General features: G+C 36.6%; 1 protein-coding gene and 1 pseudogene across 1 annotated transcript; both read left to right on the top strand.

Annotated features, from left to right (window-relative positions):
* Positions 1–16,697: 16,697 nt before the first annotated feature.
* LOC148084492 (uncharacterized) lies at positions 16,698–46,533 on the top strand (annotated as a pseudogene).
* A 24,864-nt stretch (positions 46,534–71,397) lies between these two features.
* On the top strand, positions 71,398–266,234 carry adgrb2 (adhesion G protein-coupled receptor B2). The gene is made up of 35 exons (XM_087787570.1): positions 71,398–72,238; positions 129,856–130,759; positions 161,695–161,775; positions 164,409–164,597; positions 173,429–173,590; positions 180,154–180,318; positions 181,883–182,047; positions 185,460–185,561; positions 187,960–188,066; positions 189,083–189,277; positions 191,865–191,933; positions 192,177–192,285; positions 192,379–192,525; positions 196,524–196,611; positions 197,430–197,532; positions 206,101–206,144; positions 220,223–220,349; positions 226,725–226,828; positions 227,876–227,978; positions 228,386–228,536; positions 231,303–231,372; positions 232,303–232,369; positions 236,023–236,108; positions 237,411–237,509; positions 238,567–238,666; positions 241,415–241,486; positions 246,723–246,815; positions 247,495–247,743; positions 249,018–249,057; positions 250,469–250,483; positions 250,964–251,130; positions 251,797–252,495; positions 254,227–254,262; positions 257,083–257,196; positions 265,938–266,234. The coding sequence occupies exons 2-35, from the start codon at positions 129,871–129,873 to the stop codon at positions 266,112–266,114; spliced, it is 5,184 nt and encodes a 1,727-aa protein (XP_087643696.1). The 5' UTR covers positions 71,398–72,238; positions 129,856–129,870; the 3' UTR covers positions 266,115–266,234.
* The last annotated feature ends 22,124 nt before the right edge of the window (positions 266,235–288,358 follow it).

Below are 288,358 nucleotides of genomic sequence, written 5' to 3'. Positions count from 1 at the left end.
TGTTCCCATCAATTCCATTCAGAAGCTCAGGCATCAGTCCATAAGGCCTCTGTTCTGAGAGCAGAGATGGATGATGATGGATTGACCAGCATCAGTTATTCAACATGAAGGTCTCCATGGTAGTCAATGCTTAAGAGATTGACTGACATCCTTGTTTGTCTCAAGGGTGTTCAAGAGCTGTCAGGGTTGACATTTGCATCAATATATGTTGAGCAGCATCAAGGAGGCCCTTTTCACCTGTCATCAAATGTTTTTTCACAAGACCAAATTGCAAATACTTGTGACCACATGAAGGAAACCAGACATAGATAGTCAATGATGACAACATGGACTCATTATATGTTGTTCTTTGACATGTGTGTACTCGTTGTTCTTTGACATGTGTGTACTCTATCATTGGTCGGGAGAAGGTTCATGAAGCAGTGGGTTTTTTTCAAATCTTAGATTTAAAAGTATCTTAAGTTTCAATAAAATATCCGTTTACAGCAATTCATTTTAGAGCCGAGAGGCTCTAGAAGGTTCAACAGTGCATCCAAGTAATCCAGCCACCAAAGATGGCATGAATTAATTTTGGTGGTCCAGGTGAGTCCTTCCTCTTAATCAACAGCCACGGACCGCCCTGCTCAGCAGCCATAAAAATGAGGCTGACTGTGCTTGTAGGTTTGGTGGCTATGATTACAGGTAGAAGCAAAGATTGTGGCCCATTTATGAAAAAATAGCTGCCCAATGCCTTGTGTTACAGGCTTTCTTTACCCATAGTCTACCAAACAAATGCCTGCCATCAGGATGACGAGAGGTGGGACATTTTTAACAGTTGTCTGACAGCTTCCCAGTTTTAGTGCAAGACACTTCAAAGCCTGCTTTTTGTACCAATGTACTGGCGTTGGATAAGGCTTTTGTCGCAGCACACTAGCTTTACCGGACCACTGGGCTAGGTTGTCAGGAGAAGGCAGTGATGGTCGCCTCTTTTTTTGTTTGTTTTTCTATTCCTTCCCTTCCCTTGCTTTGTCTGTACCACAGCTTCTGTGCACCTTCCTGCCCCCTCTTACCGACATATCACCAGGACCGCCAGCTTACATCTCTGTGCTGGGGTCGCCCTGATCCAGACTGGAGTACTGTCCCCAAGACCAGTCCTGTACTCCTTCACCCGGCTGAGGATGTCTCTGAGTGACTGAGTGCTGCCTGCGCCTGCTGAGTCCACTTCTTCGTGGTGGCAAGGACACTTGGATCACTTGAATCCAGCAGCATTATCTCCAGTCTGACTTTGGCACACTCATACTTTTTTAAAAGACTGTAGATGAGGAGATCTGGCACTCCTTTGCTGTAGAGCCCGATGCTGCCGAGGCACCAGCGAATGCCAAACCACATCCATTTGGAAACTGCTTCATGTAACTTCATCTGCCCATCACTAATGTTTAGAGCAAACTATGAGACAGGCTCAGTTCGAAAGGTAATACCACTCTCACCTAAGAACCGTATACTGTTGATGAAGTCTGGTCTTGAAAGAATGCCAACATGATTTGCACTCTAGAAAGATGTGAAATGTATTCACATTTGAAAAAGCCACTTCAATTCAATTGGGGAAAATATAAAGTTGAACATTGTGTGTTTGATATCAGAGAATAAATGTTTTTGTCTTCCATTCCAATTAGTAAACTAGTGCAATTGGTTTTACGGATTTTTCCTCAACATAAATAATTGTTTGTACTGCCAAATTTCAAAACCAGTTCAATAAATTGCATAGGTGAATATAGCATGACATGGCAACCTTTGAAAGACACACTTATGGAAAACGAGTGCAGAAGAACCAAAAAAAAATTGACCCAAAAAGCAAACACAATTGCCCCTATTTACATTAGAAAATGTGCTTCAGCCCCGCCCACTGAAAACACTTGGTTATTATAGAGATTCAATTGTGTTTACCATAACACCGCCCACTCTGCTGTGAATGGGCAAACATCATGGTTTTATAACTTCGCCTCATCAATTACACAAATCTGCACCTCCATGGGACTCGTTGTACAAACAAGGCAAGGAGTGATTACAGCTGGTTGAAGGAGGATAAGAGAATTACTTCAATTCAAACATGTGAATAAGTCTGAAGAGTTAGGTTTTCACATTAGTGGCCCTTTAAATACATTATTGTGTTCATTATATTCAAATCCACCATGAAGGTTCATGATGAAAAATGAAGATAATACAATTCAGATATGATGCCAGCTACGGTAAGTCAGGAGTAATTAAATTAAATTAATCATAAGTAATTGATTAAAACTGCAGTTTTATGACCATAGTTAATCAACAATATAATATACAAACTGTTCCTGACATGTTGGTAAGATTTTAATCAGTGGTTAAATTGGACTGAGGTGCTTCAGGGTTCAGCCACAACACAGACCTGATCGTTTGTATCCATATATGCTTGTGGTTGAAATGAGAGAGCGGGGGTTGAGATACAGCTGTGCTGGACTAGCTGTCTGATATCTCTGGCAGCTATCATTGGTCCATAATCTTTAAAACACTGAAAGTTGCCTTATACAGTAGTTTAATGACAGCAGTTCAATCGAGGCTGGACTTACATATTGCTATGAAAGTCTGGTAAAAACCTAAAAATGTCAACAAATAAACCCTTTTCAGTCATGTATTCTGATGAAGCTTCATGAAGCGGTGTCTTCTTTTTTTGAGCACAGTAGGTGGCGCCCTCAGTTTAAAGAGAGTGATGTTTCAAATAAATAGCGAGTCAAAGCAATAGAATATAGCACAAATAGTGACATGTATTGAAAACTAAAAATCTAAAAAATCTAAAAATAAGGACACTTCTTGATGAAGCTTCAGGCATGGGTAATTAAATATTTATCTTGAAGTTTGATTGTGTATTTGTGTGGTATCACTAGTGAAAAGATAGAATAGGTGGATTCTCAAATGTGGTCTGTGAGATGGTCACCATAAAATCAAATATTGTCTGCTGTTACTACCTTGCATCCTGTGGATCTTCCGTATGATTTATTATTACTCTTTTTTTTCATAAACTCTTTTCACTTATGTATTAAACATTGCATATTATGTTTTTTTTTCATGGTATTGCAATGTAATATAAATGATGCAAGACTTTTTTTTTCTTTTTCACACAAAAATAACACATTAGCATTTATATATATATATATATATATATATATATATATATATATATATTTTCCCCGGCTCCATAAGCCCAATCCATCCTACATAATAAATCCCAACTGGTGAGACCACAACACCAGTGAGAAAATAAATCTTTAGCCTGTTACCCTTTGTGTTAAGTCATAAAAAAAACGGCTGGTAATCATTTAATATTTGGACACATCTGCCAGCCACAGATGTTAATAAAAAACAATTGGGTTATCTAAAGCTCTGCAACTGAATATTGGCACAGCGTTGCACATAAATTAAAAAGGTGTAAAGCAGTGCTGAGAAGAATTGGTTTGTTTTGTTGCAGGTGCCAGGTGGGCCGGTTAATTCTTCTCTACTCTCATTAGACTGAGTCATTTCATTTTTGAAGATACAGTTTATGACAAAATAAAAGTTTAGAATGCATGAAACAAGGACATAAATGGGGCCACATTTGTTTTTCTTTCTAAGACTATCAAGGTGACAATGTCCAATATTGACATGTTGGCTAACTTAAATGTAGTTAATATATTTTACTGCCACATTATTTTGAATTGATTCATGAAAAAAATGTTTTCATTAATTACTCTATTTACAATATACTACATATTGGTAGGTTATGCTTTCAACAATAAGTCCAAATCTTACTCTTTTTAAAAAAAAATCCTTGCTGGGGGAAAAAAGTTTTAAATGACACTTTAGTGAATTCAAGGGGTTCCACACACACAAAAATCATTGATGGATAATATAGCACATTTGAAATAGCAGATTTTGTGTGACATTGTACTTCTTTTTACTTTCTTTGTGTTGCTCTGTCTTTAAGAAGGTTGTAAACAAACCATTTCTATTCTATTCAATGTCTTTGTATAAACTATAATCATATGCAAATTTAGATTTTCTTTTTCCTTATGGTTGTTGTGAACAAGGTAAGAAAAAAGTCTGATGAGGGAAGATTGTCACATTATCATGGATATATGAACAAAAAATAATGTTGTAGTGTTGTCTTTATTCTGTACGGCTGATTTTTAAGGCTGTTTGAAAAAATGGAATTTAAAAGCACTTCATATTTCTGTCAGACAAATTGTACTTTAAGATAGTTGTGCTGGGAACGTCGTACGGGAGGACGGGATCATTACACCCCATCATGGTAAAGTACAGCTTGACTAACTCCACTTAGACTAACAGCGGTGATGACAAATGGATGCTGGGAAACTCTTGATGAATGCAGTTCCATCGCTACAGACTGGCAGTCGAGCTGGATAAGGATTGGAGAGACTAGAAAAAAAAAGAAAAATCATTTAAATGAATAGAATTAAATGTAACCATCATCTTTTACTTCTAACATAGTTTATGGTTCTGTTTCTGTGTCCTGTGTCTCCCACTCCTACCACAAACTGTGTTGTCTTGCTACAAAGTAAACACAAGATTAGTACAGGGTTCATCAAATTCCAAGAACGTGTGATATAAGTTTGAAAGTCGAAAACAAATGTGAAAAATTTGAGTAGAAGTTTGAATCAGGTAAAACTCGGTCAAGAAATATACTTATATTCCTCTTATATTGCACTTATTAAATTGTTTAACCTAATGAGATTAATAGTGGTCATCTTCCGTAAGCATGATATGTTACAACAACATTTTTATATTGAATTTAAAGAGCATAGAATTTAAAACTCTACAATTAAAAAATATATATATATTTAGAACATTTGATTCAATTATTCAAATGTTCAATGTCAAGTTGGGTTTTAAATGTGCCAATTTCCCCACTTGAACTGGACAGCTTGTTTCTCAGGGTCTTTACTGCGATTCAGTCATCGAACACACTTTCTCTCTCTTTTCTTACTTCCTTTATAGTGTTTCAAAAGGTCCGGCGAAAACCTTTTAACACACAGATACAATTGCTTTAAATTTAATTTAAAAATATGCCTCATGCACAATCACATAGAATTACATAAGTGTGAATAAACAAACTTTTGAAGTAAAGTTAACAATTTAACACATTTAACTACACGCAATTTGAATGCTTCATCATTCAAATTAACAAACAAAACTTCACACATTTTCAATCTTTAACACAAAATGGCAACTACAACATAAGCAAAATCCCATCCTCACTCTCGAAATCATGCAAGACGCTCACCGGCTGCTTCTGTGAACAAGCCTTATTTGCACTTAGTAAGTGAGCTAGTAAGTAAGTAATTTATATTTGTAGAGCGATTTTCCAGACCAGGCTCACAAAGCACTTAAACAATCAAAACAAAACCCAATAAAATATATGCTGAAAGGTCAAAATAACACCGAGACAAACACAGGAGTCTCAGAAAGTCAAGGATAAGCCTGCACAAATAAAAGTGTCTTAAGTTCTTTCTTGAAGGAGTCAGCAGAACCATCAAACACAGAGAGAGAGGACTTAGTGGTTCTGGATCTTCTGTCATTGCCATTTCTCAGTGATTTTGCAATGGTTTGCTCGTACTGCTGCTGCCACTGCTGCTCTGCACTGAATCTGACTGTGTGACTCCCAGACCAGGATTACCAGATCACCCTCAGCTGCTGGACTCAGCTCTATGCAGTCAGGCTGGAAGGGTTGTGGCCCACAGTTCAACTCAACATTTAATATAGAAATGTAATTCAATTGTACTTCAAAATCTTTAAAATGTTAAAACCAACCATTCAATCTTCTGGCACTTCCATTCATAGGCATGGTTACATCACCTAATAGTAAATCTAACCCAAAAACTGGTTCAGTAACAAATAGGTGATGCAAAGATACTACATCGATATTTTTTATCTATCCATCGATTTATACATAAAGAAACGAACGTGGATGCGAAAAGCAGAGCAGAAAGATAAAAATAAACATTTAATTATTAATTTATGTTTTACATCGTATTTATTGTACACAATAAAAGGTGCTTATTTTGATTTAAAAAAGGTTAAATGTTCTCCAAATTATCATTATCTTACCCTTCAAGTTGCTTGTTTCAGTCACTTCAGTTTACTCAAAAGAAAAAAACACTGATTCCATGTGAAAAGGAGATACATTTATATTATCTTTTATTTTTTTAGTTTGTACCTGATGTTGGTCCATGAAAGAAGAGTCCACATTAAACCGATCCAGGGTCCAAAAGTGTAAGGGAGCCCTTGGTAGTTAAATAAGTAATAAATAAAATATAAATATTAAATGTAAATTAATCAAAAGCGTATTTGGTTTGTTCTGAAATGAATATTTATGCTTATTAATAGATTAGTTCTACTGTCCACTGCGAAACACAGCAATACAAATCAGCTGTTGCGTTTAATCCCGGATTGTCAACCTGTACACAGAATTTTTCACAAACCCTCAGATAGTCTGTCAGCACAAATGCATCTTCTCTAGACGTTTTGGTGAGATGAATGTTTGACCGAAACCAGCCATTATCAATGCTTGTTAAGCCGATTTATAAAGAGTCACATTCTTGGTTCAGAGGAAGGTCATCTTCAGAGGCTGTCAATAGTGGGCGTTCAGCAATCACGGTGGAGAAAGAAGGAAATCAGGAAACACTGAAGAAAAGCAATTTTAATCAATTGCTTCTGCAAAATCACATATTTCTTAAATCACGACCACAGTAGAAACAAAAGTGGAAACATGGCTGAAAATGATGTGCTTGATGCACTTGATCATCAACTACTAATATTCATTGATAAACCACTACGTGCTTGGATAAAATACACTCACTTCTACATCATTGGGTGTATTTATTGGACCCCCTAGTAGTGATGGTCTGATGAAGCTTCATGAAACAGTGTCATGTTGTTAAAAGGCCAGTAGGTGGCGCAATCAGTTTAAAAATGATGTAATGTTTCATTAGAACAGTTGCTCAACATAAAGGAAAATAGTGCCATCTAAACAGTGCTTCATGAAGCTTCATCAGACCATCTCTATTAACAATTTTTCATTTTTACATATAATATGTTTATATATATATTTTTTTTTATTGCATTAAATAATAATTGTAATAATAATTTAGAGATTTTAACCGAGGCCCCCCATCCTGAATTATAAAAGAAAAAAATGCTTCATAAAGTTTCATCATCCCTTCATTATTTAACCGTCCATGAGTGAATAATTATTCATATACTTCTAAGTATTTGAGTTATAGAGGTGTTATGTTTTTAAAAAAACAACCAAATTATAACATTTGCAAGCTCAGGGCTCCCACTGATTCAGTGTCATAGTAAAGTACATTTTGGATGCACTCATCCTTTATTTTTTGTGCCAGTCTTGTTATTTAGTGTTTTAATCATCCCTTCTCTGATATACCCTAAAGGTTGGTGAATGAAAATGATGCCTTTAAGAAGCTGGTGCAAAACCTTTAGGGGACTCCTGCTCAAGCTGACTATATTTTTTGGCCTTTTAAACGCTTTCAGCTCCAGGAATCTTATAATACAAACTATCTATCTAATACACACTATTACTGATGGTCCTCTAAAGCTTCATGAAGCAGGGTCATTATTTTCAGAGTCCACTAGATGGCGGTTTCTACACTATTTTCCTTTGTTTTGAACAACTTTCTGATTAAACATCAGTGCTGTGTCTCAAATCGCATACTTCTTAGTATACTAGAAGTTAGTATGCATCAGTTTAGTGTATGTACTAACTAGTACGCAAATTCTCCACAGATAGTATGTCTGAAATCAAACACTGCTGCTACACACTAACCGGAGATCACATGACAGCTTCTTCTTCTACTTCTATTTAATGATGTTTCAACCAGCTGTTTGAACGCTATCGCCGATACCTGCTGGCAGCACGTATTGCAACTTTGATATTACAAGATAACAAGATATTTAAGCTGGTATCAGCAGCGAAGACATGTTTAACCTCCTACTGCTGCGGAAAATGCACCTGTAAGTATATGAATATATATGCATTTATATATGACGTAACTTCCGTTTAAAACGTCACTAAGATGGCGGCTGTTTAGTGTGTTTAGTGTCCATCGAACCATGCTCAGTTTTGTGGGCGTGTTAGTACGCCACTTTAGTGTGCATGGCGCACTAAATTTCGCATACTAAGAATTGAGATGCACTAAAAATACTAACTTTTAGTACGCTAGTATGCGATTTGAGACACAGCACATGTCATTTTTATCTAATGATGCCACCTACTGACCTCTAAACAACATGACACTTTTTTGTGAATCTTCATGAAACAATATCTTTAATTCTTCACTAAATGTCAATCAATCTATTTGAACAATTTTTTTTGGTTAAAAAAGTTTTTTGGTTAACAAATGAATCCGCTTGTGATGTCTGGTTAAAATTAATCTCACTCTGCATGTTAAAAGCAGTTTGGTGTTGTTGGTTGAGGAGTTACATTTTCACTTGTTGAACCCTCTATCTCTGAATCTAAACTGCATATATTTAATATCATGACATCTCATGAATTTAGTTTTTAACTATTTGTCGCACCTCTACACAGCACAAGTGTTAGTACTATTATTGTTGAATTGTAATTCTGAAATTGCACTGTGAATTGGGTGCCTTGTCATTGAATGTATGTAATTGCCTTTGCAGATGTCTCAACCATCCCCTGGAATTTACAGGTCCTCTGGGACACATTCATTATGCACACGCACTTTGCAAGTGTTGATAGAGGCTCATCGGCACAGGTGCTATTTCTCGACTGAGAAATTTCCTTCAAAAGGGAGACTTTTCTTTCTCTGCCCTTTTCCTGTTTCATCTGGTTCATCTGTTTTAAATGTCAGGGAAATGTACGTTTTTTTTCTATAGCATGTCATTAAGAAGCACTTTGGACAATCATATCTAAAAGTGGTGCTATTTGAATGATGTACTTGCTTTGTTGAAATGTCACTTAAAAGTGGTATAAAGTTAATCACCTATTCCTCTATATATAAGTATATTTAAGATTATATATTTATATATAATTACGTTCATATCAATGTTCTTTGTTATGTTAACAATACGCTAACTTGAATATGTTAATTATTGCCAATTATCCATCTAGATTACGCAGTTATTCTACCTAATGAATGCTTATAAAAAAAATCATAGGATATAGGCTCATGATACACAAAAATAACATCATATGTCAACAGTTGAGTGCTGGAGAGAAGGATGAAGGCTCTTATGCAGGGCATCCGGAGTAACCCCTGACATTCTCTGCATGACCCTATGGCAGCTCAGAAAAGTAACCGCAACATCAGGCTCCTCTCCATGCACCGCAAAAACGAAACGCGTTAGATCTATGCAACAGATCTCCCCTTTATGCTTAACATGCACTTTTTACTTTTTCTTGGGAATTTTTGGAAGACTTATTTATGTCTTTTTTATATGTTTCATATGATTTTATTGTATTTATATATCTATTTGTTTGTTTTTACATGTATTCATTTGATTACATTTTTTTAGGATGTGTAACAACATCTGTCACATCCCTGCACTTTAACTGTCCTATCAACTCTCTAACCAAAATAAAATTATACAATTTTAATTCAAGTACTAACAGAAGATGAATAAATATCATTTAAAAATAAAAATAATGTTTAAAACTCCAATGCTAACGAAAAAAAAAATGGTCTATACCTGGGGGGATATTTATGTTAATAACTAGTGATGGTCTGATGAAGCTTCATGAAGAAGTGTCATTATTTTCATTTTGTTTTGAACAATTGTACTAATGAAACATGACATCATTTTTAAACTAATGACACCACCTACTGACCTCTAGACCACATGACACTGTTTCATGAAGCTTTATCTTCATCATCATGGATTTCATCACTACAAATAACTCAATACTATTAACTGCTCTTACTTTTGTAATCCATCAAATACTGACATGTTTCCTATCAGATCAGAGAGACCAGAGATTACAGCCAGCTGTAATCACAGCCCACTTTGTTTATACAACGAGTCCAGGAAGGACTTTGATGTTTGACCAATCACAACAGAGTGAGCGTGGTTGTGCTAAACAATATTTAATCTCCAGAAAAACAAAGTGATTTCAGATGGTGGGGCTTAAGCACATTTGTAAATGTAAATATTTAAATGAAAAGAGAGTTTTGTACAAACAGACAAATACTGATAATACAATAAAGGTCCATGATCTATTTAAGACACACTTAAATGAACACATCAGTTGCTCTATAACAACCTGAGGGCTACATTTGTATTTATCTTGTCAAAACAAAATTTTCATTTATTCATTCATTCATGGATGCTGGACTATCTTCTTCAAATGACACACAATCTGGTTTGTGGAATAAAATTACGGTTCACGGTGGCGACTAAATGATCTCAAAATCAAAGGCAAACAATTACATACGGTTGAGTGACTATTTTTGGTTTTCTCATGAAGATGTGCAAGGCTAGACACAACGCCTCCACTCATTTGAATCAATCGCAGGTGACCTTATGCTGCTCCTCTAGAGTGAGCAAAGCCCTGATTAGAAGTGTCTGCGCTTGAAAAGCTACAACGTTTGCTCTTCTGCATCCCACACATTCTAATCAGATGAAATTACACAAATGCACTCCTCCCGACTGGTTCGCTTTTTTTCATCCGAGCCTCTCCAATCAATTTGACACTACCTCCGCTTCTTGTTTGCTGTCAATATTTTACATTAATCTGTTTCTGTTGCTTTTGTGATGCGAATAGGCAAACAGAACAGTATGTGCCGCGTCAATACGTGGAAATAAGCATTTTCAAATTTGCAATTTACCAGGACCAGAGATCCAGACCGCCAAGGACAAATATAATTAGCCCGGCCAATTCCCTGAAACAATGGAAAAATGCTTTCTGATCAATGCATTATTTAACTGAGACATTTCTACATTTGGTTATGAAGATTCATGAAACAGTATCTGTTCAGCTGAATCTCAGAATGTGGCAAAGAACCACACTTCCCAGAGTGCACCAGCAGCAGCAAACCAGCTGCCTCAGTCATTGGCACTAACATGGAGCACCTGTGAACTTTGAAGTCATGGAGGTTCTCAGTCAGTCAGAGAGAGAAGACGCTCCAAGTTCACAATGGGTTCAGTCCAAAGACGCCAATGGTTGGTGAAATGCTCCTGAGATGCTCCTGAGATGTCAAATTTATGTTTTACTGAGGTAAATATTAGTTAAGGAACACACTGCAGCATTTACTATATTAATTTTTTTGATTAATGGATTTTGCTAAAATAGCATTTCATTTGAGTTTGGAAAATTAAAGGTAAAAGATTAAAAAGAGTAGTACAAAATTAAATAGCAGAGCTTTACGAAAAAGGTTTTGGAAAATTCATGAAATAAGATTTAGTGCTTGTTAATTCATTTAAAATATTTGATTAAGATGTTTAAATGAATTCAAAATGTTTGAATGTTTATCTGTCTTTAAAGGTTTACAACCTAATTACTGAGAAGCAGAAAGAAAAATAAAAGTGATTGAGTGGAACATTTGAGTTCTCCTTGTGTCCTTTGGAACCTGAGCAAGAGGTGGACTTGACAGTTTCCTTGTTTTCACGGTCAACGAGATTGCACTCCCTGCTCTATAATATATTTGTATATTATACACATTCACCTAAAAATACAAATATTTGGAGCACAACATGTATTTTCTCACTGCTTAAAGCCTACTGTCTATACCGGAAACGCTCGCAATATTTACCTAGAGTACTTCCTGTCTGTGTAGCATGTTTTAGGATGACATTTGTTATCAGGCGGTGGTAGTGCATTTTACAAACTTGGGGTGCGGGTGTCTGGTCGGGCAGCTTTTGCGCGGTCCTAGCCGGTTTGAAGACCAGCGCGGGCCGGAGTTGACAAGTGTTCTTTACAGATGTTTAAATTAATAACACACAGACCAGGGTCACAAAACGCTTAACAACATTTGAATACAACATCGCTTACATCGTACTGCGATCAAGCTATACATCGTTCAGCTTTCGCGATTCATGCACTTATGAGCCGCACTTTATTGTCATCGCTTAACTTCATGGTAAATTTCCCAAAAGTCATTTAAAATTAGGAAATAAACTTCTGGCTTTCAAATTAAGTGCAGCGCGACAGATCCGCCTTCCTTGTAATCCTTCTTTATCAGGGTCAAACTCTGTACTGATTAAAATGCACATTTGTATTCATTGCTTGTAGTTTATTATTTTATTCATCAAAAAGTTTACAACAAGTTTTAAATAGTCAGACAGTTAATATGTTTTAGATTAATTCAATGGCAAATTTAAGATTGTGATAAATCAATACTTTCAATGGGTAACAATCATGGACTGACATTGATCTCTTCTTGAAGGTGTGTACTATCCCACAAAAATATATATATATATTGTAGATAGGATGTTTATAATTAATTGTAAAAGATGACTGGTTTATGATATGAATCGATAAATAAGCCAATTTAATATTGAATGGATGCGATTTTAAGTGAGTTATTTTGGACAAAGATGAAGACGAAGACAACTGAGCTTCAGTCCCTACGCTAAAATCAACTAACATTTTTGTCTATAACTCTAAAAAGGAACAGATTGTGCTGAAACTAATCCCAACCTGTTGTCGACATGAGCGGGTATAACTATCACTTTTAAAGGATTTGTAAAATGTTTATCCATACAACGCACCATGGACAAAAAAAGCTCTGCAAGTTTTAAACAATGCGGTACGCATTAATTTAACCATCTGTTAAGAACAATAATTTGTTGTGATAAATTTTGACTACAAGACTTGTTTTTATTGTCATGTATTTTTGCTATTAATCATGATCATGTTAATGCTACTAATGATCACATTATAGAAAAGTTTGAATTCATAATAAAAAAAAAAGAAAAAATCCTGCGAATGATGAAAAAAAAAAAAAAGAGATGTGCTGATAAATAAATACTTGAGATGAAATGTCCTTTCATTCCTCTGTGGGAAAGAATAAAAAGGCACTAGTCAGATTGATGTAAGGGCAGAGGAAAATGATAGTCTTGCCTGGAAGAAGATTGTCCGGGGTCCTCCTATCAAGTCTTAAAATCATATAAACATGATGCCCATGAGAGCTGAAGGACAGCAAGGCTGCCACAACAAGTCAAAGGGGAAAGGGAAAAAAAAAGAGGCAGTTTCATAATCTGGCAGAGGAAATGAAACACAAGTAACATCAAAAAAACGTTTTCAAAAGTCAAGAGAGAAAAGAAAAAGACATAATGCACTCGCGACTAATGTCACATCAATATTTCTGATGTAAGAAAATGCCTGTGGGTTTGCATGTTGGTTTAAAAGTCGTTTGACCGAGCCATTACACAGTGGCGTTGTAAGCTTTTATCTCCCAGCAACACCGTCTGCTGGAAACATGCTGAAGATTCTGTGATAAAAAAGGCTACACATAGAACCTTTTATTATTCCTGGTTCTTACCATCACACATACATCGGTCTGTCATGTGATTTATCATCATTTCAAATTTGCCCTTCATATGTTTCTAGCAAGAGCAAATAGAAGACACGCTGAACAGGATCCTTTTAAAATAACTAAGTTAGCGAGCGTCAGTTTTAATTCAATATGCATACATGGTTGTTGTACAATTCAGATAAATAAAAAATATAAACATTTGTCTTACGTGCATGTTTTCGTTCCAAGTAATTTGACTTATGGTCTGGAAAAGCGCTATATAAATAAAAAGTACTACTTACTTATAGTTAAGAGTGTAAAGACCAAGACAGAGCGAGTTAAGACTAAGACTTTTTTAGATTGAGTGCAAGGACGATGAAAATGAATATAAATACAAAAAAACATATAGCGTATTGATAGCCCGTGTTATTTTTAGTTATCGTCCAGTTTTGTGTTTTAACGATTTACGTTGAAGAAAGAAAACGTTTTTTCTGTTGTTAAATTGTTAGTTTTCAGTGATTATTTAATTTTTCTATAGGTTTTTAATTCTATAGATTTTTAACCTATTGGATTCCTCAGTCACTTTTATGCTATTGAATGCAAGAGGGAAATATTAATAAATACTAAAATATAAGGAGCGTAAAAGAAGATTAATGACATGACCAAAACAAAGACTAAGATACTACTACCCATTTATACTAAATGATTACAAATTATTTGGCCATTATATTTAGGCACACCATGGAAACTATGTGTGAATAATGTGTACCTCTTAGATATATCAAGATTCGGTTGAATTGCCCTAAAAGTTCAGGTGACCTACTTAGGATATTTTCCGAACCGACCACCCTGGCTCTTGGCGTTATTTGGAGACGCATTGGCTCTCCTCCAAGTCCGTGGTTGACCTCCTTGAATGGTCTTTTATGGAAATGCAGGCCAGTTGCAAACTTTTAAAAAAAAAAACTGTGATCTTTCCTTAACCCAGATTCCATTCCGTACTGAAGCTTGAATCAAGATTTAATAATATCCTACTGACAGGTCCGCGTATACGACCTCTCATCATTTCTTTCGATTTTGGACGTGGATCAAGTATGGTGGTCGGAGACCACTGGAGTGAACAAGCCACATTATTTGCAGTAGATGATTATGCACATTTCACCTAACCTCACTGAAAAAAAGTCTCACCTCCATGACTGTGAAGGAAGAATTGGCTTATTGACAAAGAAAACTACATCTGAAAAAGAAGTTTGAAAATTATGGATTTTGACCTTTTGATAGTATGTAAGATTGAGTCATTATGTCTCAAAATGTATAAACATATTTTGGGATGGTTCACTTCTGGATTATTTGTTGGGTTATTTTGCATTTCAGATAATTAACTGAATAATAAACAGTGTCGCGGTGAAGTAAATTATCACCGGCCATCCTTTTCATAAGCACTTGCAAGTGATTGTGTTCGGGTCTCTCTAGTATGTCTGTGCTCAGTCAGCGAGTGACAGGAAGGCAGCCCCATCTAAAACATCCAAAGATCTCAGGCTGGTGTGTCTGATGCTTCAGTGATCCAGGGCGGAATTTTTTTTTCTTCACCCCTGAAAAGACAGTAAAAAAAAAAAATGTTTGTCAGGTCCACCTGGATGATATGATCAGTTTGCTGGACTTAACAGATCATGTTTTATACAAAGAAATATACATCATTAAATCCTGTAATTTGACTAAACTGGGAAACTGTTTGGAGCATCCTTGGTCACACCTTTGTCTGTACGGTCATCAAGATTACTTTCCTGAATTGAGGTTAAAAAAGGCCGAAAGCAGTGATTTCTGGTCTCTCATCAATATATATATGAGGAGAATAGAAGATCACGCTGTCTTTGCAATTCCCTCGTCTGATTGCACTAGAGTGGAAATGGTTGACTATAGTTAGAAACGGCTTCCAGCAAGGCCCTGGGCCACCATTAGAGCTGGAAGGAAAGTATCTCCAAATGAGAAGACCTGGAATAGCATCTGTTTTAGGAAGCGACTATAACAAACAACCTCTGACTGTCTGACGTCTCAAAATAATAATAATCAGAAAGTGTCATTCACAGTGTTGTGAACACAACAGGTATGTTGTGAAATTACAGAAAAAAATAATGAAATTCTATCAAAATGTGTTTAATAAAATATATAGTTTTTAATTATCAAATAAAATAATATACAGTACATCAAAATAAAGCGGCATATAATTAATTAATTGATCAAATAAAATAAAGTTCATTAAATGAATTTGCTTGATATTCATGATTCGGAGACCAGTCGGGTCGAAAGTGTTCTTGAATTGGGATGTTCTGGTCTGTATCAAGCTTGCTCTCCTGCCTTTCCCAAAGCTTTGAATATTTCTTTTTTTTAACTACCTTTGACCTGGAACTTGTTATAATCGCTGCATTTTATTTATTTATTTTTTTTTAATATTTTAACATGTTTACTCCGGGCACTCCGGTTTCCTCCCACAGTCCAAAAACATACAGAGGTCTATTAGAGCGTGTGTGAATGGTTGTCTGTCTTTGTGTGCCCTGCGACAAACTGGTGTCCTGTCCAGGGTGTCCCCTGCCTCTCGCCCTATGATACTGGGATAGGCTCCAGTCTCCCTGCGACCCTCAACCCGGGATAAAGCAGTAGACGATGAATGAATTGTTCTTAAATGTTACATGTTACAGAAGGGTATCCTTGCATTTTTTAATAAAAATGTTAAGTTTAAACATTTTTTTAATCCTTTTGGTATTGAATACTATGTTGAGTATCGAATATATATTTTAGAGTCATGATAACCATTATATACAGTATAGCGAACAGTAGTGATGTGCTGATGAAACTTCATGAAGTGGTGTCATGTTGTTTAGAGGTCAGTAGCTTAAAAAATGATGTGATGTTTCATAAGAACAGTTGTTCAAAACAAAGGAAAATATCAGGCAAAATCATCGGATAATATTCATACAGTAGCTTATAAACATTACAATTTTTTTTTTTTCTAATTGTGTGACAGAGAATGTTCAGAGAAAAACTGGCTGAGAAATAGAAAAGATCCAGATATTGCAAAATAAGCATATGAATGATTGAAACAGTACCATGCTACAATCATTTGTTAGTAGAAGTTGCAGAGGGCTTTATTTGTTTTCAGTCAGATAAACCAAACAGACATGCCATGTAAGCAGATCACTTGTCCCCATGAGGCTCCTCAAGTACGACTCTACGTGAGCCAATCCTGAGAGCAAAGACAATCTTGTTCTCGGCAGAGTAAGCCTCAGGTACGGCAGAGGGGACGGGGCAGGGATGAAGAGGAAGAGTCAGCGCGAGGAGCACCGAGCTATTTTGGAGCTGGATGACAAACGAAGGCGGTGCCACTGTATGAAATGTCACTGCAGAGGAAAAGAAATGAGACCAGAAGGAAAAAAAAACAAGAGACGATTGATTTGAGATTGAAGGTCTCATAACGAAACCAGAAGAGAATCTGGGGGCTCAGATAGGTGAAGATATTCTGTTGAGAGAATGCCAAACAAATTCAAGATATAGCTTTGAGATTGTCCCTCCTCCACAAGCCAGCAATGCGTTTGTCTGAACCAATTATAAGTGCGCTTAGTGTTCTTTACAAAGTCGACAATCTCAAACATTTTAATTTAAGTGGTGGAATGTAGTGATGGGCTGATGAAGCTTCATGAAGCAGTGTCATGTTTTTCAGAAGTCAGTAGGTGGCGCCATCAGTTAAAAAATGATGTGATTTTTCATTAAAACAGTCGTTCGAAACAAAGGAAAATTGTGGAGAGACCGCCAGTAAAATGTTCAATGGAAATACGTTAAAATTGCAATGTGCTATACAACTGTATAATGTTTGTGTTAATATAATTATATATCATTTTGTTAATTCCACTTTGCTTTTATGTTCTTTCCTTTCTTACCTCTTTTGTCCCTTTTTAATATTACATTCTTTTAATGTTCTTTTTCCACAGTGCTGTCTGGTCTTTTTGGTCTTTGACTGTAATTTTTTCCAATGTTTGACCTTCATTTACTACTTTGATTTAACAAATTGATTTATTTTTTTTCATCTTTTGACTGGCCCTGATTTTGCTACTGGTTTCCATCTGTTTCTGACATAACTTGTTCTGTATAGTCAATAATTGTACATTGAAAAACATCTTGACAAATACGTAATTGTATATTCATCCCTTCAAGGTGAGTTAGTATTAAAATCAGTCAGACACATGTTAACTAAACACTCAAATTATTGTAATTATGTCTCCCACACACCCTTCTCGTGCCCATCATTTCTTTTCTTTTTTTTTTTGTCGCTCCTTTCTTGAAATCCTCAGGGGTTTCACTGACAGCAGTGCTATGATAGAGGAGGGCCTGGTGGAGCAGAGAGGGAAATGATCTGCTAATAGTACACTCTTTCCCATAGGACACCTGCTTACACAGCGCAGTCCTGCTGCTCACTCAGTCGGAGTGTGTGTGAGTGTGTGTGAAAAGGATAGAGCTCTCCCATGCGTCAATTCTCTTAATCGCTCACCCTCCTGGTTACAAAAAACAACATGAAAATACATATATTTTTCAATTTAATTGAGAACAAATATTGATCGATACATTGAATTAATACATTTGAACATCAAAAGAACTAGTTAAACCTTACCCAAGATCTATCTTTTTTTATTTTCTCTTTTCTACATCAACAGCACCGCATGCTCGCCATAATCTGAATAAACCAATTTCTCGTACATATTCCCATTAACTCCCATAGCAACAACCCATGCATTCGTTCTTGCACATCCATCACCTGTCTACATATGCATAATGTGGAGGAATTTAATATGTATCATATATCAAATCACAACGATCGTGTGGACGCCCAAGAGATTATCTAATATTTATCCATACCATCATGAAATTCAATCTGAGTGTACAAATGTACATATTAATGGAATGATAGCTCTGATCTGATTGCTTTTGGAACCTGAAGAAAAAAATAAAATTGGATTTAACTGCACAACTGAGGCAAGCCTCTTAGTACATAGATGTATAGTATGAAATACACAAATCTGTGTTTGATGATCTCCTGGTTACCAAATGAAAGAGGTAAGGTGATATGTATTTGAACCCAGAACACATTACTGTGTCATTTGGAGACAGAAACTCAATTATACAAAAACAAGTGTACTGTTTCCTGGGTAAAAACTGCAGTACTTTCCTGTAAAAGTAATTTTGTTTTCTCAATTTACCTGCTCTTAACTGGCAAACGATTGGTTGAGATGCTGCATCAGGGGAAGCGACACTAAATACCAACAGTTTGTTTTCAGATAATAGAGAAAAAAGCAGCTTCAAAATAACTAATTATAAAGAACTGTGTCTGTAAAAGTATTTAATAATTAATTTAAAAGTTTCTCAATCTACTGGTGTCTTTATCTTAATCTTATATCCAACAGTCAATGATCTTGGTCTTGCAATGATCTCCAAAGTGAATTGCAGAGCTATTCAACAAACATTTCCTGAGGGTCCGATTTTTGGAAGGATATTTAGCTTACGGGCTGTTTAATTCATTTACCAATATTTGCTGTTGAATTTCTGAAAAAAGATTTAAGAGCCACTAATGTGAAAGTCTTCCTCTAAAAGATGCAGTAAGTCCCTCATCCTGAAGATGTTTTGAAGTAAATACATTATACAGTTCTCCCTCGTCTGAAATCTTGGAAAACGAGAGGTTATGAGAGCAGACTCCATTATGACGTATTATTGGTCTTGATTCCTTTGTTTATACAATGACTCACTTGAAGGTGGAGACTTCCGGGATTGATGATGGATGGTGAAGAACCTTGATGACATTGTCCTTTTAAATAAACAGAAATGATTTGATGCTTGACCAATCACAGCAGAGTTGGCGTGATTATAACGAGATTTAATCACCAGAAAAATTAAGTTTTCAGTGGGCAGGGCTTAATAACATTTTATAGTGTAAATATTTCAATTAAAAAAATAAGTTTTGTACAAACAGTGCCGAATTCTTGAATGTGGCCCGTCAGCCTTAAGAAGAATATCTCTGCTCTTTTCTTGTTCTCTGGTTTTCTCTGTCCGGTTTTGGGCATAAATACCAGTCATTGTCATAAAGCATAATTGAATGTGACTAGTTTCAAGCACCATTATTTCTCAATTAAGTCAAACAGTTAGATCAGGTCAACAGCAGGCGGCAGTAGAGTTTCAGAATTCCTTAAATAAACTGTAAGAATTGAAAAAGAATTTGAAAGATCTTGCAGGTAGTGATGGTCTGATGAAGCTTCATGAAGCAGTGTCATGTTGTTTAGACATCATAAGCTGGCACCATTAGTTAAAAAAAATATGTAATGTTTCATAAGAAAGGTGCAAAACAACTGATAATAGAACAGAGACCGCCATCTAGTGGACTCTATAAATAATGACACTGCTTCATGAAGCTTCATCAGACCATCAATACTCGCAGGTCATCTTCAACAGCATGCACATTCACGCACATTCACGCACATTCATTCATTCATTCAACAGACAAATATAAATCTTAATAATTATCTGAAAAACTACAAAAAATAGTAATGCATTTATTTTTTTATCCATCCCAATATCATCAGTTTCAAGGTTAATTTGACTAGCTACCATAAAACCTGAGAAAAATAGAAAAGAAAAATATACGGTGACTGAAAATCCTTATAGTCAAGATTATAAAAAACACTCCACAGTATCAGGTATTTTTTATTTTATGAGACTTAATACTTGTGATTTGTACCTTACACTCATGCTAGTCTGACTTGGAGGTCCAAGCCAAGAGAAAGTACCTCTATAATCCATTTTTGGTGTCAAGACAATGTCAGCACTTTTGTTTTATAGCCAAAAGTTTATCCACTGCGGCAAGTTTTGTTTTTATTTTGTTTTTTGTTTTTTCTAAAAATCTGACGAAAGAAGCCAATAGACACTTTTGTAGCCAACATACCCTTTTGGCTGTTATGGTTAATTACAAATAAATATAACTCATACAACAAGTCTTTCTTACCTCTATCAAAGCCAGCTCACCATATATTAATAGACTCACAGAAAAGCCAGAAGAGGAACACAGCACGTCTTTGTGCCTCAACATGCTAATGAGGGAAACGGTTCCAACACATTTTCTAATAATGAGTTCAACTTTTTGAGGAAGAAAAGTGATACCTCTAAATCAGAAAGCACATTCATCAGACAGGAAAGCGAAGAAAGATCGTCACAAATTAAGATGGATGGTCTGAGAAGGTGACAGTAGATTAGACTAAGCGTATCATTTGGGATGTTTGGATTAATAATGGAGCTAGATAGGCATTCATTTAAAGGGATGTTATTTTTCTCCTTCATTTAAGCATCCTGCTTCCAAGAGGCGGTTTAGTAGACGTATAAATGGGAAGAAACCATTCCTCTGCTTAAAACTATTCAGCAAAAGATTCTATGCGAGAGAATAGGATTCATAATATAAGAGCTTCTTAATAATAAAAAAAACAATATGAATTAAAAATAAATGTTCTACTAGATAGTGATTTGTATTATAGAGTAACTTGAATGTCCTACATTAAGCGTTATTTAATATGTATTCGTTGTTCTGTATTATGAGTTGAATTGATTGAGGTTGGACTAAGTATGACATCACAGATGGCCTTGTGCTGAAGTGTATGAAAGTATTTATATCAGGATTTGGTGGTGTTCGGGGGCAGAGATGAGTAACCGTGAAATTAGATACCTTAAGCACATGTGCTGGGATTGTGAAACAGAAACGGAAACATAAGCTGATTAAAAGCAACATTAACTTTTAAATGCACCAAAAAATAAATTTAGTTTGAACAATAGTGGCTCATTTTTTGCATATACTTCCTGGTAAGTCATCATGCTAATATAGAAAATTTGCCCTCATGACTCATTAGAACTAGGGTTTTATGATGTAATCCATTCCAATTTCCAACATTTAATTCATATTTTTAAGACACTCTCAAGTGAAGCATAAAACATGGTATTAGGGCATTATTCATGAAGAAATGAAAAACTGCAACCAAAGATCATGCTGGGAGATTTCTTACGGCATCCATGGTTCCAAAAATGAAAAAAGTACAGAAGCCGCTGTGGAGGGTTTTCAAGCTGGATCATAAAAGGAATGGGCTTTTTTAAAAAAAAAAGAAATTATTCTTAACTTTTCATGTTTTTAGACGAGTCCACTGCCTGCAGTACGATCACCTCAGTCAGACATTCATTACCACATCAAGGGATCAAGTGGGATCAAATGAATTGAGGAACTTATCCAAGTTTGTAAAGCCTGTTTTACTGTACACTTAAGCATATAAATGGAACCAAAAAACGATCAATAACTTGTGTTTTGTCATATTGTCTTTCGAGGCCTATTCGTCAAATAACAACCTGAGCTGAATTTAATTCATTAGCCAGTTAAAGAGAGCAGGACAAATATTGTTTTCTTGCCACGATCAACAAAGGGTGAAAAGAAAACTCCATATTTTCTGCTAAATTCTTCATCCATTTTCTTCATCCATTTTCTGTCTTGATATTTTGGCTGTAATTAATTGAGATTGTTCTCCCTGCTTCTTTTAACACAACGTCATTGATTCATGTTTACACCTGAGCTGCTCAATTAACAGATCAATAGACAGTGGATGAAAAGAGCTCTTCAGTCTCGCCGACACAAAGTATGTGGAGAGAGTAGGAGATACATCTTTGAGAGATGTTAAAGTACGCAAGTGTTAAAAATGACTTGTAAACAAATATTTATAATGGCATTGTGTATTTGCTTTAATAAAACACACAAGACCAAGACCTGCCTTTCTGGCTTAACTTGGATTGCCAAGTTACGCAAATGCGTGAAGAAATGATTGAAGAACAGCTGTTCTGCACTCATTTTCAAGCGAATGTTCCAAACGATATACTGCTCAAAAACCACTCAACCCGACAAGATTCCACTGAGGGGTGTAGCCACTGTTCCAACTTATCCGCACCTGCAACATCGTTCTCGAAGTTTCCTGAAGACCAATAATTTAGAGAAGGGACAAGGCAAGTTTAGAGGACTCCAACTGAAAGCAGACAAGGTGGTCGTTGTTGTGTAATTTTTGGAATTCTTCTGCTTCATGGAGGCGCTGATTGAAGTGAGCTACGCTGCATGACTTTCATGATATTGGATTTTCAGAGACAAAAGTCCTTCATTACCTTCTGAACTGTATGTCAAATGTTCATATCAGCTAGTATCTTGTTTTTGTCCGTGTTGGAGCTCAGTTATAATCTCCGCTTTAATTAATCTGTCCTTTTATTATTTAATTACGTGGTTGTTTTAATGGAGAATATGTTTATTTTTCTATTCCGTATTTGCTCACTTAAATCGGATGAGACAAATAAATAACCCTTGGTTATTTTTATTTATCTTTGTTATCAGCATACCTTTTATCAGTGTTAGGTTATAGTTTTCTACATATCAATGGAGTTAATAGTGTTGGCCAGACCAAATTAAAATCTTTCGCATCACAAAACAACACTGAACCTACTCTGTTGTATTACAACAAATCTTAATCGGTGGTCATCTCATGAGGGTGTGTTAAGTATTCCATAACAGTAATTTATGATGATTAAAAACCTTGTTTTGAATCATACATTTCTTCAAAGTTGATCAAAGTATCATCACAATTCTCATATATCGGATTTATTTCAGTTAAGCTGTAAACCTCCATTCATCATCACGTTTTGTTCATTATCTTCAACACATACAAAGCGGCAAATCACTCAGATTATATCTTATTTATCTGTGTATTCGTTGATTTTTACTTTAACCTGGAAGCTCAAGTAGCCAATGGAATCAGAATACAAATCTTTTATTGCCAATGTTGTAAACGTAACGTGTTGTGTTGGCCTTACAGAATGAACCAATGATGTAATATGAATAAAATAAAATGCAAAACATTGAAGTAAAAAATAGGATGTATTACCATAATATTACATATAAATAAATATATCATAATTATTCAAAACAAAATAAAATTAAATACAGTACATTTAATTGAAAGTATTCATGATCCAGACAGCAGGCGGGTAGAAAGCTGTTGTTGATTGGAGTCCAGCTGGGTCTGGGATTTAGCTCTAAAGGTTGACACCGAAGGGGAGAACAAAAACGAGAAAGAACACATTTATTAAATACAAAAACAAAGCACACAGTATTTAGCAGACACATTATAAAAACATACTTATAAAAGGGAATTCACCATCATTGAGAAAACAAAATCAAATATTCTTCCAGTGTTCCCCTATGAGAAATTGACATTTAGTTAAAATATTTTCTTTTGAGTGAGTAAGGGTGCGGAAATCTTCATTTTTATGCATATAATATGTGAGAAAATGATTGATGAAAACCAGAGTAAATGCATAGGCATTAAAAATTCAGATTTACTAAACTTGTTATTCAACACTGTGTTTTATTGATTGTGTTGACAAACCAGTCAATTTCAGCCTGGCCTCAGACAAACTTTGAAAATCAGGGAACAGACTCTCATGCAGTCATATTCTGCATCCTCCTTTGTAATTGCATGTGTTCTATCACCATCAGTGCTGGTCAAGTATGATGGATGTGAGATAAGCAGGGGGCTGATTGCTGTGGTGTCCCCAACCCCAAGGGATGGATGAGGTTGAAGGCCTCGGCTCCCTGATCACCAGGTGGTAGATGGCTATGGGATGATTGAGGTTTAATGACTAGACATAAAGGTCACGGTGTGCAAGGCTGCACACGTGCACTTACCAACAACTCGCAAAGCTTTTGGCTATGGAACAAAAGATGGAAGTTCCCGAAACTACCAGCAAAAATAAGTCAAATAATAACTAAAAACGCACCTGCAACGGAGGCTTCGGCTGAACATGTATTTTGGAAGTATTCCACAACAAAGTACAGCCGGCATCTGCAGCTGTGCAGAATGTCCACCTGCCATCCAAGAGTAGGATTCCAGGGGATTAAAAATCTGTGAAGGTGAGAAACTTAAACACTCTTCTGAAGACTAAAAAGAGAAAGTAGAAAGAAAACCAGGAAAGCAATTAAGGAATTCTGTCCTCTTAAACTCTTCAGTGTCCTATCTTGTCCGTGCACCTTCATTTCTATTAATTAAATGTCAGATCAGCCGGCTTACTTTTACATCTAAGACCTTTTTTTTTTCTTAATATGCAAAGTACAGAGAGAACAGAGTGACAACAGGTACTTACATCGTGAAAGAAGAGTAGAAACAACATGAAATAGTTCAGAGAAAGTATGATTCACCACTTACTTGACAATGAAATGTCCTTTTGGATAAAAGAAAGTTCATTTTTTGGCTTTTTTTTGGCAATCTATGAATTGTTTTTGTCTTACTAAAGATCAACTCAAGGTCACAGTAAAACGAGAGACATTTATTTGTGTTGATAAAGGTGAAGAATGACTTTGATTTGTTTTTCATTATTTCCTTTTTTTTATCAAAACATAGTCGTTGAATGTTTTCGTGTCATGATGGTCTCTGTTTTAATCTCAAATAAATACTTTTCTTCAAACTAAATAAAGCAGCCACTAAGAAAAAACACGGCCTTGTGTGTGGCTTGGGTTTGGAAGCAGGCTTTTTTTGATGAAGAAAACAGAAGTTTATTTAATCTCAAGTAAGTAAACAGTGACACAAATCTGTGTCCTACTTATATCAATAGCCTTCAGTGGGTCATTTTGAAAATTACTAACAGACAAACATAAAAAATAAGACACGTGTGTCAGTTTCGTTTTCATGATAAATGAACAATAAATAATGTTCAGAATCACATACATACATTTACAAAAAGAACGTGTAGGGAGAGAATATAATTTGCTCAAAGGAAATCTGGTGTCAATTGTCACCAGCATAACAATCTGACACCACAGACTGGAACAAGGACTCCTTTGTAGCCGGCAGCTGGGGACGATTGCTGTAGTGATGTCTTGCTGTAGCTTCATAAGACAATGTATGGTTTTGTTAAGATCAGTAGGTGGCGCCCACAGATTAAAAATGATGCAAAGATTGAAAAGAGAAACTGTTCAAAAAAATATTATATTATAACAGATCACATTATCTATTAAGCTCTGAAAATAAGAGCTCATGAAGCTTCATGAAGTAAATCTTGTTTTTTAATGGCAGGGCTTTTTTATTAAGCTAATCAAATAAAACATGATGAATACCAAAATGTGCAATGAAATGTTGTGGGTGTTTAAAATTGAACACTTGATCACTTTAAACCAGGGGTCTCCAAACCGGTCCCCAAAGGGCCGGGGTGGTGCAGGTTTTCATTTCAAATGATCAAGCATGTACAGCTTAACCAATGAGGTTCAAGCTTAAACAGGCAACACCATATTCATACATATTTAGACACCGCATCGACTGCTGCCGCCCACTAGAGCGGTGTGTATACAGGGCGGCCATCTTGGTACAGTGCCACTCGCTCCTACAGTGCATTACGTCTATAGAGGAAAGATATCAATTGTCAAGCTTTTTAAGCAATATAACATAATGTTTAAAAATGAAATATTCTATTGAAAAAATGTGGGATAAAAATGATGATTAGGATCACTGCAATGTAATAAGAAGTTCAGTGTACAAATGACAGTAAATTGTTGATACTACCTCAGTAATAGATTTTAAATAAAACCCTCTTAGAAATTAAATTACTTTGACCGAAGTTACTTCTGATGCAACTGGACTTGGGACAATACATTTACAAAAACAATTTATTACAAAAGAGCTAAACATTAATACTATGTTATCCCTCAATTACATTTAACCTGCATCTTCTGAAAGTTGCTCGTCTGCTGACAAAATTAGTAGTAAAACCAGCATTTTTTAAAATATCCAAGCACCCTGTATCATTGCTACATGTATGACGATTTGAACAGACCAAACTGTTTGAAAAACGGTCCAGAATTCAGCGGAAAATTGTATTTTAAGATTGAGAAGTAGCTCTTTCCCCAAAAGTAGATGAGCCCCTCATGCTGGCATGGAATACGATTTAATCGTGTCCTTTACGTATGTGGCCTGATCCCTCGGTAGTCGGGTTGTCAAGAACCAGAGGATTGAAAGGGATGTGGGCAGTTATGGCCGGTGGGCATTCGACATGTGGTGTCGTGCAAGAGAATTTTGACAGGCTGAGGATCAGACGAGCAGCTGTATTCTAGATGAGCCACAGCGTCTGATGGCGCAAGATGGCAGACTTGCCAAAAGGGAATTGCAGAAGTCTAGATGCATGATGACAAGAGCCTGGGTCAAAACTTCCTTCTGGGTTTAAATTGGACAACATGCACATGATTGAAGAAGCACTTTAACCTTGTACTGCATCTCATTTCAGTTATGAATTTAAACATGTGGCTATTCTCGCTCTTTATTTTTATTCTAATGTGAAGACACTTGTTAATGTTGTGAAAAAGGAATAAAATCAAATAAAAAAGAACCTGCACGTATCCCCTTTATTGTAACAATTATTGAAACAGTGTGTAGGGAAATAAGTGTTCTTCTTCCATGAATTACGTTGTTCATATTTTTTTCTTGCATCAGGGGACTGGCCTAGCTTGTTTACAGCCAACATGCCGACCTACAAATCACTTTGTTTTTTTATTCAAGACCTCACAGCCTGTTCTGATTAATGCATGTGCTCCAAAAGTGAACTGTTGTATACATTTAAAAGATCACAAGTTTATTGTTTTTTATTCAGCTCAGAAATCTCAGACATTTGAATGTGATGACATGTATTTGACTCCTGTATTATTTAAGATTCCAATGATTATTCCATAATGTATCTTACCTTCTGCAATCGGAATTGTATGAATTATTTGCATGGCTCTGTCCAGCTTGTAACTCAGTGACAAGCAACCAATAACCCAGCCTACTCCCTTGGAGAGTGAATAGTAACATCATATTTTAAATGTATGACACGATAAGGAATGCAGAGACGCAGCTTTATGACCTCTTAGCCTGTATGCCTCTCTACAGCCCCATGTATTAATCCCCTGGGTAGGGGACACACTCTTCAGTGTCCATGGAAAACCCAGATTGAAAACCAAAAGGTGGAAAGCTAGTACCTCCTCGGAGGCTTAACCAGCATGACAAATTGGCTACGCCAAACCCTATCCCAAGGTGCAGCAGTGCAAGAGCCAGAGGGGACATCAAAAAACGGAAAGAAGTGAGGCACCCAGGCCAGAAGGACCTCTTTGTTGGTAAACAAATGGGCCACCTTAAATCTGTTTAACAAAAATTTAGAGTCCGACTCCAGCATCACAGACCGGTACCTGGGCCCTTGTATGGGTGCTGAAGAGGCAAGAGATGAGCATCATAACACAAAAAAACAATAGAGCTGGGACATAGGGTGGCCTGGCATAATACCAACTCTGCACGTTAGGCAACCGAGTCTTCATAAGGTTCAAAGCAGCCGCGGCTTGGGCCCCCGTGTCTGGATCCTGCTGTGCTAGGTATGTGCCCTCTGGCCTGGCTATTTCAACCCTACCCCCCCCCCCTCTCCCCTCTATATATCTTCACCCATCACCGGAGTCTGTATACCTGTGTATTGTATACATTTGTCCCAAACTCACACCTTTTTATTTCTCTCCCGGAGCCCCAGGGATCCACCTGCAGAGCTGCTGTTGATCCAGGGATCCACCTCCAGAGCTGCTGCTGATCCAGGATCTTCACCACGTCATCAGATCCCGAGTTCTCTCCAGCACCCCCATGGACTCTCCTACACTCTCCTCTTTTCTCTCACTATATCCTCCCTCACTCCTCTCCTTATCCATCTGTCTACCCCCCCATCCTTCCTGCCAGCCGGTCAAAGCGGCAGGCCGTCAACAATGAGTCTGGTTCCGCTCGAGGTTTCTGCCTTCTAAAAGGAAGGAAGTTTTCCTCGCCATTGCTCACTGTCCAGCTCACTGTACAGTGTTTTGTTTCTTGCTCTTTGTTGAATTGCTGGGATCTATTTTTCCTTAATCAACTGTAGTCTTATTTCAACTGTATAGTGTCTTGAGATAACTTTGTTATGATAAGACACTTTAAATAAAATTGAATTGAAAATGAATAGAACCCAAAGCATCACCCATGTTTAATGATCCACCCAATTTGTACTTGAGAGCACAGCAAGCAATGAACCCTTAAGTGACCAGTGAAAACATTTTAACTAATTTTTAGCCTGAGGATGGGTGTACTGTAGTACTGTGAATCTGTAGGCCCAGAGAATTTGTGAGCGCTGACCATAGTACTGAAATACAGCAAGTCAGAGATGATATTGGAAGTTGAACCAAAACTATAGATGACACCAGTTGCACTGACACCTAAACAACTGGCTAAGATAGCGCAATCTAGAATTTGATGGCGCTAAGCAACTGTCCTCTCAGTCGAACGCTGGCATTGTGCGTAGCCAACTATGAAACTAGCAATTCTCGGCCAAATACTCTATATTTGCTCTCACCGTCACACTTCCCATGGCTTAAATTTGCACACAACTGCCACACACCAGCTGCTCAACCACTGCACTTAGGGCACATTGTATGCATCGGTTGTAATAGCGATAGGCCCCTTAAAAAAGGTGCCTCATTAGCCAAGGCAGACCCATCAAAAGCCTTAATCATTTCTGGTCTCCGGTCAAGTTTTCATAAATTATAAGGTTGTGGCAAATATTGTAATTTTTTTCAGCAGGTGAGTCATTAACATGCTTGTTTCAGTTTATGGTTTTCAGCCTTGATGACTTATTTTCAGTTTAATAATTATTTTGATACTTCCCTTATTACAATAATTATTCTATAAATGATTTTTTTAACACAGTTGTTTTTATATTTTAGCTCACACAAAAGAAAAAAAAAATTTGAATTGATCTCGATCAACATTATTTTCATCCCATCTAAAAGCGTCCGTTCTAATGAGTTTTTATCCACCAATAACTGCTGCATGACTCAGTAGCTCCAATGTTTTTTCGCTGTCTACAATTAATTACGTACTTCCTCCCTCATTCCCTCTCAAGCAACACATTTCTAATTAACTTCAAAGAAATATCAAGGTCTAAAATAGGAAGCAATGCAGGATCCGATTTAACTGCCCTGTTTTTATTAGTGAATCAGTCCAACAGTAACAATGGAATTAGATATTGAATCATAATCAGGGTACCTCTGTAAACAGCGACTGAAATACTTTTATTGAACATGTTTTCTATAAAGAAATATGGCTGGTTCTTCCCTATGTGATTAGTTACTTCCATACTTTAAATTACTCGTAGGTAATTAAATATGTGCATATATTTACTTCCTATAGCCTGTAAAATATATTTCTCCACATTAGGACCTGAGAGAAAACCTGTAAAGATCATCATGTGAGTCCCATGGTATCTCTCTGTCAAAATCATTTTACCCTCGTGGGCCATCGTTAGCCCTCTAACGGACTGTCGGCACTCTGACGCAATGGAGACCTGCCAACGGACAGCCTCGTTATCCGCTGACTAACTGTTTAGTCATCCGTCAACTGGATAAGTACAGGAGAGCACTGGTAATATTACACTGTAATAAAAAGATCCACTCCCTTGAACATATTTTAAATAACTATAAACATATTCCACATAGTTTAATACATTATATATCATGATATATTTTTGGTGCATGATAGTGATCCACATTCTATTCTCCTGTTAAATTCATTCTTTACTTGGCAAGAAAATGATGTACAACGTGAAAATAATAAACACAAAGTTGATTGATCAGAGAATGTTAGGTGAGTTGATCAAGCTTCATAAAGCAGTTTATTTATTTTCAGAGCACACAAGATTAAACTTTACATTCTTTTGAATCTGACAGGTGCCAACTCTTATCTCTTAAAAACAGGACGCAGCTTCATAAAGCCCCCAGTGGGCCAGAGGAAGGAATAAGGGATATAAAATAAATAAATGAATGTTTTATTCAACCTTCCTTAATCATATTCCTAGGCTATCAAGATTAGAAAATCGGGATCCTTTTTTAATCATTTTTCTATTTTATCTTGTTAAAAACTTCCAAGATGCTCAGTACTTTAATAATTATAGAAATGAATGCAAACACCATCTCCTCGCCACTGCCAGGAAAGGAGTTGCCTAGTGAAGGGCATACCATATTTTCCGCACTATTAGGCGCACCGGATTATAAGGCGCACCTTCAATGAATGGCCTATTTTAGAACTGTTTTCATAAATAGGACGCACCGGATTATAAGTCGCATAGAATAAAAGATACGAGCACGAACGTTTGACTGGGGTTGCGTTATGCATCCACTAGATAAGGCTGTGTTTAAAGGAATGTCAAAAAAACAGTCAGATAAAGTCAAACTTTATTAAGCATTCTGACTGTTCATGAACATCATGATGTCCAAATGATGTTTAAAAGGCTTCAATCAGCAGCGCGTGAGACTGGTGTTGTGAGTAGACAAATGTTGAGTGCGCAACAGAGAAGTTGAGCGCATGTATGACAGCTGGAGCGTGCGTGTATGACATGTTTGAACGCACGTGTATGACTGGTTGAGTGCGCAGCTGAGTGATTTTACCCCAAAAAAATAGATGTTTTGAGTGTACAACAACCAAGACACACTCGCTCATAACGGTGGCAGTACTCTTACTCCATAGACGTCCGCCATGATGTAACGTGCGTCTTTAATCCCACCCCGTGATGACGCAAAGACGTAATTCCTCCCACAGCGTGTCAGCTCAGTTGGCGCAGATTAATGAAAGTGTTTGTAAACAAGTCACCCTCCAAGTAATGTTCATATATAAGGCGCTCTGGATTACACGGCGCACTGTTGTTTTTTGAGAAATTTAAAGGCATTTAAGTGCGCCTTATAGTGCGGAAAATACGGTAGTTGAAATAATAGCTAGAGAGACTTGATTATTTTAACACAAAAATTCTAAATAATAATACTTATGTCAACGGAATGCTTGGTTAACGTGTTGATCATGTGTGTTTAAACACTTGGCTAATAAATCATTTAACTTTCATCTTTCATTTCATCAGTATTGGACAACAGTAAACATAAATGCACATGTTCTAAAGTTCTATAAATTGGACTTCACAACCATTATTGTCTTCAGTTCAAACACAGCACAATGAGCAATCCAGCTCATTATGATTCATCTATTCTCTTCAAGTGAACTGAGAGTTATTGCAGAGGAAATTATAAACAACACTTCTCTCCGCGACACATCTGTTGGGCTGGTGCATGATTGCTTCGTGAGCACGCTTTAATTGGCAATTAGAGGAGAATCCGGACAGCAAAAACAATATGTATATATGTTTGTTGTTTCTGGCTGCCCTTTATATTTTAAATACATTCCAGTCAACTTGATATCAGTGCTAATCTTGGCTTCATTAGCCCATCACTAATATTTAGCTTGGACATGCTTCGATGAAATGGTCCCTGGGAAAACAGACGTGTTGGCTTTAGAAAAGTAAAATGAAAAACGATAGATCAAATGAGATTGTTCCTGGGAGGAAAACAATTTTGGCAATGTAGCATAAAATTCAAACCTTGAGTACTGCAAGTCATTTTTATAAGGATAAAAGAGTTGTGCTGATGAAGTGTGTTTGAATGGAATTGTACTGAGTGAAAGCCATGTGCCTGTGGCATACAGAATTAGGCAGGCGATTATTCAGGACTGTCAAACAATTCTCTTCTATTTCAGTCCGAGACTGATAAAATTAAAGGTTTGCAGCATTCACTGTCAGTTTAATGGGCTTACCAATTGGACTATGATAACCAGTCAATCAGACTGAATGTTCTGGGACATAATGAAAACAACACACGATTTTGCACTAAATTGGAACTCAATCTGCTCCACTTCCTCTAACTCTAGGTTAAGAACTCAAAAGTGCTGAGTAAACATGTCTGAAACGGTTGAAACAAACACAAATTAATGCTTTGAGGTGCGGGCGAAGCCTTGCAGATCAAATGAGAATAAATGTATATTTTCCCTATTAAAACTTGTTGACACCGAATAATGTGGGTGTCAAAAAGTTCCAACTTTATCTTGTAGGGCCAATTTTGTGACACCATTTCTTGAAAAAGTCATGAAGGGGATATTTTTTTTTTCAGGACATTGTCATCATGTAAGAAACAAATGAAACATATTTTTTCACTGTGAACAAGGTGTTATTTTACAGCAGATTAATTAACACCTAACAAATGTGATGTACTGTGTAATGCCCGCATAGGTGTTTTGTAAAAAATAAAATCATAATTTAATATAATGTTGGTTTTTGTGTATTTGCTTGTTTTCCTTATGTCTAAATTAGACATTTTTTAATTGTATTGAAAGATTTATTCTATTTTACAGTAGTATACAATTATACAAATTCCCTTTTTATTGTTTGGCACTGTGATACATGGGTCATTTATATCTTAAATTAATAATAACTTAAGGACATTAATAATCTAAAAAAAACAACATTAAAATATTACCATTGACCAAAAAAAGAAGTAATGTTGGTAGAAAAATAACAAAAGCAAACCATACATTTCAAGAAGTCATGATTAAAATGGAGCCATGAATTATTATTATTTTAAAATTGACAATGTTTGCTCTTTCTAATAACATCCCTTCTCATACTGTATGTCAGGCAGAAAACAATCTCGGAATCTGAGGTAAGTACCAAGTTATTACCGTCAATGTAAGAATCATAATGAGTTATTCAGTTTTAGCCAAGAATGATCATTTGAGTGTATTTCTAGTGTAAGTAATAAGATAAGATAAATTAAGTAACATTGACAACAGCAAAGACAGTTAAATCAAGATTACAACAACAATTAAATATAACATTTTAATGAACAAGAATAGCCTAAAAACAGTGCAGAAAAAACTCTCCTTCTTTCTTTTATCAGTAGAACGGTTTGTAATTCTTTAAATAGATAAATAGGATTTATAATGGGTGCTTTCAGTAGGCTCAGTAAAATCCCTTCTTCAGTAACACCTTGCAATTACTTTTTTATTTTACCTTTTTCTGAATATTTACTGACTTTATATCTACCTTCAGGTTCTAAAGAGACAATTTTTCATCTCTCAAGGTGTGACATCAGCGATGCATTATACAATCAAGAAATGATTGGCGGTACATTTCAAAGGCTCCAGTATCAAAAAAAAGAAAAGAAAAGTAAGCTCCTGCTCGTGTGAAACTTCATTGTCAATTCAAACATTTAGTGCCATCCTCCTTCCACCCGAACACTGTTCCGGTGATGACATATGTTCTAATCATTAGCTCATGTCGCATCTGATCTCCAACCAACATCAAAAGTCGCACATGGAGAAAGAGGAATTCCCATAAGAGATGGAGCAAAAAGGAGGGAACCCGGCTTCCTCGACTGATAGGGAAGGGAGACGGTAAGTGTCCATTGTGTGTCAAGTCATTTAATTCTCTGCCACCGATATTTAGAACTGATGAAGCTTCAGGAAGACATGCCCCATTTTTAAAGCCTAATTGATTGCATGATGTGAGGTTTCATTTTATTATTCATAATTGTAGGATGATGAAAACCCCATTAACCCATCACTTGTGTTAGGCGAACGGTTAGGACAACTTGGTACATTTCGTTTTGTCATGCTTATATAAGGGACTTTAAAATAATTCAAGTTTAGCCCCAAGTTAATCTACTGATAGTTTACATCAGTTTTAGAGGTTCAGCAGTTTTTACAATATGACTTTTCAATCACTGATGTGTGGTGGGGATGATGGTGTGAGTGACTGGTGATTACTAGTAGTGACGAAGTTATGTGAAACAGTGTCCTACTTTTTAGAGCTCTGTATTTGGCCACAAGTTTGAAAATGATATGAGGTTATGGTTTCTTGTTTAAAGCAGTTGTTATAGTTCAGAGAGTGCCATCTAGTGGGTTCTGAAATAAAGAAACTGCTTCATTACTTATAGTTATCGGTAACACAAGTGTTGGATCTTGGGTTAACTATTTTAGGCAGTGATTCATTTGTAAGTTTCATGATATAGTGGCATATTTTTTAGAGGTCAGTAGGTGGTGCCTGAAACTAGTGACGGTCTGATGAAGCTTTATAAAGCAGTGTCATGTTGTATAGAGTTCAGTAGGTGGCGCCATCAGTTTAAAAATGATGTGATGTTTTATCAGAACAGTTTTTCCAACCTAAGGAAAATAGTGCAGAGACTGCCATCTAGTGGACTCTGAAAATAATGACACTGCTTCATGAAGCTTCATCAGACCATCAGTAGTTGAAACTTGAGTGACTGAAGCAGTCGCTCCAAATTCAGTAGTGCCAAAAACTGTATATAAAATGATAAATTTCATATTTTTGGAGCTGAGAGAAAAGATGATTAACATTATTTCCTAATTTGTTTATGTAAGAAAAACTCGAAGTCCCAGCTTGACATAAATAATATGAACCCAATGGAATGCACTATGAGACAAAAAAGTATGGGTTACCAGTGAATTGATGAAGATGATTTTATAAAACTATTCAACGTATTTTTAGACAGGAATGAAAAAGGTTAAAATCCACTGCATAAAAAGTGAACAGGGTTACACAAATACCAGTGAACTGTGTTATGTTCAGCCTTCACCTTCACTGTTGTCTACTCTAGCAGTAACTGTCTGCTCTCCATTCACCTTTTCCCCTCTTATAAGGTTCAAGTAATAAGTCACAATGCTGGTTACATTTATTCTGAAAGCCCCATAGCCTTTATACAGCCTTTTTCAGACACAAAATCACAAATTGCGAGAATGCCTTTACTTATCTACTCTTCTCCTTGTATGATGGTAGATTACCTTCAGTGAAAATCTTTCTCACACAATTGCGTACAATAACTTAACTAAATAATCACCTAGATCAGGATCTTGACCCAGGTGTCATCGACATGTCATAGCTGAACCAGTGGCTTGTTGATCTCTGTTCCCTTAAAAACAGAAGACCAAATTATATTGACACAGTGATGATAAGCTAAACAAAATCCTCAAAAGATGTGACACTCGTGAGAAAAAGATGTTTCATGCATTTCCTTCTTTTATTTAAATGGAGCTTATCTATAGCATTAACTTTGTCTTCTGTTTGTTGTGACAGACGGTTATTGTTTAGAAAGTTTAGGGGAATGTAATTGGCAGCTTGTCATGCTGTCTGTTGCACTCTTGGAAATGTGCCTTTTTTAAATTTGCTATAGCAATAGAATAAGAATCTGCTACTAAGTAACACAAATCAAACAAAACAGCTCTTCTGGCAAACATGTAATTCTCACGAAAAGTTCTTAGGATTTGAAGATGTGCACTATAAACATCTATATAATTCCAAATATGATATCGTCTCTCCCAATTCATTACTAGCGCAGACCTTTATGTGCAAATCTGCTCAGATTGTCTCACTCATGAATGAGACCCAAAGTATTTTGAGGTAGATTGGGCAAATATCTTTGGAAGATTGTTACCAAGAATGAAAGCAAGACACATGTGGCTTCTTGTCACAGTTTACCATTTTTTAGCCCATCCAGATTTAACAGGGTTTTCGGTTTGGCCACCTCCTAAACTCATCTCTGCTTTCTGCAGATTATCTGGTACTCTTTTCTACTTTGAACTGACAAAAACCGTTTGCAGCCAAATGTAAAGTAGCTGAATTCATCTGAGGCCTGCTTGACTTTAAATTGTATTTTTTCAAATGTATTTATTGGACTGAATATATGCATATTAAAACATACACATTGTTTGTTGTATTCTTGGTAAGTCAGGCTCTACTTTTTAAGGTTTAAAACGGTCTAAAACATTAGGTTTATTCTGTTTAAAAGTATGTGGAATAACACCATCTTCACTTGAGTGAGATATAGCAAGTCTCAAAAGAAAAAAAAATAGGGGTATTGTTGTTATCCCTGTAAGCTTACTGGCACTAAATTCATATCAGCTGACATAAAAAGACAAACCAGTGTTCATTGCCTTCGGAAATTAGGAAACTATGAAACTATGAAACATAATTTGTAGCTAATAGGTAATTGTTGAATGTATCTACAGACAAAGCTACACCCCACACTCAAAAGACACATGTTTTTATGTCAGCAAAGCTACACCACAGAAGTGGTACTGGCCTGATAAAATGACTGGGTTGGCTTGGCTGGTGCAACCACAGAAGTGTTACTTCAGGCATCTATTATTTAAAACATAATTATGCGGCAAGCCTCTTTCTTGGCCAGTCAATCAGAACCCAGCTTTTCATTAAGCTTCTGTCGTCGTATTCTGCTAGAGGCATGACCCTTCAACTGAAAAACACATTTACCAGTAACCAGATTCCCATATCCACATGTACACACAACACTACCTGCCAATACATCATTTAAAATACAAGAGGAATCTTGAAGGAGACGACAGCCCGAGTACTTCTCCCTACTCTCATTCGCTTTCTCTTTTTATCAAATACACGCTCAGTGTGACTCAGTGTGACTCAGTGTCAAAAGAGTCCTGCTGTGTTACATCAGAGTAAAATCTGACAAGAGTAAAGGGAAAGAAAAGATTGTAAGCACAGAGGGCATTTTGCAGGTATAAAGAGAGGACAAAGGGGAGTGGGGTGAAATCAAGGCTGAGTGCAAACACTACAAATTAGAAAAAAAACAAAAACACCTTTGATCTACTGTAAGACACTCTTTGAGGTATTATTGCATTTCTCTCAACTGTACCAGCATCTTGTGTTAGTTTATCTTTCGATTTGTCAATAGATTTTATGAAGCAGTGTCCCATTTAAGAGCACAGCATTTGGTGCCCCAAGTTAAAAATTTTGTTTCAATAGAAAATATGTTTGCCATAGAGAGTGCCACCTAGTGGCCTCTGAAAGTAAAGTTCTGTGAAGCTTTATCCAGCCATATCTAGTCCAAGAAATAATTGTTTAAGGTTTGTCTTTGATCCAATAGTGGGTTGACAGAATTTCAAGAAAGTAAGCAAGTAATAGTTATTTTTAAAGTGCCTTTCTAGACCTGGGTCACAAAATGCTTGAACAATCAAAAGCAATACACAGTTGAAAATACATACCAATTAAAAAATACAAAACTGCAGGCGAGACAGCTTCTTCTGGTTTAAACACGAAAGTATACTTTAACAATAGTCTAAACAAGAAGACACAAACGCATGGATTATAATATCGTGTTGTGAAATAATTTTCCAAAGTTTGGAGATTTTTCTCAGTTGAAGGAAACAGTTTTTAGTCAGTTTTCTGCAGAGTTGAACTAGAGACATGTCTTTGTCAAATACAACACCCAGGTTTCTCAGGCTCAGTTTGACAGACTTGCCTAAGTCCCCCAAGTACTGACTCAACCCTGGAACCTCATTATCAGGTGCAATAACCAGAGTTTCAATTTTATCCACATTTAGCTGCAACCATTACAACTCCACACCAGGGGGCTTTGCTCACCCCAAATTAAAAGACACAGAAACCTTTTTTATTAAACCTTAAAGCCCTATTTCCTTTGAACTGGTTCTGCCAGGTCCATACCTCAGTCGCCCGTTTCATAACATATGTTCTGGTTCCAAGTTGTGCGATTCGGACTCAGTTTTAAAACCTTCTTGAGTTAAGAAATCTACTGCAATTGTCGTTTTTCCCCTTTTTAGATTCTACACTAGTTTTTGAAGAATCTAGTGAGTCCGTAATTTCCGAGGATCTGTTCTCTGTGTTTATGTATTATTTTAAGTGAAATGTTTCTCATTTTAATTCAATGATGGACTTTAGTCGCATGCAAAATCCAGAAAAGGACATTAAATTTAATATAAAGACTTTTTTTTAGACCTGTCAGGGAAATGTGACTTAAAATGAAGTATAAATAGAACATTTATTATTTTTTAACATGACTTATTTACTTGCTTATATTTTACTTTTTGCAGTGTGCTTGTTGTTTCAACTAACTCTCATTCTTATGTACATTTATGCCCAAAGCTCATTTGAGAGCAGGAATGAATACATTCACAGGACGGAGGACAGCACTCGAAGAGAGGCATGTCTAGTTGATGCTCCAAGATACTTGGAAATTGGAAATAGTTGTGTGCAATACTTTAGGTTAAATCTAATATTGTCCTTTAACCCCTTAACGCCTAGTGTCGAATTCGCGACATACCGCTTCCATTAAGCATGCGCCAGAGATCGTGCGCGAGTTTCCCTAATGTTGGTTCATGCCTCTTCGATAGGAACATAGGAACGTTTTGCAATCACTAGTTTCTCATAGGACCAATAACATTTGAAACCACGTCCGGTTTACGATCGTGTTTTCTTCCCTGTGTTGCGCAACCCATTCAAAGCTGGAAGCGCGAAAGGATCGTCTTGTTTGAGGTAAGGTACCGTAAAAAAAAAAATACACGTCTGCTTATTGTTTGTCTGTGGAACTAGGAAAAGTAAAATAAAGTAGTTTTGAACATAATTTTTGAAGATATTTCAAGTTTTCGGTTTGTAGCGAATTCGCGACATTCGTCCATATGGGCTAAATTAATCAGTATGGCCAGATGCGCAATGGCGCAGTACACAATAATATATTCAGATGGATTTTAGCCGTCACACGCTTTCTATAGCAAAAACAATTCTTGTAACAATCTGTAATCATGTAGCATGTTTTATGAATTACATTTTTGACGTTTATTTTTCCTCAGGAATGTTTTATGGTAAGCAAACTCCTGTAGAAACCAGAGTTCCACCAGCTGAGAGTGAGGACATCTGTCTCAGTGAGAGTGGAGAAGTTGATGAGGAATACACACCTGAACAAGGTGGTGAAAATAGCAGTAATAATGCTATAATATTGTATTGTACAGACTTTCAGCTTTTGTTTTGTAAGCCACATATTTGAGGACGTCACTTTGAGAGCAGGTTGTGTAAAGTTCTAACCTTCCTAACCTAACCTAAATAGAATAGTCTGCACTTTTCAATGGTGTTTTTTTTTTAAACACCAGGTGACAGCAGTGAGGAAAGCTTCACGGCTGAAGAGGATGATGAGCTTCCTAGTGTAGCTACTCCTGAACAAAAAGACAGAGTAGAGTGGGAAGAAATAAAACATTACATCCGTTTCAATGACAACATGGCACCAAACAATGACAGACTTTTCAAAATAAGGCCACTCATTGATGCATTTCTTCCCAAATTTCAGGCTCTTCTACAAGAGCAAATGCTCTGTGTTGACGAGCAAATGGTTCCTTTCAAAGGAAAATCAAGTTTAAAACAATATGTCCCCAAGAAGCCACATAAATGAGGATATAAAATATTTGTGCTTTGTGACAAAAAAGGGCTGGTGCATTCCTTTGATGTCTTTGAAAGGAAAACTGACCCTGTGTTCAAGTGTTCTTAGTGCAATGTTCACTTGTGCCTGACCAAAAATAATAATTGCTTCAGGGAGTTTCATGAGTAAGGCACCCCACAATTGAAACAGTTCAGTTATCGTTGTTATAGTAGTTGTTGTTATAGTATTAGTTGTTGTTGTTGTTGTTGAATATTCAGGTACTGCATATCATGGTGTTAGCTTTTACTCAGTGCACCTGCACACCTAGGGATTCCTCGCACCACTGTGGGACCAGAAACGACCAGCTTATTAGTGACACGTCTGCAGCACGTCAGGTGACGCTTCTGAGGAAGACTTGAGTCACTTTTTTTTCTGTTGTTGTTTTCTTACCACTGTAATGTATATGTTTGCATTAAAAAATAAAATTTCATGCTTAAGATGGGAAATGTGTTTTAATATTTTTTGGTCCTCTAATGCCTGTTGTCGCTAATTTGCGACATACCCAATTTTACAATAATTTTATGTTCTAGAGTAAAAATGTTTATCTTCACTTAATTTAGTCTCTGCTTGAAAGCAAAAACACACATTTTTTTTTTTTTTGAACAATTGCAAATAAATTCAGGCGTCAAGGGGTTAAATCCGTTTTATTACATGCATAAGGTTAATCTGTATCTTACACTATAAGTTGCATTCATGTTAAACCGATAGTTCACCAAAATTCAAAGTCCACTCATTTTCTACTCACTCTCACTTCGAGTAAGGGTTGGGATTATTTTCAGAGTAATCTGTTTTAGGCGAAAAAGTAAGTGCATTTAAATGTAGTGACTGGAGCTCAGTTTTTTTTCTAACTAAAATAAAAATGATAATACCTCCATGCTGCTCACCTGTAATGCCCATGTTTGCTATAAAAGAGAGAGAATAAGAATTCCAACACTTAGTTGTCATAAGGGTGTGAGTATAAATGAGTTAAATTTTATTTTTGGCTGAACAAACCCTTTATTTTTGTATACACCATTCACATATAGAACTTTCAAATGTAATCAAACAATAACCACAAACAGTACTTAAACACACAGAAAGGATACTGGTTGCCTGAAGCTGGAACCCCTAACACAAGCCCTGTTAAACAAACATATTGTGCTGCATTCGGTGTCTCAAACTTACCTTGCTGTAGAACTACAACCACACAATCTCTGAATTAAATAGCTGTGTATCCAACACTCCTACTCCTGTCAGAACAAACTTCTAAATGGCCCGTTGTTACTGTTTTTTAAGCCCATTTGTTGTTTTACGGGCGCAGTAAGGCTCTGTTTGTCAGCTGAATCAAATGCAATATTTTTAATTGAAGAAGGAATACCATAATGGGGTACCGACAAGTGGAAACCAACAAGTTTATTTTGGAGTTGTGGTTATTTCAAGGAAACTCATTAAAACTACACCATTACGTATCTGTTTACCTGCCTGGAAATGTTAAGCCTTTCTTCACCAATATGCCTTGTTACTAAATGTGTCCAAGTGAACACTTGAGATCTCTATAAAAATACATTTAAAGGATTTAAAGAAAAGTACCCAATTGCTAACAGAAACGGAGAAATAATGATGTTGACTCAAGTCTTTTCCTTGTGTTCAATGTCTCTTCTAGAGCCTTGCGAGAGTTTTGCCTTTGTAAAAGTGTCATTTCTACATTGGGTGGTGCATAATAAGCAGAGTGACAAGGGCCTGTGAGATATCTGTAGGCTGTCAGAAAATGTTTGAATAATATTGCCTAATTGGTGCCCTATATGTTTTTGAGCCAACAATAGTAAAGCAATGTTTTAGTTATTCGAAGCATTGTTGGGCATCTGAGAGTCTCTTTGTTCCAAATGGTCCATTAAGGGCCATTGAGTTGATTTTTTTTTTTTCTAGGTGAAAGCTGACTTAGGATATGTGGCTAAAATGTATATTGCATATTGAAGGGTAAATTGTGTACTTATAATACAATACATAATATTTACACAAGTCATGTTTATTAAGCCACAGTAAATGTGGCTTCATCAGGTTATTTCAACAAAAAAAGCCTCCTGATTTTTTTTTCACTGTCCATTGAGTGCTATACTGTGTTAGTTAATGTTTTACTTGTTATTTGGTGATTGTGTATTATCATTTATTTCAGTTAAGTGGTGTTGGGTCTTGAGTCCTATACCTAGTGGTCTGCTGGATAAGACTTTTGAAAAAGTGTACTACTGGTTAAGAGTTCAGTAGTTTGTAGGGTAGAATAGCTGTTTAAATCAATAGGTAAAGCACAACCTTTTATGAAGCTCAATCAACTATTAACAATCAATACAGGATCCATATACTGTATTGATTGTTAATAGTTGATTGACTGACTCCTTCAAGAAACATATTAAGACATTTTTTTTTGTTCAGGCTTTTCCTTGATTTTCTGGAACTCCTGTGTTGTTCTCAGTTTTATCTTGACCTTTAAAGTATATATTTTGGTGAGTATTGTTTTTATTGTTTAAGCGGTTTGTGACCCTGGTTTGGAAAAGTGCTATATAATAATATATTAATTAATATATTAATTATCTAACTGCACCTTCTTGTTATTTTTGTAAATATGATTAAAAGTGTATATAATATAGTACAGATTTATTTTCTATTCTATTTAGATTTTTTCTTTTCTTTTTAATATTTTATTTCTGCTACAGACATGTAACTCTGAAAAGGAATGGATGACTCTGAAAAAAATAACATCCATTAGTCGAAACATGATGGTGAGTTTAAATTTTGGACGAACCATCACTTCAAGTGTTGTAACCTCTGACTTATTGTTTTGTAGCTGCAGCACTCGTACATTAGTGTAATCCGATTTTAAATGCCATTTTGATCCCAATATGCACAGAACACTCCCGCTCCGCAACTTTCCCAAAATAAATTTCTAAAATTATGTCGAAAAGATTATAAAGAACAGGTTTGTTTGCTTATCCTTTACAGAAGTAATCTTCTATTGACGCAATGATTTGTTGGAAACTTTAATAAAGTCAGTTTATTGAATGCTAAGAACCAGATTAGCTTCTTAAACCTTTTCAGGATATTTTTGGATTTCCAGATTAAAACTTTATTCTGCATTCTGAGTCACTGATGTAAAATCATTATTTAATTATCAAACACATTTCTTTTTTCCTCTCAGTTCTTTGATTCTCGTGAATATTTGTCAAAATAAGGATTAATAAAACTAACAGGAAATTATTCATTTTTATTATAAGAGGCTTTAAAGTATAATTATCAGCCAAACAGTAATGAGTTTCTCTCAAAATAAATCATGATCTACTTTTGAAGCATTATTTTAGAATCTTCTTGTGATCTAGCTATCAACACATTTTAATATGTTACTACATAGTACAGCAGCTTTTTGAAATCAAAAGCAATTCATTAATCCTCTGAATATTAATTATCCTTTTTTTAATAAATTAATTTTATTCCACGTAATTTCTTGTTGGATTTGTGGGGGCAGGGGATGAACTTTTCTTAATTACATATATTCTTTTAATTTCTTACTCATTATATCTTATGTTCATCTGTAGATTAGAGCCTTCCAGAGAGAAAGATGCATCAGGCTCTATCTATAGGGTGGATGAGATCCACTCAGAGTTTTTCAAGGCCTCGGGTGTTCCGGGGCATCCTTGGCTGATGCGTCTCTACAACAGAGCTTGGGCATTGGGGGCAGTACTTTAATTTTAGCACACTAGGCTAGTGGTCCCCTATTTTTGAAAGGGAGTGCTCCAATTAAAGGGCAATCACACTTCTCCTTCTCTATGGCAAGTTCCATGCAGGGGTCCTGGAAAGAAGGGTCAACAAAATAATCAAACCTCGGCTTAAGAAAGAGCAATGTGGTTTTCACCCTCATCATGGATTGTGGATCAGCTCTATTCCCTGGGCAGAATCCTTGACAGTGATTTGGAGTTTACCTTACTTGTCTCTGTGTGTTTAATGGATTTGGAGAAAGCATTAAATTGTTTCCCTTAGAGTCATAAGCCACACTAATAGATATTTTATTTCTTTTTTCTGTTGTATTGATTATTACATCCTAAGTTACATTTCCCACTGACTCATGGCATGTTGACATGGTTCTGTCAAGTTTACACAAAAAAAAATTATATATAACCTAGGTAGATTTTTCTTTTTCCAATTAGACACAGCATGTTAATGCTAAACCTAGTTGAAATAAGTAAAACTCAGACTCTCAAGTTGGACCATGCCAGCCCAATGCTCCCTAGGATTGTTCATGCATTTAACATTGTTTTGTTTTTTTGTCATAATATTAACCTCTATTTCTTTTTTATTTCATAATGACCCCCTGCTCTAGATAACCTAAACCACAGGAAGCAGCCAATCATGGACAAGCCAGGGCCACTCGCAGGACATTTGCGGCCCATGAGATTTTTTTCTGTTGTCCTTGTGGAGTCCCTTACTCCACTGACATTCATTTTCTACAGAGTTGTCCTTCATATTTTACATTTTATTGAATAGTTAGGATAGGACAAAAGTATAAAAAACACTTACACAATTTCAAAAAGGGCATAAAGTAAAGGTTAAACAACACAAACATCACAACACATAAAGCAACAAAATGTAGATCCATTATGGACCAAAGTCCCCAAGGCTTGGGTCCCAGTCGGTTTGCCCTGTACTCTGATTTTTTAAGGATTTTTATGAATCTGTCAGGACAGATGCTGGTCCAATATGAGCCTTGAGTTTTTTCCTGGTCAGATACAATGAGAGGTTAGATGGAAATATACTGTCTTTCAACTACCATTGGGATTTTCTACAGAGCTTTCCTAGCATACGACACAGTGATGCAATGTGTTGGAATGCTACAAAGGAACACCAACATCCAGGAAATATCCCCCCATCCCAAAGGCTCCTTTCACTACAACTCAAATTTAACCCAGTTGAGAACTACCACCGATGTGTGTGCTCAAGAACTTAAATAAGTAACACCTCTCACCTTTTAAAGCTGCAAGTCCAGCCTTCAAGTAAATAAGTTGCCTTCACGGGTTTAGAGGATAAAAGAAAAACATTAACATGTAGATGTAAGGTGAATGTGTCAGTCCCGTTGGGTTTTACACAGCATTGATTTTAACTGGCGAAAAGGGAGAAGTCTTGTTAAGTGAGCTTATGAGGCATTAAAAATAAAAAAAACAAACAAACAACAACATGGGATAGACTGCATTTCCATTTGACAAAGATTGTAGTTACTGTTTTTAAAAAATAACAGGTAACACTTTAAAATAACCTTCTATAATTACTAGTTATTTAATGGTTAGTAAACTGTTCATTGTTGACAAACAAATAAAACATTTTTAAGGGGCAAAAATGTGTTGATTTAAGTGTCTCTTAAATAGATGTTTGACAGCTATTCTACTCATCAGTATGTGCCTGTTTGTACAAAACTCTTTTAATTTAAATGTTTTTAAATAGAAAATGTGCTTAAGCCCTGCCCACTGAAAACTCTTTGTATTACTTTGTTTTAATCGTGTAACCACACCCACTATGCTGTGATCGGTCAATGATCAAGGTTTGTCATGCATCGTCATTAATCCCGGAAGTCTCAACCTCTTGGACTTGTTATATAAAGAAAGAAGCATGGCTTTCTGCCAGAAGAGTGAAGACCATTATTGCATCATGATGGGCTTCACTCTCCTAAACAGTTTTTCGCTGCAATTTCAGACGGGGGAGAAATTTATAAAGTAATAACTTCAAAACATCTTCATGACGAGTGACTTACTGCATTTCGGAGAGGAAACATTTGAAACATGTCAGTGACTCAGGAGAGTTGGGTTTTCATAACTTACTGCGACCACAATCTCAGTGCCAGATTGCAGGTGCCCTCTTCAAGTCCTTGTGCAGCTCATCACTTGGGCAAGAATGAGCTTTAAGCCTGTCAAATCCAGGTCCGTAGTCCTAAGGAAAGGAAAAGTGGCTGACCAGTTCCGCTTTATGCTGGGAGACACCAGGTTTCCAACAGTTTCAGAGAAGCCAGTGAAAAGCCTAGGCAAGCTCTTCACCGACTGCAACCTCTATACATGGCTCTCTGCAATGGACAAGTCAGGATTTCCTGGCAGATTTAAGGCCTGGATTTACCAGTTTAGCATCCTCTGGCCTTTGTTTATCTATGAGGTCCCACTTACCAACATGGAGAGCTTTGAGCGGAAGATCAGTCGATTTCTGCGGAGGTGGCTGGGCCTGCCACGGAGTCTCAGTAGCATGCTTTTTTGGCCATTGCACCAAGCTACAGCTCCTTTACAGCAGTCTGACAGAGGAGTTCAAGGTCACCCGAGCCAGAAAAGTCCTGCTCTACCGAGATTTGGCTGATACCATGGGCATGTCCAAACAGGGGGTGTGGACGAAGTAGGAGCATACAGCTGGCCAGGGAAGATCAGCTAGGCAGAACTCTGGAAGGCGGAGCCACACCATTTCGAGTTCTTGGTTCAGTCGGTGTATGATGTCCTCCCTAGCCCTGTTCACCTGGAGCTTTTGAAATCACCTGCTTGCCAAATCTGCCAAGAAAGAGGATCATTGGAGACTATCCTCAGTTGCTGCTTAAAGGCCTTGGAAGATGAATGTTATCGTTTGTGCCATGAACAGGTCCTGAACGCAGTAGCCGACACCATCTGCACTGGCATTAATATTAGCAAGCAACATCACCCAGCCAAGTCTACAATTGCCATTGTCCGAGCAGGCGAGAGGCCGCAGAAAGACCCAGGGGGGCCTTCTCGTGACAACAAGAGACTGGCACATCCTTAGGCCTATTGCACAAAAGTAGGATTGACACATCCAGGATGAGTAAGTAAGCTGGGTTCGATGAATCCAAAACAAGAGTGTCCAGGCTTCCTTACAAAGCAGGATGAGCAGACCTCTTCTTCAAGTAGACCCGGCGATCGATCACATATTCCCTGATTCACTAGGGCAACGAGGGCAAACAGGCATCCTTTTAGAAGCCTATGAATAACTCAAAGAATAAAAAAAATAATCAGGAAACATTTCTTAGTGTTATTCTGAGTCAAACCATGTTTATATTTGGCTCATGCTTCTAAACACACTTTAAAGCTATATGAAAAAAAATGCATTTTTGTTTCATTTCTCGATGCGTGGGGTCCTGGTTCAAATCCCAGAGGGGACATGAAATCCTACTTTCTGAAACAGGATCATAGATTAGTTGAGCCAGGATAACCAAGATAGCTCGACTTATTACTTTATACTACTTTTGTGCAATAGGCCTCTAGTTGACCTAGGAAGACAATTGAGATTCCCTGACACTATCGCAATTACATCGCTCCGACCGGACAAAGTCTTGATGTCCGAGGCAAGCAAGCAAGTGCTGTTAATTGAACTAACTGTCCCCTGGGAAGATCGGATGGAGGAAGCACGTTAAAGGAAGAGGGCCAAGTTTGCTGAACTGGTGGCTGAGCATCAAAAGAACGGATGGAAAACTCGCTGTGAGCCTATTGAAGGGGGCTGAGAAAAGGGTTCAATTATCACAGCACTCTGGTAATAATGAATATTTTACCATAAAATTGAAAAATGAACCTCGAATAATGGAGCACCACCCTTGCGAGTATTTAGAAAAACATCCCAATAATATACAGTATATGAAATAATAACTAATACATTAGACATTGTTAAGTAATTTACTATTGGCTTGTTCATAATATATTACTAAGTTATACATTTCACTTTATAGCAACTTTAAAGTTGGCTTTGTATAAGACACAGTATAAAACCTTAAACTGTTATTTAACAATTAATACATCACTAAATGAACTACCAGTTTATTAATGCTCTGTTAACCATGTAAAATGTACTGTAAATAATTGACAAACGTTTAAATATATTACAAGTCATTATTTACAGTTTAATAATGACCTATTTACGAGTTATAACAGACATACTGTACATTATAGTCTAAAGTGTAACCAAATAACGCTGCTCACAATTACACCTCTCCTGCTGAGCCAGGGAAAGCACTCAAACACTGTTTCTACTCCACAAAATCTCTCGCTAATTAACAAGTGTGGGTGTCTAACGGACACCCACCTACACCATCACTCCTGCCTCTCCGAAGTAGAATCCATTTAAATAATGTACTGGAAATGCATGGTATTTTTTTTTAGCTGTAAATTCAGAGGCAAGTCAACATTCAGTTACGCTCAGTCAACACAGAGAAATGGCAATACATCCCTTTATTGGAATAAATGACGAACGCGTTGATATCATTTTACTAACAGCCAACAGAGATTATTTGACTGAATGTTTTCCAATATGACACTTATCTTCTTTATATAAAGCAATATTCTTTTTCTGGAAAAATGTTATTCTTGATTCTACCTGTCTTGGTCCTCTCTTGGTCTTGGTAATATTCTTCATTCCCTGATCAATATTTATTCTGAATTAAATTCTCACATGTATTCTCAGTGTTAAGTCCTGGACTCTCTAGTGACATAATAATGTGTGAAAATTATGTCTATCTCAACCGGTCTTCGAAGCCAATTAATTATGCAGTTGGGAAATAAATATCTCCAAATCTCTAAGCAAATATTATTTTTTTAACCATGCAGTGTTTGCTAATTAAGTAAGCACCATCTGTTGCTTATTCATTTTGAAAAGCTTGATTCCTTATCAGGTTCGCTAGGGGCATACGTAGGGGACTTGGGATGGCGGACATCCTGGACCTGTCGCCAGCCTGTCTCAAGAAGCAGACAGACAAACAACTCACGTGTGAATTAAAAGCCACTCACAAACACACTCCGCCAGCGTTTCCCAACCTTTTTAGTACTTCGGACCGGTTTAATGTCAGGATTATATTCCTGGACCGACGTTTGGATAGAAAAAAGTAAAAATACATTAACATGACCTGCAAGTAAAAAGTATTGAACGCATCAACATTTTTCTCACTAAATATATAATTAAAAGGTGCTACAGAAATATTTACCAGATGTCAGTAACAACCCATGTTACCCATTAAAGCAAAGGAATTAATTTTAAAAAATAGCCCAAGTTTTGTGTGATAATCTGAAATTGTCCAGGGAAAAAGTGAGACAAAAGAGTTGCTAAAAGGCAAGGAAAGCCAAGAAACAAGCTTAAATGTATTAACAATTACAAAGCAAACCTTCCATTTATCAGTGCAAATGAATATCAGCTGATTTAGTCCCAATTGAGGGCCTATAAAAGGTGTCTCAATACAAAGGTCTTACGCAAGAAGGATCTCATGACGGTGAAAACCAAAGAGCTCTCGCATATTCACAACTTTATTGTTGCAAAACATAATGACAGTATTGCTTATAGAAGGATATCAAAACTTCTTAGTGTTCCAGTGAGCACTGTTGGGGCGATTATCAAGTGGAAACAAGATCCGGTCACAGCAAACCTTCCACGACCTGGAGCTCCTCGGAAAATCATGAAAAGTATCGTCTGAAGAGTTGTCCAGGAGCGAAGGGTCACTTGTCGGTAGCTCCAGAAAAACCTGGAATTAGCAGGTACAATTTTTTCAAGAAAAAGAATAAGCAATGCACTTAACTACCAAGGCCTCTATTCATGCTCACCACGCAAGACGGCATTGCACAAGAAAGGCATGATTGAGCGTGTTTAACTTTTGCAAAAGAGCATTTACTTGGAGACTATAGTCTTGTCAGATGAGACAAAAATTGAACTCTGTGGATGCCATAATATTTCCGATGTGGAGGCGGGAACATCATGGTGTGGGGCTGTTTTTCAGCAAATGGCACTGGAAAAATGTAATAGAAGAAAGAATGAATGGAGAAATGTATCAAGACATTCTTGACAAATTCTCCTGCAATCCATGAGGATGTAAAATATATAGAGAATGGACCTTTCAACAGGATAATAATGATGCTAAACACAAAGCAAAGAACACTCAATTGGTTCCAGAGAAAGCGAATAAAGCTCTGAGAATGAGCAAGCCAGTCTGGAACAAAGTATTCAATATAGCGTGTTCAATACTTTTTCCCTGGGTCATTTCAGATTATTACATGAAACTTAATTAATGTTCATTTTAATGATTTATTTAAATGGGTGGATTGAATGTGTTGTTACCGACATCTGGTGAAAATGTCATGTCTCTAGCACTTTTAAAAATATATTTAGTGAGAAAAATGGTGACGCTTTCAATACTTATTAAGGCACTGTATTTGACTGAATGCTGACGATGATGTTCTGTATGTATGTGTCTCTTTGCTTTTAGATACTTTGTTCCAATGTGTGAGTTTGTGATCTATCATTATTTATATGGAATGAAGACTAAACAGGTGGAGTTTTACTAAGAGTCACATGCTCTTGTTGTTGTTGATGCTGATGTTAGATAACATTTTTTCTTTTTTCTTTTCAAACTGAAACAGCTTCCGTGCAGTAATAATTAATAGAGCCTATTATTATTATAATTATAATTATTATTTTATTTCTTCCTTTGCAGCCCGGTAAAAAATGGCACCACAGTGGTCACCGCCATACGCTCATTCCAATTTCATTGAATACTTTATCCGTTCCCAGTGAGGAATAACTGTTTTGCTTCATGCTCACACATGGTATATGATGTTTCGCAACACCCTGCTATTTGTTCTCCTGGGGTAATAAAAACAATACATGGTTTCCAGCCAGGGCCTGTAATGAAATACCTTTCGCCGATCAGTAACAGTTTCATCTGATACAACAGTGTTCTATTAAAAGCCTGAATGGAATCTGAATCCCCAATCTTCAGTCGGCTCAGCTTTCGTCACGCAAGCATGAATGATGAACCACACATCGCTAGTCTAGCATCAGAGTGTAAGGCGCTCCAAACCGCATCATTCCACACATTGCTCTAACATGGGACTTGTCAAAACATGCATCTGCTTGGCAGGGAAGAGGATGTGGATGTCCTCCTTGTTATCGTGCGGCTCACCTTGAGTGACATGCGGTATTAAACGTGTCAACATTGGGTGACACAACTGTGATAGGGAGCTCAGGAAAGTCACCCTCATTAAATATCAATCTCAGTGGCTTGTTGCCCTTGGCGACACCAGTGCCATGACTTATTGAACAATAAAAATCTGTGTTCTGGGATGGAAATAGCCATATTTGTATCCCACCAGATCCTCATCTTAATATGTTAGCCTCATGTTGGATGTCACTATTGTATGTCTAGCGAATGCCTGTGCCTGTGCCTGTTCCAAAGTCTTTAGCTGATTAGAAAGAGCTCATGTGTCGTTCACTGCTACTCATCTGTTAAGTATTATAGGATTAAAATATCTATGTAATAATAGCGCATGGAGCTGAATGGGATTTGTGATCTTAATCTCTTAAAACACTGCGGGATGTGCGCCACCAATTCATTTCAAAGAAGTCTTACTAAAACTAAATAGATAAATAAAATGGGCTCATCATCCCATTGTACTGTTTGTCTAGACTTGATCGATGACTAAGTGTTGGGAAGTTAAAGAAAATGCTTCAATTTGATGTGATTATACTCAGTTTTCAGATGCAGGTGGTCAATCGTTGCTGCCGATGACGTACTCCCCACTCTCTGTTTGTTTTCCCATTTATTTTCTAACAGATTGTCCGTTAATACTGGTTTGACTGTAGTTTGAGTACATTGTGCCATTTTCTCAGCCATTCAAACACTTCAAACAAACCATCATCTTGCACTGGACAATTTCAGTTTCCTTGGAGCCAATCAAATAGAACTTATATTAGATATTTAGAATTCCAAGAGCCAGTAAGGCATCCAGCATTGTTGTACCCTGTATTTAATGTATAAACTGTGAAATAACGAAGCATGAAAAACAATGTTATCACAGTAGAAGCAAGAAACACTGAGCTAGTAATCCAACCACTATGTCCGCTAACATATTGTAGGATTTGTAATACATTCATTGGTTAATTCCTTGTTAAAATAACTATTTGGTCAACTCCATCAAGAATGATTTCCTTTCCTTACATACCTGTAACTTCTTTAAGAGGCTCCTTCTCCTCCAAACGTTACCTGTATTAATGACCCCTGTTTAAACTAGTTATCGGTATGAAAGACACCTGTTCACAAACTCAAACACTCACACCCTTAGCCTTGGCCAAGACAAAAGAGCTGTCAAAGGACACCAGAAAAAAGGTTGTAGACTATGGAAGTGTCTCAACGCCATTAGAATATTGAATGGTTGTATTAAATATTTCAAATATTGAAAGTGAATTTGTTATATTTTAATTTCAATTATTCAATTTTGTCTTATTCTCTCTGATTTATTGGTTTATTTTATTATTTTAGTTAGTTTTACCTCCCTCCTTTTCAGTTGTGTTTGGAGATTTAACATCAAAAAAGTGTGGAAAATCTCAATAAAAAGGAATAATAATAAAAAGTCATAGCCTTTTAAATTTAAAATTTAAAAATTCAAAGCCTTTTAAATTCAATAGTAAAAAAAATTGTAGCCTTTTAAATTCAATATAAAAGTATTCAAAGCCCTTCAAATTCAGCATAGCAGTCCCACCAGACAAAACCAGACAAGTACCGAGTTACTTGATCTCACTTGCATGCATAAACCATCAGGTGACGACATCGAAGCACTGCCAGGACAGTTTAGATATTTTTATGACATGAAAACATCAACTGAGACTGTATTAACGGTCGTTATTTTAAAATATTTTTGGACACGGATCTGACTGTTGTAAAGGAGTTCAGATGAGCTCCAGTTTAAATGTTTATATTTTACATGCGGGCATTAACACATACTTTATTAACAGCGACGATCAGAGGCTTATTTGAAACATCTTTAGAGGAAGCTTAACAAAAATAAAACCGCAAATCAACTTCAAACCTGTCGGGAGGTTGACATGTTTTTTTAATCTTTAATGCTTGATACCTATGGATGTGCACGCTCTCATAGTACATAATTCCTTTTTTATATATTGAATTTAAAAGGCTTCACTTTTTTTTTATATTGAATTTAAAAGACTTCACTTTTTTAATATTGAATTTAAAAGGCTACGAATTGAAAAATATTGAATAATTGAAATTAAAATATAACATATTCAACCTTTCAATATTTGAAATATTAAATTAAACCATTAAATATTTTGATGGCAATGATATACTCCCATAGTTGACCTGCACCAGACTGGGAAGACTGAATATGAAATAGGAAGCAGCTTGGTGTGAAGAAATCAACTGTGGGAGCAATTATTAGAAAATGGAATACGTACAAGACCACTCCACGGGGGGTCAAAATGATCACAAGAACATCAGTACCAGGCTACGCCACCAGGGACGGAAATCCTGTAGTGCCAGATGTCCAGGAAGTTTACAAGAAAGCATTTGGATTATCCAGAAGAGGATTGGGGGAATGTCATATGGTCTTATGAAACAAAAATCGAACCAAGAAAAGAACCATGTCCTGGGTCTTTCCGCATGACAATGATCCCAAACACACCACACAAGAAACAAAGGAGAGGCTTTATAAGACTCATTTCAAGATCATGGATTGGCCTAGCCAGTCTCCAGATCTCAACCCTATAGATAGGAGGAATGGGTCAAAATATCAAGAACACTGTGTAAAAACCTCTTGAAGACTAACAGAAACTTAACCTCTGCTATTTCCACAAAAAGTATATAACAGTAAGTTTTGAGATGAACTAGTATTTGTTTCCCACTATAATCTGCAAATACATTTGTTAAAACATTTTGTCTCTGTTTGAGGTTTACCTTTGATAAAAAAAATGATGGACAAAAGTGTTAGAGTAGGGTAGAAAGAACCCTGATGTTAAATCTCTTCTCAGCAGATTAGTCTCACAGACAAAAATGGCTGGAGGTGCGATAATTATAATCAGATTAGAAACTGAAATGACCGGCAGGCTTTTGAATGCAGTGTTAGTGATAAGTTGCAGGCCACTGGGCTGGGCACCATTGTGACTTAAGTGATGCTGCACTGATCACTTGATAAGACAGTGCACAGTTGGACTTTTAATAATTAGGGCAATTTCAATGAGAGCGCTTTACTTTTGCCTTTAATCAGTGGAACTTCCTGAGGCCTTTGGGAAAGCTTTATATATAAGTTTCAGACTTTATGGACATTTTTGCTGACCAACGGCACTATGCTATCAGTGGTCGTTGGCCTTGCTTAGGACGGAACATGTTTCTATTGTTTTAGTGGAACCTACTACATACAGTTCACAAAGACTATTACAAACTGCACGTCATATTTGTATTCATACGATCCATCCATTTATCTATCAAACCTTAAATGTCCAGTTTCTTTCAGGATCAACTTTAAAATTCTGGTTCTTACTTTCAGAGCTATTCATGGTCAGGCTCCTCCTTACATCACTGATCTGATCCAGCCTTACACCCCAGCTCGGGCTCTGAGGTCTGTGGTCCAAAATCTACTTATGGTTCCACGCACACGGCTCAGGACCAGAGGAGAGAAATCTTTTCAGGCTGTTGCTCCTAAGCTTTGGAACGATCTTCCTCTCTCTTTGCGCTTGATGGAGTCTACTGACTCCTTTAAGAAACATCTTAAGACGTTTCTATTTGTTCAGGCTTTTCCTTGAATTTCTCGAACTCTTGTGTTGTTCTCAGTATTATCTTGATCTTTAAAGTACTTTTTTGAGTATTGTTTTGATTGTTTAAGCGCTTTGTGACCCTGGTCTCGAAAAGCGCTATATAAATAAATATTACTTACTTACTTACTTACTTACTTACATGTGCATGATATCATATATACCATTCATCTTATTAGCATTTCTGAGGTAATAATAACTTTATGCAGCTCCTTATACTGTAAGCACCACTTATGACGAAGCTGATGCAAACGTTCACACCTCTGAGGTTGTAGACAGTCGTGTTAAACAGTGGGGTCCAACTGAGGTGTAGCTGTAGAACATAAGATCTAATTGGCAGTGATGGGCTGATGAAGCTTCATGAAACAGTATCTTATTTTTTATAGCTTAGGAGGTTGCTTGCCTCGATTAATAATTAAAATCTAAAGTTTTTCTGAAGTCTAAAGACTACAGGCACATTAAAATCGCCTAGTCTGTTTGAGAAGCACACGAAAAAAAACGTTATTAAACATACAATTGCTAGGTGTTAAACATCCCCTGATACCTTCACAGCTGTGAGAATCTACTTAAAGTATTTGGGAAAATATGCATGGGTGATACTGTGGTTTTGCTCAGTATCCAGTACCACACATCATCAGTTATGTACCTGAGGGTCTAAAGGTATTTTATCCTTTTATCATGAATACACCTTCACCCGCGGCTGGTCCACCACAGGCTGTGCAGTCTAGTTTGCCCTGCTTGCTTCATTTGCCGCCCTTGTAGCCTCTTTACTCCTCAGCCACAGCAAATGACTACCTGATCTTGGTGCTGTAGCCTCTAGCTGTTTGGCGATTTTTCTTGTAGGCTGAGAGTGTCTTCAAGAGATAGGGAGGAAATGGTAAACATAAGAAAAGCCATGGCTATCTTTGGTAAACTTTAGTGGGCCTCTTTTAAAACGAAGAAGAGTAAGGTAAGGAAACGCAACAGCATTCATTCTTTTAATTCTTGGCGCATCAGAATAACAAAAAATTATATTAGGCAATAACTGAATATAATAATACCCGGGCACAAACTCGATGTGGTGTATCCAGTCCGGTGCAGTGAGGAATGTGCAACTAAGAAAGTAGGGTTAAATGATCACAGAACGACTAACTCTCTCCTGATTATGAATATTACATAGTGAAATTAAAGACTATCTACCAAATAATGAAGTACCACCTTTGATTCTTAGTCCAAAGGAAACTATTACATTTGTGTGGTTAATAATTAATTAATTGGCTTTATAAATTAACTCTAAAACACCAGTTTTGAATCGATCTCATTAACTGAAGTCATTACTTGTTTGTTGTGATTAAATCTTCTTTTCTCGGTACAGAGGCTCTTAAATCCGTAATATTGCCAATGAAACTGGCATAATTTTAATACGATTGATTGAAAGAAATAAAGTTGTGTAATGAAATTAAATGCTGATTACTTTTTTTTAATATCATAGCATGGAAGACATTTACCGAGAGAGAAGTAACTGACTTTAAGGCTTTAATAAGTGTCAACTTTGGGAAAGCCTGACTACCTTTTTAAGCAGAAATATCTAATAGTGGAAAGGGGAAAGAGTTAAGAGGGATTTGTGTTATGCAGACCTTTTAAAGCCATACCATCATGCTCCTGGATTGGTGGATGACCTCTCATTCCTCAGCCTCAATTGGCTATAGATTGATATGATATCAAGCGTTAAATGTTATGAAAACACCAGATTAAAACGCAGGTTTAAACAGTATATAGATATCAAAACACTTTTATCTTTGGATTGTGATACCTAAAAACATATTATTGAACAAACTATTGACAACAACTATTAACACTGGTATTGTTTTCCATGCCATGTGTTAAAATGTTGCCGAACTTTGGAACCAGGAAGTTGGTGGGAGTCTGCAAAATTCTGCAAAATTCAACATGAAGGAATTCCTTTCATGTACATCAGAAAAATAGAACAACCTGCTCAACACCTCCATTTAAGGATATTCTTTTGAGGACAGCAATGTAAGGGTGTAGGTTAAAGAGGAAGGGTGGTTTGAAAGAGGAGTAAAACAAGCCATTCTCACCCAGATCCTTTCTAGGTGCTAATGATCCTCCAGATTTAAATCACCCTGATGGGATTGTACAACCCACACATTGATCCCTACTCCTTCCAATTGTCCCCCGCCCCCCAGTTGCCTCGCTTTGAAACCTTCCTGAATGACCTGAATGAATGAGAACCTACACAGATAATTTAGCAACTGGGTGTATTTGTCTTGGAAAAGATTGGCCTTGCAACCTTCCTGGAGGTGTTTTGGATTTGCTTTGGTAGCTCATTAAGGCTTGGCGGGATCTTCTTCATACCAGAGATGTAAGTTGGTTAGAGATGCCAGAACATCGGATGGATTTAAAACTCAACATGTTGGACTCCATATGTAGTTAAGCCAATTAACTATTATAATCTGCTGCCCCCATCTTTTGTCGATGTCTGTCACGCAATTGTTCAGACTTCATTGATTCGGACCTAATTTGTCCATAGATCAATGCAAATTTATTAGCACCGCAGAGACCTCAAGCAATGAAGCTCAGCCTCTTAGGTAGTTGTTGGTTTGGAGGCCTTCATCATCCAACCCTGTAAAGACCAAAACAAATCTCATACGAGTAGTAGTAAAAATGAAAACAAAGACACATTCATGGTTTGCCAAAAAATCAGGGCGATGTAGCAAGTCAATGGCGAGGGAACAACACAGCAAGGTTATTTATTAGTGTTCACATCCTGTCAGTGTGATGAAACAGTTGGGTTCTCATCTAATGTCTAGTGTTTGCATGCAGCAGGCGTCCTTTTGACTAACTACCAAGCAGTGGCGTTGGCGGCACAGCATGTTATATTAGAGCGATTTGGAGAGACTGCTGGAGTCCGCTACCCCTTTGCCAACAGTGCAAAATAGATTTTTCGGTTGCCCAGGTGATCACCACACAGCTGTGATTAATTGCACTTTGTTAATAACCAATTCCTCAAACAACAAGTGCAGCCCGCGCATCTGTTTGTATAAACAGATACGTGCACACATGCAAGCCTCGAGCACAATTCCCTCAGGAGTCGAACAATTACATTTTTTTTAATCCATGTTGTCCTCATTCTTCATTGTCACCAGTACTAGTATTTGTCCAGTGATGTATGAGATGAACCTAATACTGTTCTCAGCAATTTTCTGATTACTCACAATTATTCATTGTTACTCACAGTAATAAAAGGGTAATGGGGCCTCATAAATCTAATCACAAGCACTCCCATTCACTCCAGTGAGGTGATTGAGATAAGCGAAATTGGCTGGATAGAGAGTCAACGTCAAAGTCAAGAGGATGACCCTAGTTGTAAATTTAGATCTGTTTAATTGTAACAGATTTAAGATAATCAATATCAAGAAGAATGGCTACACACATCCTCTCATAAATATAAAGTTAGCTGGACAAAGGTACGCAATATTTTAAACAAAAGGGCCACATTTAATGAAGTGAATTGGAGTGGTGGAGTTATCTCGTACCAAAATACAAAATAAAGCAGCTTTTTCTTTAACCCTTTTGTAATCTTAGCGTCAAGGTGACCCGAAAGCCCGTAAACAAATCTGTTTGTGCGATCCCTTTTTTGAGCCTCTTGGTCAAGGTGAACGACCTCCCTGTTTTCCAGAAATACATATGCAGTGACGGAGGTCATTCACCTTGACCCAGGGGAATCTTTGTATTTAATTTAAAATATATTTAGTAAATTCTCTGGTTGAATTATACATTTAGGAGATGGTGGACCACATATAATCTGCCCAGGTGGCCTGAGTGGCCCCCAAATGCTCAAAAATAAACTTTAACCTTGATGTGTAAATGCTTACTTTAAAACTATTGATAAAGAGATCACTCAGTTTCTCTTTTTGGAATCAGCTATATTTAGGGAATTCTTCTTTGTTGAGACCAATTTACGGTTAAATAAATACAAATTAATGTCCTTTCATTTTTTGTTTAGTTGTGAAATTTAATCAAAAAGACAATAAATTACATTAAATTTCCACCCATTTGGCCTGAATCCTCCAAAACAAAAGTGTGTATAAGGTATCCATTGTGTTGCTTCATGGTCAAGGTCAATACATGAATATGCAGTGGCAGAAATCCAATAAAATTCAAATTTAATTATGAGCCTCTGATAATGATTTCATTTCCGATTGAGTTCCACACTATATGTTCTTGAAAAGCATATATGAATGAGAATATTGATCAAGCTCCTGAGATGACGGATGTCCTATGGGTGCTGATGAGGACGGCACCTGTGAGATCACAATTTGGGAACCCGCGGCTCATCCGCATCATCATGTCGACCTTGTTAAACCTGACTTACACTTTTCATTATTTTATCGGATTAAATATCCTGATCACATAATCCAATCGGCGTCTCATCCTCCTCCACCACGAATGGAACACACTGACTCATGTAGCTCTCAGCAACAGTTTGGCAGTTTGACCATGACGTTACTTTGGTCAGCCGTCAAGGGCAGCTTGTTGATATTCCACTCATCTCCTCCCTTCCTCCATCACTTCCTCCATCTGCATCCTGCCTCCCAACCAGAGTGCTGGTAAAGCAGTCAGCCTTTAACATACATAGGTATGTCCTCAATTACTATGTGAATGGAATACAAATAAACGTCTTCAAATATAAAAACGTTTTTTTCCTTATAAACAGTATTTAGTGTTTAGAAGGAATGGTGTCTAGGTACTGAAAAATCAAATAAAGATAATAGTTTTTGTTGACTTTAGGCAAAAAAAAAGTCAAAACAAAGAAGAAAGAAAAGTAATTTGTTTCCGCAGTAGATTTTGTGCGACAGACAAGAGCACTTGATTCCCGCCCTGTGTGCGAATAAAAAGAGGTGAACACGAGCACATCAAACCCTCTTTAGCCTTGAAAGTGTAGCTGTATTCACATCAGGTTTTGAGAAATGTTGTAGGGTGGAAATGATGAATGGTCAAAGAAGTTCCTCAGTAAATATTTTGTATCCCTGGTTTAACATGACAAATGGCTAGAAATAGCAGAAGGTGGTCCAATAACGGTAGGAAATGTGTTGATTATTGCTCGAGGTGTACCAATAATTCAGCATTGAATTAAACATTCAAGCTGCAAAGCACAAGTTGAATTAGTACAATTATGTATTCATTTAATTTGCACCACACAAAAAAAAGAAAAAAAGCTCTGTGGAAAGTGAAAGGTTATTTTGTAAACAAATATTGTTGGTTTAAAAAAAAAAAAAGAAATATAACAATTAGATTGGAGCCTCTTCTTCTATAACATTTAATTATTTCGCTGGATATTTTCTCACAAGAAGTACCAGTAAATAATGAAAAATGATAAATCAGCCTTGATCAATGGGTTTTCAAAATGCTTTCCAATCACTGATAGGTTATATAAAACTCACAGGTCACTAGTAAAGAAGTAGAAAACACATTTCCACATTCATTGACATGGTAAAAAGAACAACCACATAAACCTTGTTCTTTATTTGAACTATATGTCACAGACTTAAAGAGGGTTAAAGCACCGGTTGTTTATATGCTTCATTGTGTCCACTTGGGTGCAGCCTTTGCATTGAGAATGAGGTGACCTTGTTTATGAATAGGTCTGCAGATATACAGAGGACTTCATTCTTATCTTGACACACAAGGACCGTCTCACTCTGGTTACAAAGCACTTGATTCGTCTGAGGTGATGGACACGCGTCCCAGTGACAAAGTGAGGAGACGAATGACCGGCTGTCGTTTATTTATTGATATCATTTGATCATATGAGGCAGCTGTCCTGAATTCTTCCCTCTCACATTTTAAATAAATATTGTGTAACAGCCCGTAGCTTCCTATGAATGATTGGATTTTAACTTTGATGTATGCTCTGTTCTTTCAAGAACATAGATGCAAGAATATAGATATTACATTTTCACAGCAAAAGGAGATAGAAACATGAATATAAAAGCTATGCACAGGCTATGAGCAACATGGTTATGAAAATGAAAAAGCTATACAGACTATACATATGTTGCTACAGGTTATGCAGTGCAAGTAAAAATAAACAGCATTAGAACTATAATTATTGTATTGTACACTTGTCAATATAGTATCCACAGTAGTGGGGTTGAGGTCACTGGGATATTTTATATAAAGTAATATAAATAATGAGGACAGGTGGTTGTAAATAATTATTGTTGTGTGAATAATGATACTGTCAGTCATTTGTTTGTTTTTTGTCCATTGTGTTTCAGTTATGAGAGTCATTATGAGTGTGTGTTCAGTCCATGAGTTTTAATGTGATTTGGGTGCCAGGAGACAGAGTTTAGGAATGTGACAGCTGTTGGGGAGAAGCTGTTCCGGTACATGGTGGTCTTAGTCCTCCCAGAGGGGCAGGAGGGTGAAGAGTCTGTGTGCTGGGTGACTGGGGTCTTTGATGAATTTCTATGCCCTTTTCGGACCTTGCTTCCTGTAGATGTCCATTACGGCAGGACGTGGTGCTCTTGTCGAGACGCCAGGCGGCTATGACCACCCTCTGCAATGCCTTCTGGTCCAAGACAGAGCAGGTCCTGTACCAGCTAGACTGTAATGCAGTTGGTCCTCAGGAAGAAGACGCTAGAGTTGCAGGTCGACCAGGTTAAATCCTCGAAGATGTGGACTCCCAGTATTCCTTCTGAAGTCCACGATGAGCTGCTTGGTCTTCTCAATGTGGAGTAGCAGGTTGTTACTCAGCCAGACGATCCGCCTCCTCCCTGTAGGCGGCCTCATCGTTGTCTTTTGTGTTGTTGTCACCATTGACTGGTCATAGGTGCGGAGGGAGGAGAGGAAGTGACTCACACAGGCTTGTGGTACACCGTTGTTCATTGTGATGGGAGATGAGCAGTGGTTATCAAACCGAACATATTTGGACTGGCTGATCAGAGAGTCCAGTAACCTGTTGCACACAAGGGAACTGATGCCTAGGTCTGTGAGTTGTGACGGAATGACTGTGTTGAATGCTGAACTGAATGTTTTTGTTGTGTGAGAGGACAGAGTGCCATGCTATGGAGACTGCATTAAAATACAAATAACATAAATTATATAATTATACTCATGACAGTAAATACATTCAACACTGTCAGTCAGCATTGCAATTCACTGACTTTTTAGTGGGTAAAAAAAAATTACTTTTCAAAAAATATTTTGGAAAACCTTTGCCATATTTCGTTCCTTAAGTATTATTTTTAAAATAACTAATTTGGCACTGGTAAAGGTTAGAACCTGTATGAAACAGATTTGTAAGGTTTTATAAGCAAAACTTTACCAAAACTAATTAGTTTGCACTGTGTATTGATCACATTAAAAGTGATTGATTGATATATTGATATCTATTGATATTTGTTCCAAAACCATTCATACTTGTGCAGTTTTTAAAAACCTGTCTGTATAAAATGCTTTTTAGATTTTTATGTTGATCTACCCATCAGAGGGAATATCCAACGATAAAGTTGTTTCAATGATGTGATTTTAAAACCTTTAACCCAGCAGTATTTATGAACAGGACAGCCGGTTTGGATCAAAAGATATTATTAAATTTCAATATAACACATTGAACAGCCTGATGCTTGCAAACCCCTTCACCTTCACCTCAAATGGAGAGCTTACTTAACCCTACAGCAGTGGTATTCTCCTAGGTTCCCATGTTAAGGTTCTGTTTGTGGACTCTTGACATGTCTAATAAGATCATAGACCATCTTATAAAAAAAAAAAAAACTTTGCTTTTTGCAGCATTCCAGATGAGAAAATGCCAACTGGTGGTTTGTGGTATACTTGAGCCATTTGTGAATCTATCCCCAGAGGCACAAGGTCAATGACTAATGCCTTATTTACAAAATATATATATATAAGAGGATGATTGTAATGAAAGGTCTAGTACGCATCAAAGCCTTATTTGATAAGTGGCTGTTTGGATCAGTCATATCTGCCTCAAATGCTCGTATCATCTCGCTTCATTTACCTGTGCCCCGGGTAAAACGCACGTTTATGTTTTGTGCCTGTTTTCCCGTTAACACATACGTGAACATCGGTGACATAAAATCCATCAATATCATGTGAAATGGCTACATGCATACAAACTGGTGTCTCACACATGCAGACGTTGCACCTGCTTTTTGTCGCCCCATTAAACCGGTTCAGCCATTGAATATTAAGAGGCAGTGGAGTGTCTTTTATTCCAGCAGTCAATCATGCATTACCTCCATACTTTATCCATATGAGATGCTGCAATGCTAATCCAAAGGCAGTCAGGTGGAAACATTTGGAACATCCCTCATATGTAATGTAACACATCCGGAGGGGAACACCGTAGCACTGAGGTGAACATAAAGCAGGTTCACTTCCAGCTTGGAGTTTGTATATTCTCCAGGTTTGCTCCAGGCACTCCAAATTGATCCCAGAGTCAAAAACATGAAGATTGTGTACACTAAATGGTCGGTGTGAATGTTTATGAAGACTGCCTTGTGACAGACTGATGACCTGTTCAGTACTAGACTAAGAAAGCGTGAAACATATACTGCATACTACATATAGTAGTAGTATAGTAGTCGTTTTTATACTACATATTTTGTGTATATGAGTTTTACTACATATCATCTTTGCATATCATTTACATCATTATAAATAAAAAATACAATATTAAAAACTTTTTTTCTATATTTAAAATGTTTAAAAAATGTTCCTCTCCAAGATGCAGTAAGTCCCTCATCATGATGATGTTTTTTGAAGTTATTACTTTATAAAGTTCTCAAATTCTGATATCTTGGTGAAGGAGCGGTTATAAGAGCAGAGTCCATTATGACGTAATAATGGCTTCCCTCCTCCTCCAGTGAGCTGTAACCACTACCCGCTTTGTTTGCAAAATGAGTCCTTTCGGGATTGATAATGCGAGGTGACAAACTTTAATGTTTGACCAATCAAAAACAAGATTTATTCTCCAAAAGAAGGCAATGTTTTCGGTGGGCGGGGCTTAAGCACATTTTCTAATGTATATTTTTCAATGAAAAGAGAGTTTTGTACAAAGAGACACATACTGATGAGTACAATAGAGTCCAAGATCTTTTTAAGAAAGACTTAAATCAACAATCAGTTGCCCTTTAATGAAGCTTTAGAGGGAGAGGTTTAATTTAGTATTGATGTTACTACACAAATTATGACATTGTTAGGAGTAACAAGAACAAAGTTCTGATATAAATCCAACAAGGAAATCAACATCAGATCCACACCACCCTCCAATGTAGTCTAAATATAACTCAAACCTATGTTATTGTTTACTAATTTGCCTTCAACCTGTGACGTTTTCTTTCTTCTAAATCTTTCATGACCTATGGTGAGTATTGATGCCACTTAAAGTACTTTATATGTTTTCCCAGATTCAGCAGGGAACCACTACAATTCTTTTACACACGGCTATTAAAAGATACGGTTTATAATTGATGAAATTGCTTTAGGATGCCTCGAATGTCTGTCATTTACACAGCATGGGGTTTTACATGTACTGGATACAACAAGTGACTGTATTCATTAAGACAGCAGTTAAGACAGGTATTTTTCAGTCAATATGTTGCAGAAATCATAAAAATAGACTAAAAGGTACGTCCAGTGAGGAATTATTGATAACATCTTTGATGCGTCTCTTCCAAAACAGATTTAGAACAAAAGATTTTAGCCTTGGCCTCTTAGTACTCAAAGTGCTTATTGGAGCATACTGTCAATGGCCTGGCCGAGCACTCAACAATATCCTCGGCACAAACCCATTTAGTTAAGAGCCCATTGAACATGTCCTCAGGCAAAGCAGTCAAGCAGCATGGTAGGCAAGTGGCAAACAGACAGCTGCATGTTTATCAAAAATCACACTGAAAGATACAGTACGTCTAATGGTTGCAGTTCAAGCATTGATTACCTTCTAAATACAGAGCAAACATAATTTATATCTATATTTTAAAGGGCAACTGACGTCAAATACCAACTCTCCTGACTCACTCACATGTCGAAGTCTTCCTCTCCAAGATGCAGTAAGTCTTTCATCATGACAGTGTGTTGAAGTTATTACTTTATAAAGTTCTCCCCCGTCCGAAATCTCAAAGATCAAGAGGTTATGAGAGCGGAGTCCATTAAGACATAATAATATTCCTTACTCCTCCTCATGAGAGCTGTAATCACGCTCCGCTTTGTTTATACAACGAGTCCCTTGGAGATGGAGACTTCCGAGATTGATGACGGACCTTTATGCTTGAACAATCACAGCAGAGTGGGTGTGGTTATGGCATAAGGCAGGCCTTAAACACATTTTTTAAATGTAAATATTTCAATTAAAAGAGTTTTGTACAAACTGAAACATCCTGATAAGTACAATAGAGGTCCAAGAAAAAATTAAGAAAATGTACATATTAGTTGATAATAACCCTTTATTTCCCAGGCACACACAAAAATTACACAAACACATTATCCCACGTAACAACATACCTGCTAAGTAAGTCTGTGTCCAATGATGCAAATCACTGATGCTATTACCTTCTATTGACAATCCAAATCTGAACCTAACCTGTCCTTGAACACCAGGTGCACCTAAGCACCACCTGCTGAGCTTCACCGTAGTTTAAATGAACCCTCGCATCATTTTAAAACCGCGGGAATCTCTCAATGAGCTCTTCAACGTATCACTGCCTGACCTTATGATTGCTTTGCATTGTTCTGGTGATTGAGTGGTTGCCCAGTGACTGAAAGGTTACAAGTCCAATCTGAGCTTCATTGCCAATAATTCAGCAGACTTGTGAAAGCTGTGAGTAAATAGCTGACTTACTGTAAGGTTTTTAATTGTGTAGATTTTTAGATTTTTTTCTGATTGGCTAATGATGCTTCATGAGGAATGTCCTATTGCTTGGAGCTGTAGGTGGATCCCTCGGTTTAGAAACCAGTGTAAAGTTTCAAGTGAATAGATATTTAAAGCAATACATTTTAAAGCAGAGTGTTATCTATTTGGGTACGAATAAATGTGGAAACTTTTTGCCTAATCAATTCATTACCGATAATTATCAATTGACCCTTTCTTTTATATTCTTAAGGTTGATTAAAGGATGTGAGAGACACCTTCCTATTATGTAAAATGGTTTCCGTATGCAATTATTACAAGCCCTTTTTTTTATTTTATTCACTTTTTTTTCTCAATTCCTCTCTGCTTACCATGTATCTCGGTCTCATCTTAATGCCCTTCCGATATTGTCAAAATGATGGAAATTGCAGCAATTTGTCAGTGAGCTAGGTGCTCTAACAGTGATGGGTGTTTTCTTCTGGCAAGGAATTGCTAACTCATCTAGTAAAGGGCAAGATCAACCGTCATCACTACTGTCAAAACAGGTTTTATTCATTGCCTCATTCTCTACAACCTCTGGTGTTGAGTTGAAACACAACTTCATATTGTAAGTTAAATAAATGACACTTTTGGATCATCTCTTGCAGCAAATCGTTTTAACATTGCTTTAAAACACAATTACTTTAATGGGCAGATAATACCAACAAGTAGACATTATAAATATGCAGGTATTTTTTTTCCTGATTTTTTTATTTTTTTATTTCAAATACTAATTACGATTATATTTTATTTTCTCTGAGACGAATGGACAAAAAAATGAAATTGTTCCTTCCTTCACACACATGTGTACAATGTCATACTTATATATAGAATGACAATACAATGACCTAATATTGGTTTTAGGCTGGTGAAGCGTCATGAATCGGTCTCTTGTTCTTTTAAAGAACATAGGTGGTGCCCTATGTTGAGAAAATCAACAAGAATAGCATTTTTTTAAGCAACATATAAAGCAGAGACCACAATTTGATGGGCTCTGAAAATATAAAAAAATACTGCCCTATCAAGATTCATCAGCCCTTCCCTACTAATAACTAATAATGTCTGATCAAGCTACATTAAGCAGTGTCATTATTTTAAGAGCCCACTAGATGGCGGTCTCTGCATTATTTTCCTTTGTTTTGAACAAGTGCTCCAATGAGTAGTGATGGTCTGACGGAGCTTCATGAAGCAGTGTCATGTTGTTAAGAGGTCAGTAGGTGGTGCCATCAGTTTATAAAAGATGTTTTATTATAAAAAACGTTAAAAACAAAAGGAAAATAGTAAAGAGACGCCATCTAGTGGGCTCTTAAAATAATCACAAAGCTTCATCAGACCATCACGACCAATGAGACCTCATATAATTTTTAAACTGATGGGGCCAACTACTGACCTCTGAACAACATGACCATATTTCTTCAAGCTTCAGCCCATCACAAATAAAAATCTACCACTAATTTTATGATTTAGTTTCCTTGAGTTTTGAAACAGTCTCAGTAAAATCCACAATGAATATTATTGTTTTCATCTCTTTGAAATTCCTTCATTTAATTATGCAAATCAACACATATTATACACATGTAAAACTAAGAAGGTAAATGAATCCCAACTTAGGCAAAGTAAACAAAAAACCTTGATTTACAGAGAACAAAATACTAAAGATGGACTGATGGAGCTTCATGAAACATCCTATTTTTATAGAGCTCAGAAGCAGATGCCCTCAGTTTAAAACACTTAAATAAATAACAATACTGCTTCATATAGCTTCATCAGCCCATCACTATTAAAAACCTTTTTATAAAATGTGTGGTCTAATGGATTCCTAAATTATTTATGTTATACTGTATACAATGGATGAAGTTGTTGAAAACATTACCTTAACATGACGAACGAACATGTATTCTAAAGAATGGATAATTGAAAATTAAACTATTTTGTTTACCATCTCTTTTCCATCTTAATGTGGATATGCGTCTTCTGATTGTATACGGTAGATAACTGAGATACTAAACACATCTCTTGAAAAAATATTAGAGCCAAAGATAAACCTGGGCTCACAGTTTTATGTACATCTAGCAAATTGAAATTAAGCAGGAAGGAGTTGAAAAATCTCAACACTCATAAGGTAACTCACCTAGGAGTCGTTCCTAAAATATATTAAGTTTTCATTAGTTTCCCGCTGCAAACCAAGTCCTCATACTTGGATGTGCTGATCGTAATCCCTGCGGTGTTGGACTGAGGTTATTTTTGTAATTTTTTTGTAATTCAAATTAAGAGTTTATAGATATAATAGATGATTAAGGTACATTGAGCCTTAGAGAATGAAAGTACTATAATAATCACACTCATAATTCCTACCAAGTCAATATACATTTGGTTTTGACAGCAATTTATACTGCTAAATGATTTTGGCCCCTTGTGTGATTTGGTTTGACACCACTGCTTCAAGATGAACCTTTATCATTATTGTAGTTTTTCCTGCAGTAAGGAAAGGGTTGATTATTTTACATGCATCAGCAGGATGGAGGAATGGAATGGAGGGAGTAGGAGGATAGATAACAGAGCTGGACACCAGGGACGCTAGATAGATAAGGATGAGAAAGGAGTCCGGCGAGAAGTTGTGTGATTGACAGAAATGACCTATGATATGTAGGTGGACTGTTGAAGACCCATAGCTGACCTGTGATCCATCCTTGTCAGCAAAAGAACTGAGAGTTTAGCCTCATTGTGTTGAAACAAGTCTACAATAAACATAAAACAAAAACCTTCTGATCACATAAGAAAATCTACTTGCATGGGAAGGAAAAGGCCAGTAAACTAAAGGATGGAGAGAGGAGGTGGCAGTTGGCGAGGAAGAAAAGAATGGATGGTGAAGCCTGAAGGGAGTTTTGTACCCAGAAGCACTATCATAATTGTCACATTTGATCAGGGAGGAACTGTGGTTAACTTCATGGCCCATTGCTTTTTTGCCATGCTCCTCATCCTACTGAGGATTTAGCACGCTGGGTTTTGGACACACACAAACACACCCAAATTTATGTTGACACTGTTAAATATTTATTTATTAACTCCAAGGCAATGCTAAATGGTACAGCTTAGTGATGCTGAAAGGATCTCATGGAAGAAGGGGGGTCTAGAAAACAACTGTGATGCATGTGACATTTAGAAGATTAAAAAAGTTAAATGAAGGAGTAACATGTTATTATGCACTAACTGTTACACTAGAAATTAATAGGGCATATTTTTTAATCTTACAATACTGTGTTGTAATAAGGGGTAAATATACTGTATTTTTAAATTACTTTTCAAAGAACAAATAAATAAAACAAATAGGTTTAAATAATGTTGGGTTCAAAAGTTTGTTTTAAGTGTATCTGATAATTTCTTCCACTATAGAAGGGGTTCACAACTTTGTCCAAAAGGGACACATGATTGAAGAATGGGGAAAAAAATGAGGTTTGACATCAATACAAAATCAAGAACTTCTTAACGAACGGACAGAAAATTATTTTTCAGTATTTTAAAATTTTAATCAATACTTCTGGTTTGAATGATACAGTTTAATACAGACCTGAGCAAAGTGTGGTTCAGGGGCAATATGGGACCACATATTGACTCTAGCTAGCATTATGTTTTTCACTTTGGGATTTTTATTGTATTAATTAAAAAATATGACATTCTTAGATTCTCTGTTTAGGACTGTATTTTAAGTTTTGTTTGGTTAATGGGTTTTTAGATAATTTATTGGCATATTTAGACTAATTTCCTATTGACTTTTTTTATTTCTGTAGTTTTTGGTTTGACGGCCCACAGTCACACTATCTAATGTGGCCCCTAAAGAAATGTAATTGCCCCCCCTGGTTGTATAGGAGACTGTGGGTTACAATCTGCTAAAGTGCCATAAATGGCTTCATATATTAAATAATGTATTTATTTTTTTTGCTAAATAGCTAAAATACCATGACCAGCAGTCAGAGATCAAAGGCGTCAAGCTAACAATGATTTCAACCAGGACACCTTAACAACACCAACCATCACTTCCTTATCACATGTTTTCCTTATTTGTACCCATTCATCCATTAAAGTTTTGCCAACAAACATATGTCGACCACACAATGCAAACAAGATGCGATGTATATGGGAATAGTTAGGACACTACAGATACTTCGTATATAGATTTTTCTTCAGCCGAAACTGAGCCTCTGGCAACGGCAGATGTCTGCTAATCGGGTCAAAGGACCCTCCTGACTAGTGCTGATGTGTACATGCATGGTACATGCAATATGCAGTTGCATGAACAACACAATGTATGACCCAGCTGTCTTGTGAAGCATGGACACCAGAAGTTGGGGTCAGCCATGGAAGTGCTCCCGCTGAGTTCTGCAGATCCTGTTTCTTGATGACTTTAAAACATCTCTGGTTAGTGCTTATGCCTCAAGAGAGTTGCAGGTTTGTTTCCAGCTGATGTTGATGCTAAAAGTGTCCTTCCTGTTTGTATGTTTTCCCCCTGCTTGCATGGGTTCACCCCGAGAACTCTAGTTTCCTCCTACAGGCTGAACATTGCGTTATTGTGTGTGATTGGTCTCTTTGTGCCCTTCAATAGGATGGCGACCTTTCCAGGGTGTCCCGCACATTTTGTCCTAAGCAGCTTGGATAGGGTCCAGCCACCCCTGACCCCAATAAAGGTATTACCAGTAAAAAAGAAAGTAGGAATCTTTTTTAGTTTGAATTTGCTGAAAAGTAGTTGCAGATTGTTAAGATGGACATCACAGTTTAAATATTAGGTAGACCCCTAACATCATACAGAAATAACTTTTATACCTTGTTTTATTTTGAGTAAAAACAAAACAAGATTACAAGCATCATAAAATATCCTGTTTATTTTTCTCAGAATTAATTAAATAGTAAACTCAGAATTTATATAAAGCTAACTAATGAAAGGACAAATGATGGTGCTGTTGGGGCTCTTTTAAAATCCAGCTACTGCTTCTCACAGAAGCATTACAGCAAAAACTGACTGAGAATACGAATAAAAGGGATTTTCACTTCCTTTCTAGTTGGTGTGTAATAGCCACGCACTGACGCACTATAATCTGTCATAAACCACCGCCATGATAGCCGCTATTTTCCTGCTATCATCCGACACTCTATTCAATGAGTTCAGCAAGAAGCAATTTTTAAATCTCTGTCATGAAGTCCATTTTTTCTGAACAGATATGGACTTCATTTTCGCTTTGATTCCTGTCGTCTGAGCATTAGTAGCAAATGTGGTCAGGTCTCCCAAATCATTCATCAAACGGAAAGTATAACAGTATATTTTCTCCATATAATATTTCTTGTGGGCCTTGGAACTTGTTATGCAAGGTACACACTTTAAAAAGCGTTTTACTTTCATGTATGGTTAATATCTGCAGTGGTCCCCAACTACGATGAATGCATCTTACTAATGCTGGTTAATGATAACATATCTGAAGGTTTGTATAGGAAGCACTACCTCCTTCTACTGGACGATAAAAAATGACTACTATGTAGGCAATTTTGTTTGTCTTATTACTTTAATTAAAAATAATGTATTTATATTCTGCTGCCTATTCCGTTATGGGTGAGAAATTCCCCAAGTTCTCAATCAACCTCTGTATGTTTTTGGACTGTGGGAGGTAAACTAGGAGGCCTGGAGGAAACCCACGCAACGGAGAACATACAAACTCCACAAAGCAAGATTGCAAAATAAACTATAAACTATTTATCAAAAATAAACAAACTCAATTAGCCTGTAACATACTGTATTACCGGTGACCTTTCTTTGACCAATTGGCTTATGTTTTTTTAACAGATTTTTACATTGAAAAACGTGTTTTCATTTTCTGAAAACTGCACAGTACATTGATGTATACATATTATTTAAAAAAAAAATGTAATGAAGAAATGTGTACTGTGTGTAATATTAACCCAATGTGTATAATTATAAGAAAAGTCAAAAGGAAAATGGAGGTATCTGTTATAAAACTGTTGTTTCCATCTTATGCTGACACATTTTGATTTCTCTCGTATTTTTATAAAATATTAATACATATAATTCATTGTAATCTCTTATAGATGAGAAGAAAAAAACAGAGAGGGGGGGTGCGTATTTCACTCATTTGAAATACTACGCATGCTTGACGTCAGCAAGTCCGGTTTGCCAAAAAGGGAAAAGTGTGCGAGGAGGGGGCGGCGTGTGTGAACGCGCCTGGCGGATTCTCGTTGGAGGACGGCGAGCGCGCGCATCTCCGTGCCCGGCTTGTGAGCGACTGCGGGGTAAAGCCAGATGCCCGCCTGTGAGCCTCTGCCTGTGGATACCGACTGAATGTCGAAACAACAGAGATCAACAATAACAAACCCGAGCCTCGTTTAGGAGCAAGTGACGGAAAATATATAAAGAAAAAAACGGATTAAGATATATAGACGTGTGTTTTTTTTTTCTTCCCACCTTTATCTCCGGCTGCGAATGAAGAGCATCTCTGGACTTGGAGTATAACGGACATCAGTAGATCAGAGCACTCTTCTCTTGGATATACTGCTCTACTCCTAATGCGCAAAAACCAAGGATAACATATGATAAGGATTAATCTTTGAAGAGAACCTCTGGACGAAAACCTCTTTTTATCCGTTTCCATCGTCCCTACCAAACGTGGTCAATGGCTACTTTTGTACATTCAGGCTCGCAGCGATCAACCACGACTTAATTTTATTTTTGCGCCCCGTTTTTTTTATTTTTTTTTGTGGTGTTTTCATTATTTTTTTTATTTTTTTTGGACCCAAAAGGAAAGTGTGCTTCGCAGGCGCATGCAGAGATACAGCCTCGGCGATCAGTGGCGTGAAGAGATTGTGAATAGTAGCGAGGATGAATGAATGAGAGTCTGCCTCGCATCTCAGACGTGCCATGGATGGGAAACTTAATTTGTATCCTGGGAAAAGAGCTGGGGATCGTCGCCGTGTCAAATAACCACTGCTGACAGCGATCAGGTGAGTGAACGATCCCCATCAAAACTATCGATCAGATCGCAATGCGATCCGTTACATTTTTGAGCTCAATTCAACCTTATTATTATTGGGGTAGTATCTCCCCAAAACCGTTTGAAATGTGCTCTTACATTTGGGTTGTGTTACCACTCGGGTTGGAGCACATGCCCTCGCAACTTTGCGCAGTGTGCTGAAGACCCACACACGCGCACAGGAGCTGTCCTATCACCAGCAGCGCTCGTATGGATGGAACATCATCTCACTCGTGCCATTCCCAGCACTTTTGGCTTCGAGGACAAAACCAGCAGAGGTTCCATTAAGTTTGAACACGGGCTTCTGCGCCTGGCATTCCACCATGCAACAGAACGCCCATTGAAAACTACTTGCGCTCCCGCCGAGCTCCAATCCCTCTCCATCCTATCTGCCGCAGTGCCGCCTCTTAAACTCCCCTCTACTTCACCATCTACACCGTAAGCAGATTTTTTTTTGGGGGGGGATACTCGGGGAGCTTGACTTGGAAGCAGGCAGGTGTCTCTTGTGAGGCTGAAGCTGAGCGACAACTGGGACCCGACAACAGGGGAGTGTGAACGAGCCTCCCAGCATCCACTCTCGTCTTTGGTCTCCCCTTCACATTCCATCTGTTGAGCTCACAGGAGATGCGTTTCCTCCAAAATGAACAATACCCAATCGTTGATACCACAGACACATTCACATCACTACAATCGAGGTATCCAGGGATTGAAAAGAGGTATCAAATATCTATATGCTATTGCCAAGTGTGATCAAAGTGAAGAAGGTTCACTTCTGCCTTCATGTATTATTTATCAGACAATTAGAGCCCAAATGTATTGTTTTAAATGACCATTGAAGACAGTGATGCTGAAACAATGACCAACGTAGCATGAACTCGTGTATAACAGCGAAAAACAGATTCTTAAAGGAGTACTGGGTAGTTTTGGGTACCTTTATATTTTTGTACTAAAATAACTTGTGATGACACATCAACTTAAAACTAGTTAAATGTCTCATATACCTTGACTTGGGGTGTTTTGTGTGATTTTTATTTTCACTGAAAAAGTTCTTGGGGATGGTGTGAACATGCTACATACCGCGCTGGTTATGGTGTGTGTGTGTGGGGGGGGGGGGGGGGGGGGCTTATTTACAAAGCCGTCATAACGCTTATAATATTTCATTATCCACAATCTGATTCATTACCTCATCGATATCCATCCTTCATTTAGCCGATGAAAATCTGCAAACAGGAAATTCGTCCAACTGCTGCAAATCGGGACATGGCAACTTTTGCAACATTTAGCAAGTGCTCATGGGAAATGTGGTCTAACGTTGGGCTAAACACTACCACTTTAGTCCACTGGCGTCGCTCCACTAAAAATTAAATAGAGATGCTTTAACAACATATGCTATTTTGTATATTATTATTATTAGTATAATAAGTACTGTTATGTATTGTTGATAAAATATTTGTTGAGCTTGCTATGAAAGCATCCAGGGAAGGCAGACAAACACCAAGCAGCTCCTTTCCACTTATAATATGATTTTCACACAATGTATGTTTAAAGTGCATTCTCGATCGGCAATTCTAGTCACAAACAAGCAGTATTCAAGTTAAAAATATATTATAAACATGAACATTCGAAAGTTGTTTTAATAACTTGAATGCTGTTCTTTATTATTATTATGTTTGTCTGTGTTTTGAAGAACGCAAAGTACAAACTTTATCTTATTAAAATAAACCCTTGTTCAATTCATGGATCCATATGGTAATCTGGAGAAAAACATGTAAAAAATAAGTCAGATGTTGGTGAATTGAAACTGAAAACTATTGGAGGTTGTCTTTTGCTGGGATATTTTCATACTTCCTAAATGATTAATTATACATGAGTCGTTCTCTTTGGTATTGTTGTTGACTTGTTTTTTCTGCACTCATGCAGACATGTCGTGGTAAATGACTTGTTTGTATACATGGTTGGAAGGGAAAACCACATGAACACATTTCAAACTCGATAATTGTCCTCTGAAAGGCAGGTAAAGCATTTTTTTTCCCCCTAAGATTCAGGGTGTTACTATGGCCAGAAATAGTAATTATAGCTTAAATGCATTAGCAAACAATTGCTGAACATAGCCGAAAAATATAATACCTCAACCATGGCTGTGTAATGAATAACATATCGTGTGATTCCCATGGCTGCTGTTGGAACTAATGGATCTACCCGGACCACTTCCCCTTTTAGCAAAGATGTGCAACCCAGGGATGATGGCATGGTTGTATGTTCAGAGTGGGATCTTATTAACCCTTCGTTCTGGAGGACAAATGGTGGTATGGGACATTGGTTCAAAGAGGCAATAACACACTTTGGTTGAATCCCCAGCCTTCAATACACCATGAAGCATCCTTCTGCCTAGCCTCTGTCCCCTTTAGACCGCTTGAGTGACCTTTACTAAAATAAAACACATTAAAGATGGATTCACTCATGCTTATTAAAGTTTGGTAAATAGTCCCTCTGGTATGATGGTTGCAATATTCCATGTAAAAGATCCTATTTTAAGCAATGGAATTATAAAATATTACTGTACTTGTTGCACTCGGTTGGTTTAGTCTTGGATTTGACTTGACAAGGTTCTATATTTAGACACTCATGTGCTTGGCAGATGAGGGATATGATTCAAAGTGTAATATTGGCCATCCCAGAAATGGGATTTGTCCCCAGTAGTGCTTTTGAAAGTCAGCTGTGGCTTTCGGCTGCCCCAGATTCAGCACCTTGGACAGCGACAGAGTCAAAATTACATTCAAAGAAATCAACTAGGGACTTTTTTCTTCTCCATTTAATGTATATGGTTTACTCTGGATCATGCAGCTTCCTCAATAACTTATGTCCCAGTATGTACTTCTGTAATTTTCCAATTCTCATTTTGATTTTCGATTTTTGATTACACTAATCCAAAGCATTTTGTGGACAAAACAGCATCAAATGTCTCATGAAAAAGAAGGCGATAGTTTCATTCTTATCTCACAATGGATTCATTATACTATCTTTTTTCGTTCCTCATAAGGCATAAAGAAACTAGATTTAACTTATTTGTGTTGTTCACACAAATTGTTTTGTCATGACCCTCTGAAATGTATCCTGAAATGTATCTTATTTTATGGTTTTATATTTTTTTGGTCAAATGGGAATTTTCATCAATACATTGTGTTTTTTTTATTTGATTAACCTGCCCATTTCATAACGATCATTTAAAAGTTTTTAATTAAATTGAATTGTTTGGTTAACTAATAGTCTATACGGGATTGGGGGCCACACAAAATTTGCCCAAGGGCCTTCATTTTCTTAATGTCATTATGATTCTTTGACTAAAGTGCATATCTTGTAAGAGTTATATTATGATTCCCCATGAATAGTGCTTTTAGTAATGGCTCGATACCTAATTCTTGACAATAATTTTAACGGATCCATCTCCATTTATTTGTCAAAAGAATAAAAAATGGGAGTGAGATTGATGTAATAAATATCCTTCAACTTAAAGGTTGAATTCTGCAGCTGACGTGAAATTAGTTGAAAAAGAAGATTGATTTTAGTTGCCATCCTACAGTTAGTGTCATTTGTCGCTGGAGCATATCAAGGATGTAAAATAGGATTGACTAAAGAGATGGCTTGCAAATGCAATGTGCCATCATTGAACGATTACCTGAGCATCTGCTGGAAACGCAACACAAATGACAGTGTGACACGTTCCGGTGGAAGATGTATGAAAGGAAACCAGCTCTGTGGCAGTTTGTAAGGCCTGTGAATGTGATACTAATAACATTCTCAATATCTGCCCACATGTCGTTCCATAATGGGAGAAATGGTGTAACTAACCCGACCATCACATTACAACACACACACCCACCGTTCCCAACGACTGCCTCTTTTCTATTTCATGTCAGTCATCAACTGAAGCAACTCTGGCAGGGAAATGTGACAAATCATACACAATAGCAATAGGAGAATATAGTAAGATGGGATGGCGGCAAATCAAATTGCGATACGTGTAGACTATCCAGATGTTTTGGAAAACAGACCTGATGTTTGCTAGGTCTTATGGAATGCCAAAAAGCTAAATATGACCTATTTAAACAGGAGCTAGTATGAATGAACATTTACATCTACAAATACATATTTATTAATATCAAATTTTATTTAATGGACAATCGAGTTTGTGTGCTGTTATACCAGCTTGATTTGTTATGTTGTAACGTTATATATTCTTATATAATCTTTATTTTAGGAATTCATTATGAATTATTTGTCCAAAAAAAGAATAAAGCTGAATTGCAAAGGTTTAGTCAGGCATCAGTCATGTGTGCTATTTTAAAAAATGGAGAAGGATTTGGAGCTTAAAACATTTCGCCGCACTCTTTGATTTAAATTAGATTAATCCTTCATTCAATATTTTATGGATTTTTGTGTGGTTACACTTAAATTATGGCCTATTTTTGTCAAATTCTAAGATGTTGTTGTTTTTTTTACATTTTTTGGTCCATTTTTACAATACAATCAAATATATCTACATTTTAACATTTGATTTTATATATTTATTCCTTAACCACCTGATATTGAACAAAGAGCCTCTTTTCTAGCAGGTCACATCATGTTAAATGGATGGAAATGGCCAACATGTCGCACGATACAAACCCCTGCACGACAACTACACAATCATCATCATACATAGAACCAGCGTTGACCCATCGCGGGTCCACTTTGGTTCACATTGCTCGAATTACATTTCACCTTTTGGATGTCTTTAAACTTCTAATCTAATTGGATGGATTATGAAGCTGAGTGAGATCATGATGAAGTTCAACTGCATCAACTCAGAGACCATTGTTCCTATTAATAAAATGTTCCGGTCCTGGTTTCATCTGGTTAGAGCTAGACATATTTTTTAGTAGTTTAAACATGTTGTGAGGTTTGAGGATAAAAGCAATGGATTACAAGCAGAGGGCTCTGAAATAAGGATACTGTTTCATGATGCTTCACTAGCACATCACTAGGTATATGGCCCACAAGGAAGAATGTCTGTAGCATGCCCACTAACATGACCTTTATTGTAGTGATGGTCTGATGAATCTTCATGAAGCAGTGTCAGGATGTTTAGAGGTCAGTTCAAAACAAATGAAAATAGTGCAGAGACCATCATCTAGTGGGCTCTGAAAATAATGACACTGCTTCATGAAGCTTCATCAGACCATCACTAATCTATTGCATCAGAGTGCCTGAAGCAACAAGAAAGACCTGCCCCTTCCTTGACCTTTTTTTTTTTTTTTTACACCTAAGTCTTATAAATAGTGCTGCAAACATGTTCCCTTGCTCTAGAAAAGAGGGCACACAATGTTCCCCATCGTCAAAGGACAACCCCCTTAGTTTACAAAACGTTGAAATTAATTTGCAAGAAACCATTGTGGCTATGAGCTTTGACAAAAGAGGTAATTAATGGCTTAAATGGCAGAGATAATCCGCATCTCTGATTACAGCGTTATTGATCCTACATGAGATAAGCGACTGCCACAGACGCACAGAGGAGGAATCACGACTATTGCGTCTCACTCCAGTTTTCCTCTTTTTTCCAGTTGTGCACCCTGTGGCTGACAGAGCCAACACACTTTCAGCTTTTATTTGATGTCCTTTGATGATGATGTTTACCTCTTGAGAGCAGTCGTATTGTTCTTCGGTTTCTGATATTTTATGTTGCTCTACATGAGGGTCTTTTCTTTCAATTTTCATAAACATTACAGGGTAAGCGATTCTCTTTTGAGTCTGTTATCGTGTGTTACAGAAATCACTCTCTTAACGCACATACACTTCAGTAAGATAAGCTACATTTTATCTCAGAAGTGTGGTGGATGGGTCGATTAGAATTTAGTGCTGCACAGCACCTCACAGCAAGAATGTCCAGAGTTTAAATCCTGCTCGAAGCACGTCACCCCAGACTAGAACCAAAATTCAATGGTTGACGAAACCTGCGCAACGTGCCTCAGATTGTGATGACTCATAACTCAAAATTGTGTCTGTTCTTTGTTTGGTAATTTATTATGTTCATTAAAAGGGCAACTAATGTGAAAACCCACCGCTCCAGACTTACTCAGGTTAAAATGTTGAAGTCTTCATCTCCAAGATGCAGCAAGTCCCTCATCATGACAATGTTTTGAAGTTATTACTTTATAAAGTTCTCCCCCGTCTGAAATCTCTGCAAACGAGAGGTTAAGAGAGCAGATACCATTATGATGGAATAATGTCTCCTCCTCCAGCCAGCTGTAACCACGCCTGCTTTGTTTATACAACAAGTCTCTTGAAGGTGGAGACCTCCTGGATTGATAACGCTGCGTGATAAACCTCGATGGTTGACAGCCATGTTCGAGTAGCCTTGGTGAAGATGCTTAAGTGAATTTTCCAAGTAAATAGCTTTATTAAAAGAGAAACTCAAATCAACACATTAGTTGCCCTTTAAACATATTTACAACTCTGGTGTATTGGTATGAAAGAATGACCTATGCAGATGTTAAATTGCTATGAGTTAAAATGAATTTAACATCTGCAAACAGTGTTTTATTTTGAAAATTAGCTGAACATTCACACATAAGTTTTCTACTCGATGATATGCCTGAAATTTCCAATCGACATCAGAGTACCCGGCTTTTTGTTTTAGTTGTCTTATGGATTTACTTTAGGCCTGTTCTGGCAATAACGACAAGCAAACAACACCATCGCTTTTGTTCATTTGTTTAATCTCATATTGCAAAAATAAAATAAAATAATCATATTATGTTATTAAATTATATTTTGAAGCCTTATATAAAACAAACATTTGCTGTGAAGTACGTTCTTTGTAAACTTGGGACATATTGACATTAAATTCTAACACACCATATGACTCACGTGACTCAGATGCCAAAGAATATTGGTACTATCTAGGGCAGAATATCATGCTGTGACAGCCATCAAAACCTATTATGGTTCCTCAAAGATGAGGACGCTTTGTGTTTGCAGGGCAACAAGTGGAAAGCTGTGCTCTACTGAAGCAGATGGAGGGAGCCTGGACTCCTTTGTGGTGGAATCTAATATGATCTGATGTGTGCATGTGTGTGTGTTCAGGGTTTAATTCAATATCATGTGCATCAATGTGCTTTTAGTCAGAAAAAGAACAACTTACTGGAAGAAAGTCCCGATTTAATATCCTCTTAATTAGTGAGCTATACTTTTGAATATATATTTGATATATTTCAGAAGTATTTTAAAATGTTAAATCATTATTATCTTATTTCAAAAATCTTTGCTGGCTGACCAGCAACAGCAAAATAAATAAATATAGAGACATGTTGAAGTCTCAAGATCAAGAATATTTTTAAAGGGACCAAGAAAAAAATACTGCTGTCACTTAAGGTCTGGAGGCTGTTGATCTGTATAAACTATGCAAAAAGTGTTCAGCTTGCCAGTTCGAATAAAGTTTAAGTCAGAAAAAAAAAGAAATCCGCCAGGCATTTAGGGTAACATGATGTGATTTTATGTGCTGCCAGTTTTCATGTTTCATTACTTCTGTATGGGTCTGTGACAAATGTTGCAAAACGTGTGAATGCAGCATGTGTGATTATACATGCCTCAGCTGGAGAGAGTGTTCACACGTGTGTGTGAGTGTTTACTTGTGTGTGCTGTGCGGAACGTCCCAGGGTCCACTGACTTGTCAAACTTTCAGCTTATTTGCAGGAATCAGATTGGACAGGTGGAATTACAGCCTCGCAGCATTCTGAAGAGCATCCAAATGTGACAGGTGTTTACAGTTGAATTGGACTCAGTTACCATGGAGACGATTACATGAAGTTCAATGAACCAAACTATCATTATTTCTCTGCATGTTAAATGTGCAGCGATTAATGGAGATTTATAGCGTCCTGTATATAGAAACGATTTAAAACATGGATGGTAACATTCATCAAAAATTGTATTTGCCCTTCACCTAAAAGCACGTCAGCGTTGAGACAAACAAATTTGAGGTCATCATTCTGTTCTAAAATTAAATGCAGAAAAAGGTTCACTGAGACTTTCACCCTGAGCCTAAGAAGAATGGAGCGAAAAGACGGTTCATAAAGTGCCGATAGCCCAAACAAAGTTTTGACACAGTGATCTGATCACATGCGACATGCACACAAAAACGTCATACATATATATTTGATCTGACAAACATGTTTGACTGTTGCACATACAAACCGTCTGTTCGGTCTATATGATACATAATTATTTATTACGTCAACCAAAAATAAATAAAAGACAAGAAAACACAAAAACATTGGGCAACATGGTAAAAAATAGTCATGGAAAAAGAACATTTATTAAATCAAATCAAATTAAAGGCTATTTAAAAACAGGACACAGAATTCAAACCCATCAATTGTTACTTATATTATATGAAAAAGCTCCACGAAATAATATTTTTGTTTTGGGGTGATGCCGCTTCATAAAACAATATCATGTTTTTTAGAGGTATAGGTGGCGCCATCAGTTTAAATTAGAACATTTCTTTAAAAAAGAAGAAAATAGCGCAGAGACCGCCATCTAGTGGTATGCCACTGCTTCATGAAGCTTCATCAGACCGTCAGTGTTTTGGAGTACCCAGAGTGTAACAGGCAAAGCATGGTGAGATGTATGCAAATCCATGTCATGAAGTTTTACTGAGCTGAGCACCTGATAATTATAGTCAATATGAAAGTTTGAATATGGATGAAATCGTCCGTTCCAATTGTCGTCAAGCAATGGGGGTTGAGGGGCGTGCTGGCAGGAGGGCTGGCGTGACATCCTCTTATATATTTATGCTCTGTATGACATCTAAATGTTCATGGTGGAAAAAAAGGTAATTCTTAACAGCAAGACACGTACTATCCTTAATAAGGCTATATTTCACGTTTCCATTTTATTCAAAGATAAAAGAGGTAGTTTTAGCTTCTGCTTAATGAACATCTTTGAACATGTATTAAATGTAGGATTTAAAAATGTTGAAGTCTTCCTCTCCAAAGTAAATCCCTCATCATGATGATGCTTCAAAGTTATTACTTCATAAAGTTCTTCTCCATCTGAAATCTCAGCGAAAAAGAGGTTTTGGGAGCGAAGTAATAATGGTTTTGACTTCTCCTCCAGCCAGCTGTAATCACGCTCCGCTTTGTTTAAACAACAAGTCCCTTAGAGGTGGAGACTTCTTAGATCGATTGCGTGCAGAGACAAACCATGATGCTTGACCAATCACAGCCAGTGTGGTTATGGTAAACAACATTTAATCTCGAGTAAAACAAAGTGTTTTCAGTGAGCAGGGCTTAAGCACTTTCTCTAATGTAAATATTTAAATGAAGAGAGTTGTATACAAACAGACAGATACTGATGAGTACAATAGAGGTCAAAGGTCTATTTAAGACACACTTAAATCAACATTATTTGTTGTTCTTTAATGATGTCTTTTTGACACACCCATTGCGTTTTGAAGCATAAATGCACAGAAACACATCAACCAAAAGGGAAAGTTTTCAAAGTGGTCACATATGGAAAAAACAAAAAAAACCACTATCCAAAACAAGCCCTGCAGCTTAAAAATGAGTAAGTGAGGTTAATAATGTGACTCAGACCTTCATGGAGTCTCAGAGAAAAATAAAGGTCTTTCAGAGCCGGCTTTGGTCCCTTCACAGACGCGTTATGTAATTTACTGTCTCCCCACTAAACATTGCGGCTAGAGGCTGTGTCATCATGTGGCCCTCCTGCTAGCTGTGCAGCATTTCGACAGGTAGATGAAATGTGAATGTTGCAGGGGCCAGAAATGTAATTAAACCTGGAGTGAGAGGCCATCGGACACCTATGAATTGTGGATACGCATATTACACTGGAGTGTGTTCCTCATCAATAAGCTTTAGTATTTGGGGTTGACGTAGGGTTTAAATCAGGGATGCAAGAGCCAGCCAATGCAAACGGTCTGTTGTTTAAAATTGAAATCTACGTTGACACATAAAATATACACAACAAAGGTGTTGTTTTCACTGTGTGAAACTGTGACTGTGTTGATCTTGTGCCATGTTAAAAAAGTTGTGTATAGTAAAACCTCATTGAAACCATCCATTTTATTCATCTTTAATGTATATATTTAAGCATTTAAAGAAGTTGCTCTTTATTTAAGATTTCATTGATTCCTCTCACGAGTGACAAACTCTGGGCATGACAAGTGAGTATTTTTCTCACCCAAGGTTGTGCGATACAACTCAAATGACCAAATCGAATAATAGAGTTAAATAAACAACCTTGACTACAACAAGGTCTGTGATAAATCTTTTATTTGAAGTGATATCATCTTCAGACTCTCCTCTCCTTCTATCTGGTGGCCTCTGCGTCCTTCATCTATATTTTCCTTCCTTCTCATGAAAACACACACGTCTGTATCGCGACATTAAACGGAAACAAGGACAAGTGTTACCGAGTGTTTAGGACAAAGAGGACAAGATGATCATGGAGATGTTTTATCATCCCCGGGTTTAATGAAAAGCTCCTGCATAAATCCTGCCCTGATTTTAGTTCAAATTATATTTATTTGGAAAATTTTAAATGAAAGAACACACAAGGTCCAGTACAAACAATGCAATTAATAATATAAAAATTAATAAAATCATCATCATCAGAATAACCTGATTATTAGTTAGGAGTAATCTGGCTCTTAAGTGGGAATTTAACCAAATAAGGGACACTAATATAACTAGGCTTTTTTTTTGTTGGCATTTATTACGTATGTGTGTAAAATTTAATTTGATTCATATGGAACGAGTATTATTAAACAGGTCTTAAACCACATATGCATATGTATTTTTGGAAGACAGAGGCTTTTTATCTTGACCCAGAGACAGATAAAACCAACACTGTTTCCGTGCCATCGGGTCACCTTGACCCTGAGATAATGCAAGAGTAATGCTAAGACAATATAATTCAATATTTTAGGTATGAGCTTTTTGTTAATTCTGACTTCCAAAATGTAAAATTTTGAAAAAAAAAGGTTAGTATCATTAGGAAAGCTAAACAAATGAAACTGAAAAAATAGGTTTCGTTATGTAATAATGATTTCAATCATTTTAAACACATTTATTATTATTAAATTACATGATTTGGCTCTCAAAATATGCATAGAAAATGAATAGCCCACGTTGAACAGAGTATTTATATTGATTAAATTCAGGAAGTTAGAAGTGTCAAAAAAAGCTCAGTTAACCAGGCTGGTCTGACTTGACCAGGCAGTTGGCGGGTCCGGAGAAACAATATGAGAATCAAACGATTAAAAATATATTTGGCAGACTCACAGATAAGTGAATAACTTATAATATTATATGGATTCCAATAATATTTTACTTGCCTTATATATTTTGCGAGGGAGTTTTGTTAAGTGAAGTACTTTTTCAAACCGAAATTTACAAAATTCTTCATGAATCGTCATCAGTATTGTTTTAAACTGTTGATGTAGCCAATGCAGTTGAACGGGGAAAACAGCTGTGCGACCGCTTTTCAGTTTGCGCGAATAAACATGACATTATTTTTCCAGACTGACCTTAAATAGAATATACCATGATTAAAAAATAAGTGGATGCTAAAGAGATCTCACCATTATGCTGGAGTGGAATATCGTCTTAGAGTTTTTATTTTTTACTCCATTGCCAAAAGTTTACTTTTATGTAAACTTGACTGAAACAAGCCTTTAAAAGTCTCCAGAGTCACACACTAATGTTCCTCCTCCTGTATTGAGAGGCGAGAGTTGAGGTGTCTTGGGAAGCTTCTCGACGCCTCGCTGGTGATGTGTTCTGTGTTGCCCCCGCAACCCATTACCAGATAAGCGGAAGAAGACAAAGATAATGCAAGATGAGAATCACATGTTTTGAATAATTCAAAAACATTTCAGCGATGAATTGTTAAATTTGTATGAAGATAAATTTAGAGCAAAGTAATCTCGAACGTCCTGAGCACGTTCTTCTGCTCAGGCCTGTGTTGTGTGTTTCAGAAGACTTGCAACTCACAGATATTAAAATCAACCCTTAATACCTTGTGGCTCACTGTACATGCTCCAGTGAAGAGGGAAATCCCTGGTGATGCTTTGATGGGTTTTTATTGCTTCCGGCCTGACGGTGTTTAATTCTGCGAGCAGCGTCTGTATCATAGCAGCCCAATCTCCTAGCTCAACACTGTCAGCACCTTTTCTGCAGGACCCAATTTAGCTGGTGATCCTAAATCTACTGAATTTGAGACCCAGGAGATCCAGAACACTCCACTTCCCCGGACATTTAAGGAAAGGGAAACGATACCCAATGAAATTAGCTTCTGTCAATCTCTGACGGTCATCGGAGGAGGAGGCAAGTGGGCATTTTTTAATAGAGGTGCATATGTTCGTATCCTTCAAAAGTAGCGCTGAGCCCACTTTCATGTCGCTGTGGTAAAACATCAAAGTTTCCTGTTGAAATGCCTGGCGATGTAAACGTCCCGCTTGACTCTGATGCTGTCAACTAAACGCTGCTTTGTTCTGCTTGTGATGTTGAGTTGAACAATATTAATTATAAAGAGAGCTTTTTTTGGTTTATTTGGAAACTTGATTGTCTTTTTTTGCTCTTTCCTTTTATAATTAGAGAGAATAAAATTAGTTTTTCAACAATGGATGTCTTCCAGAGTCTGTCTCTCTAAAAATACTCTTTTCTTTTACACAATTTTGAAATCCCTTCGATTTGTATATACAAAATGTAATAATTAATTAAAGTTTGAAACCTGCAATTTATCAACCTGATTCAACATGTTTGTACCTTTTTATATTGAATGCAGCTGCATGGTTAATCTGTGCAAATGCAAAAAGATGAATAACCTTATGTAAAGCATGATGGATATGTAAGATTAAGTATTTTTTTATTTAATAATAAACCCCCCACCTCTGTTATTTGCATGATTGAAAATTGATATTCACGTGGTAATGTAATTTATAGCCGGATGGCTGCACACAATTATTACATATATCACAGCAGTCTTAGATAATAATCTTTCTGTGGCCATTGATTTCATATTTTCATTTTTAAGGACAGGAAAGATCATCACATCAAATGTTATGATTTATAAATCTTTAATTGTATAGTTGGAGCAGATGTCTTACATATACATATGTATATATATAAATACAATTTGGATCAAAGAGGTGCATAAAAGATTCCCTCAAGGGTCTCGATGGGAATATATGGCCAGTTGGTCTGCGAGTCCAATAGATCAAGTACCGTCAACGTATGTGTGTGAATAATAGGATACTATTTTAAAGTACTGTCAAATGATCAAATATAAAATGTCACCCCAATTTGTTTTCTGGTTCGGGTCCCGAACTGACCGAGCAGGGACTCCCTGGTACTCTTTACACTCAATATATAGCTCCAGTTCTCCCTTAAGGCAAGGTTAAATGGCTGTAAATACCTATTGAGCGGAGGAAAGTGTAGGTCTGAACACATGAAATACGACACAAGTGCTTTATTTTCTGTGTGTTAAATGCGTGTCAGTCCATGTGCTTGCATGGTTGATTGTCGGTCTATATATTAACATCTAAATAAGGCATGTTGAAAATCTTAGGTATGCTGTGTTACCTTCATCATGGCTATGTGTGTGTTCTGTGGTAATAGTTGTGTAGTCAGTGAACACCTTCCAAAGTGTGAGCCTCTGTCAGAGCTGGACAGCAGAAGGTGACAGCAGGAATACGAGGCTACAGACATTATTAACCCCTCACTGGTTTGAGGAGAACAGGCAATTACAACCAGTCATATGGCTGTCACGTTGCCAGAGGGAGATGGCTTCAACACACACACACGGAGTAACATATTTTTGACTTTAAGGATGATTCTAAGTGACTCATATTTTTCTGGACGGTTGCCTTTTTCATAATTAATTCTATTAAATTATGTCAGATGAGTGAATGGTTCTATTCTTATTGAAAATTCAAAGCAAACGTGTTTATTGCTGGAGTGTACTTAAGATGGGGAAACATAGATTCAGTTTACCCAAGCAGGGTTGGGCAAGTTGTAAAGTGATTCTTTACTGTAATGCAGTAATGCAGGGCATTAAAAACAAATGCTTATATTGTACTCGGTACAGTTGTCAGTAGTTCAAGTTACAATTGATTTGGAATAAAGTTGTTTTCTTTAAACACGTTTTCTTTATTTCAAACAAAGAAGTGACTCCTGCCAAAATGTGGATCAAAAAAACCTTTCCATGACATTTTCTTTTCTTAGATAACACTCTTTCTTTGTATTTTATTAAACAATTATATCTCTGTAGTTAACATGGAGTCATGTGAATAAATACAGTTACATGTGTGGAAAAAGGATGGTGCTGTATTCGTTATTTGTTAATCATTCATTTTGAAACATAATGTTTTTAGTTCTCTGTCAATACAAAGCAAACATGTTTTCCATTTTGTTACGTTGTTTTCCCTAGTCGTTTCTCTCATATAAGATGGAGGAAAGGATACAGATATTTCTATCTTTACAATATCAGTGTTTAAATTGTATCATGAGCCATTAATGCAGGTATTATTTCTATTAGTCTTAAGAATACGACAGTCATTATGGGACAATACCTCTTGCAGGATTCAATTCTCCAAATAAAGTGGTGTCTTATCTTAATAGGATTCAATTAAAGCAACAGAAGAAAAAACATTGTCATAATCCAACGTGTAATAACTTACATTTTAGATACATTCATGTTATAATCTATCTAAGAACTTAAAGTATAAACAAGTACTGTTTAAAGTTACTTTCTCAACACTGCTCCCAGGTTTACACTGAAACAAAGTTTCCTATAGACTAAGTCTCACTCTGCTCACTTTGAACTGATATTCTATTAAAACCTTATAAAGTTTTCACACTAGAGGTACCATCTCGACTCGAGAGGCTTTACTGTCATTGTACACCATTTAAAAATAAGGCAATTTTGTTAAGACTTCCATTAAAACATTTCCCAAAACACAACGTAAAGGGAGTCGTATTAAGTGTCAAGCAGAGTATTGAGTGACATTCTTAATTAAAGTGGCAGTCATTGTAGAAAAGTGGCAAAGTACATCAAATGGGGAAAGTTTGATTGTCAGTGAGGGAAGTGTTTGGGATGATGAGGTGAATTAGCTACACGAACACTGGGGAAGTGTCTGCTTCTTGAGGAAGAAGAGCCCTGTTTTCAGAGAGGAATGCGCTGAGTCTTCCTGCACTTCTATAATCCGCGATAACCTCCTTAGTCTTTCTGGTTCTTAGAACAAGGGTATTGCTGGAACACCACTATTCCAGATGCTGGACCTCTTCTCTGCAGAGGGTTACTTGCAGTGGGATTGTTATTGTCTATCATGAGGGTCACCGAAGGGGTGTCGTTGGCAAACTTCACAGTCATGTGCATGGAGTGGATGGTATAACAGTCATGAGATGTGTCAGTTTTAAGGATCAGTGTGAAGATGTTGAGCTTCCCAATCCACATGGGCATAGGTACAGAAGTGAAGACAGTCCCACCTTGTCGAGCTTGAGGTCAAATGAAGTCCATTCTTCCACAGGTGTGAGCTTTGGGTACCATATCATTAGGTGGAATGGTCCTACCTCAACGGAACATCTGGCTGTTCAGACCAGCCTTCAAAGCACTTCATTATGACCAAGGTCAGAGCGATGGCGTGGTATTCATTGATGCATGGCTGATTTTTTTTGGCACAGGCACAATGGTGGATGACTTGAGGCCGACAGGAACCTTAGAGAGCTGCAGCGTTGTCGAGGAAAACCACTAATGGTTGTTCAGCGCAGATCCAGTTCACAACATGACACTTTATCTGGACTTGCAGCCTTGTTGAGGTTGGTCATCCTGACGGATTAATTTACTTGTGTTTGCTACTAGAATATAATGGCATGGCCCTGACGCCACTTCCCACAAGTTATGTAGGTTGTTGCTGTGAAAGTGCTTACATTTATATATCGATACTTTACCATCTGAAAGCCCTTTTTTTAGGGCTTCCAGACCGAGCTCTAAGCAAGTTTTCCTCCTGATCTGAAGGCAGTATCTGAGCACCTACTGAGCCCTAAAAATTAAAACACTCCTTCATGAAGTTTCAGTCATCGCTAGGGAGAGGTTTTCCATCCACATGGAGTGGTTCATCACAGTTCTACCAAAGAGCGGCACTTCAACTAAAGTGTAAACAAATACAGCTATAGCAGCTACACAACCTCTTTTATATGTACGTATTTTTTCTTTGCAACTCTAGTTCTGTTATCTGCACTATATCTTACCAAGTCAATAAAACGGTTGCCTTTCCAAAGTATATTTTGGATCCAAGCCTCTTGTCTCTGTAGTGGTATTAGTAGGCAATATGTCCACCAGGTTCGTCTTGTCAGTGTGAGATGGATAGATCAGCACGGAGCAAGAGATCAACATGAGGTCGGACTGCACTAAAGTCTTTATTTCATTCTTCTTTGTCTCATTATGTGTCCGATAACAGAGCAGATTGAGGTCTCTGGCAATATCCTCACACAATTAGGAGTGTGTCAGATTTTTATATTCTCCCCAGATTCCCTGATTCCTCACAAGCACTTTCTTTTTAATCTGTTATCTTTCTTCCCCCCGCTGCAATCGGAGCTGAGGTGTGCAGATTTGCATCTTTCCTCAGTTCCGAGTTCTTTGTTCTGTGCTTATTTTGCCTTTTCTCTATTCCTTCTGATGCTATAATATCCTTCCTTCCATCAATGAGAGTCCTTTAATAAAATCACATAATGCAAGAGCGGGTATTTCATCCAGAGGTGGTCAATCTGCCACATCTCCTCTCAGAGTTTTCTCATACAAATCTGCAGGTGCACAGTTGGCGTCCTGCTTGTTTAGGGGAGATTGAATGCCACGTTTCATGATTTCTTTGGGACCCGTCACAGTGCATGACAAGCTCCCACAGTTTGAAGATGTGTTCAAGTGCACTTTTGTTCTTTATTCAGCAGAGTTTCAGAACGCGTGCCTTTGTGCTCATATTTTATTTACTCATCCTTGTCTTTCTTCCATAAACAAACATTTTTATGAGACATTACCAGTCGTGGTGGGTTGGCGAAGCTTCATGAAGCAGTATTAGTATTTTCAAAGGCTACTGTGTCACTTCCTGCTCTATTGCTGTGAACATTTTTTTAAAATCTATATGACACTAAGGGCACCTCCCAGCGATTTCTAAAAAACAAGACACTGCTTCATAAAGCTTCATCAGACCATCTCTACCTACAGGATGTGTTGACTTGAGAGAGGGAGTCACAACACAACAAGGTTGAAGTAAGTGATGTTCTGATGAAGCTTCATGAAGCAATATGATTATTTTCAGTGTCCACTAGATGGCAGTCTGTGAACTACCTTTTTAAACAAGTCTCCTAATGAAACATCACATCATTTTTAAACTGATGGCGCCACCAACTAACCTCTGAACAACATGACACTGCTTCATGAAGCTTCCTCAGTCAATCACTAGTTAAAGTTAATGATGTATTACACCAACACAAAATATATGCCAAAAAAAGGGAAAAAGATATCACCAGGCCAGGATGAAAAAAACACACAAACCGAAAAAGACATCTGAGACAGACAAAACAAAATCTACAATCATCACTAAATTCGAAAAGAGGAAATAGTATACAAAATATGAAAGTAAAATGACAAATCTGTCGATATGTAGAATAACAACGGAGGATGAACTGAAAGAAACTGGAGTGTTGATTGTAGATGATTGCCAACAGCTTCCAGCCAGGTGTTACATAAACAAGCAGGGATGAAGGGGTTTGAAGGAAGTGACAAAAGTAAATAAAAAACAGTAAATGGAAATATAGAACGGTAAATGGAAAATATAAGAAATGTCTATTTTTAATGTTTAACTCCACATTTAACTGTGGTCGTACAAATAAGCAATAAGTAGTGATTGGTTAATGAAGCTTCATGAAACAGTGTAATGTTGTTTAGAGGTCAGGAGGTGGCGCCAAAAGTATAAAAAAAAATTATACTAGAAAAGAATGAATGAGCTTCATAGGACCATTTGTGATTATAAACCAACACAATCACTGCACAAACTAATAATATTAATAACTTATAATTTCATATTCTAAAAGTGCTCAGGAAAGCCAATAGCTACATTAAAAGGCAAAAGGAAAAATAATACGCATTTTTTGTTGTGAAAATTAACAATGTTTTCAGCAAGGCCAATTATTTCTTGTCAATAATGCCCCGTAAACATATAACCGGCAGGAGGTTTAACAAACTAATAATAGTGTATCATTGCCAACAGCATGACGGTAATGACAATCATAATAATTGCTGTAACAAGGGGTGAAAAAAAACCTTAAACAAATATGCATTTAGCTTTTGAATTCATTAGAAGCTGGTTTAAACTGCATGTTTCATTAATTGCTAGCTCAGTCGAATGAATTGCACAATTTTCGTCTAATTTAACCTTTAATAATTTAGCTTTGGGCTCCCTAACATAAGCTCCAGGATTAAGGAGCAGAACTTCCAAAACAAGATCTTGGCTTTTTTTTCTTACTTTATTTAGTTAAATCATTTTTAAATCAACATGTTAGTCACAGTATTCACCCAATTTTCCAAACTTATTAACATTTCCAGGGCTCCTTATGCTTAAAGGCAGGCCATGAACTTGAATTTCTCAAGAAAATAATCACATAAAAAAATAAAAAGATCAGTTTGTATCTCAGTGATATTGACCTTTTTTGACATTGCAGCAGCTGCTCCAGTAATTAAGCAGATAAACCTTTAGACCATGATGTGTGTTTGAACACTCACAATGATAAATGCAAGCATATTGGTGGAACATTATAACAAGAATGGTTTACATTGATTTTATACACTTTCCCCTCTTTATGATCAGAACGATTTGTAAAAAAAATTAAAATTGTACAATACAATGTTGCTGGATTAATCACAATCTAATGCTAACTTCAAATTGAAGATTTTTAGGAATTTCTTTGAAATTTCCGCACAAAAAGAAAGAAAATGTATGCTCTAATATCTCACAAAAAGGTATTTTTAGTTGGCTTGTGTCTATTCCTAAATTGCCATGCCAAGATGAGCACCAGTTATGTTCAATTTCTTTCTCAAAATCGATTCTTTTGAGGAGTACATGGGCATTTCAAAGGCAAACAACATCTGTCTATCAATGCACCGTAGCTCTAGTGTGTCCCCCGTGTCTATGATTTTCACAATAGAAAACATTATTTTGAAGTATAGTTATTAATAGGTTTGTTCAGTAAAGCTCCTGGAAAACAGGAAATATAAATAAATAAAGGTTCAAACTTGCACCTTCAGCCATACTCTTGTCTGATGAAAATTCCATCCAACACCTTGCGCTCTGAAATGGGATATCATTTAACTAATTTGTAGCCTTTATTCACATGAACAGACGGGTGTTCTGTTTCCCAGTTCATAATAAATCACATGTGTCAGTTATACTTACCATCAAAATTGCCATGATGGATCCTATTTTTCTGTTGTCATTGTCCAGATTGTAATGCCTTGCTTGCCCGCGTTCCAATACTCCCTGGTAATGGGCCCACGGAGAATAAAACAACATTTTATTGAAGACTGTGTTTGAGTGACATCTGTCTTGTTTTCTTTAAAGAATAAATAAAGAAATGTAAAAATGGCATTTACAACAAGACACTTTATTCTCTTAGAACTTTATTTTCAGGCTTTCTGCGTTTTAAAATGTCAGTTTGCAAGACCATGAAATAAGTGTTTCCATGTGAGAGAGCATTCTTGAGTAGAGAATATTGTGAAGCAACATCATAAAACCTTTAAATTGCAAAGTGTTTGCCTAAACCATGGAAAACTGCCGACGAGTGATGAAGCTTCATGAAGCTTCATGAACACACCAGGTTCTATTTTCAACAGGTATTCGATTGAAACCTCACATTATCTTTAAACTGAGGGCGCCGCCTACTGACATGACAGTTTTATGAAGCTTTATCAAGATTAAAGACTTGAATAAAAGTGTTTTTCCTATTTTGTTGATTCATACAAAATAGCTCTGAACATGTTTTGAAAAAAATGCACATTGTCTGAGTTGAATTCTGGCAGTATAACTTTAGGGCAACGTTTATGTTTTAATTGTAACAGACTTTTTTTTTTATTTTTGTACATCATTGTATTAATTGCAACATCCCTCAGTCGGTCCTTGTGGTATAATTTAGGGACTGAACAGTAAATAAATTGATAGATTAAGGCAACGAAATCTGCGTCTCAACGTCGTAACCAAGTATCAGAACCCATTCCTAATAACCCACGATGGATGTTTTAGTCACTGAACTGAAGACATAAATATATACATAGCTTTGCCTAAAGTGTTCCGCCATCTGTAACACTTACATTGTTTAATCCTTAACTAATTCAAACACTGTCACCGAGGCGTGAGCCGCATGGCTGCATTGCTATGGCATGCTCGCATGAATGTATTATGCGTTGGAATATGTTTGTGCTGGAAACACAGCCATGTGGAACTGAATTGTTTGCTAATGAGGCAACTTCAGGCTTTGTAGTTCCTTGTGTTTACATTTAAATATTTGACATAGTAAACATGGATAAATGCTGTCATTTGTATGCTCTTATGTTCTCAAACAACATGTGATACGATGATCATGAGGTTGAATATGATTGAAAAAATCATAATAATATGCAATGTGCGTATTAAACGTATGCTGTCTTTTTTTTGGAATTTATTTGATTTTTATTTAAATAAACTAAAAAGATGTGGGTGAATGACAACCTGCACACATTTATCACATTTTATTTCTTCACACAAACTGTAAATATGAATACACTTAAATATATATATTTAATTTCGAATTTAAGTCACTTTGTGTATATTATCTCTGTCAGTAACAACCTTAGTGATCAAGTGAGTGTGACATGTCATGCAAATGATTGTATTTTGGACAAAACAATTTACCACGGACTAGTACACAAACATTGAAATGAGGCACTCGAATAATACATTGCTTTTTGACCTGGGTAATACTGTAATGTTAATATACTGTTGCCAATATGATACTTTATAACAGTACCGATCTCTAAAAACACATATGTATAGATTTATCGGATAGATAGATATATACCTTATTGATCTGAGGCAAAGAAATTCATCAGTTTTCAATCTAAAATGGGACTCTTTTTGTTTTTCTAATATATCTTTTTCAGAGAGGTATTACTATCGTATTTGGTTACAAGGAACTAAAAAACAGGGTATAAACGAGAATATTGGATTCCCCCTCTCCTTAGATTAATCACCAATGACTTAATTTCAATAGTTTTATTCCTTTTTGATGTCATTTATATGAAAGTCTTGATTAAAATAGAGCCTGGAATTCAAGCGAGGACACGTGCAGCAGTCGCAGTACTGAAATAAAAGAGGCAATAATGAGAATGAGAAGAAACTGCCAGTCGAGTGTGGGAAGAATTCATCTGATGACGCTGCCTTGAGAGAGGAAAAAAAATAGATGTAACCTCTACAACAGGCTTATAATCCGCTCCTCAATCCACCCCTGCCTCCCTCATTGTGTCTCATCACTGCACTTTTCTCTTGAAAATGCTCATTCGTTTCCACACAGAACACAAATACTAAATGAAAAATGGAGCAATGAAGCAATTGCAAATCTAAAATATGTATAAAAAAATACAATTTAATGCTGTTCTCTTCAATCTTTAACAGCTTTTCTCAGGATTAAATCAATAAACTGATGACAATTATTTTCCTGAGCAGCAATAACAAACTATAATAAATCGTTTGAGAAGTAAAATTAAGCCAGGAGTTTTCTTTATCCAATTCACAGTCACAAATGGGTCAAACCATATTCATTAAAATGACCTTCATCATGTACACTTGCATGTATACCTGCCTGTTTTTACACACTTTTGGTCGTTATTACCAGACTCAGCAGTTTATAATGTTATTCTTTTTTTTTTTTTTTGCAATCATTCATTTAATTAAATCTTAAATTGTTCATGCCATGCAACGGAAATGAGAAGATTATCCTGAAGAGTAGGATTTCTGCCCAGTTTTAACACAATACAGGAGCTAATTTAATTCTCACTATACAAACTTGTATCCTGGTCGACCTTGAAGGTTATCTTGTTTATAAATATAAAAGATTGGAAGACAAAACCAGAACCCTCTTGCATGGATCAGCAGAGGAGATAGAAATCATCTGTTTTTTTAAAGACATTAAACAGACAATTTAATAAACCACAGCAGAGGTACTTAATAGTTGGCATGTTGGCCACATTAAGTCCTTACAGACTCCATTTTGCCAACAAATGTCACAGAAATTACAGAAGTCTAACTAGTATTTGTCCAAGTATATCCTCTGCCACTGCAGAAAATGGCCAGAATGAACTAACTTAAAAAATAGCAGTGGGATGTTTTCTAAAATGAAAAGAAGTAGGCACATAAATTAATGGAATACAAAATATGCATTTGCCGAAAAGGCAGACGGAAGAGCTCGAGTGTTTGTTTCGTAAGTGAACGTGGGTTCAAAGAGCTGTGGAGACACTTTCAAACAAAACATTACAACTTTGATGCACTTAATCTTTTCGGCTCGGATACATTTAGAATTGTTTTATTATTATGATGTGCAGTACTCTGCCTCCAGGGCTTTATTACACTGTAGCTCTCTTTATCGAGTGATAATTGAGTAGCCATGTGTTACGGGAAGATAAATCTCACCATTGTAATTGTCACTCTTGTTTTCAGTTACCTGCAAAATGTAATTTGTTTCATGAAGTACTGAAATATTGGGCCTGAAACGACGCTTATTTTTGTACTGTGTGAGAAAACGTGTGAGGGACTGAGGATAGTCTTACTGCAACAAAAAACAAGCCACAGCAGGACTTCATTCAACGCAACCGCATTTTCTGTCAGAGCAAAGACAACAATTTATATTTACACAACTTATGTTGGTTCGACTTATACTTCAGAGCAATTTATGGTCTGGAAAATACGTATTATCACAATTGTTGCATACAAATGAAACCTTAAATGAGAAAATGTTTAATGACATATTATTATTATGTGTTAAAAAATGTCAATTTTGGTATTTAGGTATGAAAGGAAGGAGCTTTGTCCCATGTTTATCCCAATTTTGCTACCAGTTTTTTCCTTTTTTTTTGGTGGCTATTGTTCTCTAGACCGATCTTATTCATGGTATTAGTCTTTTATTGGTCTCATATTGGTCATGGGCTTTCTCCGTTGCAACCAGTAACAGGATGTAATGGTGATTTCAACCAGATGATTTTTCTGCTACTTTATATTATTAACATGGCATTTTTGATGAATAACATTGCCGTAACAATGATATCATGATAAGATAAGAAACAACGTAAATACTGGTCTTGTGTAGATAACTATAATTCACTTAACAATGCTGAATTGAGGATACACTCTAGACTACATTTTTCAATTTAATTAAAACATGAATAACGTGCATAAAGCATAAAGCACGTCACATCGTATCAGCTTTCAATAAGCTTTGAAAATTAATATCACATTCATCATATGCCATGTTGGAAAAGTAAATGTCATTTTTTAATTGATAAATAAGAACTACATTTCCTGACTGCAGCCTGATTGAAAATGATAATAGTATGCGATAAGATCAAAAGTGCAATCAATCAATAAATGATATTTACTTCAGAGGGGAATACTGTTTCAAGCATCCTGTTATAGAAATGTATCTTCCGCATATCAAAATAGGAAAATAAATCATCTCTAAATTCTATGATTTTCTATGACATGTGAAACGTTTAGCATGGCATTCAGCCCTGTGTGGTAACTAATCACTAGAGTATGCGATCAAGGAACTTTCAACCAGCGTCAGTCGATTTCAATTACCAGCTTGTCATGACTGAATACACAGCAAATGTGAAAAGAATGACTGTGTTTGATTAGCTTCTGACATGTGTACCAACCGCACACATGTCTGTGGAGTTCCCCTCCTGGTGGAGGGTCCACGTCGCTTGAGGGTGAACACGTCTCCGGAGTGTTGAGCCAGTGGTCCCACTGAAGGCCTGGTTTTATGTCCTCTAAGCATCTCACAAAGATCTCTCCATTCTTGACTATGTTGGAAATTAATTGACCATATCACGTTAATCCTCTTTACCTGAGCATCTTTAGCTCTGCCAGTTCTAACGCTGCATCTCATCTTTGTTCTCAACCCAACTTGACCCAAAATGACTGGTTCAGAACAGAAGAAGTCATCTGATGAATTCAAAGAACAAATGAAGCCTGGGTTTGATTTGTTATCTGACATCATTAGAGGCTCAGATTATGCAGCATAACTTTGCAATTCAATTCAGCCAATTTACTGTAATTCTGCAGAAGCAAAGCTGACACATCGCCAACTAATGTATATCAAATGTGGTTTGAATGTGTGATCAATATGCACATATTCACCAGATCCGGGTGAATGATACGGGAGCGTCTTTTTTTTTATTGCATAATATAGGAGGTTTAGGACTTATAAAATAAGTTACTGTATGATGATTTTTGATTCTTCATCTGAGCCTGAATGTAAAAAGAAAAAAACACACAAAAAAACACAACTTTAGATTTAAACGTAGCTGGATATCTGAATTAAACTACATTTTGATATTACTACAGTCTGGATTAAAACAAAATTAGCTAAGATCATCTATATGTTAATCAAAAGATCCTTAGATCACTATCTATTATTTCCAAACAGAAATGAATCAAACCATTTACGCAATGCGTTACATTTATTACATTGTGACATCCATCACTCATCCATCAACCCAGAGAGAGATCAGGAATCTTCACTTCGGTGTTCCACTATCTAGGCATACGTGTGAAGAAATGGTGAATTCTTTGTCAGGCGAGCAGTAGACCATGAGTGCGGACACGCTTTGATGATGACCTATAGCAACTCGGCCGTTTTAATACAGTATGAAGTGGCTCTTTATGCTCCTCAAACCACTACTGCCCTAATTCCATCATCCCTGCTTTGTTATTCCTGCAGAGGGATGCCATTACATAAAACCCAAGTTCCCTCACTCGATGTTTTAAAAGCCTTTATGTTGTGATCATGCTGTGAGCAGTGGGTGGAAAAGAATGCACAGAGCGCTTGACTGTGCCACTGACTATTTCTGTGTTGTTTTTTTCCCCACTGGAACCAATGTCAAGATGCAAAGATCAGACACTAAATTGATGTATATACTTTGTTGGGGAAAGTAGAATTCAGCGTTTTCTCTTCAGGTTTTTTATTTTTTAGATTCCTTCTTTGATTCAAAAGTGTACCAATATGGCATTAAAATGAGGGTGAAAACCATGTTTTATTACAAATAAATGATCAATATTACAACTATCCTTTCGCTCTGCATATCATTTATAATTTTCTGCCGCTTTCTCCTTATGGAGGCAAATATTTATCACCAATCTAATGCAGAAATGTTTTTAAGCATCCCAATTTATAGAGCTTTTAGTCAGTGCAGGTCAGCTGCTTATGTATATGGTTCAGAGCATTATCCTGCCTTTCTGTCAGGGTTATGTTTTGATTATGCATAAATACAATTTTCACTTTTCTCATGAGAGACATCTGCCCACACAATCACATCACATCATAGAACATGTATATTTAAAGGGTACATGCAAATACAGAGAAAAAAAATTAAATAAACTAATAAGAAATTCGTGAACGGAATTGTGTTGGTGAAACATCTTTAATCACTTTTGTTGTTTTTATTGCCCGCTAGATATATACGTATTTAAACTGAGGGCGCCACCTACTGACCTTTAAGTAATAAGAAACTGCTTAATTAACCTTTATCACCCATCACTTTGCAAGGGTCTTCCACAAATGAATTAAACATTCCAAAATGAATGTAACAGAAGAAAAATATATCAGGGTTTCCAGTAACATTATAAAGCCTTTGCAGCAAATACTGTACCCAAAGTAAGCCAATGATCATACCGGGGTGTAAAAGCAGGAAATGGATCCAATCATTTTTGTTGTAGACACAATCAGCAACAATTTATAATCAGAGTTGCCAAATTATTTGTTTATACTGAACTCTTGTTTTGAGGTTTCTTTGTTTTTTTTCCAAATAATAATCCCCTGAATCGTTACGCAAGCCAAAAATGTGTTAGAATATTCATTATTTAGTTTTTAGGTAATTTTTTTGTTCACTATTCATCGGTGAAAAGTGACTTCTTCATAAATGTGAGACTGCCTGTACAAACCCTCATTTTGACTAAGAGATTCTTTTTTTAGAGTCTGCCTTTTTTTTGCAGGCAGAATTGTATGTCTAAAAATGTCGCGACCAGGGCTAAAACAAGATCGCCTCTTGTAATAAAGCTCTGACATGAGAAATATCTATATTTTAAGCTTATTTGTAGCAGAAGTTTAAGTCTCTTACAAAAAGCCCTATCATTATTTATGTCAAAATAATGATAGGGCTTCCTTTCGCACCGATGCTGATCTTGATTGGAGAGGATAATGATGCGACTATGATTTGGAGGCCTGTCCAGGGTGAAGATGGGCTCATGTTTCAGATGTCGAGCTTAGAAGATAGTGAGAGACGGATTGAGTCTTAATCCAACAGTTAAAAAGAACATTATCGTTAGTCATAAAGACTCTGTATCCCTCTGTCATGTAGGTAGAACTGATCGAAAAAGCAAAGTTATCTACCAGTTAATAATAGTCCTCCTCTGTCTCCCCTTTGCTCAGAGCCTAGCTTAGTGACAGACAGAACAAGATGGCGGAGACGAACGGCTGAAATGAGTCTACTCCACAGGGGTTGGGCTCTCCATGGGTGAGGAGAGGCATGAAGCAGAAGCGCTGCTCCTCTGCATGGAAAGCTGTTTGTTGAGGTGGCTCGGGCATCTGGCCTCCTGGATGTGTCTCTGGTAAAGTTTCCAAACATGACCAACTGGAAGGAGGCCTGAGGCCAGAGCCAGGCCACGGTGGGGAGATTACATTTTTCATTTGACCTGGCAGGCCTCAGTATTAGCCCAGGGGAGCAAGGGGTTTCTGGAGAGCTTGGAGTCCTGGACGTTGACTGGTGGCGTAGCAACCTTTCCTCTTATAAGCTGTAGAAAGTGGTAAAAGCAAAACTTTAAAAAGTGAATTTAGTTCAATTCACTTTATATGTGTAAAAAATATATTTTTTAAATGAACTGATTCAAATATACTTTCCTTTCCTTCTTAAATAATCCAAATGTTCAGGGTTGGTTTTCATTATTTGTTTTGAATATTGTGCGGTACTTCAAGCCCTTGAGGGTCATTTGCTAAATGAGCATTCTGTTTGTTCTTCAAAATAGAAATAATTGCTTTTTAACATAGTTCAGGTGCCTTAACGATGTCCAAAGCGGATTGTAATTATTTATATTTTTCCTCATCTTTCTTATAATACTCTGAAATGCAGTGCAACATTAAATAATAAGGTTTACATTTGTGTGGTTTTTAATACAATCCATTTATAAACTACAATATTTACCAAATTTGATATGAAAAAAAAGTTGGGTTAGCGGGTAATTCATTTTTTTCAGAAAACTAGTAGTTAAACGCATTTCTTCATTCTTTGTTAGTTTTGGTTATGTTGTCCAAGAACTTTATTTAAAAGTTGTAATCAACTCAAATTAAAAACTCAAGATAAACTCAACCCTGGAGACTATCAGAACCAAGACAGACCCTGACACAACTTTTGCAGATCTAGATCAAAACAATAAAAAATCTTAGATAAACCCATTCACATTTCCACATATTCTAATAATACTAGTTAAGAGATTATGAATATTGAATAAGACTTACACGGATTTATGTTCCTAATTTCTTAGAGGTATTTCTGTGACCTTTTCTTTTTGGTCCACACATTAGAGTGCAGTACACTGACCTGTGATAATGCAATGCATTGAAAGTTTATTTTTATTGTTCGTGAACAAATTTAGAAGCAAAGAGACACTAGACATAGTTTATATTCTGGAAACCATATTTATTCTACCTATTAGAATTCATCAATTTTATTCATGTGATCTTGTTGGTGAAAATGAGTTTATATTTTAATATAAAGAAGCAGAAAATTAATCTCAGACGAGATCCTTATTACTAACTAAAACCAGGTGAGATAGTGAGACCCTGAGAATAAGACTGTGAACAAGTGATCTGGAAAACTAGCAAGTAAGATATGAAATTGGGACATATCATTTTAATGTTAACTATTAGGTTCAATTCACACAAATATTATTTATTCTATCTATTAAACCATCTTTTTATTTATTTACTGGAATTTCCTGGTGGGTTGGCAATGTTTCAATTTACAGTTTGATCCCTTTTAAAGGCGAAAACCGGTTTTTGTACCAGTTGCCTCAGTAGGTAGAAGTGAATAAAAATGTGTTTATCAGGTTTTGCTTGTGTATGTGCCAATGCGTATCTATGTCATTTAGATTCCTCAGGGGAAAACAGAGAAATTAGAATTGACTAAACAAGGTTTTTTCCTGGCAGAGACGTGCGTATATATTTGCATACCTCTGAACATTACCAAGCATTAAGATCGCCATTAATCACACTGCTAAAGGCAGCCATTGGTTCGGTGTACGTCCATGTACATCTTCACATTCAAACCCCCGTCTGTATGTAACAGGTCTGTGGCATGCAGGCAATTTGAAATGTTACATCTCATAACAGGTGCAGGGTTTTGATGTAGTGTATTGACTCTTTCCAATTTCAAGCCCCAAAATATCTCCTGGGCAGCGAGTCAGAGGTGGTGTATTAAGCGAAGGACATTTGGAACTATTGCTGGCCTGCATACCAAGAGTGCTTTCCAGCATGTTGTGTCTGCTCAGGGCCGTCCAAGTCCTGACTCCAGCTCCCCTTGCCAGCTTAATAATAAACAAATGAAATCAGAACGGGACATGTTACCCTTCCACCTATCAAAAGCAGTTCCCTGATTATATTGTTGCTTTCTACAATGAAAACCACGCTGGAATATCGTCATCATGTGACATTATTACGAAATCACGGTTATTGACTAAAATGTAAAAGCTCATCAACTTTTAATCACTAAATAAAAAAATGGCCCTTAATGTATAGACTGTTTGCTCGCGTCAACTCATTAGGTTGTGCTTAATGTGTCATGTATAAATTAAAAATATTTGTCACGGAATAAAAAAAGTAGAATGTCTTTTTATCCACTGAAACAAGACTAGACTACAAAGGCTGTATTCTACTATGTCTTGGTCTTGCTCTTGGTGAGTCTAAAAAATATATTTTATATTATTCTACATCAAAGACTTTTATTGTTAAGATGATGGTTCAAATTTCACTCACTTTCTACTCACCCTGAGCTGACTAAGGGTTGGGATTATTTTCAGATTTATCTTTTTCTTGGATATGGATTCAAATAGATACAAATGTATGTCCATTTTATTTCAGTGTACATCATGTTTTTTGACCAAAAAGACACACTTAAAAACATCCAGATACCTCCATACTGCTCATCTGTAACGTCTATCTTGTATTGAAGCCTCAACATGAGTGTAAATTCTGCACATTCACACGGACACAATGTGCTTGAAGGAGGATAAACTTACATCTGGAGCTGGGAGACCTGGGGCTTCCTCCACAAAGTTAAATCCCTTAGTCGACGATGAGGGTCGAGTAGAAATGAGAGAAATTTGAATTATGGGTGAACTATCACTTTAAAAGATATCTCATGGAAATACTGTATGGTATACTATAGTCCTTGTTAGAATAGATGTGCAAGTACTATGGTCAATTTCATGTTATGACGTAAGGGAATTTTTCCTCAATCACAAGGGTTTTGTAGTGATGGTCTGATGAAGCTTCATGAAACAGTGTCATTATTTTCAGAGCCCACTGGATGGCGGTATTTGCCCTATTTTCCCTTGTTTTGAACAACTGTTTTAATGAAACATCATTTTTAAACTGATGGCGCCACCTACTGACCTCTAAACAACATGACGCTGCTTCATGAAGCTTCATCAGATCATCACTAGGGTTTTGGGGTTTTAGTAACTTATTTGATCACCCTGTGGGAATTTAATAAAAAACAAGGTGAATTTGAAGGTATAAAATAGACTTAAAACTAGTCATTCACAGATCATTTTCTGCTGACAGTGCTCAGCCAGTGAGGGTCAAAGGGAGAAGTCGAGATGAAAAGGATTGTGTAAAAAAGGAGGAGGATAAGGAGGATTGAAACATAATGAAGGGTGAAAAAACGGAGCGCATGGAAGCTGCCATGAAAGGTTATGTGCAATGCCTTTTTTTCTCATATTGAAGTAAAGTGAGTGTTTTTCATGGAAATAAAAAGCATTGGGGGGAAAAATATGAAGGACTAATAATTTGACCTGATCTTATCATTGTAAGCTTCTGGTTTTTCATTTTGGAAAAGAAGATATCATGCAGGCAGCCACAGTGCATTTTCCATGCTGGGGCACTGAAAATGTAATCCTCTCTGACTATAATACATTTATTCAATTCACTTCTCGTGGATCAGTTGACACATTTGCACTTATAATCTTTGACATTCCCACATTTTTCTTCCCGCCACATCAATGTTCTTAGCTTTATCATTTAGCTTCGTCCCTCAAAGTCTTGCTTAGGGGTATCCATAAGAGTTAATGTTGGGCTAATGAAGCTTTGAGAAGCATTGTCTTATTTTTTAGGAATCAGCAAGTGTTGATGTGAGGTTTAGATAGAAGGGAAGTTCCATCAAAATCTTAGGTATAAGAAGAGAATGACGTAATATGAGCTATACAAATCAATATCCCTTTGGTCATCAGGAAACATTATGTATTCATTGAACATTTTATCGGTTAATTATCTTAATTCATTTATTAAGGTAATCTTATCTAATGTTCAAAAAAATGTAATATGTGAGGGTTGACAGGGTATTTTAAAGACCAAAAAAAAGAGGGAAAGAAGAGGAAATGAAAAAAAAAGGCTCAAAGAGGAGATAAAATAAGAAGATGGACCACGGGAAAAGGGAGTAGCTTATCAGTATTCACTCTCTTTACAGTGGATGATATTACCTTGCTCTCTTTTACAGCGTCTGTGGTCAGTGCTATCAGCTCAAGCGAAGCAAGATCGTAAATCTGTGTTTGTGAATATGTATGCGGGTGTGTGTATCAGCCTATGGAGAGAGATGGGTGTGTTGGTGCAGGTGGGTGTTGTTGTCTAGATGTCCTGCTGTTGAGATGAAAGGACTTTGTGGACAGAATTAAATTTTCCCAGAAACGAAGCATGGAGAGCAAGAACAAATAAATCATATCTGGCGGGGAAAGTGGAATATGTTGCCTTGAATGTTCGTTTTTCAAATGTCTCTGAATTCAGATTATGGAGATTGAAATTTCAGAAACACTCTGAATGAAACTATATGAAGCCATAGTTCTCCTGTAGCGATAATTTAATTTCATGGTACGATCTTGAAAATCCACAAAGAACATAATTCCCACTTCCCCTTATCCCGCAAATCAGCTGCAAAATAAAAACAGCAACACCGTGTGAAAAAGGATGTGATTCGGAAATGATTTTCTAGTTTCATTCACACCATCTTTTAAGTTACTTTTTTCTTCTCCAACTATCTTTGTCAAGAAAACCTGAAAGTATAGGACCCAGGAGCGTGTTTGAGACTGGAGGCAGAGAAAATAAACACAGCGAGATTAAAGTTTAAAATTTAGAAACGCACAAATACAACACAAAAAATAACTAGAAACAAAGGGCGCTGTTGAAACAGTAGGAAATACAAAAGCAAACTAGATGGGAACTCTGAAACAGATACGTACGGAAATTGAAACAAAAATGGAATGTAATATATAACAAAAGAAAATTTGTTAAAAAAAAAGAGATAAACAACAATTAACTTTGAAAACAAAAGTAAATAAGTCAATAGAGGAGTAACAATGAACAATGAACAATAGGGAGGTAATAACTACCAGCATAGGGATGAGAAAAATATTACACAACGGACTGGAACCAGGAGGCTAATGTAGGAGCTCCATGCTGATAGGTTTGAGCTGGGTTGCGATTTGACTTTAAAAGGAAACGCAGAAGAGACGGGGGTGAACAAAAAAAATACAAAAAAGACAAGACACAGTCTTGCACTTGCAATGTACAGTATGCACTCAAGTAAACCGAATCCTTTGGGTCCCTCTTTAATGGTTCACTTCATTCTCTTGAATCTTCTCGCCTTTCTTTGCCCCTCTAATTTCTTTTCCTTGGCGTGAGCAAAATGTTAAATTAGGATCGGGGTAAAAGAGGGCCTTGAAGCAGGAGACATCAATAGCCTCCTTTTAATTCTTAGAATCCCTCTATTTCTCTTTCCTCGTTCTCGTTCTTTTGCCATCCTTTCCCCGACTAATAAAGCCAAATTGGCATGAAAGCTTGTGACCTCAACTCTCACCTTCTTACAATTCTCTGCTTAGAGAACCATGTCGGGTGGGGAAGACATGACAATGACAAGAGGCCGATGTCATTTCTCATCCTCAAATGCATCCTTTCATAATCTATTTTCATTTTAAGCCACCATTTAATATCTTCTTCCAGGACCTGTTTATCTAACCTACTTTTGTGGCCAATTGTTGAGTCTGCTTTTTTGAGAACCACAGGACACCTTATACTTTTTTATTTCAAAAGTCCCTTTTACTTGCTGACTTTTGCAAAGCGCTGCCATGGTAACAAGTGGGATGTTAAAAGACTGGGCTATTATGAAAATAGTAAACAAATCATTTTTTCCTCATTTCTATATACAGCACAGGCATACCTTTTGGACTAAGTTGACTGATCATAATTTCAAGTAATGATGGCCACTCTTTTTTCTTTTTATAAAGCTGATTAGATCTTTTCATAAAATTAATTATATTGTTGTCCAATAGGGCTGTATGAACCTGATTTATGCACAATACAACTAATGGTCCCAACCCTTTTAATAAAGTTATCCTGAAAAGGCATCTGTGACATAAAAACTATATTTTGAAGGTCATCAAAAGAATGCCAAAAGTCTGCATAGAAACAGGACAAGACATATTAAAACTTTTTTTTTTATCCATATCCATACATTGCCTCCAACGTTTTCAGATAAAAACATTTCTTATTCTGTTGCCGGGATTTATTTAAAATTCCCAGACTGCAGGGTCACATAGAAATCCCTCATTCTTTTGAAATAAAGTCTACTTTCACAACAATTGACATTGCAAAGTCCACTTCAACTGTCCTCCTATCCCTTTTGGGTTATTCATAGGAAACAGCTCTTGATCCAACAGATTTGCCTTTGCTTTGTTCTGAGCTTTTGCAGTCTACTTGTGACACTTACTTCTGAGACTGGAAGGTCACAGGTTTTTTGAACCGCATCACCAACTTAGTTTGAATCTCGTTTACAAGGTTGTGTTTATTCCGGCCCTTTCAACCCACTGATTAATTCACAGAGTGATTTCCCTTTCCGCCCCCTCCTTCTGTTGTTGTGTTTGTGCGCGCAATTGTGTTTGCACGCAGCGGCTGTGTCTATGCGAGTGTGTTCTGTCCCTGTGGGAGTATTTACACATTACGTTTGAGCCGGTGATTATTTTGACTTGGTAGCTGCGTTGTACTCAGAGGAGCCAAGGCTCTAATATAATTGCCAATTAAATTAAGGAAGAAAGCTTTTCCACACAACCCCCAGTGAGTTTGCACAGTGTCTCCTGAAGTAGTCTGCACACATGCTGTACATGTTGTACAGGGTCCCACGAGTACAAAGGTACCAAAATAGTAGCTTAATCTGGATAACTTTTCTGTGCGCTTGTGGGTGTGTCACGTGATTAGAAAGTCAAATCAGGAAAAAGGTTGACATGCAGTGATGGATTCATATCCAATGTGACTCATCATAACTTCACATCATCCAAATGCTTTTAAAAACAAAGTTTCCTATGTGTTCAAAACTTTTCTGTCACACAAAAAAATCATGTTTAAAAAAGGGAAAACCACGCCATACATTTTAGGTTTGGATAAAGTTACTCAACAATTACAGCTTTCTGAAATCTACAATCTTCAGCTCATGCCTCTCAATGGTAATAATTATAATAACGTTTAAAACATTAAATCTCACAGAAAAAAAGCATTTACAATGGGGCTGTTTTGGGGTTTGACTGTATATTCTAAGACTTTTCCTCAAATTCATTTAACCTTGTATTTCTGTACATGTCAAGCATTTAGGAGCAAGTATTACAGTATTGATATTACGGAACCTTTGCAAAAAACAAGAAACAGAAGGAAGAAAAAACTAAATAGAAATATTGTGTTTCTGAGCATGACAAATCCTTCAACAGATTTTTGGAGGTCCAGGTGGTGATAATTTGGAAAATCACCGAAACGTCTGTTCCTTATCTCAAAATAAACATATCTTGAAAATGTAATAATTATTTTATTGTAGCTCCTTTAACAGATTCATAATAATAATTGTATGCTCATGTAATTGAATTTAAATAAATATAAATGCCTAAAATATCCTTAACTGATTCAAAGAACAGCATGTAAAGAAGGACAGAACATACTCAAGGTGATTTCAAGGTGAGAAAAATATACACACACAATATAAAACTGGCTTTGAGGACTAACCTCTGGTATATTTCTTCATTTGATTGGCTAATTGTTTCATTATCTTTCTTCATAAGGCCCCCACGTTTAAAAGGAAATTGATTTTAGGGGCATCAGTGGGGGCCTTATACAAGTGTACAAAATATTTAAAATGTATTATCACAAATAAACTTAAAATGATAGCACATTAAATAAATAAAATGGTTGCTGATTTAATTAGAAGTCAGGAATTATTGGCTGTGAGCAAGTTTAGAGGAGGCTTAATGGGGTGAAATATTAATGTTTGAGGCTTTAACCTCTGGCCAGTAAAACAAAAAATCACAATGCATTTGTATTACTTCTAATCTCGTTTCTGCTTAAGAAGTATAAACAGTAATCTGAATTCTTTCCATTAACAAAGTTTAGAAATTTAAATAGGGCAAACATTGAATGTTTAATGAGGCATACTTTACATCAAAAATGACCAACTTCAAGAACTTTTTTGGTTTGATATATCTCTGTTATTATTTGCCCCCCTACTGTGCTGTCTCCCGTCTTCTAAAAAGTACCCTGAATTACACTTTTGTTACCAGGTTTTACTTACTGAAAGTGTCCCATGACATCATGATGTCGGCTGACTTTGGTAAATACATTGTTCTGATTCTCTTGGATCTGTCCTCAGCCTTTGACACAGTTGATCACCAGATCCTGCTGAGAAGACTGAGGGATGAAGTGGGACTGTCTGGGTCTGTGTTACAGTGGTTCTCATCATACCTTTGGGCGCAGTTTCAGTGTATCTGCCAATCAAATGAGGTCTGAATCAGCGGATCTGTTGTGTGGGGTCCCTCAAGGTTCCGTTTTGGGTTCTTTAATATTTTGCTCTACTTGATTCCCCTGGGTAAAATCATTCAGAGATTTCCTGATGTTTCTTTCTACATTTCAGCTGATGACATCCAGCTCTAATGCTCATTTGAGCCAACTGAGCACCAGAGGCTGAACAGCTTAGTCAATTTTCTGCTAGAAATAAAACAATGGCTGAGTGAAATCACTGTGTAGCTAAATGTGGACAAAACTGAAACTGGGTGTTGTTTTTGACGGAGAGATTTTTCTAGTAACACTGCAGAAAACTGACCAGAAACGGTTTCCTTCAACTGAGAAAAATATCTAAACTTAGGAAAATGTTGTCACAACACTATTTACAGCTTATTATTCATGTGTTTGTGTCTTCTTGTTTAGACTATTGTAATCATTTATTTTCGTGTCTAAACAAGAAGAAGCTGTCACGCCTGCAGTTGAGACAAAACTCTGCAGCGAGAATTCTGACAAGCTCTAGTAGAAGAACTCACATTCCTGATTCTTAAAACTCTTCACTGGCTACCAGTTTCTTTCAGGATCAATTTTTGAAATTCTGGTTCTTATTTTCAGAGCTATTCATGGTCAGGCTCTCAGCTCAAGCTCTGAGGTCTGTGGATCAGAATCTATTGATGATTCCTTGCACGGTTCAGGACCAGAGGAGAGAAATCCTTCCAGGCTGTTGCTCCTAAGCTTTGTAACAATCCTCTCCCTCTGCCTTTGATGGAGTCTACTGACTCCTTCAAGAAACATCTTAAGACATTCTTATTTGTGTAGGCCTTACCCTGGGACTCCTTTGTTTGTCTCTATGTTTTCTTGGCCATTAAGAGTTTTTAAATCTGTAGGTATTTTTAACCATGTATGGCTTTTGCTTGTTCAATCGCTTTGTGACCCTAGTCTAGAAAGGCACTTCACAAATAACTGTTACTTAATTACTTACTTTTTAAATGTGGTATTTATCTTTACTTCCCTTCTGCTCATCTCAGTGGAGGGTATGCATTACTATATTAAATGGTTGTCCTCTCAAACTTGAGAAATGGTTCTCTGTTCTGCCTTTTACTGCAGGTCCAATGGGAGCCAGGTTTGTTCAGCTCTGTTCCAATGGGAGGGGAGGTTGTTTGAAGGCCTGCCATTTCAATCAGAGTTGTTGTTTAGCTGTTGTTGTCTTTGGGGAACCTGTGCAAGCTTATCACCAGAGAGACACACGTGGTTCATCAGGCATGTAATTGGATTAAATTCCACGTTCCCTGTGCATAATTAGAATACAGACTTCTACAAAGAGAAACAGTTGATATAAGGAGGGGACCAGACAAAGGATGGACATAAAAGCCCAAAGTGGGGCTACATGGCGATTAGTGATTTGGGAAAAGTATGCAAAGTTAATAAGTATATATTGGTATTAGTCAGTGTAAAGTGAGTTTCTATTCCTCTCAAGGGAATTAAGGCTGTTTTCATTCCTTCTCCACGTAATGGATTTGAAAACCTTGTGGGTTCACCAGTAAGAGGGGTGAAGATGGGCTGGAGTGAGACACGTGGGCTTCAGTATCGATTATGACATGGCCGTTCTCTCCGGGGGAACCATGGCCAGGCCATTTGTTTGACAGGGAAAGAGAGGAGGAAGTCTATTAGAGTGGAGCTTCATGGACTGATGACAGGCGGCTGCAATGGCCAGGCTATGTCCGATGGGACGACTGCCCTGCTAGCTGAGTAGGGAAAAAGGAAGAGAAAGTGGCGACTGACAACGTTCCAAAACCCATGAGTGTTTTGAAGGTCAGGATATTTGTATAGTCTGAATTTTAATTGAAGATGCATAAGTAACACAGAGTTTGTTTTATGTCTTGGCCTTTTAGAGTTTTTAAATCTGTAGGTATTTTTAAATGTATGTTTTGCTTTGGATTTTTCCAAGTGCTTTGTGACCCTGGTCTAGAAAGGTGCTTTACAAAGAACTATTAATTATTAGAAAAAGTATCACTGACGTGTGTGATTGCAAAAATATATATTAAAAAACAATAATAATAAGTAATAACTACCAAATTTACCATATAAAGTAGTTTCCTAGTTGCTTTTTTATTTTTTATTTTTTCTCGTATTGGGTTTTTTCCTGTGTGCAGCCACTGGTGTAGTGAAAGTAGATTGAAGCTGCTGTAGCTGCTTATAATAAAATATAATATTTTATATTGTGGCTATGATCCTGAATATTCTGTAAATGTGACACTTTATAAATAGAATAGATACAATTTCAAGCCAATGTTTTAGACAACCTTTTTTTGGTGGATACAGTAATGGTGTTCTCATGAAGCTTCATGAAGCAGTGTCATTATCTTCAGAGCCCACTAGACGAAACATAACATCGTTTTTAAACTGATGGCGCCACCTACTGACCACTTAAAAAAAACTTGACACTGTTTCATGAAGCTTCATCAGCCCTTCACTAGTATATGAAGAGTTCAAACGTGCACAATCTAGCGTGCAAGAGGACATTGTGGCAGTTGTGCTTTGAAGATGATCAGTTCAAGATGAGAGGAAACAACAAACTGAATTGAATTGTCCTGACACATCAAAACAGAAGAATTATGAACACCTACTCTGATGCACGTAAGCCTTGGGTGAAACGCAATTGCAGACACTTTAAAAAACGACTGTTCCACTCCGCATCAGCTCACTAACTGTAATAAAATAGTCAAGACAATTCATAATTTAAATGCTTCATTTTTTAATAGTGTGTCCTTCCTTTGACACTAAATGCTGCTCACGCAGCGTCTTTGCTACTAAAGAAAAACAAACTATGAAACCAAACTTGGATGTATTATACTACCCTCCGACACAAGGAAATATGTATCTTCCTTCTTATTACCCACTGTTTCAAATTCAATTAAAAAGTATGTTTAATTTCATCATATATATAACGTAGATGGATAAACAGTGATCACCTTTCTTCAGCAGATTCAATGCAAACCTGGAATGAACTGCTCTTCAATGAGGTCTAATGAACATACATACATTACAATGACCAGTATGAAGCTAAATGAAGCATTGCTTTACTCTTTAGCAATCAGTAGGTGACGCCCTCAGTTTAACCATGTTGCTGTTCAAAGTAATAGATTATAGAGCAGAGGGCTCCATCTATTGGGTTATGAAAATAAGAATAATGTTTCATACGTAAATGATACAATAGTTTGAGAGGCTTTCATTTATAGGTTGGAAATAAAACATTTTAGTTAGTTTTAATTGATGACAATACATATATGATTCATCGCACAGTTGGAATCCAACTATTTGGAGAAGCATTTAATGACATTGGCTGGTGAAAAAACGAAACTAAGAAAACATTCTTACTGTTCCAATTCCCCCTGTTGCCATATTGTTAAGACCTAACTCACAAGCTTACAACTAGGGAATTGGATTGCATTATGCCAAGTGACAATAAACAATAACAAAAAGAATTTTATGGGACAATTGTGCAGATCAGTGCTTGCAGCATCGACAAAAACAACAAGAAGCAGTCAAGCTCGGCAGCTTACAAGGATTGCTGAGATGCTTTTTCTCCCTGGCTCTGCAGCTCCAAGCCTCGAGCCGAAACAACATTTCCTCACTGCCTTCTCTGTCATAGATCACATTTGGATACTGACTCTAACTTATTTAAATTTCTCATGATTTACCCAGCCCACGCATATCGCTCTGAGCTGAGGTAGACTTAGCACTCCTGTCTTTTTTACAGTTCAACATTTCAAACTGCACTTCTATTTTAACACACACAGTGCTCAGCTTCACTCACCATTTCACTGGCAAATGGCTTACCAGGTTTAGCCTCAGTGTCCAACTAGAGTCAAAGAATAGATTCACAAGCCAAACATGAAGAAACATCAGTTTTTCGGTTAGAAATAAACCTAAAACACAAGTTGGGTCAAAGACCATTTTTTTCACAGTTTGCCCTTAAATACAAGATAACTCAAAACATTATTCACGATGAACTGATGAAACCCCTCTTTAATTCAACTGAGGAATCAAGCTCTTTATATTTCATAATAATGGGCTTACACTCTTAAGTACAGCCTTCAGTCCTTGTATCTTGGTGTTTTCATTTTGTAGAAATAAGGAAATTCTCTTAGAAACGTTTCTAATGTAATGCGTTAACTTAGTCGTGATTAGTCTTTAGTTTTGCAAGGTCAGGGCAATTTTACCAACAGCAAACAGGGATGCTGTCTTTAACTGACCCGTTACCGGCATTTGATACTCTTGTGACTTATATAAACACTTGGTGTGCCTGTCGATAACACATCATTATGTTGGTGTTTTTATGAGTTACCATTTTAATTGTCATAATATTCTGAAATCAGTTCAAAATATCAGTAAGGATGGCATGAGACCATAATATATATACTGTATATATATATATATGGTATATATATATGGTATATATATATATATATAAATTGCTTGAGGACAAACATTGAAAAAAAATGACTCAGTCTAATATTTCACATTACAATTATATAGATTAAACATTTGTTTTAATTTAATTTCTTTCAGTTTGTCAAAAACAGGTGAATTTCTAGGTATTTCATATGCATTTTCAGAAAACATTTATTTTGGAACAAGGCACAGCTGTTTGGACTAAAAATTTGGATCCACAGATAATTTGAAGAATTTTTCATACTCAGAGCTGGAACATATTATACCCATTTCTTCTTCTTTCTGTTACTTGTATTTTGCAAGCCAGTTCCGTAATATATCTGCCAGCTGCTGTCAGACTGAGCTCATTACTATCAATTATATTTTAAATGCTTGAAAAACAAGGTTAAGTTAACGTGAGGTATAGTTAATTGCTTTAAAGTTACCACATCTATCCATTCTTTTCACTAGAGTAGTTTCGGTATAATGTCTCACTGAAGTTCACAGTAATTAAAAAACCTCTTTCCATTACTTGTTTACCTTTCTTCTAAATCATGGCCAATAATATCACTGCATTTAAACAAATTATCCTAGATTAAAGGAACTTTATTAATATTTGGATTTGAAAATGTCGTTGACAGATTACATGTGTGGGTGTCTCAGGCTTTTGAAATATATTCAAATTTGGTTCATTCTTGCTGGAGCCTCCTCGGAAACCATTGGGGGGGATACGGCTGTAAAGAAAACAGCGTTTTTCTTTTTGGAAATTCTAAATGTAAGTAGGACAATCGGCATCATGAAGGAGGATTTACTCACTTGGACTGAGAATCACTCGGAATAAAAGAACCATCCAGCAGAATCCAGCTCGTTATAATTTGATAGACTTGAAAGTATGCTTCCTACTGAGTCGTGATCACAATTCTCTCTTGCCTTTTAGAAAAAAAAACATTTGGAGCCAACACATTGCTGCATTGAAGTACTCCATATTTCTGTTGATAAGCTTCATACAATCCCAAAACATCTTCTTTTTGTTTCGCTGCCGGACAAATTTTCGGAATAAAACTTTTCACGAACATGATACAATGAGCGAGATCATACGGTATAAGAAGAATATCAAGTATAAAAGTAAGGCTTTCCGGATCTTCTGTCTTCGAACCATTTTGTAGATATTAGTCAACCTCATCAATGTACAGAATGATGACCTACTTTCTTTTATGTTATTTTTTTTATATTTATTAATGCTTTTTGATAGAGATACTTTATACATTTTTGACGTTTTTCCATGATGCAGTCATGGGTAGAACAGACCACCTCTTTTATTTCTATTTTATTTATGTGTTTTTCATTTATTTATTATTTATTTTATTCTTTAATTGATTTTAATGCGTGGTATAACAAAGAACCAAATATGTCATAAACCGAAATTTAAAGCAGATTTCTGCCTATTCCCAAGGCTTTTTTTCTCGATAATACCTAAATCCCTTCAGTTCTGCCATCAGTAGCTGTTACATTGTACACAAATACAGACGTAAGACAGTTTTGTCTAAACGTTCTTTAAAGAAATCAAGGTTGATATATATATATATTTTTTAAATACATTATTATTCATCTTACCAATGTGTTAGGACACAGCTAATAACTTTTCATGATACAGTGTCAACTTTTTTGAATAGCTCAGTAGATGGCGCTCTCCATAAAGTGATGTGAGGTTTATTTAAATGTGTTGTAATGATCCTTTGATTAAAGAGCATTTTGAAAATGAGGATTCTGAAATGTCATCAAACCATCACAACGTTACTGTATCTTTTTTTCTTTAATCGCCTATCCAGATCGAACTTTGCAGAACCTTGTTTAAGAAAACTTTACGTCTCCTTCCACTGTCACTCTCTCTACCTTTACATTATCTATATTCGGACGGTGCTGACTCGGTAAAAATGGAGGCCAGAAGAACAAAGAGCTGACAGCATCATGTTGTTTGGCTTGCAGCTAGAGTCTTCCATCAGGTGTCAAAATCTATCTCGCTCTCAAAACACTGGACGTGTAAGAAGTGCTGAAAAGCACTTACTCTTCTTTTTTTTCTATATTCACAAGTTGTCACATCTATCAGCTGAATCCAACGTATACTTTCAAATAGTCCTTCAAAAATGAATAAAGTTTATATAGAGTATGAATACATGCTTTTTTCATTATGTCAGCAGCTCCTTATCTCGCCATTGATTCCCGTCTAGATTAGTGTGTGTGGTATCGACAGGCTGCTTTACCCGTCAGTGTCTTAGACAATGAATGGTATTCTGGGGAGTCGGAGGTATCCATGCTGACCTGGTTAGCAACCCAGGTGATGTGTTCAGAGCCTCTCTGCAAGATGTCCGACTCACTCACGCCGGCAGGTCTTGTTAATTACTGTAAAAGGTGTGAGTGCCCCTATTAACTTCAACATGCCCGTGGTTATTACGCCCAGAAAGCCGCACATTCATCCCACCAACATGTGTATTAGCACTGTTGTTTCCCTTCCAATTGGCAGCCGTGCTCTCAGTGACCTTAAGGGGAATCCAATAGCTCCACCTGCCTGTCAATGAAAAGTGATTGCAAACAATTGAATGATTTGCATTCTAAACATGTTTTCTCCTCCAAGTAATAATTCAAGCATAATTACAAAAGACTTGGGAAACCGAGGGGTTCACTTTATTTGCTGCTGGGGGATCGGAACTTAAAAAACGGCTCAAACTAAATCACATAGTGAATAAAAGACCTGAAGCAAGTGTGATGAATATAAAGATAAGACTAAAGAATACATTTGTAAACATGGTGATAAGACATTTCAAAGTGTAAGTCTTAAACATATTGACTGACTGATGAAACTTCATGAAGCAGTATCCTTATCTTTAAAGCCCACTAGATGGCACTATCTGCTCTATTATCAATTGTCTTGATCGCCTATTCCATTGAAACCCAATCCACCATTTATGACATTTACTTAAATTGACAGTCATGACTTCTTTTGTGTCTGTAATTTCCAGAATTACGAGCAAACAATTGAATTTATCTTAAATTTTTTCAGAGACCACCTACTGTGCATTTGTTCTGGAGATTATAGCTTGTCACGGTTCACTACATTGACTCGATTATCTCCAGATAACTTATTTTCTAAATGTTATAGACCTTGTTTTTATTTTTTCTGTTGATCTTAGTTCTTATTTAGGCATTCTCATTCTGTCAAACTTTAAATATGTTTTCAAAAACAAGATAAAACATTTTTATTCTTGTACTGCCACCACAAAAAAATCCCTATGTTGTGTTTACATTGGCAATAGATTTTTTCTGATTCTGATATTTGCAAGATACAATTATACATTTTAAGTAGGAGTGCATTTGTGACATTTTTGTGGGTTTGTGTGTTTTATCAGAAAAGTGTGATCAATGCAATGTTTTCTGCATTCCAAAATCGCAGCAGTTTGTGAAACCTCTCTGTCGCTCGGCTTGTTTTGCCGGTCTGGAGCTGGAGATAAAGTGGTGGCCCTTAGGAGAAGAGGAAGGCCACAAACACCTGCTCTACCCTTAATCCACCCTCTGCTCTTATCACACCCCTTGTTCACTCTTCTCATCTCCCTATTTCCTCTACTTGCTACCATTCAAACAGTGCCAGAAAATAGAAACACTTCCTTATTTTCATTTACATTCTAACAACATATTTCAGCAATACCACATTTTCAAAGCAAAATTTAAAAAAAAAAGTGTGGCATTATAAAAAGGTTTTGCAAATGAAATCCCCTTTAAATCACATTTAAAATGATTTTAAAAGTGCAGTGTTATAAGAGTGTTACTATAGTCGAATATTAAGTTGGACAAGCCTTGACTGTGATCTAATCTAGCGTGCAAAATAAGCCCACCTATTTCCATGACTTTAATTACCTTCTCAGTACATGAACAGTGAACAGTTCAACCTTTTTTCCTCTTAATTCACGTTAAATGCACATAATGTGTGAATAAACTAAGATAAGTTCTGTTACAAATCTTGAAAATAAATGATCACTTTCCTTCTTAATTCCATATTGTCTTTTCTAGGACTCCTTTTTTAAAATTCTTTGGATCTATATCAGGCATTGTTAAATTTATGCAAACACGTCATGGACTTTCTGCTCTATAGTCATGCAATTTTTTAACCAAGTGCACCACTTACTAATCAGCCCCTTTAATAGCTAGGCTATGTCCTCCTTATAAAGGAACCTGAATCATTGGGGTAGGTCTACATTAAAACAAAATCTGTTGCTCAAAAACATATTGTGTGACCTATTTGTATACAGGTTCTAATACCTATACCTTTACTTCAATAACAGTACCTTAATTATATTATATTTTTTAATTTTCCAAGACCAATTCTACAAATGATTTCCTATAAGGTGACATTACAAATACCACATTTTGAGTTAAACATTTGAACTCATTAAATTTCAATCCCAAGCTGTTTTCCTACTGGAAAAAAGATTTAAAAAACTTATCACAACTTATCAAGCTTTGATCACGAGTGAGTACCGAAACTTGCCTGGTGCCATACAAGTTTAATACAACCTCCCTGTCCTCCAGAATGACATGTGCAGTGGCGGAGGTCCTTTGGCTTGACCTGGAGACAACACAAGGGATACCTCAAACACATTTGTTTTCGGGCCCCTGGGTATCTTTGAACAAGAGATAACACAAAGGTTGAGAAAGAGCAAAGGACCAAGAAATGAAGGAGCAGCTAGTAACTGCTAATAAGCAGAGATAGTCGACTGATATGAATTATAAGATAAATGACTATAAAATACAGTTCACCCCTTTTTATTACCATTTTAGTCATTCATTTACTTGACTGCCTATTTAGGAATATTCAATTCCAGAAGATGCAGGCAGTCAGTATCTACCCGTCTTCAGAAACATGTTTTAATTCTGGTAGATACGTCTAATGTTCAACCAATAGAATTGTGTTTTGATTAGCTATCGAGGATAGGAAAGTTCTACCTCATATGAGATTCTGAACGGCATAATGAACCACGCATAATCTCTTTCATCTTTTTGATTGGGTTCGACATTTGACAGCCTGCAATATATTTTTAACCAGGCAATATTCGAACATCCAGTCAGTGATTCCTACAATTTTGGGAAATAATAGCCTGACTAACAGACAGCTCAATGAATCTTTGACAGAAGAATGATACTCCATTCTCTCTGTTAGGCTTCATTTTCTTTGTCTCCAATCACGAAGATAATACCACTGACATTCTCATGTAAAGGGGTAAGTGATAAGAAGTTTGTCGGTTCATGCTTCCATTAGATACGTCTATGACTAATTGTCCATTTCATATCGGAAACAAATACTGCAGAATCCTTGTTCAAGAGCTGAGGCCATGAGCAGCTGCATGCTGGGACGTGACTATTGCTATTTCCCATCATCTGTGAGTGGAATTTATTGTCTTTTTTAGTCCAAATTGCCAGACACATTTTTTTTGTCTGCAGCAGAATGCACTGTCATTAGCATTTGCATTTCAATAGTCCTTGCATGATTAAACACCAACAGCAGCGTAAGTGCTTTGCCAGGGCAATTTCCTTTTCCCTTCAAAACAAACATCCTTACTTATTGATATGTCTCTCCATCAGAATCAAGGCTGCAGGAAAATGTGACTGCATTTATTCTAATCCCTCCGTGTTTGCTTTTGTTTGCTTTTTCATATTCATATTATTATCCTATTTAGTGATTTGTTTTTGTGTGTGCACAGAGAGAGGCATTTAAACATGCAAATAAAACATTTTAATCTACATACATGATTCACACTGGGCGGTGTTGTTGTCAACCTTCCGAAGTGTAAGTGTGTTATTTTTAAATGTCCTTATTTTGTAACTTGGTGGCCCCGGGGTGAAAGTGCTTTGGTTTGTTTTATTCGGCTGAGCAACTGCTCAGGCGGCTGCGTTTACGCAGTGGTAGTAATTGACCTTAGTAGTATGAATGCTTCGGAGACTCAGTTGGCTATACAAGTGTCACTAATGAATAAAAATTGTCTTCAAAAAACCCTTTTCGAAATTGGGTTTTAGGGCATAAGCCGTTTTAAGAAAGCGTTTGCTTCAAGTTGCCGAATCGGTATGACCTTTTTTTGTGAAAATGCTCTTTATTAATATGGGCTAGGAAAATTCACATGTAGCGGATAGCAGATTACAGGACAAGCACAGAATTTTCAACAGTCATTGTCACCTCATTACTATCGTTTGTTTGGTGTCCTTCGAGTTAAGTAAGAGCATGTTATGTTAAGAAGAAAGTGCAAATAAACGTTTGATCCTGTAAAAAGCAGGGCTGGGTATGGATTAAAAAAAATGTCATACCAGTGATACCGATACCTTCACATCTTTACCACTATCCCAATTAAAATTATTTTCAAAAACAAATTCTTAAAATCAATGATTTTAAGAAATGACTTCACACATAGTTTTGAGCTTTGGTAGATTTATACTTCAAGCTGTTTTCCTACTTCAGACATTTTTACGAAATGGTTTTGCTTAATATGCGTGTTTGAAATTCACATCTATCAGATGGCAAATTACAAGTCATTTTCTGAGACTAAAAATGAAAAGAATGAATAGTGTTGGATAACCGATATTTAAATAACTTTTTGCATGATCGACACTTTTCATCACTGCGGAATGCATTGTTAATCTCATAAGATATACCCTCAGTTCAATACATTAGTGATGGGCTATTGAGTGGCTGGCCGTTTATAATTATTTGGGATTTCAATAGAAAAAGCTGTTAAAAGCAATTGATTAGAGAAAAGATTGATATATAATTGGCTCCGAAAACAACAATGCTTCATTAAGCTTCATCAGACAATCATTACAAAAATGCATTGATTATATTACTTGACTGTAATAGCCAGTGAAAACATGAAGGAACACTTTTGCAATTTAGATAAGAGCCATCTTTAATTCATGTCCTATTTCTTAAATCAATTTTTTTTGTTCTAAATAAGCAGTAAAATAACTTGATACACATGATGAATAATTCAGACATGTACATGCTAAACTTTATACTTTATATATTCCATTACCCAGTGAAAGAAGGTATGTCTGTTTGTCTTTTCTCCAAATCATTTAAAATTCAACTGTAACCCCTGTTCAATTTAACATAGCCTTGACCATAGCACTTAACTTAATTTTTTTTTTTTTTTGCATAGAAATGTCTACAATTTTCGGATTAAGCGTCAGAGCTATATATAAAGGAAATGGCAACAACTCACTTTGACATTATGGAATGATTTGAAGCTCAGTAATTGTCTCCTTTGACCTTCCTAAACAACATCCCCCTTTTATAGATATTTTATGTCAGTGTGATGTAGCTGTCAGTGCGTGAGGTGGGGAAAGGAAGTGAAGCAGGGAGGAATATTATCCTTCTGAAGGTGTAGATGATTAAAAAAATGGAATACAAAGTCCAATTCAGAGGTTAATACAGACTTACATGCTTTATATACTGTGGCTGGGATTACCAAATGTAAGAGATTAACAGTAACCACATGATTTTTAAGGAATATAATGGGATCTTGCAAAGCACTAATATGGGATCACAAATAGCTTTTAATCCGTCACAAAGAAGCAAAGAATCTGACGATTCCCTGTTGTACAGTTTAATAGCTTCCTTGGTGAGGTGACACAAAACATGTTTGAAAAATTGAAAATGGATTTGAAATTGGAAAAAGGCAAAGATGGCTTAAAAAAACATCTTAAAGAGGTTTTAGAAAAGACATCCTTTTTCTAATCACTCCCTTTTTATTTAGCATTGTTAAAGTAAAAGTGTGTGCAACAGATGGAGCAGTAGATTTGAGTAAATATGATAATTTCAACAGCATTAGATGAGTGTAGCAGCTCTGCTTCTTTATTATGCTCGTTTTCTAACCAATCACCCGACATCGTTTCATTTGCCGGTGCTGGAATCAATGAGGCAACAGAATAATAAGGTGTCACTGTGATTTCCTCCCAAATTAAACTCTGGAATATCTGCCTGGGATTCTGTGCCTTGAATTATAAACATAAAGAACATTTGTCTCAAACATACTTGCTACAATAATGGAAATTTGAAAAAATAAAATAAAATAAATTGAGGTGGAAAAAGAGGTCCTGGTGGCTCAAATAAACCACATCATTCTTCGCTTATTTATGCTACATAAGGCTACAAAAAAACCTTTTTATCCAATTCATAGGTGGAAACCCAAAGGTCAGCTTCCCCACATGACTTTGTCGGAGGTAAAGCTTTGACGTGGACGGAGTCAACTTTGAACCGGGCTTGTGTCTCACATGTTTAAAGTGGCCAACAGAGAACAAAAGGTCAAAGAAGAACACTTATCATAAAAACAAATAAACAATGCAGTGGTCAATCTGCTCTTAACCAAAGGTCCTCACCCACTGGGCCAGGAACCAGTCAAAGAGGCAATTTATACAATATATGTCATTTGGTATTTGCAGATAACGCGTCTTGTAGATGACAAGGTGTGCTTGTCTAAAATAAATAACCTTTCATTGGTCAACTGCTACTTTACATATATTTATTTTACATTATTGTCAGTGACTATCCTGTTGTTGATTTAATTATACCTTTTCCTTTCAGGCAAGCATCCAATTAGATATTTGAATGCGTAAAAAAGAGATCTCCTAATATTTTATTCAACGTCCTGTTGAGAGTTTGCTGCACATTCCACAGCCTTTCGAGCAAATACCTGCAGTATCAGCTTTCCCTTTCTCGACCCCTCGCTTCCCTTTGATACGCAGCCCTTAATATCAAGAACAGGAAACAGTGAGGGAGAGGAGATAATGAAATAAATGCTCCGCCTGGCAATACATCAAAGAGAGAAAAGGAAAGCGCTGAACTGCATCTTGAGATGTTGTATAAGAAGAAAGAGATAGAGCGATGACTACACAGTTCTGATCCCAAACACACAATTAACAAGAAAACAAGCAAACAATGTTTGAAGGCTTGACATCTATTTAAAGAACCTGTTATCTGATTGTTTAGTGAGCTTAATTGGATTATGGGAAATGTTTAATATTGTTTCTGACAAACAAGGGATTTAAATAAGTAAATTCCAGTATCTACTGTGCATGGATACGCTGTTGAAACGGCATAAACCGTGATTTGTTTTCACTATTTGAACAAGCATGAGCATTTTCTGGGATTGTGTTCTCATGTAAATATCTCCTTATGTCATATATTCATATTCAAGCAAAGATAGAACACACCTTTTTTAAGATGTGCTGTACTTGATGCCCAAAAATAAGAAACACAGCTGACATCTTTAGTGGACAATACATATTGTGACAAAAACCAATCAGCTAAATGAAGAGAAACAATTAACCATTAATAAGAAACGAAAGTCAGCTGGCCAAACTTTTGGCCTTTACTGTATATGTAAAAGTATCCTGTTCTTTCAACAAAAATATACATATATTTTAACTATTATTTAATTACACTTTCAATTAAGAACATACAAAAACTACAAAAACCTGACCTTAAAACATAAATATAATATAAAATAAATGCATAAAAACAAAAATGACAGATATCACTTGGGTGTGGTGGGTAGGTGCTATGGGTCACCTCCTTGGTGTCGCAACTGGTCCTATAAAGTCCCTCGCACCAAGTAGCTGGGATAGGCTCCAAACACCTGTGACCCCAGAACTGAGAATAAGCAGTATGAAATATTTAGGTTTTTTTGTATTTTCTTACCTACTTATCGCCTTGTTTGTCACATGATCACTGATACACAGGATTAAATGGCATTTATGGAAGTTTTGGTGAATACAAGCCAGAGCATTATTGATTGAAGACTGTGTGTTTGAGAAAAGGAATGTGAGGTCAAAGTGTTCTGATCATATTCATGAATCCAAGTACAGCATCAAAATCACAAGGAAGACAGTCTTTGATTGTTCTCCAATGAGCATCAATCTACGTAATGAACTAACCACTGTTGCAAACATGTCTGAAAAAACATTGGATTGTGTGTATGACATAGATAACTACAATAAAAGGAAAAATGCTGATTCTTACGTTTGAAATGGCACAGGGAGTCAACCATTAAGGCAGTGGTATGATTAAGAACATTTGTTTTCTGTATATTGTGATCGATATGTGGTCAGATTCAGCTGAAAATGTTTAACTTGCTGCTTTGAAAATGATCATTTTCAGAATCCTGGCAGGTTTTAACATTGTCTGATCTAAAATTCATGTCTATGGGCCAAAGGATTTGGCCCTGGCAGTGAATGCTTTTGACAGAATAGTAATGTGTGTGTTGCCAACGTTGTTGACACGGCAGAAATGCCATAATGTTGCAGGGATAATGCACAGTTTTATTATCATTTTATTTTTCCTTTTTTTTTTCAGTTGGCATTCGCCACTTAACTCGCATTAGAGCTGGTACAAATACTTGCTGCAGCCATCATGTTTTTTTTTTCATCTTGTTTTTGATGCTCAAGAGACATTCATTTTTGCATATGCATACATTTGTGTCATTAGTGTGCGCCGCTATATCTGGAAGACAAAATGCCCTTTTCTGAGATCGAGGGGCTTCGTCTCTGTTCACAGCATGAGATCATCTCAGCTTGAAAAGCAATTGTGAATAACTGATAAGCTGGAGTGAGAAGCTCTGGCTTGATGGAGTGCTGGAGAGATAAAATGGAAAAGAAAGGAAAAAATAACGCGAGTGTTGTTAATGTCAACTGTGTTAAATCAATTGCAAAACATTCGCTCTTCAAAGCTCAAACTTCATCGGTGTAAAAATTAGTCTGGAATTTGGTGCAGGTAGAACATGAATGAACTCAGGGCAAAAGTGAACTCCTCACAGCTCATCAGTGGAGAAATCCTCCTGCTGAATAAATTATGAAAGCAATTCAAATGTAGCAGCCACGGTGTTATTTGCAAACAAATCAGAACAAACAACAGAAAATAAACTGTGGAGTTAAGCCACTTCAATTCTCAGCAGATCTTAGTTTGGCAAAATACAGGATTTATTTATATTTGACTAACTTTCATACTATTTTTCTTTTAAGCCTCCACTGTTTGAGAAGTATGATTTACCATCACGTCCGACTAAATTCCTCATTCCTACTCCAATTTACTGTCTGGATGTCTGTTCTTTGCACAGCAAATATAAAGAAAAATGTGGAAATGACTTGCCATGGAGGTTGGAAGATTCCGCTTTCTCCATTTCAGAAATTCCTGCATATAATATATATTTTAAATATATATAAATATATACAGTACTGTGCAGAAGTTTTAGGCAGGTGTGAATAAATTCTGTAAACTAAGAATGCTTTCAAAAATATAAATGATAATTGTTTATTTTTATCAATTTAAAAAAATGAAAGAACGAGCAAAAGATAACTCTGAATCAAATCAATATTTGTTGTTACTACCCTTTATCTTCAAACCAACATCAGTTCTTATAGGTACATTTGCAACGGGTTTTGTAGGATTATAGTGAGGTGTTCGATCAATCAATTAAATCAAACAGATGCTAATGATCATCAATTTGACAAGTAGGTTGAAAGACAATCATTATGTGAAAAGGGTACAGCTGTGTAGGATCTTAAAACTGACTGGCCAAACTCTGCTACCAAGCTGAGGTTGTGGAAGACAGTTTCATGTCACAGGTCGTACACCATGGCAAGCCTGAGCACAGCAACAAGACACAAAGTAGTTTTACTGCATCACCAAGGTTTCTCCCAGACAAAGATTTCAAAGCAGACTGGTTGTTCAAGATGTTCTGTTCAAGCTCTTTTGAAGAAGGACAAAGAAACGTTTAGGATCATAGACGCAGTGGTCGGCCAAGGAAACTTGGTGCAGCAGATGAAAGACACAGCAAGCTCACTTCCCTTTGAAATGAGAAGATATCCAGCCGTTTCATCACCTCAGAACTGGCAGAAACCTGTGGGACCAAGGTACAGCCATCTACTGTCCTGAGAAGTCTAGCCAGAAGTGGTCTTCATGGCAGCAGGTGCTCTGCGCTGGTGAATCAAAATGTGAACTATTTGGCTGTAGCAAAAGGCAGGTTGTTCGCCGAAGTGCTAGAGAGCGGTACAATAATGAGTCTCTACAGGCAACAGTGAAACATGGTGGGGGTTCCTTGCAAGTTTGGGGCCTCATTTCTGCAAATGGAGTTGTAGATTTGGTCAGAATTAATGGTTTCCTCAATGCTGAGAAATAAAGGCAGATACTGATCCATCATGCAATACCATCAGGAAGGCCTATGACTGGCCCAAAATGTATTCTGCAGCAGGATAACAACTCCATGCATACAGTCGATGTCATTAAGAAATATCTTCAGCGTAAAGAAGAAGAAGTCCTGGAAGTGATGGTCTGGACGCCACAGAGCCCTGATCTCAACATCATGGAGTCTGTCTGGGATTATATGAAGAGACAGAAGGATTTGAGAAACATCTACAGAAGATCCGTGGTTAGTTCTCCAAGATGTTTGGAACAACCTACCAGCCGAGTTCCTTCAAAAACTCTGTGCAAGTGTATCTAGAAGAATTTATGCTGTTTACATCCATCTTACTCGATTATGATTTTTCTCTTTCTTTTTTATCCCGCATTTAATGCATCCAACCCCTTTTGGTGTCTGTACAAAATCGGGCACTTCTCCACTACTTAGTTTGAGTGAAAATGACCAGAAAATTGAGTGTGGATCGGTGGACACTTTCCACCCTCAAGGACCACCATCTTAGTGACGTAGTTGACGCTAAACGAAAGCTACGTCACTGACGATGCGTCTTCGGAGCATACCGGCGTAAATGTCTCAAGAAAAAACTCATTTTACCACAACACAACAACAATAACACAATAAAACACAACTTACTGTCAACGTGTCTGCGATAGTGTTACAACAACACAATCAGCGTTAAAAAGTTGTTGCCGAAAATATGTGGTGGCAGTGTTTGATTTGAGACAGACGGAATTTGAGCACTGGGCAAGTAGGTATACTGTCTTAAAGTGCACTTTAAACCAGAATACTTGGAAAAGTGTGCCATTTAAGACACAGTACTGGCCTGTGAAGGTCAGGGTTCAAGTTTTACATTGACACAAAGAAGGGTGAAGTGTGTGACTAAATCAGTCATTGTCCAACTGAGAGAGGATGCCAGTGGTTGTTCATGACTTTCTACATTTTTCCCTCCTTGCCCACAAATTTGTTCTCATAGTTCTGCTTCATTTTTCCCCCTGTATCTGCTTCTCCCTCCATCACACAAGATCAAACACAGAAATTCATTGACATTTTGAGCTGTCCACAAATTGTTTATACAAAGTTCAGGAGGAAATAAAAAAGAGCATTTTTTATTGGCTGAAAACATATAATATTTTTCCTGGACAGGAGTCCACTCTCAGCAACATATTGTGTTCTCAAAGACTACTGTTTACTTCTGTTCCCACTTCATATATAATTGTGACATGACAGTCAGCAGTGGTATACAGATGAGATCTAAGAGAGTTTTTTTTTAAAAAAGCTTTCTTTTTTTTGTTGTTATTTTCTTATTTAAAATGCTCTCAATTTAATTGTTATCCATGACTAATAAAAGAAAGATAGCTGAGCACAGCTCCATTTAAAGCCACAGTTCACCCTAAATTGACTCATTTTCTATTCACCCTCATTTTGACCAATCCATCCATATAATCCATTCTTTTAGAATTATAGGTAAGATGTAAATCGTTTTTTATTAACATAGCGACTCAAGCTCAGGTGTCTTCGTCTTCATCCTCAGACACACTTAAAAACATCCAAATACCTCTGTGCTGCTAGTCTATAATGTCCATTTTATTTTAAAGCCTCAACATGAGGATTTGTTCAGAAAAAATAAGTTTTACTGATGAATACTATCTAATTTTAAGCCCAAGATGTAATATAAACGTAAAAAGAAAAATCGGTATTTTAAGATCCCAGTCTCTCAGCTGCTACCTGAAGTCTTTCCTCCTCATCATTCTGCTAAAGAAAAAAAAAAATCCAACTCCAATATATTCATAAATTGATGAGAATGTGTGATTCATTCTTTTAATACTAACAAAACGATCACAAGGTGACAACAAGTAAACATAATTACTAATTTGAGTAATAGGCCAAAACTCTTGATGACGCATGAAAAACATCACTTAAATGATTAAAAAAAGATGTATTCACTGGTAAAGCTCGCCCTCAACTTAAAACATAAAATAAAGACGGATCTGGAAAAGTAATAAGTGGATAGCGTTTGACTAGAAAAAAGGTTTTTCATTTTTGGTTTCATGAATACCAAATAGAGCTGTAATGTGCAGGTAAATGGGTGTAGTTTCAATCTTGTGCAGTGATGTATTATACCTTCTATAATAAAAACCTTGACTCCTGCTTGAAGCGCTGATCTTCTCTCTTTGGTTGTTTTCTTTTTCCCCCAACATTAAAGCAGAAATTAAATTTGTTTAGTCTTCAGACTATTGCTTGGATTGTAACCAGGAAACAAAACTGTAAGGAGAGTACACAAGGCAAATGGATACACATTCCCTCTTCCTTTGTGATAACATTAGTGTCAAGTTGTAAGAAAGAGGAAAGACAAGAAGTCTAATGAATATGTATGGTTACCCCACAGTAAAGTGCTGTTTTTGAGAGAAGAGGGACAGCATGGTCTCGTGAAGACAGCCCTTTAGGGCTTATTCTTGCATGTATGAATATTCATTGTTCATTGTCCTAAAAACAATTTGCTTAATGCTTTTGACTTCCTTGCATCCGTAAGTGCATTCCATTTTACTTATGCATGGGTTAAATGTACAAGGGTATTTTCTATGATGTATGATGATATTCAATTTGAAAATAGTAGAATGTGATTCCGGCTGTATAGTTGACACACATTCACAATTGGACATCATTTAAAGGTCAACATTTTTGTGTTTGTTTTTAGTATCAGAAAACTGATGGAGCAATATTGCTATTATCTTTGACAAAATATGTATATAAATGAACTCCACAATATACTGACAATTGTAATTCTGGAAAAAAAAAAGTGTATTTGTTTCATTATTTACTTTCATTTATTGGATATAAATCAAATACCTTGACCCAGAAACAACACAAGGGATGCCACAAGCACATATGTTTTCGGCCACCGATTCACCTTGACCCAGAGCCAACACAAGGGTTAGAAAAAAATACAAACAAACGATGAAATTGTTAAAGCCTTTCAAATAAAATTGAAACACAAATCCAAAGTAAATTATCTTCTTCTTGTTTAATAATCAATTTTTTTCTGAAAATGTTATTGGAATTATTTCATCCAATTGTGTCCGTCCAATGGACAGATAGACAAACATAATCACACTGTAACTATCTCCCAAGAGAAAGGACACAAATGCTTAATTCTTCAACAGTGCTTACATTTAAAGGTTTGGTCGGAGGGAAGTCAATCAAACAAGGCAGATGTTTCCAAGTTATAGGCTACAGACTAGAATAAATGCCAACACTGATACCGGCCAGACAAGTCACAAGAGTGCTGAAGACAAAGGCATGCAACAAACTGGAAACAAGAAGGACTGAGATAAGAGGTTAAATACAAGTGGGAAGGGAGAGTGGACGCTGGTGTGAGGACGTACAATCAGGAGCAGGTGCTCAAGACAGGGAAAGGGAAAAAACAAAGTATATTATATCAAAATAAATTTCTCTAATGAAAAAAAACTATTTTAAGTCCAAGGCATACAATAAAATGCAAAGGCATATATTCACCTGCTGTTGATTTTTTAATCCTTCGCCTGTAGAAATTGTGTCTTAATGTTTTGTGGATACAGCGAGTGTTGTGAGGTGTACGGACCGTTAGAGTGCTGAATTGAACGTCTTTGTCGTCCATAATAAAGCACCAAACCCCTTTTTAGTTAATGCTGACCGTCTATTTTTCAATGTCACGTGATTAGGAAGGACAAACTTAAAGAAAGAAAAGAAAGGACTGTAAGAAAATTACATTATTTTGATTTCTTACAGTAATATTTTTTCAAGTTTCAATTAAGGATTAGTAACACATGTTGTCAAGAAACATTGAATGTTATCCCTTGTTTATTTGTCATTAAACCCCCCCAATACATATTAAGTCAAGTACATCAGTGGTCCCCAAACCCTGGTCCAGAGAACGGTACTGGTCCGTGAGGCATTTGTCAATGGGTCACGCAGAAGGTTATACAATTTGTAACAAAGTATAGGTAGTTAAAATTCGAAATCAAGACAATTGTTTTAAGTCAAGTTTATTTTAAAAACAATCCCTGTAACTACTGGTAATGAGTAAAACACACACTATTTACAATTATTTGTTTTTACCTGAAGGTCAGTCTATTATCATGATGCAAACATAATACCGGTGGTTCCTGCAAAAAAACTAAAAAAATGACTGTAACTGTCTGACATGCAGTTTACACTGTTTAACATATTTGATTAATAGCTTCCTCCATTTACAATTGAAGTCACATAAACACCAGTGGATTTAATGCTTATGGTCTTAAGAGGATACTTATAATACAAAAGTACTCTCTTAAAATGTTTTTTCTTTTCTTTTGTTAACAATTCTTGACTCAATGTTGCTTCAGTCCATCATTGGCTATTTACTGCTAGTTATATGTTGACTCTAATTGTGACACAAATCCACAAATATGAGTCCAATTATAATGCGACAATGTTGCTCCAAATATATCAAACAATTAATGACAGGGTGCCACACTTTATAGGTGATGAGAAAAAAAAAGGCTTATTTAACGTGTCTCATGCATCATGTAAACTGAACTGATAAAAAGTAGACGACAGATCTATAAGGAATATTGCAAATTACAAGACTAGGTTATCATGCTTTACTTCAAATGATGGTGTTGTCAAGATATATTTGGTTATATTAAGCCTCAGTCTATGGAGAAAGAAGCACAGCTGTTTAGTGTGTCAGATTGCCGATGGTACTGGACGTGTCCCGAGCAACTAGTTTAACAATGTGTCTCGATTCAGCCACAAATAGTGTAACAGTATTATATATAACATATTAGATAACAAATGCCTGTAGGACTTTCGATGAAATGTGACCATTTTTTTGGACACTGCATGTATCTACGTGCTTGTACTTGCAGTGGCTAGTGTCCTTGAGAGCAAAGCCAAGCTGGAGTTGAAATCTCATCTAAAAGCATCTGTATTAAAGAAAGTAGCACAAATGCACACATTGTGCCGACAAGGACATGGAATACAGATAAACTAAGGCGGATTGCCGTAATGAAACGAAAATACTTACAATGTCCTTGAGAAGCTTTTTGCATTTTACAAGCATTTTTTATAACATAGCAAACACAAAGACTTTCTTTTTCTTTTCAACGGAAAACATGACCTGTACATGGTTAACTGAACTCAAGTATGAATCGTTTACTATCACCAAGAGTTTATTGTAGAAGTACATGATTAAAATAGAAACACATAATTGCTGTATGACATAGGCGTCGCAGAGAAAGACATTTTAAAAATAAATGCAATTCTGGTAAAACAAAGGTTAAACTTTATTTATTTCAATTATTCCATGTTACAAATTGTAGTCTAGACTGTCATGTCATGTGCTTGTCTATAAGGACAATCCAAACAGCTACAAGCTGTTCTATTTTTGATGTGCTTTCTTCTTTTGAGTCTCTTGTTTAGTCTTCAAGTCTAATCTAATTAAGGATGTCATTTTTTCTCTCTCTCTCCCTCTGCAGGACGAATGTCATAGGATGAACACTGCTGCTGGGGTGTGTCTGTCTGTGCTGTCCACTCTCCTCGCTGTTGCCAGGGCCAGGGCTGCCGTGCCGGCCCTAGTACTAGCCACCCTCACAGCATTGGCCGAGGCAGCAAACAGGTCTGCAGATGGCATCCCCACCCCGGTGGAAGAGGTTTTACCCTCACCCATATCCTCACCCTGTTCGATTTTGGTAGCCGGTGTGCTCTATGGCTCGTTCTCCCTAAGAGAGCTGTTTCCGTCAAGGACACCGGGCTGTTCCTGGTCCCTGGAAAATCCAGATCCTACCAAATACTCCCTTTACCTGCGCTTCACCAGAAATCCTACAATCTGCCGAGCCCACTCCCCCATGTTGCTATCCCTTGATCACCACCTAGCCAATCAAAGTTGCCCCCTTCACTTACAGTCAGCTCCGGCAAGAGATCAAGAGGTCATCAATCTTTGTGAGAACCAATCCACCGCAGAAGGACCTCACTCTTTCCTACAGTTCGATAAGAACTTCGTCCAAGTATGTCTTACGAACTATCCAGATGCGGACGAGCCTCCGATTACCAAGGAATTACTAGAAATTAGATTAGTGGAGGTGCTTCTTATTAACAATGAGAACTCCAGTCAGTTTACCTGCGGCGTTCTTTGTCGCTGGTTTGAAGAGTGCCTGAGGAGAGGGGACCACAGGGACGCCGACGCTTCCCACAGCGATGGCTGTGGGATGACCCAAACGGGATGTATCTGCCCAAATCACAACATCATGGCGCCGCCTATTCCTCTGATTCCAGAGACGCCTCACAGTTTCAGCAACGGATCGATGTTTCCTGAAGACTGTTGCGTCACAGAGCTTCACTCCAACGATGCAATCGCCATAGCTCCCCGAGACGTCAGGCAAGGTAGGAAGATTTTATGTATCCATATCAGCTCATAATTGCTGGTCTTTTCCTTTAATTTGATCCTGAAGTAGCACTTATCTCATGAACGCAAACAATTATAGGCAATATATAATTAATCTGATAAGAATTGCAATCAGTTCTGGTCAGAATGTGTTTGCACTCATTACCGCGAGACTCATTCGGCAAAACAAAAGATAGTGTGTGGGTATGTCTCCTCAGGATTTTTGTCTAGGATGACTTCTGCCAAATACAGAAAGAGAGAGCGAGAGGTCCCTGCTGGCACCGTCCTTGTATTTGTTCTTGTCTAGCCTTGGGGCTTTTGTTGGTTTCTCTTTGTTTCTCAGGTTAAAATACGAAACACTAGTAACCCTTGCATGACTTCTATGTTTGTTGGTCATTTTCTTTCTTGCTGCCTTTATTATCAGGTCAAAAATAATTCATCAGTCATAAACTGCAGTTTAAGTCTGCATTGAGAAGACCAAGGAGCATAATTATTTAATTGTCCTTATGTAAGAACCCTTCCGGTTGGGGAATATAGGCAACATCTTCTCCCAAATAATGTTGCCCTTTTATTTTGGTAAATTTTTTTGATGTCCATCTTGACTCATTTGTATGCAGTTTTTAAAAACTCAAAGCAGTTTTGAAAATGCTGATTGAAATCGTGTTTTGCGTTATGATGATAAAAAAAAAAACGTATTTGTGTTTTCCTCTGTTTGACTTAAATCATTTAGGGTTGGATATGGCTTTATAATTTGTGTGGTAAAAAAAATAAATTATTAGGTTAAATAACAGACATTTTACTTTATAAATATCATTTTCAAATCTGTCGCTCAAGAAAATTGACCACAGCTGCTTTCTTATCCCTAAGGTGACATCGCATCCAACAATGAACAGTAAATGAAAGTTTGTTTTATGAAGTAATTTTTTTTTTACTAAAACAAATTAAATACATTTAAAGTGCGTTCAAATCTTTTCATTTTAGTACTTCATAAAGGGAAGAGTTGTAAGGCTACTTTCCATTTGTTCGTACATATAGTTTAAAATTCAGCTTCCATTGGTCCCTGAGGTTTATTTAACATGGTAAAGATCTTATGACATCAAAAAATCAATGAAAGCTTGTTGTATACTGAGCGCAGCAGAACCCAACTGTGTGTGGTTTGTGGAGGTTGCAGGAGGAAGAGCACTAGTGTAAAATCAGATTTCATAATAAGAAGGGCAGACAAAAAGCACAATACGGAGAGCCGAGGAGTCAGGATTAGAACAGGAGTATTTAAAAGAAGGAAGTCTGTAATACACACAAAAGTAAAATGAGAACACAGATAAAAAATAGACACACGGCTTCTGAGCACGCTCTTGAAACACAGAGAACACAAGAATACAGAGCAATACAAATATACAGAACATAAAATATTTGGCAGGAAAGACGCTAACAGGAATAAGATGAAAGTAAGTCAATAAAAAAACATGGCTTCAGCGCACGCTTGTGGAAGTAAAAGAGCAGGAATGTAACAGAAGAGTTACTATATATTTTTCACACTATAAGGTGCACAAGAAGGCAAAATATCATTTAAGGGGTCCATTTCCATACATAGGGTGCATCAGATTATCGCTCATCCCTCCAATTCAACACCATTGATTCATTTATGTTGAATGATCTCACAGCTGCTCTATTCCATATTGTCCACTGCGACTAATAGCCTTGAGTTTGAAATCCGCTTTATTAGCATTTCTTCTAACAGGTGCCATTATACACCGTATTAGTATGTTAAAGCTCAGACCTCATTACGTATTACTTTGTATTACTCGGATCAATTCCTCGGAGCCTCGCAGTGCGGCTTCGTAGCTTACCAAAGTCGTACTAAAACATTTTCACAGATTTTTGAGCGCCATGGTCGACATAGAATTGGTTGGAGGTCAGTAAGCACAAAAGGATTATAAAGCACACTCTCGATTTTGAGAACAATAAAGGATTTAAAGTGTACAAAGTAGCTGACTGAACCAAATATCAAGCTCAAGCACCACGAAAAATGAACACGAGGAAATAACAGACTGAGGACGGGAAGCCATTTTACCTGCGTGTTATTGCAATTAATGTGGCACACGACACTGGAATTCCAGGGTCTTTATTCAGGTGTCTGATAAGTTCCAGGTGAATTAGGAAAGCAGACATGGACAAACAAGGAAGGAATATTGGAAAAACATGGACAAAAATAAAAGCGGCACATGACAGTTCAATCATAAATGCAGACATAATGTTTTGGCTTCTCACTGTTCCATCCTGTTTGACATATATACCGTGAGAAGCGTTAAACTCATTAGCCAAAATGAATCGTCAGCTGTTTTGTGAATGTTATACAATCCTTTACTGCACATCCCCAGTCATTCGTCATCCTGGAAAAATGATAACCGTCTCGTAATTGAATTACTTGGCCTGTTCACTTTGATGAGTGGTCTGAGGTCGAGGTATAATATGTCAGTTGTCGAAATACAATACGTTTTTACGTTTTCGTCCAATTAACCTCCGAAGGACTTTTTCACCATCCATTTCTTTGTATATACTCTATAACAGCCTACTGCAATTATTATGCTTATTACACCTACCAAGGTGGTCAAGTGAATTTTCTTTTTTGTATATATATATATATATATATATATATATATATATATATATATATATATATATATATATATATTTATCCAGTCCTCTGTTAGCAAAGTAGCTCAAACAAATTATTCAATGTAATTTCTGATTTTTGGGCAGTAACAGTGGTGATGGGCAGGTGAAGCACCACCGACTAAGCTGTAAAAAACACTGCTTCATTCATACGCTGCTTCTTTGTTCGATCACTGTGTTCCACTGAGAAATAGCAAAATAAGTGATTATAAGTAGCTTTTTATAAAGTCGTGTCAAATAAGCTCCTTAGCAGTGGTACTGTATGTACTCTCAGAGTGTTTTTTCTGTTAACTACTACAGAGAAAAGGAATAAAAGAAGATGTTAAAACATTTGAAAAGAAGCAGGAAAGGTGGGACCCCAGTGGTCAAAAGTTAAATGGCTAAAGCATGGTTCAGCATTCCCCAAGCATGTGTACTCTGGCTTTTGTGAAGACATGACACAGGTCAGGATTTCATTGTCCACCAGAAGTGTTTACAGAGCAGAGAAGATTTCAAATATCCAACCGTACGGATTTGTTTTCACGGTGCCTTCAGTGCTCTGTGTTTTATTGTGAGGGATCAAATCTATCTATCTTCCATTCTTCCATTCATAGGTTAAGATAATTTTCGGGCATTTTGGGGGGGGGGGGGGGGGCTAGGGCCATGAAGACATGGTCAGCCTATCGCAGAGCACACACAGGGGTATTCAACTGATGGCTTCGTAGACCATTTGTAGCGATGTCAGTCTCTTTCTTGCTATGTAGCTGCAAACCACACAGTGATGGAGGATGGTTAAAGGGAAACTAATGTGTTGATCTTGGACCTCTATTGAACTGATCATTATGTAGCTGTTTCTACAAAACTTTCTTTTAATTAAAATATTTACATTGGAAAATTATCTTAAGCCCCGCCGACTGACGCCCAAGATGGAATTACAATGACCATAACCACACCCACTCTGTTGTGATTCAAACATTGAGGTTTCTCAATGCGTGTCATCAATCCCAAAAGTCTCCACCTGCAAGGGACTCATTGTATAAATAAAGCGGGGCATGATTACAGCTGATTGGAGGAGTGAAGACCGTTATTAAGTTATAATGGACTCCGCTCTCGTAACCTCTCGTGCGCCTATATTTTAGATGGAGATCTTTATAAAATAATAAGTTCAAAACATGGTCATGATGAGGGACTTACTGCTTCTTGGAGAGGAAGACTTTAACATTTTAAACACGTGAGTGAGTCAGGAGAGTTGGGTTTTTACATCAGTTTCACTTGAATGAATTGAGATAAAATATATAGATTTGATTTTATGGTAACAGATTCATGAAAAGAATACGGTGTAAAATTGGAATTAAAAGATCCCCAGTGCTTGGCCCAGTGTCGACAAGAATTCACTGCTGCCCCATGATGTATTAGTTGGAATTTATTCACAAATTGTTATAGGCTAAAGAACAAAGAATATATATCTGGGTGTCGTCCCTAGTTGTTGTGTTGTCATTGTAGCATGTTAGCGTGTTAAATTGAACTTGGTTATTTAAATACGTATCCCACAATTAGTATTTAAGGGATTTACTGTTGCTCTGGCCATGTTGTAGGCCAGGTGTCAGTGGAAAGACAGCAACGATGATGATGATGATGATGATGATGATGATGATGATGATTATAACAACAATGTTGATTGTGATGGCGAGCTAACCACGAGTGTGACCAGAAAGCAATTTCCTCCCCCCTGCTCCTACCGAGTTGGATAGGAGGCCCAGAGTCAGCCAGAACCTTTGTGCCACACACACACAGGCCCCCCTCCTCCGGTACCCCTCACACACATGCATATCCCCCCAGTCCGAATCTGGCAACAGGGATGCATTCGGACTCTGGAGTAGGACTCTGGGTTCACATTGAAGTGATTTTGAAACGTTTTCCACTTCCTTTTCAGGTTGAGTAGTTTGAGTTATTTATTTTTATTTATATAAAATAGTATTTTGTCTTTAACTTATAGTTAGAGAAATATTGTGTTTCATTTGTGTCAAATATATGGTACTTATTCAAACTCAAATATATTGTCGGTGTGACGCCCATTCCTACATTTCCTCCCTGAGCTCAAGTCTTTCGATTGATCCGGCCTAACACGACTAATAATAATAAAAAGCTAGTATTCTGTACATGGTAAAACGGATACGCTTTTACAACTTTAATGTTCCTCCTACCTTTTCATTGAGGTGACCCATTGTGTAATATCTAGCTGCGGGGCACCTGCCTCAGCCACCACGGTGCCATAATTGAGATGCTATACATTATGGGGAATTAGTCCTAACCCCCTGGCGAGGGGGGAATGGTCTCTACACGTGCACAGCCACAGCATGAGGCAAAGCATTCATTTAGAATTAGCATGCAGGGGAAATTTGGAATTGTGATTTATGTGTGAAATGAGGAAGATAGAAAAAGAGAGAGAGAGAAGAAAGAATATGACTGGGAATTGGCTGGGACGCGAGGCAGTGGCCTGTCACTTCCATACTCATGAGGAAAGAAAGGCATGGAGAGAAAGAGAGGGAGCTGTGGCTTGTTTGTTCCTCGTGGAATTACCCCTTGCTTTTTCAGCAATTAGAGCAGATCCAAGTTTCCTACCGTGTGTCTGGAGTAACGCGAGGTGCAAGGTGTTTGTTTTCACGCTGCGTCGGCGAACACACGTGCAGATGCTTTAATAACCCCTTAATCAAACAGGAATCCCCCACAACATGGACTCTATTGTTAAAGAAGAGTAATTATGTGTCGACTCAAAACACAGTTATTTGACAATAAAGTGTGTGTGTGTGTGTGCCATTTTGCATGCACGCGTGTATGTGTGTGGTGGCTCAGGGTGACTGAGCAGGATTAGTATTCAGTGCTCATGAGCTATGGCTCTCTATCTGAACGGACTCAGCACTGAGCCTCTTTATACTCCAGCAAAGGCCCTTACACACAAACCACACGCCGCACACACATTCACACCTTGTCCTTTATATCCATTCCTGTTTTCTCAGCAGCTCTCTCTGGATCAGTATAGGTTGATATACGGGAGACTGTTAGACCTTGGCAGTATTTCAGAGGCAACACACCACGTGCCAACTTCCTGTTGATGTTATTAAAACTGTCATAAATCAAACTAAAGGAGGAAAATATACAGTATACATTGCAATGAGCTGAAGGTTTTGGCAAAAAAAAAAAATGTGTTGGGGGTGAACAAGATATCTACTCACTTCCATGTATCTGTTACATATTCACAAGTGGAACCTATAGCATCTGATCAGTGATGGTAGATATGAACAGTAAAATAGGCAGATAATGATATAATTCCATTTCAGTTTTCTTTAATTCCATGGTTCTTTTTTAGGACGAAAAAGTGCAGACCTATTTTCCAATACAGTTGATTAGTTCATGAAGCTTCATGAAGCAGTATCCTCATTTTCAGAGCCCAGCAAATGTTCTATCTGAGTCAGCTTGGTTACCCTGTACAGGCTCAAAATGACTGCCATAAACTAGTGCTGGTCTGATGCAGCTTTATGAAACAGTGTCATTTTGTTTAGAGGTCAGTAGGTGGCGCCATCGGTTTAAAAATGAAGTGAAGCTTCATTCGATCAGTCGTTAAAAAATAAAAAAAATAGTGCAGAGACCGCCATTTAAAGGGTTCTGCAAATAAAGACACTTCACAAAAGGTTTTAAAACAGATTAAAGCTTTGTTGCTCGAATGGGAAGAAATATACAGCCTTTAAAAGTGGGAAGTTCATAGTTTTTTTCCTTTTTTTTAGCCCGTAGCAGATCCCATCTTATTTTTCAGAATCTTTCTTGATCGGGTAAAAAATTATACTATCACTCGTGTAAGTCCCCGCAATCATCTCAGAGCTTAATCAAAAATATTTATAGCTAAATTAATTATTTTTAATTTATTTTTGTGTTTTTTTTGGTCTAATACAAATCCACTGGCAAGACTGAGTACTTCCGCTAGTAATATCTTTTCTAAACAGGTATACAAGCTTTCATAATAACACATGTTTGTCAGCCAATCTGTACAATAGAACTGTTTGTTTCATCTTGAAATATAGTCCTATCTTCAAAACTGTTCACAGACCTAACACGTCCATTTAGATCCTACTTTCTGTGTATAAAATGGCGTGTGCCATTGAGAGGTTTATGTGGAGGAATGGTCCACTGATTGAGTAGCAGAATCTAAAAGGGGGGAAATTGTTGGAGATGCACCTTTTTAATTCTGAGATATTTTGCAGCACAACCAGTTGGAGAAACTAACCATCATCAAGGTCATAATGTACAAAAGAGAATATTGAACCAAGATTTAGTCATTAAAAAAACTGAAATGAAACACAACAAAGTCCAAATCAAGAAGTAAAGTCACTTCAGACAAAGGCGGATTCGGTGGATTGGGCCTTTAATTGTGTCACCACAAAGTTGTGTAGCGAAAAGCATTGTTAAAATAAAAACTAAAGGGGGTTGTACTTCATGAGTCCGTTCGAAATGATTCCACTCATCACAGAAAATATAAAATCTCTGGAATTCATTACCACCCTAGCTCAGTAACATCGAGACGCTCTTTCACCCTTTTTAAAACACAACTCAAAACACACGACTACCCACCCGAGCTGATGTCTTGGTCTGTTTATTCTCTTGATTTTATTTTTTCTTTCTTTTTAAAGTGATTTTATTACTGTTGTTCTGTTCCCTTGAGTGCCCAGAAAGGAGTCTCCATATAAGATGTATTATTGTTACTATTATTAAATGAAAAATGAAGTCAAAATGTTACATTGTGATTCAAACATCCCATGAACAAAATGTTTCCTCTTTGTTTGGATATATAAAAGCTCATACTCTTCATAAGAAAAGCATGTCCTTGAAGTGTTTCTCTACAGATCAATACATTTATTATGAATCACTTCATTATTGTTGGGCTGACGTTTTAAAAGAGTGCTGAGAAAGGTATCACCACTGGAGACCAAATGGAGAATGTCAGACTATTATCCACAATAAAAAAAAACACACGACTAATTCAATTATAAATAAGTTTATGTGTATACATCTTCATTCTAGTCCATCTCTTGTGACTCATGCTCAATTTTATTTCTATTCTATGTACTTGGTTTTAATGCCACTCTGGGCTGTATAAATTGAAAGTAGATGAGCACGGGATTGGCAGCACATGCTCAAAAAGCATGCACTTAGATATAATGAGAAAGAAATAAAGAGCTCATGGGATTTGACATGATGATGGCCACAGGTGCACTGCGGTATGCTCGACTATACAATAAATTGATAGCTAGCGCTCGAGTGGAAGTCAGCGATCCAAAGATCTGTGCATGCACGTGCGACATTCGCTCGCGCACCTCTTTACCCCAGCCTCTCTGAATTGTCTGACTGCCACTCCAGAGCTGCCATCTGAGACACGGAGCTAGCTCTAAGGCTTTTTGTCATCACTCATTGACACATACACATCACACGACACTTGCACTAGACCGGGTCTCCCACCGGCCCTGGATGTCTCGAGAGGTTAGCTAATTTGGCCCACTGGTGCCTCAACCACATCTCTCCTGTTTCACATCATTTTAATCTAGCGCACACGTCACATCAGATTTTCATTCACATGCTAAAGAATTCTACTTTCTCCTAAGGTTTCCACACACGTATGTCTAAGGTCATTCATTATACGTACAAAGAGCGATGTTGGCCAAATGTAGCCTACATTTGTGTCCACCACCCTTTTCCTTTTCTACTAAGGACTACATGCTTTGACCAGCTAGAGATCATTTTAAATATAGAACAATATTAAATGTGTAGAGTAAATTTATGCTCACATTAAAATAAAATGTATTCTTTGTACATTCAGGAATTTACAGCAATAGACAGCAAAGGGAAATATTTGTTTTCATTAATCATTAGTAAAATAATCTGCATTAAAATATAGAAAAAAATAATTGGGAATTATATTTTTAAAGCTTTTTTATGTTAATTTACATTTGGTCACTGCACGCATACTAAAATGTTAATATTAAGTAAACATTGTTTTCAAATGACTTAAGCTTAACATGAGCCGAATGTGTAATAGAATCAATGCTAATGGTTTCTTATTTTCCAAGCTTTTAATCTTGAATTATTTTTTATTTTTATTTTCTTTAACATTATACTACCCAAGGTTTCAGAGGAAGAAATGCTTGAGGATAAAAGAGACATATTGGTCAGTAAAATAAATCCTTATTTTATCAATTTATAGAAGGCCACGGAAAGGAATATTAAAGATAAGGGTCACATGGCTAGCCAGCCACTTGTGTACCTTTCTCTTTGGCTCAAGTATTAAGCTGTAAAGCAAATTAACAGAAATGGGACAAAATTGGATCTGAGTGCGTCTAGTGACCCGAGGCAGATAACAGTTGCACAATTTATCAAATTTGTCAAAAAAAAAAGATGAAAAACATAATCAAGAAACTCACTGAACCGAAAAAAAAAATGTATAAAAAAATGAGTTCTGACAAACAGACAAACTGGATGTAAGCAGAAATGACATTAAGAAACAACGGACAAAACCGAAAAATAACATAGTGGTCAGCACACAAGTAAGACAGAAGAAGCAAATGGAAAATAAGCAGAAAATACAACACTGTGTGCACAATTTTTAGGTAAGTTATTATTATGAACATATAACCCTAATACATATGTGCAAATGACACACTGTGTACATTTTAATTTGTATTCAATTTTAGAATTTCTGATGATGTTTACTTTTGTAGGGTGTTCATATTTTTTAAGAAGCTTCATTCTCTGAGGCAAAATGGGACAAAATAATACATTAAAATGTCTGAAAAGTGAAATTATATGGAAACATATATATACCATCTAACGTTTGTCAACTTAACATGGTCATAAGGAAAGCGTTAAGAAGAAAGATTTGACATGAATCTAACCTTATGCTACCAGAAACCCATTATCCCGCAGTACTGCCATATCCCAGAACTGCATCCTACCCTGAGTCCCAAGAAGTAGAATCTGTTAAGACACATGGTCGAGGCAGTAAAAGGCTGAAACCCAACCACTTCTGAACAAGACGCATATGGTGAAACGTCAAGACTTTGTACTGATGAGAGTGACTCTTGAAGGATACATGGCTGGATCAGACACAAAGTACCACTTCAAATCAGACGCCAGCATGATGGTGAAGGTGTACTGGTCTAGTAAAGTATAGATAGCTGGACCAACCAACTTCCAGTTTTAGGAAGACAATTCAATCAGTAGTGGAAAAACAAGTTATTTATCTCTCATAAACTGCATAAAATACTCCATACCACACGTCCCAGTATTTCATTGTTGACAGTAAGACGTAAAATATAAAATAATGATAAAATTCCCCCTTCCTGTCTGACTTTAACACTATTAAGAACATTTTGGAAGCTTCTTAGGCATGAAATTCAACAGTAAAGATAAACATTATGTCTTTTTCAGCGCTATCTGGGAGGCTGTGATTTTAACAGATCAAGAAAAACTGACTCCATGAATAAATAACTGGTAAATGTTATTGATTATTTTTCTATTTAAAAAAAGAAATTGCAAATCTGAGTTTATTATTCTTATTTTAAAATGCTTGGGAAATAAACAAGTTGGATGGAAAAAATGTAATTGCATAATCACTTTGGTTCTTCAATAACAAAATGAATCATCCCAAATACAACCTACCTTGTTATTGTGCCCACAGTTTAGAAAAAGCTCTCGTGCCAGGAGATGCATGAGAACAAGAAACATCAGAGAGGTAAACATATGAGTACGGATGATCCGACACGTCGTATTGGAACTAAGAAGCTTCATTAGTTGCAGCTGGTGTTGATAACTCATACATTTCAGACAAACACAAAAGAGGATAAGGGAACAGAAGACAGACACACAACAAAGTAAAAGCCAAACAAAACATGAATAAACAGAGTTCTAGTTATTAACAAGTTCAATATATGAGGGGGACCATATTTTTCAGTCAGATAGTGGGTATAATGTTCTCATCAGAGGGTGATATGAAATCAGTTATTGCAGATAGAACTATTTTGGTGAGCACACTAGTTGAGGAATCAGAAATACCACTCATTTCCACTTGTAATAATGTATCCCTAAGGTAATAATACTTTTAACGTATGCATACCTACAAATGATGTGACCTTGAAACTTTTTGGAAAATGTCCCAAAAAACACACAATCTGTCAATCACTGTTTTTTTAAGGAACTTAAAAGTTTTTATCTTTAATTGTGCTCATTTAAATTCCATTTTCCATTTCAAGATCATAAATATTTAGTTTCGTGAAGCTATGACTATTTGAATCAATGTGCTGACAATGTTTTACTCTTAGTCTATTTTTTAAATCATAGTTTTAATTGTTTTTTTAATTAACCACTGAACTGTCATGCCATTATATTTTACTAGCGAATGGACAACCGTGGAATCACAATTTCTAATATTGTAATCTTCATTTTATAAATGCACCCTCTCAAAATTAAATAGTTACAACACTATTGTTCCATCCACACAGCTAAAGTGGAGTAACAAAAGTTTTCAAACTTATTTTTCAGCACATTTGCTAACGGAACGTTACGTGTCACACAAGATATTTTATACATTGATGATTTTTGAATTCATGTGGTCCAGTGATGTACAACAGCTGTACGGGAGCGGTAAACAACTGGCCACCTGAGCCCGCTTTGACATCCTCAGTGGCGCGAACGTGCGTGATCCTGCATGGTTAATGTGTGCATCCATGATCACATGTGAACACGCAGGCATGTGCGAAGATCATCTGACTTGAAGGGCCATCAACAAGATTTACAACGGCAGTATAATTACCTTTTTGGCACAGTGCGGTGATTTAGTGAACGTGGCAACTGTCACCTCTCTGGCGAAATGATACTGAAAGTGCCACTGCAGTTCAACATCCAGTGATTATCTAATGCTACCCTGAAGGTGCTTTTGGTGCCACGTTCATCTACCTCTGGAGGAGATGGTATTATAAAAAGGGGTTAGGGGAGACATACTTAAGCAGACACAGGGGGGTTGTTTTGATAGCAGCTAGTGATATATTGTTTGACAGATAGCCTGTCATTATGTTAATGCACTTTAACATTGCGAGATACGATTTATTTCCTCGCTGTAAAAATTAAACCGCGCTGCACGTCATTAGGTGTTTATGTAGTCTTCAAGACAAATGTGACACATGATACAGCCATGCTCACCCGGCCCACTTTATTCAAAAAGATGTCCTTCATGTTAAGTGTGTCCTTTGGGGGACACATTTGTGTTAATCTAGCATGACATGCAGGAAATCAGCTTTCTAGGCAGTCTGAAAGGGTTGACAATTTTCTCTCTTTCATAATACGACATCCTGATCATAGACTCATTGCTCAAGTGTGTCCGATACAAAATTGCTTACATCATTAATGTGGCAAATTGATGATTTTTCCCCTTCAAAAAATTGATTGGATTTTTAGTTTTTCTGTCTCTTAGACAGAAACCTTTATCCACCCAGAAGACAAAAGTTTGACATGGATGTCTCGGATGAGAGACATGGTGACACTGGAACTACAACTCCATTTGACATTGTTATATTCCTTTTAGTTGAATGACAATGTATCCACAGCGAGGTCAAGATAAATTGAAAAGAAGTGTGACTCTCTCCTGTCTGTCGCTCCTCCTTTTGCTCTCCTTTTGTCAGCACTTATTATCATCACCAGTCTGTGAGTGGCAATTAAATATATCCCTGGGCAAAGAGACCGCTTTTAGACATCATTGCAAGACAATGCAATTCATGTACTACTGGCTTAAGAAAACACACATGCCAGTCTTGCATAAATATGGCATGCTTCAACAGTTGATCTGATTGCATACTTAATATGAAAAATGTATTGGGAATTGGCAATAATTGAAGTTGAAAATGTATTAGAAAAAAATCATATTTTTCAAATTCTACAGGAAGCTGAACTGTGCAGCCTTCTTTATTTATCTTTCTTTCTTTGTCTATGTTCGAAAAGGCTGATTATTCAGGCACTTCTAAAAGAATATAATATGTCTTAGGAGGCCATGTCGATCCAACCTAAGAAAGGATAATGATGAGGCCCACTGAGAAACACTGACGTTCATGCTGAGGCTCACGATGTTATAGCATTGTTAGATGAGAGACCACTCGTGGTTACTGCCGGTTCAAATCCTTATGTTCTGCATATGTGAGGAGAAACCTGATTGGATGAAGTAAACCCATCAACCCCCTGGAAAAAGGAACAAGACAGAGTGCTAATTCGGGTTGTCCCCAGGGTGGACTGGAACCTTCAACCTTATTCCTGTGTGGCTGAATATATTTACAAAAAGTGTTGGGCTGATGAAGTTGCATTAAATCATGATATACGCATTTCCAGAGTCCACTAGATGGCACTCTTGTCTGTATAGCAGTCTGTACAGCTATTCTATTGAAACCTCATTTTTGTCAACTAAGGACGCCACCTACGGGATTTAAATAATAATGCACTGCTTCATGAAGCTTATTTTTTCCCAAGATGTTGTCACATAATAATCGTGAAATACATTTATTTTTTCCAGTCTTTCTAAATAGAAATCATAATATTTTCTTTCATGAAAATAGAAAAAGCCATTGCAAGTATGGTTCCGAATAAAACTATTTATATCATTTTACTCGCAAAACAGGTTGTCCATAGTTTGGTTATATTAAATATCAAAAAGTGTTTAATAAATGGAAAAATAATTTTCTCTATCTGAAAGTGGACTAGAAACAACATCTGTCATTTGTTTCTCCATTATACCTTTCCTGGATGGCATTATCCATTAATAACTGTCAGCCTTTGGGGTTGGCCATATGTTCAGAGATTGTCAACAGGTGTATGTATTTGATTAACACAACTTTAAATAGTGGTTTACTTGTCCTAAAAGTAAATAAAAATAACCTTAAACTCAATTTGCTTGTCCAATTATCTCTGACATCTATTGTATTAATTAATAATTCATTAGTAATAGATGGAAATGAGAATATTAAAATCTAAGATTTACATTTTAGGTAAAAATGCATTCGTGCATCACCAGTTTAAGGCACATTTTGTATACAATAAGGTTGCATGATGCATACCTTCCTGTTTATCAATATTTATAATATTAATGAATAAAACTCACCTCACCCTCTTCACTGCAGGGTATATAAAGCAAGGTATGCCTCCTTGTGAGCAAGAAATACGCCGGGGATTTATCAACATGGAGGCTGTTACAAGCCTACTGTCACACTCCAGTGGATACCAACAGTGGATTTAAGACTCAGGGAACACTCTTAGTCTCCATCTGACTCTCGTTTCGTTTCTTTCTTTAGTGTCCTGCCCAAAGTGCTTCTACGCCACTGTTGCGGGTGCACATCTAAAATTAGTCAAGTGTGACTAGGAGGCGTTTTCAACGTGTAAGTTCTTTAATGGAGGTATCTGCATCTGTGCCAGCCTCTCCTCTTCATCCATCATTTCCTCGGATGCCTGGCCGCCAGCCAAATGCCCCTCTGTTTGTCCTGAGAGAACAACTGCCTTCAAATTTACATTTTCCCTTGTACCGGGCTCACCTATTCGTCAAAGGAGAACAGCAGTGGCGCCGCTCATAAAATGTACCGCTAAGTTCATCACGAGCGCGAGCGCGGCACAACCACAGAGCAAGAGTTGACACCCTTAAGGGCACAATAAAATGAACGACCGTAAGATCGGCCTTCTAAGTGCTGACATCTTGCTTATATACCAGCAGAAGAACACAGAGGCAGAAGAATGCACGCTCACACGAAGATCCCAGACAGATGCTGTGGTTTAGGACTCTCAATCGATTGACACTCGTCAGCATGTCCTCTATAACTAGCTTTGTCCCCGAAAGCACTGCAGCAAGCCTGTCAGGGAGAGACGGAGAATTGTGGAGGTAGTGAAAAAACGGGGTACCCGAACAGACAGAAATCGACAGGCAGGTTCAAATTCCTATTAACCGCTGCCGGAGAGGTGCCACGATGACACACCCAAATAAGAGCTTAAGTTTTGACATGATGTTCTATTGATGTTTTAGACATTCTTATTGATACTGGATTTTAATTTTTTTTTTTTAAGTTTGGAGAGACACAAGTTCATGAAACCAATTCAGCACAACTCAGAACCAAGTTGTGAAGGGTTGATGAAGCTTCACGCAGTAGTGTCCTTTTTTTCAGCGCCCACTAGGTGGCACTCTCTGCTCTATAATAAATTGATTTATACCATTTTATCATAGCAGAATTTGAGTCATAAAAACACCATCCATCCATTTTCTGCCTCTTATTACCTTATGGGGGTTGCAGGGTTTCTTTGGGTGAGAGGCGAGGGACACCCTGAACAGGACACCAGTCCGTCGCAGGACGCACTAAGAGAGACAACCATTAACAACAAAATCAAACAATTTCCCAAAGTTCCAATCACAACACAAATATTGTCAGAAATAAGATTTAATGTTTCACTTTGCTCTACAGTATCATAGCAGGACAGGATTTTGGACCGCTGCCTCATTTGACTGACTTTCCAGATATTTATTTTCCACGGTGTAAGATATCAGCCAGTTTGTCCTCACTAAAACATAGTGAGGACAGTACGTCATTGGGACAAAACGGCACAAACCAAGGGAGTTATTACTGATGCCAAAAGGGGACAACTTGGATGATGAATGAATTCAAAAATAGAACATTTTCAATGTTATTTATGAACAGAGAAAATCAGGTCCTTCTGATAGTCGACAGCGAGTTGAATACGATGTCACAGAGACACTATGGAGAATATTGCACTTGGAGCATTTCATATAAGAGTAAACAATGGGTAAAAATACTTGTATGACTGTTTCTTTCTTTTCTTTTTCAGAATCAGCTTCTTAACATGGGTAAAACTGACACAGCATCATTTTAATTGTTCCCTTCAGCATTGCAGAGCTTAGTCAGTGTTGACCAGACCTGTGGCCGTTTTACAATGTCATGTAAAAAAAATTATTGTTTAATTTATTTTGAATTACTACTTTAACTCTTAATATGATTTAAAGATTAATTTAAAGACTTTCTCCTTCATTTTTTTTCAGTTTTAAGAAAAAAAAAAGAACAAAATGAATTATAATTGGTACAAAATGATTTAAAGAAAACATGTTTTTTAAATAAAGGATATAATCAATAAGGCTTTTATCATATTTAGGTTGATCTTATAAGATTCATTTTCATTTTGAGTTGATTTAGTGTTCCCATTATATTAAGACTTGTTGATCCTTAACTATTTATTTTGCTTTATGGCAACAGTCTCATGGTGTTATCTCTGCGTTATTTAATTGCTCACCACTGATGCAGTTGCTGAGCTTCTTTTGGCTTCGACGGGGATCATAGAGTAGCAGTTTTCACTGCAGCAGAACTAGACAATCATTTGATAAATGCTGGACTTTGTCCAGCCAATTGGACATTTGGGTCCGTGGAGCACTGGGCTGGCCTCGGACATTAAGCTTCTGCATCATGATTGAGGCTAAATCCCTTTTGGATTCACAGCAAAATGAGTCATCAGCGATCTTGAAGTACAAACATTTCCAAAGTTTTTCATTTCATTCTGACTTAATCCAGACACCTTAATGATCCTCTTGGAGACTTTCTCTTTATTACAAATTACTAGAGACAAATCTAGCATCTATTTCTGGAGATGGTTGTTGCTTCTGTTCTTTGTTTCTGGGAGAAATTTGAACTTCAACTCCTATATTCGAAAGGCGAGAGAACTTGCAGGGCGACAGAGGAAAGATTTGACTTGTTGCTGTTTCTCAAATGCATGGAGTTGTATTGTTCCAGCTGTGCAAACTGATGGAACTTGTAGCAACAGTGGAACTAAATCTGCGGGTGTAAAGAGGAGCTTTTTGGTCTAAAGCGGCTCAACACAATGGGTCAAGGCAAAGAGGAACATTTACGTTTAACTAACGGATGCATTTCATGATGTAGGCTGAAAACTACCTTCACCCCTTGAAAGACCAGAAGCCAAGCTATAAGGTATATAGACTAACATTTGTACAGCACAAAGACTTGCTTCGAGTGAAGAAAAGTCAAGTACATTGTATCTAGATCAATTTGTATATTTTATATGGTCTTCTCTATTGAAGTGGGTTGACTGTTAGAAGTTAATAGAGCAACTGGAAAGGACACTTGCTGCCAAGCCTTTGGGATTTTTCATTTTTCCTAAAAAACCACAATTAGATTTTTTTCGTGTTACTGTGAGTAATTATGAGCAAGGGCATGGTGTCTGCAGTGGAAGGGCAAGTCTGAGGATGATGATGATGAAGTATCTAGCCACCCGGCTAACGAGGACCCAGATCTGCCTCGAGTCTGCCTGCTATGCAAATTCCTCTCACACCAGCCATGAATCAAATGCGTACCAAACCAATGCTTCTCTTCGCAGCACTTTAGCGATGCCATCATTCACGAAGGACGTATCAAAGGCGCTAAAGAAACCAACACAGATACAAATACAGAGATTATACAAAGCTAAAGAGCAACAGAGCTCGCCAACAAAAGTTACTTGCAGCCTAGACGATATAAATAAAACATTTGAAGACAAAGAATAGGGAGAACTCAATGTGAGGCTAGTCCAGCACTGTTTTCATTGCTCATTTAACTTTTGCTCTTTGATCTGCTTGTGCATTTTTGTGGTTCGGGTACTTTAGAATATAATAGCTTCTCGTATTGACTCGACAATAACAAGGCCCCTGAGATGCATTTGTTTCTTTTCAAATTGATGGTTTTCTCACAGAAACTCAAGAATATACACACAATCTTGTCTCTGCCTTTTGTTTTTGACCTCCATATTGTAGATTCTCAAGGCTCATCAAATGAGTAATTTCACTCTATTCAAGTTCTATTTCTGTTGTCATCTTGCATTGTAGCTCTTTTATTCCCTGTTCCTTACCCCGGCCTCTCCTCGTCGCACTTCCAGGTGTCTCATTATCGTGTTTTTCTGTCAGGCCGGTAGGTTTGCCTCGGGGATGTTGAACTGGCAGAAGTAACAACATGATGGTAATTTGCTGGAATGGAGAGTTGTATAGGATCCACCTTGTTTTTTTCATCTTGAAGGATAATATGGGCCAAATGGTGGGTCTTTGACACCGAAATTAATTATTTAACACACTAAAGAGAAGCCATTCATCTTAATTAGAAGAGGGCATTTATCTCATTTGTCTTCAGAGCTCAACAGTTTGTAAAATTGCGGCACAGGCCAACACACACCACCATCAGGCCTTATTTAAATCCCACACATAAAAACATACAGTGACAGGCTTTTAAGCTTCTGTCAGATTAATAGCCACATTCTCTCCTTAGTCAATAAATACTTCAGGGAGATCCCTAAAGGCTGCAGAATAGCTCCCTGTGTGTGTGTGGAGGCGCGTGCACGTGGGTGTGTGCGTTGGTGAAGCTAGGTGAGCATCTAACAGGCCTCATGGGTCAATCTTTCACCACAAAGATGGCTAAGAAGTTGGTTGTTCAGCAGAAAATCAATGCAAGGTGATGGAGACTGCTATTTGGGAAAAAAAGGTGTACACGTGCTAATGAGCTAGTGCATGTTCCAATGATTTTGGACATTTGGACTCACAAAAACATGGAATATTGATAATGATGGTGGTGATTTACTCCCGTGAGGTTTCATGATGCAGTGTCCTCATTTCCAATGGCCCATAAATGGCACTTTCTGCTCTAAAATCTTTGGCACTGGAGCGGTAATCTAATAAAACCCCTCATGGATTGTAAACTGACATTGCCACCCACTGTGCTCTGAAAATGATGACGCCTGTATCAAGAATCCTCATAAGGGGGTTTCATGAAACCTCATTAAGCCATCTCTAGGTAAGGTTCGGTAGAAAAAAAAAAGATATGATTTACTCTGCTGGTTTCAATAAATGTCTTTTTCTACCTCTACTTGTGATGGTGCTTTAAAGAACAATTTAAAATAAGCAGATTCTATTTTTCAAATTGCACACATGAACACTAGATTTGCTTTAGTATTTTTTTTTAAATTATTGTACTGATTAAATTATATTTAGGTAATTTGTCGACTACGGTTGTGGAAGATTTTCACCAAATTTTGATGACTTAATGTATATTATTAGAAATTAAATTAAGAAAATGTTTTTGCATTTTTGTCAATGCTTAAAAGCAAATAAAGCACATGACAGCCCAACTGACCTTTTTCCACTCTTCACAGTTGTAATTTTTGTTTGCCAAACAGGTTTTTTTCTATGGTTTACTATGTTGTTTTGTATTAACTTCAGTAATGATGTACCAAAACCTCCAAAGTTCATGTTTTGTCCAAGTTTTGTATGACTTGGCTGCTGCCTTCTTCCTTGAAATCCAATCTTAAACCACAGAACCTTTATAATGTGCTCTTTAGCAATGAGCTCCTTTACCTCAGAACCAAAAACTCAACTCCTGTCAGCGCAGTGCTGAAGTTGGTTAATCCTGGGCGGTGACATCGATCCTTTGAGCCTTCGCTACATGAACACACTTTGTAAGAGGGATGTCAATAGAACTGCTGTCAGTGTTTACCCTCTTTTAGTATTACTCAGGACTACATATTATCTTCAAATATGTAGAAAGATAAGATAATTTATAAGATATTTTAAAGTCCTACTATTGTATGATATACTATAGTTTGGTATCTAAAGGTAGCACTGCTGGCAAGGCTGTGCCTCTGTCATCTAAAATGGAGATTAACTGTTAAATATTATTAATTAATTATTATTATTAAAGCATTTAGAGACCATCTTAAGCCAAGCCCCATAGTTTAAACTTTTGTATTTGTTCTAAACGATAACAATGGCTACCAGTCAGGAGGTAGTTTTATGTTTCCCCTTTTGCCTAAAATCAAGTACTGTTTCTGCCGAATACCCTCCCTTAAGTAACAAAACAACAAAGAATAGTGGATTAAGATGAATTATTGCATCATTCTAAGAAGATTTTAAAACGTATGGTACTTGGGTGTTTCTGAACTTTCATGCTTAATATCACCAACAAAGGTCATCCTATAAATGATGAATTTAAAGCTGCAAATACAAAGAATGGAATCACCCATTGGTTTTGAAACACCCACGAGTGGTTTCACAACAATGAAACATGAGATTGCTTTGTAGATGTTGGTTAACAGAATTAAATAACCCATTAATCATCATGGTGCAGGCCCTAGCCGAGCATTGGGACTATCCGGCAAGTCTCATCCAATGGATGCCACTTCGTTCTTTTAGCAAGTCACTGCTGCAGACCCATGAGAGGTGAGGGTAGATTTGAAGTGAGTTGGAATCCTACAGCACCGGGGACTCCAGAGTCGGTTTCGGAAGCATTGGCGTTGCTTTGCTCTTCTTTGCCTTGGGAGGACTCTCGGACTCGCTCCTCTGCTTGTGAACTCTGGTAGTTTAAATGAGCCCCAGCGGTTCTCATTACCCTTTCCCTGGGTATGCTAGCACACACAGATGTGCCCACACACATTCATGAAGCACTCAGCGATTCAAGGAAGAGGCACACATGCATGCACGCAGCTGTTGGTTTGGATGTGTGGCAACGACGGACACTAGCGTACGAATTAAAGGCAGCTGTACACTTCCTTATCAACCCTTGGCTTAAGGGGGCTTTTACTGTTTTGATGTGTTTAATGATGCATGGACTGCACCATAGTTCACACACCATATTGAATGGGAGACAGATTTAAAACTGATGTAAGGCCAAACCACTCTCTGTTATTTGTTTTGAACTATCTCATCAAATATTCTCAATGGAATTCATGGCGTCTGAGTCACCTATTGATGATGATTTCAGTGTCTTTTAAATAGATATTGGGCCTCTATTGTACTCATCAGTATGTGTCTGTTTGTAAGAAACTCTATTTTAATTGAATATTGAAAATGTGTTTAAGCCCCCCCCACTGAACTTTACAAAGTAATAAGTCAAAACATGGTAATAATGACAGACTTACTGCATCTTGGAGAGGAAGACTTCAACATTTGAAACATGTGAGTGAGTCAGGAGAGCTGGGTTTCCACATTAGTTGCTCTTTAAAGAAAGGTTAAAATAACCTTAGAAAAGGATTTAACTGCATTGCTAGGACCTTGAAAATACATCAGATGACAATAACATATGGTTTTGTTACATTGTCCGATGATTGCAGGGTCCGATACACAATTGTCAGAGTTAAAATTAGATTCAACATATATGGACCATGTTCTGTCTCTGTTCAAGCACTCCAAAAAAAAGTTGTTATTTTTCTCCAGCTAAAATTTAACATTGACTTAGTCAGAGTTGTGTTGTCTGTAGTTGCATTATATGTGTTGTATATATTTTGTATCTAATTCAAGCTTATTTTTCACTCATGGCTTCTTAAACCAACTGACATATGCTGCCTGATCTTAGTGTTACGCTATAGGGGTACAGGCGATGTGTGCAGAGATAGAGCTGATCAATAGTACGAAAACAAAATACTATACATGTGTCATCTTCTTCTCTCTTCACGCATTTGATTGGCCAACTTTAAAATATATTCTTAAAATGATGTTTCAATGGGAGTTTGCACTGTCTTTTCGGTTTGGTCGTAAAAGTTTTATCTCTAATCAGCAGAAGTAAGAGCGACACTTTGTTTCGCTGCCATGCTGAATCATGTACTCAGCACTTGATTGATGAGGGAATAGAACTTAGAAACAAACATATTTTATGGAGCAGAAAAGTCCGGGTATGAAGCTTGAGTTTGTCACAGTAATATCAGTTTTGACCCCGAGTCAGACAACCAATAGCTGCTTCCCCAAACAGATTACACTCTCTTGTGCCAATTGTAACTGAGATTTTAATAATGTACTGAAAGTAATTAAATGAATCCCAACTGTTATTTGTCAGTTTAACTAACTGCTTATAATAGAGAGAGAGTGTGTGTGTGTGTGTGTGTGAGAGTTTGTGTGTGTGTTTCTATTTGATTGTCAATACAATACACTTGCAGTGCTTATGATGAAATGAACAGCTCAATAGATATTGAGCGAATATTCATCATGACCAGGATTTTTGCCGGAATCATTCCAACATCATGATAATGAGTAACTATTAATTTTATTGTAGATGTCTGCTGCTTTCAAATTGCTACACAATCTTTTCGGCACAAGAATACCAAAGCTCTCAAGAATACCAAAGCTCTGCGATGAATTGAAAAGTAAAGTAATAATTGCGGACGTCACCACGTCACAAACAAAGCTAAGCCTCATGAATGACAAGTTGCAGTTTGTCTGTTTACACGACAGCTTGTGTTGATACGACTCCGATGTGTTTTTTTTCTTATTATTTTTAGAGCCCATTTAGCAAGAGCAATGTTTGTGATCATGACATTTCATACTGCACCGGCTGTTGTGGTAGAGGTCGTTAAAAGACATACATTTACATATTTATTTTTTGGTAAGCGAGCCATTTATTTTTGCTGAGTTTAAAAATAAACATGATTTTTGAAGCCCTGGAAAGTGACACCTTTGCTGTCTTTTCGATCAAAATGTATACAAATAAAACCTATATGTATTGTTGTCAATTATGTTAAAAATGCTTCTCTTTTTTTGTATATTTTTGACAATACATCCCTTTTCATTATTGTGTAAAGGTTAACAACAAAAGGATTTATTTAAAAATATGCATTTGCTATTATTCTAAGCCTTATTGTAACAGTGCTACACTATCAACCCTTGGCTCGCAGAAACGCCTAAGGCTTAATCACAAGAATCACATTTTGACAATAAGCTTATCAAGACGACACTGATTGCCAAAGTCCCTTCAATCTCGTACGTGCACAGAGGTCCAGAGCTGACAGGGAGCAAAGTAGCCAGCAGTAAAACATTTTCCTCATCTTAGTCATGAGATGTGATTGGATGATGAAGATGCATATTTAATATTAAGAATTTCACAATGTGTAGAAGCCGTTTAATTGTATTTTATCTGATTTGGCTCAGCAAGAAGCACAACAATATTGAATAGTTGGTGCTATTATTTGAAATATTTTTGGTCTGATTTACTAAACAATAATCGGAAAACTTTGAATTTAAAGAATTTCGAAAACAAAATATTGTCAATATAATTCATCTACTCTTGACTCTACAGTAAAAGAGCAATTCCTCATATACAGTGCATGTGTACCTTATTTAAAATGGAAAGCCACTTAAATAACCATGGCAATTATAATACTGTAGAGACGTTTCTTACTGGGTCAAAAAGACTGCAGTCGGAGCCAAAAACAAGATGTTACCAAACCCCAGAATGTTTTATGAAACAATTCTGCCCTGTCAGTTGATATCGATGGAGTATGGTCTGAATACTTTTGACCATGTGAAATTTCAGTTTTTGTTTTTTAATAAATTTGCCAAAATTTCTACATTTCTGTTTTTTTTATGTCAAGATGGGTTGCTGAGTGTACATTAATGAGGATCATTTTTTTTTTTAAATAATTTTAGCGAATGGCTGCAATGAAACAAAGAGTGAAAAATCGAGAGGGGTCTGATTACTTTCCGTACCCACTGTAGACTTCATAGATGCCAAGATGAGATGGAGACCACAGACCAAGATTACAACACAAGGTTCAAGTAAAAAAAAAAAAAAGCTGCCTAAAGAAGGCGACGGGAAGGTCGTAATGATTTTCTTTCGACTATTAAATACGAGTCTGGTAAGTAAGCCCTAACTGAGCAGATGCATTAATAAGGCTTATCCTAAAAAGATTATAATTTGAAAAAAAAATTAAGTGGAATAAGATTGGAAATAAATCCCTACAGGTAATTCCATACCTGGTGTTACAGTAATGACGTTAAAGTTGCTGAGTGTGAAGCTCCCCATCAGAAGATCTCAATTATCTACTGTATGAGAACCGTGATCTACAACATCCAAGGACTTAAAATTTAAATTAAATTGTGGATTTAGGGTGGGAAGATATGTCCCTAATTGAAGACACGGAGAAATATGTCCCTTCCAAATAATTGTATCCCATATCTGTGGCAAATTGCGACTTTTGAAGGTGAAGCTCCCAAAACGGTGCTTAAGCAGCACCAGCGGGTCCTTGTCATCCTCGAGAGCTAGTAAAATGTGTAAAAAAAAAAGTTAAATTAAAGTGAAATTGATACTGATTTGAATTTTAAATGTTTAAATAAATACACTTTATCAGAGTTATGTTTTTCCATTATTATTCTGTTGCATTTTATTTTTAATTGTTATGGACTTTGAGTAACGTTCTTTCAGCATAATCTTTTGTGTGGGTGAGACAATGTGCACGAGGGGCTACGCCAGGAGATGTTTAGTGAGAGTGCTATGAATCACTGTTATGACTATATTAATTAAAAACATGTTGAATGTCCGTCTTTTAGATTACATTTCATCATGGATAATTAGTCTATGAAGTAAATGAAGCACCCACATGAGGAACCTCAATCCCTGTTGCTTCTCAGTCTGGTTATTAATATTTATGTCGAGTACGAGTACTATTGTGGTATATACCTGTATATGTACTCTTGCCAAATAAGAATACAATCGGAGTATATTCCCCTCAACCTTTTATAGAGCATTTTAGGCTGTTAGAAAACAAAAGGTAAGTCCATAAAAGATATAGGTCTGACATTATTACGTCATTACTTTTGCTTGACACAATTTTGTTCAGTTAGTTATAGTGAAAAGAGCTTATTACTGTGATAATATTATATATCACTACTGACCAGTGGGTAGACTATAGCAGTGAATTACAATTACAAGTGAATCTGACATGGCAACCTGTTAAGCAGTTCAAGACAAAAATTAATAATTGTTAAAAACTTGTTTTTCTGAGCCTTATTTGTCCTGATTTTTAAATATTTTTACTTGACTATTAACTAGTTTAGAAGTTTACTAAAAACACACATAGAAAAGAAACACATGGTGGTCATTTTGTATGCACATAAACTTCAAGTTGGGCTGTAATCCCCCAATTTCATCTGATTTGGCAACTAAAATATTAAAGGGATTTAGTGAAAAATCTCCTAGAGGGAATATTTATCTTAGTTTAGCACTCATATTTTGATATTATCTTTTCTTCAACAGTTAAAAAAACCCAAAAATATAAGGACTGTATTTCAATACCATAGGAAAATCAAATCTTTTACCTGTTAAATACTTATCGTTTTGTTTTTTTTCCCCCTGAAGAACAAAGGTAGACTATTCCTCGTATCGATTTATTAAGTGAAATGTACTCTTTAGTCTTAGCATTTACTTAATGCTGCAATGCTATAGACTTCTTTTGATTAGTCTTGTGGCCCAAATGCTCTCAGCTTTTTATCCAAGTGCTCGTTCAGCGAAGCGCACTTTCTCTCTTCGGGCGAAATTACCTGGAACATTTTGCTGCAGGGTTGGTGAGGCTAGGAGCAAGCTGAAAGAGGTGATCAGGCCATAGCAGTCCTTGGAGAAGTAAATAGAAAACACTGTTAAAAACAATGGTGCTTACTCTGGCCAAAAAGAGTAGCATTCACAAACATGTTCTTTCAATGGAATTTGAATTAATTAAACTATGTTTATTTTATAATTTGGATCAAATTAAGGGACCCTTATTAGGTTTACTCACAGGTCTTACAGGGAACAAAAGTTAAATTTAGTTAAGCAGCAGGTCTTACTTCATTTGGCATTTTACTTTTTATAAATTGTCATACCATAAAGATGAATTTGAAGCTTTCCTTTTCAGTGAACAATGTTTTGGGGACAATTTAAAACTGAAGCCAATTTGACAAAAAAAAAAGCAAGTCAGCGACTATAACACAGCTGTCTCTTACCACTGTAGAGCCAAGCATTCTGCTTCACTCCTACTTGCCTCCCTGTCAAACACATGACTGGCATCTGACACTGATTTATGGTTTTAGTCTTGTCCTCAAGACTCTACAAGCCCTCAGTCACCTCATTCCCTTGTGCAGTGCAAGAAAATCAGTTCAGCAGTTGATTATTCTTTATTCCTCTGTAATTACAAAGAAGAAAAATTGATATCTCAAGACTATGAGCATGTCATCTGTGTCAGATGAAATATGGTCTTAATAATCTGAATCAGAACACGCTTTTTTGCTATGTGGTAATAAAAAAAGCTGTTTTTTTCTGTAGTGATGGCAGTGAAATATAAAATATAAAATTAAAATTAAATGTTATATATTTATATATAATAAAATAATACAATAAAAGTAACTTTAGATCATGACTAATAATTGCTAAGTCTGTTGGTAAGACTTAAACTCAAGACCCAGGAGCCGAGATGGCGATATGTTAGAAGTCCGATTTCACTTAGTGACAACAGGGTGTAACAGGGTGAAGGAGAGTAACCAACAAGCAACCAAGATTGTCGATTCAAATCGAAATGTGAAGTTATACTAGCAAAAGTAAGCAACGAGCTGACGCTGGTCTATGGTAAGCCCAGCGTTTAAGAAGGGTGAAAATGATTGCCTGATTTCTTCTCTCCGTCTCAAGGCGAACCAACATTTGCCAACGACAAAACGTTAAATAGAAAATGTAATATGTAAGTCATCATTGTGTAATTTTTCTGCCAAACACTGTAACTTACTCATTAGGTAGCTTTGGTGAAGCTTCGTGAAGTAGTGTCCTATTTTAGTGCTCAGTAATTGGCGTCCTCCTCACAAGTAACGTGAGTTTAAATATGTATTGAGTTCTGTTCATAAGGCTTCATCAGCCCAACACTAGTGCTGCCCTACCAGGCATACCTCCACACTACATGCAAAACCTTTTCTGTATCTCGTTTAATTTAATTGCCACTTTTACCTTTAAAGTTTCTCTATTAGTATTGAGAAGCGCCAGTGTTTTTTGTACAGGGATTTCAGCATAAAATGGACTGTGCATTTGATCAGGCCAATGCTGTGTAATCTTATTTACTCTCCTCTTAATGAAGCGCTGTGGTCGTCCTTACATTGATTGGCCTTTCATTTTGGCAGTGCTTAAATCCAAGTCCGTCACATTCTTCTAAATCCCAATCTCCTTGTTACAGAACCGAGACAAAAGAAGTCCAGTTCAATAGGCTTCAGTTCAAAACACTGGATGAGAGAAAAGGAAAGAAGAGAAAACGGCCAATTTAAAAATGAAAGTCAAATAAAGCAAAACCAATTTGACTCCAGAGATGTGCAATTGTGTGTGTTGCTGTAGGTGTGAAACAAAAGCCATCCTGTGTGGCTGAAAAATGACCCAAACATCCCCATCGTGAGACAAATATATTTTCTTTTCCCAACAAACCGTATTCTCTTACTGCGTGAGGGACCCGGCGTGAGAGAAAGTCATGAACACCAGAGAGATGGAGTGAGTCTGTCTGTCCAATAGCTTTTAAAAAGTCCATTATGTTTTGCTTCTATCAGTTTGGGCTCTCCCAGATGGACCCTGAAATAAATGGACAGCACCAGAGAGCTATAAGCTGAGAATTGATATGGCTTAGGAACGTGTGTGTGTGTTTGTGCACGCGTGCTTGTGTGTTAGCCACTGTTCTTGCTGAGAATCACATATATGAAGCTCAGAGAAAGGCTGGACGCGCTGATCCTCTAACATTCCCAAGCTAACAAACATGTATTATCTTTTCACCATATACATTCTGTAACTACACATATGCATACAATTCCCCAAGTAGGTCGAAATCCTGGATCAGTCTGACAAAAGGGCCTACGGTTTTTACTGACTGCTACAATCCTCTTCCTCAGAATTCTGCTTTGTCCAGGCTAAAGACGGCTTTACTAAATGAGTTTTTTTTCCCATGTACCTCCTGTTGCAGTGAAACGCCACCACATAGAGAACCTGGAGTTCTATCTTATGTTGCGCCGATGAAGCTTCATGAAACATTTTTTTTTTTAAATGAATCGGATTATAGCAGAACAAGTTTGAATAAAGCCCTTAATGTCGACGCTCAATTTGCAATCTTTTCATCCTGTCAATGTGACGTGAACACAAACTCTAGCAGACCATTAACAATACAATTCTGTACTGATCCATTACAGCCTGTATTCATTTGAAATCACTTGTTACAATTTTTGAAGGCATTTATTTGAAAAGCAATGACTGTCTTCTTCCATCACAGCGAGGGTACGTCATGATTTCTTTGAGCCTTTTAAAGGGCGGACATGACCTAGTTTTCCCTCTAAATTTGTTCATGGATGTTACAGTCTTGCAGCAGTTTACACTGTCGCAATCTCAGCAAGAATATTCCGAGTTCAAACTCCCATAGCAAGCTGAAAACTTTCTTTGCGGGTGTGCATGTTTTCTTTCTAGTCTGGAGTTCCCCAATCCTTATTTTAAATGGATTTGGGGCCTTTTCACTGTAACATTTGTGCCGCAGTGTTCCTTCCAAGGATCAACAGAATGCATTGAAAAAAAAAGCAATAAACAATGAAATAAAAGAAAAAGTTGATCCTTACTTAGGAAGACGCTTCACTTGTTTCAATCTAAATCCTACCTACCAAGAAAAAGAAAGGAAGAAATACAGATAAAGCAATAGCAGTAGCAAGCTCAATCAGAGTCATTTTATGTGATACAACATCCATTTGCTGTCCTTCATTGGCCCAAGCGTCTCCAAAGTACTGGCTGGAATAATTTCCGCACATACTTTGGGTCTAATATGGTCTGCCTTGTTCTCACTGCAGTAGCCAGTGTTTGCTCTCCCGCTATTATAGTGCAATTTGTTTTTTCGTTGCTCAGATGATAAGAAAAAACTGAAAAATTGATAAAAACCACTGGCTTAAATGTTTATCCACATACATGGATATGTTGGTACTGCAGGTAAACATAGTTACAAATTGAGTACCATAAGACAGGCCTAGAAGGGTGTCTTTGTTGTGATAACCTTGGTTGTAATCATTATTCCTTTGGATGACCAAACAAATCATCAATAAAACAGCATCTCTTTTAGCCCTTAAAATGTAGATGTCACTTTACCAGGCTCTCCATTAAAGGTCCCTCAAAGTATTGTACTTATAATGGCATGACAGAGCTACACATTTAAAAATATATACAGTATATGTCTACTATATTTACATAAAACGAAAAGTTCCTGGCCAGGAAATGATTCTGACTCATATACGTGCTGAATCCCTGAGAACCCTGAGTGAGTAGGTGTGACTGTGGAAAGAAATATGACTCACTGACCAAGTTTGATTTCCTTAACAGAGAGATACATCACGCTACAGCACAGCCATACTTGGCCTATACCAAAAATAGTTTGCTTGATCTGACACATCTGCCATAGTAAGGTATTTACTTTTTATATATATAGTAAGCACACAAAAAACAAAATATTTATTCCTTGTTTTATTCTCATCGTTCTCTTTGTTTCCTTGTTCCTATATATGTATCCTTATTGTCATAGCTTAGTAGCGTGTGGAATTTTCACAGACAAAAATACATTTGTATTTTTAACTAAATATATATATATACAGACCGTAAATAATAATTGCTAAGTCTGTTGGTAAGGAATTTCAACTCACTATGTTCGATGTCCGACTTCACAAGAGGATCCAGCAGGTTAAAAGAGAGTAACCAACAATCAACCAAAATTGTAGATTAAAATTGAAATGTCAAGTTATACTAGCAAATGTAAGTAACGAGCTTACGCTGGTCTATGGTAAGCCCAGCGTTTAAGAAGGGTGGGAATTATTGCCTGATTTCTACCAGCTCTCAATCCCAAGGCAAACCACCATTTGCCAACAACAAAACGTGTAATAGAAAATGTAATATTTAAAGATTGTAAAGATCAGGATACAATAAGTCATCATTGTGTCATTTTTCTGCCCAACACTGTAACTTACTGAAATGCAGAGAACAAGAGAACTTTATCAAGCAAATGCATTAGCCAAAATCTTTTATAGTATTGTTTTTTATCAAAAGAGAATGTATTCCACATTTTTTCATTACCGGTCCTTTGGCCCTCTCTCAACGAAACTCAATTTCCTTTTGTAACTTTCACAGTAGTCGCCATTATTGTCATGCAAGCACATTTCCGTTTTATTCCGAATCACAGAATGATACCCAGACACACGGTCAATAAAACTGATTTTTCTTTCGCTGATTTATTTTTTCTTTTGGTCTGCTGAGAGAAGCAAATATAACAAGGGAAGAGTTGATAGAGTTAGGAGGGAAAGACTGTTGTCTTGAGTTAACAGAAAAGTCCGACGAGCATTGTTTTCTGCAGCCGGCTAAATTAGAAGGCTGGTAACAAAAAAGAAAAAGCCTCTTTGAGCAATTGTGACAAAAAATCCCGGCACACTTCCGAGCCAGTGGAGTGTGAGTCTGCTTTAGAGAGTGAAGTCTGGATGTATTGTCTGTCCGTGTTTGTGTTACGTTCGAGGTCAACTCTTTTAATGGGCTAATGTGAGGAAATTGAAACGTCAGTCACTTTCGGTCTTTGTAATCTACAGTGCACACACAGCACAAGGATGACTGCCCAGGAAGTGTGCCGAGACTCAGTCATGGTTGCTCAACAGATCCCTGTGTGTGCGTACATGTAGCCCACGGGCATTAAAAAGGGTTCTAGTGGAAAATATCTTCCGAATTTAATATCTATTGTTATTTGGCATCAGACATTATCACAGCCTCTTTTGCCTTAATCAAGCTTAGAAACCATTCGCCCAGAAGTAGTCACAATCTTTTCTAGTTAATCAGGCTTTTTCTTAATTTATTTGTATTTCATTTTCATCACAACTTTCTCTCACTCAATATTTTCCTTTTGTGGAATTCCCTTAATCTGAGAAAAAGGAAAAGCTTTGAGGTGGATTCAAGGCTTTGAAGGACAAAATAAGGAAATAAATTCAATTTTAAAAGTGAGCTTATTTTCCACAAAAATGTCCAAGTCATTATTTCTGAAATATCTATGAGAAAAATTACTTCTTTGAAGAGGACCTTGAGTTTGTATATTGAATGATAGATCTTGAATAGAATATTCTGATTCTCTAAAGAGTCCTGCTAGGCATGAACATTTTTTATACAGTCCTTTTGTAGTGATGTTGATCTTTTTAATGCAAGAGAACCAAACTCAAGGATTAGTAAGGAAGTGGTTGTTTTCAAAGCCTATAAATCCTACACATATTTTGGTAAAGATGTACTATCAGTGAAAAAAATCACTTAAAGTAAATATTATTCTACAAAATAATTAAATCAGTCTTTACTGGTAGATTCTATTGCTAAAGTACCAGGCATCAATTTTATAATTTAAATTTGTCTCACGTTCAGTTTATGTGTTTTAGATCCTTATGACGATGATCTGAAGGTGAAGACGCAAAGACCGCGATCAGCTGACCAGCCAGGTGTTTTTCAGGCTCAAACAGGTACGTAGTCTTTGCTGATCTTCATGCAGTGGAGAACTCTATTTGATCAATGTGCGAATATAATCCAGCAAACATACTCTTTTCTCAAAGTTTGTCAAATGGTGATGCAAGAAAATATTGCAAAATCCCAATTACACTTTGGTCAACATGGATAAGATCAGGAGTGTTCTCTCTAAAACTTTAATAGATGTTTAAATAGAAATAAAAAATTATCAATATAAAAAATTGATAATAACCGTCTTGTGTGATTCATGTCTTACTATTTATTTTCCGTTTTTCTACTCTAATAATCATATTTAATTAATCTTATTTGGTCTAAGAGCATATCCTTTGCATGTTGATGTCACTTCAGATCATATATTATATATATACATGTGTTGACTTTGGCCTTACAATTTCCCAAAGAAGCTGAATGGATATAAATAATCCCTATTTATTATGAATTAAATTTGGTATGAATCTATCTGAAATCTGACTTCAATTTTCATGTGGGGTGCCGGGCCCCTCTTTGTACTCCTATTACAATTGGCGCAAGGAGCTGAAATTCTGGAAATCTCTAATGTATGATTTGTAGAACATACATTGGAGATTTCCAGAATTTCTGCAGGTTTCAATTTCAACAAAATTGGAGAAATGTTTTCATTTTTCCAGTTTTCTGATTCTATTTGTTCACCTTGGAATTACCAAAATGAGCATATATATGGAAGGAAATCTGTCTATTTTTCTAATTTAATGGTTCAATCATAATTGGACGTACCTTACCATAGATTTTGATTTGTGTATATATGAAATTTTATTTACTTATCCAGCCCATCGTGAAAAACAACAAAATCCTATCCCATGTGAATTGAATCCTTTAAAATGTATTACTATTTTATTATTTGGCCACGGTTTGTCATTTTCCTCAGACATCCACGAAATCTCATGATATACAATCAACAATGCAATTACCAAAAGACTTGAACATGTGATTTAAAGACTCTCGTTTCCTGCTTCTAGTGGTCACTCCTTTAACCATCGATTCCGATCCATCACTTCCAATCCCATCTCACGTTGACATGCAAAAACCAATCCTGTGAGTGCTAGAGGTTGTCACCCAGCAAGAAATCTGTGCATGAGAGCACAGTCCCACTTTGCAATGATGATAAAAGCTTAAAAAGCGACTGAAAATGACAAGTTATTGTCGCTTGCGAGTCGTGGTTGGATTCAGGGCAGCTTTGCCCACTCGAGTGTTAGCATTTGCGTACGTCAACGAGTGAACTTTTTCTATTTTTGATTTTACATAATTAATGGAGTTTAAAAGGAGCTGATAATTTATTCATGAAATCATACATAAAATAAACAATGAAAGTCTCATTAATAAATGCAGTGGACGATGAGTTTAAATGCCTGACATTACCTTAGCTGCACCAACGACACTAAACCCTCAACTTCATGCGCATTATTAACCTTACATAGGCCCAGACCTTTGCACATAATGCAGGGAGAGAGATTTCCAGAGGTATGGGATACCCGTTCGCTCTGGTCTTGCCTCTCTTTTCTCCCCCACCGTGCCTCTTCCCATTCCTCCAGGCGTTTGTGATGAGCTTAAGCCCTGACTCAGAGCATGTTAATGAAGATGTAATGCGATTAACAGACATGCAATTAATTTGATTTCCTTATTCGCCATGTGATGATGCCTTCAAAGGACAAGAAGCTCATAAACAATTCAGAGGGTTGGAGAATGGTGGGATGCTTTATTGTGGACTCCTATAACGCTGGTGGTGCAAAGAATCATCTATAGATCGTATACATTTTTAGATGATGGCCTGACTAGAGAATATTTAAAATGCAGATCTGAACTGGAATATGTATTTATATTGAATTATGTTTATTTTATTAATATCATATTCATTAGCAAGGCTCATGGATATAAGAAGTCAAACACATCATGTAAGTTCATATGAAATATGTATTTAAACAATATCCAACGGAAGAAAAAAGTAAATTATACAAATTGCTCAAGGGATAGCATGAGATTTGACTTCGATGCTAATTACTTGGTAAGAGAAAGAAATAGATTGCCAGAGGAAACTCCACGAAGATGGTTAGCATAATGATGAAGAGGGGTAAAGAAGATGAAACATCTATGAGACGTATACCCAGATAAAGAAATAATCCAATTATAAGTGTTAAAATGTGGTGATCCACTCAAGACTAAAATGAGGGTTTTAAAAAAAGCTTTGCGACTAAACATTAGTGATGTGCTGAAGCTTCATGAAACACTATCTTCATTTTTTTTAGAACCCACTAGATGGCACTGTCTGCTCTATAAATAAATAAATCTATTGCAAACCACCCATTATTTTTAAAGAGAGGACGCCATCCACTGATCTCTGAAAATAAGGCGATGCTTCATGAAGCTTCATCGGCACAATAAGAACTGTCCATCCCTCTATGATGTTTGACTCAATAAATATTGATTTCCTTCTTATATGGCTAAAGCTGTGCCCCTAAATCCTTGCTTTTGTATCCTTAGAAGTGAGTTTCCAGATGCTACCTACTTAAGGACTTGTTCTATGGGATAGCTTCCTTGATGTAGTCTCCTAAAAGCTAAAATTTTCTGCCCTTTTTTTTTTGTTGTTGTTGATCAGGTGACCCAGCAGCAGAAGAGTGGTCACAGTGGAGCGTTTGTTCCCTCACATGCGGGCAAGGCTGGCAAGTGAGAACACGATCATGTGTTTCTTCCCCCTATGGGACACTGTGCAGTGGTGCCCTGCGAGAATCACGTATGTGCAACAACACAGCTTCATGTCCAGGAGAGCCAGGGATCATTAGTTCAGGTACGTCATTAGTTGTATTCGATGCTTTTTATTTAAAAGCCCCATGAAATGCATGAATTTAGCACATGTAGAATTCAACTCAGCATAGTTAAAAAGTAGTAGAAAAATAAACTTTAAAACTGATGATTTGTGTTGTACATTCTGCAGAAATAATTTTAAGACACAGCATGGTGACACATGGGGAAGCTGGCAGATCTAGATCGTGTGTTTCAACAAATGTATATCACACATTGTGATGAGTTCACAAAAAACGTGTTTGTGGTCGCTTTTGCATTTTCTTTAGCATATTTTCCCATGGACAAGATGGTTTGAAATCATTTTGCCAGATATAAAGTATATTGAAAAATAATGCATCTATTTTATTTTCAATAATCACCTTGAAATCTAACTAGAAAAATTAGGTATAATATTTTTGAGTGAGGTTCCTCCTAACGAACATAAACATTGTACAATTGTGCAGAACTTAGCTCAACATAGTCTTTTCGCAAACTGCGGTTTAGCCAAATCGTTCTCAGCACTGGTGTCTAGAATTAGAGATGAGCTGATGAAGCTTCCTGAAACAGTATCCTTATTTGGGATTCCTCTAGATGGCACTCTCTGCTCTGTAAAACAATTGCTTTGAAAAGCTATTCTATTGAAACCTTACATGTTCAGACTGAGGGCGCCACCTACTGACCTCTAAAAGATACATTGCGTCATGAAGCTTCATCGGCTCATGTCAAGGTAGGACGAGGACCCTGGACTGGAACTCTAGATACTCTGTTTTTATTTCAATAACTGTCCTCAACAGGAAGGAGAAGATAACATTATCTGCCCATTTTTAAAGTGTCCTTTATAATCCGACCCGGGTTTCTTTTTCTAAACATAGGTAACCCTAAAACATATCTGACTATATATGGTCTGGCAATCATGGTAAGTGTATTCTTCCTCTCTCTGTTAGCGAAAGGCTACAGGGGCACAAGGAGCACCTCAGCCATTTTCCATTAGTAACATACATTATTTCTGCACCGATCCAACTGATTTGATTGCCAGCATCAGGCTTTGTTAGATGAAATTTTCAAGTATTTCCTGTCCTGAACTTGTTTAAATGTACTGATTGAAATCGTGTATAATAGCAGCTCTCCCCTTTCCCCGCGTCTGTTCAGCCTTTAATCCACTGGTAATACTCAGCCTCCCAATCAGTGGATCATAAAGCAAAACATAATGTTTCTCAGCAAAAAAAAAAAATCGGCAAATGTTGTGTGCTGAGCTGCGATAATGAAAGTGATAGCTTATTTAGGCTGGAATATACATGAGTGCTGCAGCCAGTTCAGTTCAACAGTGGAAAGAAAATGTTACATCATGACCCGAATATGACCAATGCGAACAACAAAAGATGATGAAGAGCTACTGTGACATATTGCCCTGGAATGGTGTTCATATAGGATGATAAAAGAGGAACCTGCAGATTAAACAATGGCTCTAAAGCTAAAGGCGATTGATCGAAGTTAACAGTTGCACGTTAAATTGGCATGAATGGATGAATGTTTAGACGATGGACACTTCCCTTCACTGTTCGAAAAAAAAGGATATATTTAATTTATTTATTATTATTTAACCACATTTTTGCATGAGAGACTTTTTCTTCTACTTTTGTAGTTAATACTCAATAAGTTATACAACAAGATTGATTTAAAAATGAATCAATACCCAAATGTTGTACTTAAAAACTAAAATATGTAGCTGTGTCCATTAGTATTCAAGTTGTTTGCTATATTATTTTTTAATTATATTCATTTATTTCAATATTAAAGAATGTCTATTTAATTATTCATATGTACATTGCCTTATTTGGTGTTTTGCCCATTCGATTTAATAATAGTTTGAGTTTTTAAATGTTAGTTCTTACACTTGGTAGTGATGGTCTGATGAAGCTTCATGAAGCAGTGTCATTATTTTCAGAGCCCACTAGATGGCAGTCTCTGCACTATTTTTGTTTGTTTTGAACAACTGTTCTATTAAAACATCATTTTTAAACCGATGGCGCCACCTACTGATCTCTAAATAACATGGCACTGCTTCATGAAGCTTCACTATCACTAACGCAATCAATACATTATTGCTTAATTTCACCATCAATTTTTCATTCTTTTTTCTAAATGTGAGTATCTTCAAATGATTTCGAAAGTTAGCCTTTTACATGTTCTCAAACAGAAATGCCTTCACATGTTTTTGCACTGCGGCATCCTTACTCTCTTGTCCTCCCCCCGACTTAGTGAACAAAGTGGAACCAATATTTATTTATTTCATTTATTTATTTCTGTCAGTGCATATGCTAATCTTTTCTTTTTTTTATGCTAATGCACCAGCGCGTTTTGTATGTCTAAGTGCCTCATTTTGCATTCTGTGTCGATATTAATATCCTGCGCTGGTCCTTTGATGGGATATTGGTTGCTATTTTTTTAAGTTTCATTAATTATTTAATTCTCACACCGCTGCACTCAAGTCTTTTGACTGGATTCTGGAGAGATGTAGAGGCACTACAGGGATTGCCTGGAAGAAGGAATAAAAACTGTAATTAGATTGCAGGGGATTAAGCAAAGAGACTTGAAAAGTTGTTGATAAACTGAATTCAATGGATGAGTAAAAATGTTGTTTTCATGCCATCGCTTCACTTTGAGGTGGGTATCAACAATTAGTTTAATCTTATAATCACATTTACACAAGATTAAAGCTGTACATGTTGCATTTATTTATCATTCTTCCTTGGATTAGGAAATCATTTAATCCACCGCTTTAATGTTTTTTCTTTTCAATACATACATATTGATTCATCTATTACATCATTGACAAGTCCTTTTTTATATATTTGAGTGGATTTGGGATTTTTTTTTTTTTTTTAATGATTGGCTTTAGCAAAGAGATACAAATGAATAAATTAGGCAACAAAACAGCTCTGTGATGTCCTTAACGCAACGCAGCCATGGATAAAACAATGTGTTCTGAATAATTACAATTGTACAATAAAATAAAATGCACATATATATATATATATATTTATAATGATATTGATTGTCTTAAACCTTGATCATATTATAATATCGCACAAAAATGTCTCCATGCATATACAGGATATATACAAGTCAAAAAAGGAATCATTTACTTTATTTATATTTTTCTATGGACAACTCCAGAACTCATGTGCAACACTGAATCTTTTTTTTTTTTTTTCGGTGAACAAATAAACCTTGATTTACTCCTCCAGGGTTCAAACCTATACTGTAGTTGCTCTTTTACCATGAAATCAGTGACATTTAAAAAGTACAATGGTGCATTATGAACAGACTATTCCTGGGTCAGCAAGCAGTCAAACGCTGTCAGACCACCCCTACCACTGTTCACTCATGCACAACATTAAGGGTCCTGTATGGCACTCTGTCTACGAGCAGCTTATGGCAAACACACACTTGTGAGCATATATACAGTAGTAGTGAATAATTGACCTCTGTACTCCGGGGTCTCTAAGGGCAAACACCCACATAACATGTGCTCTGCATCGTGACGCCGGTTACTGGTCAGTTATTTCTGAGGCTGTTGGATCTGAAATATTCAGATTAATGCAGCAGCTACATCAACAAATGTAATTAGAAGAACGATTAAGATGAATTAGTGGAAAAACATTATTTAATAATAATTAACTTGTGTAGTGATAAAAACAAGTGATCCACACTTTTTCAATATTTTTATATTTACTTGATGTGTAGTTTTCATTTACATTTATCAATACAACTGTCGTCGGAGCTTAACTTCATCGTTTTTATATGTAAAGTAATATTTGAAATGATGTATACTTTAATTTAAGTATTTACAGATTATTCAGATTTTACATGGAAAAAACTAATATGTCTCTTAAAAAGATCTTGGACTCTATTGTTCTCATCAGTATGTGTCTGTTTGAACAAAACTCTCTTTTCATTGAAATATTTACATTAGAAAATGAGCTTAGACCCACCCACTGAAAACACTGATGTGATTGGTCAAGCATTGAGGTTTGTCACTGCGTGTCATCAATCCTAGAAGTCTTAACCTCCAAAGGATTCGTTGTATAAACAAAGCGGGGTGTCATTGCAGCTGGCTTAAGGAGGAGTGAAGACCATTATTGCATCATAATGGACTCCGCTCTCATAACCCTTTGTTCGCCAAGATGGGGGATAACTTTATAAAGTAATAACTTCGGGGTCATGATGAGGGACTTACTGCATTTTGTAGAGGAAGACCTCAACATGAAACAATGAAACAATGGAACATGTGACTGAAACTATTTTCAGAAGTGCAGCATCTTCTTGAGCTCCTGGTTTGGCTTGATTATGGTCTGTTTCTATTTTCTAACAATACAAATATGAAGTACAGCTAAGCTAAGCTCATCAAATTTAAATATAGTTTGAACACAACTCTGCAGACTGATTCTCGTGAGGACATGGGCCTGGTGCAGTGCAGCATGGAGATTAAAGACAAGATTGAAAAAACATTAAAAAAAACATTTCAGAACTACTATCATCCTACTCAACTCAATTCTGCTTGTTTTGTAATATTTTTTCGCTAGATTCGTTTTGAATGAAATGACGATATAACTCATTGAATTGTTATCCTTCAACTTGCCAGAGAATCCTAAGAGAAAGTCTCATCGTCAAAGCTCAATAAATGCTTCTCCGTGCTCTTTAATCTTTGGCGTTTCACTATTTTAATAAAGCCTCAAATCACTTTGATATGAAAAGTGCCATGCTGCTTCATGATGCTTCATTAGCTCTTCAAAGGGCTAGGACGGAAAAAAAAAGATCTGTCATTTTGTTGTGAGAACACAATCTATTAAATTATTTCTAAAAGCACAGACATGCTTCTTTCCATATCCCTGTGTGACTTCCATCTCCATGGCAAATAATTTCCTTTGATTTCTCAAAGTTGAACATTATTTCCTTCAACATAACATCAACATATATATATATATATATATATATATATATATATTTTGGTGTGCAATGAATCTAAAATATATGAAAGTTCAATTATTATCATTACATTATGGAAAATAATCAACGTTATCACAATATGCTAATTTTTTGAGAAGGACCTGTATATATATATAAATTAGATGATTCTGTGCACAAGTACTGCTCTCAGAGTTTTCTCTCTAAAGATGATGCTTCTTAGATGCAGGATTTGATTCAATAGGCAAGAAAGTATATATTTTGTTGATGGATGTATTGCTAAACGAATGTAGTACTGGTGTACACAGAAGATAATAAGGAAGAAAACAAGTCTCAGGATCACTTTACTATAAACACCCAAAATGTTGTTCTCACAGATTTTCAGCATTTCACAGTCCATACAACAGCTATATTTTCCCACGATGCCTGCTGAATAAAATATTTATTGTCCTTAAAACTTTATTCTAGCGTAACAACATCTGTTTTATTTTTTAATGTACTGAAGCTTGCAAGGCTGTCCCTTCGCAAAATGATTGACAAGCTCGAGTTTTATTGTATTTATGACGTTTTCAGATCATGAGAAGCAAATTATGTGGTGAAAATTGAGTCGTCATGTTTGGAGGTTACACTGTACGGATCTTCAACAGGCTAATAGTATTTTCAATGGCAACAGAGGGAGAGAGTCATTAAGTTTTCCACATTCTAGATATAAAGCTGTTCAGGGTGCTGCTGACCTCAGATCGAGGCGCTGGTTTCATCTTTCGGCAGCGAAACGACACTAAGATCACAGTCAAAATATCAAAAGGGCAACTTTGAAGAGAACTCTCTGACTGTCCAGCCAGACTTGAATACAAACGAACATCAAAACAGTAAAATATTATATATTTTTGAGGTATAAAAACTCATGAACATTCATTAAAATAAAAGCACAAACATGATTACAAAAAAGAAGCACAACCAGGAAAAGAGCAGGAGATAAAATTCGGAAGAGATTATAGTAATTTATATTGACAAATTAAAGGTCTTATTCAACTAGTTATATATACTGTATATATATAATAATAATTATTTTCAAACGATCGCTGTGTAATTCATCCATTTAGCAACTAGCCATGTCACAGCCTGTGCACGCCCCATTTCCTTTTAAAGTTCTGCTGCACTTCTGTTTTTGGGTTTGTGATTCTGTTTTTTTTTTTTGTCTGACCTTCAGTGTCGCAGAAAAATTGATGCACTTCTACTTCAACCTATAAAAGGACAAGAAAAGACAAATATGTTTAGTAACCTTGTTCAAGTGATAGAAAACAAATAAAATATATATATAGAATAACACCTGGAGCAAATGTATCAACCTGAATAATTTATAGGAGTTATTTTCATGAATACTTTCTCCAAAGAACATGAAAAACAGTGACACAAATCTTCAGTCCGTCGTCATGAAATGTGTCATGTATGTTTCACTTGTCAACTGTCATTATCCCGCCGCTGCTTCTGTTTGAGCCACAGCTATAGCCTGCAGATGTGTCACTTTCATTTCACAGGACATCTCATGTGGTTGAAGTATGCAGCACAGACTTGATTCACATCCTTGTTTATAGTTTTAAGCAAATAGAAAAACATGTAAAAACAATAATAGCATTCTATCCATGCAAAGTTATTTAAGTCAAGATGCATTCGATGACACACTTGAGTGGAATGTCTACGCAGCATTGAGCAAATTGGCAACTTATGTTATTGAACATTTGGATTAATTTCATAAATTTTAACTATTTACCAGCACCCCATCTGCATACGTTTCATGTTGCCATCTTTCTCAGAGACGGTTTCCCTGCTCCTCTGAGCCTTCTTTTACAGAGTCGTCTAAATAATTAATCTCTATGATTTATTTAGCTTTGCTGAACAGAGGACCAGCCATCTTTATCCCCTTGTCTCAAAGTTAGCAGCCTCTCTTTGTCCCCTCACGCTCGGTTTCTATTTCTTAATCTGCATCTCTTTCCACTGAATCTCGCTCAACGTTGTGTAATTCCCTCTCGTCGCCCAATGAATGAGTCGGTTTTATTCCGAAAAAATGTGGTCAGATTTACCATTTCAAAAAGTATCAGGCTCGATTCCATCAGGACCCAAAACTCAACGTGTCATAAATATGTTAAATGAAGTGAGAGTACATTTTTTATTTGGCATTATAGCTTCTTCTTTTTTGTTAAACTTTTTTATATTTTTGAGAGTTTTCTGTTGACAGAAGCCACATTAGCCCCTCCTCAGAAGAGCGGTTCTCTGTTGGCATAAGTGCTGATGAAGCTTCATGAAACAGTGTCATGTTAGAGATCAGAAGAAGGCGCCATCCGTTTAAAAACGATCTGAGGTTTCATTACAACAGTTCAAAACAAGGGGAAATAGTACAGAGACCGCCCTCTAGTGGGCTCCAAAAATAATGACACCGCTTCATGAAGCTTCATCAGACCATCACTATTTAGCATCTTGTCAAACTAACAGACAAATCTAAGTGAGCTATATTTATTTTTAGTTGAGAAATCAGGATTATAGCACCAATTTACGCCAACCAGAACAAAGGCTACATATCAACATAAGCAGGATGCTTTAGGACCCAAAATGTCCATTTTTTCATTTTAATGATATGGAGTTACTCTGGTGAATCAAAATAGTTTGTAAACAGAATATTTTTAGAGAACCTCACTTAATAGAGAAGGTGATACAGAGACCCGCCCTCAAGCGGAGTGAAAGCCTAGTCTTTGACGCCGAAAGAAGGGAAAATTAAAATTGCAAAGAGAGAAACACAGGCCTGCACGTTGAGATCTATGAATGATGATAGGAGTGAACTAAATTCAGATGAAATTGGATCATCTTTCACGACACACCTGATGATTTTCCATGGCACACTTGGAAGTCAATGTACCATATAATTCAAGCTGGTGGTTCCTCATGTTTTCAGAAGTTCAAATGTTAAAATCGTGATATCCCGAATCCATAAGTACTTGGCAATCTTGTAGAACAGCGGCGCTTTTTCTCCCTTCTGTAACCCTGCAGGATCAGTCACTGTGCATTAATGTTCCCTTGTTCAAATTAAATTCAGTATAAGTGGATTTCCCCATGTGAAAACAGGGCAAGACTGAAATGTCTTTAAAGCAGAAGTAAAAGAACACAAAATTAATTCTCAACAGATTTTGTGCCCCGCGAGTGCTTCTCATTTATCTCATTTAAGTTCAACTGTCTGTTTCTAATATGCAAAGCGATATTTAATAAAGGGCGTGAATGAGTTTTAGTCCATGAAGGGGTGTTTTTGGAGTCTTTGGCTCATTGGGTTTACCGTATACGGTCAAGTTCTTCTTATATCTGAAAGCAGACTTAGCATGTCCATTACCTCAAAATGACCTGTAATGCATTACCGCATGACTTCAGCCAGACTGTTCCTAATGTTCCTAACCTCCATTTTCTCTCATGTACTTACATCCGCTGTGTCCTGAAAATGTACCAGGCATGGGTTCATCTCATAGTCATGAGGGTTTTTGAACTGCATGAATTAGTATTAGCAGAAGAGTAATGAGTTTGACTTGGTTCGAATAAAATGATAACATCTGACCAGTGCAGTATTAAAACACTCTTTGCATGAAGGTTTGATTCCCCATGCTTGATATTTTTTTTGCTGAGATTTCCTATTGCTAACAGAATGTGAGGGTCATGGATCACCTTGCTTACTTATTTATGGAATGTTCTCATTCTTATTTAATCTTTCATGTTTTCTTCATCCCTGACCCCATAATGCCTGCAACGGGATTCTCCGTCCCTGCCTCCCCTCATTCCTCAACTCCCATGTTGTGTGTGTTGTGTGCATATGTTTATGGGCGTTTGCAGTGCATGGGATTTGGGAGGAGTGGTCATCATGGAGTCTGTGTTCGGTGACTTGTGGGAGGGGCTCCAGGACCAGAACCAGGAAATGTTTGAAAGGAAGCGAGGCCGTGGCATGTGGACGGCCTGAGACGCAGACCAAACTCTGCAACATAGCAGTGTGTCCTGGTTAGTACCATCTTTCATTACACGTCCGATTCAATCTTTCTCATGTTTAGCCATTCTCATTTCTTTTGTTTCCTTCTTTAGAGGAGCATTTGCATATCATAATCATCTCCTCAAAGAGGGGTCATTCAAAGGTGTAATGTGTCAGTTGGATTTTAAAAATATTGTATTGTTTTCAAGTTATTAATAAGTAGCATTAGTTAAGTAACATTTTTTAAAATCGTATCGAAATTGTTTAATCATTATTTCTATTGTGAAATATTTACCATTTAGGCAGCTCCCGTTAAATAATTGAATGTGATAAGGCCTTGTAAGACCCTTCGGTGATATTATATGCCCTATACTAAAAAAGCCCTCTGTAAAATCCTCAAAACATTAAACAACAAAGTAAATATCAAATTCAAACAGCTGACTGATAGAACCTTTACCCTGTGGCTCAATCGGAATATTTCATGTACATGGTAAATACTGTATGACATTCACTACAGTAGTGGAGGAGGTAGGTTGGCAACTGGGCTTCAAACATGTACAGTATATTATATTGAAATTAATATACATTATGACTTGTGATTAACTTTTTTTTTTTGCTTTCCATTACTCCAAATCTCATTCTATTCTTCAATCAACATATAAAATACTAAACGATATGTAAAGCATCAACATTAAAAACAATTATTTCCAAAAAATACTATTGAACTGTTATTCAATAAATGTTAAAGCTCCCTTCTCGGTGCAGTGTCTGACTTTTTTGGAAAGTCTAATTTTATGCTAATGGTTGTCAACTTGAACTTTATTTTGGAAGCAAGCACTCTGCAGACTCCCCTACTGACATATTGGCAATGTTTGCAAGACCTTCTCAAATGTCACTCACTTTAAAAATGTCTTTAGCATTTCACAGTTGATCAACATCCTGTACTTTTATTTGTCATGACCCATCCACACCTACTTGAAGTATTTTAGTCTGACCAAGAGACGACGGTGTCGTAAGTCATCATTTCCCTTCTGGGCAAATTCATCCTAATACTACAAATTTCACCACATTGACGATCAACCATTGTCATATGATAGGACAAAGCTAGAGCTTGTATATGATGTGAACGTTCTTTCTGGGATGTCGCCAGGCTGTTACTGAATAGCAGTTTTGAAATCAATTTGTGTGTGGCCATCTTGGAAATGCAATCTTCTGCTTCAGCCAGGCTCCAGTTCAAAGTTTGAGCCGGAGAATAATGAAGAGAGATAATACCGAAGTAATTTGATTAAGGCTAGTGATGGTCTGATGAAGCTTCATGAAGCAATGTCATTATTTTCAGAGTCCACTAGATGGCGGTCTCTGCACTATTTTCCTTTGTTTTGAACAACTGTTCTAATGAAACATCATATACTTTTTAAACTGATGGCGCCACCTACTGACCTCTAAACAACATGACACTGTTTCATGAAGCTTCATTAGCCCATTGCTAGCTTAGGCTACGAACTCACTTGTCAGTCAAGTCTGCCATGGCCCTTATAATTAAATAAAACTTTATGGAAACGGAAATATAATTTAGTGGCATTCACATTCACTTTGGTACAGTGAAAAATAAAAGATGATAGTTAGCTTTGCTGATAGCTGATAAAAGACATTTTCTAAAATCAGGCTGTAAATTGTTAATTTAAAAAAAAAAATTCTGCAGGCAGCATCAAGTGTTTATGACGGATAATCAAAATTAATTTAAGATAGATATCTATACTTAATGTTCATAGTCAGCCTGGCTCAAGTTCCTACTCAATACTGCAGTCCAGGACCTCTCATACTGATCCTGAGATTACCGTTTATTTTTGAACCTTGTCAAGAAAGACAACGAAACGCCTGCAGAGCCCAATCAAATTCTAGTGCGAAGAGAGGCAGAGAACTCGCAACCCACCTAGTTGAGACTGTCTGCTTCGAATGTCTTTATTGGCTGCCGTTATTATTGAATCGCTCCAGCCACTGCTCGTAAATGGAGTCTGATTGTAGCAGAACTGGACTAATGTTACCTTCTCTGAAGAAAATAAAGTATTTAACGTTTGTTTTGTGACTTATTCAATGTATCACCGTCCTTTCTGGCATAAATGTTTGCCTAAATAGACCCAAACTCCAAAGCTAGTTATTTAAATCTTAATTGGTCCTTGTATATATGCATTTCCTCACCAAATTGATTTCAGTTAATTCAGCATGACAGGCTAAGCAATTAGACTGAGTGCTTTTATTTATTAATTCACTGGAGCAACTATTCTTGATTTCATTTAAGACTGTAGACAAACACACCTTTGAAAAAAAAAAGAAAATGAATGTCACTGAGGCAATTAAGTGTCCTTGCAACACCCTCATGAATCTAAATCTGATTTCTTCTCCAGGAGGGGGGGATCTCATTTGCATTCAAATAAAAAGGAATCCACCAAATGCTGCACAAAGAGCTGTGTAGAGTCACGACTGGAAGATGAAGCAGTGTGCTAATCTAAGGCAATCTAAAGCACAGCCCCTGGGATGTTTTTGCATGCTGTTTTGGAAACAGTGGTGGAGAAATTTTCTCTGGGAAAGAAAAAAAACACATTATTTTTAAGCATTGCCCAAAAGAAAAAAAGTGCCTCATGTGTGCTTACACAGTTTCAGGTTGGTTTGAAATAGTTCAAAGGCAATTATTCTTCGAAATTACAGATAGCAGGACAGACATTACACGATGCAAGAAACAATTCCCCTTAGATAATGATCTGATCTGCCTGTGATGGGTTGATAAAGCTTCACAAAGCAGTATCCTTAATTCCACTGCAGACTTCAAGGCTCTCTCTGCTCTATAATCATACGCTTGAAAAGCTTTTATTATATTCTCACATCATTTTAAATCAAGGGCGCCACCTACTGAGCCCTAAGAGGAGAACAAATCCTCATGAAGCTTCATTAGCCCATCACTAGTGCATGGGTGAGCATACCTTCGAGTTCTATTTGTCCTTCCGAGACTCTATATACTCTTTGTTCCTTAAAGTTGGACACAGAGTCAGAGTGAAATGCTGCAGAGATGGCATGACAAGGCATGTTTTATTCAATAATGGATGCCCATGGGTAAGAAGACCTACTTTAAAAGAATCATACATCAGGCTGCCTCAAAGAGAGGGCGAAGAACTGCCACCTAGAGTGACAGGCAAGGACAAAAATGAAGGAATGAAGGAGATATTGGAGCGTGGACACGGACGGATGGTGGTGACCTGACATTAACACGTCGCCCAACGTAAAGGTCTTACTGTTACCTCCCAGGATTTCAACGATGTGAAGTGTTTTGTAACAATTTAAGTGTATTTTTAAATTAGGAACTAAAAATACCAATCATTGCCCAATGTCCTTAGTATTTCCAGAAGGAGCTGAAATAAAGTAAAATATATTTGTTTAATACTAACTAAAGTATCTGGCATTGCCCGACAATTTCCTAAGATACTGAACGAAATTTGATAAATGATGTGCTTAAAAGTGAAAGATCAGCTTAGGTCAGACACAGAGTCAGACTCGTATTCTCTTTATATACTGTATATATGTATTCAATGTAGTTTAACTTTTATTGAAATTGGATCTTTTTGGATTCATATTGGCGATTCTGCCTCTCTTTGTATCCCAGTTTGACTGCCAATCGGAGGGGAAAAAAGGTGTAAACTTTCCTACATTGCATGAAACGTATGGTTAAAATTTCATAAAAAACTGGAAGAGTTAAAAGTTTCATGGGATGGTTCTGCCCCCTTCTCTTGATCTTGAGTAACCATACCCCATAAAGCTTTCCCTGAGATGTCTAGCTATTTTATTGAGTGGTTTGGGAGTCTATCGGAAATTAATTTCACACAACACACACAAAGACACACCTAACTATATATATATATATATATATATATATATATATTAAAGGAACTCAAATCTCTTTCCTGTCTAATGAGTTCTGCGCATTCGTTTGATCCAAGGAAGAGTGACATTTTAGAATTAAGACAGTCAATTTATTAATAACAAAGTATGATTACCAAAGTAGGCCTTACAAGACCTTAAATACAACAGTTCAGCCTGCATTTCTCAGCATTGAGGAAACCATTAATCTTGACCAAAATCTACAACTCCATTTGCAGAAATGCTGCCCCAAACTTGCAAGGAACCTCCACCAGTCACTAGACACTCTTTATTGTAACGCTCTCTAGCCCTTCAGCCCTTCTCAACAAACTGTCTTCTGCTACAGCCAAATATTTCACATTTTGATTAATCAGTCCAGAGCACCTGCTGCCATTTTTATGCACCCCAGTAGCTATGCTTTCGTGCATAGTTGAGGCACTTGGCATTGTTTCCATGTTGGAGAGATGGCTTTTTGGCTGCGACTCTTCCATGAAGTAGATGGGTGTACCTGGGTCCCACTGGTTTCTGACAGCTCTGAGGTGATGGCACGGCTGGACATCTTCCGATTTTGAAGGAAAATAAGCTTGAGGCATCTGCTGCACTAAGTTTCCTTGGCCGACCACTGCGTCTACGATCCTCAACGTTGCCCGTTTCTTTGTGCTTCTTCAAAAGAGGTTGAACAGTCTGCGTTCTCTCAATCAGCCTTTTCATACAAAGGCATCAAAGAATGGAACGGGCTCCCAGACAATCTAAGGAACAAAGCAAATTTTCATCGCTTCTCAAGGGCTGTCAAAGACAGGCTTTTAGACCACCAGTCCTGCTCGCACTAATAGTACCATTTGGCAATCGGATGACCTTATTAGATTGAACTGTGTTTTTGTATTTATTGTGTTTTCTCTTTATTTTTATGTGTTGTATTATGTAAGTGTCTGCATCTTTGTTGAGGACTACAGATGGAAAGTAGCATTGTGCTAAATCTGGTGCAGCCATCTTTTTAAAGTAACTGCACATTGTCCTTTTAAAATAAACTGAACCGAACTGAAAAGCACATCTTGGAACCCCAGTCTGCTTCGAAATCTTTGTCCAGGAGAAACCTTGCTGATGCAGTCTTGTTGCTGTGCTCAGTCTTGCCATGGTGTACGACCGATGACATGAAACTGTCTTCCACAACCTTAGCTTAGTAGCCGAGTTTGTTCCTCACTCAGTTTTAAGCTCCTACACAGCTGTATCTTTTTCCCATAATGACTGCGTTTCTACCTTCTTGTGAAATTGATGATCATTAGCACATGTTTGGTATAATTGGTTGATCATACACCTCACTATAATCCTACAAAACCCATGACTTTGAGCAAAAGTACCTATAATAATTGATGCTGGTTTGAAGGCAAAGGGTAAGAACAAATATTGATTTGATTTAGATTTCTCTTTTGTTTGCTCACTTAGCACAGTACATATATATATATATATATATATATATATATATATATATATGTATGTGTGTATGCTATCGATTTGTGTGTATTCTCACACTGGTGTAAAACACAAAAGCACTATCATTTGTCTGCTCGTTTTCAAGGTTCTGTGGCATATAAGCACATTGTTGAAGCATTAACTGCTGAAAGGGTTGTTGCAGTCAAAATAATTGACATTTTCATTGCTTACAGGTGCTGTTGAAATATGAGTCGTGATCCCAGCTAATGCCTGAAACTAAATAAAAATTAATAGACCAAAGAAAATACTTGATTTGTGGTCTATTATGATAACCAAACAAATATAATGGTGGACTATTTTGTTCATCTAAGCTGAATAGAAAACTCTTTATTTTTATTTAAAAAAAATATGTAATGCATATACATATTGAAATTTACTTTTTTTCAAGCCCAACCCCTTTCTTATAATTACGCAAAACCTTTTTTTTTTCATTATTCCCCAAACCATGGGCAGGACAGTGTTATTTCAATGTCTTGGAACCTCTGTTACACCATTGCCACATACCACATTACATTTTTTAACAAAATGAGTTAGAGGCTTTTGTTGTGTGTGTTTCTGGTTTTATCTCCCTGGTAAACTCAAACAACTCATGTATGTATTGGCTAAATCTGTCTTTCCATGTATATTTCAACTGATAGAAAATTATTTAAAAAGAGCATTTGGTTATTCATCTGATGCTAAAAAAAAATAAGACAAAAACTAGACCTGCAATGTCAATTCAGAGAGAAGTCGTCTACAAACAAAAAATAAATAAAAGTTGAAACGATGTAGAGGAAACCATAAAAAAGTTTATAAATCACACGTTTCATCAGACTTAAGTGATCCTACTTTGTATTCATAAATGATCCGTGGCTGGTTTTAGGATGTAATTTATTGCATATTTGACTTTCAGTTTTTCCTTTTTAATCCTGATAAAAATTCAACTGATGATTCTCGACTTCAACTTTTGAAAATGTTGCTTTCATTTATTCATGGGATGGAACACAAAGACCAAAGATTGCCTATTTGTCATAACAAACTGCGAGTCATGCGTATCTTGGAATACTAAATTCTGTGTTTGTTTTTTATCTTTCCTTTCATCTCACTGTACGTCCCATGGCTCGATCCCACCGCCACAATCTGGCATGATTACAAACTCTCTCTTCATTCCAATTATCATTCCTCCATACACCTCCATGTTTGTTCGTACGTCCAGTGGAGGGCCAGTGGTCGGAGTGGGGTCCTTGGGGAAGATGCAGCGTCACTTGCAGTACAGGAAGCCAGCAGAGGCAGAGGCGTTGCGGAGCGTCGGTACATGGATGGGCTGAATGCAAAGGTTCTCATCAGGAAAGCCGAGAGTGCACCAACCCTTCCTGCAGTGGTAAGCAAACATAAAGACTCCTACTCGTGCACATTATATGACATGGATTTCCAAACTGTATTAGACCACATTTGATGATGTGATCCAGGGGTCAAATGTGATCAGTGACGTCACAGCAAGAGTTAAACCCAATCGGAAGTTCTAAATATAAAGCGTCTTATAACCAGTCCAACACAAAATGGAGAACTTTTTCTTGGACACGCAGGAGAAACGTTTTTGGGTATTTATGAATTTGCATCAATAACTTGCTACACTTTATACTGTTTTTTTTATTTGACACATGAGATCTTGTTCTACAGTTTTTATATTAACAATAAAGTGTATATTTTACCTTTTATTCTTCTGTTTAGAATACAGTTAAACATGCATAACGAACCACATGAAATGTACATATTTTTTATTTTAAATATCTTATTCCCTGGTACTTGGATTATAATATTTTTTAAATTAAATAAAAGGCATAAGGTATTTTTTTCAATTTCCTTTGCTGTTATTTCTTATTTGTCTTCGTGCAATTTATCTGGGGTTGGGTTGCGGGGGCAGCGGCTTCAGAAGGGTGACCCAGGCTGTCCTTTCCTCAGCTGAATTTCCCAAATGTAGGAAGAATCAAAGTATCATTATGCATAACCCAGCTATTAACAGAGGACTCAGAGGCGACCAGGTACATGATACATGTTACTGTTACATGGTAACACGTAAAGATGTATTTATTTGTTATTCTATCCTATTTGTTCTTACTTTCTATGCAAGGAAGTGAAAGCGGTACTCTACGAAGCAGATTAAAGATCCCAGCCGCTACTACATAAACGTGCCGATCCAGCCCAACAGAGTATTTAGGACCTCCCACAGTGCTTCTGAAAAATGGCAAAGTAGAAATCCCAGCTGTAATAGCTGCTGTGCGCTGGAAAGACCCAGATGCAAAAAGAAATGTCAACTCACACAGAGTTCTATCGCGGCAGGTGTCGAATTGAAATCCGCTCAGTTTCTTGAATCGCACTACAGGGTAACTAGTGTCTTTTAACTCTTATTTGCTCCTTCATTTTAAAAAGGGTTAATGATAAAAAAATATATATATATATATATATCTCAGTGTGTCTTCTTTGTCACTATGGTGACTGCAAATCCTTGGCACCATTGTTCAGTTTTTCTTGTTAAGTTAAATTGTTTTTTGTTAGTAAGTATGTTATTCTAGCAGAGCTTTGCAGTCAGCACTTCAGTCTTTATATGAGCTTCTGTTTTTCCCTGCAATTTAAAAGTGGCTGATTTGGCCGAGAAAACTTTCAAAGATCAAAACAGAATTAAGACGTTTTCTTAAGCTGCAAATTATGTTTTTTTTAACAAAGCCCTCTGGATAAATACTTAAAAAAATACTTACTCCCAGGTCAAACATAGATGCATACAAACACTAGTTAAACAATGAAACACTATTTTGCGTAAGGTTTGAAGTATGTTCAAATCATTCTTTGCATGTTCAGGTCATTTTATGAATATGAATGGGCGTTTAATATTCATCCATATTTTAAGAGTTGCATATTTCATACTTAAAGCGCTGTTCCTCTTCCAGGTGGAGGTAACTGGGGCAGTTGGAGTCACTGGAGTCTCTGCAGCAAAACGTGCGACTCCGGTTGGCAGCGACGTTTCAGGTTGTGTGAGGGCGCTGAGTTACAAGAATATCCCTGCAATGGATCTGGAGAGGAGATCCGTGCCTGTAATGAAAAGAAGTGTCCCGGTCAGTGAGTGCATGCGTTTTTTTTTTATTTGTGTGAGCATTTAATCGATGAATGTGATACAGTTGTGGGTTTCGTTCCCCTGTGTGACAGCTTGATACATTATCGGGGTTTTCTGCGTGATATGTGAACAGTCTGCATGCAGAGTATTAGAATGGATGTTATTCCCAATGGCTTGCACCACAGCCACAGGCATCCATACTTGAAGCTGCACGCTTCTCATCTTCATCTGTCTCTCCGCTGTCATTTCAAATCCATCACTTTCCGTGATTATTTGCGCCTGCTAGGAAAGTCATTTTTACCTTGATGTTATTTACTGGTTTTCCTACATGGTCTCTCTTCATCTGTGTCTCTGCAATAAAAGAAGATACCAAATCAAAGAACTGTTAAGATGCCTATCATAGGTATCATTAAAGTTTCCAGTAGTTTTCTGCTCACAACCATTCAAAATATACCCCGTTAACATATTGTAAATGTCTAGAGGAACACATTTGTTTTTGACTGCAAGCTCCACTTTCCCCCCTCTCCTCCTATCCTCCTAGACCATAATGACTTAGCCGGAACAAAAAGACATTTAAGTTTCAATTTATTCTTCTTACAAACAGGTTATTATAATTACAATGGTTTTTTTTGTTATGCTGTGAACCAAAATGATGGTTTTCCTTTATATTAAATCTCTTAAAAGTTAAACAGACTCACAGGGATTACTTTAGTTGAAGTAGTTAACTTTCTAACCGAAAAAAAAAAAACGTACTGAAACTGAAAAAAATAGAATGATAATAAATAATGAACTTGACTTAAACTGGGAGAAATCATCGCCAATGTGCGAAGAATATAGTTATATTCAATATTTTTTTTACTATAATTAGTTGTGTTAATATAAATAAACTAATGTGATAGTCTATCATTTTAAATTTAAATAAAACATTTTCAACTTTCTAATGAGCTTAAACAAGTATCAAATGCATGTATTATAAAATATATAGTCAAATCAGAGGAATTAAGTTCAAGTTCTCCAGTACTTGCCATGAAAAAAAAGTGATTGTGATTCTGCAAAGACTGAACCAATTAAAAAATATAAGATGCGATAAGTTATTTTTTTATTCTTCCCACGCTGGGGACAGTTGTGTGGTCACAGAAGTTCACTGTAGGAAAAGTTAAACATACAGTCAACATTTTAAATATTAATACAAATGAGAATTTAGAAACCATAATTAGTGACTCCCAAATATAAAAAGAAAATGTGTTTATTACATGTTTTTTAAATATTAAAGTATCTCTTAGATGTTTTTTTTTGTAACCATTTATATTTTTCTAACAGGCGTACAATGATTTGCTATTAAACGAGGTTAACAGGAATACGTTAACACAGAGGGTTGTGTAGTTTCTTATTTATCCAGATCATGGCTTTCCAGAGGGTTCCAATATGAGGCGACTGGACTTTGTATAGTTTTGGGGTGACAATTGACCTCTCATCTCAGATGCTTCTTTAGTCTCGGAGGAGGAGGAATCTCTTGGGATCAATCTGTCGTAAGAACCAATCCCGGTGATTCACCTCTTGAGGGTCATTAGCACCTTGAAAGGGTCGTTTCCTGATCTGAGGTGTAAATCTTTGTTCTTACACAACTGGCAATAAAGTTGGATTCTGATTCTGAATGTGGTCCAGGACCATTGGTACCGGTTTTGAAATTGCTCTGTGAAGCTTTATCACTTGATTTACCACTGCTGGGACTTAAGGCTATGGTACACATCATAAGGCCTTACCAGCAACCATCAAATAAAACACTGAATCTTTAAAAATCAAAGTAGCGTCCTGAGAAAAATAAAAATAAATGTCACTGAAGTAAACACCAAAAACGCTTTGAAAGAGAAATAGCCGACGTGTTGCACAGAGCAAGAGAACGCTCAGCATAGCAGAAGACTTTATTCTGTCTGCTGTGGACGTTTGCCACGAGATGATCAGAGAGACGCCGCAAAGAAACTGATGTCTATCCCAACAACACTTTGAGTAGTCAATGTATCACTGAGCCTCACGCATACGATATGAGTTTTCAAGAGAAGAATGCAGTCCATTATTTTAATGTTTTATTTATGATTCTTCATTATATTGTCACAAATTGAATTTGTCATTCCCGCTCTTCCTATTTTTTTTCATTTTATTGCCAAATATTGAACATGTAATTATTGCTCCTCATTTTCATTTTTTTCCCCCTTTTTTCATATTTTCGACAATACTGACTTTTTTTTAAAATACTGAAGCTAGATGAATTCATTCATTTTATTTTATTTTCAGGTTTTTTGTTTGTTTTATTACCAAATATTAATCAAATGTCTAAACCTCTGCAGTTTTTTTGGTTTGCTTCTAAATCATGCATATTTTAACCTTTTATATTGATTTGTGCAGCTTTTTTGATTTGTAAAGCATTTGCTTGGCTTTTCAGTGCAGTGGTGTACTTTGGGTCACGATTTAGTAATTAGATAAAAATGAACCTCAGTTAAGGTCACCGTGTAATGGGAAAATTGGACCTAACATTAAAAAAAACAACACAGCACCATATAAAATTAATTAAAATAAGTATTCAAACCTTAGTGTTACAGATTCTAAAAATACATGAACTATTTTATATTTGGTTATAGATAAAGTAAATTATCATTCTTTGGTCCTCAAAGATGGATATTATTTGATCCCAAATGTTGAATTTGTCGACCAATAGAGCTAATGCAAGGACTAGTGTTTTATTTTAAAATTCTGTTAGCACTGTTAAAATAGTTGTGTCTGCCTGTCTAAAGCTATGTGTTACAGTTTCCGCCTGAATGACACATGGGTAGTACCTTCTGTGAATTTATGAAACCAAAATAAAACCCCATTTGATTGCAGCTCTTTTGTGTGACCTCTTTGTTTTGACATGCTGTCGAGTCTCTTTTCTACAAGCAGGGGATTGTCTGTTGGCATTGTAACGGAACATGGTATTTCATGTTTTGTTTTTGTGTTGGTCTTTTCTCCTCCTCTTCACTCTGTCCCCTTTATCTTTCTGCATCGTCTCCGCTAGCACTTTCCTGCCCTCCTTGGAATATCTTTTGAGTACCATTCTGCTTTTTTTTTTTTTTTCAAGGGTTGTGGAAGAGTTAGAGGGCAAAAACGGATGAATATAGAGAGAGGGTTTGATGGAAAAGAACGAATGAGATACTGGACTGAGGCGTTGACATTGACATAGAGCACTGGGTAATGTTGAAAGGAATAAAATCAGGGGCAGCGATGGAGAAGATGACTGTTTTAAACCATGTTTTGTTTTTTTAGCTTTCGCAATATTTCTACATTTGTTTCTTGCAATATTGCATTTTTCTGTATTATTGTACAATTGCCGATCTTCATTCAATCGTTTTTGTCATTTTATTTGTATCTCTCGTCCACAGCTCCACATGAGATTTGTAGGGAAGAGAACCTTCTCACCATGACGTGGAAGAGAGCCTCAGCTGGAGAGACCGTATACAACAAGTGTCCAACTAACGCTACTGGTCAGTTCAATACAAATCCAGTGTATTCAGAAAACAATGGTATGAACTGCATTTTCTCCCAAAGTGTAGGGTGAACATTTTTTTGTTCTCTGTTAATAAATTATGCAATAAAAGTAACAATTTACTTTTTTATGACACAAGTGAAAAATTTGATGTGATATTTATTTGTAATGAAATAAGCAGATGAAACTATACTCAACTATAAATAGTAATAATCTGATGGTCATATAACTTTGAAAATGTCTAAATTATGTTTTTTTTATCAAAAGAAGTTCCTGAAGTTGTGTAATTAGAAAGAGTCTGACAGAACTTCCTCTTTTTTTGTAAGAGGATACAGTTACCTTGGGATAAAATGGTAGGCTGAAACATATTGTCATGGTTATATTTATTTATGTGATTTCTAAGAGTTCTCAAACACCACCAAAGGTAGATTCTTGCGCGATTGGGGCGAATGCTCTTGATTTATATTGTGTATGTTTTGTGGATATTTGTGTATGGCTCTTAATTAGGTTCATTTTTGTCTAATTCAATGCATTTATTTTCCAAATCGTTATAATCTTAACAATATATACAAATTCATAAAATGACATTATTTGATGTGATGAACTCCTTTTCTTAACCATCTGACATTGTAAAAAGATGGAATCCATTGCATCGTTAGCACTAAAAAAAAATGTAGCCACCAACTGTGTGTACAATACAATCTCACCTTCTACAAACGACTGCTGCTATAAGACACTTTGTCATGAGTTATCCATGTGGGGCATGTTTCTCAAAGAAGAAAGAAAAAAAACAGCATACTTGGGAAAATAAAACCCAACAATTTTCATTGAAATGTTGGGCTAGGAATGGGAACATATAGTGGTGATACTTGTAAGTCATTGAGTGTCAGATAAAGTAAGATCCAAATGTTTTAAACATTGTCCAAATGATGCCACTGGCTACAACATCAAAAGTGCGGAAAGTTGGCGAGAGATTCCTAAGAACCACCATCAGAAGTGTAAAATCAAAGTATGGCTTAAATCTTTAACCCAAAAACATCTAATGGAATAATTTTCCACTGACAAGCTTAATATTGCTTGAATACATACCTCTGCTCATTAAATACAATATATTAAATTTGGTGACTCTTCTTGTTCTTTGTGTATCACCATTTCCTGTTCATCATAAATGATGCAATCACAGGGAGTGTTGGGAATTAACATTTTCTTGGTTATCAATCACCTTCATTCGGTGGATGCTTCAAATAATCACTTGATTAACATTTTATGTTACATAATAAAGTCAATCATATGTACTTAGATAATTGTTACTGTTCCTTTTATTACTCTATTAGAATCATAGACCCTTGTAAGACATGTTTCCCTTGAGGTCAGGTCAACTCCTACATGCTGGTAAAACAAAACAAGCCTTTAAGGCGCAGAAAAGTCTCGCCTCCAAGGTTAGTTCCACTTAGATGTTTTGATAAGCTGAGAAACGCCTGTTTCTTTAGTTGTGGAGGGCTTTGTTTCACTTGTTTTGCAGATGATGTCCAATTATGCATGGACCAAACAGGGACGTTTAGCTTTTATGCTTCAATAGATCCACTATTCTATTTTGCATTTAAAGACATCGCTGAGAGTTTTTCCTTTGGGTTTGTATTACCTGACTATGCATTAATCACTAAATCAGCATTTTCTTCAAAAACGTATTCCTGTATTTGTGTCGTTTTTTAACACCACCAACGTATTCATGAACCGAGGAAGAGTTGGTTGTGGTACAGAAGGGCGCAACATGTCTGCATAGAACTAACCTTGGAGGCAAGACTCTGTGGCTACCACGGCTTTTCAAAGGAAAGCCAGAGGAAAGTGGAAGCCGAATGTGACATAACAGTGACCTAATAATTCTAAGAGTTATCTCAGTCGGTAGCTCAAAATAAAAAGGACCTATATCTCCAACAGAGTTCACTGACCGAAGTATTATGTATTCTAGGTCCAAAATGTTCTTAAGACATATCTGATTCAACATTGGGTTTTTTCCGGTATCATTGAATACTATTTTGACTGTTTTTGTACAATTATTGATACACACAGTGTTATCCTAATTGATAATAATTGTACGAATACACCGATAATATTTGAAAATTAAATAAGAGAACATGCAAATATATGTTTAAAAATGATATTGTCCTGACTTAAATTGCAATCTTCTTTTGAGAAATTGGATACATTTTGTGAAATTCAAATCTAGAGAAATTAAACACGATAAAACTACCTTAACGGAAAGTAGTAGTAGGTATTTCAAAAAATGAACTATGTTTCATTATCTGGGTTGAATAGCATAGATCATTTGCTTATGAGTCTTTCTGTTGTTGATCGAAAAGAAAGCCAGCTCTAACCACGTTTTTTTGTCTCGGCAGGATCTGCTAGTCGTCGTTGCATGCTGGACAATAACGGAGTTGCTTTCTGGGGTCCTCCGAGCTTCGCCAGATGCATCTCTCTTGAATATAGATATTTACATTTATCTGTAAGTTCCCCCTTTGATCGTTAATCGTTAACTCCTTTTTTTCCACAGCATCTTCAATCAGGCGAGAATTCATGGGCTTGTCTACCTCATTAAATCATCCGAAACCAAGTGTGGTGTCTCCATCAATCATCTCCGTCTGGTTATTAATTGTCGAGTTTGTACCTGCATATTCATCATGTTACTGGCAACTTCTTAAAAAAATGTTGCAAAGTAAGTGAGTTCCTCTTGTCTCGTGTTTATTGAGCAATTAAACAAGCGGTTCCTTCAAACGACAGTATTGATCAGTCACTTTGTATTTATTTGTTTTGATTTGAAAAGTATGCAGGACTGTGTGTGATGATGCTGGTTTGACTGCAACATTGAACTCTAACTTTTAAAAAGGAACTCTGCACTCAAGAGTGATACGTTTCAATTTCCTACCTGATTATATATTGGCCTCTTGTTGTCATCTATTTCCCACAGTTAAAAAGAGACAAACTGCTGATGTCAATTGTCTTGTTATAACCAGTAATTGGCTGAAGCTTCATGGTGCAGTATCATTATCCTACAGCCCACTAGGTGGCACTCTTAGTTTTATAATCAAGTGCTTTATCTAGCTTTTCTAATGAAAACTGGCAGCACCATAACTGAGCCCTAAAAACCTAGACACTGCTTCATGAAGCTTCATCAGATCAACACAAGTAGAACTATTGTGAAACTAGAAATATCCCAAACACATTTTAACACTTTTTAATCGCACAAAAAGGTATTTGTGATTAATAGTGACAAGCTGATGAAGCTTCATGATGCAGTGTCATGTTGTTTCGGGGTCAGTAGGTAGTGCCATTAGTTTAAAAAATATGTAATGTTTCATAAGAATAGTTGCTCAAAACAAAGGAAAATATTGCAGAGGCCGCCATCTAGTGGACTCTGTAAATAATGACACTACTTCATGAAGCTTCATCCGATCATCACTAGTGATTAACCACCAAGATGTAATGCACCTGAAATGTTTATCTCTGTTCTATGACTTTTAGTTACGAGAGCATCTTGCGAAGGGTCAGAGGACCCTGGCTGGGGAGGGGATGTCTCAGATCGTACGGAGTCTCTTGGAGCTTTTGCAGAGGAGAAGCTACTTTAGTGGTGATCTTCTCTTTTCCACTGAGATCCTGCGAAATGTGACGGACACCTTCAAAAGAGCAACCTTCATCCCAGCTCCAGACGATGTGCAGGTAGGGTCATTTAATCTTTTTTTTTTCTTTTTTTTACCTTTAATAACTGAAGTGTCTGATGTGAAGCAGAAGTAGCTTCATGGATTTTAGTAGCATGGCTCCATTATAACTACTACCAGATTAAAAAAAAGTCCACTGGTGTTTCTGCAAATGCAACAGGTGGATATGAGAGGGAGGTTGTCAAGACAGCTCATGCAGGAGAGGATCAATGTGCAAGATGGTTTCCAGTGACTCACAGCATGGTGTCCGGGGCGTCGAGGGGACACCTGGAAGCAGGCCAGTAAACCAGGAAATTAGGAGGGATGGGTAGGGGAGGCAACAACCAGGAACAAGGCTAAGGATCAACAGCACCGGCAAGGGTCAACCATATGATCTCCAGCTGGCCGCTAATGTGCATGCTGCTGCCTTAACTGTCAGGTCCACGACTCACCTGTGTAAAACACAAAGAACGTCCACAGTTCAAGCTGCTTGGGAAATTAGGCAGAGTGAGCCTGTGGCGAAACAACATAATCTTAAAGAAACCAAACGGAATTAAATATTTATCCAGGCCGTAGGAGAACTACTGTAGGAGAAGAAAACGGATACAATAATCAGTAAACTTGAATTAGGCTCAATAGAGCCAAGTATTACAGAAACATTATGAAAAAAAATCTCACTTGAAGTGTAAGCTTTGCTAATGACAATAAAGAACTTGGTTTTATTTTGTCCTAATTTGTAAGGCTTTTAGTATGCAGGTCCATATCGACCTTGAAGGGTTATGGCCAGAAAGTTGAGACTTTGTTTATGTTTATCCTCATTAGGATCTAATATTGAGCGTTAATAGTGAAGTAGCTTTTGGGATAATCTTGGCAAATCTTGCTTTGGATCATTTGGATTTTGGTCCATGAACCTTGCAACCTAAAGAAAATGCATTTTAATTTGTTTATTATACTTTATAGTAAGGTACAGGCAAACGTTTTGACAAACATTCTCTTTAAACGCCTTTTCTTTGTGTTCTTAATTATTTAATTTAAACATTCTCACTTAAAGCTGCAAACCTACAACTGAACACATGTGGAATTATGTAACAAAAATGTGGGAAATAACTTTTGATGACCTTCAAAATATAGTCTCCTAAAATGTATTTTTTTTTATTTCACAGGCCATCATTACTCTAAAAAATGAAGTTCAGTTAGTCCAGAAAAATTGCAAAGATTTTGAATGAGTCCAGAAGGTGTTTCCAAACTTTTGGCTTATACTGAATATAGTACTGTCACATTGATCTCCTATACATTCAGATATAATGAGAGATAACATTTTATTTTCCAATAATTATCACTTTAGTGGTGTCACATCCTACAAATAAGGAATCAACACAAAATAACATGTTTTTTAAGAAATCACTTTGTTGCAAAAAGTCAAACTACATGTTGCTGAAAACTTCCAAAGGCTCTTCAGTTGTTGAATTATATATATTCCAGGGTTGCCTCTTCTTTGTAAAATTTTTGGTATAAAACATTAGACTCCAATGGCATGTTGAAAAATATATATTTGATGATTTTGTGGAATTGATCGAATGCTAGGACGGAGTGCAGATGCTTGGGTCGAATTAATGTTTTTTTGAACCCACAAATCCTCACAAAAAGACCCGAGCATCGCATTGAGACTGCAGACTGATAAATGACAAACTAACTTGGCAGTGCACACCTGACATGTCCTTGATTGCTACGGGCCGCAGCAAAACATGGCATGAACACGTATGCAACAGCCGATCAACGCTTTAGTGATCATTTTTATTTTTTTGAAACACTATGTTTTAGATGCAACCACAGCTTTTGCAGCAGTGCCGGTGATTTCAGCTTCATCCAGGATCAATGGTTCAACTGTATTCCTCTGTTGCTCATTTTGTTAGCAGATGAATTGTATCAAAAAATAATCTAGAAATTAGCGAATAAGACTGCTTGAATTCAAGGTCAGTTAAGTTCATTTCATGGAAACCCTTGATTCAACAGCCAAGATCTATCGAGTAGGAAATTATTGATTGATGTATTTTATTGATGTTTAGTTGTTCTAGACATTCTTCTTTGCAATTATTGTACATTGTGATGCTTTTTTACCTCTCAGTTTTTTTAATTAGTGATGGGCTGATGAAGCTTCATGAACCTGTGTCCTATTTTGTAGAGCTCAGTAGGTTGTACCCTCCGTTTAAAAATGAGTGGTTCAAAGCATTTGATGTATAGCAGAGACTGACATCTAGTGATCTCTGAAAATAAGAATTGAGAATTTTGCCTCATGAAGCTTTATCATCCCATCACCAACATAAAATGGCAACTGATGTGTGAAAGTCCTCACGTGATGACGAAGTGTATATTTTAAATTGCAAATCTCCTTAAACTTTAAACCAACAAGTTTACTGTATTATTTACCCCATTAATCCAGCTAAATTCACCAGATACTCACTCATTTAAGTTCTGGTTTTGTTTGAGAAGATTCATTTTTTTAAGTAAAAAGATACAGAGGAATACAATGAAATATCTGCCTTTTATTGGAAAATAGTAATATTTTCGTCTGTGCAGTTGGAACTCACGTGTTTACCTTTGGTTTGTAGAAATTCTTCCAGATAATCAGTTTCATGTTGGACATGGAGAACCTTGAGAAGTGGGAGGATGCACACCAGGTAAATAGTTTATTGAACCTCGTAAGAATTAAGTGTGATCCTTCAAACTGTGTGAGTTATTCATGGTAGTATGGTTATTCATGGTATGTTGTGTTGAAAAGGGACTTTTGAATGCTGTTCATATCTTTTATTCATGTTCTTTACTGATGTTTATATGTTAGTTTTCTATAAGTTTTATGAATATATAAACAAGGTCATGAATAGAAAGTCATCTTAAAGTTAATTCATTGAATTTTCCAACAGGCTTCTCCTGGTGCTGCACTCTTGATGAGGATCCTTGAAGACTTCATACATCTCATCGGCGAAGCCCAAAAACCTTTTCAGAGTTTTTTGGTTGTCACAAATAATCTTAGTAAGTATTGCGTTTTTTATTAAACCAGCAAGTGTTCATCTTTTTTTTTCTATTGCGAATATTAATATTGCACATCCAACATTGTCCCTCCAGTGATAACCATTCAGCGTGAGCCGGTCTCAGCCGTTTCAAGTGACATCAATTTTCCAATGAAGGGCCGTAGAGGAATGAAAGACTGGGCCAGGACAGCGGAGGACAAGCTTTATATTCCCAAAGAGGTGTTCACCATACCTAATGGAGGTAAACTGAATCTATTCCATCCTGGATCTGCAAATAAATAACTGCCATGCTCCCCCAAATCCCATTAGCCTATTACTGGGCCACCCTTAGCCAAACACAGCAAATGCTTCAAATTATATAAATAAACATGGACTTTTCAATAGGTATTATTTGTCTAGCAAATGGAATTATTAATAATTCTGTGTCTGTCACTCAACATTTCCTTTGAATCACTTTTCAACAAACTTTTAATAGATAGGGATCACTTTAAGATTTTGGTTTAATAATAACACCACCCACCGAGATAAAGGTGACTTTACACAGGAAATTACATTCTGTCGAGCATTAGGTCTAAATTAGAGGTCAGGGGAAGCTGAAAGTCAAAGCCTCTAACTTCTGACTCGCACTGATAGCAGTCACTCACTTTGATCGGTGTTGTAATCATTTTATACACTCTCCTAATAGAGCCTCACCTTACCTTACCTGTCCCTTTTTATTCCACAGTGGAAAAGACGAATGAGGATATAAAGTAAAATCCATGAGAGTTATTTAATCGAGCTGCTGAAGAGCAGACTTGAATAAATAATAGAGGAAAGCAGGTTTTTACACTTTTACATCTTGTTGTTTTAAGGATTATATTGCTTTTTGTTATACCAATGATGATGGTGATGGTGTTTACAATTTGATTGTAAGATTTTCCATGCATACGATTGACATTTTATCTTAAGCTCTTGCGTAGTTGGATCCAATTTCCATCCAGCCATCTAGACGAGGCAGGCCATTATGAATCCTCTTCACCCCGATGGGAACCGTGTCTCTTCCTATTGGTCGTTGACGAGCTGTGGTCTTCAGTCGATTACTATCAGTTTGTTTGGTTCATTTAACTCATAATGAAAGCCAGTCCCCAGATGGACAGCTTTAACATGCTCATAAAGGCCTATCGGCACGTCTTTGTGTTTATGCGCGCTCCTTGGTGCTCACATGCAAAGTAATTGATGGGTTCATGAATCGCTTGACTGGGCAGAGGCTCGAGCCATTCTTGCTTGGTCTTTTTAAGGTGACAAACTCCAAGCTCTCTCATTTTCTCCTGTCAAAACCATTACAAAAAAAAGCAGCTGATTTCTAATTGTCAATTATAATCATACAGGAAATGGGAAAACTTCATGAGCAGATGTAGTGAATTTGTCAGTTGAAGCTCTGACTTAATACATTAACCAACTTAAATGACTGTTGTGGGGATTCAGCGATGTAGGAATGCATGTAAAGGTCTAATTTAAAAAATAGAAATGCAAAATATATAAATGACGAAAGATGATCAATGAAAAATAAAGTTGAAAACGTAGCAACCAAATAATAGAATTTGGGGAAAAGTAAGAGATTAATTAATGTATTAAACATGGCATTAATTTCAATAAAATTGGATCAATTAAAATTTAAAGACAGGGTCTCCTGTTCCCTTCTGCCATCTTTACAGTGACCCGATCGAGTTGCTTCCTCCCTTAAATATTCACTAAAAGGTCACCAGTCTAAATGCACATATGTTTTGCAATTTTTAAAGAGGGCTGAGACACTGATGTTTTATATATTTAATAGCTGAAGAATATACAAAATGGCAAAAAATATTTAAAAAAGTTAAATGAAAAGGCCATTTTATTAAGTTTTAAATATTGTATCGTTCCTTTAACATGCAGGAATAGACCTAAAAAACATTTTTTTGGCTGCTCATGTCCGATTTCTCGGATGGCAAATTAAGTTGAAGCTGCTAAGCACTAGAAGAAGGCCAAATACTTTGGCCTTGCAACTTTTCAAAAAGTGTGACTTACTTCATTTTTTAGTTTAAAACCTTCCTTGGAATTAGACGAGCACATTTACCCTATTGTAGCACTAACACTTACTGTGAAGTGACAAGTAAAATATCATATAGACAATTCAAACTAAAAACTGGATTGCTGCTTTGGGTGAGTTGTAATTCCCTTGGGTCAGAAGAAAATGGACACAGAAGACGATGCTGTCCAGATGCCCAACTATTGTTGGATTTGAAAGGATGTCAGTCTCTGACCTTGTACAGTAAAATCTTCTAGCCAATGGCAAAAAACAAAGTTAATCACCAGAGTAATGTAAGTGGAATTGACATTGCAGACCAATAGTCTGAGAGTCATTCTGACCTACAGATGACCGATTGTATTCATATTATTTGTAGTAAATTAGATTTCTGTATTTACCAACATAATCTTCTTCGAGAGACCAGCTTCCTCATTGGCTTATGTTGTCGTTTTATTTATGTGCCTAACTTTTAAAACTACTATCCACTTCCGATACATCACATTGGCAGCCTTTCTCTGGCTTTTTCCCGCCCACCCCCACTTTTTCTGTTTTTCTATTTTCACTGCTGTTAAGATGCCCCCACCCTCTCATTCGTCTGCCTTGCATAGCATCTTCCTTATTCTCTGTGTACTCCTTCAGACGGAAAGCTTTTGGATGAGTCACACAATGCGTCTGATCCCATCATCAGCCTCTATTTTATGTCATCTTCCTTCCACTGCAGATTCTTCTTCATTGCATTCTGAAAGGGCAAAAAAAGGGAGTGGCATCTCTCAACACCAACTCTACTCCTTACATTTCTCTGCGTATTCTTTTTCTGCTCTCATCACTTGAGACAAACTGGCATTTAGAGAGCAACACTTCGTCTCAGTGGGACGCTCTGTTGGTCCTGGTGAAAGAATACCTGAGGGATAACTTCTTCGGGAAAGATCAGGCAATTGAAAAGAAAAGTAATATTATTGACCTTTGAGATACAGTACATGGTGCTTCACCAAGTCAGTCAATATTCTGTGAAATTCAATTATTTTCAGATCTTCAAAATGCTAATATTGTTAAAAACCAATCATCAAAAATAAACATCTGTTTTTTAACATTTAACAAATTCCGTAGCTCACAAAGTACCCAATAAAACATCAACAGGGTTTCAGGCTTTTTTGGCTTTTTTATTCACTGTCCTCAGAAATGACCTCTTTGTTCGCTTCGTAAATATTATTTAACATGTGAGGACAAGTTTACACCCAACAGCAAAAATGTATCACATGCTAGAGCACGACCCTCTCACCCACCCCCCACTTGGGTCAAAGGTCAAATTGAGGAAGAATAATTTAACATTTAATTCAGAGCAAAAGTTACATTATTAATATTTTGATCATGGATCAAAAACAAATAATTAAATAAGTTTTCTTAAACTCAGGCTTCTTGCATGGTTTTTGACAAGCAAGCAAGCTAACTATTTAGGTAAAAAATGTTCTTGAAGTAGTGTTGCTATAGAAAAAAAGTGACTGGATGTAATGATCCAACCTAATGTAAACTTTCTTATTGCCAAATTATATTGAAAAAAAATACTAAACTTTTTTTTGTATGATAACAGATCAAAAGTAATTTTAAATACATGGATCTTTTTACTCCAAAGTAAGTAGGATTCCCCTTTATATTCTTATAGAGGGTTCACTTTTTCATTCATTCCTTAAATCAGGAAAAGTGAAAAAATGCTCAAACTCATGCTTTTCACTCTAGTTTTGCTTGTATTTGAGAAAATTGACGCTGATTTATAGCTCCTTGTGTGCCCATTAAAAATAATATATTTTCGATAATATTTCCATGATCAATGTACTATCCCATTTTCGTATCATTTCTATTTGGCAAATAGTCAGACCATCACGTGTTGTGTTGTGTTTTGTTGTGTTGTGTTGTGCACAATATGCCTTCGTAGGTTTTGCCAGAACAGTTGAAAATCCAAGCAATGTCTGTCATTGATCTCAATGTATCAAAAAACAAGGGTTTATGTCTAATATGTATACATTCCGTTGTACTTAACTTAATTCATTTTTTTTCGTTATTGATGTTGATCATTGTTGGTTCTTTACTTTGTTATTTATAGGCAAAAACAATCATTCAATCATCAATTCATTGGTCTTGTTAATATTTTGTTTTTTAAGCCAGGAAACTTTATTGACAACATGATGTCTATGTTTTAGAAACGGACAACGATTCTGAATCCACATTGTACTATGTCATTGGGGCCATCTTGTACAGAACCTTGGGTGTCATCTTACCAGCGCCTACGTAAGTATATTGAGTAACACAAATAATTAATCTGCTTTTGGAGAGAGTCAATTTTAAACCTGATACCTGAACTTTGTCTTACTTTTCTCTTTCCAGCCAAACTTTTGTTACAATTATTGAACTATTTTGAAAGTTTCTATTATTACAACCTTGTACTTGCTCCTGTCATGTTCCCCCTCTAATTTAGGCACAGATTCTGCTTTTCGTCTCTTTTATATCACTTCACTTGTTTCCGCTCCTTTGGTCTACCTTGTTATCTAAAAAAAATGTCTGGAATTTCAGTCCAGAAGGAAAAGCACATTTCTCGAGATGCTTTCTATTATCAACCCATTCCCCATGTTCAGGTTAAGAGCAGGGGCTTATGCACTCCATAACCAAATGCCTTATAACCAAAGAACATGTTAAAGCAGGCACATTTTTTTTTTAAAACTCAAAGGCGACCCGAGAAAGTTTAAACTTGAAAATTGCATGTAATTAATTAATATGTAAGTTAACTGTCTTACAATTGTTGGATGTGATCAAGCACAACAGGTTTTATTTAAAAAAGAAAAAGAAAGTAGATGGCAAATTGAGTGTGAAATGTAAGAACATATGTTTATTATTATAGCCTATTAGTTACAACATAGAAAAAAGCAGAGTGTAATAAATGTATCAATGAAAAATAATATAAAAATGAATATTAAAATAACGAGTTCTGGTCAAAAAGGTATCGGGTCAATGAATTTATTTGTTTTGTTTTTTTTGTTGATTTATCAAAGTACAAATGTGTCAAATTTTCTGCATCAGTTATGAAATAAATCTCTTTGTTTTATTCACAGTCCACCCATGATAATAAATTCAAAGATCCTGACAGTGACAGTTCGACCGGAACCTCAACCCAGTGAACCAAAGGTTGTTGTAGAGCTTTCAACAATTTTCAATGTAAGTCAGTATTTAATTTTACCACCTCTTCTTTAACCTGCTGTAAGATTCCATGTTGTTTGTTTGTTTTTTTTCTTCATGAATTCATTACTCTATCAAATTTTTTTTTTTATGGTGCAGATATAAATACATTTTTTCTTTCCTTCTATGAAACTACAAAACAATAAGTTGTGAACCTTGAGCTCCACAGCGGAGCCTTCAACTCAACCATCACGGCAACACACAAACATCAATAAAACTCTCCTCAATAAGAAACATACTTCAACTTGTGAAAACTGGAGATCAGTTAGGCTCTATAGTGGAAGTGGAATAAACATTTACTGAAAAGCTCAAATCTCAGAATATAAGATGAGGTTGCCGCAAAATCCAGATGCCGTTGGGCTTACTTAGTCAGAGTTGTAAGGGTGACCAATCCACCGCTGACCCAGGTGGGTGTCTTGTCAGTGTAAAAAAGGAGCCAACTCCAGCATTAAAGCTCCATAGTGGAGCCAATCAACCTCGGATAGAGACGATAATATTCTGCCTCAAACTGCATTTCATTTTTTTTTTTACTTTTACCTTTAACTTCGGAGTTGGTCTTCATTTTATATATAATGTTCTTGAAGCATAAATTTGCTCTGAAAAATGTGTTTGCGATTCGCTGGCATTTAACCCCCAATATTCTTTGTATGTATATTTTGAATTAATTCATGATCAGTCCTTTTCTTAAGTCGCAGGAGTCCTTTAGGATTCCAAATAGCAAGAGTGTAAAACAATTGGTAAAAACAACTTTTTTTAAAGTTGGAACCAAGAAACTATCCAAGAAAGTGCAAAGGTTTCAAAATGAAGAAACTTGAAAAGAAGATGAAGTGAAGGGTATCTCATCTGTTAGGAAGTGGTCAAGCTGAATTAATCTGCTCTACAATAATGATACTTGGTCACAAGGAAAAGGGTCACATTAAAAGGAATTAAATAATGAGACGGGGGAAAAATCTACTATACGTGCTGTGCATAATGTGAATATCTCCTTGTCCTAGATGTTCTCCTTTCTTTAATTACCAAGCCGGAATGAAACTAGTTTATATGAATGACTCCTACAACAACAATATTCTGAACTGAAGAGATTCTTTTACACTAAATGGCCGTCATGATTAGATACTGTTGAGTCTCTCCAGCTCAATTGCAAGTCTGTTACAATGATATTGGACTCTCGAGTAGGTTTATTTGAACTATTTACAGGGGTAAATAGCTGTGTACTGGAGAGCTACAGTGCTTTGTTATGGCAGACATGTGTAATCTTATATTAATCTAGTCTATTGCAATTTGACACTATCATATTGTATAACTTATTAAAACACAGTCCACAACTATTCCCGAACAATTCTTTCACCTTAAACTAATCTATTAAGTCTTGTTTCTGATTAATTGTAAATATGAAATTCTTTCCTGGTGTCCTAACCAGTGATGGTCTGATGAAGCTTCATGAAGCAGTATCATTATTTTCAGAGTCGCTCTCTGCTCTATAATCTATTGTAGCGAGCATCTATTCTATTGAAACCTCACAACATCTTTAACCTCACCTCATGGCTGGGAAGGACAGCTGTGATGTGTGCTGTTTATGGTCAAAGTTCAAGGTTACTTTATTTGTTCCCGAAAGAAAATTCGTTTTTTGAGTAGGAAGGTTATACAGCATTATTTAAGTTGTGACCCTTTGGTTGTTTTTAAGTGTCTTTTTGGACGAAAATGATGACGAAAACAACTGAGCTCCAGTCGCTACATTAAAATGAGCAAACATGTTCATCTATAACTCTAAAAAGAACTGATTTCTCTGAAAATAATCCCAACAATTATTAGAAATGTCTATATTTAATGCTTGTTTGTGGCAGAGGTTAAAAGAGTAGCAAGTCATATAAAAATAATATTGCAGGGTCTTCGAGACCGAACACAGTCTCCTGTCTACACTAAAAGTGCACACAATATTTCGATCACTTTAAATTATCCTTTGTTAAACCAGTCTTTTCGAAAGAGTGAATCCATGGTGAGTTGCTTGTATTTCAAATACATTAAAATTGCGATTTTGAACCAAAGTCTTTCTGCATAAGCGGATTGAAGGAGTTGTTGAGTACAAGAAAAAATTCTGCGCGATCAAAATCCCAGCATGCCTTGTGGTGTGACACCAACAACTTCATAGTGAAGAGAGAGTTCTTCATTTTCAACGGTAACATTGGTTAGAAAAGTCTTATCAAAGACTGAATAAAATATAGATGTACTGAACCACTGTTTGGAAGCCAAATCTGTGGTCGTAGCCATATTGTAAATGCGATCTTCTGGTTCATCCAGACCCGATAATTGATGTGATGAAACCGTGGCTAATCAGTTAAGGCTACTTTTTTTTTGTGCACTTCTTCTCAATGCACGTATCTTTGTCATTTAATTGAAATTTCTATTACAGTACATGGTTTTGCATAAAATACTTCAACGAACATGGCTGTGTAACTTTGCTTAATTCAGTTAGATGCTTTACATTAGCTATTTGTCAAGCAAAGCGATTGAATTCATTTTTAAAATATGACTTACCTTAATAGTTGACTTAAATATAATCCAAATGAGGGGTTTACATGGCCATGATCATATTTAATTAATGGAACCACGTTGATTTGATTTGAATATTTGATGTACAGCACCACAAATTGACTTTTTGTCTTGGTTCGTCTTCATAAAACATCTCAATAGAATCCTTATATAGGGGTTTCCATGGAAACAAGTGAAGTATATTAATACAGGCAAATATATTTACCTGCTTCACTACAGTCTTTAGCCAGCTGTAAAGAGAGCGGCTGTTCCTAAGATAACAAAATCAATCAAAAGCATACGCTTTCACGCGGTTTATGTAGCCCTCAGTCATGTCAAAGACGCAGACTGTCGTGTACATTTCCCTCGCACAGTTAATTCCTTGTTCTCACCGATGATAGCGCTGAGGAAATATACAGATGTTGAATATATATACTGCTTTGATAAATGGCTACTGTCACAATACCCTCAGCAACAAACATTTTTGGGTTTCCTATCAAATTAAATCAACATAAAGCTGAGATACACGAGCAACGTTTAGATGATGCCGTCATTTATCCTGCGGGACTGAGTTGCTTGTCGGAAACTGCAAAGAAGTTGACATGAAATAATCCGACTGAAGTCGTGTTCTATGTGTAATTTCAAACAAAACTATGTGAATAAGTACACCGCAATGTAAATCCAGCACTTGAGGTTTTAACAGCTTGAAATGTATACGATGCGATGGCTTTTCCATCCGACTATACACATCAAAATGAGTGTCTCAAGAGTAGGTACTGTTTACAATTTCCTATAACATTTCACTGATGGCTCAAGGGGGGCTTTAGGTTCTATACAAGCAAAGAACAATTTCATCTCAACACCTCAAAACATCAGAGATGATTGGTAATGGTTACACTTACCATTTGAAAATCCTGTTTTGCATTGATCGTAAGCAAAGGGTAAAGGTATCGTATAATCCCAATGAACAATTTCAGGGGCCAATTTAGAGGGCTTCGACTGAAGAGCTTTGCTTGTGTATTATAAAACGTAATATAATACGTGACTGGTAAAAGTAGTGGTAATCCTAGATCACCAGGAACGCTCTGGTTCTCCGTCTCCATGGATCAAAATCGTGACGAGGAAGATTGATTTCCTTGATAAAGGGGGAGGATAAGGGTTTTTTATTCAACAAAGATAAGGGTAATCTTAATTATGAGCCCAAACATTAAAATCTTCTTTGCTGTCGGTCTGAGAGCATGTTTTCTGGATCCTCCTTTTTACGAAGTTCAAATTAATGGTACACAAACATTAACTGGTTTAATGTCAGCATTATTTGTACTTGAACAAAACATAAAATAAAATAAACTAGAATGACTGGCAAAAAAAAGGTCATTAGTACATATATAAATGTGAATCTCACTATTAAGATTAATTCATTGAAAAAAAGAGGAAATAAGTGCTTGACACTTTATGGTTTTCAAATTCAAAGTTGGATTTTGAAGCTTAAAAATGTTTAGAAATTCAAATAAAAACTCTGATCGCACACTTACTCTCATACACTTACTCTCATACTTTTTTGGTTGGTTTTTTGGTTCACCGGATGTAAACACCAATGTTTTCTTTAAGCTGTATTTATTTATATCTATTTTTAAAATCGAATATACTTGCATTGAATATTGTTTACAATGTTTATATTACATGTTTGTATCAAATTTCTCAAAATAAACATTTATTTACAGTTCTTAAATAGAATTTGTTTTTACAGGAATTGTTTACCCTTTACATTTTTTAACATTTAATATTGTTTTTAAAAATAATCATACATTAAAAAAAGGGCTTGAAATTTAATGTTGTTCAATTCAAAGTTGGATTTTGATAAAGTAAGAACTCAGTGTTAGAAATTGACGACACAGAATCACTTCCATATAAGACTCCCCCAAGGATCAGATGCCATTTTTATTCTTCCACCAATCCTTCTTATCCCACTTTTCAATAATGGAGTCATAATTTTAAGTTATGAGGTGGTAACTTTTTATGACTCATTGATCCTGAGTGTTCCATTGATGTTAAGTGGACCATTTTAATGCGGATGGTTCTGCATATTCACCAAGCAACAGGATATTGGCAAACTATCTGCTCCTGGCAACAACTCATGTGTTTATTTTTTGGGGTTTCAAAAAAAAAAGGCAAAACATTAAAGCTAACATTTTTATTTAAAAGCTCAAAGGCAGTCATTACTTTGTAGTACACAGGACTATCATGAGGCGGCCAGAGCGTCCGCCATGTCACCTCTTGATTGATAGGTGAACCCCTTCAGGGATAGCCACGCTCATTGCCTGCCCAGGGATATCTGATGTTCGTGACGGTAGTCTGAGTGTGAGGCAGAACAAAGTGCTGTCATCCATCAATCCTTGTCATCAAGTCCAAGATACTGTCTATATGAATGTTGCATCATTGTTTCCTCACAAGTCCAGCTATAGAGAGCCTCTCTGCTCACTTGAAAAATCAGGTCGTGAGGGTGGAATGACCTTGCTGAGAGAGATCTGTCCCTCATCCCTGCTTCCTCTCTTCTTCTCTTTCCATATCAAACAGACTATCTGCAAATATTCTCTGGTTTAGCACATAAGGTAATTAAATTCATCTTTCCTCAGGCAACAGAAAAGCTCCATGGCAAGCATAATTCCCTTGTTAAAATGTTATTATCCCTATCACCATTAGGGGGGGCTCAAAGCCAAAATGCAAAGTGCTGTCCGTACAGAGGGAACTTTGAGGATTCGTTGCAAAAATGAAGTCAATAACAAATAGCAATGCATTAAATGGAAAGTGTTTGTTGGCTTTGTGAGTCTATGTCAACAGAATAAAACATTTGACCTAAGATAAGTTGATGAATATTACAAGCCCATGACTGAAACATATAATATCGTAGTGATCTACCAAATAAACCATTGTAAAATGAAACATCTAGATGCATAGGCAACATTTACAGATACCATAAAGCAAACACCATTGCATTATGAATACATCTTTTTTTCAAATGTTTATCTTCAAGTTTGTTAGGGGGTTATTCCTACAACTCAAAACATAGTCTAGTGATTGAATACTCTAAATAGTCCATATTGTGTGTCCATAAATGGTTGTTTGCCCCGGAGGAAATGTAATAGAAAATTAAATAATGAAAATAAAAATATCAAACTTACACATGAGAGGGCAATATTCATGCAAAATTCAGTGACGGAAATAACGCTGAATATTGTTACACAAAACTTAAAAAAAAACATTTATTGGACTTTGTTTAAGCTGAAACCACAGACCTCTCTTTAGTTGTCTTGCATATCATAATGACTGATTGATCAATGCGGAAATAAGTAAACGCTGCTATCATCTAGTAAGTAATTCATTTATATTTATAGAGCGCTTTTCCACACCTGGGCTACAAAGTGCTTAAACAATCAAAACAATACTCAATAAAATATATACTTAAAAGGTCAAGATAACACCGAGAACAACACAGGATTTCCAGAAAATCAAGGAAAAGCCCGCATAATTGTAATGGCTTAAGATTTTTTAAGAGTTTTAAGGATGGGAGAAATGTGAGTTCTTCTACTAGAGCAGGTCAGAATTCTCGCTGCAGAGTGCTGAATCAACTGCGGGCGAGACAACTCCTTCTCAAGACATGAAAACAAACGGTTGCAATAGACCAGACAAGAAGACCTAAAACTAGTGATGGGTTCATTAAGCTTCATGAAGCAGTGTCCTCATTTTCAGGTACCACTAGATAGCGCTCTGTGCTTTATAATTAAATACTTTGAACAGATATTCTATTGAAATCTTACATCTTTTTAAACTGATGGCACTACCTACTGTGCTCTAAAAAGCAAGATAGCTCGTCAGGCTTCATCTGCTGGCATCAAAGGCAGAGTTGCTAAGTAGCATTAGCTCACATGCACGCATTGTGCTTTTTCCATCCATTTTCTAATGCTTATTCCATTATGGGGGCGCCGTGGGGGTGCTGGAGACAATCTCAGTTTCTTCAGGCGAGAGGCAGGGGACACCCTGGACAGGACACAAGTCTGTCGCAGTGCACACAAAGACATACAACCATTCAAACACACATTCATGCCGACAGACATTTTCAATCCTTCAACCCTTTGTGTGTTTTTAGACTGTGGTAGGAAATCAAATTTCTGGAACAAACCCACACAACAGGGAAAAAAAACATACAAACTTCACATAGAAAGGTCACAAGTTGCCTCCCTCCAGACCTGGACGCAAACCAGTAGCTTCCTTGCTGTGAGGCGATTCATTTTGCAATACAATAAAACGAGGAAAAAAAGTTTATAAAAATGTCCTCACTAAATATTTATTTTAACTAATACAACAAATGTAATATTCAGAGCTATGGAATTGTCTCATCACTTACATATGCAGTTGTTAGAATACTTAACCAATAACGATTGATCTTGTTTTCTAAGAAGAATCTTTAACCTGGTCTTATAGTAGGAGTTTTTGGTTCAGTATCTCAGCAAAGAAAAGGGTCAGTGGCACATAAAAGAGCATATATATCTTGATATGATATCTTCGCCACAATCAATACAAATTCAGCGATGAGCACTTATTGCTCTGTCCAGTGGCTTCAATGAATAATAATCCTGTTTATGTATCGCATTTTTTGTAAGTTAAAAGGGCACCAAAGTTACAAGTGATCAATTGTGCAATCACAGCACAGCGGTGAGAAACGAAAAGACATTGATTTTCGGAGCGGTTCACTGATTGAGTCGCATCAAGTCGCAACACGTGGCCGAGCATTGATTAGCAGATGATTCCTCTCCATCCCTAACGATTGGGGTTTTTTTTGGGTCCGGCCAAAGCAAGGGATTAAAATGGACCTGAAACCAAAATTCTATTGGATTAGCTCAATTGTGTTTGTTCTTCCCTTGGTTGCTTTACCTTTAGATGAACGCTTAAATGCTTTTTGAGCCAACCTTTGTTTGAATGAAAATGCATTTTATTGTTTTCTACACTTTTTTTTCGTTTGCTTTGATAATAATACCATACTTCCAACTATCTTATCTATAAATAATATAATTACTAGAATAATCTTTGCAGTTTGAATTTAATATTTATTTACCCTTTTTAAATAACCATAGAAAAAAAGACTTCTTCAAACATATATTTCATTCCTGGTCAATTGAGAACTTACAGTATCTAGCTTCTAACTTTAAACAATAGTGATACATATTCAATTTAAATCATGATTATTCAAAACAGAATAATAATAAAAACTGATATAATAATAATAATAATAATAATAATAATAAAACGTTCTCCCTCTAAGAGGATTTCATACATTTTAATACAATTAATATTAAATATATATATATATATACAATATTAAAACTATATTGATACTGCTTGACTTTCCTGTCTATTCCCCATTCCTGCTCTTCTTTTATTAATCTATTTTTTCCATGTGTTTTGGGGTATGAAAATGCAATTTCTAGTCTTTAATTTAATTTATTTTTAAGCTTTAATGTCACTATTTGAAACCATTCATGCAATGTTAATGCAGTAGCACATTTCCTATTATGGTAATGTGTATGGACTTATTGTAAAACTATTCCTTGACATTAACACCTAATAAAACATTAGTAATTGGATTCAGGTTTAATGTTTGTTTGTATTTACCAGAGACTTCTTTCTATTCTCTTTATGATGTCCCCTTCTGATTGATGTATCAATCTCATTTAAAATAATGTCTGAAGTCAAATCCTTTTTTTTTTCCGTCTTCATCCATTTATCACATTCTTGAATCATTCAATATATTTGCTGCAAACCTTCACCTCTGTTAATTGCCATCCTCCATCTTCCCTTTTCATTGTCTGATTACCACGTTCCTTTTGTAGACACAGTCGGCACTTCTTCTCCTCTCGTGACACGCTGCTTCTTCCTCAGTCTGCCAAAGTCTTTCGCTTATCCTCCCAAGTAGCAATAACAGCTTATCTCCCCCCTCACCCACCTCCCCCACTTGTTTTGCAGGGTACATCCGATCTTCAGTGCGTTGTGTGGGACTATGGAAACCCGTGAGTAACCTTGACTTCATCTTCCGTCTGTGCGTGTTCTTGTGTACGAATGCACGTGTGAGCATATGCACATCAATTTGCGCTGGCAACGGACTGCTAGATTAATTAAATGAGTCAACAGAAAAGAGTTGAATGCCAGGATCAGGCATCACAAATTCACAGATTTTCTACTCTGGCAATTTTCCAGTTTTCGGGCTTGTTTATCAATGTTGAGACGGTTTGTGGCAAGCGGAAAACAGCGTCTGAGGCATCTCTGATGCCGAAATCAGAGAGGGAAAAAAAACAGAGAAAAATGTTGCAAGACAGATATTACAAGCTGTCATCTGATTTAATCAGTCATTATCATAGACAAGTAATGATAAAAAATCAGTAATTTCATGGGAAAATTATATAACAGTCTTTTATTAAATTATTTTCAAAGATTGTATTTAGTGAAGGGCTGGTGAAGCTTCATGAAACTTTGTTATGTTGTTTAGAGGTCAGCAGGTGGCACCATCATTTTAAAAATGAGCTGATGTTTCATTAGAACAGTTGTTCAAAACAAAGGAAAATAGTGCAGAGACCGCCATCTAGTGGACTCTGAAAATAATGACACTGCTTCATGAAACTTCATCAGACCAGCACTAGCCGTATTTGTGTTTTAAATTTACGCGTGGAATGCATGCTCACATTATCGGAAGTTTAATGTTAAAGCACTGATCCCCTGGTCTCCCATAACAACAAGTGATCGATAAAACCTTTATTAATACAACATCGAATTACACTATTGTGGAACTTAGGTCAAGGAAAGCATGAACTGCTCAAAACTCTGTATTTGTATCTGTATCTATATATATTTTGACAAAGGGCCTCATAGGTTTGTGGAGCGTTCCAACATAAATTGACAAGCAACAACGAAACAAAACTAAGAGTGCACACAGAGGTGTTTAAAATAATCACCATTATGAAATATTCACCAATACAATTAATGAAGACCATTCAACCTCAAAAGAGGAAGCTAAAGCAGAAGAACTGAATGGAAAATACAGTTACCTGTTAAGAACCACACGCAACACCAATCTATACCAGAAACAGAGCAAGTTGATAATGTATCCTTTGACTGGAAAACAGGAGGATACAAATATCAGAAGACTTAAAATACAAGAGGAATGAAAGGCGTGACTGTCATAACTTAAAATGAAAAGTCAGAGGTTATGCAAGTTGTACGTTTCTTGTAATATCCATCAAGTCTGCAGTTTATGCTGTTGCGGGAGATGCTTCCATTTACCGCCACTATAATATCCGCCCTTGATAATCACCCCCAAGTTTAGGGAAACCTTCTGTGTTCACCCAACAATGTTCACATATGTGGGCGTCTTTGATTGTTATTTTTGTGAAGGAGATGTTTATTTTTTTTTTTGTTTATTGGCTGTTCTATTTAATATTTGTGATATGACAGCTCTAAGATAGTTAACCCTTATGAAATGAATATCTGCATTTCACAGTTGTTTGTCAACATCCTTAACTCAAAAAAAACTAAAAAAAAATCACTGATAACCAAACTTATTATTGTGTATTTTAACTTATTATTCAATATGTAAATCAATTTGTTCATTCAGGGACGTCACATATAGCTTTGACCATGTTTCTCTTAGAACAGAGGGGTTGGATAAAACACCAAAATTCACCAAAAATGGAAAATTAATTATCTACATAAAACCATTCAAAACTATATTAAAAAATATTGTTTAATCATTAAATGATCTAAAGTATGTTAAAAAATAAATCACTTCACCTGCAATGATGTATAGATATCATTAATTGCCCACTTTTTTCCTAAATCAACCTTCAGTGTTGTGAAATAAAATGATATTTTGTTTGTGGAGGAGCGTTATGCTTGTGTAAATTGTTTCTAGCACATTTTTCCTGTGTTATTATACAAGTGGAGTTATGTGGGCCACTAATGCTTTATATGGATTTTCATAAACTCCACATCTAAACCAGCACAATCGATCATAGTGCCATCGCCATTAACCCACTTAGTGATCACCATTATCACCGATAATGTCGTCATGTTGAGCTCGTTTGGACACTGGAGATTTAGTTCCAGGTCATGTTCTTTCCTCCCCTGGGGTTTTTTAATCATCACACGCTGTTCTTTACGAACGACCTACCTTTTTCCCCTCTCATGTCGAAAGAGCTCAACACGGAAGCACCTTGTTTTTGATGTTACAGGCTCTAAAATGTGGAATTGTTAAAGATTTATAAGCTTGACGCATTCTGACTCATGCAAGAGTTAGCGCTGACCTTTTTAATATTTCATCCAATACATCCTAGGTGGTTGGAGTTTTGGTGATTATCCTGGACTTTTTGACTTTAAATTATTACTCTGGTCCCAGAAATAAATTGTGAAATGGCAAACTGAACAGTTTCAAACTGCTGTTATGGTGTGTTGACAAAGCAACGTTGAATCTGATCAGCAAATGTCCTGATGTGTCTGTCAATTATCTTTTTTAACATATTTGAAGGTGACTTACTTAAAGACCATTTATTTCCCTCTCACTATCTAAAATTGAACTTATAATAACATGAAATAGGAAAAAAAATAAGTGTAAAATGCAGTATATTTTTTGTTTTAGTAAAGTTAAAATGATTCAGTTAAATAATCTAATAAAATAAAATAAAAAGGGAGAATCCAACAATTTTGACACATGTGGCATCATAGTTCTAACTTTAAATCTTTATTTTTAAAATATTTGATTTATTCTTTATAAATATTAATTGCATTGATAAGGCTATAGCTGTTTTCATTGATGACACGTGGTGGCAAGGTTCCGAAATCTTCATCAATTTACCGATGGAGGAAACTCGATGAGAACACAATGAACGTCATATTTGCGGAATTCTACTACCAGTTGGCAGCAAGAACGGACATATTATTAGGTTTGTGATCCTTCCTTGGCAGGACATCTGATATTGAGATATCAATTTGCTCGAATAATACCTACAGCTTCACCAGTCTTCCCATTTTTGCAGCTGTCTTTTTTTTCCTTTTCAAAATCACCTTTCTTCAATATTCCTCGAGATGAAGTTTTCAATTTCCTTTTAAAAATATCACTGTGTGTGGGTAAGAAAACTTTCCGGAAAAAAACAAAAAAATATTCTGCTGCCGAGACACTAATTGCCATCCCATCAGACCTACATAGCAAAAGTGACAGGCAGGTATAAAAATGGGTCGGCTCATCTGTCTATTGTGGCCATGTTAAGTCATTACAAACATATACTTCCGTCTGACTGGTGTTCACAACGGAAATACAAGTGAAGGATAACACACTTATCACAGTCAAGGTGCTGCTTTCCTCTGAGGCAGAAAGGAAAACAAAACACAGAGAAGTCAATTAACTAGCAGGAAGATTACAGCTACAATCAAATTAAATTTGCAGACATTATGAGGCCAGAGAGCACAACGGAATATAAAGTGGCCGGCGTTGATTATGTCTATCTGCGAGACATTCTCAAACACAGAGGAGAGTGGAAACCATCCAAATGTGTTTGCCCAGGATAAGCTAATATATTTGCAGAAACTCAGGAATTAATGACAGTCAGAGTGTGACCAAGCAAAGGTATTTAGATTAGTTTTGTCCTGTTTTTATTTGTATTTTATTGCTTTACAATTGTTTTATTTAACGGTATTGGCTGATAATTGGCTGCTTTTATTTGGTTTTGCCTTAAAGTAATCTACTACAAGAAATACAATGGCAAAGATCTGAATAAATATCCATCACCAGACCTCATGCATGTATTTTTTGTATGAACCTGAACCAGAGGTCTCAAACTCAACTGGCCAGAATTCAAATTTCACTAATTTTCTACTCACCCTAATGTCGACCAAGGAATGGGATTCTTTTCAGTTATTTTTTTGGATTCATAGCCATTACGTATGTCCATTTTAATGCAGCCAACGCTGGTCAATCGTCATCGTCCACACCGAAAAATTAAATAAATACATACTTTAAGCATGTTTTTTACAGAAACTTCTAGGCCAAACATGTTTAAACTAATGGTCACTGCGATACTGCTTAATATATTCACAATGTGTCTTTAGGATGTTTTATTATAAAGTTTCTATTTATATTGACCATTCTAACCCCCAAAAGGAGGTGTCTGAATGGTTGCTTGTCTCTATAGAACAGACTGGCATACTTTCCAGAGTGTCCCCCACCCCTTCGACTCCTATAAGGGCCTAAGCAGTACACACGAATGACATGAGAGTGGATGAAAGTCATTCAAAGATGGAGGATTTGTGTCACTATTAGGGACAGTCTGCAGCCTTCATCTAGTCGACTTTTCAAATTGGAGCACCATTGTTGTGCTCAGTTGTCTGAAACAATGTCAGATTTGTTCTGGCATCGAGTAGAAACATGACTTTATATAAACAGGAAGCTGGTACAAAGCAGCTGTTTATTTGTCACCTCTCTTAACCTGCTGTCTCTGTTACTAAGCCTCAAGGCTTTAAGATTGAACATTTGGCAGACGCAACGTGTGGAATTCAAAGGTACGGCTGCTGAAGCAGGGAGGGGGAGTTGTCAAAGTCAAACAAAGCCGTATATAAACAAACATCGCCACCCAGATTTTCATACTTGATGTTCAGAACTAAATTCTAAATGCCAAATTTTTCTCAATTAACATAATAATATTAAATAAGCAGCTTCACTCCAGTTCAGGGTCAGCCAGCTGCAAAGAACCACTGATGAATTTAGACAGCAGACCCCATTTTTTTTTTTACCCTATAATTTTGCACACTTCTGTTAACATTTTTTAAGTTTACCTTGCTCATCTTGGTATTTATGCGTGTGCTTATTTATTTATTTTGCCCTAACAGGCCCATATGTTGATACCATCTGCTGCCAAAATCCTTGTGCTTACTGTTCCTCTTGGTCTTTTCCATATGCTCAACATGTTATAAGTCTGCTGTTGTGTATTAGTGTTTTCGGTACTTAAATTATGTTTAATCTTGCTTAGAAGGGTGTGCAATGCTGTTTAATTTAATAATAATATTATTTGGCATTCCCTGGTGACCCAGGCCAGCTGAAAGAGTATGATTCCCCCGTGGTCTCCTACTAGTGGGACATGCCCTGAGTTCTACTCAGAGCCTCTCCCGGATGATCATGCTTTTCACCATATCTCTAAGAAAGACTTATTTCAGCCACTTGTACCCAAGATCTTGTTGTTTCGGTCACTACTGACCAATTAGAGAGACGTAGATTGACAGGTATACAGAGAGCTTTGACTTGGCTAATCTCTCTTTTCTCACCATCACAGATCGGTGAAGCGTTTCCCACTCACCAAATCTACCCGCAGTTAATAATAATAATATTATTATAATAATAATAATAATAACCCTCACCTTCTTGGCTCTAAAAAAGAGAAACCTTCATTAAACTTTATAACCCATCGCTACTTATATCCGCTATACTTGGAAAATAACAGCCAGAAATACTGACAATTACAGCTCTTCCATGAGCTGAACTCAGTGGAATGGGTCACGCGGAATCCGAATTAGAGAATGTGTATTACAGGAATTTCTTGTGGCGGCATTACAGAATATAAAAATGAAACGATACGAATGAAAGTAAATGACAATATAGGTTTAACGATATAATAATTTGCCAGCAGTAAAGGGCAGAGAGCATGGTTGAACAAATCCTTGATCGCTAAACAGGGCTCTGGCCGGAAAAGTATTTATAAAATTCCAGTGTGTTCATTAACTCTACAACTTTGAAACATCCTCCCAAAGGTAGAGACTCATCACAAACCTACCTAGATTGTTTGTGTTAGTTGTTTCATGCACTTTGAAATAGTTTTTTTATGAGCCATACACACAGGAGTGTTTCAATTAAGGCGAGCCCCTGTGTGATTGCATGTATTGCTTGTATGCTGCACCACTCAAAAATGTATCCATGCATCATTTAAACATCCCATTTGCCATCCCCTGAGCACAGAAGCAATAAACTACAATGTACATGACAAAGCTGATAAAGCTTAACATCACGGAGAGGATATGCGAACAATCTCAGCCTAGTTTTAAATATAAATGAGTTATATGGCTTAATGACAGGAAGGTGGATTTAAGGTTAAGAGTTATTTAATCCCGTTTAATCCCAAGTCATATTTAACATGAACAGTCATGCTTATTCAAAAAAAGAGAAAATAGACAACTTTAACATTTTTATTGTCAATCCAATATGCTTGTAATTTTCTATCTAAATAATTAGATTTTATTTTATTTAGATTTTTGGCTTTTTAGGGTGTGAAGTTAATTAAGGGAAAACAATTGTGTGCATTTTTTTTTTCTCTAAAGGTAACGATACTTTTTAAAAATTCTATTTTAAAATCAAACTTTAGTTACACTGTCTGCAGCAGTTGTTTATTTTTCTCCTTCCATTTGGTTTCAATTTCCTTTGCACACTTTGTTGCTATTTTCTCCATAATCAGACTTAGTACAGACTGACATGCTCAACAGAGTGGCCACCAGGAAGAGGAGGAGGAAGAGGAGGAGGAAGAGGAGGAGGGGGGTGGGGCAGTGCCAACGGGGTTTGCTCCACTTTTCCATCTGACAGAACAGAAGGGATCAAGACCGTGTCAAACAGTGAGTCCGCACTGTAAGAGGGAATCGGTCAGTAGGGCTTATGTGAGCTCTGCTTCCACCGGGCATTTCAGAAGTGGTCAGGCTCTTAGCTTGTATTCCCATAGCTGTCCTGGCAGTCTTCAGGAACCCGCTGGCTTTGTCTCTTGACGGACAATGTGGACAGATTACTCTCAGGGACTATTGATACCCTAGTTTCATGAGACTACGTCCTACAAGTCCTTAGTCATGACTTATTTAGACACGGAGCACTTTTTAAGCTGACCGTAGACCAGCTGCATCACTTACCATGGAAGAGGGAGTTCCATTTTTTTGTACTTATATTCTTGTCTATCTAAAGAACAAGAAAGTCAAGTAGTGATTGTTAATTCATTTTACAAAGCTTGTTGTATTTGGTGCAAAGTTTTCTTGTTGCTCACCCTCTGGAATATATTGCCTCTTCAATTGTGGACTCCTGAAGCAACAGAGTGAGTATTATCAACCCATCTATAGCTCAAGTCTGTCACATATTGGATGTAGCATTTTGAAGAAATTACAAAATACTAGTTTCTCTTAAGTATCTATTTTTTTCCATACACTGTTTTTTTATTTGTATTATAATATTTTTAGAATCCAATTTTTTTAAAATGTATTGCCATATGTTCTATTTATATTCTTGGTCATTTTTGGCAATTTGCCACAAAAAGTATCTTCTTATCTATTTATCATGACCATTATTTTTTTAAAGCAAATCTAGTAAAATCAGTCTCTGGATTACTTAGGAAAACTAGTCTAAGGCATTCGATTGGTCCATGCCTGTTGACCTGCTGAATCCCTTCTACACATGTGAGGATAGGCAAGTTCTTAACATAGAAATAAATACCCATACATATTTAACACATTCTTAATAATGCACAAAAAGGAAGAAACACAACATCAAGACCGACTTGTCATTCAGTATGAATCTCTGTCAGGTCCATTGCCAACTGCACGACAGGAAGAAAGATAATCCGGGTAAAGAAGATTACAAATTAGCTCATGGCCATGCTGCAGAGATCATGTAGAGCAGAGGTCAGTGACGAAGCATACTATATATGTCATCACCTTGTTTCAGAGGTGAAGCTACCACTGGAACTGTTTCACTAGAACATACTGTATATACGTCATAGTAGTCCAGATTTAATTTGTCATTTCCATTTCTTTCAATGCCGTTGAGTAAAACCAGTGAAGGGTCAATGGCAACCTCATCTTGTCCACTCACATAGCAAATATGACTAATTGAAAGGTGTCAGGCACAGAGAGAATTGTATTTTTGGATTCCAGACGTGCACACAGGTCATCTCCAGCTTTTCTATTTTCTTCCTTTACTTCAAGTCTCATGTCATGTCTCAACCCTTGTGTTGTCTCTTGGTCAAGGGGTTTTCGGGCCATCGGGACACCTTGAGTTAACAAAAGGGCTAAATGTTCACAACAATACACAAAAAAGTATAATAAATACCATCACAACACCAGTCATAAATATACTCTAAATCTCTGTATGACAGTGTTAAAAAGTTGAAGATGTAAAGTCAGTCCTGAAGAGGATATTAATCCGAACAATAAACTTTTAGCTCAATTGTAGTAATTTTTCTATTTCCCTTGAAGCTTTGAGTTGTGAGTTAGAGAACAGGCCCATGATACAAAATACCCAGAAAAGGTTGATAGGGGCTTTTCACACAACAAACTCTTTCCTTCGTCACGGTTAATAAATCATATGCAACATAAACACAAGCAAAAACAGGCTTTAGTCCTGGACTTGACTCGGTAGAGAAATATAGTTTGTGCCAGACAGATGTGCAACAGGTGCAATATTTTGCCAAGATCCAGGAGATGGAAACAGTCTGCAGCGAATTAGTATTTAAAAAAACAAGAAAACATTAGCCACGATTTGACAAAGAAGGATTTCACTGAAGAATTCGCCTTCCATTAAATAAGCATCTGCTTTGATTTCTGGTCATTGTCGTTCTCTCTAGCTTGAGTAATCCGTCTATGAAACTTTTGTTTGTGATCACAACAAAAGTCTCTCAATAAACTCTTAGTTATTTGATGATTTATTTGCGTTTCGCTTCAGTATTAAGAACTGGATAGGGAAGTCTAAACCTCTTGCGTGAACAGGCCTCGGATAGATTAAAATGGATGGATGTATGTATTTATACAAGGCAATATTTGCGCTATAGCTATTGATTTATTATTATTCCTGGGGAGTTGTATGTCTGAGGTGTCACGTCATGTCATCCATCTGTATTTGAATTGTTATAACCAGTGAGAAATTTGACATGTTGAAAGCAGACAGCACATTTGTCTCCATTTCCACTTCATATTAAGTGAAAAGGAGCCCGGTGTGTGTGAGAGTAATCTTGTGGTACCTGCTCTGTGTGCTTTACTGTGCACACAAGTTGCTCCCTCACCGTTGAAATAGCCGCCTTATACATCAACACTGTGAATTTGTTTTCTTATTATGAATCATTGCACGTGCTCAAATTAAATATTGAATGTATAAATTATACCGCAGTGAGGATAAATGCATTTCTTCATGTGCTATTTGATCTTTTGCACAAGGATTGCATCAAGCTAAACATATGCATGTTCATATAGTGATGAAAACGCACACAAATACATCTTATCGTTCACATCCGGAAGAGAAAGTGAACACTAAAGTTGATTTGCTGTATCTAGGTCAAACACATTCATGTATGCATCACATCTGGACAAATGCTTTTGTGTAAATATGTTGCTCAAAGTCTAAAAAGATTGACTGACGGCTCATGACATGGACACGGGTCTACATATTTATTGCATATAGACTGGACTCTGGACGGACTTGTGTCTGCATTATCAACTACCCCGGAGCTCTGTGGAAAGCAATAACACCAGAATTGATTTAGTCCATACTAACCTTGAGGCCCAGCAGTGACCAGAGAGATGTTGAGCAAACATATAGTACAGAAAATGAATGAATATCAACACAATGAGAGAGAGAAAAAAACCCTGCTTGAATGTCACATGAAATGCGGCATGCGTCAACCTGCTAGGGAGGAAATGCCTCCTCATGAGGGCTGTCTGTCAATTTCACTTCCATCACTCCTACACAAAGACAAAAAAAATCCAACACAAAGTTTGACAAAAACACACATACATTCTTTTGACTATAACTGAAGTTATAAATAGGGGCATCAAAGATACCCTTACTAAATAAAAAGCCCATTATATTCAAGGTTTTGAAGATGCAATCCACCTGTTGTATAATAATCTAACATTGATTTTAGATTTACGTTTATGTTTAAACTTTCTAATAAAATCTCTTTGTTTTTAATGTGTCTATTTGACTCAATTCCAAGCTATGAGTGATTCATCTAATGCAAGTATCTTCTCCCTTTGACTAGATACCAATTTGGTTGTACTAATCAGCCTTTCATTAGACTTGTCATAAAGACTGTATCAGCCAAGACCAAGTCAAGACCTGGACATTTTTTTTCAGACCAAGATCAAGACAGGGAATTAAAACAAATAAATAAATAAAATTGCATGAACACCAACTTGCTGGAGTTAAAGTCATATAGAAGTTTATTTAGGGATATTTCTAAATGAATATTGTCAATGCCATTCAATCATGAAAGTATAAGAACAATTATGCATAAACCATTCTCAAGACTAGGATCCTTGAGAACACTACAACATGCACATCAATATTTACACATTTACCACTTTCATGCATAACTAAGATGGTGTGTATATTCGGAAGCCTTTACTGTTTTTGAGAAACATATTTTAATTGTACAATTTTAGTTTTTATAGTTTACAGCAGGGGGAGATTGACAATATGCAAGTAGAGAAAGCATTATAGTTGGGTATTAACATCTGAAAGAGGATTAAAGAACATCACTCACAGCAATTGCAACTTTTAAAGACAAAAACATGAATCAAGAAGTGGCGGCAAAAGTCCTCACTGCCTGTGTTAATAAATCAGGTGATAGATTTATTATCGTACCTCTCCTCCTCCCAGAAATAAAATTAAGTTTTGTTTTATTTTGTTGGGCACTAGAAACTTTGACCATTGTATGTCCTCTTGATAAATCAATTTGATCATTTGTTTTGCTCAAAGCTTTTACTGCACCAAGGCATTTGAGACGAATAGAGAAATAATAGAGTGAAGAGTAAGAGAACTAGGGCTGGGTATCAATGTTTCTTTTGTCCTACAGACAAAATGTTTCGATAGTACAGAGTGATGGTTTTCTGAAGAAAATGTGACAAAGGCACCAAACATTTGATTGATTCATCTCTCCTTAGATAGATAGATAGATAGATAGATAGATAGATAGATAGATAGATAGATACAAATTTATTGATCCCTCTGGAGGTCTCTTTCGGGAAATACACACAGCAACACAGATGATATATCATAAAAGAACAAGATCAAGAACAAGTTAGTTTCTATTAAAAAAAAAGAAAGCACAAGATGTCACAATCTAAGTCTAAAGATAAAGAACATAGATCAAAGAAAAATAACAAAGACAAAGGATAGAAAGATTAACATAGAATAGACTCATCTTTTTGCACCATACCTGCTCCCAAACCCAGATTTATACAATCTAATAGCACAAAGAATAAATAAGTCCCTGAGTCCATTAGTGTTGCAAGTAGCATGTGTTCTTTTACACTGAAAATTATTTGTTATTTGCCAAAGATGAAAAATGCAGTACTATGTTCAATATAATTTTTGTTTTGTAAGAACGGATATCATCAAATTGGTTTCAAAAAATGGATGTACTATAAAACACCTCCGATCAATACCCGGCCCTAAAGAGAAACTGACTTAGGAACATTTTGTTGGCCAGCGCATCTACTTTTAGAATTGGCTAGTGAATATCATTGTCATGCTCTCTTTGTCACATTCAACTAGAAATAAAAGTTAAATCTTTGACAAATTGATTTATTTGAGTGAAATAGTTCTGAAACCTAGATTAAGAGAATCACATTGTTGCTTTATCCTGGTTGTATTCCTAGCCATTAATCAAATGATCACCTTTTAATACATTTTTTTTTATTGTTATTATTATCCTATATAAAACATGAATAAACACAAAAAGCAAAGTGTAGGGAAAAGGATGTGTGGATAAAAGGTCAGTGATTTTATATTTGAGGGGAGATATTTATGTTGAAGCTGCATCATACAATTCCTAGAAAGCTCGAGACCAAGTATGTGTCCTGTTTATTGTGGCTCACTGCTAAAATCCAATTGACGGAAAGTTGCGGGAGGGCATGGTAGCATTTTGCAGGCATGGCTGCACTGGATTAGCAATTAAAGGGATCAGGATTTGTTCCAACTCAGTTGTGAAACAATGGAATACACATATATATATATATATATATATATATATATATATATATATTTTCCTGCTTTTTTTGCTGAACTGATCAGAAGACCTTGTAGTACACTGCATATGTGTGAGCATGTCTTGCATTCCAGAAAAACCGAGAGAGGGATCTTAGAGGAAATGCATTCAATGAGAATATGTCAGAAACATTTAATTGCCCAATGAATGATCTGTGGCCTAGAATTTCTGAAATGGCTCATGAATAGGGTTTACTATCAAATTGGTTTTATCCAAAACGGATAGATTAGAAGTGATGACCAAAGCTGTGCCTGGTTATTAAGAAAGGCACAATGTGTCAAAAAACATAAATACAAGTGATTTTTCAAACCTGAACAAAAGGTATTACTTTTGGTAATAGTAATACTAGGTACTTTGAAAGGTGTTTCCATAGTAATACAGTTTGTCTGTTATGATCTGTAAGTATGGTTATAGGACTACACTTTTGAATTCGTATTTCAGGGCTAGATTGTGTGCGTGTGAGATTGTGTGCACGAAGGGCTTTGCCAGATTGGTTCAGATGTAGAGTGCTGAGAATCAAGTGATGGCTGTGTTTTGAAATACCGTATTTTCTGCTCTATTAACCGCACCGGATTATAAGGCGTACCTTCAATGAATGGCCTATTTTAGAACTGTTTTCATAAATAGGGCGCACCAGATTATACACGCATAGAATAAAAGATACAGTCAAACGTTTGACTGCAGTTGCGTTATGCATTCACGAGATAAAGCTGTGCTAAAGGGAATGTCAGCAAAATGTTCAAATGATGTTTAAAAGGCTTCAAGCAGCAGCGCTTGAGATTGGTGTTGTGAGCAGACAGTGAAGTTGAGCGCGTGTATGACAGCTAGAGCGTGTGTGTATGACACTCACACAAACCGGTGGCAGTAATATCACTTCATAGACGTCTGCCATGATGTGACGTGCGTCGTAAATCCCACCCTGTGATGACGCAATGACGTTTTCCCGCCCACGGTGTGTTGGCTCAGTCGGCGCAGAGTCATGAAAGTGTAAACAAGTCCCCGGCCAAGTAATGTTCATAAATAAGGCGCTCTGGATTATAAGGCGCACTGTCGGTTTTGGAGAAAATTAAAAGCTTTTAGGTTCGCCTAATAGTGCGGAAAATACTGTACCATTTGAATGTTTCAAAACAGTTTTTAATGGAAATTGACACCAAAATAAAAGTGAGGGAACAAAATAAGGCACCGAGATCTGCATTACTTTTGATTTGGTTACTACCTTCTATGTCAGAATTAGTGCCAAGAATCAGTCCTTTTGCCTGCTTGTCAAAGAAAACTATCTATAATAATATTATCATTATACTTGTCATGCTATTGAAGCTCTACTTTGTTTTGATGTGTCAAAAAAGAAGAGATTTCCATCATCAGGGATTGTTCAAGTGACAACAGTGTGGAACTATTTGTGTGTCTGTTATCCATTTTCGAATGTGTGTGTTGCGTGTCTGTCTAGTTTTGCTTTTTGACAACACTATTTATTTATTTTTATATCTTTATCTTCAAAACAAAGTATCTTGTTATAAATCTCGTCGAGTCATTTGAGACTCTTCTAGTCAGTTTGGCTGACGTCTTGTCAAGTTTGTGCTTCAAAACAACACAAACGGAAGGAAGAATCTGAAGGTATTTATGTTGAATTTAAACCAAATGGGAAAACGATAGAAACTACGACAAGTCTTTAGGATTCAATAACAATAAGATGAATCAATATAAAAATATATATAATAGAACAAATGGCTGATGTGTTAATTTAGATATGTTTGAGGTACAATTTAATGTATGTTTGTTGAGTCTCAGCCAGTTCATGTCTGAATACATAATCGCGGAATAATGAAAATAAAATGTTTTAATTGTCTGCAATATGTCGGAAAATCAAGCTTTAATCAGTACACGCCAAAAATGGTGCCGTGACCTGAAAAAGGAAAAGTTTTATACATGAGTATCAATCTTTCATTTAATTTAAAAAATATATAAAAGTTCTTCTGACTTTCCAAGGTGTAAAATAAAACCTGTGTTAACTTTTTCCCCGCTCGCCTCTCTCCTCTCCTCAGGGAAGCTGGTGCTGAAAATTGGAGCACCGAAGGCTGCCAAACACTCACAACAACCTCTGTCCATACCAAATGCCGATGCAGCAGGATATCCACCTACGCCGTGTTAGCACAGCAAGCTAAAGACCCGGTGAGTCACTGACTTGTAATCAAATGCATTCTTTGGGATAAAAGGTGAATGTCAGGTCAGTCCATCACTCTTGCGGTCGTATAGCTGAAAGAGAGATGGAAGAAAGAGCTACAGCATTTGTTTTTAGAACATGCTCATGGCTTGAGCATTGGAATGTATTTGACACTGGCAACAAAAAGGTCCAGTGCTTGTGAAATACTTCAACATGCGGTTGTAATATACAAATGGGTTGTGAGGTTAGTAGGATGTTTATTAAGGGTCGGTATAAGTTAATGCATGAAGCAATTCTTCTGACTGGTACACACATGTATTCGTCTCTAATAATAATGCAGAAATATTGTTGTTGACTTTTCTTTTCTTTAGTAAGGCCTAGTTAATAGTAGTAATACATATGGAAGTGGATCAATGCCATCAGAATATTCAATGGTTGAATTTTACATTTTAAATGTTCAAAGTTGAATCGTTTTTGGCAGAAATCTCATTTAATATTAAGGTTATTGAAAGGTTTATTCTTTTTTATAATTTAAGTCAATAATAAGACTTTTAAAAAGTTGAATTTGATAAATTGATAAATTAATCCACATGTTAGATTTTTTTAAATACCAACAATGAAACACAAATATTTATTATTCAATGTGTTTTGTAGCCTTTAAACTGTAATATAAAAATATTGTTATAATAAGAGTGAGCTACTTTCAGCCAAACATGAGACGCACATGTGATGATGCAGAAAGCACTGGCAAGACAATTCAGGTCCCGACAATGTGTGAACTTTGTTTGGTATCTCAAAAAGCTTTCATTGAATCTCTCGTTCAACCTGTGGTTTTTGATGTCAAAGGATTGCAGCAGGAGTACTGGTATAATCAGTCAGTACAACTAAATTAAATAAACCTTCATTGGATTGTAGTTACGTGTGATTAGTCTCCATGATATGAAGTTGCTATCACTTTGGAAGGTGATGAACGTTTCTAGTGGCTTTTGAAGCTTGATTTATTAAAACCATTATTAAAGAAACATTGAACATGTATGGAGGCAATTTGAATGAATGTCTAAACGGCTTAAAAGAGACGAAAGACATAACAGATGAATGTACTGTGAATGAAAGTGGGACCAAAGCGGTTTCGTATTTGTGTCATCTTCACAAGCCACTCATGTGCATCCATGCCAAAATCTGTTTTTTTTCATGCTCGTTGCAAACACCTAGAGTTAAAACAAAGTGTGTTCAAGTCAGATTTACATGAACAGTGTTGTTAAACACAAAACTGTCTTTTAGTGTTGATTCCAGGATCGAGCAATCAAGGACATATCCCCTTCCTCCTCCCCTCCCACAATGTCAGCTGTGTTTAACTTCCTCACTAACCCCCACAACCTGGAGACACATTGGAAGATGGATGGGTTACTCCCGGGGATCAATTGCAGTGAGCTCCGATGCCGATCCCATCTCATGTTAAATAGAGAGGACTGTCAGAGAGCGTGTACCCGATTCCAGATTAAATGTGGATGTTTCTGAAGCTCCTACTGTCTTGGGGAAATAAATAGGAGAAATCTTGATTTTGTGGGAAAAGGCTTCTTTTTCCCAGGATTTTTTTTTAACAAATTCCACTGCAAATGGTCTGAATCCTATCAAATTGCTCCTAGTAAATCATTTGGATTGCATATCTGTGGATGAGCAGAACTTTCCTCTTGAAATATGAAAAATATTTTTTCTCATATACTTGAGATCAAATGAAATTCTGCCAAGTGAGCGCACTTATTTAAGATTTTTGTAACCAACTAAAACCTGGCACCATTTGAACAGTAGCTGTTAGGGAAGAGTGTCAGCCGCTGGTAATTCTTTATTCTCCGAGCTTGTGTTGCTGAACATCATCCAAAAGAACTAGTGATTATGAATTGGCTTAACGCTCTCAGCGTTCTTTTTTAACACAAAGCAGCCTCACTGAAGCAACAACAGGAATCAAACACGGAATAATAATATCGAATAGAGTCTCAAGAAAAGGAATTTAAAAACATTGAGAATAGAAATGACAGAGAATTATATAAAAATAAATCTGAAAACCCAAGATAACCCTAGAGAAATGGGAGAGACAAGAGAGTAAATGTGAATTATAGGATTTACAATTGTTGGAATGAAACGTACATTTTGAAAAATCATAAAAATGCTATATGTTTGATTTTTTTATTGTACATATAGGATAATTGGGATCCTGACAACATTCCTTACTTGGTATGTAACATACATAGTTTAAATTTAATTGAAACTAGACATATTTTGATTTCATTAGGTTTTACCTGATCTGATAATGTTGTTCTCCCTCCTTAACCCTTGTTGTCTCAGGGTCAAGGTGACTCAGAGGCCCACAACAAATGTGTTTGAGGTATCCCTTTGTTTTGTCTCTGAGTCTTGACCCAAAGACATTAAGTTTAGAAACCTTCACTGAGGTCTATTAGTCTAGCAAATTTGAAAGCAATGTTTTAGAGTGGCAATAAGAGCAAAACAAACAAACTTACTTTTCTATATATTATCAGAACAATGTGTAATTTGGGTTTGGTATATTATTGCCCCTTCTTCAGGCATCACATTGACAGCACCTTGAGGGTACCAGAAGCAAGGGAAGAAGAAGAGTCGATAACAACAGCAGGAGAAGCTGTTTGACTTGGCAGAGACCATTTATTATATTTTTCCTGGACGCAACGAGGATACTTCGCTCTGCTGCTCACTGCACAAATGTGTGTTCGCTACAAGCGTGCACCATCTAACAGGATTCAGAACTATAGAAGAGTTATTTCCAACGATCATTATTACAACTACGAAAGCATCTACCAAACTATTTTTTATAATAATTGACATTTAGTCGGTGGAAAAGGGAATACTAGCTTCAAGGCCTTTGGTCAGATATTTATGAAATGTACGTTTTTTTATAGGTGTTATAATGTATCGCAATACACACCAACATACCAATGCCACTTAATGATCTTTTAGGTCAAGCTTCCTGTCATGGTGTCCTGATATTCCTGCAGCTAGTTATGAATACCGATGTTTCTGCCCGCGAAAACAGCATCGACTTTTCCCTTGAAGCTAGAACCAGGTCGAGCATGGTGAATGAAAGTGCACTATGCAGGCGAGAGCACATTGACTTTTGTGACATTTCCATTGAAAAGTGTGTTAGTCATTAGTGGTTTATTATCCAGCCCTGCTGCACCATTACACTCATGGTGACGACCAGAAGCTATGGGTCAGTGTTTACGTTTCATTGGGTCTCTGGCGGGAGCTGTTCCGGCCAGTGACTAGTGAACTGGGCCGCCTCAGGAAGTCTTTAATGAGGCTTATTGTTTCAGTGCTGTTGTTCTTATGCAACAGAGGGAACCCCATTTTGAACAGGTAATATATAAGATGGATACGTTTTGACCGCCGCATTTACGCGTCGGAGCAAAAACTTACACTGTGTCCGGCCTTCGGGCACAGCTGAGTATCAGCAGCCAAGCTCTGACAGCTTATCCCGGTCCACAGCACGACGGACAAGGGGGGGGTGAGGATTAACCTCCATGTTTAATAGAAAAAGGCGGGAGGCACGGATATGTGGTCAGAAAGACATGGAGGGATTTAAAGCAGTTCTGCCATTACGGACCGTTTACAGTGCAGCAAGGGATAGCCTGATAATCCTGTTTACTTTCTATAGCCACTAAAATTTCCAACTTTGTAAACTTCTGCAGTGTGTGTGTGTGTGTGTGTGTGTGTGTGTGTGTATTTCCACGGACACCTTCACAATCAGATGTTGTTGTTACTTTAGAAAACAAAGACGAAAGAGATAAATAGCAGGATCCTGATTGATTGAGGTCATTATGCCAAACAATAAACAAAGGCACTTATTTTCAGTATTACAGGAGTCGGCATAAACCCTGCAGCTATCACCAGCTCAATGTTTCAGTCGTTCTCAAGGGTATTGTGGGATTAAAAGTTGAAGTAAGCTGTGGCTTTGCAGGAGTCGATAAAGCATTTCTTACCTCAAGTAAATCATTTTCATGATTATCTCTTCAGTGTTTGCTGAGAATAAAAGCTTCTCCATTGTAAAGTTCATTTTACATACTGTATATATTTACTATACACGTCATACATGTGTAGTACTACCTTTTTTATTAATTACTGCTTTGTATTTTATTCACATTAGTACGATTTTTAACTTTAATATTATTTTGTTTGCAAGATGCCTTTTTGAGATTCAGTTTCCTCACATTGTTCGTGTGAGAACACATCGTCCACACGCTGAAGTGGAAATTGATTAGTCTGGTGACTCATATTATACCTTTTTTTTTAGATATGCCAACTTAAATTACTTCACCTAGACCTGATGTTTGATTTTCTAATGGTTCAGACCAAAGAACTGAGACATATTCAGCGCTGCTGGTGGAAACAAAAGGCATCCCTTGGGATCAGTCTCAAATACAGCAGAATATAAATAACTAGAACTCAACCTGAATCAAAAATAAAAAAAATACAAAGTAAAGGTTGACAAGAGTTGAACAACAACTTTGTCATAAATATGTTCTCATAACATTGAAAATGCTGAAAATTAGGGGGATTTAACTAAATTCCACATTTAATAATTGCATATTTTTGTTGTGTTACTCATTCTGAAATACTATAGGCAGAATTATCTGATATCATCGGTTACATTTATCTATATGTCCTTTTAAATGATGGCTTAACATCTAGGTTAACATAGTGAGAAGATTATTTTAACTAAAGAGCTTTCATTAAAAATGAATGTTGTTTTGAATGTTACTGAACCTGAATCATCGCAGGTCATATTTAGAATCCCCTTTTGGACCTTCAGGTAATCCGACTCATTTACCGGGAATGCCAAACAGGGATGGATAAGGAACCACTGTGCAATCCCACTTCATGGAAAAGCCAAGGTGTGGGGGCAAGAACAGAGTGAATAGGAGAGAACTGTTGCTGGTATGATAAGAAAGAGAGTGAAGAGTGGGAGTCGGAGTGAGAAAGAGAGAAGAGGAGGAGTTGATAGCATGATAGGTAGGAGTGGAGGGAGGAGGAATGTCAGTGAGACGAGATAAGTAGGTTAAACCTCCTGAGCTGAAAATAGCTATCTTCTCCATCACATGCTAGCCAAGCTGCCCGGGGGAGCCTGGCCGTATTCAGCAGCGCCAGACTCACTCTTTGTCATCGGAAATCTCTCGCCATGTGTTGATTTACTTACTTCATTGTCCTGCACATTCTAAATCCGATCCAAAGTGCTCATACTGTATTGACTGTCTTTGCTCATGGTGTCTGTCTGCTTTTTTTAGTCGCTGATATTAACTGTGCATCCAAATTTTGATTTTGATTTAGAAAAAATATATGAACTATGACTTGTACTAGAGAAATACTCCAGAATAATTGATCAATTGAACCGTAAATATCAAGGTAATCTGAGTCAAATTCTGGAGACAACAGTAACTGTGCTGGATGCCTGTGCTGGAGGACAAACATTTACGTGAATCCTTTTTCGATCTGGAAATATTTAATAAAAATGTCTAAACAAAAAGAAAGAATGAACTTAAATGAACCAGCAGAAGTTATATACTGTGGTTGTTGTTGTTGTTTAGTTTAGTAACATTTACATGTTATTACATTACAATACATGATGCTAATTTAATATTTAGAAAACTATAGTTAATCATCATCATTGTTGTTGTTGACTTTCTTATTCTTATTATAATATTATTATTATTATTATTTATTAATGTTATTATCAATATTATGTACAAATAAAGCTTACTTACCTACTTACTTAATACTTACTTACTATTATGATGATGATGATGATGATGTTGGTGGAATAAATGTTTGTCAATCAGTCGATGAATCTTCTATGTATTTGCTGAAAAAATAAATGTATCACGAGTCTCTGTTCTGATAAAGTGTTTTCAGAAAACATTATAACTTCTATTCGAGGATTGTTTTTGTGAACTTTTGTTTCTGCAGTCGGTTTGTGTCTTGTGTGTTTTTATTTTATAAATATTTCTTCTCTGACCCATTTCTTGCAATTGAATCTTAATACACAGTCTGACCTCTCCTCTTTTCCCAGTTGTTCTGCAATACTGAAAATGTTCTGGGATTCACTTCCCGAGCCTTTAGAAGTCCTACACACCTATCAGCCCGACATTGATTTCCACAGTGAAACAGTTGAATTTTACGCAGTTCATTGTGAACAGGGGAAGTCTTGCTTTTAGAAAATATTCCTTTAGACGAGGTATACATCCTAATGAAACATATTGTTCCTTCAGCCTTTGTCAGCATTTTACAAGACAATGTGTGTGATCTTGAATAAACCTCATCTCAACTGCATCTCTATTTGTTTTCTCTTCGTTCATTAGGACATGGGTCCCACAAGTATGCCTTCGGTGCCACTTATGGTCGGCTGTGGTGTGTCCTGCTCAGCGTTGCTCATCATGCTTCTCATATACATTGCCTTCTGGAGGTACAGTATGTTTCTAACCACATTCCAGTAGACTAGAGCGCAGAACCATCCTTTTAAGAAGATACGTCGTGTTACTCACTATATTAAGACATCTGCAAAACCATTTGGACAAGGAATCCCCAACATTTTTTTGCTCTGTTAGACCAGTGTAATGTGAAGGACTGGCCTTCAGCTCAAAACAGCAAACAGAATGAATAGCAAAAAAACAAAAAAAAAACATACGTTAAGTGCATTAATAATGTATCTCACCATAATGCTGAATCAGCAGGAGCCGTTAGCTGGTTTCTCTTCAACAAGATTTTAACATGTAGGTTTGTGTCTTAATAATAATTATCTCTAATTAGCTATTGCTACTCCAAAGATAGTCCTGTTTTTCTTTTAGAAAGTTAAAATCAAGGATGATAAATGAGCACATGCCACAGATAATCTACGCATTCAGTATCAATAATAATTAAACATAATAACATAACAAGTTAAATTTTCATTTCAAGTGAAACAGGAAAGTATTAATAAGAGTTGTGAATAATAAGTTAGTTAATATAATAAAGTAATATCTGTTCCTTTGCAATCGAAAATTACATATTTTTTGATCAGGTTTAACTAGGTTGAAATTCAAATAATTGTGCATGTTAGATGTATGAAAAAGCAGAAATTGTATCTAAATTGGAATATAAAATTTAATAAAATTTGCATATATATTGAAAATGGATATAACGGACAGGATAAAATTTAAATAACAGTTTTCCTATCCGTGCACCTTGGTCTTAAATGACCGGTACTGAACAACAGACCACAAAATAAGGTCAAATAATTCAGTTTCAGTAAAGGGTGTTTGCTAAGATCCGTTTGGTCAATTCACAGAATTCATGAGCAGAAAAACACATATTATTAGCTTGCCCATAAATGCACAGTGTTGAAAATAGATAGGTAGATAGGAAGATAGATAGGTAGATATAATTTGAAGATAAGAAATGTATAAATAAAAGGATGATTCGAAAATACAATAAAAAATAAAGTTTTACTATTTGATTCTTGTGTTTCTCGCAGGTATATCCGCTCAGAAAGATCCATTATATTGGTTAATTTTTGCCTCTCCATTCTGGCCTCCAATCTATTGATTTTGGTGGGACAATCTCAAACGCTTAACAAGGTAAGTTGAACAGTTGTACTAAAACAATACAATTCTGATGTCATTTCTGAGGCCATCCATTGCTCTAAGTAGGAAGTAATTAAACTAATGTCACGTTGCCCAAACTAGTTGAATTCAGCAGAGATAAAAAAAAAGAAAGTTTCTTTGTGTTCTCTGAGTAAGCACTCTTGCCTGCCCAGCATTGATCCACAAAGTTGATTCTTCTCTTCCATCCTAACTACTGCTGGCAAAGTGGAAAAGAACTCTGTTTCCAGAATGTAAAAGTCAGATTGAATTCACATTTGCACACCTGCCCCATCGCAGTGATTTATGATGACATGTTTTTACGAAACTTTATTTTTCTACTTTCTGGTAAAGCGAATTGTCTGCTTTCCACACACAAAAAATAAATAAATCTCCCTCTGTAGGGCCTGTGCACTGTGACTGCTGCCTTCCTGCATTTCTTCTTCTTGGCGTCCTTCTGCTGGGTGCTAACAGAGGCATGGCAGTCCTACCTGGCAGTCATCGGCAAAATGAGGTCACGACTCATTCGCAAGCGTTTTCTGTGCCTCGGCTGGGGTAAGTACCTCCAGCCTGTGTAGCCACCAATAAATATCTGTCTATCAATGTTAAAATTATGTTATTATAACGTTAAAATATAATTATGTTAAAATTAATAAAGAACTATTAATAATGTGGTATTATTATTCTATAATGTTATTTTAATCATGTTTTTTTGTTAATATATTGCTATTATGCTGTATTTTATTATGATAACATGTATATAACATTATAATAATAACTTTACAGCATAATATCAATGTTACGATGATGTTGTATTAATAAGCTAATTTGAACGTTATATAAACATTATATGGTTATTATTATATTATTAAATAAAGACAGAAATGTAAAAATATATGAATAAATCAATGTTAAAATAATGGCATACATGAATAATGACATTTTTAATTTTTTAGTAAATGTTAAAATATATTAATTAATAAATGTATATGCACACAGAAATAGCACTGTTCCAATAAGTCAAATAAAAGTCCAATATAATTTATTTATTTGCATCTCCGATATTCACAGGTGCATTTATTTAAACATTTAGTTATGTATTTATAAGTTTATTTAATTTTCATTGTGTCATTTATTGTCCTTCATATAAATTAACATCAAACAAGTAAAAGTGGATGTATATCATAATTCTAGCTTTTAACAATTTGATGAAACAAACTGCATTGAGCCAATGTGTTTGATTCCTTATTCATTTTTGCACGTTAAAAAATATAAATGTTGTTTTTAAAGTTGTTTGTTTTGATGGTTTCTGCTGTTAGTTGACATTCTTGAAAATATAGTTAATTATTGGAGCATATCTTTATATTAGTTACGCAATAACAAGCATTTGCCAATTATACTAATTATAGTCATAATAATACAAATAATAAATAGTTGCTATTATAGTTATTATGTTTTGTAAAATAAATCTTACGGCATAAGAAATCCCACAAAGCAGTAAAAGTCTTTACGAATGAATCGGGTGCCTCCTGAAGCGACTTTTGTGTTGCTATAAAAATGATTGAGACCACCATAACATGAGAAAGCACTTTAATGTATTTTCTTTAATACAAATCCGCTGCAAATGCTGCATGAATATATCAACCTCATACTGGCATTAAAAGACCTTTTGTCCTCATAAGCCTCTTTTTCCTGTTAAATGCCACCTTTTTTCAATTTAGGTTAACCTCAAGCAAAAGGCTCCACAGATGTTGGAAGACAATCAAAACGTATGATACGATCTGGACAAGATGCTCGGAGATAGCTCTGAAAATAACAAGCAAAGCACCCGTCGCACCATATATCCTCGCGCACTTCTATTCATTTCTCTTGATATTGATTCCTCTGCTGCAATCTGCCTAGTCGCTGATGCCCTTACCTGATAGAAAAGAGACAGAATGTCTCTATTCAGCACTCTATTGACGAGTGACTAGGAGATACTCTTGTGTGTGTGAGGGGAAGAACATGTTGCATTTCCAAAAAAAAAAAAAAAAAAATCACACTGTGTACCCTTCCAGTGATCAATCTGTCCTGATCCCAAATCCAAGATGAAATCCAAAGACCTTTTGATCATCGCACAGATCCACATAAATGCAAGACTGACACATTTAGTGGGCCGCACTGGCTTCCTACCATCCTACGTGTTAATGTGCATTTTCTAATTGCTTTTCATTCGACGCCATAATCACAGCTTTGTTAATTGCAGGAATCTATCAAAGCCGAGCTCATTAACGACCCGGCATATTTCCTCTTTTTCTTTGGCACCGCGCGACACATATTGCACATTAGCCTGATTTAGCTAATGAATATAAGACTTATTGACCAATTTCACCTGCATTTTGCCATTTTATACACTGACTTTCGCACATTCACAAGGTGCTTCATACTCGCGTTCATGATCTCCTAGCAGGGAAAGGTCATCGATGATATTACTGTAGAGACATCTCGCACCATTATGAAGTTTGACTAAAACGTGTATGGGTAGTTTTGGTTTGCTCACACTTATTAACTATTATAAAGTACTAACTAACACCTTGTTCATTGACTATGTTCCACCCTTGATATAATAATAATAATATCACTAGCATTTCACTCTAAACAACACCTTAATTACAGAGTAACAGCGGGAAATAAAGACGTTTTTAGACACAACTCTGATGATAACTAACTTTCGTCCCCTATTATTGCCAAAAAGGTTTTTTATTTTTTTTGTTTTGATTTTAATCTAAATTGTATTCATTATAAATATCTAATTATCTTATTTTAAGAAGGTTTTACGGAAGATTAAATATAAAATTTTCTTGTAAATATTTATTTACAATTTTACCTTTTTTACTCGTGGGTTCCCACTTGCACAATGAGGCCCCTTTTTTTGGCTTTGGACATGATCCGTACCATGATAGTGTTTCCCATATCCATAAAAAAATGTGTGTGTGAGTGTGTATGTCCAAGAGTGATGATACAAGGATGGTTTCCGTGTTACATTTGAAGCGCTATGTAATTAAAGATTCATTCATTCATTAATAAGTGACATTTTATTACTCTCATTTCAAACACAACAATATATCAAATAACTTCTATATTATCTGAGCTCACTGTAAAGCTTTTTTATCTGTCAAGGACTCATTCAAGGGTTACCATGACTGTAGGAATGTAGCCTTTAATGATCTGTTCATTAGACATAGACATATCTGAATTGATTTGGCATTTCTCTGTGTGAAGTTGATTATATGCAGTAAACAACCTGTGTTTCCCTTTGTGTGATTACTTTTTTCCTTGCAGGTCTTCCAGCTTTAGTGGTAGCGGTATCGGTTGGTTTCACCAGAGCTAGAGGTTACGGCACAGCTAGCTAGTAAGTACAACTTTAGCTTTAGCAGTACCAATCTTTTGCAATCAAGTACATTTCATATATAACTGAGAGTTTTCAGTCAGATTATAAACATTAATTACCACAAATGCAAGTTACATTTATGTGGAAAATATACAATAAAAAACAACATATTTGCAAATAAGCACAGCAGCAACAATTACAATATCAGTGGGTTATTTTTATCCCAGAAGCCCTTTAGAGATTTATTTATAATGTTAATCTTAACAGGTTGTATTTAAAATAAACTGTACTTAATGAAATTGTATTTTATGGTCACGAATATCGTACCCATGTACCGATGAAGCTTCATCACTCAATGTCTTATTTTATTTGGCTCAACAGGTGGCAAATATACGTGAAATTTCAATGGCATGGCTGTTTAAAGCAATGGATTATAGAGCAGACTAAAATAAATCTGCTTCATGAAGCTTCACTAGCCCAAAAATGAACCTTAAAATCTTCTAAAATGAATTCCGAAAAGGTTAAATATTCAAACTAAAATCAAAAAAGAACCAACACAATTAAGATCACAACCATGATTTCCTCAGATCCCCCTTTAAATTTGATGTTGTAAAATATTATTATGTATGTGAACTTGTGTATTTGAAAGCAATAACAACAGAAGAGAGGATTGTGGCTAATAGCATCACCAAAGGACACATTTAAATTCATTATGGTTAATGGCCTTTAGACAGAATGAAATGTCACAACATCATTGGCAATTTGGGCATTTGGTTTGGATCGGTAATAAATGTTGATAGCCACTCAGGGTGCAACAGAAAAAGCACTCACCCAAAGAAAGTATTTAGCTTTCCCATCATTCTTCTACTGTAGGGAGGGGAAAGAGTTAAGTGAAATTAAGACGCATGAATCCGATATATTGTTCACACATTTCTATGATCCTTTCTTTAGCTGCTGGTTGTCCTTGGAGGGTGGTTTGCTTTATGCCTTTGTTGGACCTGCTGCAGTCATTGTCTTGGTAAGTCTGCCCTGAAACGCTCTTTCTTCATTTGCCATGACTTTGAGCTACATGAGCCTCATCTCTCACTTGCTCATTTGCATGATTCTCCAAATGTATAATCGCTTAGCTCTACGTGTTTGGACTTTATAAGAAGCTTTATATTGACCACCGAATAAAAATCATGCAGTGGCTAAAAAGCTAGTATAGGCTTCCATTCCTGATGCTATAAGAACTCAATGTACTTTCAGTACAAAAAGTCTGATACTTATTTGCTCTTATGTGGCTCAGAATTGATCTTTTTCCCTAATGTGTTTTGCTTACTTACCATTATGAACTATTAAGTTGTTTAGTTAATACAGTATAATGATGTACTGGTGGTCTTGTGGGTAGTCTATTAGCATTGAAGAAAGAAAGTCACCTGAATGCGGCAACACTTAGTTGGAAAAAAAAACCTTGATCATTTTCTTTTTGGATGTTGGTATGTCGGTCCAGACCAAAAAAATCAAGCCAATACTGAGGTTCAGAAAGCAGTAGTTCACAAATGTCCACTTGAGGCTGGCTCGGAAATACTACAAGTTTCATTCAAACTCAGTCTTAAACACCCATTTCATTAGCAACCCACTCTGTACGAGTGGGTCATTTCTTTTCTAACATCTCTATTTGATTATATTTCTATTTAGTATATCATTTTTTCTTAATTTGTGTAGTAAAGGGAATGATTTTCTTGAAAGATAAGGGAGCACCTATTAGCCTTTTTGCTCAGAAGGTAGTCTACAGATCCCAAACTGTTTATATTTTCTGCTTTAAAGCTATAGCCTCAAGCTAAATCAGCTATAGTGGTTTCATCAACCGATTACGACATTGGGTGATGAAACCACACCACACAGCCTGCTCTGACCAGAGTCAGTCTGAAGCAGAAGAGTGCCAAGATTGCACAAACGGTGACATAACAGATACTTGGTCCAAATAGTGTCTATAGTTTAGCCCCCAGCACAGCTAGTTTAAGATGTTAATTGGAAGAAACGATTTGCCTTCTTCAATCGAGGATAAACACAATGGAACTTAAAGGGTTAGTTCCCCTAAAAAAATTAAATTTCACTTCAATTTTCTACTCACCCTTATCTTGACTAAGGCTTGGGATTATTTTCAGATTAATCTGTTCCTTTTTAGAGTTATAGGCAAAAATGAAAATGCATCTTAATCCAACCACTGGAGCTTAGTTGGTGTCGTCTTCATCTTTGACACGCTTAAAAACATCCAAATATCTCCTCTTGTATTGAAGCCTTTACGTTTTTTTTCGTAAAAAAAAATTAACAAGTCTATATTTTAAGATGGGTTTTAGCGGAACTACTAGGCCATCAATGTTAATCTTGTGCATGTTCACTGACTCTTGCAATGTGTTTGAATGAGGAAAAGACTTAAGGCAGGAGCTGAGGGACCGATCGTTTATGCTACAAACAAACTTACAGCATACAGACTCTTTTATTTCGCGAGAATTCCTCATGTCGAGGCTTCAATGCAAGATGGATGTTTCAGATGAGCACCATAGAGATGTTTTTATGTCTCTTTGGAAGAAGATGAGGATGACGGCAATTTAGCTACTCTAAAAATGAATAAGTACAAGTACTCTGGAAATAATCCCAACGCTTAGTTCATATGAGGATGAGTAGTTATATGAGTAAAGTTTGAATTTACTGTGAACTATGACTTTAACAATGACTTCAATACAGCTGTATTTGTTTGATAAAAAAAATATATCAGAAATAGGAAATTAAGATAAATCATTATTTTTTCTTGACTTTGCATTGCATTTCCTGAGTGTAAACGTATTCTCCGCACGCCCACGCGGCAGTGATGGTCCCCGACTCCCCTGTGTTGTCGCTGGAGCCCCACTCCAGCAAACAGCTGTAATGAGATTGGGAGGTCGGTCAGAGAAACACAGACCTTCCCATAAGACTCTTCTCTAATTAATGAACCCGGCCTTGGGCAGATAGCGAGACAGGACGACGCTGACTCACACGGCCAACGTCTTGACTAGCTTGACAATACACAATCTGGCACATTGTCGGTAGTTGTTAGGGACGAAGAAATACAGATTAGAGTGAAGTAGACAAGAGGGGGAGATTTCAGAAAATGGTAAAATCGGCCAGATGTCCCATAGATATATCCATACGAAAAGCTTCCAGTTCCACTCTAATCTTTCATTGCCATGTCTCGAAGCAGTGAGATTACTTTTATTTATTTATTTATTTGCCTGCCAGGAGCTAACCTTTGTGACAGGCCATGAATAACTCTAGCTGACATTGAGCTTCAGACCTTGAAAAGATTGCTTTGCACATGTGTACATAAATAAAGGGAAACATAAAAAAAAAAAAAAATCCACTGTGGGTTCAAATTATTATTTATTTTTCGTTTGTTTGTTTTTTGTACTTACAAGGTGATTAGATGTCATCCCAGAAGTCTGCACTAATGAGAAATCTGTCTATAAGCCTCTTAGCAGCTGGTCTTAGTGACCCAGTGATACAGATTTTGCAAGACCCACTAATAAGACTCAAGTCTAGACACTGATGATATTGTCATGCTTATGAAGCAACATAAACAGTCAAAGCACTTCATTCTGTGAGGTTATAAAGTACTATAGAGTCTCGTCCCTTTTCTCTTACGGTGAAATACGTGGAAACGAGCCAATTTATGAAATATATTTCTGTAATGTTCTTATTGATTTAATTCACCTTGTTTAAAGTCATCAACAATAACTGATAAAAAAGACCTAAACTCAAAAAGATTATTTATTACAACAAAAAAATCAGCTTCATAATTGTTTTTATTTATTTTGACTGTGCCATTCTACCAATTTAGATTCTAATGTATTTGAAACTACTACCATGTTTCAGAATATTGTTGTGTTCTTTTGTACAAATCTTTAGAAAATATAAATCAAATATCAGCTGCTGTTAGATAACGCATTGAAAAACAAGTAATATATGATTCCCCGAACCAATCACTGTCTATTTCATGTTGTGACTTACAAACGTCTTCACCCTGAAACCTCAGCACCTGCTCGTGCTGTTATTAGGTAATCTTAAATTAAATGCATATTTTGAGACCCTTAATATAATAAATAGTGGGGGACCTGGGAGGGACCAGTCCGAGACTGCATTGAAACGGATACAACCATTCTTCGCAAACAACTATAAGTAGAAGATGCGTTAGAGTTCCAGTGAAAGTGTGTTTTAGGAAAAAAATGTAATGTGGAATTCTGCCAAGCTTATCTCATCAGACAAGCAGCTTCAAAAACTAAGGGACGGCAACTACTTCCTTTGATCCTTCTAAGGAATGGGATGTCGACTGATCTGATAATAGATAATAAACAACATCATGGACTTCAGTTTAGTTCAATCACATTTGGAAAGTTTTTTTTTCCGCCTGAAAGCAGCAGCTGACAATTCCAGTCTTCTAACTGCAGCAAGCTTAAAGCGGAGATTATTTCCCCACGCAATTTTCTCACTTCTTTATTCTACTTAACAAGTACATTTTCTGGTTATATTATGGTGTTAATTTGATGTGGAGATTTGTGCAGTAAAGCAATTGATGCAATCTTCTCAAAACACTGTAAAATAGACGACTTTTACCAGTCCTGTTCTATTGATTGTTCTTTTTGTGTCTTCCAGGTGAACATGCTCATCGGGATTGTTGTGTTTAACAAGCTTATGTCTCGAGAGGGCATATCAGACAAGTCTAAAAAGCAGCGAGCGGGGTAAGTTCGCTTCCTAATCAACTCCCAAACAGAAGGGAGTGCCTCTTATTAAATGCAGTTTGCTTATTCATCTGTTCAGGCAATTTTACTCTGAAACCTGACGTCCTGTTTGCTGCATTAAATAAATGTTCCTCTCCACCAGGCGAGAGATAAGATATTTTAGCAAGAAAATGAGAATGTTATAAACGGTTAGTGTGTAGACATGCATACATAGAGATGCTTTTATTTCAACCATAGAAACCCTTTAGCTAATTGTGTTGCAGTATGTGTGTTTCTTTTGAAATTGTCCTTAATGTTCCCATAGTTATAAAGGTTTGGACATGTTAAGCTAATTGAGTGTAACATATTTTTGTAACATATAACACATTTTATCCCTTTTTTTTCTTATGTATCTCAGGTCCATGTGGCTTTTTATATAACATTTGATGTTATTATTATAGAATGCAATTACAAATCCAATGTAAGTTAGCCATTTGGTTTACACTGGTCAACCAGTTATGATGAGTATTGAATTTTGTCCATTAAACATAGGTTGTCGGTTCAAAGATGATTTGAGGTTTCAAGAGAATGGCTAAAAGAAGGTGACATCTCGTGGACTCTGAAAATAAGGATAATGCTTCATCAAGTCCTTATATAACTAAGCATATTATAACAGAGTTACTGTATAGTATAGATCTTACCACATTATATATATATCTATCATATATATAAGCCACATTGCACACCATATTTGTTGCTCACAGGCCACTCTGTCATTAGTGTAATGCATTTCCTTATGAAGCTGAGAGGATGGCTGCCACTAAGGCAATGAGGTGTGATGCTATGCTGTGCTGCGACACTAATGTAGCATCACTTGCAGTTTGCTTAATATGTCTACAAGCACACACATCGATTCACCCCATCTGTGTTGTTAATAATTACATTAAAAGTTGTTTTATCGTACTCACAGCCACATGCAGAGGAAACGCTTGGACACACATTAATCATGCTAGGATTCTCGCTGTTGAAGCGAGATTACGGGTGTGTTTCATGTTTGTGTCGTGGTATTCCGTTAACACACGTGACTGCTGTAACATTGTAATGTCAGTCTCTCACTCTACTTGCTGTCACTCACTCTGTTTCACTGCTGTCACTTTATTTAAGATCTGATTTTAATTTGACTTTTCTTTTCTCCCCCACCCCCTCTTTTCTTTCACCCCCCGCCCTGTCACTTCTTTTTTTTTTTTCTTTACTTCCACAACAATTTTCTTTTTTCATCTGTGACACTTTGCACACTCACTTGTTGGTATAACTGGCGAAAAGTGTCCCACCGGAGGCGCGTAGTCGACTGCTCCTGAAATGCTCCAAGTGCGGCGTGATCTCGAGTACTGCTATGTCCAGCTCGACTGCCAGCAGCGCCATGTTAGTCCATCTTCATCTTTCGATCTAGCTTGCTTTGTCTTTCCCTCTCCATCTCTCTTTCTCCCCTTTTTAATCTCTCACTTTTTCTGTTGATTATGCAGGATGACATTCAGACATCTCTGGCAGGCAAAAAAATAAATAAATAAATAGAAACATTTTGAAATGAGAAGAAAGCACCTGCCATGCAAGCTGCCACGGTTTAATTAGGTACAGTTTTGATCCAAAGAATAATTCCACGGGTCATAAAAAGTTTATATGCTGTATGGATAGTTTATATTCCTATTAAGTTTAAATTAATAATATACATGTACTCTTTGATTTATAATACAAAACTAGTTTCTGGTGTAGAAGAAAGCTGTATAAAAATCATTATTTATGCTGACAATATTTTGTTTAGGTGTTAGAAAAACTCTTTTGATCTATTTCCAAACTGTAACAGCAATTCTCGAACACTCTCCTAAATAAACCTAATTATTTGACTTAAGTTCTCCATGCAATATGATTTTACATCATCATCAGTTTAAGTGGGATGTTTTTCAGAGAAACTAGTTCTAATGGATTGGTGGATAGGTGGATTAATAAGTGGGCGGGTAAATAGGTGGATATAAATAAGTATCGTCAATAAAAACAATAAATCAGGGATTTATTACTTATACAGATAAAACTGCAACAGCATCTTGTGTAGGCACATACCTAACCAACGCTTCCATCTCACTTCTTGTCAAAAAACCTGCAATGTTTCTTCCCCTCCCTTTTGGTCTTTTCACACAGTCCACCCGTCTGGCACTTAGTGTTCATCAACCATATAATTGTGGGCAATTGTCCGTATCTGAACTCTATACATGATTACACATCATCTTCCACTTCTCAGTTGAATTATTAAGTCTGACAGAAACCTCAGCTCTCCAATCAACTTCAAATTACACACAAAAGATCCTACATCCCTAATGCATGTGTGGATTTTTTAAGAAGTGATATAGAACGTCTGATATTGAACTTCTTCTCCTATCTTCCCTCTCTATTCCCTTTTTTCTACCCACTTTCTTGCACCTGACAGGGCCTCCCTGTGGAGTTCCTGTGTGGTTCTTCCACTGCTGGCGCTCACCTGGATGTCAGCTGTGCTTGCCATCACTGATCGCCGCTCCACATTGTTCCAGGTGATTCATCTCAGGGTTTTAGATGATACTCTCGAATAGAAGCATCCAGACGTGCACCTGTTTCTACCAGGATAAATATTTATATAGGAGTTAAGGGCGGTGACTCTGACTACGTAGAAGTTGTCTCATGGGATATGCAGCAGTGAAATTAGCTTACACAAACAAAGCAAACAATTTCCCAAAGGAGACCTCCTGAGGGATCAATAAAGTTTTACCTTACCTTACCTTACCTTACACTGATCGTAGTTGTATTTTTTGAGTTAAAAAACAAATACAGAGACAAAAGACCTTGGAATAGTAACTACAGGATAAGTGGAAATAACTACCAGATCAAGAATATGTATATAAACCCTGGCTTCTGACTTGCCACTTAGTCAGATCGATGGTCTCGTCCCCCAGCAGTGAGCAGCCCAGGGACACCATAAAAAAGCCTATTGTGGCAAGACAGAGGAGGAATTCTCCGTGGAACATGCATGAAAACTTTCCCTATCTGACCGCAGACCATCAGGAGGGACATGGTCTGCTTAGGCTGTTTGCACTGCAACGTGAGAAACATTGGGCAAATTGAGATGGACTGTCTGAGCTCATGACAGGCACTGAGAGACAGGCAACGCCACAACACCACAAGAGTCTTAGCCAGAGAAATCTCTTCACCAACTGGTGATTGGGCACTGACAAGCAGCCAAACTGTAGCGCAGGCGTCAGCTCAACAAGTATCAGGGTTGAAGCTCCCACGGGGGGGGTTGTCTTCACATTGCAGGGAAAGTCTTTGTGAATACTGAAATATGTTTTCCCTTTTGGCACCCAAAGCGTCTCAAGATCTGCGGTAGTTTTGATTCATTTATTTTTTTTAAACGTCAGACTCATTTTGTGTCTTGATCAGGAAAAAGTAGCTGTCGGTGGCTCATGTTCGCATTCATCTGAAGCACAATAGTTATAGCACTCCCTCACCTCCACTCTGGGGTAATTGAAGGCCATTTATTGTGTGGCAGAGAAGCCATGTTATTGCCTATGAACTAGCCTGTCTGCCCCGTCTACCTGATCACTTCCCCAGACGCATCTGTCTCAGCCCTGACGGATCTTTGCTGATCTGATCCTGAAGTAAGTCAGACTCGAGCGACAGGGTTCTGCACACGATCCATGCTGCCACAACAGCAAATGGAGCAGTGTAGCCACAGGAAGTTAGTAGTTTCTCTGAAAATGCTTCCTCAGCATCATGGCTGTGACATACTGAGGGTCACTCAGAAAGCATGGTGATCGTACTACACATACACATCCTACAGGTGAGACTGTGAATTGAGTCTCATCTGCCTCTTCAAAGAGAATTGCATACTGCTACTGGCGGAATAGAAACACATCACATAGCAGGCAGACAATGAAAGTATTGACTTCTGTGACTTAAGGAAGAAGCTGCACTAAATTGTCATAAGGGAAACAATAATTTTGTCTGGCACTGAGGAAGATGTAAAAATGACAGGACGGAATTAAGGCATTTAATAGGGTCAGCCTAGAATGCCCCCTGCTGGGTGGCAAAGCTTAACCAATAGAGCACACTAGAACCTAGTTTTCCATTATTAACTTCAAATGTAATAACAATGGTATTTTAGGTATTAAGCACCTATTTAGCCTTTTTCTACTGTAGCCCTTTTAGTAAATGTTAACAGAAAATAAAAATGAAAAATGGTTGGAGTAAAATTAGATATGAATTAAAAATCTCATGATATTATATATATCTCATATATGGTGTAGAAGTGAAAACAATTTACAAAAAGAGTCACTTTCTTATTTTCTGAACAACAGTGGAACCAATATTCAACCATATTGTCTTTCGGCTTTTTCGATCCATTAAAGACTGATTCAGAGTGACTCCTTAGAAGTATTCGAGATATTTCATTGGAATTCATTTCACTTTTGAGCATTGTTATAGTTTCTTAAGGTGTTGTGAAGCAGTTTCAAACTGGGCTGTCCCAAATAGTGAATGCTTTTGGGGGAAACTCAAAAAAGGAACATTTCATCTTAAGTTAAATAAAGTCTATTGAAAAGCACAGTCAAAAAGATATGATTTTAAATTAGATAACGATAGATTTATTCCCAAATCCCACTCATCCTTTGTTCCTTTTTTTTTGGAACCTCTTAAGACTTATTCATTTCAACTTGACAGCTGATTAATAGTAATGGAATGATGGAACTTTATGAAGGAAAGTCCTAATTTAAGATCTCAGCAGGTGGCGCCCTCAGTGAGGTTTAAATAAAATAGCTATTCAAAGCAATTTCTCATATCTTAATACGGTATGAATGGTTAAATTTACATTCTTTGAATGATCTACTTTTTATTCTTACCAAAAGTTATTTCCAGATTTAATTCAGAGTGTTTATCTCACAGTTTGAATGCTTTTATCTCCTTATTAGACTTTAAAATGTATGCATTATTTGTCTTCCACGCAACATCTTTGCCGTATTTTGCTTTAATTAAAACAAATGAATGCATTGTGCTTGTACGCACTCTGTTGCACCTGTCCTCAAATACACTTAGTCCATTGTCAAGGTAAAGATGGAGCTTTCCCCAGAAATAGCACAGTATGAAATGGTTTTCTTTTAATGAAAACTTCGAGGAATTATTTTAAAGTTTAGTGTTCCTTATTCATTTAAACGTGACGGTTGACAACTAGGATTTTTCGATCCACTCATCTACCATCCCCACCATAGTTCCCTCATGATTACTAACAAATGTCTCTCTTTTTCCACCAGGTCCTTTTTGCTGTTTTCGACTCAGTCCAGGGTTTCGTCATCATCACCGTTCACTGTGCCATGCGCCGAGAGGTCAGTACTGGCTTTGTTGGATCCTGAATCATGTCTGGCTGTTTTATGTCCCTACAATACAAGCTACTGCCTATCTTTAGCTCAGATCATTATCTTAGCATTAACCCTTGATTCTTTGAAGATACTGGTTTATTAAGATTTACAAAAGGAGCAAATGATGGAGACAGTTTTATTTCATTTGAGACGGAACTGAGAATATAAAATGAACTGTGATTAAGGTATTTTGAAATAACGATAAACCCAAAAATCTTCAAGAAACGAGAGCAATCTCTTTATTATTATTATTATTTTTTTTAAATACAAATATTTGAGACAGAGTCTATCAGTCTTGAAAAACTTATCCATGGTCTTTGGTTTGTCTTGGTCTTTATGGTCTAGGGTCTTTGTTTTGTCCTTCTTGCCTGGTTTTGGGCTGTAAAAGTGGTCTTGGGCGAGACTTTTCCATTTCTTTATGTTATAAAATTAATTTATAACGACACGGTGTAAATGCCGGTCACGTAACAATATGCCATATGAGACAAACCAATGTTGTTTGTCTTTAAAAACCCAACAAAAAAACTCCCACAGCATGGATTGTATGTTTTCTATAGAGATTGATGATGCATTCAAAGGCATGGGAAACATACAATTCAAGGACAAATACAAGTTTACTGAATGAAACTAAACCAAAGACAATGTTTTGTTTATCTTTTGTATTGTTTTTTTTTTACAAAATAAAAAATAAATATTTAAACAATACGTCAAAATCAACACTAGTTTACTTGTACTCAATCAGAAAAAAAAAAACTGTTTTAGTCTTGACTATTATGGTCGTTGTAGTGTCTTGGTCCCAGAAGCATTCTCAACAGCAAGGTCAAATAATCTGACAAACAACAACAAACAACAATCTGCACAATGACACGGACACAGAGTTTGTGTGAGACGGACAGCTCAGCACACCCACAATGCCCTGCACCTCCTTCTGTGACCGTCCTTACAATGATCGTTGTCAGTGCTAAATAAAGTACCTAGTATATAAATAAATAACCTCCATCTCACTAGAATGTTTACCAAGTGTGCACAATGCATATTAACTGTTTGCAAAAATCTTTTGGAATGCACAAATATATAGACACGTTTCGAGATGCAAATACTTGAGAAATATATTTTCAATTTCTCTCAATTTCTATTTTTCTAAATACACTTTTGAGTTTATTTGTCAGCATGAGCAGAGAGGTTTACATGTGTTTTAGTACACGCAAACCATGAGTAAATCTGAACCGTAATCTGAAAAAAAACGTATAAAGCGGATCAGTGGGAAGGATTAGTAGAGGAATTAAGTCCATTCTTGTATTTTTTGCTTTGTTTTTATACAGTGCAGTTTGATATAGGGCTATTGCTATCTTATCTTAGGATACTTTAAGTAGATTATTAAGATGTGTGCTATTGGACAATAAGTCTCTTACATGCTCACTCCGGAATCCACACACATTAGTGGCTGGCTTTTAAACTAGGTATGCATATTTCTTTCCCTGAAGACACATCGTCATTCTTTCTATACACACACTCACACACACACACGGTGTATGCAGATTGAAAATGCATACCTGCAATTAGTGGATTTACAGTGTCATCAGTATTAGAAAGCCATAAAGGTGTCTTCTCCAGGTGATGCATGTACACTCCACAGCTATTTCTGCGTCTCGGAGATCATTATGATATTGAATAAGCCGAGGAGTATAAATGAAAATTTAAACACTTTGAATACTTGGCAACGGTACATCAATTTCAGAGCAGCGTCAAAGATCAGGTTATCCTCTAATAATTTATTAGGATCTTCTGAAAACCTCAGCAAGTCTATGAAACAATAGATGTAAACGAGGAAAAAAATGGAGGAAAGCATCAATGCAGGAAGAAGTGCTTTTTTACTTCTATATCATTTGATTGCATCACAATAATTTGCAATATCAAAGTAGTATTGCTGTATTTCATTTGTACAGTGTATTACTTTCAAAATTAAAGTATTTCAGACTTAACGTTCAATATAACACATTTTTACAGCAAAGAAAATGTTTAAAAAAAGGTAACATTCATTCATTCTTCATTTTTCACTTGATCAAGTTTTGTCGAAATTATTTCTTAGAATGCAACAAATCAGTTAACTTCAGACAGTGTTCTATTGTTTGTCACATTTGTATGGAGCAGATGGTGGTTTGATTTTGTACTATGAAAAACACACGACTGTCCAATTAAATCACTTTGAAGATATTAGTGAACTGGCAACATAAAGCAATGGTTTGCCAGGTTGATTCTGGTTTTGTGAAGTCAGAGGAGTAATTTAATTGTGATCAGATTAAGCTAGCCAGTTTGATTTTTATTGAAACCCTTCATCACTTTTAAACTGAGGGTGCCACCTAGTGAACTAAAACAAACTAGACACTGCTTTCCAAAGCTTCTTCAGCCCATCCCTAGTTGATAGAAACGTAATAGTAGGGTAGATAAAGCTTGATCATGCAGCATTAATCAGATTTAAATGAGTTTTCTAATTCAAATTTCCAATAGAAGTCACTTGCACATGAACGCACCCAGTGAAACCGATCCTCAGCCTTACGCTGCTTTTACAAGAGCACTCTCGTTTCCACTCATCCTCATGGGATTTGACAGTGGAAACAGTGAGAAATGATGTTGCTTCTCAGCAAGTAACCAGGATATTCATAATATGCAGCCCGAAGAAGGAAGAAAGCCGGAGTGAGGTGTCAACAGTAATGCACTGGGATCTGTTTTGATTTGAGGTTGGGTTATGAGGTTTACTTCTTGACATTGTGCTGCTGGCTGGTTAATTGATGTTGTATCATGAGCGCTGATGTGGAACATTGTACTCTTACCCAGGACTTTTGACAGGATGTGAGCGATAATGTTTAACCAATCCCTGCCAATTATGCATGGCCTGGCGACATTTTCAGTTTCCTGAGTGTGCTGTTAGTAAACAATGTTATCCTCCAATATATGGACAGATTTTACAATCACATGAGCATCACTTAAAAAAAAAAAGAAAATCTGCTTTTTGTTGTATTAATGGTTGTATGTACAGTATACAGTATATGTATGTTGCCTCAAGTAAATGTGCGCTCATCATCCTAGTAATTCCTTGATAAAGTCTAAACATTATACCGTTTTTAGCTCAACTCTTGAATTATCTTATCAGAGTTCTTCTGCATATGTGTAACAACCTACAGAGTACATTTACCAACACATATTGTATGTAATCAACTGAACATTTTGGAACACAGATTCCACACTAAATTACTACATGGGAACTTAGAAACATAGAAGATGGAACAAATTATGAGGTACACTTTTTATACCAGGAAATGTGCTAGCTAGGGTTGTGACAATAGGGTTGCCTCGAGCTATGAGACTGTATAATTCTGACTTTTGGGGCAGGAGTCAACAGATGATGTATTCTATGTTCATCTTTGTATCCTTTTCTTTGTGTTGTTTTTTCTTTGATCTATGTTCTTTATACTTAGACTTTGTCATCCTTTGCACTTTGAACTGGAATACCAATTTCCCAAAGGAGATCTCCAAAGGAAATAATAAAGTTTATCTATCAATAATATACATTTACATGCATATTCATTTTAAATTGAGATGAACAATGAAACCAAGGACACATATTCAGTTAAATAAAGCCATACAATCATTTGATGATAATGTTTTTTTACTATGTAAGTAATTGTATTTGTAGTGAAAATGAACACAAAATAAATAACTAAAATATTGTAATAACACAATTTAAAATACAACAACAACAACCAAAACAACAATACAAATAACTCTGTCATCAAATTTTAAAATAAATACGATTTGTAACAGGAATATTCAAATCCATTTGCTTTAATCTGCATCTTTATTACATTAAAACATTTTTGAGTTGCATTAGCGAGCTAAAGGCTACTAGCCGCAGCTAAAGGATAATAACATATTTCTCATCCAGCAGAAAGTTAAACCCAGATGGCTCGGGCTACCGAAGTGTTCGAACAACAGATAAATACAAAACAACCAATATTCATGCTGGTCACAAGTCAGACTAACATCTGTTTAAAACAGTACGGTAAATGATAAACAGGAGCTTTAGTAACCTCTTGGAATTTGTCACGGTGCTGGTATGTCTGCCTGCTGCTGAATGCAAAATGTACTATCACTGTGGTGTTGGTAGTAAGTCAATTTATTATCAGTACACGTCTTTTGAATGTTAAGCGTCACTAAAAGTCAGTAAAACTAGGTCTATTTCGTCTCCTTTTATTGCAACCAATGACATTTGGTCAACACATAGTCAACATTATTTCTCTTATCTAGATCAAACATGAACATTTTAACACATATGGCATGTATTTATGTTTTAAAACGCTTTTAGCAGTAGATAAAATGCTATTGTTATCGGGGTGGGGATTGTAACGTTTAAAAAAAAAGATATGAACTTTTATCCAGATGTAAACGCCCAGTCCAGTGTTTATCACAACATAAATCAGAAGTTAACTTTGGTACTCTGGTAAAGAGCAAATACTACATTGTGAGCTCTTCGTTCAGGAAATGAGTGTTGTCCAAAAGTCTCAAGACCTCTTTCCAGACAGATGTGTCGTGTCATGCTGGTTGAATGATCTACCAAGCTCCGTCAGAACAGTCCCTGCCTGTCTTCAAGAAGCTCTTGTAGACCCAAATCTTAAGGGAATACCTCCTGTCCTGAACGTATCAGTACTTCCCTATTTTACTTGACACTCTGCCCCTTTTGGATTTTTGCAAAAGTAACAATTTATCTTGGAAACATTTAAATAAAATATAAAAGTATTTGAACGAGCAGAAGGATGGTTTTAACAATGAAATGCCCCCTGAATCATTTCATCTGCATAATTAAAAAAAAACAAAAAAACACTGTCATTTCTGACAGCAGCTTCTTCCCTCTTGCCATCAGACTGCTGAATGAAATATGCACTATTTAAAACATTATTTATTTGTTCTATTAATAATATATTGCACTATTTTTAACATATTAATATTTATATTTATATAATCACCCTATGCTGTTTTTTTTTTCAAAAGGTTGCCAAGCAACAACATTTCGTTGCCAGTTTTCACTGCTGTGTTCCTCTATGCAATGACAATAAAGAGAGTCTAAAGTCTAAAGTCTTGTACTTTGAGACAACAAGTGTTTCTAAATCCTTGGTTTGAGTTCCTTTTTCTGTGTGTATGAATACAGGTACAGGACGCCGTGCGCTGCCGGATGGGAGGATGCAAAGACGACAGTGAAAATTCACCAGACTCCTGCAAAAATGGCCAGGTGCAGATCATGGTGAATAACATCCCATTTCATTCCATACTGCAATTCATTGATCACAGAAGAGCAATTAATCCCATTTTATATGAAAACATCAACAGATGTAATACTGAAACTTTTTTCCTAATTCCCATAGAGTAATGCTAGTTATTTAAAGTCAGTGAATATATGTCAGTGTGTATATGACACACATGGTAAGTTATTTTTTAATATAATGGAGAGTAAAAGTATGCATCTATTGATCGGACTGTTTCTGTCACTGTAAGCTCATTGTAGCATAAGAAAGTCCAAAAAGAAACAAAAGAAGGCAGTGTGTGTCAGTGGCAAACACTGCAAGCATGGATGCTGTTAATGGAATTGTGTTTACTCATTCCATGGTTCAATGTGTCTTTTAATTTGACATTTTTATCTTGGATTTTCAATTAAACTTATCTGTTGATATCCGTTCTGTGAACTTAAAAGTTATTTGTTGAGACTTTCGCCCAGAGCTCATTTTGTGACAATTTGATATGAAAAAAAAAAAAAATCTAAGTAGAGAACCAAAACGTAAAGAACCAACTATGCAATATGATAGCATAAAATATCTGTGGTATACTAATCTATGTATCTATATTGTTTTTATATGTAATAAAAGAACCTTACCAGTAGCCTGTTAGTTAACGTTGCTCTGTTTTCCCCATTCTTTCACCATCAGAGGGGTCCAAATGTAAGCTACTGTGGGCAGCAGTGTGGCCCAATGCACTATGGCACGCCTCCATGTGTGCCCGGTTATCACCCTCAGTCGTTTCCGCCATGCCAGCAAGCCTGTTACTTCAGTCTGTCCCGCAACAACCCCGGCGGGCTCAACCACAGCCACTCCATCAACCATGCACACGAGCATAACTCCATCCTCAACAATACCCACAATCACGTCCTTAACCACAACCATGTCACCGGACAACCAGTATGTCACCACTAGAGTAGAACTGTTGTATTTTTTTAAGTAGATAAATAGGGTTGCAATATTGCAAAAAAAAATGTTGTGGGCTAGCGAAATCATTTCTGTCTATAAATGGGTTTTAATATTGGACAACTGACCTCATTAAAATTCCACAGCAGCTTCAGTAAAAATTCTTATTACGGGTTTAATTCAAAACTCTCCTTTCACACAATTTGTAATTATTTTTGTTATTGTGACAAGCTGAGATGGATAGAAACTCCAGGAAAAGGAGGAAGTAACAGAATTGTCATTGTGGATAAACACATCAATCACTGAACACATATACAGTATAATCTGTCACTTGTCATTTAGTTTTCTACTGACCAAATCTACTTTACGATTTTAAGAGACGAGTAACTAGATCCGATCCTTCAAGTAATTGTGCCTCAAAGAATCATGCCATTTTAGGATTTTGGTTTAAATGCTCGGTCCTGACATGGCTTTCAAAGCAGGAATGGGTTGATAAAGCTTCTTGAAGCAGTACCTAATTCTTCATCGGCCCAGCACTACTTAAAAATCGCCATAATTAAGATATTCGATTTTGCTTTCATTTATTTTCAGTGACCTAAATTAGTAAGAAAACGGATTATTTGTTATCATTTTATATATCATTTTATATGTTACTTGTTACTCCATTAGTCACTCCTTTCATAAATGAACGTCATGAACTGCAATTTAATCAAAATTCAACAAATAGGATGATAAATAGTGTTCCGGTTGTTCAGAAACTGTCGTTATTCACAGATTGAGACTTTGAACCAAAGTAAAAAAAAATAGAGTTTGCCTGAGAAATAGTTTGTTATTCTCACGACTTGTTTCATTCCCAACGCAACGTAACCCCGGAACATTGTTTTCTTCACGATGTTTGCTCACCTAGTTTTCCTTGATAACTCCGTATACTCGAGTCATGAGGGTGTAGCAGATAGATGTTTATGTTACGCTTGCATGGTTATAATGAAATCTAAATATATTGCTCTGTTGACATGGCGCGACGGTGAAAAAGCGTTGCTTCAAATGGCACAGCAAATTTGAATTTGGGTCCTATATGCAAATGTGTATATTTTATGAATACGAAGATGGCTTTTGATAAAAAGTCTCCCATTCTAGCTTGGATCATGTCACCATGGCAACTTTCTGTCGGATTATGACAGTATTGCTGTTCCTCTGGTTTCTAAGGTAAAAGAAATGTGCATTTTTAAATTATTCTTTCTCTCCCATACCTGCTCCTCCTTTCTCAGACTGATTTTGAGAAGGATGTCGACTTGGCATGTCAAACAGGTAAGTTACTTTCCTTTTTTTCTTCTAGCTGGATCAATTCTTTTGTACGCTTCCTCTAGAATATTTCCTTTTGAGATTATTCTATTCAACAAAATAGGTTTGACTACAAAGTCCATCAATTATTTGAGCCAGTTATTTTTTGCTTTTAAGCAAAATGTATATGATACCGCAGTCATCATGTTAGTGTACATTAATTTAACATTAACTCGTTGAATCAAAATAAGAGTCAACTTTGATCTGGAAATGTTTTTTTGGAAAATATTTGGCCAATTTGATGCAAGTACTTTTATTTTGCAAAAAAAGTTTTTAAGTCGAGATGGAATGTACTATCTTGACAAGGAATTCACTGAATATTCTGTCACCGGACATTTTTGTCTGAAAAAAGATGAAATTAGCAAAAGCCGCAGCAAGAGCATCTCCTCCAATGCAGCTTTTACAACAGTATTACTTTAATTGTAGTACTTAACTAAATAAAAGAGGTGGACAAGGATAACTGGTATTTTTCATTATTTTAATTCAAACAGGTTTCATTGAGATCTTTTTCAATCCTCAGCACGTAATAATTATTTGAAGATCATTAATTGAATGTTGGGAAAAAGATCCTGAGGTTAAACGAGAAACGAGGGAGCAAGAGGAGAACACAACATTGTTATACTTTCTTCAGCCACTCTGTCAGTAACATTATTAAAAGTACAGTCAAGTTTGATTTTGTAATCTGCATTTCTAAAAAATAATAATATTGATAATACATGCACACATATCTATCAAAATATATTTGTGTTTAAGAGCATTTTCTTATTAATTTTATTTTATATGCATTTCATTTTTTTTTTTTAAAGCAAATACTGTTTTTCGTTGACACGCCTTTTACTTCTGCCTCATTTTTCCCCCTGCACTGAGCACACAATAGCTTCTGTAGTTATACAGAATAATATATGTTTTGTTTAATTTATATTTCATGTACTGTAAGTTTTGAGATTGAAGAGAGAGAAGAGCATTTCCTATTGTTCTGGTCCCTTTTTCAAGACTAATTGCTCCCAAAACAAAATACTGTATTGACTTCATAGTTAGTGGATTTTTTTTTCATTATTGTTGATGTTGAATTCCCCTTAGATATAATATGAACCTTTAAGCTTTAATATTAAAGTGTAAAGAGTGTTTATCCCCAATAACACCTTTTAATACAGGAGTCACCACTGTGTCTGCAATTGCTATTTAGTGTCAATCATAATTCAGCTTTCCAATATTTTGTATAAAATATTGGTTAACCTTTTTTAGTGGTGCATGATAACAGTGTTTGTGTTGTTAAGTTAACCTGCTGAAAATAAATGTATGTGTGTGTTTTCTTTTATTAATGTTCTGTGTTCTATGTTTGGTGATATTAATGCACTATCCCCGCCCAACCTTGCAGAGAGAGGACATCCATGTAAGTTTGCTGCCCTATATAAAATCTGCTCGCATCTGAATCCGACTGTAGAATTGCAGCGAGATCTAAATTATAAACGTATATTAAAAATACAAAAAAAAAAGTTTCATTCATTTTGTCAAATCACTGCACAGATTGTCTCTTGCTGACATATTAAGAATTATTTTGTGTATAATCTCTTCTCTGAGGTTGACAAAAATGAGCTTACATTTCTCATGTTTTAGACAATCTTTTGCATATCTTTGTCAATTTAAAATGAATTAATGCATTAGCCCTGAGAGTTAGCTTAAAGGTAATGTTTTTGTTGAAATCAATGTATGGAGACATCGTAAAATACTAGCTATAAAATGAATTGACGTTTGCATGCAGGCATGATCGATGATTGACTGAATGGTTGCAGAATTATTTACAATAACTTCAGAGTTCATCAGTGTTCCTGCTTTGCTTAAACTGTTTTATTTTCTTTCACCACTTTCATAGTCATCTTCAAAGAGGTGAACACCTGTAATCCAGCAACCATCACAGGTACACTCTCCCGGATATCCCTGGACGACGAAGACGACCCGAAGTTGGCATCACATCAAGACGGAGGGGTCAATTTTACATCCCTCCCTGGGAATATTCCACCTTCCAACCTAATCGTACAGGTAACTAAGCTTTCGACTAACAATGGTTAAACTGACATGAATATACTAGCTGAAGCATTTCACTTAACATTTAAAAGGCTGTAACTTGCTTCATATTTGAACTCTAATTAAGCTTTCATTTAGTTGTAAACCTTTCTTGGAGTTGAACATGGAAATGGGCCTATTCATGCTATTGTAGCACTTATAATAAGGGAGTAATTTTCGGCCGTTTTAACAGTTGTGGAGGACAAAGACAGAAATGGAAAAATCAGGCTTAGTCCAGACACAGTGCATGCTGGTCATTTTGAGATCTCTGTAGCACCCATGATAGGGTAACCAAGCTTATTAAATTCATAATGATACAATACAGTGAAAAAAGAAAATCACAATCACAGCTTTTAGCAAGAAACATCTTAAGACATTTTTTTGTGCAGGCTTTTCCTGGATTTTCTGGAACTCCTTTGTTGTTCTCTATGTTATCTTGACCTTTTTAAGTATATATTTTAGAGCATTGTTTTGATTGTTTAAGCGTTTTGTGACCCTGGTCTGGAAAAGCGCTCTATAAATATAAATGACTTACTTACTTACTTACCTAAAGGGGATACTATTGCCCCACGTTGAAGCGTTGTTTGAATAATATTATAAAATATATTTTTAAAAACGGTTGTTGTTTCTTTTATACGCAAGGTTCCCCCTTGTGGAGGTCTTAACGAGTTGAGTGAGACGCCACTGAAGAAAGAGGTAAATGTGGACCAGCAGAGGCAGCAAGGTCAGCAGCGCAACACGGCTCCCATTTATCTGTGCACCGAAAGTGGCATGGGCTGGGCTCGACCGCCTGCTTCCTCCAACACGTCCCAGGATGGAAGTGCTGGAAGCGGAGGGAGTGGAGGTGGAGGAGGGGGTAGCGTAGGTGAAGGAGACTACATGGTGTTGCCTCGAAGGACGGTCAGTCTCAAGCCTTCTGTGTCCTCCCAAGGAGGAGGTCTGGGACTAGGGGGCGAGGAAAAACCCCTTAACATTGCAGTTGAAGACCCTCCCTTTCCGCCACCACCTTCACCCTTGACCCTTCATCCAGCTGAGAGCGAGGCCTATCCGGCGGATTTTGTGCCATCCAGTATGGGCGACATTAATATAAACATGAACCTCAACCGGTCCTACGGGACGATCAAAACACTGTCTCATGGCCACACCCACATAGGTGGCCATGTACACTCGCACGGAGGACACTTGCACTCACACGGGCATTCACTACAGCTGAAGCCCGGTCAAAGACCGTCGGTCAGACAGATTCTGACTGGAGGGCCAGGTGTCGAGAGGACCCGGACCTTGCCACGCAATCTGGGCAGCACCAATGCCAACACCAACCTCTCGGCTGGATCCCTGGAGGTGGGTAACAAGATAGTTTTACATCTGCTGGAGGAGCATGCTATGGATGCCCACTTATGAATGACAACTTAATGCCTCATTTGAGGTGATTCATGTTTTTGCCAGACACTTCAAGTGCTCTCATGAGCATGAATTCTAATTTAGTACTCAATTCCAAAAAAGGCACTTGATCAATAATGTCCCTTAAGACTAAATGAAACTCGATCTGAAATATAAAATATATTATTGGTTGAATAGTTTTGCTTATTTGGAATGCAGATAACTTTTAGTTTACACACTTTTGCGGAATGTGTCATAACAAGTGTGGAATTAGTAACATGTACTTCATATTGCAAGGGACATAAAGACAGGAACAGGAAATATGCTGATATATTTTTTAAATTTTAATATTTGGAGGGAAAGCTAGTTTATTCGTCTTAAATTGGAATTTGCTGGGAACGTGGTATTTCACTGCCAATAATCAACTCTCTATGGATTTCCAACTGAAATTGTGCCTAAGGCAGTTTTTGGCATAATATATTGCTTCGCATTACATTATATCTCTATTAACTGCCAAATATGTTGCCTCCTTCTACGAAGAGCAATACAATTCTTGTAGCAAAAATATAGCTATCAGCAAATGTTGTTTAGGAATACTGTATACACATTTTCACATGCATTCATTAACATAATTTTTATTTTATTTTTTATCTTAATCCAAACATTTTTGACACCCAAAAAAGTTTCGAAAACCATTATGGTTACATCACTAGCTGCTTCATTGCATCATGGGAAACCTCCAGAATTGTCTATAGGATTATGCGTAACTTTCTTATGAACCTCATCTGAACTAGTTCATCCCCGGCCAACGTTGCATTTTGAATTTGTGCAATTTGCCCATAGTCGCAATACAATTTCGTGCTAAATTCTTTCATAACAAAAATAGCACTGAAGGACATTGCGTGCCCCAAGTTGATATGAGTTGTCATGGAAACTGAAGTAGTAATTGTGTGAATCACGTGACTAACTGCTGTTTCTGCCAGTACATTGTCATAACTATTGAAGTAACAATGTACCTGGGTCTTTTCAGTGTTGTTGTGTTCTTCTCCAGTCAAGAAAATCATACTAAGGTTAATTTGGTGTGTCTGTACATGTGTATTCGTCTTTGTGTATTGAAAACTCAGACATCAATTGCATTCTTTCGGGCATTATCTCAACCAAATACTTGGGACAGTAAATCAATGGCCAATCATTTCTTGCACAGCAACCCAACAGAAAGATAATGAAATTAGATGGACATGTCTGGTGCTGTTCAGTTACTGGTTGGCATATTTTCGTTAGAGTAATGTTCCACGGGATCAAAGACAATCACTTGATGGAAAAAAAAATGACGCATTAATGGTAGGAGCTGCTGCGTCCAACCCACCGACAGTTTCTCTGGAAATAGCCAGAAGAATGGATACCGCTGGTCCTTTAATGATGGCATTTGAAAGCGCGAGTGCTGGAAAAGGGATTATTTCATTCCAAGTCTAGTTTATTCCACTTCACTAATCTCATTAGGTCGCAATAGACTGCCCAATTTGCTTATCCCCTTGACATTTTACTTTTTTGCAGCGTATGTATTGCACATTGCAGCTTGTCTTATTAGTTGAACAATGACAGTCTAATCAAGTGGGGGAAAATCTACATCTCATTGTATATCAAGGGCTGGACATTGACACTTTCTTTTTTTCCCCCCACCTCCTCCTCCAGAGGAAAAGAGTACGATACTCTGAGCTGGACTTTGAGGTAAGCATTGAGACTAAAACCCCTGTCATCAGCCTTGTCTCTGCTTTCTTGTGCTTCTGCCAGGACAAACATAACACAGAGCAGCAGAAAATACTTCCTAAATCCTAGTTCTGGTTGCAAAACCATGGGAAACGTCAAACTGAATCTGCTGCTTCTTCAAAAATCTGCTTGAACCTGCAATTAGCCCAAAATGTTACTCATAAAAAGGGTTATGCACAACTTGAACTCTTTCTTTGTATGCATGAAAGTTAAATGGTGGCCCCTGCTAAGGTCCTGGTTAAAGAAACAGCAAAGTGGGTCATAGTTTTAGAGTCAAAATGTCTGTGGCGGAGTATATCTGTTAACATATCGGTTCAGCGCTGTGTGGGCGTGCTGTAATCTGACATGTATGTTGTTACCTGGGTGTGCAGTGAATGTCCAGTCGCAAGCAAAATTATAACGTTTAATTTTCTGGAAGTTTACATCTGTTTAGCAGGATTTAACAAGAAAACTGGACATTCATTTTCCACCATGCACATATATTAATGTTTTTTTTTTTTTATAGTTTATGTCATTACTTACTAACATCATTATTGCTGACCACATTTTTTCGGAAAGAAGTACACTTGCTATCTTGAACATGTCACTGCCAGTTGTTACTTATCTTGGCAAATGCTACTACATGAAAAGATGGTTGTTGTCGCAGTCCTAACATTGTGAAACATGTTCTGTGGCTATGCTTAGACACAACGAACCACCATCTCAGAAATTAAAGCTCCCACTCTCAAATAACTGGAGCCAGTGTTGGCCAGTGAGTGAGTGGGTGTAAGTGCTGGCAACCTGTCCCTGTGCCATTTTCAACCCAGCAAGCTGCTTTGACAATTTATTTATCTATTTATTTTCTTGGCATCAAACGGTAGTGTCCATTAGCACAAAGAGACAAGAGTAGTCGCACTATGCAGTTAGCTAAGGGGGAGTGAGAGACCTACATTTAGCCTCAGCCAAGATAGACATGAATAGAAATAAAACGGAGGGAGATTTGGCAGATGTCAACAAGAGAGACAAAGGGTTCAATCGCAGGCCACTATGAGAACAAATATTCCCAGACAAACAATGGACTGTTGTGCGTTTAGATGGTGTTAGAAATCGAATGTATTTTCATATTGGTGTCAATTGTAGATATTTCAACTCCATTCTATAGACTGTTCTTGGTTATCCTCCATAATAGAGGATGGCTTCTTAGACATGGATAGGTGACAGAAATCTACTCATTTTCTACTCACCCTCGAGTCGAATAAAGGGTCGGGACTATTTTCAGAGTAATCTGTTTTTTTAGAGTTAAAGGTCAAAATGTAAGTTCACTTTAATAGAGTGACTGGAGATAAATTGTCTTCCTCTTAATATTTGTCAACAGTTACACACTAATAAACATCAAAATAACATTCTGCTCATCTGTAACAGCCATCTTGTGTTGAACCCTCAATGTTAGTAATAGTCTTGAATTTCTCAGAAGTTATCAGTCTCTCTGCTGATACTTAAGGTCTGTCCTCCTTCAAACACATTGCAAGTGTCGGTGTGCATGCACAAGACTCAGAACAATTACTCATGTCAACAAAGATGGACCTTACAGACGAGAAACATGGAGATAGAGATGAGGCCTCATTATACAGCAGCATCTGTGTAGCTGTATCATTACCTTCATTTTAAAAAGGCCACTAGATGGAACTGTGCATTATAAACGTCTCTAATCTAGTAACTCAATCAAAAACTGGCATCATTTTCAAACTGAGTGCCATCTAGTTGCCTTTCAAAATTAAGACACTGTATCATGATACAGTATCAACAGCTGGTGCCTCATCAACCCATGAATACATGGCGGTATTTAGATATTTTAAAGTGTGGTATTTTTGAGAAAGATAAAGACGATGACACCTTAGCTCTATTCGCTAAATTAGCATGGTCCTACATGTATGCATATAACTCTTAGAATCAACGGAATACTCTGAATCCCAATCCCTAGTCGAAACGAGGGTGAAGAGAAAATGTGAACTAACCCTTTAAACCTAGCCATTTCTAAGAAGCCTGGTATGAAGGATAACTAAGAACAGTGAAAGCCTATAAAATGTAGTTAAACTATCTAAAATTATATATGACACTTTAAGGTTCCTAGCTATCAGGCACTTGGTGGAAGACAACCACATATGAAGCCGAATTTACAAATGTTAAATGGGAAACATTTTATTTCCCTCACATTCTTCATTCTATTATTCTTTTTTTTTTGCTCTACCTCCATCATATACCAGATATTAAAAGTCTATTGTGATCCAGAAACCACCCAATGACGGCATCTATTAGCTGCATCGTGAAAAGACTATATTTTTGAGACTTAAGACGATAAGCTCTGAGGGTTGAAACCTTTCCTGAATCTAGAGGTTGGCTCTGTAGCATCCTAATCTTTAATGTGAACTGATGAACGTGCTCAGAATTGTCTTCAGGGTCTTGTCCCTATGCTCTTAATTAACCTTGAATACACCATAATTCGGTCAAAAAAAGAGACAAGAGGTCATGCAAATTATGCACAGCTATGGATAAATGGTTGAAAAAGGGAGCAACACTTTATTCATCTTTATACAACATGATAGGAAGTATTCCCTCCAAAAGATTCAGTTTGCCTTGCTAATCCCCTTTTATAGCATCACAACATACCCCTTGCTTCTTCCCTACTCTTCTCCTGCTGGCTGGTTTTATTCATTTTCTTTTTAAATTCAGATTCCTTTCAGTTGCCTATTATTTTTTTCTGTTCGGTTCAATATCGGTGTACCTTCCTTTCTCCCCTTCCAGAAAGTGATGCACACTCGCAAAAGACATTCTGAGCTATACCATGAGCTCAACCACTCGTCCAAGTTCCACACCATAGACAGGTATAGCAGGGACCCAGCCATTTCCTCATACAAGGTAAGACCAATCCCCCCCTCCCCCAAAGTATGGGTGGCAATGCAAGTCACTTTTCACTTTATCCAAAACAAAGCCCTACGACTCACTAATGCACGGAAATAATTATAGTGCTGATGAAGCTTCATGAATCAGTGTCTTTATGTTTAGAGCTCAGTTAAAAATGATGTGAGCTTTTACAATTATATATTTCTAAAGCTAATGATTATAGAGCAGACAAAGTTGGCTCTGAAAATAAGGATAGTGCTTCATGAAGCTTCGGTAGCTCATCAATAATAATAATAATAATAATAATAATAAGAGGTGTCTTGAAAGGAAAACATTAATTTTCTTGAAGGTTGGAAAATGGAACTTGGCATTACTTTTTCCCTTTACAGGACTATAAATGACATGTATTTCAGGTAATTTCAACTGTTGTTTTATTTTAACGGTCACTCCTTGACCTTAATAACTGAAAGAAATGGTTTATTCAAAAACGTCAAGCAACCTTTAAAAAGTGTAAACTTAAGTCCACAAATTAAATAACTGTGTACATCAGGAAACTAAACCTAAGCACAACTGGAGTGCATCTGCCTTTTCCAAGTTTTTCTGCTTGGTCTACATTTTTTGCAGATGGTGTACGGTTTGACATTAAAAGCATATGTGTGTTGGGATGTGATGAACATAAGACTGTGTATCGAAGGAGCGTGTAGGTGAGCACCTGAGCAGTCAGGACACAGAGGGACCTTTGAATCATTAATATACCATTAGCAATGGACAAAGGAGTCCTTGCTTGCTCCGCTTTGACCTTCAGAAGGCCAATTTCATTAGGATTTAGACATGAATTCACATACACACTCGCACACAGGGATCCAAAACGTCAGTGGCATATTCACAATGACGCACTTGCAGAAAAGCTTCAAGGAATTTTCGATTGCACCCTGCTGAAGTACAGTTCATGAAAAACAAATCTAATTTTATTAATGGTTGATAACCAGTGGAAAGTATATTAATATTATTCAATAACGCTTCATGAAGCGTCATCGCCCATCAGTACGAATCCTAAAATACACTGTTTATTTATGAATTTATAAGAAAAGTTTTACCATTATTAACTTTTTTTTTTTTTTTTTAGAATTGTTGATAATAACAAGTTTATATGTAATATTTAATTTAAAATTATTATAGCTGATGATGGGCTGGTAAAGATTAATAAAGCAGTGCTTTTTGTTTTTTTTTTAGTGCCTAATGGGTAGCGCCCTCAGTTTTAAAATTCTCTGAAGGTTTAACAGACAGTAACAAACAGGGTCATCTAATTGCACCCTGAAAACGTACTAAAATTCATGTGTTTATGTTCAAAAGCATATCCCCTTATCTTCGTTAGGGGGTTCCCGTCTACTTAGAGTATCATTGAAAGTTGTTGTTTTTTTCACTCACTAAATGTAAAATTAGCCGGAAAACTGTCTGAGATAGGTTATACTGGCATTCTCACTAATTGATTATCAATAGTCATTTTTAATAACCACTTTAAAAAATAGGGTTACTGAAACCCATTTACATCTACATAAAAAAATATAATTACATTTTGCAAATATAATTAAATACTTCATCATCTCTATTTCTTTCACTCTCATGTTTTGCTCTACATCTTAATTAAGGTGTTTAAAAGCAATGTCCTACTTCACTTTTTATATGAAAAATTTAAAAAAAAGCCAGCCATATTTAAAGGCTTTAGTCGTACATGAGAAGTCGATGGCTCTTAGCATTTACTCCTGCATACTAATTGCCTCAAAGGGCACACAGGTGTTCTTTAAGATTATGCCCAATGCAAAAGCAATGAAAAGCCACTGCAAATAGGCAGCTTTTAAAGCAATTAAGGCAAATTGGAATTCGTATTTCCTCTGGGTTGCTGCTGCCATAGAAGTCATGGAATGAAAAGGTTGCATCGGCAAAGCTTACTGATCCAACATCATTACGTTTAAACTAAGTAGGCAGTTAAAGTCATAACCGTGAATAATAACATGGATAATGCTATCAGTGTCAGGCCTTTGACAGCACCCAGCTTGAATTTAGCTTAGCTCTTGTCAACATCTCACTTTGAGAGTCACCCCCAGACACAGACATGCTGACTATACACTTATTATGGAAATGAGAAGAGTGCGCGATTGTGTGCCCATGTGTGTGCTTACAAAAGATAACCTGTTGCTTCGAGTTTTTTTGTGTGTAAGTGTAAATCTTTGTCTCATAACTTTCATCAGAATGTGTTAACACCTTTTACAACACCACAACAAATATAGTGGAATAAGGGGTAAACAAATGACATTATGTTATTCAATAAAACTCCTTACTTGTATGCACATGTTTATTACAAGAGTATTAGGCAATTATAACACTTATAAAATCTAAATACTTAATTGTTGGGGTTTTAAAATCATTATTTTGTATTTGGTTCTTTTTTGTTTTGTTTCCATAAAGGTTTTACTAAATTCATTAAACATAGTGTTAACCTTCATAAGCTCAACGCCTGTAACTCTAACCGATGAGGCCTGTGTTGGTCCACGACAGATCCCCCCTCCCCCACCACCGAGGCAAAACACAGAGCCTTCGCTAGTGCGCAGATCATCACTGGTTTACAAAGAAAGTCAACGTAAGATATCGTGAATAAACCCGCAAAAACCCTTTTCTTTGGCTGTAGAGTACCTGTCAAGTGAGTGTAAAGTAGGTCCTTGAGGTAACCACTTCATAGTCTTGTTCACCTCTCTGTTTGGAACTGTGCTGCTTGTTGAATTTGAAATGCAACCATTAGTATTTTATTGCTAAACCTTTCCTTAGGATGATAATTGTGTGCATTGCACTTCAATTTCGGGTTGAAGTTTTTTCGTTTTTTTTTGGTCTTCATCTTGTGTTTTGTTTCAACGGTCCATTCCAAGAAAACGACTTAACAATTGGAATTCCTTCCAGGTGAAGACTTTTGCGTGAACACCAAATTCTGGCCGCACAGTTTCAAACGTCAAAGATGTGTCCTCATAGCAGCCCGCCTATTAAATCTGTCAATTCTGTTTTTTTGTGGTGAAGTGACTGTTTCTGATAAGTCCAAACACTAGAACCTGCTTGTGAAGTGGTGGTGAATCACGCTGTTTGTGTCCGAACATTCAAACATTGAGCATTCAAACATTGAATGTTGGAACACAACAATAACCAGTGTAAACTCATCCTGACATTTGTGTCATTTGTATATGTGTCAAAGACATTACTTTAAACCAAAACTAAATGCAAAACATAACTCTGTTACCATCCAACTTCTTTTTGTTTTAACAAATGAAACCTCAAGATGGATAAGTTTTCAATTAAACACCCTAAACATATTCATAAACAGATTCATAATGCCCTCATAAACTGTCATAATCAGGTCATAAACTAGCTCATTGTCAACTAACAGGCACACACACTTCATTTCCTGTGTGTGTGATGATGAAAGACGTTGAAATATCCTACTCTTGGGGTTTTAGGATTGATACATCCTCTACAAAGGTAGAATACTCTATGTACTGTGTTGACATAAACTGAGTTGATACCGGATAATGTCATGTTTAGTTTAGTCAATTCTGTGACTTCCTTTTAACTTTTTTAACTTATGTTTTTGTAGCACTCTCATCACTGACCCCATCGATTTATACCTCGTATCTTTATAGATTGATAGACGGTTGGATAAGTATATATATTTTATATATTTTGTTTCCTTTAATAAAGGATTTAAGGTTGTTTTTTTCCTTGAAAAACATGATGTATTCCCACCGTTCTGGATGTATACAGGGTTTAAGAAGAAGAAATATGTATAGAGGGGTCAGGACTATGGTAGAAGAGATGAGGGTATGTAACTGGATCTTACGAAATATTGGGTTTTTAGTTAGGAATGAGGTGGATTTGCAATGAGGTATGTTTTTGTAGAACTGCAAGCCCATGCTTTTCTGTTGGCAATGAGTATATCCACCAGCTTTTGCAGACAGTCATAAAGAATATTATTGCACTCAAGTTGACGTGGGCATCACTTAAAATCTGCTTGACAAAACAAGCAGCACAGATTGGACAAATTGACAAAGAAGACTGAAACATTCTGCGAGGCATACAATGTGGAAATTAAATGCTGAGCCCACTAAGTTGCTGTTTACACGTCTGGGGCAAACATTCATTGCTGGAATTGATGGTTCTTTTCTGGTTTGGTTAAGCTAATGAATACATCTCGTGAAAAAAAAAAAAAGAAATTAACTGAACGACAAGAACCAATTTCTGTCCAATTGTTGAATGCTAAGAAACCTCCTGGTCTTATAGTCAATTCACTGTTAAGCTTAAGGGCCTCAATTTCACATGCCAGCAATAAAGCAGCCCCCCTCCCATCTTATTACCCTGAATATCTGATTCAAATCTTTATTTTGTTCTCATGGCTTGACATTTTCTCTCTTGCCTTATTTTACAATTTGCTCGTCTAAACTCAACCCTTGTGCCGCATTAATTGAAGAATGAATTCCTCTTATTAGCTTGTTTTTAATTATTTCTTTGCGTCTTTTATTCCGAACACATCCACCGACAGTTTTCATCCCGTTGCACAAACTGCCCATGAAAACGAAAGCCTGGCGGAGTGTAGCTTGAACACATTGGGTCTATCAGTGGCACCTAATGAGGGGACGGTTAGCCCAAGCGGAACAAGCCCAACACTGGCTTTACGCACCAAGAGGCGCTCTGCTAATTTAGTTCATTTAGTGTCCTTGGGCCAATTAAATGGAGGTGAACAGAGCCAAACCACTTGCAGGGACTGTTTTCCATGGCCTTAAATTGTACTGCTTTATCCATGCTGAGGCATAAAATGAACCAACCTTGTGTGTCTGATTGCTCGTCCATATGCAGTGTGTTGTGCTAATTGAATTTAGCTGCCACATATTGAGCTTCTTTGAAGGAGAATTTTTGTTGTGACACATTTTACGACCCAGTCAAAAGGAGAAATGTGATGTATGTCCTGTAAGATTTTGCATCATTTGTATAATTAAGCCACAAACTACTGCCATTTTCTGGTATCAACTCAATTTCATTTTTCTTTCATGGTCATCCATTTTTTTTTTGTTGTGTCTGTTGCCATTCTGTTTATTTAACATGCTCAACTATTAATTGATTTCTATTCTACTTTCATTGCATGTGTTTTTTTTTCCTCTGTGTTGCACGTTTGTTGTCGTCCTAGTTTGAAAGTAGCCAGACATTCAACCGGGTCATGGGCTTCCAAGTCGATGCAGGTAAAGTTTAACCCACTTACCTATTATCTCTGTCTTCTCCACACCGTGTCCTGATGGTAGTCCAACCACATATTACACCTACACCTATTTATAAGCTATCTGAAAATGAGGACGAGTCTGCCTTGTCTGAGAAAACTGTGACAGAATTTTTTATGAGATTGTGCAGTCTTATGCTCAGTGTTTGACTAACCAGGTTCTCTCCCACATCCCTATTTACGGCTTAATTTCTGTTTGTTAAAGGAGGTCTTGTTGTTTTGTTTTTTTTTAAATAATCTTCTGCTGTTCTGTTCTTTTTTGCATTTCAAATGTCAGCATTTATTCATGTATCGACCTTCAGATAAAAACTGCAAAAATAAAATAGCAAGTGTATGAAAATATACCTCACCATAATGTTAAATCCTTCTTTGCCGCCCAGTAACGAATGCCTTAGAGACTGGTACTGGGCCCTAGCCCAGGTCGGGTCTGGATGATAAATAAAACATACCTTAAGCAGCAAAATCGACATGGGAGGTTTTGCAGCAAATGCATCGATATCACGTCTCACAATAACACAGAATCAACCAAAGTGCAACAAGATGGTCCAATATAGAGTTCTGTTACTCATTTCAATAGTTTTCTTTTAGTAAACCTGACATAAACAAGAATCGCAATGCTACTTTAGAGAAATCAGATCTATTTTTACAAATAATACAATTTAAGGTCTTAAAAAAAACCATCAGACTCATTCTCAAATGCTTCACAGACCAGTGCCGGGCCCGGAAGTTAAGGGACAACTTGTATACAGAAACCTAAACCAACCACTGTCGATCACCAACAGAATGTGTGGTTCAAAAGCTATAAATGTACCAGGCTTCCATTTATCTTGTCGCCTCTTTTTGTCTTCAACCCTCGATTCCATTAACACAGTGGGAAAGGCGAAAGAGTGTTACAGCTGGCAGAGGTGAAAAAGAACCGATTAAGTGTAAGTAGAGCGGTTTCTGGCAGCAAGAGGTAGGGTGACAAAGAGAGGGGTGAGATGTGATGTGCAAGAATAGTTGCAAGACAATCACGGAAGATGAGTGTCCCACGTTTCAAGTTGAGCTTAAGAGTAACACCACCTACTCCTTTCGCATTCCAAAATGTGTCTTCCCCGGCATTTAGCATGCAAATTGTCTTCAGCATTATGCCTTTTGTATTCATTTTACCGACTGTCAGGCTGTGATGGAGGGAAAATGATAATCAGGCAGATATTGCCCTCCAGAGCTTTTGCAGACCTCATCATACAGTCAGGGGGTAAACGGAGTGCTGCAAGAATCCAAATTACCAAGTTGTGTATCAATGCGTGTGTTTCCCTGATGAAGAGATTCACGGGGAGAGTGGAAGAAAAGTACTTAAAGTGAGTGTACATCATTACAACTGGGTTAAATAAAGGAAAGACATCCAAATATATCAGAACTGATATTTTGGGATTGAACGAAAACAAGCGATTGAGCAGTTTGCAAACAAAGAATATGAAATTCAAACAGGAAAGCATATCAAATAATATCCATGACAAATTATGGAATTATTTTTTCATTGATTATTAATCATTGACCAATATTATTGCTGATTATCTCACAAATGTATATACTTCTTGTAATCCTTATACTGGAATTTTATTATAGCTTTTTAAATTTAATTCCCTTTTATGAATGTGTTTTCCCGATGAAGATGTTTAAAAAAACATTCTTCTCACAACAAATCATTCATATATTAGCATCAGGTTTTTAGAAGTCGCCATCGAAGCGTCATTCCTTTTAAGCCAATCTGTCCATCAAAAAAGCAATGAGCTTTTGAAAAGGACAATGATCTTGTTTTTCAGCTGCAGATTTATAACCTTCCCCTGAGTTCTTGCAGTCATTGTCAATTTCCTCTCATAACCCCATTATACTCAACACGTCATGCTTCTCTATATAGTTTAGCTGTTGAGGTCGACGGATGAAGGATGGAGCGGTCCAATATTAAATCTAGGATTGGCTGTCAGCCATTTTTTTTTCTCAAATCACTAGCTACCTGTCTTTTGTACTTTTGTACACACAGCAGAGTATTTAAAGTGCTGTGTTTAAACAAGTTTACTTGATGCATAGTTACTTAGCATGCTTACACTTTCATTGGTAGTAACTTAGACAAAACAAATGTAAGGGCTAGAGACAGCCAGCGAAGTTAATGGATGCAGTGAGGGAGGACTCAAGGAAATGGAGAGAAATATCTTCAATGAGTCGAGAATTTGTATTAGCCTCAACAAGACCATTAAGAAACCCAGGCAAACCATGGTTCTATTTTAAATAAGGATCTTGAAATCTTCCAAATGTTCCATACTATATTTAATAATGATCTTGTGACCTGTTTTAGAAGGCACACAGGTTTATCCAAAAGACCCCATTGAGAAATCATTTTCGTTGTTTCTAAATGTGCCTACACAGATGGTTCACTAAAATGGTCATTGATCTTACAGCCTTTATTCCCCTCACTGCCAATTTATTTTAAGCTCTGTAATGAATGTTTTTAATGAGGTCCGAAGTTTGAATGTATTAAAAAAAAAAGAACTTATCTTCATTATCAAATAATGCATAGAAGATGCAAATAATGCAGCAATACCAATCCTGACCTGTGATTAACATTGTGATGTATGTGACTTTATTTATCAACTCTTTGATTCAACCAAATGACCAATGTTACAGCATTTACAATCAACAAGAACAGTGTTTTAAAGGGGCAGGACACTAAACTAAAGCAATACTTTGAACGTCAAACTATTGGAGGATGAATGCAAACCACTACAGATTGTTTCACCCGCCATTGTGAGAATAGGGTCAGGTTGGGGTTGGATAGATTATTCCAGAGCTGTTAGGCATATACCAAAACAGCCTGTACATCCACTATGGAATATTCAGCACAATATGTCGTACAATAGGAACTTAGTAGACGCAAGTCTTTGTACCGACGAGAAAAGGGATTAATTGTTAACCCAAATACAAACAAGAAGACAAAGTGTTAAAAGAAGGGAAAGAAGCAAACATACATTTTAAGCAGATAGAAATCAGAACATGGGCAACAACATAGTTATTACACAAGCAAGCAGTAGTAAAGAAAGCAATTGAAGATGAAAAACAAAGTTTACTGATGATCAGAATCATACACCAAATACATTTTTAAAATAGCTCCAAGTAACAAGTAGAGAATACAAGAATAATCAGAGAACAGTAGGTAGGCCGAGCTACGAAGGTTAGCCCATCTGATACCACGGATTGGAACCAGGAACGTTATACAGCCAGAGGCTGGTGTTGATTGCAGGTTTCCATGTCTTATTTTGCCAAAATAATATGTTTTGTGCATTCCCGATGATGTGTGGGACTGCTACACTATGGGCCAGTATGCAAAAAGGCGACAATAAATCAGTCTCTTAACACATTCATCTGATAAAAATGCCTCACGAAACAATGTCTCTTGTCTCTTATCTATCAGGAAAAATCAAACCGAGAAGATCCAAGCTCCTGGGACAGCTTCAAGACCATGACCCCTGAGCTATCTATCGTGCCTGGGGAGCAAAAAGATCGTTTGGAGCTGCACAATAAGAACTGGGACTCCTTCTCCGCTAACACTCCTGACTCATCTGAAGGAGATTTTCAGACTGAAGTTTAAAGACACACATTGGTGCACCATCACAGGAAATACACACATGCACCCCATGCCAAGTACTTCTGGAGACACGCAAAAGTACATGAGTGCAATTGCACTCACTTGCAAAGCTCTTTCACAAAATGCTCCCTTTTATCTGCAATCTTGGATCTCAAACTGTAATTGTTTACTATTGTCATGGACGGACAAGGAGAGAGGACTGCTCTATATTTTCGCAAAGACTATTGGAAAAAAAAAAGAAAAAAGAACAGAGACGACACAAAGATGCATTTAAGAAACTAAGAAAGCCTATTTCTGAGTTTTGTTTTCATTTGAAATGGGTAAGAAAAAAAAATCTAATGTTTTTGGGGAGAGGGGTTTAAACAATGTTTCTGCACTGTTTAATTTCTTTTTATAGCAACATCTTACTGAGGTTTTCTCACAATGTCTGCCCCTTGTAACCCCGCTCTGACTTCTCTTGGGTTCGATTTCAGTCTATATTTTATCCTTTGCTTGTCTCTTTCTCGTCTTTGGATGGATGTGTGGTGGGAAACATGAACAGAGTATATTTCACCAATATGTGCCATCATCAGGATTTCCAGAATACAGCTCAACTGTCTTACATCTTCTGTGTCGACACTGTACTTCACCATTTTATGTATTTTCTAAGGCTAAGTTTAATGTGTCCTCTGTTCTGATTCAAGGTTTCTAATGAAATGGGTGAAAAGAAATGAAAAACCACCTGGCCCGTGTCATGTGGTATAAATGTATAAGGAATCAAATTATTTTCTGATGCTTTTTGCTTGTGCTGCCTGTTTTACTTATTTTTATTTAATTTAATTTTACTATTTCCTATGAAAATTAACCCATGTGGGGAAATGATGATTTAGGGGACATCTGACATCAGAGGTAAAGTCTGTCACATATATTTTCCACCTCTCTCAAAAGGGGAGATTGTCACAAAAAAAACTCTGCTTCTCCCCCCTTTCTCTGTTTGGATATTAAAGCCTTTTTAAAAACATTTTTCATTAATATCTATTTCAGTGTGAGAAATTGTGTCAGTCAAATGGAGCAAATGTTTCAAACACTCTTGTTCTATGGTGAGCCATAGTTGTCATTCTCTTCAGAGCTCCAGTGAATTTTAGATAAACTATGCAAAGGCACAATTCATTAGATCCTGTCTACACCCAGTAACGCAGTATATCCTTCATTCACGGCGTCTCTTTGTACTACTGCTGACTTCTTAGTAAAGATTTTGTGACGATACCACTATTTTTATTAGCACAGAGATATCTGCCTTTGACTTAACTTGTTTTTTTCACAGACAAATAGGGCAAACTCTTCGTCTTTTCTCAAGAAGCTTCACGATGTCTTCAGAAATGCCTTTGACGTCACAGGTTTGTCAGAGTTTATGTTTGGGATTTCTTTGGACTTCTTATTTACAGAGTTGCATAAGCCCTATTTGACAACTGCTAGAATATATATATCATGGCAATAACCAAGAAGCAACAGCCCATCATTACTTTAAGAAATGGGGGTCAGGTATTTTGGAAAAAGTCAATTTATTGCTTGTCAAAAATCATCTAGTTCTAGGATTAAACCGGCTTATATGGGGATCTGATGACGGTCACCTGTAGTACATTTTGAATGTCTAAATTTGAATGTATTTATTTGTGCAAAGGAATTTTGGGGAATAAATGTACAGCAGCTTAAGTTAATAGAAGCCAAGGAGAAATATATGGAGGTTTGAGGAAGATGCAGATTAAATGAGGCTACTCAAAACATTAATTATCCTGGGATAGACATTTGTCCTGACATTTTCCAAACACAACCCTCAAACCATCTGTTATACTATCCCTTATGCAGCGGTAATGCAACCCAGCGCAGATGGTGAGACACGAATGTAGCCCTCCTAACCTTTAAAGCTAATCAGCTGATGGGGGAACCTACTCTCCCACTAACTTCTCTCCAAGGAAAACTATAGAAGCCCTGATGGTTCTGAGCTCGGGTCACATTGAAGTGACCTTGTGCGTTTTAACCATTTCTTGGTTTAAGTCCAGAGTTGGTTTGCTGATGGTTATATAGTGACACATTTGAAGGGCAACTCATGAGGTGATTTGATGGTCTATTCATTGATCTTGGACCTCTATTGTATCATCAGTCTGTTTGTACAAAACTCTCTCTTCATCAATATATACATTAGAAAATGTGTTTAAGCCCCGCCCACTGAAGGCTCTTAATTTTTTCTGGAGATTAAATCTTGTTTATCATAACCATACCCACTCTGCTGTGATCGGTCAAGAATCATGTTTTTCACTGTGAGTCATTAATCCCAAACATGTCCGCATCCAAGGGACTTGTTGTATAAACAAGGCAGGATGGTATTAAGAACTTTATAGAGTAATAACTTCAAAACATCATCATGATGAGGGATTAACTGCATCTTGAGAGGAGGACTTCAACATTTAAAGAGAAGAGAAGGCTGCAAATGAAAAAAAATCCATAACTTTTTTAACAGCCTGAGTGTTCACAGACACCTCCTTCCTTCACATTTCAGGGAAGTTTGAAAGAGTAACAATGAATTAGCTCACCAGGTATTGGTGTTTCTTTCTGTAGGGACCTGTGCTCAATTTTTAATAGGCTTTGTTCTGGTATGGCCCCTGTGTCACAGCTATCAGGGGGTGTTAAATGTTGAGGTCTAAAACACCCTGAGCATTTGACCTATGAGTGCATGAAGTATTGTCACACTTACAGAGAAGGATATGGATCAGGGGTGCTCCCACTTTTTCAGGACGCAAGCTACTTATAAAGTCAAAATGATACGCCTACTAAAAAAAAATACTGAACATATATTAATTTATTAATTCATTTAGAATTCTAAACACATTATTGGTCATTATCTGAGTTCACTCTGACAACTTGCACTGAATAGAATCATTCGCACTAATTTCATCCTGAGATTTCTTTAGTTTAATTTAGCAATCTTCGAAACACTGTTGAATTCAATGACATATTTTAGAATTCAGACTCAAATAAGAAAAGGACCATTTCTCGAGGGCTGGTCTAGTCGGCTGTACCTTGCACACAATGTTTTTTGGTAGAGCTTGGTGTCAACAAAATAATATAAACAAAATAAAATTCCAAAGTCAAAGCCAAATGTGATGATCTGAACCCCTAGACTGAAACCAGGGAGTGATGAGGATGGATGATGGCTTGTTTTTTTTCATCCTCCAACCCTTACTTTAGATGGAAAAAAAATTGACTAAGTAAGGACCACATCAGGAACCAAACATTTCTTTATTTAAAATTGCAATGTTGTTGATACAATTCATTGGTAAATTTCAGCACAAGACTATTTACCAACGTTTTTGTTGTTTTGCTTTGATGCAACAATACATCAGTTACATCTAGTTAACTAGGGGTAGCCAACCAAACGGCTCTAAGACATTTTTTTGTTCCATCTTACTTCAAAGACCCAGATCACACGCATAGACATTGCCTCATCCCCCCTTCACACACATATGCATACCGAGATAGAAAGATTAACCGTAAATGTCACACATCGACATGATATAACGGAAATGGACCTTTGCGGTACAAAGACTATTTTCAGCAAATGTGACACTAAATATGTAAAAGGAGATTAATTGCAAATGTGATACATCAGCCATGTTTATGTAATATATTGTGTTTAACACTGTTCCAGGACAGTTGGACACGAGCGACCTTTCTTTTGAGTTTGTTCATCTGAAGAAGACTTGATGTTGAGCCTGTTTTACAAGGTTAGATAATAATAATCATGTAGAGGATTGGCTCCGATGTTCGTCCCATCCTTAATTTAAAAAGTATGGACATACCTGTATTTAGGAATTCTCGATCAATGTTGGAACGAAAAAGCTTAACTGGAACTGAAGAGTTAAATTTGCTACTGACATCTCCATGAAGTGGGCTTACCTGCAAGTGGTGAATTGGGGGTACTAACTTGCCACCATGGTCCTGAACCATATCTAGCCACAAATTACCAATAGATACTTGGCATGTGTATTGTTGACAGAAGATCCAGGAGGGACAAAATAGAGTCCGCTGACGCAGCTAAAGCTCAAAATGCCATATAAATTGCAGTAAGTTCCCAATAGGTATGCAGTGTTTCCACGCAAATTCACCAGCACACTCCGTTTGCTGACTCAGCATTAGACCATCTTATCACCCTAGATGGAACAGGAATCGGCCGGTCATCCAGGTAAGTTAGAATCTTCAATCTCAAGAACCCAAGTGCTGTCTTCATGAGGGTCCTGCATATCGGTGGAAGACATAAAAGGGGACAGTTGTCTTGAAATAAAAATCATATTTGGAATGTACTTTTATCCCCCTGTTTTTATGCTCTTAATAGGGCTTTGGGCATAATGCACTTTGAACACAAGCACCCTAGCTCACTTGCAATCAATCATAAACCATTCAACCCTTTATGAAAATTTGAACTTTTAATAAAAGTAGATCATTAAAAATGCATTACTTCGGAGCAAAATGCATGCTGATTACAATCATCATGCAAGTTCCAGTAATTTTTTATTTTAGAGGGTTTTGGAATTAAAGACAAGAGAAGAGAGATACGATTCAGTACAAATGAGAGGCGAAGGGGACATACTCGTCTGAACTGGATAGGCCCTCCAAGGGGCTTAAAGGTAATTACGTGTGAATGAGGTCTGCCTCTGGTTCTGCCATTATTCACCCTGAAGAGAGGCCACCAACTGGAACTTCCTCAAGGGGGGGAATGAAGAAAAAGGTCAGGGAAAGGATTGAAACCCCAAAATCCCCAGGCTTGAGAATGACATTTTTGAGGGCAGAGTTTTTGTTCAGAAGGGATTTTTTTAGATTACTTGAATTGTCAGAGATAACCGTCACTTATGGCTGCTCCCCCTCAGGTTGGTGGGTAATTTCATTTTGGTTAGTGATGTAAAAGGAAATCAAGGTCGAGCAGTGCAGGGAGAGACAGTGGTGTGAAGGACTGGTTAGCTATATATATATAATCACTCTTGAGAGTGATTCATTACAACTCAGAGCTTAGATAAAGGCTCTTAAGTGCCACCAAAACATATTATAGGATATGATAAATCACCTCTCCACACTGTCAATGTGTTCTCAAAAACAATGCTGTGGTTAAGTCGTGGGTTTCTCTAATCTATTGCAGTCCCTCTCACATGCAGAAGTACTCGAAATGTCTTCGAATTGCTTGATCTTCAACAGCTACTTAGTGTTCCCTTGTCTCACCGGAAGGCAAGAAACCCAAAGAGAGAACAAAGATGAGGATCTGTAGGCGGATTTCAAGCTCTAGGCTGTTTATCAGAGAAAGGCTGTAGAAGCTCTACTGGCAGGGACAGCGAGGTGAGGATTCCTGTGTGCTGCCCACACGTGTCTGGTTGCAGGGGTAATGAGACAGTCAGAGTGCCCTATCAAACACCAAATGTCTGATCGTGGTCGGAATGATAATGGCCACATCCACATCCTTAACAGGCAATCTAGTGTTCCCTCTGTTTTTTTGTTTTTTTCTTTCCACACTGTTGTGAATGTGCTGTGTAACATTTCTTGGTTCAGTGGTACAATTGCAGATGTCTCCTAATAGCCAGATAATATTTAAGAAATTGGACAATGTCCATTTGATAATTAAGTTAGCAGTTTTAATGACAAATAGGATCAACACATTTAAATCAAACTTTATTGTTAAAATAGATGCAGCTCTCTTATATGAAGTATCTTAACTGAACACTTAAGTTCGCTTCTCCCTTAGGGAGATTGTTTGTACTTGCAGAAAGAAAATATATACTGCTTAACCTTACTTTTGTTTGTCACTTAAATGATTTGATTTTGTACTTATAGCAAAGTGTAAGGTATGGGTTTTCATCATAGACTGTATGCAATATGGACGAAGTATCTGTTACTGAGCAGCTTAAGGTTTTGCACCCAATCTGAAGTATAGGCTATCTTAAAAAAGTCTCTGGTAAAGAGAGATTTGTCGAGGTGGATTATTATTGGCCTATGATACCAATCACATTTATTTAAAGCTACGGCGGCTTATACATGCTTTCTTATCAGTCAACCACGCCTGTAGTATTCAGTATGTCTAGGACCCATGCTGATTTTTGAACAAGGCTGTACTTATGTTAGTTTTTGCTTCGTCTTATGTGTGTTTGCTGGTAACATCTAGTCTTTCTGTTACCAGCCTCATGTGGACATTGAATGAACTGCAGCATTTTAATTTTGCATTAGCTTTTCTTGGATGTTTCTTATTTCTTTGAATTAAAATAAAATAAAAAGGAGAAACTTGGTTAAGTAAGACCATTAATAATCCAACTGTGTTCTCATGAAGTAAATTCAAAATTTTGATACTTGCGTCCCCGTCTCATTTGTATTTATGGAGGAGAACTTTTCTGCCATCCTTACCTAGAAGCCAACACGTGTCGATACCTCAATCTAAGTTTACCTTGTCAATCCTCTATTCTCGCTGTAAAGCTGTAGCTCGAGATAAAAGAAGGATTTGTTCAGGGACCTAGTCTCACCCCAGAGGGAGTAGAAATATTTTTTGATCCCACTCAAAGAGCCTCCCTGTGCAAAGTCTAGCCAACCCACAGTTGAACAGGAATAGATCCCACAGTTTTCCTCTCTGCCACTGTGTAACGCATACACTTCAAAATCAATATGCACTTTCAACAAGGTGCCATTTTCAAACTTGGTATAGGAATTCATGTCTTCACATGTTTTCGTGTCACTGTGTGAGAAACTTTGACGAGGCAATGTCTTGGAAATGCAATTCATGTTATTATCTATCTATATATCTATATGTATTTATATTTATGTCTTTGACAATACATACTAAATACTACTATATAAAACAATAACTATGTTTGTGTTTGACATTTCTAGGCATATAAAATGTTCTTGTATTGCATTACATTATTATATATTATCATGTCATTTAATATTACTCTTGTTACCTCTTCAGAAGACTTGCCACGTAAAGGTAAGTAAGCAAAAATATGTTTTGTCATTGTTGATTTATGAGCAATATGTTATCAATGTTGTTCAAAGTTTAGGTGACATTTTCGTTGCCCTTGAGTAGATCAGTAGTCATGTGGTCTGTGGCCCCGGTTTTATTTATTAAGACATTCCAATGTTGTTTTTTCTTCATAGAAATGTTACTTTTTAAATATCCCCCAAGATTTTCATGACAAGATGACTTGAGCTATTTGAAGCAGTGATAATGTTTCTTTAAAAAAAACAAAACATTTATTAACACATTCCTTTAATTTAAATTGTGTGTGGAAATAATTGAAGTAATGAGAGCCTTTATTTTAAAGTTCTCAATGGGATAACTCACTCGTTCATGACACTGATCACAAGTTGTTTTAATTTAATCAAATGTATATCTATTCATAAAAAAGACACAAAATCATGTTCAGAAATAAATGTTATAGTTATTTTTTAAAACATATATTCTTTCTTAAGTAAACATGTCTTCATAATTTATTATAATTTACTATGCAAAATATGAACACCTTCTATACGTGGCGTCCAACATTACAGCCAATTCTAAATTGAAGAAATGTTTTCAGCTGTTAGTCAAAGCATGTCCAAATGCTCAGGGACCGTTTGTGACCCTTTTCTCTATTTATAAACTGTTTTATTCAATAATCTCAAATAAATAATACAAGTTGTAAATGCTAATTCCTTAATAACGGAACAATTTTCATAAATAAATCCTTATTTTTGTGTTTTGCTGCTTTCTGTCTTTAAATGATTGTATTCATTTATTTATTATTCGATATTTGTAAGTTTTGGACTAATTTGACCAATATGTGTAACAAAAAAGCTCTGATTGTAGTAAAACATTATACTATCATGTAGGATGTATAAAGAGTTTAATATTTAAGTCTATGATTGTTGAAATGCACAGTTTTACTGCAATGAATGTTAAGAACAAAATGAGATTCAAACAGATATATATTATAAATCTATTATTGGTAACTCCTATTAAACAGAAATTGATATAGATCACTCACATCACAACTGGCTTTATGAACTCACTCATAATAATTTCATAATTTCCCTCCTCATCTGATCATTTTCTCGCTTGAATATTTTTTGAAAAACAGATTATATAATTTATTTTTCAGCTTTTTCAAAAAGAAGAAAACTTAGCACTGTAATTAATCAACGAACACACTGATAACTTATGAGGCGTCCCAGCTTTTCTCACACTTTTCTCACACTTTTCAATCTGCCCGATTGAAAAGTTATTTATTTTCAGAAGAGATCATCAACAAAAACAGTGATAATTTATGAGGCGTCCCAGGCTTAAATAGATAAAAAATAAAAACCAAGAAGGGCAGTTTGTCATTCAAGTTGAGTACAATAAAATGCATCATTAAATCTGTTTGGGAGAAGTTAATGGTAAAATGGAGAATAACCCTGCAGAGAACCTGGGCACAAACTGGAAAAGAGAAAAGTCACGGTAGGCATATTGTGACGCTAGGGGCAAATGAGGCTGGAGAAGAGACATAGTGAGGGGTGTGAGAGGGGAGAAAAAAAATCACTGAAGTGTGTCACTTTAATGAGGTATCATGACTCTTTTACTGTGTCATCCCCAATTTTTTCGTGCCATCTCGACAGGCAAGAGGCTGTGGACTCATGTAGAGTCTCAAAAGAGTTTCTTATAAATATCTTCATGTAAAAGTCAAGTAATTTGACAATTTCTCCATCTTCTTTATTATATTTTATTGTGACTTCAAAATTACAACTGAATATATATTGTTTTCATGGTATACTCACAAGAATTTGAAGATTTAGAGGGGACATGCAAATGAGTTATTGCAATTATTAAGATATTAAAAACAAGTGAAACTAACCATTGGACAACAGCGTTGATGATAATACTGTTTCGCTTTTCCTTCTCTGTATACTGAAATAGACTTGCATTGCAATGTGTTTCCTGAATAATGTAACATGAAAATATGTATTTCTATGGTAACACAGAAATTGAATGTTTTATTTTCCTCACTTTTTAAATGCATCTGAATAGTTTCATGAACAAAATGTGGTCCTTTTTGGACGTGATGTTATTGCTGAATACTTCGAAAGTACATAAATAACTTCACACACTTATATCTGTATTACTTCTACGACTATCACTACCGTTTCAATGGTCAGAATAGTCACAATGGAATAAAAAACACAAAAGGGGTTTCATAACTTGAAATGTACAGTTTTGACTATGGACAGTTTTTCGTTTTCCTACGTGTGAGTGCTTCGGAGTTCAGAACTAATACGGCATATATTTTCCGTAAATTTAAACTTAACCTGATCTACAGTACATGCACACACATAGGTGTGTGTTTGTGTGTGTCTTCAATAACGTAAATACATTTGTTTAAGCAGGTTTAAAAAAAGGTTTAAACTAGTGATGTACAGATGAAGCTTCAAGAAACTGTGTCATGTTGTTTAGAGGTCAGTAGGTGGCGCCATCAGTTGAAAAATGATGTGTTGTTTCATTAGTAAACATTAGTTAGTTAACTAGTTAATAGTTAACAGTTAACAGTCAAAACAAAGGGAAATATTGAAGAGACCGCCATCTAGTGGGGTCCGAAAAAAATGACACTGCTTCACTAAGCTTTATCAGACCATCAGAAGTTTAAAGCACCAAAAATGTAATATGTTAGATATGCACTGTGCACAAAAAAAACATTTTTTTAATTTTTTTATTTAGAAACATCTATGTTTTTTTCATACAGAGCGGCCAAATATATTCCGATAAATTAAATGATTATCTATTTTAAATTAGTAATGCATGTCCTTTAATTGACAAACACAAGACAATTCTAAATATAATTCCCCATAATACACTATTACACTAGTATGCTATAAATGTGTCACTATTTTTATTATTGTTATGTTTTTTTAAGTGGACAGGTATATCACACCAATATAATTATTGCAAAATTGCACTACCAGGATTTAAAATTGTTGTGGTGTCAAATATCTGAAGGACTGAACCAAGATCTACTTGGATACTGTGTATAAACCTAAGTTATTGCTGTTTTACCCAAAAAACAAATGACAAAATTAAAAAAAAATCCCATGTGACATACCATGATCTCTCCAGAGGGACTGAGTAAACAAGCTACCGCTGTGTTTAACACACAGCACAATAAAAGCACTCTCTTAACATGCAATAACTTTGACGGCTTCCTATTCTCTTCCAGGATATTGTTGCACCCGTTTGTCTCCTCAGAGATTGGACGGTTTTGAAAGAATGACACCAAAAGGCTTAGAGTTTAAAACCTGTTCTGCAGTTGGCGCCATCATCGAATTGAGAGAAGAAATGTAGTTTTTATGACAGATTTATTCAAAATCTGTCTGCAATCCTTTGTGTTTTACTCTCTATCTCTCAAATAATATCCATGCCTACGAGCAAAACAGCATAATGCTTTCTCTCTAATATCTGTTGCCTACAAGGACACATATTTTCTCTCTCCCAAATGGAAAACCATGACCTTTGTGAAACTAATCCGGACACAGTGATGGCAGAGATGGGGAATATGGCTTACGGTCGGGATGGTGTGGGGCGCCATATCTGCTGGAGTGGTGCTTCCACCCTGCAGCTCTTCTTTTTGTTATGGCTATTTTCTAGCCGTGAGGGCTTGGATTTTTTTTTTTTTCAGGGATTCTGTCCTGTGGAGACCCATCACATGGATTAAAGACTTTTGTTTCATACTGTATATTTTCATTTTAGAGTCAGTGACTGACAGCATGGTGTGTTTTTCTTGACATTTTGTTTTATCCAGAGGTTTGTATATGTGTGTCCCACCCACTGTTTTTTCATTTTTCGCACTCTCCTGAGAGCAATGTTTTTTTTACCAGCACAAGAGCGATACTTGAGATAATTTGAATCCATAATATATGTTTTACAAGAGACTGTGTGAGTGTGTATTTTTGTTACTTTATTTTGCATTGTGTCCAACAGCCTGCTCTCTCACATACACTACATAAATATGAAGTCACATAAGCAAACATATTTTCTTTTCCTTTTGCTTTTTATGTCTGTGTTACCCTGAAGTGTACACATAGTGGACTCATTGAGTTAAGCTAGCAGCCATAGTACCCTTTTATTTCTTCACTCTCTCCTTTTATTATCCAGGATATAAGTTTCCAATGTTCTGATGGGGCTTCATTACGTATCCTACCTTTTTTAAAGCCCTCAAGATCTCTCTGTTCTATAATCAAGGGCTTTTTACAAATTTTCCATTGAAACATTTTAAAATTAAAGGAGCCACATCTTAGTTCTAAAAATCATTTACATCAGCCCATCACTAGTTTTAATTAAATTAAATTAAAAAATACATACATAAACTGATGAGATACATAACAGGGATTACCACTTATTAGTGGTAACGTCCTTGTCTACAACCTCTGGTCTTTATCCCTTCGGAGCATAGTAGTTCTCTTGAAGAATAATGAACGATGAAATAAAGTCATTCTATGTGGCCCCGGGATGGTTGTATCAGAACTAATGTACATTAACATACCACAGTGACTAATTAAGATGCCAGTGGTTCAAATAAGATAAGAAACATTATGGTTGTAAACATTACAAGTCAAACTGGAATTTGTTTGGTGAAAGAAGACAGACACATATGATCAAGATGTATTCAAGACTAAAAGAATAAAAAGATTATATTATGATATTATATATATTATTATTATTATATTAAAGACTCTGGAGTACTGTTGCTGTAAATTACCATTTTGTTCAGATATGTGATGCTAAAAGATTTCTCTTGCGTAATTGAGTTTGCAAACAAATGTAAGCAGGCGTCCCTACAGTCTCTCCACATAGATCAGGTGACAATAGTGATGGTCTGATGAAGCTTCGTGAAGCAGTGTCATTATTCAGAGTCCACTAGATGGCGGTCTCTCCACTATTTTTCTTTGTTTAAATGACTTTTCTAATGAAACTGATGGCGCCACCTACTGATCTCTAAACAACATGACACTGCTTCACAAACCAGTGCACTCGGAGAAGTGTGAGATTTTGGACACAGCCCTAGTCTTAACTCGTCTGTCCTGATCATGGTCTTGATACTCTACTTACCGCGCTAATGCATCAAAGGTCAACTTATCTGTGATATTGGACCTCTATTGTACTCTTCAGTATTTTTGTACAAAACTATCTTTTAATTGAAATATTTACGTTAGAAAATGTACCTAAGCCCCGCCCACTGAAAACACTTTGTTATTCTGGAGATTAAATCTTGTTTTCCAAGACCATGCGCAGTCGGCTGAGATTGGTCAAACATTGAGGTTTGTCACACAGTGCCGTAAATCCCGAATATCTCCACCTCCAATTGACTCTTTGAATAAACAAAGTTGGGCATGTTTACAGTTGGCTGCAGGAGGAGAGAGCCCATTATTACATCATAATGGACTCAGCTCTTGTAACCTCTCATTCACCGAGATTTCAGACGGGGGAGAACTTTATGAAGAGAAATAACTTCAAAACGAGACACTTACTGTATCTTGGAGAGGACCTTTATCAGAACCAAACTGACATTAGCAGTATTTTAAAATCTAGCAAAAACTGCCCTAATAATGATAACAATAATAATAAAGAAATTGATCCATTTGTATTTAACTTTTTTTTTGTTTTCAGCTCCTTCTTCTTTTACATTTTCAAAAGTACATTTAACTGGTGTTGCGAGCACTTTCTTTGGGGTTTTCTCTGTTCAAGCATTAAGTTGGACTTCCCTTTATTAGTGCAGAAGGTCTCTTATTCGTGAAGAATTTACATATGTTATGTCGAGCCACTTGTGAGAGCCGTGCCCAATGGAGCTTACAAGGAAGCTGAATGTGGAACATGGAAATGCATCTAAACTCTATCTTAACAGAGATAATACAATACTTAACAGAGATTCATACAATCAGTGGAACACTTGATTTAGTAACAACACAATAAAACTTAAGATAATTTATTTTATTGGTTTTAATTCATTAGTTAGGTGCAAGAGTAAGGATGATTTTTGTGACTTCACTTTTGAACTAAACAAAAGAAAACTTGAAACTTGAAAATAGGATTCGTCACCATACAGTATTTCTGGGACAAATTATTCTATTTTTACAGTGAACCCTCAATAACCCATGCTTTCTTTCATTCTCCTCTGATCCAATGTATCGGGACAAAATAAACCCACCCGCTAAAAATGTTTTCCATATAATCACTGGGACAGTGAAAATGTTTTGTCCTTTTAAGCAATGAAGGGATAATTATTTTAATGTCCACTGTGACTTTACTTCTTTTGGCTTTGATGAATGGGTCTGGTGGTGAAAAATGACATTTCCGCAGTGGCAAGAACTCAGCTCGAAATGTCAGACTGCCTGCTAACCCCTCTACTCTTTCCCCTCAACCTTGCTGAACCATTTCCTCACTTTTCAGCTCCTCTTATGTGGCTGGACATGTATATGTGTGCACATCTGTAGCACCGTGCACATCCGCATTCTGTCTCCAAGGTAACAGGGATAAAGTCAGAACTATTCCGTTTCTCCCTCTCCTCTCTGCTCCATTTCTTTTCTTTTCTTTTTTTTTTTTTTTTGCTTTCATTGTTTTTCTCATTTTTATGACAGCCTGTCAAATGCAGTTTCACCACCTTCAGGCCAACGCTGGCCATCCGTTTAGCTGTGTGTGTTTTCATTTTCAATTACTACTGCTAATGGGGTACACACAAGTTGTTGGATCACACACACATTAATGCGGCTCTACATAACGGTACGGAATGACGTCAAATTTAGGCTTTAAAAAGCATGTGTTGAAGAAGATAATTGAAGAAGTGGATGGTGCATTAGAAAAGTGGATGAAACATGTGATGGTGATTAGTAACAGCATTAGAAGAAATTATTTATAGATTTACATTGATTTTTATTTTAACATATAACACCACGCACATAATCAAACTGGTGTTGTTATTGCAAGTGAGCTTCAGGGCTGAAAAAAGAAAAAAGTTTTAATTAAACAGACTTTTTCAGAAGACTATTCCGCTGCCAAATCCATACGTCCGTTGAAGATGAAGTAAGTTAGATTGTGGGATGACTGCCCATGCTGTAGGTAACACTTTGACCTTTTTTCATTACAGGTTTGTAATTACTGGTTTTCATTTTGAACAGTCATGAATCATTTATTAAAACTCTCTAGTTTTTTTAATGATGTTATTTTAATGATGCTTTTCACATTTTTAAGTATCACATGACCACCAAACTGTTTGACAGCAGCAAGTCAGAGACATTTATTTTTTTTTATTTTTGTATTTTTCAACTTAACAGGAAGATAACACCATCAACTTTCACAATAAGAGCCTTCTCTTGTTTTGTAAAAAAAACATACACTCATTTAAATTGTGAACAACAAATTGTAGACTTAAATACATTGCAGTGACATTATACCATATCTAGGAAAAGCTATTAATGAGAAGGCAAAAACAATAAGTCACTTAGATTCCAAAATATTAAATGTTTTTGAACCAGGTTGATCAAAAAATGTCCTGCAAATCAACCGGTGGAAAGATACATAGTCGGGCTATGATGAATGATATGACTTGGAGATAGGAAGGTACGATTTTTTTCTAAAAAGTCCCTTGCAAATCACCACAGAAATATTCAGCTGCACTCTCTGAAAGATATTAATGCATTTCAGGAGTAAGATCTGACAAGAAATTGGGAGCATCAAAGCTTTACCTAGTAAAAGGGTTATTTCTGTGTTATTTAATTTTTTTTTTTGGGGGGGGCACTATTATTATACCAACATTTTTATTTTGAATTTAAAAAGCTACAAATAAAAAATAATAATAATTTCGAAAAATAATTTTTAGTCATTGGACTAAGAGCTCAGACTTGATGTGTAAAAATAGATGTTTAATAGAAAACAAAATCAATATTTAATTATAAAGAAATATTAAATTCAGTAACTTAGAGATATAATTAAATGCTTAAAAACCCCCAAAACCATTTTGATATATTTTTTTTTTATAAAGGGCAACTAATGTGCTTACTTGAGTTTGTTATAGATCGATCTTGGACCTTCATTGTACACATCCGTTTGGGTCTGTACAAAACTCTCTTTTCAATTAAATATTTACATTAGAAAATGTGACAGCTGCTGCAGGAGGAGCAGATCCCATTTTAACCTCAAAATTGGCCTCGCTTTCATAACCATTTGTTTGCCGAGATCTCAAACACTTTATGAAGTAATAATTTAAAAACGGAGCATCTTCATGGTGAGGAACTTACTGCATCTTAGAGAAGAAGACTTCAACATTTGAAACATGTGAGTAGGTTAGTTTCAATGTTTGAAAATTAGTTAATAAATTCAACCTTTAAACAATTTCCCGAAGGAGACCTTCTGAGGGATCAATAAAGTTTTACCTTACCTTACCTTACCTTAAATATTCTGATGGCACTGAGACACTTCAATCGTCTGGCTCAGTTAAAGAAAAATGATACTTAGGAGTTTTATCTAGTAGGCTCTGAAAACAAAAACATGCTTTGTGGAGCTTTATCAGCCCATTAGTAATATGTGCTGTCAATAAGCCATCATGCCAACTTCACAAAGAATGAGAAGAGGAAGGTTTCAGTCCCTTAATGTGGAAAAAATAATAAATAATGGTCACACATGTTAAAAACTGTAAATAAAACCAAATCAAATATTTTATGAGTATCTCCAAGCCTTTCACAAGTGGTCTGGATTCATGCTGGATTCACCTCAAAATGTCTTTTAATGCCAAACAGAAGCGCCTTGGGAGGCACTACATGACGGGCAGAGATGACAGCTTAACACTTCTGCTCAGATTCACAGTGTTGTAATGTTAAATGACGTGTGCTGACGACTACCACATCACACAGGCTTCATCTGCACACAATGTGACCAACATCTATTTAGCCCAGTTATTCTTCCTGTTTATGGAACACATTATTCAGTTTATCCAAGGGGAGACGCAGAAAACACATTCATTCCTGAGCCAAACAAAGAGGCTTTCATTCAATTTTTTAATTCCCCTATAAGTGAATTTGATTAATAAACGGGCATATATAGGGTTGGTATCAATTGAAAGTGAAACACCGATGCCTTCACTCCCATACCGATTTCTTGACAATACTTTTTGACACCAATTATATCACTTCACTTCTTAGTAATTTTTCACTCTGTTTTTTAGAAAAAGGAAGTAAAAAATAATTTTCCGGTGCAAAAAAAACACTGGCTAACAACTTAATAATCAATCTGATGTTTTTATTCAGAAAAATCCGCTCATTTAAATGTTTCAAAAGGCATTGGGATTGGGACTTGCCATCAAAAGTTTTAGTCAGTGCCACAAAAAAAAACGAATGTCAATACCCAGCCCTAGGCTTAATTGACATAATTGACAGGTGTAATCCTTAGTACAGCCAACTCTTGACCTTGAGTCTGGTTACATATGTACAAGATGGCCACGATTGCAAATTGGCTTAAAAATGATGGTTCGGAAACCAATGGGTAATTCCCAAATACTAAGTCGATATTTTATACTTTCCATTATGTAGTGGCATGTTTTATTACATCCATTACAAAAGTCCTTCTTTGATCTCAGATTTATTTTGCGTTAAATAATCATGGAAACATTTTAGAGGACTACAAAGATGTATGCGTCAAACTTGAATGAGCCTGCATATATATACTTTTCTTATGAAACAATCTTTCAGAGAACACAGTTTGCAAAGATGCATAAGAAGTAATTTGTGCTGAAACTTTTTAACTTTTTTTTTCATTTCTAGAAAGAGATTTATTCTCGCTGATACCTACCATCTGTTGGCCGGTCCCCTGGTCAGGAACAGATGATAAAAATAAAGATTTTAAATTGATGGTGAGCTAGATAAGATATATATGTATTAAACATGAACATGCTTTAACCTTCCTAATGCCTGGATCTCCTTGTGAATCAAGTCATGTGACCTCGGCTTGCCTTCACTTACGTGATGCTTCAATTTGCGCTGACAAGAATTGACACAGTGCAATCTTTTTTTTGTGTGTGACAGTTGTTTCTACCGTGCAAAAGGGCTTTCCTTCTACTTGAAACAAGTCACTATTTTTTTTTGCGACTTTGAGTGATGATTGAATCAGACAGAGATGGCTTTGCTTGTCTCCTCTGAGATGGAAGATAAAATAAATATGTTCAGTCATGTCACTAAATATATACACAAATCTTGTCTGAAGCCCACTAAAGTTGTCTGCTCGAAACTACCGGAAACTAGTCATCTAGTAGTTAATCATATTTGATTCAGTGAGTCCAGTTATATTTATGTAACCACCTATCAAAACAAAAGGTAATTAAGGCAAAAGGAGGACATAGGAAGGAAGGGAACTCACCCGTAGAGGATTTTATTCAAGAGACCAAATAAATGCCATGGAAAAAAAGATACGAGTAAATTTACATTAAATTATTATATTGAATAGGTAGGAAAATGGATATTTACGATGCTATATTGGGAAATATAAATGCTTAATCCTGACTATTACTGATGGGCTGATGAAGCTTCATTAAACAGTGTCATGTTGTTTAGAGGTCAGTAGGTGGCGCCATCGATTTAAAAATGATGTGATGTTTTATTTTATAAAACATTTTTACCAAAATTCCAATAATATCAATTATAGGAAATAGCTGAGCTAATATTATAAGAGTATTATATTTCATCTACATTATTTTTGATTTGTAATTATAAATGTGTCACTGATGGCGTTTTCATCATTGCTTACACGGGAAAAGAACAAGGGAATTATGGATAACTTTCTACCAGACGGGGACCTTTTCTACAGTAACAACATTTTGTGTTTTTGGTACTATATTAGCTGCTTGCGTAACTGTGATAGTACATAAAATACCAACATAGTAGTTTTTGCTTTAGAGAGAAATTGGACGGACTACAAAAAACTGTATTGATCTCTCCTTTTGCAAGTAAAATGATTTTCACTTTAAACTAAATCTGGTTTATGTTCTTAATCAGTTTCATTACTTCCAAATGTTTCTTCTTTGTTGTACTATAGCTAAACTAAAATACAAATATTTTGCTGGATTACACACTTGTTTATGTATTTACTATGTAGTTATGAAATGTGCTTAACCCTCTTATCTCAGGGTCAAGGTGACCCGAAGTATTTAGTGTATGTAATTCAATATCGTGGATAATAGCTACACTTGTCTAAACAAGCCTAAACATGGGCTGTTTTTGTGTTACCATGCAAGCACTCATTGAAAACCTCGTATGGCACCCGACCCGTGTATTCCGAAGACTTCTCATCAGCAGATCTATTGTGGTGAAAACCATCTCTCTGATTGCTTCTCCATTTTGTGACGCTCATTTGTTTCATTTTCTCCAAAGCTTTCTTCGATTCAGCCCTTTGTTTCAGTGTTGGCTTTTTAATTACTTTATCCCGCATTGCCGGCTTTGCATGACAGCTTTCGCACAGGCCAGGAATTGGAAACAAGATGAGGGATGATTAGTATTAATGATGAGTGGCCATCGAGGGGAAATGACAAAAGGCGTGGAAATGATATGCAACAGAAGGAGAGGAGCTGTTGGGGGAAATCTGTAACCGGATAAACTCTGGATCACTTGAAATTAATTTTTTACTTTTTTACTTTTATTTCATGTCTACATATTTATTTGTCCGCCCGGATTATTATTGTTTTCCTGAGGCTTTATTATTCAGGTGAACAAATTGAGACTAAAAAAAAAAGTGTCTATTTTTCTATGGTGTTCAAGGCTTTGCTCATTTTGAAAATCCTCTAAAAGTGATATATATTCATTGACCTTTAACTCATATTTAATCACAATTATCAAATTTTCACAATATGGGCTGATGTAGCTTCATGAAGCAGTGCCATTATTTTCAGATTCCACTAGATGGCAGTCTCTGCACTATTTTTCCTTTGTTTTGAACAACTGTTCTATTGAAACTTCACATCATGTTTAAACTGATGGCGCTTCATGAAGCTTCATCAGCCCATCAGTAATTAGAACAGTTGTTCAAAACTAAGGAAAATAGTGTAGAGACCGCCATCTAGTGGATTCTGAAAATAATGACACTGCTTCATGAAGCTATGTCAGACCATCACTAACATATAATGCCTAAATGCTTAGACTTTTACTTGAAACAGAACGCCCTAATCCACTCTATTATAAGTTAGTGGTAGTAAAAGAGTTTTAGGACAGTAGGTTTAATAGTGTATTTAAAAGGATCTCCCTATTCATTAAGAGGTTAAACACTGTATTGTGTTGTTTAATTGCATCGAGTTGGAGCTCAAAGCTATGTACACATCAATTTTGCACAGATCTGAATACAGCTGTAACTGATGACATGTGATCTCATTTGGTCATCGATAGCCAGGGTGGGAAGTCCGAACGGCTTTTCCAACAAGAACTAAATGTTGATCAATGCAGCCAGTACGCACGGACAGAGGGAGGGCAGCAAAAACAGGAGACAGAAAGGCCACTGCCATCGCTCTTCCACGACGCTGAGAATCTAGATCCGCTGGGCTTCCAGGCTAAATTAAAACAACCGGCATCCCATTGATTCTGATGCTGACAGGAGCTATATATCACCCTACAGCCAGGCACAGAGAGAGAGAGAGCAGAGAGAAACAAGAAGAGAGGGGTAATAGAGAGGCACAGAATGCGTTCAGGGGGAAAAAAATGAGAACCATAATGATGGTTCAAAAAAGGATAGGGAAACGGAGAGGAAACCAGAGGTGGCACAGTTAAGGAAAAAAGATCAGGGAGAATGGGAGGCGGATGATTAAATGGTCGTTCTTCATCATCAAGCTTGTTGATTGGTAGAAAGTATGTATGGAAGTGACACTATCTTTTAAAAATGTCTTGAGTTTACACAGGCAGTGGCCTCTTTTGCAGTGCCCATCTCGGCTCATACAGTTTATAGAAAGAGACCTCAAATTGCTCTGTATCAACTTCTACATTGGAACCAGAAGAAATCCATTTTCACAAAGTCCCTCTGCTCCGTATGAAAAACAATGAGAAAAGCAACATGCCGACAAATGCAATGTGTTTAGAAGCTCTGAACAGAACTGGTTATGTGCAATTGACAGACGAAATGTGACATTTCTGAACTGTTTTCGAGAGAACTGTCCTCAAGATGAGTTCTAAACACGAAAAGGTGGTGTTATAATGCCAAGATGCCTTCAAGTCACAGCCTGTGAAGAGTCAAAGTGACATTTGCTCTCTGGATGTTCCGAGTCAGAGAGATGTCAGCATGAAATGAGAAAGTTACTGCACTCTCACTAAAATGAACGGGTCTCCCCTGACCTTGCAATACCTCGGTGTCTGGAGTTAAAATGCCACTCGGGGGTTGATCAACATTCAAATGAAATTCACAAGATTTGTGGTTGATGGTCGAAGTTTTCAGGGAAAGTTGTTTGACGGTTGCAAGACTGTGATTTACCAAGAGTTTGCTGTGCTTTCTTACCAAGTTACCAAGCATAACATAATGAGCACTATACAACAGTCTATTTGTTGATCATACCATTAATTTTTTTTACTTATTCAATCTTTAATTTGATCGCTTAGTTCATCTCAGTTAATTCTTCAAAACACCTGTCTGAGAAAATTTATATCTATTACATTTATATCAAAAAAAGATATAGGTTTAATATTTATATATATTTTTTCACAATTGAACACAATGGTTTGCAGTTTGATCTATTTATTTAAAGGGCATTTTTTGGACTTATTGTATCCATCCCATTGCTGTTCATGAAAGTCTTTCTGGTCCAAAAACCTCCAGATATTAACAACAAATAACTCAGACTTTACCATAGCTTTGAGTGAGTGCATTTGTCTAAAGTTGATAGTTGTTTTTTTTGTTTTTTTTTACTTTTATGACTAATTAACAAAAAAAAGGGTCTTCTTAGGGTCATGTACTAAATCTTACTGTGTCGAAAACTCAACCTCTGTTTTGTTTTCTTTGCCACTTTTATTTTTCTACTGTGCCTTTAAGCCTTTATGTTCATCATGTCCTCTGTTAACCTTTTCTCCTGCTGTTTTGCTTCTCTCAGCAAGTTTCTCTCTCCTTAAATCAAGTTTATTAGTCAAGAAAAAACTGCATTTGAATCCGTATTTTGCATATTTTTTTTATATTGGCAGAGCCAATAGTCTGTTAGAATTGTATAGAGACCAACATATAGATGATTTCTTTAACAATTAAAATCGGTATACACTTGAATTATTCTTGAGCGTCTTAGTTGATTTTAAAGTTCTCACTTAAGAAAATACAAACTACAATATATTGAACCTTTTTACATGTGAAACCTTGATTTGTAGTTTGACAGTCATTCATTTTTTTTTTTATTAAAAAGGCTAAAGTAACAATGATGCAACATCTTGAAGATTGTAGCTAAATATTTAATCAGGGCTTTGATTTATCCTCCTTTTTCATTTTTCCCTTTGCTGATCAAACACAAGTTGATTTAACTTGACAAAGAAAATAACCTATATCCACTTCTTAAATCAACATATGAGGCGTGAAATCAAATCCTCAGAATTAAAAATAAAAACTCAATTTTGCTGTAAAGTCGAACTTCAGTGCGATGACTGAAAAAAAGTGAACATCTGTGACTTCATCTGTCACACAAGCTGAGTGAAGATGAGTGGATCTGTTTGAGCTGCCAGTCAAATTCATTTGACAAGAGGCACTTTTGAGACCGCAGCTCTTGTTTTTGATGTATTTCATTTCAAGGCTTTAATCTGTCATATGTGTCAACAGTAAATTAGAAGAACTCGCATATATCAACATCACATGTGAGAACACGCTTTTCCTTCTCGGGGAAATAGGTCAGCTCTGTGTGAGATTGAATATAAATGGAATCATATTTTGTAAGGTAGTCGACGTTGAAAGTATAACTGAGAGTATTACATTTATTGAACGCGTCATTGACAAGTTATTTCAAAAAAGTAACCCTAGGACAAGGTTTTAAAGCCGGAAACGATGTAACTACCAGTCTTACCCCTTGTGTTATCTCAGGGTCAAGGTGACCCAGGGGGCTCGTAAACAAATGTGTTTACGGTATGTGTTGTCGTTCACCTTAATCTAGAGTTAACGCAAAGTTATAAGCCTTGGCCCTCTTGTACTGCTAGTGTTTTTCTGCACCACTAGAATCATTACTTCATCAAACTGAAGACAGGTTCCAGTA

Source organism: Callionymus lyra, chromosome 3 (genome assembly GCF_982586985.1).
Source record: "Callionymus lyra chromosome 3, fCalLyr1.hap1.1, whole genome shotgun sequence".
Classification (NCBI taxonomy): Eukaryota; Metazoa; Chordata; class Actinopteri; order Syngnathiformes; family Callionymidae; genus Callionymus; species Callionymus lyra.
Note: the sequence above shows the minus strand (reverse complement) of the source record. Positions and strands in the feature narration are given on the sequence as shown.

Excerpts from the sequence above, each read along its gene's own strand:
- adgrb2 (XM_087787570.1), top strand. The coding sequence starts at position 129,871 with ATGAACACTGCTGCTGGGGTGTGTCTGTCTGTGCTGTCCACTCTCCTC. Across the intron at positions 237,510-238,566 it reads TCGACTGCCAGCAGCGCCAT|GGCCTCCCTGTGGAGTTCCT; the intron begins GTTAGTCCATCT and ends TGCACCTGACAG. Across the intron at positions 247,744-249,017 it reads ACCATGTCACCGGACAACCA|ACTGATTTTGAGAAGGATGT; the intron begins GTATGTCACCAC and ends CTCCTTTCTCAG.